Source organism: Leptonotus elevatus, chromosome 12 (assembly GCF_054856555.1).
Source record: "Leptonotus elevatus isolate MCC_2025b chromosome 12, RoL_Lele_1.0, whole genome shotgun sequence".
NCBI classification, from domain to species: domain Eukaryota; kingdom Metazoa; phylum Chordata; class Actinopteri; order Syngnathiformes; family Syngnathidae; genus Leptonotus; species Leptonotus elevatus.
In genome coordinates, this window is record NC_141250.1 from 18,869,415 (window position 1) to 19,085,544 (window position 216,130).

A 216,130-nucleotide genomic window follows, 5' to 3' on the forward strand; every position below is an offset into this window, starting at 1 on the left:
TAAATATAAGCTTGCAGGACCGATGTTTTCCGAGCACAAACATAGCCATGGTCTCATCAGAGCAAAAGCCTTCCTCATTTCCTTGGAGGAGGTCATGAAAAAGGAACGTGATTGTGTGTTGTTGATGGTTACGGTGAGCGTGCTTGACAGGGAGCCGATCGTTAGATGAGAGAAGAGTGCCCCCAAGGCAGGTCAGCCACACCGGGCTCCAAGCGAGGGGGGGTCGTGCGGGGATGGGGGCGGTGCTGAAAGGACTGCGGGCGGGCCAACATTGACAGGCTCATGCGCTGGCGATCAATCCCTCACACTGCAATCAAGCGCCGCACGGGCAAAAGTGTGTTAGGATCGGAAACAAAAATAGAACACCGAGGCATGAACGTGCAGACGAGCTTCGGTGGTGTCGATTGTGCTTATACTCATGTCTATGTTTTTTTTTTTAATGTTTTGTAACAATTTAAATCAATGTAATCGGAAGAATGCACTTCAGTTCAACATACTGTATGCAGAGTTAGCATAGTGTCAATACATTGCCACAGTCCAAATACTGATTGATTGATCGCTGTTGTTGTGTGAATGTTTGTGTGTATAATATACTTATACAGTATAATGAATATTCAAAAAATATATATATATATATATCAGAATCAGATTTATTAACACACAAGGAATTTGCCTTCACAGTCACAACCCGTCCAAGAAACATGAAAAATAACAATGACCAACAGAGGGAGACAGAACATGAAGCCTGGCACTTTGCTAGTTAGCGCCCCAAAAGGAGACATAAGAAAAGAGGATATTGTTAGAATCAATGTATAAGTTATCCCATATGTAATCTTACAGTATTGCAAAGCATCGAGCCCTTGGGGCGTCAAAGAAAAAGACATCTGTATTACTATCTGCGCAATGACTCATATCCGCGATGGTTTTAATATTCCTGCTGTATGCCCCCTCCCCTTTAGAGCAGCAACGGCTATGTAACTAGGGAACGTCTTGTAAATATAAAAAATTAAAAGAGAGGGCTCGAGAGAGAGAGTGTGCCTCAGAGCGGTAGGAGATTGTAATCTGTGCACATCTCTGTTCGTTCCCCTCGCGAGTAAAAAGATTCTAAGTCTCTTGTCTTCCTTGCTTGTCTGTTGTTTATTAAATGTTCTATGTTGACTGAACTTGACAGATATATAGTTTACGTGTCATTTTTTTATGATATACATAAATACCCATCCCTCTATTTCCACAGTATTCTCAACTTTGAATCAAGCCAATTTTTAACTATTCATGTTGTAAGTAATGTATGTAAATACATGAATGTATATTTCCTATCTAAAATGTAGCTTACAACATCTTTTTTCCCCCATTTTTTTTTGTCTTGACATGACAAAGAATGAGAACTTCACCCGCGTGCGTCAGTAAATGCGTCATAGCTTATCATCTCCTACCTTCAGCATGATCATGTTTTTTTTTGCCCTTACCTGAACTTGAACAGCTGTAAATAAAAATTGTGTTCTTGAAGACGTCAAGCTCATTTCCCCACAGGAAGTCATGTGAAATTAAACAATTCCTACCGGGATTGAAACATCTTTGTTCGCCGTGCAGGAAACGTTTGATGAAACATTATGACTTTCAAACATGTAACACTTTGTGATACAATATAAGCCTTAAGCTGAAAAGTGAGATGGATGAATGTTGCAGTACTTTGAAGCCTTGAAACAACTTATATTTGAACACAAACAGTAGCTACACGTGTACACAGAGCATACATCAATACTCACAGGCATATATTATTTATCCTATGGAAACAAAAACAAACATTGTAGCATGTCTATAAACATTATACTGTCCCCTGGTGGTCAAGGCGTGTACACCAAAAGGAGCATCACAATGCCTATTGAATTATCATTATGCAAAAGCATTGTAGTTAATTTTGATATGACTGTTTTTGTTTGTTTGTTCGTTTTGCTGTTGGATATAACGGATTATTGGTATTTCCACTCATGTGGGCCGGATTAAAGAATGGAGCGGTCATTCTTTACCCACCGCTGATCTATTGAATCCGGAGCCATAATGCGGACTTTATGAGCACAGTTGCCTTTACCTGAGCTAAGAAAGTAATGGAGCTCGTTCTTCTTGTGCTATGAAAGTGCTGAAACCGCCCCAATATCTAATTTCCTTCCATCATAGCAAATCACTGCGGCGACATACGGCCAGGAGAGCTGCTTCACAGCCTTCAGTAATTGGGAAATCGCTGCCAGTCCTCCAAATGATCCCCAATACACCAAAGTCATTTTGTCGTGTCTGAACACCGTGCACTCCCTCCCGCCTCTGAAATCACAACCTGTGGATGCACCACGAATGACGCTGACACTTTTCACCAAGCGTGTGCAGCATTTCATGGAGGTGACTCGAGATGAACCATCCATTATCTCATACTTAACGCGGACATGCATTTGTCCACAACAATGATTAAAATGTGTGATAATATGCACTTCAGAAGAAGACGTGATTTTACCCACAAATTGTATGCACTTTTTCAAATAATATATTTAAAGAAGGGAAGAAGGAAGGATGGTGTGAAACAAGGATGGGATCCCAAAAAAAAAAAGAAGTAAGGAAGGATGGAAGAAGGTTAGGTTACAATGATGTATGGAAGGAAATAATAAGGATGTATGATAGGGAGGAAGGATGGAGGAAATGTTACAGGTAAACGTCTAAATCAGTGAGGAAACAAGGATGGTATTAAAGGAAGTAAAGCCAAGGGATACAATGAATTGAATGAAAGCCTTATTCTGTCTTGAAAGCTTACTTGAAACCCTAAAAGTTCCATGAAACCCCTAACACCGTGATATCCTATTTTTGAACGCATTGCATGTGACTTTTATTACTAAATAATAGTTCATTTGATAAAAAGGTTTGACTGAGGAATGCAGCATCGTTTACAAGGATTTAAATCTCTGTTTAAAAAATGTGATGAATGTAAATATAACAACATGAAAATATTATAATGTATTCATACTTTTGAGACACCTTATAAAAAATATATTTAATACTTATAAAAACATGATCAGAGTTAGGGGTGAAATGAAAAAAGAAATCCCACCAAAATCAGATGATTACATTTTCTCTAAAGTGAGGAGCTTTCTTTCCTGCGCTTATTTGCGCAATAATGACGCACAATGACGTGCCCAAATGTTTACCTTTGACCTTTCAGCGTCGTTGAGCCAATCGCGTCGCTCGCTGTTGCGACGTGCTCCGCCAGTGTCTCGGAGCTCCCCTCTAATCAACATGGTGAGTTTAGTACCATTCAAAACAACTTGCCACTTACAACATCATTAGAAGAAGTTAGGATCGAGTTTTTGCTGGCTGATACTCATTGTTAAGTCGGGGTGTGTGTATTTGGTACCATTGTGTCAAAATTAATACTCCGCATGTCTCGAAAATGGGGATTAGCATCACGCGTTAGCATTATGCTAACGTTGCCGCACACACACTGGCCCGAAAGGCTTGGCTAATTCCTGGAAATAATTCTTAATACGCCTTCGTTCTGTTCAGAATTATACACACAAGTCACTGCGGATCCATTTAATCATAAGAACGCATTACGTAATAATGAAGGTAGAAATGGCGTTGATCGACAAAGCTACAGTTTCCATGATTTATCATACAAGGCAGCCGACTTTAGGCATCGTCGGAATCGTACAGCGCATGCGTAGTTTAACACATTATCGTATTAGGTCATTTTCGCTCACTTTTTATATCGTACGAAGTGCGCGTGTACTGTAATCATGTTTTAAGCAAGCAAGTAAGTTTAATTCATTTATGTAGCACTTAAGAACTAAAGTGATTCATATCGTTAAAGTAGTAATCTACCGTGGAATAATAAGTCTACCCGTGTCCTAATGCTAGGGTATTGTTTTAGTAATGGTAAAGGTTTATTATTTAAGTGACTCTAAATAAAACCCTGAATAAAAAAGTTCAGTTCGGTATTTGAATATCTGCCTGTTTTCTTGGCATTTTGCTGCCAAGAAAAGAATTGAAGAGCGTTATGTAGATAAAAGTAGTGCTTTGCCACTGCTTTTTGGTATCTGGGGTGCAAAGGAACTACAATAATGTCTTAACTTAGCTACAAGTACCATTGATTCTGTAAGTGCTAACCACACTTATGTCAAATCATCTTTCCCCGTTGAACTGAATGGAAACGCCATTCCAGCACCTTAAAAACACCAACAGAAGTTTTCATACTGTAAATTTTAATTAAAACTAGTGATTGAAATGGATTATGAAGAATTACTCTTTAGTTTTTATTTTCATTTAGAGCATTGGTCTAGTTCAAGATTTTAAAAAGTCACAATAAGTATTGCGTAATACTTGAAGGTTGACATGAGTTGATGAGCTTCATTTAGGCAAAACTAGTTTCTTGCCAACATCTTGTGGCATATATGGACAATTCTAAACTGTTTTGTAATCGAAGAGGGTCTAATCAAGTCTCGCCCTTGATTTGAATTGAACCACCGCTGACTCCTTGGAGTTCACTAATGTGTGGTGTTTCCCCGTTCATGGCAGTCTTCATCGGAGGCTAATAATGGCCCCAGCCAAGCAGCACCTTATCCAGGTGTACCACCCTCAGGGATGCCTCCCCCCTTTGTAAGTCCAATTCCGGTCATGTGGAAAAAGCTCTTCCGCCGTAGTTTATAGTGAAGGGCTAAAGTAAGACTGGTTAGAACACTCAGACCAATCATTGAATTTGTGACGTTTATTCATTTTTAATCTGGTTCCTTCTAGATGGGACCACCAGGAATACCACCTCATTTCCCTCCCATGGCTATGCCCCCGATGGGGCAACGACCGCCCAGCATGAGCACAATGCCGCCGGGCATTATGCCGCCTGGCATACTGCCATCAATGTCAGCGCCTCCTATGGGACAGGTAAGTCTGTGTTATGTTTATTGTCTAATGTCTCCAAGTGATTATCAGGTGCCTGGTGTGATAAGTTATTTGTGCTCTCAGAAAGGGATGGAGCTGATGATAGGCATGGGCCGATATTAGATTTTGACGGTATGATAACTGTGAGCAAAAATATCACGGTATTAAAATTACAGCTCTAAATTAGGGTTGTTAAAAAAAATATATTCGGCAATATAGCGCAATATTACATCGCGCAATTCTCGAATCGATTCGACATGCGGCCGAATTGATTTTTAAACATCAATTTTTTATGGGAATATTCAACAAAACGTCTTATTTAGGATTAGGATTCACACGTTAAGCATGGAAGAATGTTATATTAATGGGACATTAAGACTTAATAATATTTTATTTCAGTGCTGTTCAAACATGAAACAGACTGCAACCTGTTTGTTAAATGCAGTAGCTCAGTTATAAGGCTGAATTTTCAGATCAATAAATTTATTTTCATACAAATCTTACAGTGTGCATGTACAAGTTTACTGATTAGTATTTTCTAAATTTGAGTTTAAAAAATCGCAATAATCAATTTATAGATTTGTATCGGGATTAATCAGTATCTAATCGAATCGTGGCCTATGAATCGTGATACGAATCGAATCGCTAGGTACTAGGCAATTCACACCCCTCAAAAATATTATATATATTATATATATTATATATATATATATATATATATAATATATATTATAATTTATAATATATATATATATATATATATGATATATATATATATATATATATTATTTATATTATATAATATATATTATTTATATATATAATATATTATATATAATATATATTATATATATATATTTTATATATATATATTTTATATATATATATATATATATCAGGATAAAAAGCTAGCAGGAAACATGCAACAGCACCCCTCGCGTTTCCACAGCCCAAAAAAATGCATATTGGTCGAGCCCTACTATTTATATTTAGTAAGTCTGTCACAGCACATCAACTTTCTTTGGGCTAGAGGATTGTGCTTTTTCCATTATTGTTGTCACCTTGTGCAAGCATATGTGATCTAGACACGTGTAAAGAAAAGTTGGAAGAAGTTGTGTGCGGCGGGGTGACGCATTCACAGATTGGAGGCCGTGTCATCACACCATTAACTCAACACTGCACACTCGCGCTCCCTCGCACCTCCCTCCCCTCCTGTGTCAGCACGTAGCTTTGAGACCCGGGTGCCAGCGCCCTGTCTCAAGACTATGAAAATGCCAGATGAATATTTCATGATGTTTCTTTTAATAGATGCAAGGTATGATGCCACCCATGATGGGGATGATGCTGCCTCCTCGCCTGCCAGCTGCGACCGTACAGCCGACTGGGCCGGTAACTCATCTCTCTCCTCCGCCTTTCATCATCAGCCGCACGCTGCCTTGCACTTCTGGTTTTAAAAATACACCACAAGTTGTCAGAACATGGAAGTAACACTTATGTTGGACACAATTTGCTGCTGGAGACAAGCAAAGATGATCTGGAAGGGAATGACAATGAACACCTTTTGTTGCCGCTTTTGTTCAGCTGTGAATCACTTTTAATTGAATCAGTGGTGTTATTTAATATTCCGGTGATGCTGTGAATAAGCATTGTTAGTCAAGCAGCGTGAAAGATCCTACTTAGAATCCACTTAATCAACACAATTGTATTGGGATGTTTAGCGCTAATGAGCAAAGCGGTGTCAACCATTGCGTTTATCCAGCGGACGCTTTTATCATTCGTCCCTTCGAAGCGGCTGCCGATGTTGACGTTGTTTTGAAAAATGGATTCATTATTCCTTCTTTGTCTCCTCAACAGCCTGGTGTTGACACCCCAGGTAGGTGCCTTCATTTAACCAATCGTCTTGCACTTTTCTTTAGATGTCTATCTGACTTTGTGTTTTTACTTCAACAGCTGCGCCAGGAACCACCGTAAGTTGCTTTGTTGTAGTCCAAATAGTTCCACTGCTGTCTTCGCGATAGCTGATACCTTTTTTTGAGTTTTTGGTTCTTTTTGCAGAGTACGACGAATGGATCACCACAGGAAGAACAGCCGAAGAAGGTTTGTGCACTGAGGATGTTGTGCAAACGGACTTTTTATCAACTTCCAGTTCTGTCGGTTTACTACTGACCTTCCGATACTGGCCCGACCGGGGACTTTTTTTGTATTTAGGCTGAAAGACAGAAAGGCAAAACCAGGATGTTGTGATGAGGAGAGAAAAAAAAACTACGACTGGCACACACTTAGCGGCTATTAGAAAATGGAAAAAACTAGTGCTGTCAAAGTTGATGGGCATGTTTAGTGGATCCGAAAATGTTGAAGCCGTCATCATAACAAAAAATGTCGAAAGACTTAACACATAAAAGGTGCTCTTCAAATTTGTTGGGCAAAAAAATTTGATTAGAAAAAAAGCCTTTTTAATTAAGCTATTAATCGGGATTAATCCAAATTCTAAGATGTGATTGATCTGATTAAAAAGTGTAATCGTTTGACAACCCTAGAAAAAACTCAAGTGAAGGTGCAGCAGTATTTGTATAACATTTTGGGGTATTCAAATGTTGTTGCCTTCCTTGTTGAGGTAATAGAAGACGATGACATTCAATGAATACACTTGACGTTATTTCCAATGAGAGAACTTCATGCTGAAATCAGAACAACTTTGTTGTCCACCAGCATGTCAGGATGGCTTGTGTTTGGGGTCATTTCTTCTGAAACTGTCATCCAGCGCCACCGCAGTAAATATTCGATAAATTAACCACCATTTGTTGTCCATGAAAAGCAAACGATAGCAGCAATACTTTTCTTCCTCATACAAGTTTGCACTGTTTTCTGCTACTTTTCAAGTGTTTCCTTTTTTTTGTCGTAGAAATCCCTGTGGACTGAACACAAATCACTGGATGGCAAAACCTATTACTACAACACGGAGACCAAGCAGTCCACTTGGGAGAAGCCAGAGGATCTCAAGTCCCCCGCAGAAGTAAACAATTGTTTTATTGATTAACCGTTTGAGTTGTTAAATTTCTAGTCTATTTATTTACCCACACAAACAAAAACAGTGAATTAATTGAGTAGCCATAATGAAACAAGTTTTTCTTTCTAACGTTTTGCTTGTTGTGTGCAACGTGTTAAAAAAAAAAAAAAAAGGAACCGACAATGTGTGCTTGTACTTCTCAGCAAATGTTGTCTAAATGTCCTTGGAAAGAGTACAAGTCAGACACAGGCAAGCCGTACTACTACAACTCGCAGACAAAGGAGTCCAGATGGACCAAGCCCAAAGATCTGGAAGATCTGGAAGGTAAAATGGCCGCTGCCTCGCAGATGAGTCTTCAATAATTCATGATGGCATTAAATTGGCATGCAAAAGAAGGGCTTGGCCTTTATTTATGCTCAAGGGAAACATGGCATCTCCCGCGGTGTATTAACCCTGCGTCTCGCTCTTATCTCAGTGGTGCTTTGAAATGAAAACAAAAGACCCTAACAGCATTCTCTTTTTTTTTTTGTCAGCCATGATCAAAGCTGAGGAGAATGGGTAAGTGCTTCCTGTTTACCTTCAGTTAGCACGCTGACTGTTTCTTGTCTTGGATAGTCAATAGGAATGTGTCCATTTTTTTATTTTTTTTTATTCATCTTATGATATGATTGTAGGACGACAGAAGTCGTAGCCCCCAACATGGCCGCCGAGCCCGTGCTGCAAGCCGAAAGCACGCAAGTGTCGGCGGCCCCCGCCGTCGAGGCAGAGGCGGCGGAAGCGGGCCCCGAGGATCAAACGTCCCTGGCGGCTGCGCATCACACAGCTGAGGTCAAGGCCGCCGATGCACCTGTGGCTTTGTCAGAGAGCGCCGTCGTCGCTGCAGAGGCCCCGGTCAGGTACAAGAAGAACAATTTTTGTTGTCTGAAATGGACACGTGGCGGGGAAAGCGTCAAAGTTGACGAAACGTGTTTGCGCTTCCTTCACCGTCAGTGCTGAAGTCAAGAAAGAAGAACCGCGTCCTGAAATTCAGAAGAAGGTTTTCAAATGGAACACCAAGGAGGAGGCCAAGCAGGCCTTCAAGGAGTTGCTGAAGGAGAAGGTAAGTGTGGATTTAAAAGGAGGCCACAAGAAGCACTGTGTGGGCACGAGGGATGCACCCATGCCGCGATTGATAACCGTTTGGTCTGCACTTGCAGGTGAAAAGAAAGCTTTGACGCGACAATACAATACCACTTTTCTAACCTGATATAAACCTTCCACTAGACTCTACGTTCTTCTTCATCTCTTATCGATGTGCTGCTAGTGTTCGGACTGAAATGCCTTGATACAACTTACAGGCTACATTTAAATTGAAGAATGTGGCAAGAAAAACATGCAGTCGGATGTTACAATGTCAATAATGAGTCGGCTGAAGCTGTCACTCTAAAAAGTATTTTATTTGAGGGAAATCCATGCCTTGTTCAAGAAAAGCTTGTGTTTTTGAACATATTTTCATCCCAAAAAAATGGTATCGGTGCATCCCGGTGCATAAGACACTTTTGCTTTTTCAGGAAAATAAAATAAGTGTACTTCAAAATGTGAACACCAGGGGTCGTTTTTAGTTGTTGTAATCGCTGCAACGTGTTAGTGGTTGTTCAGTTCAGTCTAGTTCAACCATGCTTGGTGTGCAGCTGTCTTTTTCACACAGAGAGTTGCAACTTCTATTATAAATCAGAGAGTAAAATATAAATCATAATCTAAATCATGTGGGCCACTTTCCAATGCAAGGCGCTATCACAACAGTAAGACAGCAGACTACTGCAGCACTTGACTCCCTTCACAGTCCCAAAAGGTCTCGCTGACATGAGCAACGTGTTTTGTTTTTACCGACCAATTTCCATTTCATCAACTTCCTCCATTAGTTTTGTATTTCCTTTTAATCAGACAAAATGTCTCCAGTATTAAGTGCTTTAATTTCAGCCCAAACTAAAAAGCCATTAAAGTGACTGGGAAAATGTCTGAATGTCTTAAATGGGGGAAAGAAACGGACAATTAACTTTTAATTTTTAACTCGTTTGCTACTGTTGATGACTCTAGACGTCCAAAGATCCATTTGAACTGGGTTGGAAGTGAATGAGTTAATGGGATACGAGTTAAGAGGGGGACATCGGTAAAACAAAATTCTGGATTTCTGTTAACAAACAAACAAAATCCATTTTGCTTCAATCGGTCCCATCTAATCAACAAAAGACAAATTCCCTCATAAAAATGGAAATTTACTAGACTCTATCCTGATGGTGATGTGGAACAGCCAGTGAGGTTGCCTGATGTGTTAATCAGCACATCGAGTGCATTTTCATGTGATCCAGTCCCTCAAGTCACCCCCCCCCCCCCCCCTCCTGGAAGTTGCAGCTGTTGCTGGGCAAAAGTGACTGCAACCACCATTGCTGTTATAATACCTCCTTTTGAATTGTATTGCTCCCCTATGGGAATTTTCTTGCCTTCTTCCGTAAGATCTTAATGGCTCTGTCTTCATGATGAGCTTTTATTCGGACCACACGCACGGCACCTTTCTGGGATTAAAGCGTCACGAGTTAGCGACGCGCTTCAGTGAGTTGGAATAGCGGTGACAAGTGTGGAAGATGGCCGCACGTGGATAATGGATGCTGCAGCGCCGCCCTGGGAGAGGCGAGCGGCTTGCATAAATCCTCTGTGACACTTCCCAGAATGACGCGCCCCCCCCCCCCCCCCTTAACACCTCTTAACCCCGCATCTATTAGTCATTATGAAAATGTCTGCTGCCATCTGGGTCACCACTAGGAAGGACTTCATTCAACAATCAACATCAGGAATATAAATAAGCCATTTATTTTTGACTTATCTGTTTTCTATAGTGCTTGTTCTTGTTTGGTTTTGGTTTAACAAATGTAAAAAAAAAAAAATTGTGTGACGTTCTCTTTTTGTTTCAGGGTGTGTCCTCCAACTCTTCATGGGAGCAGGCTATGAAATTGATTATCAACGACCCTCGCTACAGGTAGCACATTCTCCTATGAATTCCTCATCGGGTCTGAACCATTCTGACCTTAAATTGTCGATTTTTTTTTTTTTCTCAAGCGCTCTCCCCAAGTTGAGCGAGAAGAAGCAAGCGTTCAACGCCTACAAGGTCCAAACGGAGAAAGAAGAGAAAGAGGAGGCCAGAATTAAATACAAAGAGTCAAAAGAAACCTTCCAGAGGTTCCTGGAGAATCACGAAAAGATGACTTCCACGACCAGATACAAGTACGTTCTCGCGCAAAACCGTTTTTTTTTTTTTCTGTCTGGCTGTATTGATTTGGGATTCCCTGAATAGTCGATGCAATTAAGCAGAGCGTGTCAGTAGGAGGTCATGGTTTGCGCACGCCATGGTCGGGTCCTGGCACGCTTCCTTTTGAATGGACTTCAATGTCCATCGCGTGAATGCTGATGTGATAAAACGTCATCTTCACTTTGACATTTGGATAGAAGTCAATTGGACAGACAGAGCTCACTCATTTGACCTTGACTTGCAGCGAGCTTCAGAGGCTGGTGTGGAGAGCCGAGCAATAATCTGGGCCAGCCGACCACAGGCGGCCAGATCGTGACGGCAAAGATGGCAATCTGCGTGTCTGTGTGTCTTTAATGACTTTCATAGCCAAATAACATCTGTAATTCGGCCACTAGGTGGTGCACTAACAAAAGAAGTAAAGATCAGATGCAGCCACTATTGCAACACTGTGCGGCGGCAAAAAAAAAGTTTGTGTATAAAACATGGACAGCCCAAACATGGTTCCGGCACATCTTCGAGCCAGCAAATTTTAACCAACCTATTTTTAAAGCTGACTTATCCCACAAATGTTAATTTTCTCAACTGCAGATTATCAAGTGTTTATTAGAGACGGCCACTGTTTGACTCTCAAAAAGCAACAAGGGTTTAAATTTTATCTTTGGATTGCTCGTGGAAAGGTTCCAGAAAACTCCAAAATGATGATTGGGCATTTTTATCTACAGGAAAGCAGAGCAGATTTTCAACGACCAGGAGGTGTGGAGCTGCGTTCCCGAGAGAGACCGACAGGAGATCTATGAAGATGTCTTGTTCTACCTGGCCAAGAAGGAGAAGGTGAGTCCCCGTGAAGGCATCTTGCCATGCGGCGGGACCTCCTGACGACGTCCGACTGCCTTTTCCCTCCTTCAGGAGCAAGCCAAGCAGCTGAGGAAGAGGAACTGGGAAGCCCTGAAGAACATTCTGGACAACATGGCCAACGTCACCTACCGCACCACCTGGTCAGAAGCTCAACAGTACCTGCTGGACAATCCCACTTTTGCAGAGGACGAAGAGCTGCAAAGTATGCATTTTTCTTTCCTAACTCATTTGCTCCCAAGAATGTATAAATGCGTTCTATTTTAAATGTTTTAAGAAAGACGTATTTATACGTTTTTTGGGGTGGGGGGTTTTAATGCTAGAGCATACAGAAGACTTTGACGCAGCCTCTCAACTGCAAAGAAAGGTTTATGAAATGGTAGTTATAACACAAACGGCCAGCAGGTGGCAGCAGAGCAAACGAGATCAACCAGAGCCATGTTGAAAAAAACAATTTTACTCACATTTCTAAATAGATTTGTGAATAATGATGAAACTTAGCTATATTATAATGCTAATTCATGCAAAACAGAAATGAATAGAAATATAAGTTTTTTCCTGATGAAAGAAGAGACTCTTAATCTTTCTTTTGGTAGGTTTCATGTTTTTATAGCAATAGAACACACTATTCTGTGGGCCTTGCAAAATCAGTCAAAATCCAGTAAAACAGCCGGGAGCAAAGGGGATTGCTTCACTGAAAATGGCTGCGAGTGAATGAGTTAAGTGAACTCCCGCCTATTTCCAGTTCGCTATTCACGAATTCAGCAACAGTGAAGCCACACATATTCACAGTTCCGCGTTGATTATCATAAAAGTATTGCTTTGGCGCCATCTTGTGGCACTGATGGTCCCAAGGAACTATGTTGAAGTGATCTTAGGTGATCCGTTTAGACAAAATTTGTGCTTTTGCCTCTTATTATGCAGCATTTTAAAGGCAATTTTGAACCTTGCATCAATTACTTGTAGATATTTTATTCTTTAATTAGTGTTAGGTTGTCCCCATCAAATAGTGAGGGAAGATGGTGCCAACGCCCTAATTAATAGTAAAGCAGTAATTGGCGTCAAGGAAGTAATGTTGGCCACATCTGCATGCACAATTTCTGTTTCTTTCTAAATCAGATCATCTGCAAAAAGTTTTATTTTTAAATGTCATGTTGTTGGTTTGGTTACGCGAGGTGTCAGTCATTCGATTTCTTTGCTATTTTGGATTCATTGTGACGACGACGACGACTTTTGCAGACATGGACAAAGAGGACGCGCTGATTTGCTTCGAAGAGCACATCCGCGCCCTGGAGAAGGAGGAAGAGGAGGACAAGCAGAAGACGCTCCTGAGGGAGAGGAGGCGACAGCGCAAGAACCGAGAGTCCTTTCAGGTGAGCTGCTACTTAACCACGGGTACGAGTTGCTACATCAAATCTTGACTTAATCGATTATTTAAAAAAAAAAAAAAAAATTTATTCATTGACTAATCAAGTGATCCGATGTATGTGTGCACCAACCTCAAAAATGATCTCGACTTTTTTCATTGCTTTGCGCCAATCAAGGGTGCTAATAAACTGTGAAAAGGTCACGAGGATGTGAAACGGCTAACATGATGCCGGCAGAGCTTCAAGGCAAAACATTTTTTTGTGCTTTTGTGCCGACCAAGCCCAAACTGTCAAAGTTGTTTTGCCGCCACAGAAATTCCTGGACGAGCTCCACGACCACGGCCAGCTTCATTCCATGTCGGCCTGGATGGAGATGTACCCCACCCTCAGCTCTGACATCCGCTTTGCCAACATGCTGGGCCAGCCAGGTAACGCACGTCACGGCCATACGGCAAAATCTTCAGCACGCGCGGACGGCGTCCAGATTGCTGGAAAATGCCTACGTCTTTTTCCGCAGGCTCCACCCCTCTGGACCTTTTCAAGTTCTACGTGGAAGACCTGAAGGCGCGTTACCACGACGAGAAGAGGATTATTAAAGATATCCTGAAGGTGAGCGCAAACGGTGTCGTCTGGTCGCCAAGTTGATTTCTTTGACTCAGCATTTTTCAAATGTTGTTTCCAAGGACAAGAGCTTCCTGGTTGAAATCAACACCAGCTTTGATGACTTTGGAACCGTCATTAGCTCGGACAAGAGAGCCACCACACTCGATGCCGGAAACATCAAGTTGGCCTTCAACAGTGTAAGCTTAGGCTTTATTGCGATTTCTTGCACATGATTACACATTTTTTTATTTAATTTTTTAGATAAAGCTTTACTGGAACACTCCTTTATCTCTACACTCTCATTTGCTGACACCCACGGCACTCACCAACTGAGCCCCGCCTTTTAAAGCTATTAACTCATTTGCTCTTAAAAACGTTATATTTTAAATATTGCCATGGTCCCAGAAACATATTTATAAGTTTTTTTTAAATGTTATTTTTAGAAGGCTTTGATGCAGCCTCAGAACTGCAGAGAACAGTTGAGGAAATTGTAGTTATTACAAAAACGGCCAGCAGGTGGCGGCAAAGTGATCAACCAGGCCTATGTTGCAAAAAAAGCTCTTTTCCTCCACAGTTTTAAACAGATTTGTAAATAATGATGAAACTTAGCTATATTATAATGCTGCAAAACGGAAACAGATAGAAATATACATTTTTTTCCTGATGAAAGAAGGTTCCATGTTTTTATAGCAATAGAACACAATATTCTGTGGGCCTTGCAAAATCAGTCAAAATCCAGTAAAACAGCCGGGAGCGAAGGGGGTTGCTTCAGTGAAAGTGGCTAAATATCATCTTCCTTGATATAACCCTACGAATAAATGATACATAATTATAATCCATCCATCCCATTATTCAGGATATTTTATTGCAATCTGTCACAGGCACAATATCATTGTGATGTTTATTTCTACAAATGGAGCAATTTGTATCGATTTGTGGTAAGAATGTCACGTTTGCTCAGTTGAAGGAAAAGGCGGAAGCCCGAGAGCGCGAGCGTGAGAAGGAGGAGGCGAGGAAGATGAAGAGGAAAGAGGCGGCCTTTAAGACCATGCTGAAGCAGGCCACGCCCGCCCTGGAACCCGAGGACGCGTGGGAGGCCGTAAGAATATCGCATTGCACACACCACTGAAAACAAGTCCATTCTCAATGGAGTGCTGAAATGAAAAGAGGAAAAACAAACCTTTAATATGGTCGAAGTTCTCATGTTGGCCTGTAGAGGGCAGGCTGTTATTTTCCTGATAAATCACAGCAACACTCGGCCAACTCCAATTTTCAAAAAAGAAGGCTCAGGGATTAGTAGAAGACTCAGAAAGGAAGTAGTGCTTCGGTTCGAGTGCGTCTTCATGTTAGCAGAAGTGAATTTTATTATTTTGACAGACGTTTGGAATAAACAAAAATTGGTCGAAAACAAACATTACTATAAAAACAAGTAGTTATCGTTCCTTCATAAATCCATCAAATAAAAATAAATCCCAAATTTCATGAAATCACTTGCCAGCAACATTTTATTTTATGGCTACAAAAAACTCAGCCACCCCCAAAAAAAATCCTCCCATATGAAATTTATAAAAATGATTTGAAGGCTTTCTTTTTATTTTTCTTACACTGAGAGAATGTCCTTTTAGGGGAAAATCAACTAATAAAAATTCAGCCCGCAACTTGGCTGCATGAAATTTGGTTGACGTCAACAAAAGGAAGTCTGCCATTTTGTTTTGAAGCCGCCATTTTGTTTACTTAAAGGGTCCTTTCTTGGAACTTCTTAGAAAATTCAACCTCAAAGACGGTTTAACATGCAAATGTGGTTAGCGTGTGTTATGAGTAGACTTCCAAAAACATCTCACGAAGCAGGAAGTCAGCCATCCAAGTTTAAATACAAATGAACTGCGCTAACAAATATATGAAAAAAACAAAACCATCAAAGCCATTGAATGCAGTCATTCGTTTTGCCTGCCACTAGAGGGCGCCTCCACATTTCGAATCACTGTTTCCCCTAATAGCGTGTTGCCATTTGCAGGTGAGGGAGCGCTTCCTGAAAGAGGCGGCCTTTGAAGACATCACGCTGGAGTCTGAGAGGAAGAGGATCTTCAAGGACTTCATGCACGTTTTGGAGGTGAGCGCGAGTGCGAATGGACTTCGGGGCGCCGTCTTGATTTCAACGCGCTCATGTGTTTTTTTTTGTTTGTCTGTTGACAGCACGAGTGCCAGCATCACCACTCCAAGACCAAGAAGCACTCCAAGAAGTCCAAGAAGCACCACAGGAAGCGATCCCGCTCTCGATCGGTCAGTGGGGGGTCGAGGGGGGAAAATTCCTCCACTCCACTGCCAGTTTGCAAGTGAATATCATTCTTATTAATAATATTATTATTCTTGATTCCATGTGTCGTCAGGCCTCCGAGTCCGAAGAGGAGGAATACCACAAGAAGAAGAAGCGCTCTGCGTCCAAAACCCCGTCGGAGCACTCCTCTAGTGGCGAGTCAGGTGAGTAGCAGGCATGCGGCACTCGTGCGTGCCCTGGTTTTCGTGCCCTCACCTTCCTTGTTGACCTCTGACCCCAGAGAGAAGCTACAAAAAGTCCAAGAAGCACAAGAAGAAGGCCAAGAAGAGACGACACAAGTCTGTAAGTCAACACGCACGCACACACCTGAGATGACTTTCAATTTTCAACCCTCACCTTTAGTCCGTTAGGCAGATTTTCCTTTAATATTTTGGCTCCGTTTTCCAAATCATTCATCCCTGTGTGTAACATTAGAAAGATGTTGCAAAATCTGAATTTCATTACTAATATTTAGGATTAAAAAATAAAAAAAATATATACTCAACGCGGTCGGTTTATTGATGATGCGACACCTTGTTGACCGGCAGGGCTCGCCCGAGTCGGACGTGGCCGACAAGAAGGGACGAGACGCCAAGAGGGACAAAGACAACGAGAAAGACAAAGACGGCGACAAGGCCCGAGGGAAGCCGCACTCGGACGCCAAACACAAGTCGCCCAAACGCAAAGCCGCCAAGGAGGAGGTTGGAAAGTTTGTCTTCTGCATCGGCTGGCCCACAATTTGTCAATTAGTTTCATAAAATAAAATAAAAAAGAAAGTACTGTAGAATGAAAGAAAATATATATTTTTTAAATAACCCAAAAGTCCAAAAAAAAAAAAAAAAAAAAAGACTGTTTAAAAAATAATAATAATAGTAAAAGTAATAATAAAATAATTTACAATTAATAAAATAAAACTTTTAAAAAATTACCAAAGTCAGTCAAGTCATAAGAATACATTTTTAAAAGTGTTATTTTATTAATTGTAATTTTTTTCCCCCTTTGGTGACCTGGCCCTCCCCCCAAAAAATTGTAAAAACAAAATTAATAAAAAAATAAGCAATAATAAGTATCTAAACGGTTTATTGCAGTGAAAGTAAAATGAAATGTATACAATGTACTTACAATTATATTTACTATATTTTACAAGTAATAAATAAAATGAGTCAATAATGCAAAATTAATATGCAATTATGGGGAAAAAAGGTTATTAGAATGTACAAATAACTAAAATGCAGAACTGATCAAATTTAACAATACAAATGAAATGATAAACGTTCAATATGTTTTCCATGAGGAAAATGAGAATAGAAAACATAAATTAAAAAATGACTTGACATTTCACTGAGCAGAAATGTTTCGGTATTTTCCAAGTTTGAGGTCGTTAGCATTCACAGCATGCAAATAAGAGCGTAAATGGTAATTAACTTTTATACCTGCATTGTCCCAATAGCACCAAAAACAAAAAAGGTTGATTATGATTCAGTCATTATTTTTTCCAGGGCGGCTGGGACACGTCAGGAAGCGAACTGAGCGAAGGCGAATTGGAGAAAAGACGACGAACATTACTGGAGCAGCTGGACGCGCCTTGATGACGCGTCGTCTGCAATACACACGCATTCCCTTCCGAGGGCACGTCGCCCCCTTGTGGTGTCCGCCGGGTTCGCGGACACTCGACTCATTTCTTTCCAGGATCTTCGTTAATTTTGTCCAATTGTTTCTCTGATGGCTTTGATCGTTGTAGGTTTTTTTTTGGCTTTGTTTAGTGATTGTTGACGTTTTCAGCAAAGTTCAATCTGAAAACGCCAAAAGTGAAAGTGGCTGAAAGTGTGACTGCATCACGCCAGCTTTTAATTCAAGACTTCAGACTAACTTCATGTAATAAAAAACGTTCTCAGTAGATGGCGTCTTGTGGGCTTTATTTACTACGTGTTTTTTTGTGGCCTTTTTTTGAACACTTCACAAAATCTGCAACTGGGTTTCAAATCTGAAATTGCAATTTAATTTCTCAAGTAGAATTTCTTGCCAATATAACATTTATTTAAAAAAAAATCCATGTTATTACAATTGTTTTTTTAATCATATTTATTGGAAATGTAACATCCCCTAATTTTCAAAAACAAAATGTTATTGCAGTGAGCGCAAAAAATATCAAATACATTTCTGGTCAAAGTAACCCAACATTGAGCATGCCAGTTTTATTCCAGTTGGCTCGGTGAAAGAAATTGTCCTTTTCTCAGCGTGAAAATGGCCCAACTTGTGTGAAGAACGTTGCTCCTGGCTGCATTTGGCTTCATTAAATATACACACACACAGAACTATAAGTTATAAAATAACATTCAAGTTGTAGAGCACAAGGCAATGCTTTGAACATTATGTACAATATTAATAATCATCTAGTCATGAGACTTCCGTACAAAACCAAACCTTTTGTAGCAAAAACAACTGTACAGTTAGGAAACATTTTTGTTGTTGCGTTTCTTTTTTTAAACACGAGATGAAAACATGAACGTAGCTTCAGTGGTTAAATAATACACACTTGATAGATGTGTACGTGTTTACAAAATGAAAAACATATCCAGTTATGACATCATCAGGCTCCAGAGTCTTGATTTGACTGCACAACGTCAAGACAATTTAGTGGATAAGTAAATAGTCACAAGAATTCAAGGAAATTGACTAACATCAACATTTTTATAAGAAGTCATTCATGGTCATAAATTTACAGGAAATAAATTCCCCAAATTATAATTTTAAGGGGGGGAAAATGGCTGATAGTGCATCACTTTTTTTCTACAAAATCTTACTATATTGACATCATGGTGTGGACACATTTTGCTAAATAACAGACAAGAATTTAGCCACAATGTTTTCCAAGTATTTGAGAATTTGATTGCGTTAAAAAAAGAAAAGTACAAATGGAAAATAAGTCTTGGATGGAGCCATTGAGAACTATACAGTGAGCTAACTCCATTTGTGTCCTTTTTCATAAGTTTAGTGCAATAGTGGTCAAAGTCCCAACAGCCATGAAATGTCGTCAACTATTGCATGAAAGACGGCAAGTAACGTTATTCAACAAATACTGTACTAGCACTCCACACTGACAATAGACTGTCCCCTATATTTCAAAAGTGGAACTACATCTTCATTGACGTCTATTCAGTTGAAGGATGACCACATTGACTAAGTCGAGTGTAGTCTCCGTGGCTCAAGTATTCACCATGAATACTTTTACTAATTATCAAAAATAATTTGGCCGTTTCTGCACTTTTAAAATGATGAAAATGGAGTTAGCCTACTTTCATTGTGAGCGGGTGAAAAAGTCATTAGTATTTTGACGAAAACATTTCTGCACTTTAAAATTCTAAATCCAAAATTCTCACTGGCTCAAGTTTTCACCCTCAAGATTGTTCCCCCCAAACCCCCCATTTCTGCACTCACAAAATGAAGTTAGCTCATTCCAATTTGCCGCTAAAAAACAGTTGACACTTTCTTCTTTCTGTCCATGCCTTTCAGTTTGAAGCCAAATTGTTTTGCTTCAACCATAACCACACATTAAATAAAGTTTAGGCACTTTTTTGTTTCTATCACCAGCCAATCCAGGTCCTTCATAGTTCATCATATATATCATGAATATACATATATGCATATATATATACTAACGTAGGTATATATACACATATACAGTCTCTATAGTGTAATTCATGTGGACTTTTTCTTCTCACAATCAAACCTGCTTGCAACATTCTTGTCTGTCTCACTGCCGCCCCCTGCTGGATGGTCGTCATCATCACTACTCGTTCACTTAAATCTTATAGCCGTCACTAGCACCGAATGGCAAGTCAAATAAACGCTCCAAGAAATCCGTTGGGGCATTTATTTCACATCCGACAAACGCTCCGATGACTTTTTCTCTGTCCATCTCTCGTCCCTTCGAACACGTGCTGGTTCCCACTCCATCCGTCTGTCTGTCTGTCAGTCTATCACACAACCACCTCGCCGTTGTTGAGCGGTCGCAGGTTCTGGTCGTCGAAGCGTCTCCGGACGCTCCGCCGCACGGCGTCCGCTCGCCTGTAAGGCTGATTACGAAGATCTGCGAGAAGACGTCACGGACAACACGGAGACACACGTGTCAGTCAAGACAGCTGGGGAGCGTTTGGGATGAGAGAGTTAGCGAGACGGTAGCGCTGGCAGCCTGTCTGTCCGTCTGCGCATCTATGGGGTAGATGCTCGGGACTTCCGGGTTTCACACATCAGCGTCGTTTCCGGCCACTGACGGCCGCGTTCCAACAGCCGTCGACGGGAACGCGCATCCGAGGGGCACACAAAGGCGGAAGCGCAAATAGTGGGACGCGGCCCACACGTCGCAAACCGGAAATGGGAACAAAGCTGATGTGTGAAAACCAGGAAGTTGGAAGTCCCGCCTCCTCCGTGGCATATACCCCATTTGTTTGTCTCTTAACCGTCCGTCTGTCCGTCCATCTGTCTCTAGTGACATATCTGCCTGTCTACGTCGCTGTCTCGCTCGTTAGCTACCCATTTGTCTAACTAGATCCACATCTGTCTGTCTTTCTGTCTGTCTGTGCAGCAAGAGAGACTTTAGTTGCATCCTCCCATTTTTTTTAAGCTTCACCAGCAACTAGTGGGGGTCCTCAGTTTATAAATCACAAACAATACGAGGTTAGATGAGGTGTAAGATTATGTCGTCAGCATGCTCGGATACTGTTTTCATTTGTTTGACTGATATGGCCTGCAAGTGTTTTTCATACAAATATTGACTGTAATAACTTTACTGGTAGGTTAGCATAGTTCAGTGATGTGAACAAATACGGGTTGTATTGTTGCTGTATGAAGGCAATTCTGTCTTAATTTCAATTAATATCATAATTGGCTACATTTTAATGTATTTTTAATCTAATTTATTTATTTATCTATTGACATAAAACCATTATTCCAGATGTGCTTGCTATTTTTTTTTTTTTATTAAATCCAGACAAGCAGACTCTTGATGTCGGTTGAATTTGTTCTCATTTCCCATTATTCGGGTAACAATATAGAAAAATGTCTTACTTTTCAGAAACTCAAGATATTAAATATCTGTCAACTTATACAATACCATTCCAGTAAAAATTGCGTGCTGCGTTTGAAAAAAAAAAATCAAATAATCAATATCGAATTGATTTTCCTTTTCAAGCTTGATATAGATTCATAAAACCATGAATCGATTATTTTATACCTTTCCCATAAATTTTTAAGAAGCCTTTTTTTTTTCTTGAAATTTACTGTTCACGTAAATTAAAAAGCATTTTCTTACATTTATGAAAGACCTGACTTATTGTGCTTTAAGATAATTCAGTAATAATAATTTATGTATACAATTATTCAATTAGAATTATGAAAATGGACTGTTGCCGTCTATAGCAGTCCATGGTAGTGAATTAGTTCAATATTACTTTTGATTTTTAAAATGCTGAATTTGGGGTTGTTTGCCGCAAGATACAATCCTCCAAATTCTATGAAATTAAATGAAACCATGACATATTTATCGTTGTTGAATTTTGAATTACTGAACTAAAATCCAATTAATTAAGATGCCCTCATATAATGCAGACTATATATACATCGAGATGCCAGATTTCCCTCAACTGAAAATCCTTTTACTTGAGGACCCCTATTGGAAGGGTGGGGTTTACTGTCAAAGGTGCAAAGGTGGCGAGCAAGCGCTGTGCGTTAAGAGCTTGGAGGTAAATAAAGAGATGCTTGCCAGGTTTGGGACACATCCACCACTAGCGGGGAGCTACCCGACGACTTCCTGAGCCTCGAGTAGACATTGGGAAATTTAGTAATGTTACTCCTCTTTAGGGCTGGACAAAGAAAAGACAAAAAAGGGAGGTTATCAAAGTGCACCTCGGCATGGCGGCTAAAGCGTGCACAAAAAAAAAAAGAAGAAAAAAGGCAGGAGGATGCTAACTGGATGCTTAAAGATGGTGGCTTTTGTTTTGCTGCATTTTTTCCCCCTCCAACGTCTTTGCAGAGAGGCTGCCAGTAGCGCGAAAACACAACCAAATATAAACATTTGCAAAATTCTACCAAATCATGCATTAAGCAAATAAATCATCAGTGGGAAAACATTCTTTTGCATGCATCATTTTCCATGTAAGTAAATCACAAACAAAACATTTCGACACCTTCTTAAAATAATGGCCTAAGTCATTTTTTTCCAGATTTTTCAGGAAACAGAAAAAATGGAACCATCTTCATCATAACTCATTCAGTGCCATTGATGGCTATAAACGTCCCAAAATTGGGTTAGCAGTGAATGAGATAAGGAGATCATTTAGGCAACAACAAAAAAAATTTGCAACAAAAAAAAAGACAGGCAATTATTTTAAAAAGATGGCGATATTTCACATGCAAGAGGAAATCTCTGGGCTGGAAAATTAAAATTAAATTAAAAGTCAGTAGTGAGTACATTTTGTGTAAACATGTCTATAAAACAAATTAATAGTTTATATTTATGATGCTAAAAAAATTACTAAAACAGAAAAAAGCCAGTAATATTTTTCTGATTTTTTTTTTTTACTTAACTGTTGTTTTTTAAAGTTAGAAATCTTAAAAATGAAAATGTTTAATGCGGTTACAGATGTCATTTTCATTATATGCTTTGAATAAATCAATATCATAATATTAATTTTAAAAAATCCCATTTTAGAATATTTGTTTTTTTGTGTTTTTTGGGGCAAAATCTATGTATGTATATTACAGTCATTCATTTTATTGATGTGATTCAAATGTTGAAAATATATTTTGGGGGTTTTCACCTACATATAAGACTATACATCTTGAATAAATAAATACATAAATAAACAAACAATGACTATAAAAAAAAATCCTAGCTAAAAAGATATCAAATTTATTTTTCCTTGAATATGATCTTGAGTATAGAATTCAACTCTCAAAATGTGGCATGGGAAGCAATAGCAATGCTCCCTCTAGTGGTATGCAACAGAATCACTTATAATATGCAAAGCATTTTATTACTTTATAGTTGCTTAATTATTTTTATTGTATTTTTTAATCCATATAGCCTATTTGTTACACGCTTTTAAAGTACAATACAGTTGCATTAAACCTTTTCAAACAGTTTGTTAACATTAAAATTAAACATTTAGGTAACATTTTTAAGTGCAATACATTGAAATGAAATAATTTTTTAAGTAAACATTTAAGTGTTAATGTTCAAACCTTGCATTATGTTAACAGTGGTTTACACTAATAAATGCTTTTTTTTTTTTTAAGGTGGCACTTGGAAAAAAAATATGGCATAATGAGAATTGATCATCAAGCTGGTGTCATGCGTTTCCATCCACGGCCACTAAATGGCAGCATGGAGCCATTAAATCCCCGCTTGCTGTTAGATGCTGATTGAAATCGACATGAATATTAGAGGAGGATGATTCATGACGTCATGCAGGTGGAGCTTCACCAACACCTTGTGAACAGGAGGAAACGTCAATAAACACACACACACACACACTCATGCTGGCGTCACTACAGCAAGGCCATGTGAAAGTTAGTAGGCGTGCGAGGTTGTTTGAGGACAACGTTGCGGAGGGAGGGAAAAAGGAGGACGTTCGGCAACCTTGTTGTTTTGTGCGAGAGCGTTCTACAAGCTTAGTAATGGTACTCCTCATTGAGGGCGGGCTCGCAGAAGAACCTAGAGCCACGTTTGGCGGTGCGGGCGGTAAACGGCACCGTCTTCAGCACTGCGTCGTCGACAACAACAACAACAACAACAACAACAACAAAAACAGGACAGCCGGGACAAGACACACACAACATGAGAGAAGCAAGATTTCCGCAGCAGTTCGCCGCTGGCAGCACAAAGCATTTGCACAAGCAGGCGGGAATCGGCATTTCATCCATTGCTGAGTTTGTTTACGTACAAATGATCAAGTTACAAGTTGTAGGGCTGCTATTGATTAAATATGGTCACGTAATGACAAGTTTGCTCTATATTATGTATTTGGTTGCTATTGTTACTAACATAACTATGAGATTTCGTTTTCAAAATGTATTTGCAATTTGTAGAAACGGTATTTGGACGTACGCCGCCATTGTTATTTACGTCGCAACGCATTCAGTGCGTAGTGACGTAGAATGGCGGAAGTCTCTCTGCCGAGCAATGTGAAACGCAAATAAAGAAAGTAAAGTAAGCCTGCGGAGGACCAAAACTGCCAAAATTCAAAATAAATAAATGACTAAAAGTGAAAATAAAAACGATATAAAAAATAGAATTAAAAAATGTAATCAATATAAATGGCAATAGAAACAACAACAATATATATATATATATATATGAATAAATAAATACAGTTGTATTTAATTTTTGAATTATATATTTTTATATCTGTTTTTATTTTTTCATTTATTTATTTAGTCTATTTATTTGGAATTTTGGCAGTTTTGGTCCATACTGTCAAGATGAAATGTTATTCAAATGAGGGGGCGGTCCTAAACGTGTCTTGGGTTGGACTTTATCTCATTTACTGCCGTTGACGGCTATAGACGTCAAAAATTCATTTGAACTATTTCTATTAGTTTAACATTTTTTCCCACTTTTGTTAACAAGAGTATAAAAACCTAGAATTTTTTTTTATTGTACGTTTAGAACATATATAAAATGTATAATTAATCGTGAGTTAACTATTGGAAGTCATGCGATTAATTACAAATAAAAAATGTAATCGCCTAACGCGACTTAAAGATTTGGGGCGTCAGGCGAATGCATTTTTTTTATCGTAATTAATCGCATGACTTCACAAGTTAACTCACAATTAATCACAAATTTTATATCTGTTCTAAATGTACACTAAAAAAATCTAGACTTTCATACTCTTGTTAACAAAAGTAGAAAAAAAATGTTAAACTAATAGAAGTAGTTCAAATTAATTTTTGACGTCTATAGCCATCAATGGCAGCGAATGAGTTAACAGTGAGCCCCCACGATGCACAGCGGATGCGAACAGAGCCTATCTATACCATGAGAAATAATAAATATATATATAGTGTGTTTTTTAATCCATATTTTGACTAATAATCTATCAGCCCTAAACATTACAGAAACTTCATTTCTTTGTACATGAGCAAACTTCAGTAGAGGATGAAATAATTCCCAAACTGTAAACAAGTCTGCATTAGGCGGCCAGTTAATGCTGCTACTGCATCATCATCATCATCATCATCACATCAAGTTGTACAAACACAATAACGCTTTATAAGTGTATAGTCGCCGGCCACAATATTAGGTACACCTGCAAAATCAAAATACTCAGTGATGTTGAGATCTAATACAAGCGCAGTATCAAAAATTGTCTTTGCACTTTAGCTGTGCAAAACTGCATTGCATCTCATACGGCTTGATAATATTTAAGGTAAAAAATACTGCCATGTTCACGTTTGTGATCCAGCATCTTACATGACGGTGGAAACAGGTGTGCAGACCTGTAAACTGCACCGTATAAAATTACAAATAAATCAATTTAATATATCATCACAACCACAATAATAAACGATACAGTAGTCATTTTTTTTATTGTGGCGTCTTCTGGTGTGTGAAAAATGGCCACTGAGTGGCAGTATAATCCATGTATGACCAGAACCCTATGTGATTGGTCAACTGTTGGTCACATGACAAACGGACGCCATCTTGTTACCCTGCTTGAAACTCTTGATATACGGCTCTGCATGACTACGCAGAAAAATACGATTTCACTTAAATACCGTAAGTGACTCAGTAATCTGCAATGATATTATTTTTTGCAGAGGATATAAATATATGCTAACATGCTATTCATTAGCCCATCTATGACTTTTGCATTGCTTGTTAGCATTAAGCTAACGCAAATCTATTTCAAATACACAACGCGCAAGTCTCCTAATTATATATTCGTATTGGTGCAGGTGTACCCATGATCATGACCCGCGACTTTATCGATCCCTTTGATAATGATTCATTAGCTCAGGGTTAGTCGCAGCGTCGGCCACGTGTTACTGAGCGACAGCAAAGCAGATAAGCGACATCATCAACACTTGAGGCTGTTACTGGATTAGCTTCGCTCCGTTCATGATGGCCTCGCAAACATCACATTTGGAAGCTTTTGACCAAAGAGGAACTTCATGCAGAGAGCCCCGCGTGTATTGTGTGTGACCACGACGACTGAGGTGAGATTACCCGTGATGATGTCCTCGATGGCGCCATCTTTGCCTTCGTAGACATGGCGGCTGTCTTTTACTTGCTTCTTGCGCAGTTCCTGGATCAGCTCCTGCTGTTGCCTTTTGTTCTTATGTGATGGAGACTGAAGAAGAGAACACGCTTAAGAAAAGCTGATCACTGATCAACTAACGACATCAGGCTGAGGCCCGGGTCCGGTCCGGTCCGGTCCGGTCCGGTCCGGCTCACCTTCTGCTCTTCCTGTCTCAGGGCCTCTTGTTCCAAAAGTTTTTCCATCAGAAGCTGCTGCTGCCGCTTTCTTTGCTCGTTGTCCTCTTCGGCTTGCTGAGGAGATCGACGCCAAACATTGACAAAATGAAGTCAGTGTGTTTTGGTGCTTTTGTATTTGAACGCTAAAAGAATTACAAGCATGTTGATGTGTCAAAACGATTGCAAAAACATGCATACAATTATACCAAATGACTTTTTTTTTTTTTTTATACTAAGTGTGAATGTTTGAGACGCGCACCCTGTAGGCCTTCACAAAGCGTACAAACACGGGGAAGAAGACGGACGGCGGCGTGGTTTTGGAACTCTCCCCATAGAACTTCACGGCTTCATCAAAGGCATCCTGTAAACACGCAAGCATGTTCACAACAAGGTTATTTTAGTTCACAAAAAAAAAGAAACCAAAATACTTTTTAAAGAATTAAAACTAATAGATGAACCTTTAGGGTTTATTTTAAAAGTGATTTGAAGTATATTTATTTGGATATTAACCGGAATAAGGACGTTTGAAAGTGACGTCATCTAGCGAATACCATGTTTCTGTAAAATATTACCCCCTCCTTTAAAAAAAAAAATATATATATATATTTACACATGACCATAATATGCCGTTGTAAAAACTAAACTAAACCTAACCTTTTTTTTTAAATACCTAAAACTAATAAAAACAGAATCGCCCTGAAAACGAAATAAAACCAAGTAAAAACGAAATCAAATAAAAATTCCCAAACGCGCCTTCAGCATCACATCCTTGCTTAAAATGCGCTCGTCCCACCTGCGCGATCTTGGCGTCGTCCTGCAGCTTCTTCAGCTTGCTCTCGCTGTGCGCGATGAAGTCCTTGAGCATGGTGTTGTGGCCGTGCATGCTGTACTCCCTCTTGGTTAGCTCCATGCCTCTCTGCAGCTCCTTCACGTCCAGCAGGACGTTGTCCAGCGACACTGCACCACCGAAGTATAATGAGCCGCGCGCGTTCCGGGCCGCCGCCGCCGCGCCATTTTGGATTATGAAGCGCCGAAAGCTCACCCGCTGCTGCTTTCTCCACGTAGTGCAGCTCGTTGTAGAAGAAGGACACCTGCGTGTATTTCTCCTTCACCACGTTAGCGATGTAGTGCAGCAGCGTGATCTTGCGGTCCGTCGACTTGGTGTCGAGCAGCTGCAAAGCAAAAGGGAATAAAAGTCCCATATGGGGGGGGTGATTTCCTTACAACGAACGAGGGACGGCGGACTTATTAACTAACCAGGTCTAAACTTTGCAGCTTGAACCCGTAAACTGCTCCTCTTTTGCTGCTGTTCATGTAGTTTCCCAGTGCTAAAATAATCTGTTGAGGACAATTTTTTTTTTAAAAAGTGTTGTCACGAACAAGCACAACTTGTTACATGCATCCAAGCTAAGTTGTTGCTGTTAATAAAAAAATAAAAATAAAAAAACGGGAAACTAAATTCAAAAAACATCAACTCATTCACTGCCATAAATTCATAAAAAAATATATATTAAAAAAATTAGGGGCGACAGGCAATACATTTTTTAAATTGTAATTAATCATATGACTTCACTAGTTAACTCACGATTAATCGCTAATTTTATATCTGTTCTAAATGTACAATGAAAAAAAATTCTAGGTTTTCATACTCTTGTTAACAAAAGTGGGAAAAAGTACTTTTTTTTATCTTGCACACGACTATATACATAAAAAAAAAAAAAACATACTGAATACTAAAACGGACAAAAACAAAGCTTTTATGGGGAACAAAAATAAATAAATAAAAACTAACACCTCCCACTCTAAAATCGAATGAAAAATTGAATGAGCTCACGTGCCTCAAGAATTTTCTTAAGCTTCTGTGATGACTTGATGGAAACTGATGCTGCTATGACCGCATGAAGTTGCTGTGAAGAAGCACAACAAAGTCAATTCAGAACATCAACAATTTGATCAAACCCCAGCAAATAAATCTGCTCGGACCGGCGTGAGCATCTGTATGCTCTCCGTGAAGTTGCCGATGAAGGCCATGATGGTCATCTTCTGCATGAGCCGCTCGATCTTGCTGAACTGCATCATGAAGCGGTCCTCGTCCGTCAGGCTCTCCACTGGCTTGCGCTCCTTCTCGAACTGGCGCAAGGTCTTCACCTCGTTCTCCGTCGGCTGGAAACGCATGAGGCACTCCACGAAGTCCACCGGCAGAGTGCGCAGGTCAAAGCTGAGAGGTGGGACAACAATTAAGCCTGCTCATATGTGACAACTTGCACTTTGTGTTGCCAGATGTGACAACTTGCATTTTGTGTTGCCAGATGTGACAACTTGCACTTTGTGTTGCCAGATGTGACAACTTGCACTTTGTGTTGCCAGATGTGACAATCTGCACTTTGTGTTGCCAGATGTGGCAATCTGCACTTTGTGTTGCCAGATGTGACAACTTGCACTTTGTGTTGCCATATGTGACAACTTGCACTTTGTGTTGCCATATGTGACAATCTGCACTTTGTTTTGCCATGTGTGACAATCTGACTTTGTTTTCCATGTGTGACAACTTGCACTTTGTGTTGCCATATGTGACAACCTGTACTTTGTGTTGCCTTGTGTGAGTGACATAAGCAAGCTGCTAATGTTGACGCTAGATGTGGACTCAATCAAAAAACAAGATTTAAGGGGAAAATGTGCATTTTCGTGTAAGGTATGAGTTTCACATTTTGGATAGATCTGTTGAAATTGAGTGTTCTACTTACAGCTGAATGGCCTTGCAGATCTCCTCAGGCGCCTTGCCCACTTTCCTTAGCGTAATGGCTAAGTTCTTTGCTCTGTTGGAGTCCAACAGCGTCACCTTGTTGGGTCCCTTCTGGATAACCTGTTTGCTCATGGTCAGCTCCAACGCCTGGCCCTGGGCTTTCGTCTTAAACATTTCCTCAAACTCATCCACGTTCAGATCCTGGAATTCCAAACATTACATTTTGGGTTGCGTCAGAACAGGCGAAAAGGCCGGCGAGCCGCGGATGCGTCCTGAAGACGCTCACCTCGAGTATCCTCTCGTCGTCGATCTCGTTGAAGACGGTCCCGTTGATCTGGTTGGGTTTCAGGGCCACCCAGTTGAAGACTGGCATGCGGAACTTGGTTTTGATGGGTTTCTTGATCTTAACAGCTAGACAGGACAAAGAGTCAATTGAGAATCACGTTTGAGTGTGCGCACACTGACACACACAAACACATGGAGGACAATTGGGGAATGGGGTCGATGAGTGATGACAAAACTTTTCATAGTTGCACGTGTCCTCTGAGTGAACATGCTCAGTGGAATTACACTAAATTATTTTCTACAAAACTCTTGTGAAGGGGTTTCCCTTTAACTATCCACCCATCTTAGGTCAGAATTATTACCAAGGCAACTACGCAGTCAATGTTTTTAATTAAAACTCTTGGATAATGTTTATTCACGCCATACATCATGCGTTTTTAGGGCTTTGGTTAATTGGAGAGATTATGGCTGTTTTATTGACTCTCTGTCAATGCTGACCTTTAATTTGAGTGGAGCCAGTGAGCAGATACAAAAGGAGAACGCTTCTTATCATCTGCTTTTCACATCAGGTGATTGTGTCTGAGCATGCGACCAGCACTGAGATGTGACCAAACATTTCAAATAAAACACACACACACACACACAATCACAATATTGTACTCTACCAACATGGGACGGTGAAACCATGCAGATCATTTGAATTGAAACTTGGTATTTTCTTCGTTTTGACAAAATCTTGTTGAAATTGCTCATAGATTTGCTCAACATACTGAAAATACCAATTTCAAAGCATTTACAGGAGAGAAGGACAAACAAGAGGTTCAAAAAAAATAACCAGCGAAAGGAACAGGTAGAACCTACAGAAAAGTTTGATGGGTCCCTCTGGTCGGCAGAAAAAGAAAATTCAGAGATAAGACGTTGAGAGGAAATCAGGAAGAAGTATTTTGAACAATGAACATGCATATTTAAAAACAGACACAAGTCTAAGCTAAGCTGTAGGCAGCATATCATAAATACTTAAAAAGGTATAAAAAAGTAGTCATTCCTACTTCCATACTAAATTGCTTCATTGTATTGACAAGGAAAGTATACGATTCTGCCTTCATCTAATTGCCAGTGACATACGATAAACGTAGTCCTACAAATCCAGCGCGAAGATTTAACGCCTGTCTATTAGTCCGAGACATTTTGCGCGTTCCCACTTAAGGAAGCTTACCGGCTAAACCCGAGTTCATGATAACAGTGGGGGTCCCGCAGCCGGGCAGTGGAGGAGCAGCAGGAGGAGGCGGCGGGGGAGGTGGGATGCCTGTTGCTGAGGCAGAATGTGGAAGTGGGGGAGGAGGCGGAGGTGGCGGTGGAGGAGGCGGAGGAGGAGCTGGCGCAGGAGTTGGCGACGTAGGTCCATTTGGCACTGTGAGAGAAATGACAGTAAGAGAAATATGCAAAAATCGTTTATATTAAAGCCATGTCATCCAAATACTGTATTTTTTTTTCGTATTTTGTTCATTTATCAAACTTGAGACAATATCAGGCACAAGTTTGAGAGCGTACAAATGCCACATGGCACCTACATGAGCCGTTCTCCGGCAGCGGTGGAGCCGGCGGTGCGGCCACCGCACTCCCCACATGGGCCGGACTGTGGACGCCGACGCCGACGCCGTTTCCGCCCACGGCGGCGCCCGGGAACCCTTCCACGGCGCCGGGCGTTGACGGCGGAAGGATGCAGATGTCGCCGTTTCCCTTTTTGTGGATCCTGATTGTGCCCTGCTTCTCCAGCTCGTGGATCTTCTTCTCCAAGTGACTTTGCCGCTGGATGGCCTCGTCTTTCACCTTCAAGATCTGCCGTAGTGAGTGGACCTTCCCACTCGTGTCTTTGTAGGCTTCCTGATTGAATGCAGGAAAGGTTGTGAGGTTTGTTTTTTTACATTTGTATTATTTTTTTTTTTTTACCTCTGTGAAATTTGACATGAAATCATATTTTTATGAATCATGAGTTTGAAATATTTTTTTTTACTCTTGAATAAAAACACTTTATGAAGTACACCTGCTAAATCTACTGAGATTCTATTCATGAGATTTAATACGGGAGTGCATGCATTTTTCATACTTTAAACCAATCAAAGAAAAAATTTGATGGGGAGGTTGGCGATATATATATATATATTTTTTAAAAGGTCGCAATGGTGTAAAAAACACACAAAAAATTGCTCATACTAAAATAAAGCACAATATTGTGCTTTTGTACATAACAACAATGCATATAAACAACCTACAATCTAATAACACTTAATATTGCCTGTTTTAACAGGTGTGCTGCTTTTAACTCATCCACTGCCATTGACGGTTATAGACGTCAAAAATTCATTTGAACTATTTCTATTTAACTTTCTTTTTTTTTTACATTTAGAACAGATACAAAATTTGTGATTAATCGTGAGTTAACTTGTAAAGTCATGCAATTAATTAAAATTTTAATCGCCCGACGCTCCTAATTTAATAAGTGTAATTAATCGCATGACTTCAATAGTTAACTCACGATTAATCATAAATTTGATATCTGTTTCTAGGTTTTCATACTCATATACATATAAGTGGGAAAAAAATGTAACTAATAGAAATAGTTTAAAATAATTTTTGACGTCAATAGCCGTCAATGGCAGTGAATGTGTTAATATTGTGACATGACAATGACGATATCGCGATATCACGATATTGCCGATATTGTTACCATCCCTACAACTGATTGTGATTTTGTATTCACAAGGGGAGAAAAACTCATCTAAAAAAAGTACTCAATGATCTTAAAAAACACATTTGTAGAACAATTGTAGATCACCTACTACATCATTCCCCATCAAACACTAAATGATGCCTTCTGCTAGAGCATATTTGTTTTTCTTCACTGGCTATTAATGTATTCTATGAGACAAAATGACCACTTTCAGGAAAAGTTATTTTTCGCCCTTAAATCTAGCCACTCCTTCAAAAACAAATCTTAAAGTCCAGAGGATGACAATCAGACCTTCATGCCTTCTAGATCCTTGTTTGTCTGCATCAGCTGCTTCTCCAGTTCCACTATCTTGGCCATAGCTTCATTCTCTGCATCCAGTAGCTTCTCGGTCAACTGGAGGGACAAAAAGAAAATGGAATCTGTTGATATTGGCACAAAGACGTCAGACATCCATCTATCGACTGACAGTCAATTAAAAACATGCCCGCGCTGAGGTGCTGCTAAGATGACGTTCTGACATCTGTCAGTTCATATTGAGTGCTGCTGCACCCCAAGCATCAACATTGTGACATTTTGGACATGGGCAAAAGTTCAAATCATCAGCACGCGCGCTCTCTCACATGTGACATGTTCTCTTCCAGCTCCTCCACGCGCTCCAGGGCAGCGTTTTTGGTCTCTGCATCCTCCAGCAGGGCGCCGACGTCAAACACGTTGTCCAAGTAGGCCTGGATCTGAACTTGTAGCTTATCGCTCTCTGTGTGCTTGACTTTCTACAAGATGGACACATAAATACATGTTTGCCAGAGAAGATGTCATTAGCAGAGTTCACGCAGTAACCGTCGCTAAGGTGCAGCCATGGCAACGCCGAGCCGAAGAGGGTTTGGAGTCTTCGTCCCTATTTTTCCGCGGTCGCGTTTGTGTTTCAACTCACATCTAAGAATTCATCCAAAGACAGCTTGGTGAAGTCGTACTGCAGATGAACCCGGAAGTTCATGTCCTCCACCGAGTGCACCACGATGTTGATGAACTGCATGCAGGCCACCTAAGGAGCACACGAGAGTCAGCAAATCGACCTCAGCATACAATTGAGCCAGTGAAAACAAAAACAAAACGACTGACATCTGTTCAAGTGCTTTTATTAAATTAAAAAAATACATAAATAAAAAGTTGTAAATTGCAAAAAATATTTTACATATTATTATCATATTATTTTTTTAAATAGTCTCTCAAGCTGCAACTGACTAAAAACAAATCTTAAATAAATGCTGAGATAATTTTTTCCTCGTCATGTCACGCATCACTTGTTGCTAGGCGGAATTTATGAAGCGCAATCGCTTGTCTGAAATATTACGGCCTGAGGCCTATGGAAAGCGGTTTCAGCATTTGTTATCCACTACTGTATGCCAATTTTTGTACACTAGTAGATAGTAGCATTTTTGTGCTACTACTAGTAGGGTCCAAAATGCAACTTAGAAGTTTAGTGATAAGATTTAATAGCGTTCTAATGGGCCAAAAGTGGTGCTACAGCAATTTAAACTTTGTGAAAGCATGCAAGTGTATCCTCATTGTTGTGTTTAGTTGTGACGGTTGACAAGAGTAGCTTATGCGGTGGATTAACGGAATCCGAAACACACGTTGGCTTCCTTATGGGACTTTGCATGAATGAATGATGTTAAATGTAAACGCACACACACTTCCTTGCATCCTAATGCGAGCTTTAATGGCCTTACTGCGCAAAAGGTGCCTATCAGCTTGGTTTGTTTGCTTTAGTGTTACGGCCCCTCGATTCACACGTTCAAACACATCTGCTGCGTTTCTCTCACCGATCCTTTAACACACTTTCATAATACAGTTGACATGAATGAAGACACTTAAAGGGGGCCCGAGTTGGCTCTTGCTTCGGAGTGCTTTTTATCCTGATTCGCTGCATGTGTGTTAGTATTTCACACTTAAACCAACACTATTGTCATCTAAAAATGTCGTCATTGTTTTTGGGTGGTTCATCCGTCTCTGGACTCACTAATCCCCACAGCAAAGAGCCCCCCCCCCCCAAAAAACCTGCCTGCGTTTTACCTCCTTATTGAAGACTCTAAGGGATAGCTAGCGTTCAATAGTGTGTGAGGGGGAGGGGAGGGCGAATTACCATGAAATCAATGTTGTTGTCTTCGTTCTTGAAATACTCCATTAGCCTCTCAAACCGCTGCTCCTCCATGCAAACCTGCAAGACAAACCACATGCTGGTGAAAAAAAAAAAAAACAAGAACGCACAAATGGAAATTGTCATGTGCTTTATCACCATTACACTGATGGGCTCCTAATGAGGATGAAAAACAAACACTACCGTGTCAATATGTTTTTGATATTTGATTATATTTAGACTTTTTCCTCCGTCACAGTAACTATCATTTCTAATTCTAGGGTTTATCTTTTCCTCTGTGCCACCACTGGTATCCTTTTGATGTGACAATCGGGCTTATTTTTTTTTCCAGACTTTTGGTTGAACTCTAAATTTGCTTTTAACTTTCTTTTCATTCTTAGAACACTATTCCAAAAAATTTTTTTCACTTGATGTATATTGGGTTGTGCATTGTGCCTTCCTATGAACTGTGATTTCGAAAACTGAGGTCTATTTAACCAATTTGCTCCCAAAACGTATAAAAACGTTTTATCTTAAATATTGCCATGGTCCCAAAAACGTATTTATCTGTTTTTTAGGGGGGGGGGGGGCTTATGCTAGAGCATACAGAAGGCTTTGAAGCCGCCTCTGAACTGAAGAGGACACTTGAAGCAATTGTTGTTATTACAAAAACGGCCAGCAGGTGTCAGCAGAGTATAAGAGATCAACCAGGGCCATGTTGCAAAAAGGCTCTTTCCCCCACTGTTTTAAACAGATTTGTGAATAATGATGATACTTAGCTATATTCTAACATTTAATTGCTGCAAAACGGAAACAGATAGAAATGTACTTTTTTTCCTGATGAAAGAAGAGACTCTAGTCTTTCTTTTGGTCCATGTTTTTATAGAAATAGAACACAATATTCTGTGGGCCTTGCAAAATCAGTCACAATCCAGTCAAACAGCCGGGAGCGAAGGGGGTTGCTTCAGTGAAAAAAAATTAAAGTAAAATTTTGGATGCAGAATAAAAGAGCAAGAGTAAAGCTCTACAGTTCATCTGGAGGGCAATGCTGGAGTTTGATAAAGAATCGAACATGCAGTTAGTAGAAGACATCAAATGTAAAAAAAATTAAATAAAAAAAATCCCCCTTAATGCCTGAGTTCGAGACGGGCTATCAAAGTCACGGAGCGAAGCCGATGCAACAACACTATGCTTTTAAGAGCCGCTTTTAAATAACAAGTTAAAAAATTCAAAGTATTCCTTTAAGCACACTGCAAGAAAGCCCTCATTATTCTCGCCTTCCGTCTCTCATGAGATGAGCTGCGATGAGCCGAATCTTATTCTGCCACTTATGCCGGTGAGGCTGAGTATGACGCTCAATTTTTCATTCAGAAGTAAATTTTGCATGGACTGCGGTGGACCCGTGTTCGCCTGACGCATGCGACAAACGTCCGCCCACTCAGTCATAAACTTTCCTTCTTTTTTTTTTGTGCCAGAAGTCTTGAGTTTATCAAGGCCGTCACTCACATCTGCTACTCGGAGCTTTTGTGAGAGTGCCAAACACTTCACTGCTTTCTACAGAGGAATGGTCCTCTTGTGTACGCCAGCTAAATGGGGGACTGTAAGCTGTTGACAAATAGTGCATTTCCTCCTTGGAATCCAGAGAGAATTGCCCCAGACTGAGTCACTGTCTGCTCCTACCTGCTTGAAGTTGTCAAACGCAGCCAGGATGATTTCGTGGCCTCCCCTCACCAGACAAACCGCCGCCAGGAGCTCCAACACCAGAGCTTTGGTTCTGTTGAAAAAAATGAGGGCGGAATGATTTTGAAAAATAATCTAATTGTGATTTTTTTCCCTCCCTCAATATTGCGATTTAAAATAAAAAAAAACTATTCAACAAAATCTTAAAATGTGACTTAGGAAATTATGCTAATAGGCTAATGATTTGATTGTACGGATGCGCCTAATACTTTGGTTTGTGAGTGTAAAAGTTCTAAGAAAGAAACATCTCAAACTGAAAGTGTCGTGCTGTAATCCAAGAGGGCCAAAAGTAAAGTTTGAAAATGTGTGAGAAGCAAAATCAGAACGCTAGTTTAGGTTAACGATGTCATAAATCTGTTTACGCACTGTGGGGCCTCGTTTAGCCTTTGGGGCCAAACAGCATGGCGGGTTGAGGCAGGGTTAGTTGACAGGAAATAATTTAAATCTGTGTGTGTGTGTCTGGATGAGAAATGATGAGAAAGTGGATGTAACAGGATTTCACATCCGCTACGAGGACAAATGTTTTAACGGCACAGGTCAACAAATGTCACATAAAGAAGCGAGTCCTTCTGGTAGCTGTCATCACCTATTTCTCCCCACACCACTGGCTAACCTTTATGGCTTACCTTGGGTTTTTATTGTTGAGACTTAGTGCAATTTCATTCACAGCATTTAAGTGGGACATGACCATGTTGAAGCCATACTGGAAAAGAGCATAAATGACACAAAGACATTATTAACTCATTCACTGCCATTGACGGCTATAGACGTCAAAAATTCATTTGAACTATTTCTAGTTTAACATTTTTCCCACTTCTGTTAACAAAAGTATAAAAACCTAGAATTTTGGGGGTATTAGAACAGATACAAAATTTGTGATTAATCGTGAGTTAGTGAATTAGTCATGCGATTAATTACGTTACGTTTAAAAATTTTAATCGCCCGACGCCCCTAATTTTTAATATTTTTTCTTTTAAAACAACATGAAAGATAAAAAAGACAAGGTTATTAAAAATTAGGGGCATCAGGTTATTACAATTTGTAATCGTAATTAATCGCATGACTTCACTAGTTAACTCACGATTAATCACAAATCTGTATAGACGTCAAAAATTCATTTGAACTATTTCTAGTTTAACATTTTTCCCACTTTTGTTAACAAAAGTATAAAACCTAGAATTTTGGGGGTATTAGAACAGATACAAAATTTGTGATTAATCGTGAGTTAGTGAATTAGTCATGCGATTAATTACGTTACGTTTAAAAAATTTAATCGCCCGACGCCCCTAATTTTTTATATTTTTTCTTTTAAAAAAACATGAAAGATAAAAAAGACAAGGTTATTAAAAATTAGGGGCATCAGGTGATTACAATTTGTAATCGTAATTAATCGCATGACTTCACTAGTTAACTCACGATTAATCCCAAATCTGTTCTAAATGTACAAAAAAATCTAGATTTTCATACTCTTGTTAACAAAAATGGGAGAGAAAAAATGTATACTAATAAAAGTAGTTCCAACGAATTTTTGACGTCTATAGCCGTCAATGGCAGTGAACGAGGTCAACGAGGCGAACAAGCAACGAGTTGGAAATGGCAGCGTAATTGAAACTTGTATTGAATGTGACTAGCATGAATGACCTGGTAGTTCATGATGGCACGCAGGCACATGATGCAAACGTGGACGTCATCTTTCTTGCACACCAGCCTGGAGTTCTTCAGCGTCCTCCGGCTGGGCAAAGTGTTACATCTGAAAGTGACATTTTTACAAATAAATTGGTAAGAAGTTGGCACTATGCGAGCGGGGAAAACTACAGGAGAGCATGAGGCAGAAAACAGACGTCATTTGTGAGGAGAAGTCGCCCGACCCCAAGGAGGCTTTGAAACCGATGGTCCATCTTACATCTTAATGTCTTTCACGGCTTTATCAATAATCTTTTCTCCCAGTCCAGCACTCCCAATAAAAAAAACAAAAAAAACAACAACCACGAAGGGCAACTATGTTTATTTTGAGATTCAAGTTGCAAGGTTCAATTACCAGCCTGGAAAAAAAAGTATCTTCAGGCTATTAATGACAGACACGCCAGTTCATGTCAGCAGGAGGCGTGGCCACTTCTAAGAGATTCACAGCATGCGTATGTGCTAAGTGTCATACCTCAAGGATAGAAATATATACGCGTGTGTATTATATTAATATTCATTATATAATGAATCGCAGGACCCAAGTGATACTAGTGAAATGAAAAATAACTTTTTAATATTTTGCTCACCAGATTGCTCAACATCCAAGCATGACACAATGTGATTGAAATGTGCAGAAAAAAAATCTAAAAATCATAATCACGAAAAAGGATTGTGCAACGCCGCCTAAGTGTAACACAGTCAACTAGCTTGGACTTGTCGGAAACCACCCAAACAAACTTTACAAAAAGCCATTGAAGTGGATAGAGAAGAACAACTGATGCAGCATAATTATGGAATTTAAAATGGGTCATGAAACATTTTGACCTTTTTTTTTTTTTAAATACGTTTTTGCTTGTTTCTGTAAATTTTTTGCATGCAAAAGAGCAGTATCTACGGTACATAAATAGACGTACTACACATTTACATTTTGGCTTGCTTCTGTGGTAATTTATGTCCATTCATACTTAGACAAATAAGGCCGTTCTCAAATGCTACCCATATATGTTACAAGAATAACATGGCCCAAAAAGTCGGAATTAAGAATCAGGGTGGGAGCTAAAGTGTCCAACTCAACTGTGATTAATTTATTAACTAATAAAAGATGTCCCGCACACGCATCGCCACACATGCAAGCAGCTATTTTCTCTGCTAATGTGCAATAAATGGTCCATGTTAAAACCATACTGGAAAATGGAACAAAAATGACAGAAAGCCCCTCTGAACTATTTGTGAAAAACTCAGAAATGATCTTAGACTCCAATGAGATAAAGTTCTAAATCCTTCTAATATGATATAGTGATAATCTTTCAGCATGCCTATAATATCAATACATCGCAACACCAATGCTACTTTCGTTAGCACATCTTTGGAATTTTGCATTGCCCGGCCTGCTAGCTTAATGCTACCAAACTTTTGACAGAGAGTTATGTTGTGTTTGGTTAAATACACCATGTGTAATGCTGTTGTTTTTTCTGTAAACTCCAACTGGGTGCGGCAATACTGTAAACATTAGTGGTGTGCCCAAAAATCGATTCTCATTAGAATTGCGATTCGATTTTAAATGTCCCGAAATCGATTTTATTTAAATTATTTTATACTGTCTTGCCTTTGTTTGTGTGTGCCTTTATTGGGAGCGCTGTTCATGTTGTACTCAACTTGGCCACTTAGGGGCAGTGTGATTCCACGCGGTCTGATACACTGTTAAGTTGTAACCACATTAGAGAGTAGAAGGAGAAAGGCACGATCAAGTTATTCCAATAAAAGTTGGGTTTTTTTGCAGCGTGGAGCCGTTCTTTGAGTGATAAAAGTGCCGCGAGTAGCGCGCTAATTAGCATTAGCGAGTCAGACTGGAGTAGATCATTACAATTCTTTGCACGTCTATAAATTGAATCAAAAATCATTGTCAATCAAATCATTTTGAATCAAAAATCATTCTTAACCTAAAATCAATTCTGAATCGAATCGCAGACCCAAAAATCGGAATCGAACCGAATCGTGAGACATTCAAAGCTTCCCACCGCTAGTAAACAGCTTGAAGCCACTTTTTATACACATTTCTCACTATCTGCCAAACTAGTGCTTGTTGTGAAATTTGCAACCACCATCTAGCTACTGACTCAAATATTTGCTGGCAATGCAAGACAAAAAAAAAAGGTCTCATATTTTAACCAACGTGAAGGATGAAAGTAATTTCTGGATAACACATGATAACAGCTGGATGGTAAAAGCAGAAAAAGGGGCATTTGTGTCCATGTCACTCTGACATGTCTCCCTGATTACATCATGTCCATTGATGAGACGTATGCCTGCATGTGAAACGCGGGCAGGAGTACAACTGTTAATTATTCCGTGAGAGAATTCTTAAGGATTCTATAGCAGGGTAACAACACACTACAAGTTCACTTAAGAGACTATACACACAGACATACAATATAGATCTAGTGCTTGTATTGCTACCTAGCTACATTAAGACAGGACGTACCGTCTTATTTGAGAACACTTTGGACAGTTGAGTGAACTCGGTGACCTTCGGGGTAGCAGATTGAAACAAAATCAATTGAGGCATTGTTTTTGGCATTTTTACACAAAACACAGAACAACACCGCAGTTACAGAGGCTGTTTGTGTCTAGTGCTGAGCTCCTACATGGCCTTTGCATGGAAACGGCGCCGGATGGCATTCGGGGAGCCACAGAGGGAGTACACAGGCACGGAGGCAGGAACAATAGCGGCAGAAAAACCTATTTGCTTCGAAGAGAGCGCAGGAGGAGAAGCTGGCAGTACAAATAATTCACATCCCCGACACAGACAGCGCAAGCAGGGCGGTACGAGAACAATGAGCCAGGGGTTGTGTGTATTTGAGCGTGTCTTTGGATGGATCGGGGGAGGTTTGGAGGAGACAGAAGTTTTGACCTGCCTGCTGTCGAAGACGGGCAGACACAAGAGTAGACTATGAAGGACAGAACAGAAGACAGTCAGCCTCCTTTAGAGTGCTCTTATCTGGTTAAAAAGTAGCAGTGGATTGATGTGCTGGCAATCCATTTGTCAATGTGCAAATTTTCCAGTAATTGCAATTGCAAACTCTCCAGATTAACTCATTCACTGCCATTGACGGCTATAGACGTCAAAAAATATTTTGAATTATTCATATTAGTTTAACATTTTTTCCACTTTTGTTAACAAGAGTATGAAAACATAGGAAAAAAATGATTGTACATTTAGAACAGATATACAATTTGTGATTAATTGTAATTAATTGTGAGACTATTGAAGTCATGCGATTAATTACAATTAAAAATTTTAATCGCCTGACGCCCCTAATTTTTAATAATATTTTCTTAAAAAAAAAAAAAAGGTTTAAAAAAAATTCTAGGTTTTCATACTCTTGTTAACAAAAGTGGGAAAAAATGTTAAACTAATAGAAATAGTTCAAATTAATTTTTAACGTTTATAGGCGTCAATGGCAGTGAATGAGTTAAAAAAAAAAAACACAAAGTGACTAGAAATGTTAGTTGGGGCAAACAATGTGATATGGATATGGCTAAAAATGGTAGATGTGATCATGCAAGGATCTCAAATTAGCAGACATGTGATTCTCTGCCTCAATAGAACTCTTTGTGCACAACATGTTCAAGTTAGCCCCTTCGAACTGGCGGATTAAAGGTCACACAAGTCAATATGCGTACTGTGCTGAAACATCAATGGAACGACAGGGAGGATTAGAGAATATATTAGCATGGGTTTATGAAATACCTACCGCCAAACCCTCTAGTCTTAGATTATATGGTTTGGTGCACGAAAAAAACCCTTAAACATTCTTTTATTCTGTCACGAGATAATTCAGTGTTAGTAATGGGTCAAAGTCAGTGTTATACAAATGTGTCGTAAGCCATTTAAAGTCACTTACGGACCACATGACGGCTAACTGTTTTACGGTCAAAAGTTACAAACAAAACGCACCGTAACGTCGAGTGGCGGCCCGCCCGAGTGATGCCGTTCCCGCTGAGGGGAGATGACAGCGTGCTGCCTCCGTGCAGGTCCTCGATGGAGCGACTCCAAGGTTTGGACTTGTCCAGGAGGGCCTCTGGACTGTTTTCCACATCGTCGCCATCAAACCTGGCGTATCAAGGAAACAAATGTGAGATTAGCACAGGAGTAATATTACGAAGCATTTCATCAACAACAATCCTGACTTTGTCGTTGCTGTCAGTGTGAGCATGTTCGCTTTCGTGTTTTCATTCGACTGCGGTGCCTTCGCGGGGTAAACAAGCATTCGTAATGTGCACATCGTATAATAACATATGGCGAAGTGGGGTGTTTTGAATGAATCACTTAAGTGCAGGCTTCTTAGAACAAGGGACCTTGTGACTGACTAATAATCCCGCCATCAATCTTTGGAAAAGAAGCTAAAGGGCCTGAGTGACTTTTGGAGCTAGCATGCGGCAGTGTGCGCTGTGTGGGGACGCATCAGTGAGTCTGCAGAATGGCAGCATTGTGTTGTTGTCACTTCTGCATATAGTCGAGCATTCGGGCCGGAGAGTGAATAGGCTGGAAGTGACTTACGTGACAGCGTACTGTGCAAAAGAAAGATATTCCACCAGCACGTCCAGGCCTTTGTTTTCCTCGTTGAGGAACTCTCGCACCCACCTGAAAACAACAAAAAAATAAAGACGGGCAATTTTTTCTTTGAAGAAAATGAAACGTAAAAAAAAAAATGTTCAACCGATTTCTAAGCAAACTTTGTGAAGTTTTGACTCAACGAAAAATCGTTACTAAATTTCTGCTTCCATGCAAGTTGTTTATTTGCCTTTGTAGTTCTATTTATTAGCATTTAAATTAGAGTGTTTCATTAGTGCACAGTGGTCTCTCGCTACTTCGCGGTTCAATTTTTGCAGATTTGTATTTGGGTCCAAAATTCCTATATTACGGTGATTTATCTTGGCTTGTACACACCTCGCTGCATCGCAGATTTTTACACCCAACACATACACACACCCTTTGGTAAACACAAGTGCAAACAAAACAAAAAAAACCCCACATCAACAGTCCATTCACGTAGAGGCATTCAAGTTTAAGACACTTTCAGGACTGCGCTTATTTTTTTCTTAACGCTTTCCTGAAACACAAGAGAATCTTTATTTAGTCCAGACCTCGTAAGGTGTTCCTCTGACAGGCCCAATTGTTTGGTAATGAGAGAAATTTGCAGGGTATAAACATAATGGCACCCAGGCATGCTCATTGGAATTGCACTCAAGTCCCCTGGCTGTGTCCTTATGAGACCTCCTGCAGTGTTATTACTGTGGACACTGGGGATAGGGTCCAGTAAAGCAGTGCCTGGTAGGGTTGGGGGGGTGGGTGGGGGGGCTGGGTCAGGGACAGCGCCAGGAGGTGTAGTCATGTTGTGCCACATGGTAATCATTACCACAGGACAACTCACAAGCCTCTCATTCACCACATGTTGGTGACCACCACACAACATGTGAGGAGCGCAGCGACAATCTGCCATTATACGCAGCCGCGTTACATTTTCACCTCTCAACACAAGTTGTAATTATTCACTGTCTGAGCGGGTGACATCTTGCCCCAGCAACCCCCCCCCCCCCCCACCCTCCAACCCGCTGCCATTATGCTAATGCTCCATTGTCTAGATTAAGACGATTACTGATGTAATCTAGTTTACTGGCATAAGGTCTTGGGACAATTAAATTAATCTGTGTAAACAATTCCTGGACTGTATTGACAGGCAGACGTAATTCCCATTGGTTTATTCTGAGGTTTGGTTTGTAAACTTTAGTGGCATGATTGAAGCATTCATTTCAAAATATGATGAGAACATGTGTTCCCCCCCCCCCCACCTACTTTTTCTGCATGTGTTTGTCGTGTTAACTCTTTGACTGCCAGACGTTTTCAGAAAAGGGATGCCGCCAGTGCCAGCCGATTTAAGCATTTTGACTGATTTTCAAGGTCCACAGAAAATGTTCTGTTTGGACTATGGAAACACACGTACTACCAAATGAAAGATTGGACTTTCATCTTTCATCAGAAAAAAAGAGTTTGTTTCTACCTTATTCCGTTCTTTAGTAATCAACAATAGAAAATGGTTAGTTTGACCCAATTTCGCCTGTGTTGGACCAAAATACGGAGAAATCAAGCTTTTAGTGAAACGATATTATTTCATGCATTCTAGTGAATTTGACACTTCTTTTTGTCCATGAATGATGCCACAAACACCTAAATAGTGCTTTACTTCTATAAAACACTACCACCAAGAATGAAAAAGTGTTTTTTGATAGCAAAATATGTTTATTTACATTCAACAGTGTAACAATTTGACAACAATTTGGCAAACTATTTACAAATGTGTGCAACTGTGGTGCTATTTACAAATATGTGGATGTTTCAACGACAGTTTTTCTTTTTGTAACACTCTCCTGCGTGCAAAGAGACGCAACAGCATTTGCACAACAGATTGCCTCTTCGCGTGCGCCACTTTCTTGCCGGCCGTTTTTTTCCGGGGAATAGCAAGTATATACTGCAGTGTGTCATCAAGTCTAATATCAGGATCATGCTACGGTTACGTTACGGTGGTGTTACGTCTCGCTTCCCCGTGTCCTTCAGTTGCTATACCGAGTGGTAGATGTTCTGATCCATTTCATCCACTCCATTCATGGTGGCATCGTAGTCCAGAAACAGTGTCTTCTCCGTGATCAGACTGTACCCGCTCCTCCGATGAATATGCATTGGACTCGGGGTACTCTTCATTGTCCGATCGAATGTCCGCTTGTGCAGCTCCACGTTTTCCGGCGTTAGCAGCGCTAGCCGGTGAGGCTTTATGACGAGAGAATAACGGCCGCGTATAGCTTCCAACTCCGGCGAGGTTGACCATCATCATCATCATCAATGTGCATTGGTCGATGCTTTTCGACTACTCTCCATCGTCCGATCGAATGTCCGCTTGTGCAGAAGTACCCGGCCGGCTATTGTGCGCGTTTTCCGGCCTTAGCAGCGCTAGCCGCGCTAGCCGCGCGTAGCCGGTGAGGCTTACTACGTGATAGTAACAGGCCAAAGCTTCCAACTTTGGCGTAGAGCTCGTTGTCATCATCATCGTTGACATCAATGCGCTTTTTAGTATTGATTGATGCTTTCCGTCTTTGAAAAAAATGCTCAAGCGTGAGCTGCTTGTAACCGGTTGCTTGGTCTAGCCATTGTGGCTTGGATCAGCCATTGTCTCCTCAACACTCTAGCTCCGCCTCACGTCTTCTACTGACGCCCACGGTGGGCGGCCCATCCAACCTTGTGCAAAGAGAGTCATCGCTGCCATCTAGAGGCCAAAACAAGTCATTAAACTTACCTGATCTGCCTGATATTTTCAGCACAGCTGCCCAAGGCTTTCCTGCACCCGTTTTTGAAAAAAAAAAAAAAAAACATAGGGGACGTCTTTTAACGTCCTCGGCGCCCTTCCCTAGGTTTATGCTAAACGTTTTATAACGTTTATGGCAGTCAAAGAGTTAACAGTCCGCCGCTGACTTACCCTATATGATTGGTCCGCAATGATATTTCCAGTTCTCTCAGGACTTGGGTGGACTCCTGAACTCTTCGGCGGAATTTCTAAGGAACAAGAAGGATGAGTTCATCTTTTATAAAGCCAGCTCGGGTCTGAAAATCAGTTCATAGCGCATGGATGTTTGCGGCTAGCTAGCATAGCAGCAGGCATTTACTGCACATATATTGAGAAAGCAAGGATTGGGTTCAGCACACAATATTATCTGCGGTCGTTAAAGCCGCCAGTAACCGCTGAGCAGTAAACGAAACGGAGAGCTGACTCACTGGAAACTGTGAATATGTAGTAGGTCCTGCATGTGATCTTATTTAGCCGCGTTAGGTTTAGAAATAGCACTAATCTTTCCTGGCAGCTCGATAAAATTGACTAACCAAATTGGTTCAAAGCTAGCAGGACGGTCCGCAGTCGTGTCGCGGAAGGAAGCGGCTAAAGAGAAATGGGTGCGACGTTCGTGATGAATGAATGGTCGGAGGGCTCTTAAGACTGTTACACAAGAAAAACTCATCTTCGTCATCAAACAGTCAGATGAAGACATGCTTGTGATTATCAGTAGCACAACGGAAAGGAAATAGTGCCAAGGGAACGTCTTTAAATGGTAAACACTGTAGTCATTTTTGAACGAGAGATGACCTCACAACAAGTTACATTTGAATTACGAAATATATTTTCTTCATTTGAACTATAGAGAAGAATACAGTAGTTTATATCGTACAACAATCTGATCTGGTTCCACCTTCGCTAACATGCAAATTATTGTACAAATAAAGTCTAGACAGTTATTACAACCAATATTGGCTCTTGTATGGTGACTATTCTAATTTGGATTAGCACCTGATTTTGGAAGAGACCTATTACAAACAATTGTAAATATTTTACTTTGTGTAGCAACAGGAACGACATAAAACACAAGTGACTCAGCAATCGTGTGATTCAAAAAAAGTGATGAGAAAACATTTCCTATCAAAGGCCTTGTAAAATGAAAATACATGTCTTGTGAATCTGACAAAACACAGGGATTTGTGATATGAAGAACAAATCTGAATGAAACATTGTATAAAATGAGAATCTTGAAAAAAATCGAATCCATTGTCTTTGTTCTCAAATGATGTGGGCGTGTCCACTAAATAGATGCTACTTTGTCCAGCAACTTTCTTCACTTTTCACGTTTGAGCCAGGAGAATATATCCACTCAAAGCCTTTAGCGACTGGAATATGATGAGAGGGACTAGCCACCAGTTAGCATGCGAGCTAACTTGCGAGCTAACGGCCTTTGTAACCTGTAATTGCGCAAGATAGACACTAATACAATACATCTCAGGCTAAATTCTCAATTGCATCACTGGACGCCGTTTGGCCCCGCCTCCCAAAAATCTGATCAACTGAAACACGGTGTCTCCACGATTGGGTACATATCTTCAAACATGTCATTTTCCAAGGTCTTCCTCCTAAGCGCACCCCCGTCCACTGCTTGAAAATTTCACAGAGGAAACAACTCCTTGTAACATCCAAAGAAGAGAGAGCAGTTCCCGCCCTGAGTCTTCAGGCTTGGGTGGAGTGTGTTTGGCACATGAGCAGATGAGAAACAGTGTTTTTATTAGGGAGGAGCCCTTTTGTGCGCAAAGCATATTTTGGGGTACTGTGCAGGCTCCCAGAGGCAGCGCTCCCCCCTCTCCTCCTCCTCCTCTTCCCCAGGCAACCACCACACACTCCACATAAGTACAACCAGCTGCGACCCAGAGGAGGAGGAGGAGGAGGAGGAGGAGGAGGAGGAGGAGGAGGAGAGCGACGAGGAGAGAGGAGCGGCGAAAGTGCACAAGAGGAGAATTTGGCGATCCTGGAAACATATAAATGCCTGATACATTCTTGAGGACTGGTTGGATGGGAGCTCAACCTTCCTTGGGCGCCCATTGGCTGGGAGCTGCCCCGAGGAATGCACCGGCGCCTGCCTATACGGAAAGTTGAGGCAATGACCTCCAGCTCTCTCGCCGCCGCACAAAGTCGCAATTGTTTGAGTTTGAAGAAAAGGGGGACGGCACAGGAATGTAGAAAGAAGCCCCATAACTCTTTCTCTCTTCCTCTGGTGCCTCTTTTTGTCTTCTTCCCTCCCTCTCTTGCTACCAACGTCTTGTTTTACCCCTCTCGCATGTCGCCTTTCTCTCCTCGCCCCCCCCCCCCCTCTGCTTGGCAATGCTCACTTTTACTCTGGAAATTAACAGCCGTGTGTCTTTCGGGCAAAAACATGCAGTCGTCAATTCTGTTAACTGTTAAAACAAACGACACATGCTGAACAAATATGTCTTCTGGGGGGGTGCATTGTAGACCCAAGAACGGGTTAGTCAAGAAGCCAAATACTGTATGTCACACATACAATAACAAAAGAGCAACAGCCTGTTGTGATGAGGCAACACTCCCATCCAACCAGTCACCCCGATTAAAAATCATATCATGTTATGCTTTTTTGTTGCAGTTTTTACCACAATGAGGGAAAACTGATAACAGTTTCAGATCAGTAACGGTTTTTCTCAAGCTTTGGGTTTTATGGGAACAATGTTACTTATGGTACCAAGAAAGTTCCCAAAGTTATCTGTGTGTGCTATCTGTGCTCAACTAGAGGGACATCCTGGACGAGATAAGACGGTTCGAAAGGAAGGGAAAAGCTGTGCCAGTGGCGAGAGGAATGGAACACATTGTTGCATGGCGAGGCTGTCTCACCTTTCTTGTGACTGCCGGGTCCAGATAGCTCCTCAGCTTTTGGATGTATGTGTGTGGGGGGTTTTTCACTTGGAATCGCTCCTGTCAAAAAAGCGAAAGCAAAAGAGTCAGAAGAGAAAACCCCCTCCTATTGCAAGTTTGAGGACAATGCGTAATAAATAAACCGTTGTTGAAGACAACCGCCGGGTTATTTTTCAGTGGAACTTGCTCGTGCTGCTGCAGACACGATGTTTAAACCATCTCTCTATGCACAAATGCAAAACTTGACGTATTGATTAATGAGTGAGTAGTGATGCTGTTTTTCTTGGAAAATTGCAACATTCACTTGCGTAACTTGGGTTCTCAAGCTAATATTTCCTTTCCGGCCCAGGCCAGAATATATCCGCGTTTGAAACGACTCTCCCGAGCATTTGTAAATGCAACCGTAACCGTCTGTTGGTGCGTGAGATCAGACCAGATCTTCCCCCCCCCACCCCCAATTCTTTACAGCCAGCACAAGAATGTTATTTATCAGAGGCACCTTAGCTGCTGTAGACTAAAGGAGCCTAAGGGATTAATTTAGAGATGGGGTTGTACATGATGACCACAAACCGTTAACAGCAATACCTGCCCTTGAATACTACCATACCAAAGACACTGGGCTCGAACCACGGTCATGCTCAAAGGCACTCCGCCAGATAGATAATCTGGGCAAGGTTAAGCCATTGTTCCAAATTTAGGCAGACGCTGTAAATAGCAAATGATTAGTGCTAATTCAGATCAACGGGATTATTACCATTATTACCAACTTGTGGTCTACTTTGTGTTACCAAAAAGTAAGTAAGTACAGTATTTACAACATTTTGGAGGATGATATTCATGTTAATCACCAATTGAATCGAGGGAACTAGATTGGAAACAGTATTCTCATGATTACAAACGGAAAAAAAAATCAAACGCCCTTCGGCTCTTATTTATCTCGCGTGACTGTGACATACAAACAGGAACGATGCAACACTCGTTTGTGCTTAAAACTCAACATCTAAATGTTCAATTCTAAAGATATGAGTCGCTGGTTAAACATATATTGTATGTGAATGTTCATTTTAGCACAAGGTCACTCCGCTGATCACTCTTCAGAGTGAGGATGTTTTAACCTTGTCGTATCATTATTTCATCTGTGAGGCGTTAATATTTATGCACTGTGCCTGTATTTGCAGGGTATGTTGTTCAGAGTGTCGAACCCGTCATCTCCATTCGTTTGGGCTCCCCCGGGCAGTGTTGCTATGGTAACTAAAAGAGACACCCCGTAGCTTTGACACAGGAAAGTACTCAGTCGGATGTGGGCAAAGAAGTCAGAAGAGTGATCAACTTATGCGCTCTGCCTGATAATTGGATCACCGCACACCTTTACTATGAATTTTGGGGTATACACACAGCATATAAAAAGCCTACACTGTTCAAATGCCAGATTACAGGCCAAATGAATGATGGAAAAGGTTTTTAAATGATTCCTCTTGCTCTCATTAGTTGGGTTTCCATCCACCCGTTTTTATTCCAATTTTCAAGAAACGCAAAAATAAAACTGAATGGAAACGCTAGAAATTCGAAAAAGGGACCAAAATTCGCAAAAAGGTTTTTACGCTTAGAGGGGGGTGGATTTTGAAGCGTATCGAAAAAAGGAATAGGAAAATTTTGGCTATGGAAACTGACAAGACCGGATACACGTCACACATTTTGACCGGATATTACGTCACACGTACGTTTGTAGTCACAAAGCAAAGTCGGACGATAAAGTAAGGTATTTTGGGGGGGGCGACAAAATAGAAATCCTTTTGGAATTAATTAAAGAAGCGAATTTTAATGCTATTTTAGATGGAAAACAGCAAAGAAACGCTACGTTTTATCGAGAATTACAAAAGAGAACTCATAAGACGTCATCGCAAGGTGCAGTTGCTTCCTGGTCTTCTTCTTCTTTTAAATTATGGTGTATACCGCCACCTACAGCGGCGGAGTCCCCTCTCAATATTCGCAAAAGAAGAACCGATGGAAACGGGCATAAGTCGCATGTCCGTTTTGCGCATTTTCAGTAAATTCGCTTAAAAAATTCGAAACAATTGGATGGAAAGAATCCTATTACATTTCTGTACCACAAAAACATGACATTTGAACAGTGAAGTGTATACTTTTTATACCCACCGTAAGTATATTGAACACTGCAATTTTAAGGTGATTAAGATGGACGCTTCTGTCCGTATATTTATATTTACATTTACTTTTTTTATTCCTCCTGTGTGCAAATTTTTAACATGACAATCCACCTGTTGTGTTTTTTTTTGTGTGTTTTGTGAAAAAAATCTTAAATACAATATTTAAAAAAATATGGACACTTCTGAAAATTGCTTTCAGATCGTAAAAATACATCCTTATGTTTAGCTTGATCTCTTACTGTAACAGTAGCACAAAAAAAGGGATCTTTGACTATCACTCAGCCTCCCAGTGGGCTCTGCTGCACTGTTCCCTTCAGGGTCAGTGGCTAGCTATACACTCGGGGTGGGTGGTGGTCCTCTTGGTCCTCGTCTCTTACCCGATTTTCTCTTCTGCTCACAAAGGCAGAAATCTCTTGTCACGGAGGCTGCGAGCCGAGCGGAGCATCGAGAACGGCAGCGAGTGCACAGAGTGCTCCCCGTGTTATTTTCCGCACGCAGCGCTGACGCAAATAACAGGCCGGGCTATTTAACTGGCTAACCGATGCGAACGCCCCGCTGAGCCACTTAAGCCACTTGATGCCAGGCCAGTGTGTCAAGACAGGGAACGACTTAGGGCCTGATTTACTAAAGGTTTGCGTGAGTAAAAAGGGGCGCAAACTCAGTTGATCACGCAAATGGGACAGTGGCAGAATTACCAGGCAAGTGCTGGCGGTGGAAAATAAAACATTTTTGAAATGCCAGAAACAAAAAAAAAAAGTGCTGGCCTCTCCCAGAGTAGTTACCGGTTATAGACACAATGTTACATAGGATGGGCTGATAGCCAATTGCTACACACTCAGTATGTGTTAAATCAGGCATTTACTTATTAACCCACCCTCCCCAAGTCAATTAAAGAAATATAGTCAATCAAATGCACACCCTTCATTCGATCAGACCACAAAAGTGCTTCGTTGTCATTCTGGAAGAGAAGGTCAGTCTTTTCTCCAGAGCTCCAGGAGGCTTAGCCTGTTCTTTGTCAAGCGCTTGGCATCCACAGTGCTATGTTGAAAGGTGGGCTCGGTGGATGTGACAGACGTTGCAATAACTGTAGCTTAGGGTAACCCCAAAAACATCCCAGCAGTACTACACGGCTGCAAACTAAAATCACAGTAAGATTGTTGATTTACGTTATCGTTATCTTTCTGAATGTAGACATTTTTATACAGGTCTCATAATTGGATCAGATTCAAAGGAGTCGGTGTGCCCGTTGTGGCCAGTGAGCGTAAAAACCTCAACGTGAGCAATAAAATGGCATCAGTGTACAAAGTTTACATCACCCACCTGATCACAGATGAGCTCCCACTTCTTCTCGTTGTCATACTGCCGCAACAGGCGAGCTTTGTCTGGAGGGAGATTCATTGAGTTCTGGAGGAGAGAAGAATGTCACAGTTAATTGGCCGCGGATGATGAAATGCGAGTACGACCAGCGGCCGACCGGCAATGACCGGCAATGACACCCGCACACACAAGAAAGTTAACTGAGCTTTATCGTCTTTGTAAAAAAGCAGAATATTTGACTGGATCTCACTGCCTAATCGTGTGGCCAGCGAGTGTATTGCAAACAACCTTATTGCCGCCGTCTCATTCGTCGTGTCCATGGAACTTTGCAAACGCATCACTACGCAATGTGTTGACATCCATTTTCATGACGCTTTGCTCGGAAAGACGTGCTGCCCCTCTCCCAACCAAGCGTGGTAACAAGGGTTTGATTAGTTCAGTCCCTTTCTGTCGAGTGCCTCTGTTGAGCTCATTAGGACGGACAGTCAACCTATGACAAAATTTCTCCCTCTTATGAAAAAGCACCGATAAAGTGTAAGACTAAGACTTAAGACTGTGTACACCAAACTGATAACTACAAAGGTATTGACTTCCTGGCAACTTTCTCCTGATAGCGGTTTATATGGAATTGCTATGATTTCCAAGTGACTTTGTGAATGTGGAATGATTCTAATCTGATCCATGTGTTTGCCATCAAATAAGGCGGAGGCTCATTCAAAGGTTTTCCTCACAAATACTTGCTTTATTTTACCTCCCGTCGTCAAACATCTGTTATGTGTCGGAGCAGGCCTACGCATGGCTCATTGAATGAAAACGACAAGAATTACGGATCATGCTTCGTGTATGTAGATAAACGATTTAGGGTGCTGTCTCACCTACAGTTTGCTTTCTTTGCTCGGTCTGTAAACTTGCTATTTTCCCGCAGGTTTCTACTGTACTGTTAAAAGTCTTCAGTGTTCCAATTGAAAATCCAGCTGTCCCGTCCATTGATTTTCAATATCGCTTATCCTCATTAGGGGCTAATTGCAGTCTAAATGGAAATGAATAAAAACAGAAACTGTGCAGAGTATTCTGTTAAAGTGGGCGTTTCCTTTTTGTAAGAAACCACAGGTGTCAATCATTTCTGTTAGCTAACAACAGAATTAGAAGCATTTCTGCTCGACGGGTACGTTTGTCACCTCTTTTGATTTTGTTTTCAATTGATTCTCATATTAACACTATCATGCCACCAAGGCTAATGTTGGCTTGTTTACATTGCTAATGCTAGCTTAAAGAGGCACTGTTTGTGAAGTGAGGCTACATTCAAATCTTGCAAGTGGTTTAAATAACTCCACAGATTCCCCCTTTATTATCCAAAACCTGAAATTGTATCTGCTCTCACATATTAAGTCAAAGGGATAAAAACTCAAGGCGCTAGCGATAAAAACAAGCAAATCTATGTGGTTTGGTTTTGCTTCCTGAAAATGTTTTCCACTGCCCCCCCCCCCCCCCCAACCCTGATTGGACAGCCTGGCTCATCTATCAGTGTTGACTCCACATTTAGATTTTCCAGCAGAGCTCCCCAGGGGTGTAAAGAGGAAGAAAGATGATGAATGCCCTCCGATGAAGTCTATTTTCATGAATGAGTAATGCCGAGTCAGGTGCTGAGCGAGCATTGTCCGCTCTCCAACTGGCTTTGGAGTTCTTCAAATATTTGATCTGTCAGCATTGTGTATTATTGTCTGGCCTACATGGCATGTCATTTAATAATGAAACACTGCCCTTTGTAACAAACAATTGGACAACCGCTAGATTGTAAAAAAAAAAATCCTTGTGACCGTTTATAGTGACTAATAAGAACAGTGCAGAGAACAGATTCATGCAACTGAACTTGCTCGACAAGGCAGAGGACTGGAAAAATATCGGCTATCTTCAGTACAAAGAAAGGTTTCAGTTCACGCAAGTGTCCCCCCTGCAGGAATGACCAGCTAATTGAATCAGTATTCAGCAGATGCTGCGAGGCTACAGATTGCCGCCGGACTCAATGCTGGGAATCAGGAGGGAGTGGCCCGGATATCTACCTCGTTCCAGCTCCCTGTCCCGTCACATATGAACTCAATTCACTGCCGTGGATGTTTACATTTGTCGTATATTCGTCAAGTCTTTTCACTTTTTGGGCAGAAACGGATCATTTTGGTGAAAATGCCCCTGATTACCAAAGAATGAAAAAAGCTCTAAAACAATATGGAGGAATCAGATTTTGAAAACAGATGACAGTGAATGCACCTGAAATTCGGTCACAGTAAGGTTTGCTATTTATATATTTGCAATGCAGGTAAAAAAAAAAGGGGGTTTGGGAAATTTTAACCTAGTTGCCGGTTCGCACAGCTGTCCAAATGCCCCATTTGGTGAAGGTCCAAGTCAAACGAAGAATTACTCGTACCAGCTCACTTCTCATCATCCAAGCGCTAATGAGCTGCGACAGGCGCTCAACATACTGGAGGTCAGGTTACCTTAAGTCCACAACCACCGAATGGCGTCTTCAGTGTATGCGCCCGTTACATTTTTGCAAAGTGACGCCACAACCCCCACAACTAAACGCACCGTCCCTGTTAAATTAGGAGGCTCGGGAATTCATTAGGTTAACTGATAATGCAAGGAGCAAATGTTATGGCTAGGCTGATGTGAGCGGAGGGTGGAGCTGTTAAAACTCGACCACAATGACACGTTTGTCTCATTATCGCCCCAAAATATCACATGGTCCAAAAAGACGGGGTCATAAATGATCCGGGTAACAGATGTCCCTTTAAAGCATTTTTCTGCTACATCCTATAGCGAGATGTAACTCATCCTACAGTAACTCGTCGCCCACAGCAGCTGCTTATAATCTTACGGTCAGCTGTGAAGACTGGTAGACCCAATAAAGCTAAACAGCACAACGCAAAGTGTGCGAATTGACTTTAAGGAAGTTGTGATAATACAAACACACGCAGCTGCACCGGACTGATACCGTAGCCTGAAATTACAACCGTGCCTGTGTGCAGCTAGCATAACCAAATGCAGTGACCCAAAGCATGAGACACTCCCTTGCATGCAGCAGTAAAAAAAAAAATCAAGACGACACAGGGGAACTCCGGCAGATTTCACTGGCAGCTGGCTCACATCTGTACTGCATGTTCGTGAATTTGAGTAGAAGCGTGATGATCACGTTTTAGCTAAATTTGTTCAAAGGGTTATTATTTCCGCTTTTGGAATGATGTGACAGTGATATGGACCAGGTTGGTCAAATTACCCGTGTGTTACTATTCTGTTGAAGAATGTAGTAGCAATCTATATGAAGTGTACAGTATTGTAAATAGTAGGACTTCTCACCCCTTACCAGATATTTTTGCTTTGATTTGTGAGCAAAAAATTAACGCTAGCTGGTGGTAACCAACTCACTCAATTTACCTCACATCAAGTTTTTTGAAGAAAAAAAAAGCAATTTTCTGCCACTCCCAGCTCAAGTAAAAAAAAAAAAGATTAACTGCCTTAGGAAATGTCAGCTAGCTTAATGCTAACACACAATACAAACTTCCATAGAGGAGCTAACTATATATTACTATATTTGACAGACAATGTAGCAATGCGTATAGTTTTTGTCCTCTCCAAAAAACAACTAATATTTTTACAACATTTTGGCAAGTCACAAGTTGTGACATTCTTCTTCGTTTGTGTCTGTATGTCTGTATTATACTGCCCCCTCTGGTCGTCAAGACATGTACACCAGAAGGAGCACAATGTGGGGTTGGAATGGAATAATGACGTTTCCACTTGTTTTAAATTGGGAAAGAAGATTTGAGCAACATGCTCGTGTACTTTTCTTGATTTTATATTTATATTAAGTATTAACATTGTCATTTTCTACACAAGCTATATTTTAGGAAGGCAAAAACAAATGCACTTTTTAAGTACCGGTATACTAAGTTCAATATTGAGTCCCAAATGACAAATACATCTTCCCTCATTCATATCAGTATGAAACTTTTGTTAGTATGGTGAATCTCTAAAATAGAAGTTTGTTTGTTATATTCATAAAAACCAGACTGATTGTGTCTGAGTGTTTGACCTTAGTGGTTACACTAGAGCGCATCGGAGAGTTACAACTCTGGCTAGATAATCCATCATCGGAGGCATTAGTAATAAAGTTTTACACTTTTACTTCTGAAAAGCGAGTCGCTTTACAGCAGGCATGTGTGTGTCAGCTGTTCCAAGTAATGTACCTGCCAAAATCATGACGACAAACATAAATGGATTGTAATGTTTTACAATACATTTTCAAAGCGATAGAGCGCATTACTGAGGCCCTTTTCATATGTTTTGCGCTGATCCCAGGAAGGAGCGCCCGACTAGCAATAAGTGCACATCGGAAACGAATTTCTATGGTAGAAAGTCCCCGTCACTTGCAGGTCTTCATTTATTCACTGTCTCTACTTTGGCGCCACTATTCTTGCAATATTCAGAAGAATTCTGACACGAAAGTGCTGCAAAATGGGCACAGCTCTTTCGTTTATTGGACCCCAGTTTGATCCTCAGCTCCTTCGTCCATCGGGCAAAAAGGGTTGTTGATGACTACTTGTTGTGGAGCTGCAGCTGGGCCCCTAAGCAGGTCACACGGTAGTCGTTACAACCCGATGTCAAACAACAACGCAGACGTTCGGCTGATATCACTTCATGTTTGTCTTGCCCCGGGCTTTAAGAAGATTCAAGATACAAACACAAGCAATTAGCCTCCATGAATCCTCTCATTAAAAAAAAGTCGTAAAATGGCCAAAAATAGGCAGCTGGTTTGAATCCCACCAACCACCCAGCATTCACCATCTGCCGGGAGGTCCGCAGGGGCACAACCTTCCCAACACAGCTGGTTGCAGGAGCTAAAATGAAAACATAGCCCACACGACAGACATCTTTTACTCTCATACTACTACGGCGTAAAGCGAGTTTTTTGAGAGGCATTTTCAACTTCTGCCATTGGTTTGTGTCAAAACTAGCACATCACAAGTGTTTGCAATTTTGGCAAAACAAGAGTGCCCTAGTAGTTTGCTTTCTAAATAAGACCAAGAAAGTTGCACTATATAATCCAGGCACGGTCCGCAACGTACCAGCTCCCAACAGACTAGAGTTCATAGCATTCACAGAAAGGATTCTCTGCCCCTTAAAAATAGACTGATCATTGCCCCCCCCCACCCCAATAACAGATTGACTGTAGCGACCACATTCTATTTTGTGTTCTGAGATACCTGTATACTACCAATACAAAATGTGCACATGAGGTGCTGTTATTGTTTTTGCTCACGCGGGGGACATCATCCTCACATTCTACAGTAGTATCTGTGACGTTGTGTGTAGCTAAAAAGGGGGCCTGGCCTGCTGAATGACGTGGGAGTCAGCGAATTAGTGTATTGTTGACCCGCTGTGAACTCATTTGCTCCCAAAAACGTATACATTCGTTCTACTTTAAATGTTTGGGTGTCCCAAAGACATATTTATACGTTTTTTTAATGCTAGAGCATACAGAAGACTTTGATGAGGCCTCTCAATTGCAAAGAACGGTTGAAGAAATGGTAGTTATTACACAAACGGCCAGCAGGTGGCAGCAGCGCAAACGAGATCAACCAGGGCCATGTTGAAAAAAGCTCATTTACCCACAGTTCTAAATAGATTTGTGAATAATGATGAAACTTAGCTATATTTTAATGCTCATTGCTACAAAACGGATACTTTTTTCTCCTGATGAAAGAAGAGACTCTAATCTTTCTTTTTGTAGGTTCCATGTTTTTATAGCAACACAATATTCTGTGGGCCATGCAAAATCTGTCAAAATCCAGTAAAACAGCCAGGTGCAAAGGGGATTGCTTCAGTGAAAATGGCTGGGAGTAAATGAGGTTTTTTTTGCATTTTTGAGTGGCTCAGTGTCAGTTGTGGCCATGCAGCTAGCATATGGATGTACTTGTTGTTTATTGTATTAGCGTTCGTTCAATAAAGCGATTTTGATTCAACCAAGCAGTGATAGGCTACATCAAATGAGGTAAATATATTTTTTCATAGACACGCAGTTACAAAAATAGCAGCCCAAATTCTATTTATGAGTGTGAAATGATCCCAAACTTTGGACATTCTGTCTTTTTACGCACTCTTTCCATCTGGCTCCCACTCATTGCGATGGGAGTCTTCAGCATCATTACTCCATGTGGAAAAACCATCACTGCAAAATCTTGCGACAGAGAAAACAATCTGTGAAAATTTGCTATGCAGTGATGTCGCAAAAAAGTATTCGCAACATATGACTGTGTTCTGCGCTGGTTCAAAGTATTTCCAGTATTACTTCATCATCTTACACTATATGGCATGCCACAACAAGAAACCCTCTGACAATATACCAAAAAGCAGAGTCATAAGAAATTGTTGCAAATAACACCCCAACACTCGCATAAATGATTACTAGGTGTCCTTTTAAGCATTCAATGCAGGGTTGGCGAATTTCAAGGCACAAACTTCGATATCCTTCACCAGTATGTGACAAGACTGCATATAAATGTCTGCAAGCTATTAAACTGAGTGGAGTGAAAGGATCAGGGCGGGGCTGGGGCACGTGCTACCCGAAGCAAGCGGTCCTCCGTTCATTATCACAGCACGCCGCTGTAATCCTCAGAGGTCCGAGGGGCCACAGGTGTCCCCCCCGTCTGTTCTCAGATTATATTTGTAATCCCCAGGAACCTCCCCACACACACACACACACCAGCACCACCTAGGCACACCTCCCATCCCCCGTCGGCCTTCATCGGGACAGAACTGTTTGTATTTGTGAAGCTGTTCCCTGGAATGTTTTACGACCAAACGCACGAGCGCATTCCAATGAAATTCCACCCACACTCGCTGTATAATCGTGTGCTTGGACACATTTTATGACAAACTGCATTCATCGTCTGTAGGTAAAGATATTCTGGAGTATTTTTTTTTTCTTCCTTAGCATCCTGATAAGAAATGATTTATGAGCACATTTTGTGTATTGGTAGGGATGACAGTACTGTATACTACCATAATGCCACTGGTGAACTGGGACCTCAACTAGGGGTGGGAATCTTTGAATGTCTCACGATTCGATTCGATTCCGATTTTTGGGCCTGCGATTCGATTCAGAGCCGATTCTCGATTAAGAACGCTTTTTGATTCAAAATGATTTGATTGACAATGATTTTTGCTTCAATCTATAGATGTGCAAGGAATTGTGATGATCTACTCCAGTCTGACTGGCTCATGCTAATTAGCGCGCTACTCGCGGCTCTTTTATCACTCAAAAGAACGGCTCCACACAGCAAAAAAACTACTTTTATTGGAATAACTCGATCGTGACTTTTTCCTTCTTTTCTCTAATGTGGCTACAATTTAACAGTGTATTAGACCGCGTGGAACCACACTGCCACTAAGTGGCCAAATCGGGTACAACATGAACACCGCAACAGACAAAGGCAAGACAGTATAAAATAATTTAAATGAAATCAATTTTGGGACTTTAAAAATCTATTCTGAATCGTACTAAATGAGAATCACGATTCTTATGAGAATTGATTTTTTGGCACACCCCTAGCCTCAACTGCCCTGATTTTAAAGAGAATGACTGGAGCCGCTTCGATTGCCCCAAGAGTCGTCTGCATTCCATCCCACAGCGGCGCACAACGGGGAAACACCCTCTTCTATCTGCGCTCGTCAAGCAAATTACCAAAAAGAAAGAACTCCAACCGTGTGCTGTGCGCTACCTGGATATGTTAAGAGGTCATTAAAAACATTGCTAGCGGAGGCCTAAGAAGACTTTCACACACTCCTATCAGCTGTGTGTGGGTGGACTCAAATCCAACTTCCTCTTTGCAACAAAATAATAGAATATTGAATATGGACAACAGATGGTCTTGCTACTCGAGCAAACAATATGGAGTAAACGACGCAACGAGACAAATGTTCCCCTTGATACAGAAAGGGTGGATGTTTTCCAAAACAGCGGAAACATTACGGAGATTGGTTTGGAGCAGCAGGGAGTTGTCCAAATAAAACAAGTGTTACATGACCACGGAGGAGGTCCGGTCAGGCCAGATGTTAGGTTGCGAAAGTGTGCGGACCTTGGTCACCCATGATCTTGCCCCAAAGAATAGGATTAAAAAACATGGACACATTTCTCAAAACGCCATTATCCTGACATCGGAATAATTGTGACTTCAAAGAGAACAACGTTGCATCATTCCTGCGTGAATATAGAAAAAGGCCAAAAAAGAGAGGAGGGCTAATTGACCAGCACGGCTAAATATAATCCCGCAGATCCTTTACAACCACTATAGCACAAAAACGTATGTCAACACTTTTCCTCTTCGTTGGCCATTCTGTCTGTCAAGCATCTTCTAAATGGGTTGTTTTCAACTTTGGGCTCCCGCTGTTTTAAAATGACCAGTAGGTAACGTGTGCCATGTGTGTAGCCATGAAGAATGCTAACGCTAGCATGCTACGCCTCTATTTGTTTTTAACAGTTTGATGGTTTAAACATTGCAAAAGAGTGATTACATTGCCAGTATACGTTTCTTGTGGCAAAAATGCTTTTAAATATCAAAATGGAAGTCAGTTGGCCTCCCTCACCAGCCTGTGAAAGCACCCTGAATGCACCATTTTGCCTTGCGTAGCATTAGCTACTAGCAAGTGTGTAGCTTGTATGTTATTCTGGTTGTTCTGTTGTCTCCAAGCATCCTTTAAGTTGTTTAATGACTGCCGGTTGCTGCAGATGTTAATTCTGGCAACACGCTGCTGCTCAGGCAGCCTGCCTGCCTGCTTTCTTTTGTGACTGAAGCGGCTTCAAAAGGGCCGCCACTGAACAACAGGCAGGAAAGGAAAAGTTTGTTCAAAAAGTGGGTCAAACAACCATGCTCACAGATAGACAACATGTCAACAGAAAGACCTCAAAACCCCTCCCTGGCATAGGCGGCACAAATCCAAATTCGTTCCAAAGGGCCTCATGATGACAGCAAAATAAGTGAACACATCCGGCAGTTCTCCAATAACACGTTTATACAAACACAGCCCAAGTAGCTCAAGGCTTTTCAAGAAAGAAAGAAAAAGAATGTCACAAGATAAAGCTGGCAGAGGCGCCAAAACACACCGCCGACTGGTCAGCGTGACATTAGAATGTGCACGTGTAAACGTCAACATATTATTGACATGGATAAATGCACTTCAATGCACAGCTTGGACACTAATGTCCTCATGCAGCAAAAAAATAAATAATTTTTTTTAAATCACCACGCCTCATCAAAACAACCTGGCTAGACTTTTCCAACATATGCTCCTTTTAGTGGTCAGCCAAGAGCTCACGGAAGAAGGATTTTGTTACACTGTAATTAGTAGAAAAGAAATACTTTCGTAGTATTGAGTATCCAAACCCCTTAATCCTGTAAAATACAGCGTGAAAAATATAGCATTTTTCTGTCAACTTGTTCTACCAATTATCCCGTCAACTAATCAGATAATTGACTTGAGTTGGCATTATTAAGCACAGGAAACTCTGCATTGGAGCTGCCAGAATGAATCGATTAATCGACACAATCGATTATCACATTAATCGACAACTATTTTAATAATCGAGTCATCGTTTCGAGCTGTTATTTAACTTAAATTTGTCCACAGCCCTAGTCACCATCACATGTTCTACTGTAGCATCTGTGACTTTTGAGAATGTATGGCTTTAAAAGGCGGGGCCTGGCCCGGTGAGTGACGTGGGTGCCAGTGTTTCTTAAACTATCCATTTTAAGAATGCGGATTCAACATTCTACTGATGTCCAGCTTGACTGCATGTGTTATGAGAGTTTCGGATGAGTCTTTTTGCTGTTTTTAGCTTTTACCTCGGTTATTTTTACGCTAGTGCGATGGACTAGCAGCACATATTTGTGACTCACCATTGACATTTCGTATTAGTGTTTTTATAGTATGTTTAACAATGGTTAACTTTTTACAACATGGTAGTTAATAACTTGTATAAAAGCAGCTCCGAATGTCTCACTGTGTATTTTTACAACCTCCCAAAGTATCATTAAGGATCTTGTGAAAAAGTTTTACGCCACTAAATGCAAGACACTTCCGTCGCCATTTTTGGGGCGAGGGAGTTCCAGAGTACAGCAGATCACGGCCGGGTCAAAATGATTCTTACTGAAAGTTGGCATTCAAGAATTAATCTCAGTATCAGTTTTAGTCAGAAGTCCGCCACCCAAGCAGTGGAGCGAGAAGCAAAGAGCCTCTCACTGACCTGAGAAGAACAATACCGAGAGAGGCCCAGCACACAGCCCAAGAGATCTGCTCTTACATAATCTGCTGAGCCGCTGCCAGTCAGACAAGATGCCTTCGGGCTCCACTCTGGGGATGTAACTGGCACATTATCACCTCGCACCCCCCCCCCCCCCCCCAATACCTCAAGAGAGATCCTAACGCTGGCTGCCTGACGATGTCGCACCCCAAGCATTTAATTTCATGGCTAATTGGTGGCCAGCTTCCTGCGGGTCCAAACACACGATGGGGTGGCCTCTCAATGGCTGCCGGTTCTGGGTCCGGTGCCAGGCTCTGTGTTGGATTCCGAGCAAAATAAAGAATGCCACTGTTCGCTCGCATTGCTGCACGGGTTCGGGCTGCTGTTCGTCCGATGCCGATTAGACAATCGCTATTGTACGGCTTTTTAATGAAGAAGAGTCAACATGGGAAAAACAAGCAGGGCTAGATGAGTCACTTCCTGGGATTTTTTTTTTCTTAAAAATTAAAAAAGATTATTAAAACATTTAAAAAAATAAATATATGTACTTTTTTTTTAGAAAAGATTATTAAAAATGAGGGGCATCAGGCAATTAAAATTTGCAATCGTAATTAATTGCATGACTTCACTAGTTAACTCATAATCACAAATTTTATATCTACTCCATATTGTTTATCTAAAAAATTCTGGTTTTCATACTCTTATTAACAAAAATTGAAGAAGAAAAAAAGTTAAACTAATAGAAATGGTTCAAATGAACTTTTGACGTCTATAGCTGTCAGTGGCAGTGAATGAGTTAAAATCCTACTCTTCAATGGCCAAGACAAAATTGAGGGCCACAAACATGGAGGCCAGGGAGGAATTTGGAGTGTCCCATTTTTGTGAATCCTCTTCAATTAAAGCAGAATGTCTACGCTCTGTAATTGTCCGAATATTTCTGGTCCAAACTATGAGTCACCCATCGAAACCCCAAGCAGTGAGCAAAAAGATGCGAAGAGTGCTTTCTCATTGTTCGTTTTAAAATGCCAATTACAGTAAATGTGTGGATATAATAAAAATAAGGGTGCAAGTTGTCACGGTGAGCCGAGTGAGGAATCCCTCAAGTGATTCATCTGATGAGCATTGGGGATAACGCCGAACCCATAACAGCTCATTGTCAGTGGAGCAGGCCTTCCCGCAAATGAGCTTAAATGTAATCTGGCCAGACAACAACGCATGAAGCTCAAGTCCCCATATGGCGCATTGACACACCGCGACTGAAAACATCCCCACCTCGGCAACAACGCAAGACACGGGCGCCGGCGTCCGCTCCCATTGCTCCCAAGGTCGACTGGCGGCGTTTCACACGCTCATCTGCGGCAGCCGCGATGCACTCAGGCTAAAGTACAGACTTGATCAACATCGAGAGAGGCTAATCATGCTTCAGATAGCAAGACGCTTGTAAAAACTTGCCTCTCAGAGACACGAACCAACTATTAACCCTTGATTGGCAAGATTTATATGGCAAGCGCTCTGTTCTTTAAACAATGCCTATTTGGATTTAGATTACAGCTCACGGCGCGGCCAAGGACACGTGATTGTCTCTCTTATCATGGCAGAGAAGATCAACGCCTCTGGGAATTTGTGAGATGGAGATTTCAAGGGGAGCTTGTGTCATACCCAGAGAAACTGCGACTTATTTGACGCTCATGTGATTGTGAAGGACTTTTTCTTGACCTATTCTTCGATTTGAGAGCGTACGTCACGCTTCAATGTTCAACCATTGTGGGGAAATGTCTTCTACATTTGCCACACCACAAAGAGTGTTGTTACCAACGAGAGGTGTCAAAATGAATCGATTAACAAATTAACTCATTCACTGCCATTGACGAATATAGACGTCAAAAATTCATTTGAACTATTTCTGAGTCCACTTTTGCTAACAAGAGTATGAAAACCTAGGAAAAAAATGATTGTAAATTTAGAACAGATATCAAATGTGTGATTAATCTTTAGTTAACTAGTGAAGTCATGTGATTAATTACAATAAAATAAAAAAATGCCCCTAATTTAAAAAATATACATTAAATATAAGGGGCGTCAGACGATTAAAATTTGTTATCGTAATTAATTGCATGACTTCAATAGTTGACTCACAATTAATCACAAATTGTATATCTTTTATAAATGTACAGTAAAAAAAATTCTAGGTTTTCATAAAAAATTTAATGAATTGAAAAAAAAAGTTAAAACTATTAGAAATAGTTTACATTAATTTGTTTACGTCTGTAGTTGTTAATGGCAGTGAATGAGTTAATCGACACCAATTTAATAATCCAGTAATCGTTAGGAGCCATTTTGTTTTATTTTAAATTGTCCAATTCCTCTGATTTCAGCATATCAAAAGTAAATGTAACTGATTTCTGTAGTCCTTCAGGAAAAACGTCTGTTTTTACTTTGGAAAACAATGACCGAACTAGTAACATAGTTCAACATCAAACCCAATTTGTTTTAATCACTTTACGAATATGAAGTACAAACACTGATCAGTAGGGGGGAATGCTTTTGTAATCCACTTTAATGCAAAATTAGGGCTGTGCCCCAAAAAAATCGATTCTCATAAGAATCGCGATTCTCATTTAGTATGATTCAGAATCGATTTTAAATGTCCCAAAATCGATTTTATTTCAATTATTTTATACTGTCTTGCCTTTGTCTGTGTGTGCCTTTTATTTGATGCGCTGTTCATGTTGTACCCGGTTTGGCCACTTAGGGGCAGTGTGGTTCCACGCGGTCTAATACACAGTTAAGTTGTAGCCACATTAGAGAGTAGAAGGAAAAAGTCACGATCAAGTTATTAAAATAAAAGTTTTTTTTTTTTTGCAGTGTGGAGCCGTTCTTTTGAGTGATTAAAGTGCCGTGAGTAGCGCGCTAATTAGCATTAGCGAGTCAGACTGGAGTAGACCGTTACGATTCCTTGCACATCTATAGAAAAATCATTGTCAATCAAATAATTTTCAATTGAATCGAAAGACAGTCAAAGATTCCCAGCCCTATATATATATATATATATATATATATATACTTGTGGATCACGAGGTTAGAGGAGAAACGTTACCACTACAGTTGATTTCATTTCCATATGACTAATCATCATTACAAGTCACCAGTGCAAAGTTTTGTCACTGCAACCCCCGATTAATGAGTAGGTGACGTGGTGCTTAATCAGCAGCCATGTTGATTTCAATTCATGGTGATAAGCAGGCATTGTCATCACAAAGGCAATCAAGTTCAAGGCACACACGTTTCCAGTTTAAATGACAGTAAGGCTTAAACCCTGCGATTAGGCTGTTAAATTCCTCTAATGCTGGAGGGCTTCCATGCCATCAAGAGTGGCGGCGGCGGCGGCGCCGGCGGCATCGCACTGGCAGCGAGGAGGAAGGAGGAAAGGGAGGACTTGTCCTCATGCTGTGTCCTGAAGACATATCGTTTGTTCATGGCAGCGGAACGCGACGTGCTGTTTTTGAAAGCGATCTTCGTTAGCGTTGTACCGTAAATGCTGAAAACTGCGTGTGTGTCACATGACTGAAATGCGCTCCTCTCCAAAAGTATTGGGACAGCGAGGCTTTTGGTTTTGCATAGAAAACATCTGGATTTGGTGGCTAAAGACTAAGATGAGCTCAAGATCAGCAGTTTATCCTTCATTTCCAGGTATTTACTGTACATCTGGACCTGATACGTGAAAGCTGAACCTTTTGTTTAAAGCAGCCATTTCTAAAGTGAGCAAAAATATGAATTGATCGTTCAGAGCTGCATGTCTGTGCATTAAGAGTGCTTTTATACTGTGGACCAGATGTCAATGAGTAAAAACAAATAATTGTGGACATGGTTGTTTGGATGTTTCCAAAATGAAGCCAAACCATGACATACCGCTGTTATAAAAAAATAAAGTTTATATGCAATATGTGATGTCAGGTCAAGTCATTCTTATCAGTTCATTAAGGAAGCATCCGTCCCACCCAAACAGAACGCACAAGGATCTCGTCTCGTCGACCTCCAACTCAAAAGCACGCATGAATGGAGCAGGAACATTTTAACCTCGTCTCACTTTTTCATTTTTTTTTTTTAGGATCGCATAGCCGTAAGAAGTCGCCGTCTCGAGCCAAGTTCCTTTACTTGCTAAGCCGCTAATGTTTATGAGGGCACAATGTGCGGGCGACAATCACGTTTGACCCATATTTCTCAAACTGCTCAAATTTCAAGACAGCTGCTCGACTGCACTTTTCGTCTTCTGCGGCCTTTATCGGCTAGCAAATAATCTCCTTGACTATGACGCGCAGCCGGAAATATTACCAACAAAGTCTTGTTTAACAACATTGAATCAAAAAATGAAAATAATCCAGGCTTTATTCACTACAACACTACGATAAGTCATTATCCCACATTATGAGGTGTGTTAAGAGTGATTTTTTTCCCCCTCAGAAAACAGTCAAGCTAACAATCACAAATGCTAAACCAACCTGTTTAATATTTACAACCACAAATCCTTAACTGGTGTTGTTGGATGTACAATGTGCCTCCCAAGCAGCTCAGCACAGTTAAAATGCTAAAAATGAAGTGTTTGCGACCACGATGTAGTTAACAGATCAAGCTAACAGCTAACAGATCAAGCTAACAGTTAGCCTAGCTTCTATTTGTTATTTTACGACCTACTATATTCACTAAAAATGAAGTGCTTGCGACCACGATGTAGTTAACAGATCAAGCTAACAGCTAACAGATCAAGCTAACAGTTAGCCTAGCTTCTATTTGTTATTTTACGACCTACTATATTCACTAAAAATGAAGTGCTTGTGACCACGATGTAGTTAACAGATCAAGCTAACAGTTAGCCTAGGCTTCTGTTTGTCATTCAACGACCTACTAAATTCACTACCGTACCCACTTTTTTTCTTTTTTTTTAAAGCATAACACAATGTCAACTATTGGAAGTTGTGCTAAATCCACTATGACAACTCCTGCGTGAATCAAAACTGAGCAAGATTACATCAGCCAAATCAGATTTTAACACTTGCTAAAAACTACAAAGCAAGAGTTCCTCAGCCATGTCTCGTGTATTACATAGTATTATGCCAGTCTGCTTGAAATTTGCTAACTTGTCTGCTTTGGTTTTAGGTCAACATAACACAACACAAGATTGTCCCAATCAATACCGCGCATGTTCTCTATAGTGTTTATTACAAGGTGACAGATGGTCCAGCCACTAACAAATTACCTCATAAAGTTGGAAAAGATAGCCTGTTTTAAAAGGTTTGCTTTATTGTTATGAAATCATGAGTTGAATTTGGGAGTTCGTAACTACTAGTCCTGTGAATTCTTAAAAGTGTCGTATGCGAAAAATTCACTAAGCACAGTTCTGTTATATTTCACTTGTATTCCAATATATGAGCTTTTCCTTAATTGTTGAAAAATGTTTGCGATTTACTGCCTTAGTCAAAGAGGGTTTTCCAGCTCGTGAAATATGTTATCCCGTAGCAGGGGTTGCCGAACTTTAGGCATGAATCCCAAATTGAGCTTTTGATTCACTGGTTTACTTTTTATGAGGTTTTTGTACAATGTAAAGTGATGTTATGGTTATATATGCTAATTCTCCTCAAAACGTTTTGGGAAAGCCAGTAATCAGAAGCAACATGACACTATGATCTTTAGTAGGTTGGTCTCCCACCAGGTTGTGCTAACAACAAAAGATATCAGACGCATGACTACCAGGGGTCCAACCCATACTCGCACAGCTGTCCCGGGACGGACAAAGAGCAAGCATACGTTTGAAAACTTTTTCTTTCTTTTTTTTTTTACTCACCAAAACGATAGCGAATCTTTCCTCCAGCTCCCCCGGGTCCGGCATGGGTAGTTTTAAGGGCATGTTATGTCCCCTGAGATCCGTGTGCTGGTCCATGCTCCCTGCGTTCCCCATGTTGAGTTGGAGCGACCAGTTGCTTTTAGTTCAACCTACAAATAAAAAGTATCCACACGTGTTTTAAAAAAAAAAAAAAAAAAAAAGGGGGAAAAAAGTTCTGTTCCTTTGCCCGTGCTCAGTTCAACATATAGAGCACATGTGAGGAGTGAGGAGGGGGGCAGCGGAACGCGGCGAGCCCCTGGTGAGGACGCATTTTCCCGGCGGCACAATGCGGAGGAGAGGCGGGTGGTGCTGGTCGAAAAGAGAGACCTGGAAACTTCTCTTGCTGTTATCCGAATTTCGCCCAATTTCGATCGCGCTTCCAGTCGGCGAGGGTGACGAGGGGCATGATTCACGCTTTGCGCTTACTTTCCACGTCGCGGAGTAGCCCCGACGAAGAGGTGATGTGTGTACGTGTGTTATGTGTGTGTGTGTGTGCTCATTAACTAATCCCCTCCTCTGCTGAGAAGATAGTCATGGAGGAGGAGGAGGAGGAGGAGGAGGAAGAGGAGGAGGAGGGAGTCCAAACTTACACACACACGGTCACTTCGGCTTCACACACGCTCATCCCGCACCACAATGACTCCTTTCAACTGGGCCGAGCCTCCTACTTGGTCTTCTTTTCCTCCGGGGCGTTGCTCCACTAAAGCCGTAGCCAAGGAGATGACATTTTTTTTTTCTATTGCATTGTGGTACTTTGAGTCCCCGAAAACAAGGAACACTCCTGGGGAGGGTTTGTGGCGTTTTTAGACGACATAAATACTCTTTCTTTACGTGTAAGTGCCTGTTTAACGTTTTGCTTTGTCTTTCAAAGACAAACCGTGCATGCGTAGCCCACGTTACCGTTAAAAACAGCGTAGCATCAAAGTGTACACTTTATGAGGCACAATCTTTCAGGTAAGTGACCCCGGAAACTTGTTGCTAGGCAAAGTCCGCAGACTACTTCGTTCGACTGACTCGTCCGTGCCCCGAAACAGGAAGAGAAGTCAGACAAGTACACATTAAGGACATTATATTGCTACAAACTTTACACATCCCGTGAGGAAAATTTATTACCCAATCAAATGGCACCAGAGAGTTAAAAATTAATGAATTTACGCCCCGGTGTTGTGCCTGTTAAAAGTAGTTAAGGACAAACTTCAACTTTTAACTATCTTTACGGGCCAATGAAAAGACAGCATTTTTCCAAGCACGCCCATTTGGGCTGAATCACATATAACTAATAATGACTTTTTATTCTTTGTTTATGAACAGTAAAACTTGCTTTTGATTTAAAAAAAATAAAAAATAAAATAAAGTGAAGTGAAGAAACAGAAAAGTGACTTTGATGCTTATATTTTGCTTTTGTAACACCTCAAACTTTAAAGCAACAAAAACAAGACAAAAGGGCATTTGATGGCAAAATATTTATAGTGGAATCTCGGGTTAGGAATGATATTTTTTGTCTTACGCGGTTCTCATATCAAAACGTTTGTTAACTAAGGTAATGTTTCCAATTTAAGTTAATGGAAATGTGATTAATCCGTTCCAACCACAGAACAACATTATATTTACATTATTTTGATCAGTGTGGTTAAAAATAAATACTGGTGCAATATAGAAATACATGTAAATACAATTTGTGATAATGAAATAACAGTGGTTTCACTATAAATTATTGTTTGCACCAAGTTCTGAGCTTTCTGTGGCCAGACCAAAACAGTTTGTGAGCCCCAAAAAATGTGTAAATCTAGGTAAATTTTCCTCTAGAAATTTGGTAATAAATCAAATTGTTTGGAAACCATGTCATTCATAAATCGATATTTTTGTCTTTTTTACCCGTTGAAAATGTACTTGACGAATATATTCATTGGTTGCAGTTAAGGGTTGGATTCAAATTGACGAAAATAAACGTCCACGGCAGCGAATGAGTTAATGTTGTTGCCCGAGATCTGTTCTCTATTTCCGAGAGGGCGTGTTCGCTCATGTGGGGTTCCGGTTATCCTATATCTTAACTTGAGATTCAATTTATGACGACAGCGCAATCACAGTCATTGATACATGTGCGGACAAGGGTGGGGACGACAAAGCGAGGGTGACATCAGCATTGGGAGCTGTGGGGCGAGTGGTTGTCCGCAAACGCACAACAGCGCACACACTGCTTCTATTCAGGCAGCTGGAGTGCGTCACGTCACGTGTGCGGTTAGCTGGATGCGACTGACCTCATACGATCACTACGTGCTGCATGTTAACTTGATTTGCCGCCGTCCCTCCCCCCTTCACTCCTGTTGTGTCCATCATCGATGAACCACCAAGATTTATTATTCTCACTTCTTCTTTTGCCATGTTATTACGCGATTGATTATATAATTTGAGAGACAAATGAAGATATGTTGCGCAATAGCCAGTCACTAATACAAACACGAATATGAGGCCCATACATTACAATCAATTGCTATTCCCACCACGCATAGTGTATAGTATAAAATGCACGTGTTGCTTGCATCGTGAATATATATTTTCAACATTGTATCTTATTAGCAAATAAGTGCAGTTGAGAGAATGTCAAATATTGAACTGGAGGGCCCTTTTTTTTTCATTTGAAATGCTTGAACATGTTTTCAATGAGCCATCTGTTGCACTGAATAATGCGCAAACTGTGTGCAGTCAGCACAACGTCACATGACATAAGGTACAGTGAATGAGCTGTGAATGCAGCCACAAGTGTCTTTTTGTTCAAATTGTAACACGGTCATAATGAGAAAATGTGACGCATTTGTGTTAAGATAAGTTTAATGCTTTTTATTTTTTAATTAAATTTAAAAATGTTCCTATCGTGGACTAACAATGGTTGTCTCATCCTGCTTGTAGGTCATAACTAACACGAGAATCACAAAAAGTTAGGCATATTGAACTTGGGCATAACATTGCGGAATGAAGCTAAAATGCATTGCAACCTTTACAGGTCAATGTAATTTTATACCGTTTCTAAACTTTTAAATAGTATTTTTTTTTTTATCTGCGTTTTAAGAGTTTCTGCACAACTTGCTGCTCTGTAAACAAAAGCTGAAGGGCAAAATGTATGTTGGATCCATGAATGACTTTCAAAGGTGTGCACTTTTATGCCTTTCTGTGACTCCTCCAGTCTCGGTTGTGACAATAAGATACTGTTGATCAGTTGTTATGCATCATCTTGGTCTCAAAATGTGATGACGCAGGAAATTCGTTGTTCAAATTTGGCTGTTCAGCTTTTTATTAGAGAGTAAGTTGTAACAATATGGAGTCACAGGATGCACGTTTGCACAAATTTATGATTTCTTTGGCTTATTAGTATGCTTTTTAGTAAGTGCTGGGGGTCAATTTTGACTTCTCAACAGTAAAGTGCCCGGAAAGCATCCAGAATCGGAGGATCCTGTGTGACGTCATTGTTTATGTTTCGCGCGTTGCATTACGGGAAGAATCGGGAGCTGAGTGGCAAGAAACGTGTTTTACATAGAGTTTGATGGTTTTGCAGATTTGGAGGAGGATTAAGAGAAGCAGACGGTTCATTCTTGTTGTGCCATCAATTGTACGGCCCGTCGGGGGCCTGATAAAAAGTTTGTATCGCATTCTCACCGAAAAAGGAAAGAAACAGCTGCGAGCCGGGAAGGTATAACTTGACCCTTAAAGCCAGCAGCTATCTTTTCTTTCATTAATTCAAAAACCAACAATCAAATATATATATATATAAATATATAAAGAAATACATACAGGAATTTATGTAATAAAATATATCAGCTGTGTACAATGCATACCTGCTAGTGTAACCCTACCCTTTGCCCAACCTGTGTGTGTCTAGCTTGATAGCATAATAACCCATTGTCATTGGGTTTTTTTTTTTATAGTGACGCTGTGACGGCAAGTTAAAAATTATTTCGGCAATTATGCTGTGAGGCTAAAAGGTACTCGTTATTCAGGAGTTAGACAATGCTGACCTCTAGTGTATGTAATATGTATTTCATTGTAGTCTCCAACTTCTCAAGGTAAATACAGTACTGTGCTTGACTAGTGTTTTGCATTTTTACTTGCTTGAAGCTGATAAAACTTAATGGTATGGGGTTAGACTATTGCTGATCTTACTTAACACCAAAGTGGTTACGTTTGTCCCACCCAATTAATTGGGTCTGGGGAAAAACGTTATAAGTGCTAATGACAGAAGTTTGCATTTGACACAAAGCCAAGCATTATATAAAAAAAGAACACTTTATTTAGCGTTTTTTTCCCCTTTTGGTCCAGTAACATGACGTGACTGTTTTTAGCATTCAGCTCAATGTGCCCCGAGCAAGACGTCACATACAAAGCTACATCATTCATATGTATCTAGCTATGCAAATATTGATTCGAATCATTGCAAATACAGCTACCCCCAAACAGACAACAAATAAGAATGTGATGAAATTATGTGATTCTGTCATTAAGACACACATATGGTTTTCCTTTTAAATAAACCGCTTTGCATTATCCTGATTCGCAGACCTGTAAAAATTGCTTGTGGTGAAAAGCCTGGCAGCAAATTGGGGGAAGAAACATTTTTTTTTAAGGAAAAAAGAAAAAGAAAGAAAGGAAACAATAATAAACTATTACAACATGAAAAACAAGGACGTTGAGGCACTCCCCAAAGAGGAGTCTCTCCACTTAAGAATTATCTCCTCCTGTCTGTTGCTGGAACACGTCAATAGTGTCTTCGTCCTCCATTTCCAACTGCATGACACAAACAGAACCACATTAGTTGTACAACTCGTCACACTTCAGCACCTAAACATCAACTCCACACGTGCTTTGGCTTCCTCCTGATGCCATGATCGGAGCCCCCCCGCATTTATGACAAAAAGTGTGATGATGCATATTGGCTGCTCAGTACAAACTGGCCAAGTCACAATAATGGCAAAAGAACAGAATAAACACTGCAAGGTGAGCTTTGTTTACTCTTAACACGAAGACCCAGTAATAAAGGTGTCCAATCTCCATCTGCATTTATGAAACATTCAACGTCCATTTTTTTTGGGGTGCCATATGCCATTATTTTAACCCCCCCCCCCCCCAAAAAAAAAGTTTAGAGCTGGGCGCCTTCAGTGCAATACCACATTGCGCCAGTATATGCCAGGTAGCATTGAGGTCCACTGGAAGAGATGTTGCCTAATTAAGTCCAAGAAGAGGAGGCAGAGAAGATCGCCAACAAAACTCTCGAAATACAGCAGAGACTATGCCTGGGAGTATCGTATGCTTCTGTATGTTGCTGCTCAGTGTGTTTGAGGGTTTATTATTGTAACATAAGCTTATCTTTGACATGTCACATAATGTTAGCCTAAAAGCTAGCATAACGGTTAGACAAAACAAACTGCGAGCAAGAGAGTGGGACTGAGGAACACCAAGTGTATTTTTGTTTAAATGTATTTAAAGCATGTGGGAGGGGCAAAACTACCTACTTACATGATATTCTAAGGAAATTATATACATAATACACCCATCTACATGCCATTTTTTATTTATTTTTTTACATTTGCGGAAAACTCAAAACCAGGTGTCAATGTGTTGGATGCGGGTACCCGGTCACCAACCACGACCGCGAGTAGCCTACATACATGTTCTAAAAATAACTCAAGGGACATAATGATTTCCTAGTAATGTAGAAATGATTGCTGAAAATGTAAACACAGCGATTTCTAGTTGACTGTTCATTAGCATGATCAGTATTCACATTATCAGTTCTCCATAAAAAAATGCCATTTGAGCAAATTGTATCACAAGTGTACATCAAACTGGTAGCTGTTCGCAATACATCTGCAACCAAATAGTAGCTCTCACTTTCAAAAAGGTTAGCGATCCATGTCCCTCCATCAGTTCAGGCTATATAACCTTGCCTCTCCCGGTCATCCATAACCCTGATGAGTATACAAGCAGTGTGGAAAAAAGCTGGATGCGTGTGTCTCTCTTTCATGTATTTTCTCCTATGAATGGTGGGTCTGGACTTTATCCCTGCGATACACTGTATGGCAAGTACACCGACTTTAAAATCAGGGTGTATGGCAGGGCAATTTGAATCTTAAAATGATGAAAAAGCATTTTTAGCAATGGGATCCTATATTTGTGCAATTGTGCTTTTCACTGCCGTTTTTGGCATGCAACACTGAGAAAAATTACTGTATGGCATTAGTGCAATATTAATATCAGGAGAATAACTATGGTGTGTGACCAACCTGTGAAGGTGTGTCCGTCTCATTTATTGGCTGCCCATCAAACCTAAACCTTATCTGACGAATCGACAGTCCCTGGACATAGACAGAAATCACTCCAGGATGTGAGCACAATACAAATTTGTCAACAGACTGTACAGCATCAAGAGTCGCACGTTACCTGCCGTTCACAGTATGCCTTCATGAGTTTGCTGAGAGGAGTGTGCCTCTTGATTTTGAACTGTACCACCGAGCCATCTTGACCGGCCACTTTCAGGTTAATGTGGTCGTTTTCGGTCTTCACTCCTTCCTGCACACACGTAGATACAACAAAAGTCGTCAGGTACAACCGTGCGGTAAAGATGAGAAACATAGCGGGGGTTAATGCGCGTCTGTTTTTCCCAGCCGGCCATGCTAGCCATCGGTTAGCACGTCGAGCTAACCCGTGTTCTGAACTGGCGCAGAAAGCCACAATGGCGCAAACGAAAGGAGCGGGCTACTGCGTTTATCTAGTGGGACGTCGCTCCGAGCCGAACAGGACGCGAAATATCCACATAGAACTTTCACTACGACTGAGTTACGCAAAGAAAATGTGTCAAAGCTTGCTTATTTTGACCAAATTGTCCAAAAGTGCCAACCTTTGTTTTAGCGCCTGCTCCCTCCCTTCCCCGCTCAAATGCGCCATCCGGACGCAGCCGTGGAAGCGTCGCTAACTTAGCATTAGCATCCCGTGCTAACCAATTAGTTTCCCCGTTAGTTTAGCACCCGGCTGTTCCCAACAGACGGTGTACTCACCTTTGGCTTTTCGTCCGACATTCTGGCCCGTGTGAGGCGGTAGGTGCGCGTGAATCGAAGGAGGAGACCGACTGTTAATTCAGCCGCGGCGAGGCGTCCGCAGTCTGTCGACCGACGTCGTTTCGTTTCGTGTGCGGCAGGCGCGCGCACCGAAATTTAAACTGTAATTCGATCACCGGAGGTCACGTGACACGATTCGCTGGGCGGGCTTCTAGTCGCGGGAGCGCGCGTGGCGATTTGCGCGTGGCCGTGAGGGGGCTGCGCGCGTTCACGAGGTGTGGATAGAATGAATCAATGGTACTGCTGCACAAGGTGGGCGCTTCCTCTGGGGAAATTATGGGTGTTAAAAACTTTCATTGGGAAAACTATGGGTGTTAAAACATTTTGTCAATGTTTTATGCAGCACCATTCGCATATTTTTGTGTAATATGATTTAAGCAGCAAAATCAAATCAGTTTTCTTCCATCTCAGGGGCGGCCATTTTGCCACCTGCTGTCGACTGAAAATGACATCACAATTGCTCAGAGTTCGGGCAACGACCAATCAGCTGAACTGTTTCTGTGTCTGGTCATGTGACATTCGCAAGCCTGAGCAAAAAAAAATAAAAAATGGCCGCCCCCTGTGCTTGATAGAGGGTTGATTATTAAATCTGAAGTCATATTTAGACTAGTGGGGACACATACAACATATTATTGTAAAATAAACATTTTTGGGTTGACTTTCCCTTTAAATGAGGAAAGAATTAAAAAACAAATGCAGGTTGTAAAATGTGTCAAAACCGGGAAAGTGTGGGAGAATTCTTTCTCACAGTAAGTAAAAGGGCATTGAAGCATTTTTTTCTGGAAATGTGTGGGTGTACTAGAAATTGTTCATTTGTAAAACGGGAAAGTTTAGGTGTTGAAACCTTTTGTTGGCGAATGTGTGGGTGTTGAAATCTTTCAATGTGAAAAATCTGGGTATTGAAATATTTTGTCTGGAAAACTGGGTGCTTAAACCTTTCGCTGAGGAAATTGTGGGCATTGAAACTTCATCTTGAAGTGTGGGTGTTGGGGGTAGAAAAGTGTGGGTGTTAAATCATTATGTCAGGAAAAACGTGGGTGTTGAAACCTTTGGTCTGGTGGTAAGAACAAGTGAAAATTGAAGGTGTAGTGGAAGATAAAACATTTCAACCCATCTGCTAGCTTATGAAATGCAGCATGTTGAAGATTCAGAGCAGTTCAAGATGAATTTGTCATTATATTTTCACTCAAGTAATAACATTGGGTGTAAACAAACTCAGGTGTGGAACATTACGCAACATCTCAATTGCGCTCTTAAAACAGGGAGTTGCCGAACACAACAAACATTTATCAAAACATATTATTACATGTTACAACTCCACAGGACTCATACAGTACAAACAAGAGCAATGTGAAAATACTGTCATTTCAAATACAAGTTGCCATTTCTTGCTGGACTGTGTTAAATTAGATAATAGTGCAATGGTCTAAAATAAGCAAAGTAAGGCAAAAAAGATCAAATCAAATAAAAATAGCAAGAATGTATATCAACTTCGTAAACTGATTTTTTTTGGGGGGCAAAAAAAAATACAATTATTAAAAGACAATAGTTAAACATACAACTCTTTCTTCCTGCTAAATTGGAGCATAACATTCTCAAGTTGTAGCCTCCGCCTGAATAGATGCCTCACCTCAAGACAACTGCTACTTTGCAGTGCAGTAATTCAATTGAAGAAGTAAGGCATTTAGTTGTCGTCCATGCGCAAGTAGGGATTAAGACCTGCAAAGAAAAAGCACAAAATGAATGCAAGTTTTAGGAAGTTACAGTTCACCTCTGCCGCATATTTACACCAGAAGAGGGCACTACAGGCTTGTTGAATGAGGTCGTCTTCCCTTGAACATTTCTTTATTTTCATGCAAATTGTAGTTGAATGTTTTATTTAAAAAATATTTTGATTGTCTTTCGAATTATTTTTTTTACATATTGTATAACATTTTATAAAATAAAATAAAATGAAAGTGTGTTGACATTTTCCTTTGTCTGCTGGTTCAATAGATTGTCAAGAACAAGAACAGCATAGTCAAGGTTTGTTCAAAGAGTGTTTCTTCAGGGAGAAGCAGGTGAAAAAGAAGGCAGTGTAATCTCAGCCAACCCGACTGCATGCTGTCTGTTCATATGTTGCCGTTATTACACACCGAGTACAACAGATAATCCAAATCTTGTATTCCTTCTGCTATCAGGCTGTTGGACGTTAAAAGCAGACTTTTAATAACAATTTGTTCTCATTATTGCCTATTTTCTATCTATGACTTTATCAACCATACAGTTTGTAGTTTTATTTATTCCACATTTTTATAGAGCAATTTAATTTTAGCTATGTTTATTCTAATGTTTTATTGTATTTATTTTTCATGTTCCTTATTTGAAGGGTTTACAACATTGTCTATTCTTTTTACAGTGCATATTTTGTCGTTATTTTTTAATCATTTTAAGAGTTTCATACATTTCCTTGCATTCCCATGCTTTCAAAAAACGTTTTTTAACATTTTGCTGTTTTTTTAAATGTTATAATTGTCAACAACATGACCACATTCAACTTATTTTTAATACACACACACACACACACAAATAAATCTTTCCATTTGATTCGATTTTTTTTTTGCTGTTATTTCTTTTTAAAAAATGTTGCACATTTGGTTTGTATTTTCATACTTTTATCTTTAAATTTTTAACTGCTGATGTACTCAAGAAATAACAAATATGAGAAACTAAATAGGCCTGACCGTATTTCTGTCGTATTTTGTCATGCCTCAGCTGCATTTCCATTCTCCTGTGGCGACAGAAAAAAACACCAAAGTGACAAACAGGCCTTACTCAAATAGAAGCGTATATACTTAGTTAAATGGCCATTTATTTACCTTTCTTTCTGACGTGCATTCCTCACAACGGTTTGCTGCTCGGCCCTTAAATCTTCATCGTCGTCCCTACAAGATAACAAGATTGAAAAGTGTGTCATGTTTTGGGGTTAATACTAGATCAAAACTTGGAACATTTACAGTAATCTACTAATAATAATAGTAACTAGTAATCACTGTTTAGCAGAAATGTATTTTACAAAGAGAAAAACTGCATTTTACAGAATTGGTTTTTATCAGCAGCAACATAAATAAAATGTAAATAATTAAACAGTTTGTGAAACATAATTTCATGCTTCAGCGCCCATTGACATTGTTCTCAATCTGTTGTGCCCACCTTGGCCACCAGGGAGCAGTATAACTTCACAACTACTAATCAGTAAGCCACAATAACATTAATCATTTTTTGCCTATGAGTTAAGGTAGCAAAAATAATACAATTTTAATTGTGATCACAATTTTGGCAGCCACGATTAAATAAAATCTGTTTAGGTTAGCAGCCACCATGGGGCAACGTGTGGGTAAGGCTTCATTAAGCTAGCAAGTGATGTTAAACAAAATAACATTTATTTTCAGTTAGCCCTGTGTAAATTTTATATTCTTATTTTTTATTTATTTGTTATACTGTCTGCATGTGTTGTTGCATCACTTTGTGTTTTTTGCTGCTTGAAGGGTTGACATTGATGCTAGTTTTGCAACTTTTGCTAGCACTAAGCTAGCGGATGTAATTCTCGTTTAATTTATTTATTTATTTATTTAAGTTTTACAGTTAAACTGGCAGCACAGGCCCTCTTTTTTTTTAAGAACTACTCACTATCTGCTGCTTGTTGTGAAATTCACTGCCACATGTATAGTGTATTTGTTGGCAAAAAAAAAATAAAATCCAAGTTGAAGAATGTCAAAGTGGGCCTTGCGTCCTTTTTTTCTGAACACGAAAAAATGTTTAGCCATTCATGCTTTGATAGTGTGAAGAACAGTGAGTAGATTACAGCGGGGCCTTTGGAGACGGGCCGTATCAGCCTCGACGAATAACGAACCATTGTGTTCCCTCCCCGTGGTCACGTGACTCACCTGACCCGCTGACGCCGGCGGCGGTGGCAGCAGCAGCACAGGCAGCACACGATGATGGCCAGCACCAAAACGCCACCCAGCACACCCAGCGTGATCATCAACGTCTGGAAGTTGACTATGTCGCAAACACAAAATTATTTCACAGCGTCAAGTCGTGAGACGTGGCTATAAGTCACTCAGATCAAACAAACTTAGTTTTGATCTCAATCCAACATTGATAATGCAACCTAAAAATGCTAATTAAATGCAATCGAACAATGGAAGAAAAAATAAATGTAATATGAAATTATAGTACCGTATATTTAAAAAATTGTCAATCCAAACAAAAAGTAAATGTACATTTAAACAATAAAAGTAACTATAATAAAACAAATAAAATGTAAGAAAATTGTAAAAAATTAAATACACAAATACAATGTAATAAATATAGCAATGTAAAAAATGACAACGTAATAAAAATCAATAATGAAAATACAAATATAATGCAACCAATGTTACAAAATGCAAAAGAAAAATGTAAAAATAAATAAACACATTAACATTTAAAAGGTAAAAAAAAGAGAAGAAAAGAAGAAAAAAAACAATACAATACAATACAAATCAGATAAAAATAAAAATTAAATTAAATGTTAAACAAATTCTAAAAAAAATTATGATCAAAAACAGCAAGAGAAACACAAATGAAATAATAAAACATTTAAAAATACTAAAAGTAAAATACAAACAAAAGTAAAAACATAAACAAATTGTAATTTAAAAATAACGAAAAAACACACTAAAAACAACGAAATATAAGAGAAAAATGCAATCGTTTAAAAAAAACACTGAAAAGGAATATCAGTAAAAACACAAATAAAGATATTGTAAGAAAATAATGGCAAAAGTGAATAAAGATTAAATAATAACAGCAATTAAAAACATAAAAAATTGAATTATTACAGTGGTTACACACCTGCATGCTTACACAATATTTCCTTATTCATCACATGCCAAGAACCCGCATGTCGAGCCTCCCTGTGGCGTGTTGCGTGTCTTACCCCAGCACACGCCCCATCTGGCATCACTGAGGGGACACACGCTTCTCGGAGGCAGGATGCTCTTCACGGGGTAGTCCAGGCACCGCTTGCTGGGCGTGCACCACAAACACTGCCGCGACACAAAGTACAGTATGCTCAATTACACATATACAACATGTTTGTCTGCAATAATACATAAATATGAATAAACCGAGTAGACACTTACAGATGCATCCTGCAGACATTGTGTACAGCTGCTGTTGGACTTGGAGGCGCACGACACTGCAACTGACACACACAAAAACACTTAAACATTTAAAGTTCAAATGTTCTAGTGGGCTTTTCCTGGCTCTTTTTTTAGCCCGAAAGTTTTATGATTACACTGGCTGCTATTTTGAACTGTTCATATAATTCCTTCCACCTTGACTACAGCTTCAGTTGCATGATTACCCAAATAAATTTCAGATGTACTAGTAGGCTTTTCCTGATATTTCTTTCCCTCTTGACTTACTGCCTTTTTGCTCCGTATGTGTGTACTGCTATGCTATGCTTGCGAGATGCTATGATGTACTGTGATGTGGCCATTGCTGTATTTGCCTGGTATCGGACATTTTTAGGCCATGTTGCGATGAGGGGTCAATTTTTACTTTAGTTCAGAAATACAAAAATGATTTACATAAAGTAAACGAGCTAACGTAAGAGGCTCTTGCTTAGTGTTTAAGTGTATAAGAGAGTCACGTGATTTAAGGAGTCATGGGAGGATTAATGGGTAAGATTGTTAGGTATGTCGCCAAACGCCGTGTCATTAAAGTAAATTAGGTCTAAAGAGCAAAGTTTTACAAGTGGTTAAACCTAAGTTGTGTTTTTTAAGTATCACATTCAACTTAGTATGACGAAAAATATAGTCACTTGGGTTAAAGCAAAATCCTTGTTCTCAACTTCTCATGAGTCATGACTGCTAAAAAATTTTAGCAAATCCAGCTAAAAGACGAAGAGACATTACAGTGATGTCATGTGACCCAGAAGAAAGAAAGGCAACAACAAGCGTAGTAAGTGTGTCAAAAACTCACCAGTCGGAGAAGAGGTCGTCGATATTTGCCCCTGCGTGGCGACGAGGCCGAACAAAAGGAAAACAAAGACGCCGTAAGAGGCACACATTGTGTGGAAGACAGAGGAGTGAAATCCTCGTGGAAATAAAGACGCTAAAACTGTTGCCAACTGTTGCCGCTGTTTTGGTAGCGGGCGGGAGTGACGTGACGTCACATTGCTCATGAAGTGCGTCATCAAAAAGCTGCGAAGCTACGAAACGGCTTTGGTACGTCATCATTTTGCGTTAGCTAAAATAGCGTTGATATTTTAAGCAACAAATGTACCAATAAAAACATCAGAGAATCTCTATACAAAGTTAAAAAATTATGCCGCGTGGGATTTTTTTGGGGGGGGAATACTCAGTTTTAAAATATGTATTATATTGCATAATATTTACCCAAGAAACATGCATGTTTCCCGTTTTGTAAATATTGATGACAAATGTTATTTTTGTAAAGTTCTACCGGAAAGTCTAACACATTTATTTTTTGATTGCACCATTAGTGCTGCTTTTTGGAATAAATATTGAATATTATTTTACGGGAGGATCGAAAAACAAGATTATATTGGAAAGTAAAACCATTACCCTTTTTTAATCGAATATTTTTTATGTGATTCATGTAAATTGGATTGACTGATCTTTGTATTATTATTCTATTTTCAATAAATGTTATATATATATATATATATATATAGAGAGAGAGAGAGAGAGAGAGAGAGAGAGAGAGAGAGAGAGAGAGAGAGAGAGAGAGAGAGAGAGAGAGAGAGAGAATAAAGGGGGCATAACCAAAAAAAAAAAGTTTGTTAGCGTTAGCTTAACACGGTTAACTTTCATGTTGTGTTACAGACAAAGTCGTAACTTGCAACATATTGTTTGGTTTAGTTTGGTTAAAAAACTAAAGAAAAACGACCTATTTTGAATAAAATTGAGTATTCTAACAAAGAATGCAAAGAAAATCATAATTTGGCCATTTCAAATCAAGAAAAAAAAACTTATTTTTGGACTACAGATGCAAAGTATTTCAATTTGGAATATTTATAGTGTAGATTTTTCTTTTTGTACTGCATTTTTTAAATAAAAAGCTCAAACAACCTTGTTCTTAAAATGTACATGATTATATTTTTATAAATTTCTCATCATACATATTCCAACATTTATCCCAGTAAAGAATAACAAACATCTTTCATTTAAAAAAATAATCCACAAATGACATTTGAGTGTAGTTTATGTTCATATATGGGATGCACAAACTGAAAAAAATGGATACAAGAATAAAACACACATTGAAGCTGTTTGAAATACAATAATTTATTAAAGCATCTTGAATTTTTTTAATATAAAACTTTTTTTCCCAATGACTTTTGTTTGTTTGTTTCTACTGGAAAACAATAAGGTGAAGATACAGTCATCATTCATGGCAACGTCCAACAAGAGTCTGGTGTGGCCGCCGGCAGCTGACCAGATCTACGCCACTATGACAAAGGAGTACGACGAAGGATGTGAGGTGTATACTACCGTCAGTCTATATGTTTGGATTATTATCATTATCATTCTTATTATTAGGAATGGCATGTAAGCTGTGATCTGACTGGCGTATATAGAGGGCAACAAACGTCAGCAAGTTTTAATATCAGACAATTGCTTAACTACAAGGCACACAATTGAGCACATTAACAGCTTATGTACGTATTTCCTGTGAATGCCGTGTGTGCCCGAATGCATTTCTATCATACAGGCAAAACTGCAGCTGAGATTATTCTCAAATCCATCCGTACTGCAAATAAATAAATACCCCACCCTCCACGTGGCCTAAAAAACACACAGTAAAAACACTTTAGTATACACGCACATACACATTGAAGCTACCGTTCTAGGCTAATTCTGCTATTAGTATCTTGGCAAAAGTGCAGTGGTTATCTCAATCATCGGTTTGCCGCACTTGCTTCTTTCATACTCGGGTCAAAGTTAAAGGCCACGGCTGCATGATAACAAGTCAAGTGATTAGTCCAAAATAGCTGTCAGTAAGGCAAGCTGTCATACGCAAATGCACCTGAGGGAATCTCCATTCCAGGAGAACATTCATTAAAGGGGGAAATGTCCACTTGAGAATAAAACATATTTGCAAACAGTATTTCCTCATATAGTGGCCAGAAGGTGCTTATTCATGCCACTGCAAATTGAGGCAGGCATCTATTAGGGTGGAGGCGAGAATATAAAAGTATTGCTTTGGCGCCATCTTGTGGTAATTATAGGCAGTTATATATATATGTTTTTGAGGAAAGGTATCAATTACGTGTGGATTTTTGTTATTTGCAGCAGGGCTTGGTTTTTAACTCATTCACTGCCATTGACGGCTATAAACGTCAACATTTTATTTTAACTATTTTTATTAGTTTAACACTTTTTTCCACTTTTGTTAACAAGAGTATGAAAACCTAGAATTGTTTTGTTGTACATTTAGAACAGATATGACATTTTTGATTAATCGCAAGTTAACTAGAGAAGTCATATGATTAATTGCGATTAAAAACTTTAATCGCCTGACGCCCCGAATTTTTAATAATTATTTTTCCTCTTTTTTTATTCATTCACTGCCATTGACGGCTATAAACGCCCCAAAATAATTTTTATTAGTAAAAAAAAAATTCCCCATTTTTGTTAACAAGAGTATTAAAACCTAGAATTTTTTCATTGTACATTTAAAACAAAATGTGATTAATCGTGAGTTAACTAGTGAAGTCACGCGATTAATTACAATAAAAAAATTGTAATTGCCTCTTGCCCCTAATTTTTAATAATATATATATATATTTTAATGAATTTATGGCAGTGAATGAGTTAATATTAGGGCCCGACTGATTAATTGGCCAGACAATTTAATCGGCTGATATTAGCTCTTTTTAAATGTTCTGCCTGTAATTCATATTTTATTGTTGCTTATTAAGCTCAACTAAAATTGAAATAATGTGAAAAGGGACCAGTGTACATATTCCAAGCGACATTCAAAGCTTCAAATGGTGCAAAAAAAATACAAATTCTTTGATGAGTCCTTGTCACAATCGCTGTTGTTGCACTAATTTGTTCCTCTTGTGGTTGCTCCAACATGTTGAAGCACAGTCCTGGACTTGACCCTTGACCCATCAATCATCTGATCCAGTTGCTGCCGTAGCTGGACACGGACTTAACACTGCATCGTTTCTTCACGATCATGTTGATGTAAGCTTTCATGATCTTTGTGATCTCACCAACCTGGAAAAGAAACGCATGAAACGCACGCAGTCGTAAAAAGGAAGCAGAGACTTCACATCGCAATTTCTTTTTTTTTGTTTTTTTGGGGCACAATTTCTTCTCAGTATACTTGTAACGTGCGCAAGTGCGTACCTGCGGCGTCTCAAAGAACATTTCCCTCTCATCCACGGTGATCTTGTACGTGCACGTCTGCGGCGCTCCGAAGAATATGATGTGCTCGTAAGGGAAGGTCTCCAGCGGTTTGGGCTCCCCTCGTTTGTACACCGACACGTTTTCAGCGCTCACGCTCAACCAGAGGTCGTGCGGGAAGCCTCCCTCTTTGCACTGTGCGCAAACAATACACGAGATACGACGCGTTAGACGTGACAAATGATGACATTCCAAGAATTGAGCCGTCTTTAAGATATGTGCAACTTCGCCAGCAGGTGGCAGTATATTACAGTCATGCTCACACAAACACAGAAGAGTTTCACAACTACTGTTCGTGACTCTATAGTTCCTGTGGATCTTATAATAATTGGTCAAGCCCTACTTGAACCCTTTTCTAAGTGGAGGAGATGACTCGCATCAAACATTCTACTTACCTCCACATCAAACAGCGTGGATCCATATCCGGTCCACTCCTTGATGATGGTCATATACTTGAGCATGGCCTGGTGCTGGAGCAGCCCGTGCAGACGGCCCCACTTCTCCACGATGCTGGCCCGGGTGGCCGACATCTCCTCCTTGATCCACATCTCCAGCATCTGCTCCTCCTCCATGCGTTGCTTCTTCAGGGAACCCGTCTTCAAGCCTCGCCGCAGGGTCCCGTCCAGGAAGCTGGTCCTGCGCCGCTCCAGAGTCTGACCGGACCCGGAGGCCGCGCTCACCTTGGTGTACTGCAAGATGCGAGCGCGCAGGCGGCCCACGGGGTAGACGCTCTCCAGGTTCCAGGCCGCCCGGGTTTTGTCGCCGTGGAGGAACTGCAGGCGCATCGCGGCCAGGTGCTGTAAAGTCTCCTCGCGGGCCGGGAAGTGGCCTTTGGTTAAGCTCTCGTGGGCCTGAAGGGACAGGAGAGGAGTTGGCAGCTCAGCGCTGGATTCCTCCTCCAATGATGTTACGGGGTGTGAATATACAGGGTAAGTAAACGGGCTCTCGGGTTTTCACATGAGAGACGGGCCTGGACTGCTGGCAGGCCCTTCGAGTACTCGTACAACACAGATGTGCAAGTTAGCCATGCTATGGACACTAACGCAACCCCATACCAACACTGATGCTGACTTTTGAACTTTGCACTGAAAACAGTCCACGTGGTCCTTTTCCTTTTTGGCCCGGAGGACACAAAGCCCATCATTTTCAAAAACAGTTTAGAATGTGGACTCGTCAGACCACTTTGCGTCAGTCCATCTCAATATGGACACCACAGCATTGATGCTATTGGTTAGCCCTTCTATTGTAATATGTATCTTCATTGTAGATTTTTCCCCGATTCAATCCGATATTGATTAAATATGGAACATCAAATCTTTTAAACTCATTTGCTCCCAAAAACGTATATGTTTTATTTTAAATATTGCCATGGTCCCAAAGACGTATTAATACGTTTAAAACAATAAAAATACAATGTTTTTTACACTAAAGCATACAGAAGGGTTTGATGCAGCCTCTGAACTGAAGAGAACACTTGAAGCAATGGTAGTAATTACAAAAACGACCAGCAGATGGCAGCAGAATATAAGAGATCAACCAGGGCCATGTCGCAAAAAGCTGTTTTCCCCACAGTTTTAAACAGGTTTGTGAATAATAATTAAACTTAGCTATATTCTAATGCTAATTGCTGCAAAACGGAAACACATAGATATATATTATTATATATTTTTTTTTTCCTGATGAAAGAAGAGACTCTAGTCTTTCTATTTGTAGGTTCCATGTTTTTGTAGCAATAGAACACAATATTCTGTGGGCCTTGCAAAATCCTCATTTTTAATTATCATACTTTTCATAATTCAAATTCAATAATTGTAAATATAAGTTAAAAATTCAGAATTGTCTTAAAGAGCAATAAGTCAGGTCCTTCATAAAAGTAAGATAATACTTTTAATTTCATGTGAACAGTAAATAAAAAAAAACGTTTAAAAAATGGGCCTGTAAAGTTTCGGTTCGATATAAAATTTTCAACATCCCTCTGAAGGAAACCTGAAGGACAAAAATGAGTTTAACACCCCTGAAACTGACCTGCTCAAACATGAAGGCAAACTCCACCCCCTCCTTTGGCATGCTCTCCACATCCAGGAAGCAGTAGAGCTTGAAGTAGAGCTTCCACTGACCTTCATCCTCGGCTTCTTCACTGCCAGCCAGTCTAGTGACAATGTGTAAAAAAATAAATAAATAATAATGTTAACAGTTGGAATGTCCCGCTTCACTTCCCGGACATCTCACCTTTCGAATTTAGCCAGCACGTCTGCAACCAGCACCCTGCTTTCCACAGCTTTGTCAACCGAGTTGTGCTCAAAGAGGGCAAACATGTTCCTGCTGTCCTCCATGGCCAGACCTCTGATCAGCTTCTCCACCACCTTAAGCAAAAAACAAGCCCCCCAAAGGTCATTTCAACCATTGGAAGTTGTGCTGATTTCAAATTGAAAATGGACGCATACCTCGCCGGCAGTGGTGTGAGAGTTAACGGAGATCTTGCAGGAGCCTCCGCCGTGACAATAGACCGTGGTGGTCATTTCATGTCGAGTGAGAAGTGCGACGATTTCCTCTTGGGAGGGAACAAACTCTCTGGCCTTGGTCTTCTTCAAAGACTCGCTGATGAAATGTGCAAACATTTCAACCTCAGTCCCTGGGAAAAGCTCCTTTATCCTACAATCACACACACAGGAGGAGGATACTTAAAAACGTACACTCGAGCGTCTGAACTTTATTTGGGGTTAATCAGAAGTAGTTGAAATGGCGGCAGGTGTTTGTTTTTTGAAAGTGGGATATTTAACTCATCTCGCCATTTTCAGCAGTAAGAAGATAATATTTTGCTTACTATTAATGTGATAACTTTCATGTACCGGTACAATTAAATGTTTTAAGTGCCCCAAAGACGTATTTATACGTTTTTTTAATTATTATTATTTTTAATGCTAGAGCATACAGAGGGCTTTGATGCAACCTCTCAACTGAAAGGATGGTAGAAGAAATGGTAGTTATTACAAAAACGGCCAGCAGGTGGCAGCAGAGCAAAAGAGATCAACCAGGGGCCATGTTGAAAAAAAGCTCATTACTCACATTTCTAAATAGATTCGTGAATAATAATGAAATTTAGCTATGTTATAATGCTAACTGATGCAAAACGGAAAGAGACAGAAATATACTTTTTTTCCTGATGAAAGAAGATACCTTTTTTTGTAGGTTCCATGTTTTTATAGCAATAGAACACAATATTCTGTGGGCCCTGCAAAATCTGTCAAAATCCAGTAAAACAGCCAGGAGCAAAGGGGGTTGCTTCAGTGAACATGGCTGCGAGTGAATGAGTTAAAAACATGTTGCCACTTGCTGTCGACTGAAGATGATGACATCACGCATGCTCAGGAAACAGGTAACAACAAATCATGGCTCAGTTTGCTAATGTCACATGACCAAACACAGAAAACAGCCGTGATTGGTCGTTACCTGTTTCCTGAGCACCTTTGATGCCCTTTTCAGTCATAAAAAAATCTGCAAAAATGTGTTTTTAAAGAAAAATAATGAAGTTATCAACTTAATTCTAGACCAAATATAAACTTTTTACTGCCGAAAATGGCTAAATGAGTGGAAATTATTTTAAAAAAATGGCATTTGAACAGGGGTGTGTATACTTTTTATAACCACTGTAAATATGCTGCTGTTTTTCCAGCTTACAATTTCCTGTGCTCTCAAGCAAGGTAGCAGAGGTGGTTTCTGGCATGTGTGACAAAAATGTCTCGAAGTGTGTGTCGCACCGTTTGAGGTGAAACTTGAGGTAGCGCAGGATGCCGCGGCTGGGCAGGAAGGTGCAGCTCATGCAGGTGAGGAGGTGCCAGTGGGCGCGGTTGGAGGGGCTGTTGGGATGCGGGACGTGATTGGTCTGTTTGATCAGCTGACAGTAGACCTCGTCTCTGAGCGGCCGCAAGTCCTGACACGTCTGCAGGATCCCCTGGATGATGGGCACGGGGTCCGAAACGGCCTCCATCTCCTGCAGGGAGTTGAAGATCTTCACGGCTTCGTCTTGCAGGCTGGTGTAACCCTTCTCCTTTTGCACTGGAAGCGACAGATGGAGATTCGAATTGGAGATCAACAGGTAGGATCCCTCAACCAACATGCATGTATATAATTATTATTCAATAAAAAATTTTTTTTACAAATTGATACTATTGGTCTGTCCCCATGTTTGATTTTAATATAGTGTTATGTTGCCTCAAGGTTGAAAGTCTTGATGCATTTTATTAACTCATTCGCTCCCAAAAACATATAAATACGTTCTATTTTAAATGTTTTAAGTGTCCCAAAGACGTATTTATGTTTTTTTTAATGCTAGATCATACAGAAGGCTTTGATGCAGACTCCCAACTGCAAAGAACGGTCGAAGAAATGGTAATTATTTAAAAAAAAAAAACGGCCAGCATGTGGCAGCAGAGTATAAGAGATCAACCAGGGCCATGTTGAAAAAAAAGCTCATTACTCACATTTCTAAATAGATTTGTGAATAATGATGAAACTTAGCTATATTCTAATGCCATCATTTCTAATAGAGACTAATCTTTCTTTTGGTAGGTTCCATGTTTTTATATCAATAGAACACAATATTATGTGGGCCTTGCAAAAACAGTTAAAATCCAGTAAAACAGCCAGGAGTGAAGGGGATAGTCAGCTCATTGTATTTATTGTTTTATTTATTGTTTTATTTATTGCGTCATTCATGGCTGTAAGACCTTTGGAAAAAAGGTTGGGAAGATGATATAACCAGTCTTTTTAAAGTGTTAAAGGCTTTTTTTGGGTGTATTTTTTGAATTTCCTAAAAAGGAGTTGGACTGAACAATTAAATCGACATAGTATATTTGCAATTTGTGAAGGCTGCAAAAAAAAACTCTGCTTCATTTTGGTTGGCTTTCTAAATCCGTGGTTCATTTGCCTTTATTTTAGTTAAGCCTAACCTATAAGATCAAAACAATTATGTACAATAAATATGGCATTGTTTATTGTAATAAAAAATTATTTATTGCTTGTCTTTATTAAAAAAAAAACATTAAAAAATAACCTAAAAGCATGCATAAAAGTAACTGCATACTAAATCCCAATCATAATACTGACTGAGTAAAAATACTTCTAAAATCATTCAGCCCTAAAAGGTATTGATCTTGGCATAAGGAGGATCTATTGATCTATCTAAGAATGTGAAATACTTAACAAATGGATGCAGTATAGCCACAAAAAAAAAGCCGTATCAAACGGTCAGCAACTCACAGTGGATGCTGACATCTCCGTAAGGCAAAGGTAGGAGTGGGGAGTGCAAAGGATGCTGGGTGTATCTCAAGATGGGGTTCCTCCAGTACGTCTGCTCCACCGCCTCCACATTCAAACTGCTCTCCTAAGAAACAGGAAAGGAGCGGTTCTGTATTTCCGGCATGGCGTCAAAGTCAGAAACGGTACACACGTCACCGCAGTACATCCAGTAAGATGGCCAGAAGCAAACAAGTGTTTCCACAACACGCATAATGAGTGAGTGAGTACCTCACTTTACTACACACTGTGTCCCTGCCACAGAGTTGCATGACTGAAAAAAGTTGTTTCAAGTATATTATTGTTGCGCAACTGTAATGTATTAGGTGCCGCCCTAAACGCCAAGGCACAAAAAGTCTACCTTGATGTCCCTAATGAGTTGCTGTGTCGGCGTTTCGATGGGCACTTTGCTGTCGATGGCTGCCTGTATGGCATTTGTCCACCGCATGGCTTCGTTGAGCATTTTGGTGTACAGGCGGTAAGAGTGTTTGCGTCCGTGGATGATGATGCTCCAGTAGCCTAAGATAGGAAGGGAGATATTTCACAATTGATTAGCACATGGACTTGTGTTTATATGCAAATTGCATTTTTTTGCATTTTTTAGGGGTGTTTATAAATTTCTCGATTCGAATCGATGTTTAAACCTCAATTTTTTTTAAATGGGAATATTTAACAAAACATCTTACTTGGGGTTAGGATTTACACTTTAAGCATGGAAGAATGTTATATTAATGGAACATTAAAGCCATAATATTTGATTGCAATGTTTTTCAAACCTGAAACAGATTGCAATCTGTTGGTTATATACAGTGGCTCACAGTTATAAGACTGAAGTTTCCAGATATATCTCAAAGTGTACATTAGTAGTGATGGGAAAATGAAGCTTCATAAACCTTCATGATGCACTTGCATTTTTTTTTTACTCCTATAGATGCTGCTCTTGGTTTAAAGATAATGGAGATGAAAATGTATTACATTCCCACGGCATCTTTAAACCAAGAGCGAAATCTAGAGGAGTTAAAAAATATCACAAATGCTTCATGAAGCTTTGTCTGTCTGTCTGGTTAGTTTAGTTAGCTAGCTCGCTGGCATCTTTAAACCAAGAGTGCCATCTAAAGGAGTCAAAAAATATCACAAGTGCTTCATAAAGCTTCATTTGTCTGTCTGTCTATCTAGTTAACTGTTTAGCTAGCTAGCTAGCACCTTTAAACCAAGAGTGTCATCTGGAAGAGTAAAAAAAATATATCACAAGTGCTTCATGAAGCTTCATTTGTCTATCACTACTGATTAGTATTTTCAAAAATTTTAGAGAAAAAAAAATCGCAATAATCGACTTATAGATTCGTATCGTGATTGATCTGTATTGAATCGAATCGTGACCTAAGAATCGTGATACGGATTGAATCGCAGGGTACTAGGCAATTCACACCCCTAGCATTTTTTTTTTTTTAATTTACTAACCAGTGTCCTTGAAGACCTTTTCGTCCGGTTGGACCACAGAACACAGACTATTGAGGACCAGAGTTCCCAATTTGGAGGCACTACGCTCGGGTGACTTGTAGTAGTCCAAGGAGTTGGTGGTGAGGACGAACCAACGCTTCTTCAGCTTTAGAGACGTGCTTTTCACCCCCGACTTCATCTCTTTTTGCAGCCAGCCTACAGGAAGAAAAATATTACATTACAGTTTTTCATGTTATAATTGATGATCTATAGTGTGTCTTACCTCTGACTATAAACTCCTGTCCATCCCCTCTGGAGTCTCCCTTGGATTTCTGCAGCAGGCCGATCCAGTGGTGCATCTCCTCGGGCGTGTCCGTGTTGCAGTGGATCACCCGGTTGGCGGTGATGATCACAAATGAGTTTGGTCTAGAAATGGCAACACTTCGCTTTATTATATGCAGTAATCAGTACGCAAACATTTATTTTCAGTGGATGGCACATGAATGGCGAAAATCCATGGATAATTGATGCCCGTTGAAGTGTATTGAGAGGAAAATATATATATATATATATATTTTTTTTTAAACCAGAAAAATTATTCAAGAAATGCTGATAAACCACGGCAGTCTGCGGAAAATGGGGGTTATTAATTTAAAAAAATAAATAAAATAAAATAAAAACCACAGCATAAAAAACACACAAAATAATTCTTACAAAAATGTAAAAAGTTTAAAAAATATTGGGATTTTTTTTCTCTCACTGCATTTATAATGACATCAATTTATATGATGATTTTTCTATTTGCTCAGTCTCTATAAAGTACTAAAGAATTGAGTTTTGGCAATAACTACCATTTCTTCAACCGCGCTCTGCAATTGAGAGGCTGCATCAAAGCCTTCTGTATGCTCTAGCATAAATAAAAAAAAACATTTAAAAAAACGTATAAGGTACGTTTACGTATATGTATATGTTCTTTGGAACGCTTAAAATAAAATAGAACGTATTTATACGTTTTGGGGAGCAAATGAGTTAATGTCCGTGACCACAATATGAGGAAATATATTACCCAGATTACAATTTCTGAACCATGCTTACCTGTCAGGGTTGTCTGACGCACAAACCGAATCAATCAAACCGACATCTAGCGTGCCCTGGACAGACAGAAGGAAGGTCAATACAACTATGCATGGCAATGGTAACGCATATAAATAAAATAATGTTATCTCTATGAATGAATTTAAGATTCAACACAAAAAGTTCCTTGTCTAATGGAAGGTTAACTGCAAAAGCAAATAAATATGAATTTCCTGATCATGTTTCATTGGCGTTTCATTATTATTGGGGCTGAAGTTGGGGCCCGGTTCGGAGAGCAAATGCGGGGTGGGGGGTTCGAAGATGACTAACCACAGCATTCTTTGGGTTGGCCTGTTCATTGTGCATCTCCATGAGCTGCTCCGGATTGGCGCTGTGGACCCGACTCAGCACGCTGAACCAACCACTGAATGGACCACGAGGAGTTCAGGAAAGTAAACAAGAGGGCAAATGTCAGAACAGTTCATTGGAAAATGATATACCATGACTTACCATTGGCAACAATTTATTTCCATACATTACTTGAATCAGGAGGTAAAGACGCAATGGATTTTTTAAGGCTGATGCCGATTCCGGGAATTTGGCGGAATAAAATTCTTATAACCGATTAACTGACAGATTAATTAAAAACTATTCACTGTATGGATATTAAATCAGAATCGAACCCACGGTTTAATGTACTGCGCAGTACCTGGCATCTTCTGGAGATTCTGCATAGATGTGATACGTCCTCTCCTCAGTGACAATGTTGAGTGCATTTTCCTTCTCATGATTGTCCACTATCTCCCTGGAGGGGAGCCATAGATAAACAACCATCAAGTTCTGTCTGTTTTACTCAAAGTGAGTCCTCAAATAGCAACATTCAATCTAAAAATAGCATTACGGAAGACCTACTTAGCCGTGCGCACGTCAATGGTCCCTTTGAGCTTCTCCTCGCTGTCATTTTCAAAGTACATGAGCTTGGAGTCCCGCAAGACGAACCAGCGCATCTTCCAGTTTCGGCGCGACAACGTGGACATTCCGCCGCCTTTCTTGTAAAGCCAACCCGACTTTACCGAGTCCTGCTTGGCCCGGAACCACATGAAGGTCTCGTCTTTTAGCACGCACCAGCGGCGACGCCATGGGATCATGAGGCCACCTGGAAATGGAAGAAGGAAATGTTTGAACCCCGCTATTGAGGATAAGTGCGATAGAAGATGGATGGATGAAATGTTTGTGAAGTGTAACACAATGGAATGGCATCAAAAAGTGAATTTCAGCTTGAAATGAAAAAATATGATAAATTCCGTACTGCTTATTGGAACCGTTCTGTATAAAAGACCCTGACACAGAATGGGGAAGTGAAGTCGACTTTTCTGAATGGGTGGAGGGGAAATTTGGCTAAATCACACACACATTTTAACATTTTCTCATAACTGTGACGAGGAAAAAAATGCTACATGAAACGCAGCAATCTGGTGTAATACCAAGACTGACCTATGAGAGGCGGCAGAGTGCCTCAGGGTTGCCGGAAATTACAAAGAAGAAATAGAAGAAGGTAGCTATTTGTTAGCTGATCTGGTAGCTGTATTACACTTCTCCTTTTTATTTTTATTGTGGTAAATAACTTTTTAAAAAAAAACATGTATTGTTTTTTGTCGGTTCTGATGTGAGATTCCAGTGCAAACATGGATTTTGTAACACCACTAACTCTTCATGTAGAGATAGCCGTGGAAGTAGGGAGGCCCGGCGCCATTCAGCAGATGCAGCCTGCCGTTGGAAACCTCCTCGTCCGTGTCCACGTAGCCGTCGTTGTCGTCGTCGCTGTCGATGAACTGCAACAAAAGACCGCAGATGCTTTTACCCTTTGTTCGCCTTTTGACTTTTTTCTGGCATGTGCACAAGAAACGGTGAATAGATCTGTGCACCTGCAAGTTCTGTGCCAAAAAGAACTTGTTTTTCCCCACTCATGCGGAGCACAAAAAGCTCTCCTCCTGTTGACACGTTTTTGATTTGACAGCAAAAGAGAACTTTTAAGGCGTGTATCAGCAACTCACTACCACCATTTTCACAGTCAATAACCAAGGATAGCACATTTGACTGTATTTACTTGGACTGGAGTTGCCATAGTATGGATGTTGCTCTTATAATTTGCGAGTAATGAACGCCGCCTCTCAACTCTAAATTACTGACAGATGCCACATTATGGTGGCAAAGCTCCTATCTTCATTTCAACATAGCTCCTTGGCACCAAAGAATACTTTTATGTCATATATATTTATGTATATATAATATACAAGTTAAACGGGACGTCAACGTGAAACATTTCTTGACAATATGTCACTAGTCTAAACGTGACATTCTGATTAATATTATATTTGTGGAATATGAGTTGAGCAAAAATCCAGCGTTTTGTTTTTTTTGACAATCAATATCAGAAGGTGGCCATTTTGCCACTTGCTGACGACTGAAGATGACATCACAGTTGCTCGGGTCTCAGGTAACAACCAATCACAGCTCAGTTTCAGAAAACGGGTGAGCTATGATTGGTCGTTGCCTGAGCCCTGAGCAACTGTGATGTCATCTTCAGTCGACAGCAAATGGCAAAAATGGCCGCCACCTGAGATGGATAAAAACGGCTAGATTTGGCTGCTTAACTCATTTTCCACTAACGCGATATTAACTAACTTTAGACTATTGGACTAGTGGGGCTGCAAAGAAATTTTGCGGGGGATGACTTCCCCTTTAGAAGATATTGAAAATGAATGATGTGGTTGTTTTAAATATACGTGTATTTCTTTTTGTGTTATGTTAGTTTTAAAGTGAAATTTAACTGGCGTGGAAATAAATTGAAACTTGAAGCCTCCTATTTGCAGAATTTGCTGTTCTCACCGAGTCCGAGCTGCCTTTGTAGGAGTCCAGGCTGTTGTGGGTGCAGGACGATTTGCGTAGCACCTCCTCATCCGTGATGTGGCCGTCATTGATGCTCACACCCGAGCTCCCGCGAGCCTCCTCAAACTCCTCCTGGTCGTAGTCCGACTCGCCGTCGGGCAGGTTGGAGCAGGACGCCTGCTGGCCAAGGGGCTCCAAGCGTGAACCCTCGTCGTCGGTGACCGCAGGAGGAGCAGAGCAAAGAATTTGGGAGTCCGGGATATGATTGAGTCCGTTGGAAGGGGAAGCCGAGGGAGGGCTGACTAAGAGTCCCTCTGAAAAAGCCGGCGGAGGAGGGGGGAGACTTTGGAATACGTCCTTGTCCAGGGGAACTGGAGCTACTGGGGGCAAGTCGGGTAGAGGAACGCATTCGTCCTCTGCGTGGAAACCCTCGTCGACCTCCTCCTCGGCCAGAGGAGCAGTGGATTCGGTCGGGTCGTGGAGGTTCTCCTCGCTGGACAGCGACGGCTCCAAAGCGCCGAAGTCCAAAAGCTCCAGGAATTCCGTGGCCACGCGGGAGGCTTCCTTCTCCAGTCGATAGATCTCAGCTTCCCGCATCTGGCGCAGGTCCTCGCGGGAGATCTCGCCGAGAAGAGACGCGCCGTCCTCCTGCTGCCTCTGTAGGCGCTCGATTTCTCTCTCCAGCCGCAGGATCTCCTCCATCTGGCGGCTCTCCTCGTCGGTGGTGCGGTTGTAAGACACGGTCTGAGACAGCGTCTTCTGTCGGCAAGATAATGATAGATGACGTCATCGATGGCGGCGACAATAATGAGTTTCATGTTTCTACAATGGAACCTTGTTTTTTTTTTGAAAGTTTGACTAAAACCGAATCGTAGCCAATCCAAAACTGTATTTCACATTTAATCACTTCCAGATTCACAAAACTATTATCATTTTTTTCTTGACTTTTGTCATCTATTTTGTGTGTTTTTTTTTAATATCAAAAGGTGGCAAAGCTGAACTTGTTTTCATAATGTGTAAAAAAAAAAAAAAAAGGTTAAACAGATGACAAGGCATAGTCCACAATGTTTTTATTAACTCATTCACTCCCAGCCATTTTCACTGAAGCAACCCCTTTCGCTCCCGGCTGTTTTACTGGATTTTGACTGATTTTGCACAGCCCACAGAATATTGTGGTCTATAGCTATAAAAACATGGAACCTACCCAAAAAAAAAGGATTAGAGTCTCTTCTTTCATCAGGAAAAAAATATATATATTTGTTTCCATTTTGCAGCTATTAGCATTAGAATATAGCTGTTTCATCATTATTCACAAATCTGTTTAAAACAGTGGGGAACAACATGACCCTGGTTGCTCTCTTATACTCTGCTGTCACCCGCTGGCCGTTTTTGTAATAACTACCATTGCTTCAAACGTTCTCTTCAGTTCAGAGGCTGCATCAAAGCCTTCTGTATGCTCTAGCAAAGGGGTGGCCAAGTTGGGTCCTCGAGAGCCCCTATCCTGCCTGTTTTCCATGTCTCCCTCCTTCAGCGCAGCTGAATTTAATGATCAGCACGCTTTGCAGAAGCCCGATAACGATCCTGATCATGAATCAGGTGTGTTAGTGGAGAGAAACATGAAAAACGGTCCAGATAGTGGCTCTCGAGGACCGAACTTGGCCACCCCTGCTCTAGCATTAAAAAAACATAAAAAATGTATAAATGTGTTTTTGGGAGTATGGTAATATTTAAAATAGAACATATTTATATGTTTTTGGGAGCAAATTAGTTCAAACTCAAGGCAATAACAAACCTCCGGGTATGCTTGGCAAAACTCGGGCAAGTTAGAGCAACATTGGTGTAACATCAAAATAAAAGCACGACTGTACACTAACAGCTTCAACGGACTTTATTTAGTCTTGTGGGGGCTTATTTAGCAGTCACGCTCAAAACTATTTTGTGCTGTTTATTGAGTGCAACAGTTTCTGAAGTTCTGACTCCCAGTGATTCTCAGTGTGATACGGATATCATTAGTGGTACGCAGCCTCCCTCTAGTGGTACGAGAAAGAATCAGTGCCTGGCTACAGTTCAATTGTATGTAACTTTTAAGTTTATACAGCTAAGTAAAGACTGTGGAGCATAAATATGTACGACCAATCAGTGACCTGGACTGGTCACTGCCCTTGGAAATTAATTATTTAATTAATTAATAGTAAATAGAAAGTGAAAAAGGAGCATTAAGTAGGCTATATACTAAAGGTACATTACGCCCACATATGCTTTTTAAATTCCAATTTCCCTTTTATGAAGTACTAAACTGCACAGATGACTAATGTTCTGTGTCAGCGTATGCCAACCGTTATTGAGCCAAGGCGCATGTTTTACATGAGAAAAAGTCTCACGGCACACCATCAAACAAAAATGTCACGAAAAGTACTGAAATAAAGATGTCGCAGTAAGAGAGCATTCCATTGTTTTACCCGTCATTAGGACATAGATGAAAACAGATACATGATTTGTCATAAATGTATATTTCTTAAACCAATTCAGTGAAATTGGATCATTTCCTGTGGCACGGTGGTTGAGAATCACTGGTCTATGGGATTCATTATAAAAACGAGGCAACTAAATGATTTGTTGCTGGCTTGCAGGAGCAGCCACAATAAATCAGCAGAATTGCTCAGAAGGTCACGTAACAAGCTGGCACGGCTTCTCGCTGCTAGGTACAATTTATTCGGCCTCAAAAAAAAAAAAAAAGTATTAGCCCAGTCACACTTGTTTTTTTAGAAGGGTTATTTGTTTGTTTGTTTCAAGCTTCTTCTTTTTTTTCAGCACGATGCCATCTGTTGGAGGACTGCCACTAGCACTTCATTAAAAACTACAAGACAGCATTGAACGATTGTTTTAATGTTCTCACCTTCTGGCAAGCACCATTCAGCAGCAGCGAGCTCCTGAGAGACAAATGTAAAAACACGTGTGTTACTCAAGATACTCAACTATGGGCGATCCAGACATGCATTCGTCCACAGAGAAAGAAATGGAACACAAGCTGCCAGCTTGGAAGTTCGTCAGTCTGTCACTTGATTTGGAGCATCTGCTGGTACAGAGTTTTGATCTGATACCTTGCCAATTGCATTAAGAAGAAAAGAATCCAAATTGACCTCAGATAGCTCCGAAAAGTCTCCCTGTAAGAATTGTGGGGGGTTCATTACCTTTTGACGTCCCCGTTTGCAGCCTTTTTCTGCTCCTCCTCTTTCTCTTTCATGAGCCTCAGCTCCTCCTCGGCGTTCCTCTTCAGCTCCTCGTCCAGCAGCCTGCGTCTCTCCTCCTCCTCCTCCTTCTTCTTTCTCCTCTCCTCCTCCATCTTCCTCTCCTCCTCCTCCTGCTCTAAGCGCCTCCTCTCCTCTTCCTCCCGGCGCTTGCGTTTCTCCTCCTCCCTGAGCTGCCGACAGAGGGTTCGGGCCAGCTGGCCGCGGTGGTGCTTCTGCAGGACGACGGAGGCCGAGCGCAGGCGCAGGAAACTACGCCTCCAGAAGTGAGCGCGGTAGTTTTTCTGAATGGTGACGGCGCTGGCCAGGGCCCTCTTGTACTGCTTCCTAGAGGAGAGGAAACAGATTTTGTTATGCACTTTATTGCTTTCGCTCCATCGGTCTACTTGTATTACGACAGCCAGCAATTCATGTGGCTATCTGTACGTCTTTTTATGGACTGTAGCTATATTTATTTTGTATTTTATCTATCTACCTACCTATCTATCTACTACCCATATATTTATATATATATATATATATATAAATATTTATATATTTATAGCCCTTACTATCTACTGTATGTATCAAGCTACGCTACCTAGCTATGCTAAGCATCTAGCTAAGCTATCTATGTAGCTATGTTACCTATCTCTCTTTCTATCAATCCATCTTTGTCGCTCTATCACTTTCCCTATCTACCTATACCTGTCTATCTATCTATCTATCTATCTATCTATCTATCTATCTATCCATCCATCCATCTACTTACCCATATATTTATCGCCCTCACTATCTACTGTATGTATCAAGCTATGCTATCTAGCTATGCTAAGCGCCTAGCTAAATTATCTATGTAGCTATGTTACCTATCTCTTTTTCTATCTATCCATCTTTGTCGCTCTATCACTTTCCCTATCTACCTATCCATCCATCTATCTATCTATCTATCTATCTATCTATCTATCTATCTATCTATCTATCTATCTATCTATCTATCTATCTATCTATCTATCTACTTACCCATATATTTATCGCCCTCACTATCTACTGTATGTATCAAGCTATGCTATCTAGCTATGCTAAGCGCCTAGCTAAATTATCTATGTAGCTGTGTTACCTATCTCTCTTTCTATCAATCCATCTCTGTCGCTCTATCATTCTCCCTATCTACCCATACCTACATATTTATCGCGCTCCCAATCTATGTTATCTGTCTATCTACTGTGTCTATCTCGCTACATTATCTGTTTATCGCGGACATCTTCCTTTCACCCAGTTGCCCGCCATTTTGACTTATGGCGGATTGCTTGTGGTTGTCAATTGCTGTAACAGACCATCCATCTATCTATCAATCTATTGTACTCTTTCCTGATGAGGGCGAAACACAGCCGTGGCGTGTCACCACAAGCATACGTGTGACGTCGCAGGCCTCGTACCCACCGGCATCCTGGGTTTAAATAAACAGGGCTCGTAGCGCTGCGTGTTTACAGTCTGATGAGCATGCGGTTGTGTGGGTTGTTGTGTTTAGCCCGGTGACTAAGTCGCACGCACGCACCGGACACGCGCACGCGCCATAAACATGTCGAGGCCCACACACAATGCGCTGACCCTTTCACCCCCCCGAGTTTGGCCCCCGTCTCCGCCGTAATCACGCCATTGGCTTGTGACTCATCTCCAGACGGAGATATTGTTACATATAATGACACGAAGGCTGCACTTGTGGCTTCGGCGAACGTTTCAGGCCACTCTGTCTTTTTGGTCAGCAATGTGAAAACGGTGTAATGCACTTCATGTTGTCATTTCATGTCAATGTGACAGAATCATTTCAGATGTGGAAAGCACTCATTTTGGATTTTAAAGAGTCTTTAGAAGGAATTCAGATATCTGTATCCTAATACATTATGCACGTTTGACGATAATTGCTAAAAACACGCAAACATTCATTTCCGTTTTACAGATTTTTTGGGGGGGGGGCATGGCTTGAAATGGGGCTCTCAAGTGACGCACTTGGGCCTTGAAATGAGCCCCGAGCCCCTCCCTCCCCAATATTTAAGAATTTGAGCGCTTTTGTTCACATCAGCAGTTATCCGCTGCAATTACGACATGCCTACACTCCAGAAATGTATGGTTAGGTTCTGTATGTAATTTAAACAGACAGACGATTTTCAAACTGACAGTGATTTATGGTTACCGTCATACTTTTCCTCACATCCGTGGTGATGTCACATAAAGAAAGCCCTTGTGCAGCGCACAGCTGTCAAACTCAAGGCCGCATCACTTTACAAGGCCCACGAACGCAAATAAAGTGTCTGGCGTGTTTCTTGATAAATGGATTTGTTCTTTTTAGCTTGGCAAGGAAATCGATGCTGAAATTGCAATTTTTCTTGACTTTTAAATAGATCTTACAAGCGTTGTTCTTTTTTTTCAGTAAATCCCTATTCAACATTAAATGAGCAATGGTTTTATATTAAAATGTTTGTGTGCCATGAGTATTTATTGTTGAATAATATACAGCTCTGAAAAACAAGAGACCACTGCAAAAATGTATGTGACGATGTATGTCATAGAAAGTCTACTTAGCTCATTCATAAATTCATAAAAAAAAATTTTTTTTAATAAAAATATTAGGGCCGACAGGCGATAATTTTTTTAAATTGTAATTAATCGCATGACTTCACTAGTTAACTCACGATTAATCACAAATTTTATATCTGTTCTAAATGTACAACAAAAACAATTCTAGGTTTTCATACTCTTGTTAACAAAAGTGGAAAAAAATGTTAAACTAATAGAAATAGTTTCAATGAACTTTTGACATTTATAGCCGTCAATGGCAATGAATGAATTAAAAAAAAAGAAGAAAACATTATTAAAAATTTGGGGCGTCAGGCCATTGAAATTTGTAATCATAATTAATCGCATGACTTCACTAGTTAACTCACGATTAATCACAAATTTTATATCTGTTCTAAATGTACAATAAAAAAATTCTAGGTTTTCATACTCTTGTTAACAAAAGTGGAAAAAAATGTTAAACTAATAGAAATGAGTTCAAATTAATTTTTGACGTCTATAGCCGTCAATGGCAGTGAAGGATTTAATATTCTCATAAATAATTGGCACCAATCAAAATAGCTTTGTAATTACTTACAGATGCCACACGATGGCAGCAAAGCACTTTTTTTCCTACTAGACAAGGCTATGTCTTAACTAATTCAAGCACCTTCATTGGCCCAAAGATGCCACAAGATGGCGCCAAAGCAATATTGTTATATTAGACATGGCTTTCAGCGAATAGGGCAAAATTGCGAATGCCGAACCATGAATACACGGTGGTTCAATGTCACATTTCTTGCGTGCACAAAGTCTTTTGACTGGCTGTCAACATCATATCACAGTTTCACCTCGAATGGTGTTAAACTGTTTTGGCGAGCTCAGTAAGCGGCTGTGCCAGTTGAACTGGTTAGTTTTCAATTAAATGTGATTGCAGCTGTCGAAAAAGTGTCAACCAGAAGTGAGCACTATTATCTTTGCAAAGGCAGGCATTTGTTTAATTAAATTCAGCTCATGCGCATGTCATAACATTAGAACTTAGCGGAATCGTAATAGAGGACGTGCCTGAACATTATTCAACATCCTTGATATCCATCTTATGGTCCATGTACTAGTATGCTCTTTGTCCTCACTAGTAGGATAACATTGGCATGCTAGTAGAGGCTAATACATGCTACAACTGACATTTTGAAATTCTACTACTTAACATTTATTGCTTCATTAGCTTTCATAGCGTCCGCATGGCAACTAGTGCACAATTTTGCCTCACTATTAGCATGTAATTGCATACTAGTACGCTCTTTTCCCCTTACTAGTATACTAGCATCTGTCTTCAATTATGCGTTGTATTTCTACACACTCGTAGGACAACTTAGGCATACTAGTAGGACAACTACATGTTAGTAGTGAGACCAACTGTTCACTAATTGACAATGACATCTACTAGTATCAAAGTACTAATAGTAGAATTTTACTTTTATGCCAGGAGGCTAATAGTGTGTGACAAATACCTACTAATTGGACCTAGTAGTGTTACTAGTGCAGAACAGTGGTTTACTAATTAATTGCATAAAAGAAGGCCTAAAGTAGTACTTTTAATGGACACAGTTATTCTAATGCACCCTAGTTGTTCTCATTCAAAGCCGTTTGAGCATGTATTGGATATCCTACTAGTGCACTGACTTTTCTTGCTCGCAAGAACAATGAGTGGAACAGTACAAGACCATAACTCATTCCTGTTCTATCTTAAATGTCTTGCGTCCCAAAGACGTATTTATACGTTTTAATAGAGCATACAGAGAAGGCATTGAGGCAGCCTTTCAACTGCACAGAACGGTTGAAGAAATTTTAGAAAACGGCCAGCAGGTGACAGCAGAGCAAAAGAGATCAACCAGGGGCCATGTTGAAAAAAAAGCTCATTACTCACATTTTTAAATATATTTGTCAGTAATGATGAAACTTAGCTATGTTATAATGCTAATTGCTGCAAAAATGGAAACAGATAGAAATATACTTTTTTTCCTGATGAAAGAAGAGACTCTAATCTTTCTTTTGGTAGGTTCCATGTTTTTATAGCAATAGAACACAATATTCTGTGGCCCTTGCAAAATCAGTCAAAATCCTGTAAAACAGCCGGGAGTGAAGAGGATTGCTTCTGTGAAAAAGGCTGGGAGTGAATGAGTTAATAGAGGTGCAATGATTAATCGACTATACTAAATAATTTGATCGATTAATCCTTTTGAGACCTTGGAAATTCGATTAATTCCATCAAAACAAACAACCGATTAATCGAAGATCAAAATAATCAGCAGTCCTCGACCTGAAGCTTGTCGATATCAACGCTATGGAATAAACGCTCAATCAGCTTGTCTGCGTGTGCGATTTTAAACGCTGAATCTGCTGCCTTTGTCACGCAGAGCCGCTCACATCCACATGATTGCGATTTCTTAACCACGTGTGGACAAGTGCATCCATTGTAGCCGTGATTCAATTAAAAGTCCTGCTCCAAACTTTTTTCTTTTCTTTTTTTTTTTGTATCATGCCACTAACCGGCACATGCACGAACGTGCCCTAAGGCATGCTCGTAATCCCCCCCCCCTTCCCCCCCTCCCCCCATTCCCACACCACACTTGACAAAACAAACCCCTGACAACTGTCACTGCCACTCACCTTGCCACATAACTGAGGATGTGGGCGCGGATCACCATGCCAGCTTTGAGCCGCACCTCCTCCCTCTCCTTCTCCAGCCTTTGCTCCAGTGCCTCCTTCAGGAACACCTGCGGGAACGAGCAAACCGTGGACAGGGTTGTGGGTGGAGGGCTTAGTTCCGGTTTTTTTCACCCCACTTTCTGCAAGCTGCGGTGTAGCCGGGATGTTTTTTCTTTTTCTTTTTTCTTTCTTTTTCTTTAGATGGCTCCTGGCCGCCCTCCTCCCTCCACGGCTCGGGGCAAAAGTGGCACTGCGGAGCTGTTGCGTCTGACGCCGCTCTCGCCGCTGCACAACCTCATTGTGTGCACTTCCTGAGCATTTCCCTGCGACTGGCGTGCATCCGTGCACAGGAGGAGGCAGGGAGAGATGGAAGGAGGAGGGTGAGAGGGAGGGAGGAAGGGATAGTGGCTGGCGGGTGACCAGAAAAAAAAAAGAAAAAAGAAAAAAAAAGGCAAGCCACACCCCTGCTTGCTCTCAGGAAGGAAGGAATAAGAGTTTGGTTAACCCTTTGCATGCTCACGGGGACTCCCCCCCCCCCCCCCCCCCAACCAACAATACTTTCAAGTTGAGGGAAGAACATGACTGGGCAACACGACCCCAACTGTGTTTATCTTCGGTTATCTTAGCCATTAGCATGGCTTCTGTGTCTTCTATTACTTACTCGTCGTTATCCCTTCGTTAGTTTGACTTGGGAGCAGCTCCGTTGGCATGTTTAGCTGTACTAGCTAGCCGGCTGAAGCGCATTGCTAGCTAGCTTGACCTCCCACATTTACACACTTTAAGTCTACTAAATATTACTGTAAGCCACACCAACATTAAGTACTGTTTGAACATTTAGACTTTGCTTATTCTTAACCTTTTTTTTTTAAACTCATTTGCTCCCAAAAACATATACAAATGTTCGTTTGTTTTTTTATTTTATTTTTATGCTAGAGCATACAAAAGGCTTTGATGCACCCTCTCACCTGAAGAGGTCGCTTAAAGCAATGGTAGTTATTACAAAAATCGGCCAGCAGGTGGCAGCAGAGTATAAGAGATCAACCAGGGCCATGTTGAAAACAAGCTCTTTTCCCCACTGTTTTCAACAGGTTTGTGAATAATGATGACACTTCGTTATATTCTAATGCTAATTGCTGCAAAACGAAAACAGATGCAAATATACAGTACTTTTTTCCTGATGAGCGAAGAGACTCTAATCTTTCTTTTGGTAGGTTCCATGTTTTTATAGCAATAGAACACAACATTCTGTGGGCCTTGCAAAATCGATCAAAATCCAGTAAAACAGCCGGGAGCAAAGGGGGTTGCTTCAGTGAAAATGCCTGGGAGTGAATGAGTTACAAGTGAGAGCCACTTCTTGGGTACTAATTAATGCAAAGTGCTAGTTGTTTGATACACCCTTCTGAAATAACAATTAATTGCCTATATGTATACGTGAAGACACTGGTTATGTTAATAATTTCTCACAATTAGCAAAAAGATAAATATCAATATGCAACGTTTTATTTCTATAAATAAGTAAACACTTTTACAATATTCTTAGAAAATCACAATGTCCCACCACTTGAGTTATTTTTAGAGCAAGCCCGCAGGCTACTATGTGGTCCCCGGATGCTAATGCTATTAGTTAGTTGGTGTATGGGGTTTCCCCCTTTAGGTGTTAGCATTAGGCTAGCAGTGCACACGCCTAATGCTAACATATTTTTGGAAGAATTGTTCATTATCTTAGTGCTACTGCCAAATCCTTTTTTTTAAATACTGAGTTAACCACTACATTTACACCTGCTGCCAATAGCCCTGGCAATCATTTTGGGGTGAATGGGCGATTTAGCGCCCGCCATTTTGGAGGTCATGGCGCTGGGGTTTCGAGTTGTCGTTTGTTTTTTGCGCCCCAGATGTGACACCAATCAAAGACTCCCACAGCTGCAGTCTCACACTGGTGGTGGAGGAGGAAGCTCCCACTCCGTCCACATCCTTCAGCCCCCACCTCCAATCTCCGCTCAAGACGCCGCACACACCTTATCCGCACCACGCCGTGCCGAGCCCCCAATTCAGCTCTCACACTTCCTCCGCAACACAATCAGCAAGCGTATAATTACGCAGATTGTTCCACCTCCAGAGGAAACCTTCTTTCCCGCGTGGCCCTCGTCCCACAGCCAGCGCAAACCCCCCCCCCCCCACCTCAAAACATGACCATGTGCACTGAAGGACACCCAACCGCACTATCAAGTGGAGCAGTCATCCAGCCAAAGTTCAAACCGTCGGATGCGTGACACTGAAAAATGATATTCCGGTGAGACATAACGACTCCAGAGATGTTTGCCATGTGCTTCATTTTCTTTACAGGCATGTGTACATTAGCGGTTTAGCACCAGCTATATATTCATTAAGAAGCTGAGCGTGGCATACTTCAAACCCGCCATATGTACGAAGGGGAGTGTGCGGGTTAGTGTGTCAGCCAGATGGAACGTAAAAATAAAAATAAAAAATGCAAGTAAAATATATGAAATGTTTCAGGGATTTATGTCTTACGCTGATGAAGTTAAATGTTGGGTGAAAATGAGTTTTTTTACAGTGCTCATATTTTAGTTGAAAGTGAAACAAGAGCCAAAAGACTGCATACTACTAAATTAACAAATGTTTATTCAGGTAAAGTGGATATAAAAAGTCTACACACCCCTGTTTTTACACCCAGCTTTTCCAGGTGAAAAAAAAAATAGGCCCAAAGCATGACGCTGCCACCAACATGTTTTTGTTGTTGTTGTTGTTGTTGTTGTAAGGTTTTAAAATGATGGCCAAAAAGTGTAACTTTGGTTTCATCGGACCCACCATACAACTTTTACCACTTTTTTGTGACCAAACTTAAGTTGAACTCAAAATGTGGCCTGAGTATATGAATAGTTTGGGTGATCTTTACTGCACAATCAATTTTGTAGAGTAAAGTTTACTCTAAAAAGAGTCTATTTAGTCCCACTCTAAACAGAGTAAAATGTACACTTGGAAGAGAGTAATATTTTGTGTATTTTGGTCTCCTTTTGCAGATAAGCAAACAGTAGGAGTGGCATAACTCAGGTGGTAGAGTGGCCGTCTCCCAAGCTGAAGTTCGTGAGTTCGATCCTCAACCCTTGTGTAACTCTTTTTTTTTTCTTTCTTTTTTTTAATAAACTAATAAAATGTACTCAAAACAAAATGTACTTAGAGGTGTTGTCATTGGATACACTCATACACCGTAAAAATACTTTTGAGTAAAGTTAAATATTTTACTCTCTTCCAAGTGTGAATTTTAATCTGTTAAGAGTGGGACCAAATAGACACTTTTTAGAGTAAAATGTAATTTACTGTGCGTGTATATGTGTGAAGAAATAAGGTTTTGCCCTTCACGATCAGACCTGCTATTAAAAGGTTAATCATTCATTGGGAAAACAGTGAAAATGAGGTAACTTTCTAAGGAAGAGTTAATGATTGAAATAAAGAGCCAGGAGAGAGACTGCCACACCGCGAGGTGTCCCCCTTGAAAGCCTCATTGGTGGGCGTCAGGAGGTGAACAATGAGGCCGCCTCGGGATTACTGACTGCAAGCGCCTAGCATCGGCTCGCACGAGTGAAATTTGGGGGGGGAAGCCATCGAAAGTGCGGTTGTCAACAAGGGAGCAGCACGTCTGGCCACAACCTGCTAGTAAAATTCTTTGGGACGTGAGTCACGGTGAGGGGCGTCTGAACCGTCACACGCATTAAAAAAACGGAACAAAAAAGCCTGGGAATCTTTTGGAGAAAAATACGGGATTTGGCCACAGCAAACTATTTTGCCGCAGTAAAAATTTTGCCTATAAAAAACATCTACACTCTAAAAACAATTGGGTCAAAAGTAACCCAATTATGGATCAAAAATGGACCGATCCACTTTATGAGTCAATTTGAGCCCACTTTCGGGGTTGTGGTATGCAAAATGACCCAATTTTCGGACCCAAGCAAAGGATCTGACCAATATTTATGACTTGTTTTACGCTAAAAGACCCATTCCTTGACTCAAAGTTGGGCCAATTCGACCCAAGTAGGGGATCGGTCCATTTTTGACCCAACTGTTTTTAGAGTGTAGAATACTGGCAGCCACAAAAAAAAAAAAAAGAGGCAGTAACTAAGAGATGGCTGCAATCTGAACCTCCAACACAGACCGATTGAATAAGTGTTATGAACACAATTGAAATCATGGAGCCAGTTACCTTCTCTTTAAACCAAAAAATGGAAGAAAAAAATATTTTGTTTTAGGAAAAATGGATTGATCAAAAAAGTGACAAAAAAGACCTGTAATTACTGTATTATATTTTTCTGTCATTCTGAAATTGATGACCAAATTGTAAGTTTGTCATTTTGCTTTGTTATATCTGAAAATGTTACCCCCCCCCCAAAAAAAACACACACAAAATCCGCCATAGAAAAATTAACTGCATTTGGCAAGAGATACGCAAGATTTTGCCAGGAAAAATTAATTAAAATTACATTCTGCCACAGAAAACATTTTAGGGTGTTGAAAAATGTTTTAAAACCCTTTGGGTATGTAAACCTATCAGCACACTGTATGGTGAGAAAAAGGTTCAAGGTTTAAATACTGTGGCGATTGTTTGAAGTTGACATGAGTAAAGATGTGCGTGCAAATTTTGGTGACAATTTATAGCATTTTTGTGTCATTAAGCAACGTTAAGCTTTTGTATATTTACAGTTGTGCTCATAAAGTTGACTTACCCCAAGCCAGTGTATATAAACTTTCAAGCACAACTGTACTTCCCTTACAATAGTTTTCCCAAGTATCATGAATATAATATTTTGCCACAGAAAAATAAAATAAAAAGAGAAAAGACTGAATTTGGCCATTATTTCATTTTTAAGTGGTTACCATCAGATGTCATTTCAATGAATGCAATTGTTCTTTACCTTTGTCTTTCCAAGCTGCCACTCTTTTTTTGTGTTGTCATGACGTGCCAGAAGCTCTACGCAACTCTGCTTTTCGTCTTCCGTCTGGATTTTGTTCTTCAGGATCGTCTTGTACCTGCGAGTAGGTGACGAAAATATCAATGCAACACTTTTGTTTTTGCTGCCATTTTTTACGAGATAAACTCAAAGGTCGAAAACTTCTTCCACATATACAATATCACCATTTCTCTCAAATATTTAATATATCTACCTAACAGGTGTTCCATATCAAGATGCTGATTAGACGCCATGATGAGTGCACAGGTGTGCCTTAGACTGCCCACAATAAAAGGCCACTCTGAAAGGTGCAGTTTAGTTGTAATCGGGGGGGGGGGGGGTTGGTCTAAGGTCTAAGGCACACCTGTGCACTAATCATGGTGTCAAATCCGCATCTTGATATGGCACACCTGTAAGGTGGGATGGATTACCTCGGCAAAGGAGAGGTGCTCACTATCACAGATTTAGATTGGTTTGTGAGAACAATATTTGAGAAAAATGGGGATATTGTGTAAATGTTTTCGTTCATCTCCTAAAAAAATGGGGAGCAAAAACAAAAGCGTTGTATGTACATTACGTGCAATACATGCATTGTCACGTCAAGTTTTATTTGGACAGCCCTTGATTAAGGCCCACCGTTGACATTAGACAACAACAATGAATTCATTCTAAATCTACAGACTGAGCGGGCAGCACGCAGACCTGTTGCAGAAATCCTGAAAGGAGCGGCGAACTGGGAATCCAGCCTTGCGGATCTTAACCGTTTCCAGCATTCCGGAGTATTTCAACTGGTTCAGGACAACATCTGGATCAAACTGGTTGGCTTTCTGCAGAGAACAACACACACAGCGACGGTGGGCGTCAGTCACACAAGTCGCAACCTGAAAGTTGCAAAGCAAAACTTTGGCAAAAATCAAGCAAGTCAAGTCAATTTGCTCAGCCACGTGATATATTCACACACGAGCTCACTCACTACCCATGAGTATTGTATGGTGGCTGAGCTGGAGTCTATCCCAGCTGATTGGTGAGAGGCGGAGTACACCCTGGATCGGTCGCGAGCCAATTTCAGTTTTACGCCCACAAAAACAAAACAGCTCATCTATTTTATACCTCAATAAGTTGGTGCATTGTTTCCCAATTGGTGTCTTATCTGCACGCCGTCGTCCACATGAAGGACCATTGTTATGGAGGACCCGAACTGCCAAAATTCAAAATAAATAAATGACTAAAAGTGAAAATAAAAATGGATATAAAAAAATATAATTCGAAAATTAAATCCCCAAAAATTATTTTCAATGAAAAAAATTATATATATATTAAATATATTTTCACTTTTAGTCATTTATTAATTTATTTAGCCATTGTTTTATTTATTTAGTCATTTATTTATTTTTAATTTTGGCAGTTTTGGTCCATACCGCCTGGTCGAAATGTTATTCAAATGACAGGGCGGTCCTAAGCGTGTCTTGCGTTGGACTCCGCCTTTCCGACTCAATCAATAAATAAATGACTAAAAATGAAAATAAAAACGGATATAATTTTTTTTTATTCAAAAATGAAATACAAATGTATTTATTTATGTATATATATATATATTGGTCATTTTTATTTCCATTTATATATTTTTTTTAAATGTAATTTCTGAATTATATTTCTTATATCCCCTTTTAATTTCACTTTTACTCATTTATTTATTTTGAATTTTGGCAGTATTGGTCCTCCATACATTGTCACCCAGAGCGTATGCGGTGCCGGATAAGCCCCCAAATAGAGCCAAGGCATTCCGCAAAGGTGTCAATCTAATTACGTGCAAATGTTACTATGCAGGGGAGTCCTTTCATGCTCGCATGTGTTCATGCTCATAATCGAACGCACGCACGCACGCATGCAGGCCAGGCCAGGCCAGAGCCTCCTCTGAGCTCTGAACTCTGCTCTTTTTAGCAGGGGATTTCGGCCCACTCAAAAGAGGCGCTGGCATGAAAACAAGCCGGGCCTCCGAGCGACTTTTCTCCCAGTGACGGAGGATGAATATAAATCGTGCGTGCGTGTGTGTGTTGGGATGCATGTAATCATATCAGAAGAAGTGACAGTGAATGTTCAGAATGATCAATAGCCCTGTTCTTTCATTGACTTTGACTTCACGCATGCATTTCGGTGGCAGAGACTCTTCACGCTTTGCTTTCATGCATATTGCATTATAATACACACAATATACATCCATACTCAGAAAATTTGAATAAAAAGTTTATATTTTTTTTAGTATGACGAGTTAAGGCAATGCATGGCGTACAGTCATACTAAATAAATTAGAATACATATACGTAGTGCTGTCACTTTCGAATATTTTTAGAATCGATTAATCTATCGATTATTCAATGGATTAATCGACTGATTGGATTCATTTTAATTTTGCATTAAATTGTATTACAAAAGCATTTTTCTCTGATTACTGTTTATCTACCAGTGATTGGTGTTTATTACGTACTTCGTATTCATAAAGTGATAAAAAAAAAAGGGGGATTAATGTTGTACTATGTTACCGGTTCAGTCATTGTTTTCCAAAGTGAAAACGGATGTTTATAATTGTCTTATTTTGATTATACATAGAAGATAATCAGTCTTCTTTCATCAAGGACTACAGAAATCAGTAAAAAATTACTGTTGATATGATGAAAACAGAGGATTTGGACATTTTTAAATGAAGAAATGGCTCCAAACGATTACTAAACCAAACTCATTCACTGCCATTGACGGTTATAGACGTCAAAAATTAATTTGAACTATTTCTATTAGTTTAACATTTTTTTCCACTTTTGTTAACAAGAGTATAGAACCTAGAAAAAAATATTGTACATATAGAACGGATGCAAAATTTGTGATTAATCGTGAGTTAACTAGTGAAGTCATGCAATTAACTACGAAAAATTGCCCGACTCTCCTACTTTTTAATAGTCTTTTGTAATAATTTTTAAAAAACATTTAATAATCTTTTTTTTTTTTTTTTTAGAAAAGATTATTAAAACGTCAGGCGATTAAAAATTTGAATCATAATTTTTCTAGGTTTTCATACTCATGTTAACAAAAGTGGGAAAACATTTTAATATAATAGAAATAGTTCAAATGAATTCAAATTTTGACGTCTATAGCCGTCAATGGAAGTGAATGAGTTAAAATAGTTGTCGATGAATTTGATAAACGATTACTTGTTGATTAATCGATTAATTTTGACAACTCTATACGGTACCTGTATTCTAATTTTCTGAGTATGAGTGTCTATAAACTGCATATATATATATATATATATGTTGAACTCAGAAGATATTCCTTTGGTCGGTCCAATTTTGTGTGAGGGAGTGGAAAGCACGTTGCTGATAAAAGACGACAATCCCCAAGCTCCCTCTCTCACACAAAGACATCGGCTAGATCCAACAATCAGACAACCGAATCACCCTTTTTTTTTTTTTATAGCCATGTGGTCAAGAGGAAGGGGAGAAAGGCAGGATGAATAAATAAACCCCTCGCTGGCTCTGCCGCCACCGCCGCTGTGGTTTTCGTTTTGGCATTCCACTGATGCAGCCAGATCAGCCAAGCACCGCTGCAGCTGGAGCGACCTCTGACCCCCAGTAAAAGGGCTGGAGTGGTTGGAATGTGCTGGTACGCAGCCCAGGAGTACAAAGGGAGTCTTTGCATTGGACCGGAGGGGGAACGCAGCGCGTTTATTAGTATTGAAAATATACGCCCCAAACGCCAAATAACCTGGGCTGTTTTTGTTTCAAACGCAGCATTGTTATGACTTAGCGGTCAGGCGTACTGCTACACTGTAAAATGACTTAGTGGGACATTAACTCAAAGCAATGGCAACAATGAAAAGCACTTGGAGCTGATCTGACAAGATAGAATGAACATAACCCACCTTAGCCATGTTAGGTTTGATGCAGCGCACAAAGAAGGGGTTGGAGGCACTTAGTGTGGCCATTAACGAGTGGAGAGATTCCTGAAAAACACAAGGCTCCAATTTAGCACACACACATTCTATTATGTCAATTCATTCACAAGATGTATTAATTCTATTTTATCTCAAGCCAATCCAACTTAACGTTACTAATGAAACACTCATTCAAACCCAAAAACGTATAAATACTTTTTAAAATATGTTGTCCTTCACTCCCAAAAACGTCTTTATACGTTTTTATGTTTTATTATGCAAGAGCATACAGAAGGCTTTGATGCAGCTTCTGACATGAAGAGGTCGCTTAAAGCAATGATAGTTATTACACAAAACAGCCAGCAGGTGGCAGCAGAGTACATGAGAGATCAGCCAGGGCCATGTGTTTGCGAATAATGATGAAACTCAGCTATATTCTAATGCGGAATCAAATATAAAAAAAAATCCTGGTGAAAGGAGAGACTCTAATCTTTCTTTTGGTAGGTTCCATGTTTTTATAGCAATAGAACAGAATATTCCGTGGACCTTGCAACGTCAGTCAAAATCCAGTAAAACAGCCGGGAGCGAAGGGGGTTGCTTCAGTGAAAATGGCTGGGAGTGAATGAGTTAAGGGAGGTAAAAATGAATATAAGAATCATACAAAAATGAATTTGAATATGCTCCCTCTTACGTGCTCCGGTTAAAAGGCAACTTGACTGGCTGACTGAATGTGCAATTTCGCCAAAGGAGATCCCAGGCGTCATCATAAACGAGCCGGTTTGCAAGGAGCTACTGCGGGGTATGAAAGTACTTTGCATCACTATGCCAACTAGCGAGCGCGAATACACAGACAAAATCCAATAATTGTTCAGTCGTCAGACAGCTTTGGAGTTCAGAGTGGAACATTTCCTACTTTCTATTCGACCCGAACGCAGCATCAACCCTGACGCGCATACATTCACACAATTGGGGAGACCCTTGAACTGCGCAGGCTGTGTCGGCCTGGATCTCCTCCCCGCCTCAGACAGGCTGTCTCCATCGAGGCCTGGCCTGGCTGAGCTGAGCGTGATTGGCCCCTGGTTGGCCCCGCTCTGCCCAGCCATCAACACTAATCCCCCTGGCTTCAGAAACTGTGGCCCGGGCAGCCGGCCAAATCCTCCCCTGCTCTCCTTCCCTCCGCACTGCAGTTAGGACAAAAAAGTAACTCCGCTGCGAGCCCACCCCAGCCCCCCCCCCCCCCCCCCCCGTTCCCGTTGCACTCCAAACCACATCCATCTTTGCTCCCTATTCTTTTTGCAGATCAGATACACAGACAGCATTCTGCAAGATGGCTATCTGCCTTCGTCAGTGTGACACTGGGGGTGGAATGACCCTCGCGTGCAGTGGCACATGGAAGACAATGAGCTGGTCTGTGTCATTTTCTTTCACGCCGTTCACTATTCATTTATATAACAACCGTCCACTGTGTGGGAGAAAAATAATTAATGGTATAAATTACTGCACGATCAGTATATGAATATTTACATATACACTGTTTATATAATTATTCACATTTATTTGTATTCATTGCTCAAACGTGTTCTCCGTCCGACCTCTTTTCCAAGCATCCAAGTTCCTTAACTACTGCTTAAATAGATAAAGTCTTCATCATAAAATGTCTCTGCTAATAATAAGATCAACAGATTATCCTTGGGCATGCAAAACATGTGCTGGGCCACTTGTTGCTAGGCAGAATTCGCCGGGCTCAAGCGTAGGTATACGAGTGAACTGTGAATTACTCGCTTGCTCACAGAACCTATTAAACGTAACACGTCGCAATAACACTTGATGTGCTTTTGAAAATATGACTTTAAGTACTGTATGTGTGTGCGTGTGCTTTCAGTGGTCAGTAACGTGAGTGAGCTGCTTGGCTTGGATTCCTTCCAGCTGTCCGAGGTGTTGACCCAGCGCTCCATGATCCTCCGAGGAGAGGAGATCTGCTCCCCGCTGTTCAGTTTTACTCATGTGTTTGTTTTTTTTACTCATTCACTGCCATTGACGGCTATAGACGTCAAAAATTCATTTTAACTATTTCTATTAGTTAACATTTTTTTCTACTTTTGCTAACAAGAGTATGAAAACCTAGGAAAAAAATATTATACATTTAGGACAGATATAAAATTTGTGAAGTCATGTGATTAATTACAATTTTAAAAAATAATCACCTGACGGGCCTAATTAAAACAAGGGCCGTTTAATCGTAATTAATTGCATGATAATTTTATATCTGTTATAAATGTACAATAAAAAAAGCTAGGTTTTCATTAAAACTAATAGAAATAGTTCACATGATTTTTTACGTCTATAGTCGTCAATGGCAGTGAATGAGTTAATGAAGTGTACTGTGTGTCAGCAGGAGCAGCTGGGATTATTAAACTACATATCTATCTATCTATCTATCTATCTATCTATTCAAAAGAGCCATTTTAAGCTAAATAAATAACCAAAAATCAGTATGAAGTCGCAAAACATTTAAAGATTGTGATGCAGGAAACATTGTATTCCTGTTAGTCAAATGTACTGAGGGCCCAAGAGCTAATTTGAGCAGCACCACAACACAAAAATATGCAGCATCCAATACTTTGACATTCAATTTATTCTACCGTTCCTCTTCCATTTTGGGATTTTATTTTTTATTTTTAGACTTTTCTGACTTTCTGTTGAATTTCTTACATTATTGGCAATTTTTTAGACATTTTATGGGCATTTAAAAAAAAAATCCTGCCTTTTTTGCCAAAACATTTCTGACAATTTTGTGAACACTTTATGGTAATTTTCAGGATTTCTTCTTGTGTTTTTGTACATTTTATAGTTACTTATTAAATGTTTTATTTTCTGCTTTTTTTTCCCTGACTTTTTTTTGGGGCAATTCCAAGATTATTTTACTGTAACTTTATTATATGCCTTTTTATTCAATTCTCTGACATATGTTGGCAATTTCATGGGCATTATATAGTAAATTTCTGCTTTTCCTCTTCCTTTTTGGACATTTTATGGTCACTTTTTGAACTTTTTCATCTTTTTCTGACAACTTAAAAATGTGGAAATTTTGGGGGAATATTTAATTAGTTTTTGTTTTTTATCTAAATCATTAATTCATGTGAAGAATATTATATCTTAAAAAATACAAATAAAAATGTTTACAAAAAAAGTTTTACTATTTGACCTTAATTTTTTTTAGAGATCCACAGGAGAAGGACAAAAGAGCCACATATGGCTCCACAACTGCAGGTTGCAGACCCCTGATCTATACCCACCCTGAACTGAGAGCTGACGGTGGGCTTGCGCCGGGCCGTGCCCATCTTCATGGTCTCCTCTCCATTCCTGCTGCCCACGCGCTCGAAGAGGTCGTAGATGAAGTCGAGCCTGACGATACAGTTTGCTTGCTGATGCGGAGCGTGCGACTCTATGACAAGGATTGATTTGCAACACAAGTGTTTACCTGCTGTCTTTGAGAATGAACAATATGTCGTCCCTGAAGGTGTCCCTGTTCTTCTCCAGGATGCCGCGTGCGTCATAAAGCACCTGAAACAAAAAATATCTTTACATTGGCCTAACACTGATAGATAGATAGATAGATAAATTCATAAAATGCTGAACAAAAATACACCCATCTGTTGATATGCGGAACATATTTGCATGTACTTTATCTGAGGTAGAAGACAAATAATTCAAGCATAAATCTAGCGTAAGCATCCGCGCTCGACTTGTGACTGCGCTGCCTTGCTCACACACACTTGTCTAAGGGTTTGTCTAAGCAGGGCAGCGATACTACAATATGTTTGTCTCATCACTTGAAACGCGGCAATATTTGCCCTTACAGTATCTATGTAATATAGAATGGAAAGTTGTGCAACTTGAAATAACACCGGGCGCTAGCTAGCGTCAGGCTACAGTTAGCTTTGTTGTTCTAATGTCAATTCATTAGCTTATGTGTGTTAGCTACGGCTATGTGCAAGATTAAAAAATAAGCTATTTTTGTTTTGCTTGTTTTGATAATTATTTTATTATTTTTTCAAAATTATGAAATTAATTATAAACTCCCGTTAAATAAATATAAATATTATGATTAATCATAAAAGATGTATGAGTAAAACTAGACTAAAATTATTACATATTGAGATGACCTAAATGTGGCTAACGCTAATAAGCATTTTCATCCAAAAGACTAAAAACTCAAATTGTGTAAGTGGCAAATAATAATTATGCCCCACAGTACATCAGAATTAAACAATCACATTTAAATTGACTGGAATTGTGCTTGTCATTGGGGACAGCAACTTGCACAACTTGGCCAAACAGGACGACCTGTCCTCGCTCTGGACACACCACAACAGTGGTTTCTCCATGGCGGCAATTTACAGTGCAAATGATCGCGGACGACTTTTGTGCGGTGGAATAATTCTCTACTCTCCTTCCTCTTTGATAGCGTGGGCTGAAAACTGGTTTAAAATCCTGCTGGAGCCCGCCCGCCCATTTACTGGTTCTCCTTCCGTTAACAAAGCCGTGCATTCAGGAATAGAAGGCAATTTAAATCAATTAAGGTGATGAACTAATTGCAAATATTTGATTATCGGCAAGTCGATGTCACGCTCTAAAAATCATTGTGGAGTAGTTAAGTCGGCAAACTGACTAGGCCAAGGATAGGGAACCCTCGAGAGCCACACCAGAATCAGGCTTCTACAGAGCTTGCTGATGAGCTGATCATTTGAGTCAGCTGTGTTGGAGGAGGGAGATATTTAAAACAGACAGGATAGTGGTTCTCAAAGACCAGCGTTCCCTACCCCTGGACTCGCATATGCAACCCTTAGTGTATGTTTTTGTGTTCATTACCTCTCCGGCGTAGTGCTTAATGCCAAACTGATGGTCGGTCACTCGGGGCTTCACATAGTACGGGTTTGCCTGACGAGAGAGTGAAAAAAAAGGCATTCCGCATTCTGATTACAAGTATGATGAGCATTTTAGGTATAATAAAGTGAGTTTCATGTGTAAAAAAAGCGAGCCCCGTTCAAACAACGCTGTAAGAATGACATCATAAGATAAATATATGCACAATATTCAATAACAATTTGTAAATGAATATTTACAGTTTATATTCAAAGTCTACACACCCTTGTTCAAATTCCAGGTTTTTGTGACATGAAAAAAGGAAACGGAGATGAATCTGTTTCAAAACTTTTTTTTCTGTAATTCCTTTGGCCTATAGCCTATAAAACTCAATAAAAAAATATATACGGGTATATGTATTTTTTCAATAGGCGAAGTGGAAGCCAACACCGACTGTCATTTCAAACTGTTCATAATTCACTTTGTCTAATCTCTCAAAGAAGTGGTCAAATGAATTATGGTTTGAAGAAACCAAAGTTGAACTTTATGATAACAATTTCAAAAGGAACGTTTGATGCAAACGCAACGCCGCTCATTACAACAACAGCAAAACATCATACTTATCGCGAAGAATGCTTTTGGGAAGCTTTTCTTCCAGTGAGGACTTTGACTAGGTGGAAGGAATTATGAACAGTTCAAAATAATATTCGATGAAAGGAAAGGAAAATGCAGCTTGGTGATGAAGTGCTGCCGCCACAAGTGAAAATACAATCAAAACTTTCTGCGTTTCACTATGTGCTCAACTCACTTCAAATTGTTTCCTTTAAGCCAAGAGGGAAGTGAAAAACAAGTCAAGATTAACGGCATAAAAAACCTCCAGACAGCTTGTTTAGTTTGAAACATAAACACTAACACGATAAAATGCAAAGATAACACATTTGTTCGAGGCGGAAAAAATGTTAAGCACATCAAATCTCATTTTGTTTTTTGCACAATAAGTGTAAAAAAAAGAGAGATTAGTCCGCTCTTACTTTGTGGCTCGAGCTTTTTTGTGTGCGCACAAAGCTGATCAGGCTTTCAAGAAAGGCTGCTCACATTTCAGCATTGTTGCCTTCGCATGCGAGAGCGAGACGAGCGGAGGGCGTGAGAGCGTACATGCGCCGCGCTGACGTTCCGAAACGGCCATTTTACACTGCCGAGGTCCCCTGGGTCATTTTACGTAATTGCGTGCGCATTTGTTAGCGTCTAGTAAAGCGTGAAAGATGTGAAAGGAGATGTGAAAGGTGTATGTGCGTGCGTGCGTGCGTGCGTGCCGACTCACGGCGTGTCGGCTGTGCAGTTTCTCCAGGAGGGTGTAGTCCGTGCCTTTGGGGAAACGACTCTCCTCGTTGATAAGAGCCAACATGCCCAGTTTCTATAAAACAAGGAGACAGGAGGAGGTGAAACGCACACTGCCGGATTTATGTGACAAGTTACCATGCATGCTAACCGTGACAAACAACAACCTTGTTCCCACTAAGTCACTGAGAGCGAGGGTTGGCTAATTGAAAATGTGTCCCTCTTTAGTTAAGAAATGCAGAAATGAATAGAGAAAAGGCATCGCTTTCAGATTAAAACTTGTTATGCTGATTAATACCGCGTTTGTGGAATAAGAATTCCTTCATCAATCTCAGGGCGATGTCATTTTGTCCCACACCACCCTCTGCTGTCTGCCGAATCTGACGTCAAAGTGCCCTGATTGCAATTTTCTACTTTGGTCACACGATTTTCGCAATATGAGCCCGAGGGCACTTTGATGTCAATTTTAGTCGACAGCAGGGGGCGGTATAGGATAAAAAAATAGCAATGCCTTGAGATTTATGAAAACGGTTGCATTCATCTGCTTAATCCATATTTCCACAAAAAACAATTTTCATTTCTGACAGCAGATGGCCTAGAAAAATGATTTGATCCACTACTCTTGCCTACTGCCCCTTTTGGTTTCGAATGACGTTTGACCCAGGACAGTCCAGATAGCGACGTTAGTACCTTCTCAATGAGATCCAGACACTCAGCGTTGTCCATCCAGTCAATGGCCTCCCACTGGATGCCCTCCCTGCAAGGGCAAAAAAAGACAACAAAAACAAGCAGAGACACACAATTGGTTGCATTGGGCAGAGTCGACACATGACGAAAATGAGTCAACTGCTGCTTCATTCTTCCTCAAGAAAACAACAGCTTGTGACTGTGGAGGAATAAACATCACGTTACCGGTTATATTCCAGCTGCTCCAGCGAGAAGATGTGCTTGTTGAAATACTCCTGGAGCTTCTCGTTGGCATAGTTGATGTTGAACTGCTCAAAGCGGTTGACCTGCGTGATGGAAGAACAGCAGCAATGCAGTTGAATATTAAGGAACATAATTAATCATTTTATTTCCTGCAATTGATGGCTAGAGACATCAAAGATTCATTTTTACTGGGTTGGCAGTGAATACGTTAACTCGTTCACTGACGGCAATATAAGTCAAAATTCCATTTAGCTGGGAAGGCGGTGAATGTGTAAACGCTTCTGCTGGATGAGCGATGAAGACTGAACAGTACTGAGATCAACATGATATGTTTCCCATAATTACAGTTTTACAGTTTTGCAGTCAGAATATCAAGACTTTTTCAAAGTAAAATTTAACATGGAATTTAAAAATAAATAAAATAATTGATGTTATTCTTGTAATATTGCAACTTCATCCTTTGTGAAGTTTTTTTTTTTCTTGCGAGATCTTATTTGCATAATTTTAGTTTAGATTCCCCCTCGTGATAGGACATTTTTTAAGCGTGAAATATTGACAACGTTTTTACATAAAATTGGAAGATGTTATCCTATAACTCTTTTTCACGCAATATTACATGTTCTAAACTGACTTCTAACTACGGAAACGTTTTTTCTTTTCAGTTTAAAATGGCTAGAATCCAACATTGCATGGTCGCCAAAGGTGAATGAATGCTGGTCGTTTGTTGCACCAATACAGTGCATATTCGTTGCCTTGACTACTATTTCTTCTTCTACATTTTTTGGGTTACTATTGGTGCATTACCGCCACCTTCTGGTCAACTATTTTTACTTCAAGTTCTTTTCGTAATATTATGACTTTATTTTTGGTCGATTTTATTTTTTTCAATTTGATATATTTATAATTTTATATAAATATGTATATTTATTTTATTTTCATATATATATATATATATATATATACATTTTTTATTATAATTTCAGTGTGGCCCTAAAACAGCCTTCGCATGGCTCACCTCAAAGTTCTCAAATCCAAAGATGTCCAGGATGCCGATGCACTTGAAGTTGTCTTTGCCTTTAATCTTCTGGTTGATCTTCATGATGATCCAGGAGAAACACTGGGAGTACAGCGCCATGGCAACCGAGTCCCGCGAGTCCACGGCCTGCAACGCATGATGCAATGAGAGGTGTGAACCAGGTTACCTTAGGTTACCTGAGGTTAGGTGAGGTCGGCTGTTCAGCTGAGGCTGTGTTGTGTGTTGCAGTCACTGTATAGGCAGGATTGCGTTTGTTTTCAAAACAGGCCACAGTGTTTAGTACTCATTTCCACAGTGAGAGTGTACTTTTTTTTGATGTGTGAAAAAATGCTGACTGTTCAGAATCAAATAAAATGCAGAACATCATATTTATGGCCTTTAATGCAGAAAACAAAAAGAGGAAAGCAGAGGTCACATAATCAAGAAGAGTAAAGTAAGTATACCGACAATATTTGTTGCACTAACCTATTTTACGTGCACGTTTTTCCTTATTTAAATTATTTTTACGTTATCTACAAGCGAGCTGGCCCACGTGTCCGTTTTTAACATCGAATGAGACCCATGAGCACAAACGTTTGCCCACACCTGGCAAAAAACGTGCTGCATGCTGCTTCTGAGACCAAAATAGTGGTAGCGGTAGCGACAATAGTAGACGCCATTCATCATGCGCCGTCACCTCCTGCCACTGAAAAGAAAGCCGGTGGCTCCAGGATCTCCGTCACAGGGGCAAGAAGAGAAGAATGGCTGTTTGTCCCGGGCGAGGGACGGAGGAGGGGTCTTGGTTCACGGAATTGTAGGGAAGGGGTGGGCGGGGGGGGGGGGGGGGGGCACTTGAGGCGGTCGTAGGTTGGAAGACCCCTGCGTACTGGGAGAAGGAGCCTTTTTTACTGGGTCCAGCAGTGGAATAATGCTCTCTATTTAGCGAGGAGCTGCTTCAAAGGGCAGACAGAACAAGCAAGACAGAACGAGTGGACAGTGCGGCGTCTTTGTTCCATTTGTCAAATGAGCTATTTTTGTGGTGTGAATAAAAAGATTCCTTCACATATTTACTGGCATAAGAAGAAGGGGGGGTTGTGGGATGTGTCACAAAGCTCGAAGGCCACAAAAGTCTTAAAGCGACATATTGAGTTACACATTTGACAAATTTACACAGTTGAAGGTTGGCTCTAGGGAATGGGGAATTTAAATACAGTGGGGCCTTGAGATATGAGTTGAATGAATTCTGTGGGCATGCTCGTAACTCAAAACTCTCGTTTCTCAGATCATTTTTTTTCCATTGAAATGAATGGAAATGCCAGTATTCCATTTGAAATTCACCAAAAAATACAATTATAAGTTTATAAAACGTGGTGATGACATAATTTAAATAATATTACCCAAAATTCAACCGACTCCTTTTAATGTGTGCGACTTGACCATTGGGGGCAGTGAAATACAGTCAACCAGACATAAACACAGAAGAGCTTCACAACTACTGTACCTCAGTAATCTGCAGTAAGAACAGTTATTATTTAAAAAGTTCATTGGTTCAGTAAACAACAAAAGATTAAACTGCTATATCAGATGGATTCATTAAAGAGAAAAATACTTTTCAGAAGGCCAATTTTTAATCTTTAAAAAAATATGTTATTGCTTATTATCTAAAACTGAAAACAATCATCAAAAATACAATCATGAATATGTTTCTCTGTTTCGTGAATCTATTATACTGTATATCACTTTTTTGACAGTTAAGAAAACACTTCCTTGACAATTAATAATGTCAACAGTTAGACCCCTGAAGACATTAATTTCATTTACATGATTTCCTATTGGAAAATAATTAATCTGGGATGTCGCCCGGCAATCCTGAAATGGATTGTTTTCAACCTTTGAAGTTCTGCCCTGTGGTACATTACAATTATAATAACATGCTGATGAAGATTAGCCCTCATTAATCATAAACTGAGGCACGGATGTATAATGCCAGACACACTGAGTGAATTATTACAGTGTCTGCCACCACAGGAGAAGTCTCCAACTTCATTCCCCCCCCCAATCATGAGCTCCATTGTGCTTTTGACTCAGATCACTATCGCCATGGTTTCATTGTGCCGGGAATCTGGCAGACAAAAAGCAGGAAATGGCTGGGAGTCACGCAAGCCATGTGGAGGGGGCATATATACGAGTGTGCGTTTGAGAGAGAGAGAGAGAGAGAGAGAGAGAGAGAGAGAGAGAGAGAGAGAGAGAGAGAGAGAGAGAGAGAGAGAGAGAGTCACTGAGGTACACACATACCAAACGACACAACTTTTTAATAAGAAAAATAGCACCATAATATTGTAATAAAATAAAAAAACAGTACCGTTGTAATTCAATAGGATGTAAAGAAATGTAAAAAAAATTTTTTTGCTTCAATTCAATGGACATTGCGCTGCTCCTACAGTTGTAGGTCCTTACTTAGTAAGTCGAAGTAATATTAGTCATTCAGAGGAAAAAATATATATGCCTGTAAATATTGTGTATCATCTATCCGCCTAAATCCATTGCTTATAATTCACACTATACTATACACAGTAACCCCCCTTCATGTCCCAGACCACCCACACAATAAGTACAATCCGCAATATAGAAGTACTCCTCTATGAATGTTTTTATAGCATTTTTGGCACTAGTTTTTAAAGGTCTATAAACACAATTGATAATAACACGACCAAATGTAAAAACAAAAAAAACAAATATTAAAAGAGAGAGCGCAATGTTTAAGAGATAGATAGATAGATAGATAGATAGATAGATAGATAGATAGATAGATAGATAGATAGATAGATAGATAGATAGATAGATAGATAGATAGATATGTAGTTTAATAATCCAAGCTGCTCCAGCTGACACACAGTACACTTCATTAACTCATTCACTGCCATTGACGACTAAAGACGTCAAAAATTCATGTGAACTATTTATATTAGTTTAACTTTTTTTTCCATTTCATTTCATTTTTTTATGAAAACCTAGCTTTTTTTTAACAGATATAAAATTATCATGCGATTAATAACGATTAAACGGCCCTTATTTATTTTATTTTTTTTAATTAGGCCCGTCAGGCGATTAACATTTTTAATTGTAATTAATCACAAATTTGATATCTGTTCTAAATGTATAATATTTTTTTCTAGGTTTTTTTCTAGGTTTTCATACTACAAAAAATGTTAACTAATAGAAATAGTTCAAATTAATTTTTGACGTCTATAGCCGTCAATGGCAGTGAATGAGAAAAAAAAAAACATGGGTAAAACTGAACTGGATGTGTTGCTACCTGCTCCACGGTGAGCGGGGAGCAGATCTCCTCTCCTCGGAGGATCATGGAGCGCTGGGTCAACACCTCAGACAGCTGGAAGGAATCCAAGCCAAGCAGCTCACTCACGTTACTGACCACTGAAAGCACACATACAGTACTTAAAGTCATATTTTCAAAAGCACATCAAGTGTTATTGCGACGTGTTACGTTTAATAGGTTCTGTGAGCAAGCTAGTAACTCAGTTCACTCGTATACCTACGCTTGAGCCCGGCGAATTCTGCCTAGCAACAAGTGGCCCAGCACATGTTTTGCATGACCAAGGATAATCTGTTGATCTGATTATTAGCAGAGACATTTTATGATGAAGACTTTATCTATTTAAGCAGTAGTTAAGTAACTTGGATGCTTGGAAAAGAGGTCGGACAGAGAACAAAAGAGAATGGTGCTCATGTTTCAGCCTGTTCAGGGCTGTTGCCGCCCTGTCAATAAAACTCAGGGCAGAGGGCGGACGAATCCAAATGACTGGTATCAAGTTGTGAAATTAAATTCTTTAATCCTCTGGGTTCTTTGTTGGCCATTTGTGTTCGCCTTGCTTTTTTTTTTTTTTTTTTTAGACCATTTGAATGAAACTTCCCAAGGGTGAGGATGTTTGTCCAATGTTGTAATTTCTGACTTTAAATAATATATAAAAGATATACTGTCTATCCAGTTGTACGTTTTGGCTCTATCATGGCAACCTGGGAAATGGAAAACCACCAAATGGGAAACCATCGTTCACTCTATGTAGATGTGGCTTATCTTATTTGGCACACTGTGAGCACTCCTCCTGTTTTCTTTTCTTACCTCCTTTGGAGGTGATTTGAGCTCCGCCCGCTGTCATAAATTCAATGTTTCCCATCTGGAGGACGGCGGACAGCAGCTTGAACACATCTCGGCTCTCCTCCTCGCTGAACTCCATCACCTGCAGCGCTGCCTGTGTCGCAATACGCAAGGGCCATTAAGTGCTTGCATATAATCAAAATAATGCTTCAAGTTAAGGATAAAAGTTTTAAGACTGCTCCCTTAATTAATGATTTAATCAATTAAGGGTTCAATTAAACCTTTAACTTCCCCCTTAATCACGTGCTTTTTATTCTCTTCTCTAATGAAACATGAAACACCCTAAGACGCCACAAGATGGCACCGAAGCTCTGTCTAATACAAAAGTAGTGCTTTGGCACCATCACGTGGCATCTCAGTGCTAGAGAACTATGCTCAAGTGAGGGGAAGAGCTTTTATTAGGCAGTAAAAAGTAGAGCTTTGGCATCATCGTGGGTCCTGTAATAGTTCTAGGATTAATGTAGCCATTCCCCCCAAAACATTTTTAATTGAAATACATGTATTCATCATTTATCTCATTAAATAACTGGTTGAATTATTTATTAGAAATAATAAAATACAATATGTAAAAGAAAAACTATTTTTAAAAATGAAATGTACTAGTACATTATTGCTTAATGAATTAAATAAATAAAAATATTATTAATCCCGCTATTGAAATATAATATTTTACATACAGTTTGACTTCTTCTTCTTTTTTTTTTTGCCTTGGCCCATCATTTCACTTTAAACATCAAATGTATGCTCACCCACGTTCTTAACTCCTAACCAAAGGTTGTGGTGCCCCCCGGTGGTGGAATACTGACCATGACGCTGTCAAAAAGCTGCTTGTCATCCAGGCTGCTGTCCTGCAGGCAGCCTGACTGGCTGAGGTAGTGGTACGACTCGGGACCCTCCGACAGCAAGTACATGTCTGCGGCAAAAGACATAGAATGGACTCTCAATTGATTGCAAATTCGGTAGATTCACTTCACTTGCTTGGTTAAACAATACAAAAATACAGATGTATCTCAATATACTCAAAATTTGTAGTTCAATTCAAAAAAATGAAAGTCATAATATACAGGGTAGGACTGTTTCTTTAATTAAAGTTTCCACCCTATTCTAATTGAATAGGCTCCTTTCAAAGTGCAAAAAGCCCCCACCTCTGTGGTCTTTGTCGGCCCCTGCTAACAGAGCGTAGAAGATGTGGTAGTTTCGTTCTCCCGGATTTTGACGCACCACTCGGTTCTTGAGAGGAGCGAGCAGATGACGAGAATAATGTTTACAAAAAAAAAATTATTTTCAGTTATGTTATTTCCTGCATTCCTAGTAGCTCCTGAGGAAGCTCACAACGCAGGCCTACCTTTTCCAGTAAATCTGATGGCTGAAGGTCAAGAAGAATAACAAAACAAACATGTCTCTTCTAAAGGGATACGCAACATATACAGAATTATAATAATAATATAAGTGCATAAATACACCGTTCAAGGATACAATCAATGATGCAGCCTCCCTGGATGTTTCCATTCTGGGAGAAGTGAAGCTGGATGAACTTTCCGAAGCGACTTGAGTTGTTGTTGTACACCGTCTTAGCATTCCCAAACGCCTCCATGATGGGACTGACAGGATAAACCGCAGTAAACTTTACTTGTGCAAGTGGAGGATTCTGAATGTATTACAAGAATATATTTTTACATATGAAAATATCTAATAAAAGGCTCCTCCTTTGCAAAGGTTACAAAACCGCAATATAGAAACACCCTGTTTAATGACTCCCTGGGCATGTTTTTATAGCATTAACCACTTTTTTTTTTTTAAAGGTCTTCAAATAAACTTTTAAAAATAATTAGGTGTGTCAAAATTTGTGTGTCCATTTTGTGTTCCTTTAACGTGCGATTAATGATGACCCCTCACTTGGAAAGTCTGTACTGAGGAAATTCCAGTCGCAACACAGCAGACACGTCCATGTCAAAATTTAGCAGTAATAAATGTAATAATAATGCATATATTTGTGGAGACTGGGGTCAAGTTGTATTTTACAATTTAAAAAATGTGCAGAGTTACTTCATGTTAAAGATTAGATAGCTCTTAAAATGAAATGAAAAATGCAGACAGCTGTCACCAATGTCTTACAAATGCAATTATGCCATCTAGTGGCAGAAAAATGACCTCAACACAAATCAATATCCCACTCTTATACATTTACAGTACAGTACATATTTTTAATTTTAACTTTATGAATTATTAGGAAATTACTGTATCAATGACTAAAGGATGCAGCCATATTTCTATTAGTTTAACATTTTTCCACTTTTATGTTAACAAGAGTATGAAAAATGTGATTTTTTTTATTGTACATTTAGAACAGATATTAAAATAGCGATTAATTGTGAGTTAACTATTGAAGTCATGCGATTAATTGACACCCCTAAAAATAATACAAATAATAATAATAATAATAATAATAATAAACAAGACAAACATATTGGTCAGGGTTGCAGTATACTGCTAATCTAATCCATCTGTGATTATCGTAATAATCATGCCCAAAGATGTATGTATATAAACAGCCAACACGTTCTGTAGACGTAAAAACCAGGATTAAAGAGGATTTAACATTGAATAGCAAACTTCCTGTGTGTCTACTTTCAAATTTACGTTGTAAAACAATATAGTGTGCCTCTATCTCGTGGCCAACAGAGGAATTACACCCAAAATTAACAATGGAAAAATAGTTATACTTGGGGGGGCTGCAAAATTGCAGGATCGCGAACCTGGGACCCACGATGGAGGGGCGTTTGCTGTATGCCATTAAATTAGCCTAAATTCCTATTAACTACAATACATACAGCTTCCAGTGTGCAATATTTCCCAAAATGCTTACATTAAACTTCCAGGGGTTATTCACCAAAAATTGTCCCCACTTCTTTTTGCAACCGTAGCAATTTCGAATTCCACTACACCTGCTTTGGATGAGTGCCTGCTCCACCCTGGTGGTCCTCTCTGATGCAGGCGTACCCGCCGAGTTCTGGCTCATCACCGAGAGGAACTTGAGCAGCAACTTGGTGCTCTCCGTCTTCCCGGCACCGCTCTCCCCGCTGACAACATTCATGTCGGATGCATTAGCAACACTTAGCTCGGAGTGGAAGTAGTTGATGAATAAGCAGCGCTGTGTCACTCAGTCATTACCTAATGAGCACACACTGGCTGTCGTTTCTCTTCCACAGGCAGCGGTAGCACTCGTTGGCGATGGCAAATATATGAGGGGGCAGCTCCCCCATCTGGTGCTTGCTATATAAATCCACGGCGGCGCCGTCGTACAGGCCGGCAATCTGCTTGTAGGGATTTACAGCTGCCAGGATCGAACCTATGTTGGTCTAAGTGGGTGAATGAAAAGACACAGGGATGAGACAAATTCATACGTCTCTCGCAGTGACAATGCTTAATAACAGATTTTTAGGTACACATTTTGTTCTGGATCTTATTATAGTAGATTAGGTGTTGACATGCTCTAATTTTTTTAGGGTAAAAGTCCCTAGCAGATTGTATTTGTAAGGTCATCATTCCAGGATACTGCACACATAACATACAGTTTTTTTTTGATTGATGTGTTAAAAGAGGCTTAAAAGGCTCCATTCTGAAAGTAGGGCTCAAAATGCAGTCAACTTTATTTGTCTTATGTGCAGAAACTTTATGCCGAGAAGCTTTACTTCCACCTTCAACTGCACTGCAATATTGATAAGACACCAATAATGAAAGGATACCGAAATAGAAACGGCTAATGTGTATTCCAATTGTAAGATGGAAGTAAAGTAATAATTCTCTATCTTTCCCCATATAGAACCATTTGTATGAATAAAGAATCCCTTTCAAATAGATCCCGAAGCAGTTGCATAAATAAACATCACTATTTGAGGAAATACGGTATTCCAGTAATCTTATCATCATTGTTAAAATGTTTGTTTTTTTAGTGTTGGGAATCCCTGTGCTTTTATGTTGTGTCGTATTGACCTACATTTCATTAAGTCATTTTAAATTGATCATTGCCATATCAATAAAAACATACCAATGTACTTGCTAAAAAAAACAACTTTTTCTGTCTGTCTTTGTAGATTCTCAGGGTTGTTGTTTTTTTGTTGTTAGTCCAATCAGATTTCAATCTCTATGAGTGACCATGTCAATATGATTTGCCCATGGCCTTCAGAAATTAGTGCTGCTCTACGTAACTTTAACGATATCAACAATGGGACTGTTGCTTCACTCACAGTCAAAAGTTGAAATTCTAGCTTTTCCATCCTTTGATTGGTTTATCAGAACACAGCTGTTCAGCTATGCACATGATTACATTTAACAATTAGCATCTTTGGTGAGTAGGATGTACTTTATCTTTTTTTTCTCCGTAATTTATTGTTTATTTATTTATGATTATCTCGTGGCACAGCTGTGAACTTGTGCTTTTGTATCGTTTGGAACTTTCTATAACTGAGACGTGATAGAGGTGGGATTAACCCAGGTAACTCTCCACGGAAGGTGCCGAAACCAAATGGAGGTCCCGCCACTGCGTCTAGACAACAACCGGGGGGGGGGGAGTGGGCGGGTCGACAATGGGGCCTACTGTACGTGTTCCAACAAAGTCCCTTACATAGATGTTGTCTCGCTGGTAGCGCAGAAAGAGGTTGTGCATGATGGCGGCTTCGTGCAGCTCTGCCAGTGTGGACATGTCCTCCACTCCGTGGATGCTGCTGGGGTGCATCAGGTACGCCGTGTCCTTGCTTAGCTCCGCCTTCTGCAGGTAGATCACCTGGAATCCCAGATAACCAGATCGCAGATGGTGAATGGTGATCTATCTGCAACTGTTATTAGAGAGATTGAGCACCAGGAAAAAAAAAAAAAACTCATGCACGCATAAGAAGAACAAGCAAACAAAGATTCCACCTTAGAATCTGTCAACTGTGGGGCAGAAATGCTAACCACTAACTCATCGTGCTGTCTGCACAATCTAATGAGATTACAGTGTTTGAGCCGTTCCGTGACTATACCAATTGAAATGAATGGAAATTCCTTCATCTGTTCCAGCACAACATAGCATTCATGCTACATGTTTTTATCAAGAGAAATAGCACTGTACTGGACTTGAAGAGGCGGGAGTTGTTTAGACCCCCACCCCTCACCCCCCCCAAGGCATTACCGCAAGATCCTCTGGTGTATTCCGTTACATACCAGCAGGGAGCAGACTTCTTGGCTTTAGATTAGAAGATTGCGGAGTCATCACAGACAGACACGATGCAGTGCTGCTACCTGATGGGCGGCTCAAAGAATCTGCTGTGTGGCAGATTGTGTATAAGCTTTATGGTGGTCCTTGGAGAGGAAATAAATTCTGATACTAATGGGTCATGGCAAAATCAAATGAGAGATTACTACTCTGCTTTGTTTATGTGCTGGACATCAATTTGTCCACAGAGAAATCTGTATCTGTAGCCTCCAATCATCCATTCCAGACCTTCATAAAACACCACAAAAAATAATAATGTTGTAGCCCGAAGAAAATAGCACTGGATAGTATTTTTGTTTCTAAAAAAATCAAAGAAAAAATCATACAGCAATAAAATTGTTCCGTTAAATTCCGACTTTGTAACCAATGGGGAAAGGGGGAAGTGAAGTACATTTGTCGTTTTTTTATGTGGCAGTCTTCCTACCATCCTCCTCAAAGTTGTTTAGTGCCAGTAAAAATGATACAGACCCCCTCAGGCCATGGCAAAGGTACCATTCAACTTGTTTTAAGTCGATGTTTCATCAGAAGAGTTATTATAATATTTTACTAAAGTTGAAAAGTTCCTTAGTGCTACTTTAAATTTAGCTAAATGATTATTTCAGTACAACCAGTTCAGGGGCTGCCCAAAGCCAGCTGGGATAGGCTTGTGAGGACAAGCGGTTAAGAAAATGGACGGATAGATGGATATTATTTCAGTAGGCTAACAATTGTTTTTACTTTTCTATATTTAAGCACAGTGTTGATGTTCAGTGGCTTACTATTGCATTAAATCCACTCTTAGAAATAAAACCTCTGTCCTGTTCTGATGAACACTTGGCCTGCTAGTTTGAGAGATAAGGATTTTTTTAAACGTGGTACTAGGTGTGGAGAGTTTGCAAACCACAGTATTACATATTGACTTGAATGTGTAATATGTTATCCCATTGCCAGTGGTTGAGTAATTCTATGCCGAATGTTACTGGAGAATGGGCGTCGGCAAAAGCACAATAACAAAACGGTCATCTGCAGCAGTTAAGATTTTCAGGACAACGACCTCGGGGGAGAAAAGCAGCACGTGTGATGATGTCATCCCTCCGGTAGATTTACAGGCAGCCGAGTGTAAATATTTAACCCTTTTTCTTCCTCTGTACCAAACTGACAAATCAGTCTAAGAGCTCGTACCACGTGAGTCATTTAGCATCAAGTGAGATCACTTACTTTGTCTGACTGATGCTATTACAGTATCAGTGCCTGGAAAAATGGACTGAACATGAAGGAAACATCGTCCACTTCTCACAAGCAATGAAATTCTTTACATTCTTACATTTTGTATGGGGTGAGCAAAAAAAAAAAAAAGCACAAATAAATCCTTGATAACAAACAACTGCGAGAGGATATTATTAGGTTTCGCTTTCAAAACAAATCCAATATGAGGAATGCCTATTCATATGCATTTTCAGATATTCCATATACACTCAATCATTTTGACTAGATATCAAGTGGCCTTTGTTGTGGATCTCCAGTGAACAAAGCCGTGTTCGGATTTCACAGTGAAGACTTTGGGAAGCCTTAGGGAGTTTTTCCTAAAACATCTAAGACCGTCGCAGAAAACCCAGCAGGAGTTAAGGTTTCACCCTCCTCCATTTCAACCATTCTGCTTTGGTCCCGGATCATTCCCTGCCAATAATTCACTGCCTTCAGAGACTCTGTAGACCCTCTTAGATTGTTAGATCTGTTTGACACCAGTTTGCAGCTTCATTAGTGTTGACAAGATGAGTGATACAATGATGACCAAACACACGTGTGAGGTGTGATTAGAGGAGGACTCGATAGCTGCCAATGTTCAAACGGCTTTATGGCAAGTTGTTTGAGCATGTTTTTGCATATAATAATATAATACAGTAATCCTTACTTTGCGTGTAATTCCACTGTCAACTACTAGATGGCAGCAGAGGCACACTATAGTCTTTGTCACTGTGAATTTAAAGGAAGAAGAATGAAAACAGGAAGTATTTCAGCTCAGTGTCAAATCCTCTTCAGTCCTGCTTTTTACGCCTACAGAAAGCAACAGTTGTATGTATATAATTGGTCATTATTGATGCATATTGTAAGATAAATTTACATTTTTTAGCTATGAAAACACACCTTGGTTGTATTTAAATAGGATATTTCTGTATCGAGGATTCATTTGGTCTGGAATAATTACTCTATAAGGGTTATAACATTAGACCTCACTAACTTCGTAAAACTATGATATTGGAATGAATGAGGTGCGTTTTATCTTCTTTTTTTTTTTTTTTTGCAGTGTTCCAGTCATTTGGGGAAGAGAACTGAAAAGAAGATTGACCAAAAGTAGCGTGAACGGAGAGTTCAGGTGGTAACATGCATGGTGAGAATTATGTTAAATTTCTTCTTCTAGTGTGCAGAAATGTCGTACAGTCGTAGAAGGCGTTAGTGGAAACACATTACTACTAAGTAACAGTAATTCTATTCGTACAAATATCTTGAATTTTTTTAATGGTGGAAAAAAAAGAAGACATGGACCATAAACTAGATATAAAATATATGCAATAAATGCTCAAATGGCTTCCCAAAGGAAACCCTTCTTTTGTTTGCTGCTCCGTGAAACCACACCCTTGCTTTTTGCTGCTTTGTTCAGCCAGGCGGCTCTGCTGAATATTCAAGAGAAGAGGTGGGGTCACCCTCACTGGATGTCACAGTGCACAGCGGGTACTCGAGGCAAGGCAACAAAATCATCTCCTCTTTTGGACAGATGTGTGTAGCGTGACGTGTTTTGTGTTAAAATGATGAAAAAAGATGTTGGGAGCTACACGGAAGCTTTATGTTGCATAACAGCTAATATTTGCAAGCATTTAAACAAATGCAGCCGGCATAGATAATCGATCCATCGAGCATTGCTATCTCGCATAAAGGCTCCAATCACGCATAAAAATGAGGGGCCGTCGAGTGACCTATTTTAAACCTCTGAATGAGACGTGAATGTTTGCACTACAATACTTGGGAAGAAGCTTTTTTTTGTTACACTGCTTGAAGTAGAGGAAAGAGTTTAAAGAGTTTAAAGAGTTTCAGTGTGCATAATTTGGCAAGGAATTTACTTACACTTTTGGAACATACTAAGTAAAGTAAGAAGTGTTCAATCTTGATGTGAAGCGACTCGCCTGCCAGGCAGTAATCACACTGCATATTTCCAAAGTTTTGCCACAATTTGGCAGATGATTGTGTTTTTGTTGTTTTTTAACATAAGAGCGGTGTACTTCTTATATACTTGTTAAAACATTTATGATACAAAATAAATTGGTATTTATGATATACAAAAATAGCTCATGTATGGTTATGCAACACTTTACAATAGTAGGAAGACATTATTATTATTTTTTTTAATTTTTTTTTGCAGTGGTGCCTTGATATTTTATGCACCCCCCCCCCCCCCCCATAAGAAAAACAGCACTCATTATTGTAGTAGATACACACAGTAACATTTGCTCTCCACATTGTCGGCAAACAGAAAATGCTAGCACAAAACACGGCTGTACTAAATGTTTTGTCCTTCATTGTTATTCTCTGGGGTCTCTTTTTTCAATAAGATTAATCATCATCATCATCATCATCATCATCATAACCTTGATGGCACTAGAAAATTCGACTCAATTCACTGTAGGTGCTTCCCAATTCTGGCATTATGGCCTTTTTTTAACAAAACTTTAAAGTAGGCAATTCTTGTTTTGTGACGTGGATATTACATTGTTGCACTCCTCAAACTCTTTCTCCTATCTTGCCTCGGAATGCTGCTGAAACATTACTGTTACTAGACTGTATTACAAAGTTTGCACATCTTTGCATTTTTATCACTATGATATGCTACAACAACAAAATGTTGGGGGGGGGGGTATAATTGGCGTTATCATGACAATGACAGTACAATTTCTATTCTATTAAAAAAAAAATGGTATACCCCCAACAAAATAAACGACAACAAAACTTTCAAGCTATAACCTTTTGGCTAAAATGCTACTATTGGGTTGACATCAGGTATCAAGACCACTTCCTGCATCTCTTTGTGTGCACCCCTCTCAAAATAACAGACACACTGTTAATCCAGCTGGTGCCATCTGCCCACAATAAAACACACACACACACACACACACACACACACACACACACACACACACACACACACACACACACACACACACACACACACACACACACACACACACACACACACACACACACACACACACACACACTTACCACAAGACCTCTTTGCTTTTTGTGTACTCTCACCTCATCCCTCTCGTTCAGGTTCTAAGACAATGACAAATGCTGATGTGCTGGTTAATGAGACAGCAGCCAAGTCAGGCTGTTAAAGCCCAGACAAGCTTCCCTCAGGAGGCTGCAAGATGAGCACTTTGGACACCAAGCAGCACCACTGAACCGACTGGTAATGGTATATCACCGCCCTGAGGGAGGGGGAGGCTGCCAGGATACATTTACCAAAACAAGCGGTGACTGACATGGCACCTGCGTGTAAAAATAGCGGATCCCAAAACAGAACCTCTGACGGACATGTATTGAGCTCAAATGAGAGGTTTAAATAACAAACCTACTGTCACATTCCTGCTGTTCTACTTGATACTTTTAAAGTAATGCGCAAAAAAGAAAATCCCCCATTCATACATTTTCCAAATCAGAAAACGTGATTTTTCTATGAAACAAGGATTTAAACTTTGGCTTTTTGGTGAGTTAAAGTAGCACTAAGGAACTTTTCAACCTTAATAAAATATGTTCATATCTCTTCTGATGAATAATCCACTTGAAACAAGTTGAATGGTACCTTAGCCATGGCCTGGCGAGGTTTGTATCATTTTTACTGGCACTAAACAACTTTGAGGCGGATGGCAGGAACACTGCCACAAAAAAACTACAAATGTGCTGACTGATTTATGGAATACGTCACTTCCCCCTTTCCCCATTCGTTACAAAGATAGAAGTCAATTTGACTGGTGTGAGCTCAAAAACGGCTTCTTCCTTCAGGCATAACATTACCGCTTTTGTCCATAATCAAAATAAACTACAAGTTGCTTAGTGTAGCTTTAAGTGTGTGACACCATTCTGGAGCATATTTATCCAAGAGTTTGAACAAAACTTCCAGGTTCGGCTTGAGAAGGAAAGTTTCTATACAAAAATCGGAACGCGAAGGCGCCTTTATTCCCCTATTTCTTCTCATCCACATTCCTCCATTATGTTCCAAAACACAGTGAATACTCTCTTTGAAATTTGTTTTTATAAAGACTGAATGTGGAAATGTTGCTAATGTCTTAATCCCGCGGCCACATATAGTCCTTGATGCCCGTTGAGTTACTTCCTCCTCGCTGCCCAAAAAACCTGTAGGTCACTAGACAACAAAGACTGGTTAAGGGAGCGAACGCACACCAACACTCGTTTTGTTTCTTTTTCATTTCTCACATGTCCATCATCACAACACTCTCTCCATTTCCGACCACGGGGAGCAGGATTTCCTCCAGACACAGACGTCCATGCGACGGCAAAAACAGATAAGCTCATTCTCCACAGGCTTACAAAAGGCGTTGACCACAGAGCACGCGCAATTGAAACACGCGTACGTGAACTTCCTGCATGCACCCCCGCTTCCTAAATACATGTTAACGATTGAAGGCGTTAGCTTACGTTCCGTGGGTCAACGCAAGTAAGCAGTTTTGGAAGGTTTATACTTACAGTAACATGAATGATAATTCCCGTTAGCCTGTCTATGCTGTTTCAACATTATATTCTAGCATTAAGCTAGCAAACTTTATTTAGACGAAATTATACGGTTTAAGTAAAATATTTTGGTATTTAAATATACAGTACAACGTTTGGTTCACTGCTGACAAAGAACTGTTCAAGCAAGAGTGAGAACAGGCACTCCGAATAATAATAATAAATAAAAAGTAAAAAACATTTGTCAACTTGCAGACTGATCCAATTGCCAGAGATGAGTGACCTCTTACCTTCCCATAGTCAGTGGTGAGGACCAGCGACGTGTCATCACAGGAGCTGACGGTGGCGGGGAGGAGTTGTTCTTTATGCCTCAGCCACACACGGGAGCCCTGCAACATTGTTATTAAACCCCACAGCGTTAGCATTTTTAATCAAGGCTCATTGCAAAAACACTGGCTGAGTATTAAATTGTTTTGTAACGTTTTTGTACAGTAGCAAAAAGTTGCCTACATGACAATGACAGAAATGTCTGGGAAAGTGCATTCAACTTTGGGGCAGGAGGAGTTTCATTTTCAACTATTACAGTCCACTTGCACAGGGGCCAGAGATTTTGCTTTGACTTTTTGGGGTAACTTAATTATTCCGGTTATTCGATTAATCACTTCAGGCCTACTTGGCATTAGCATTGTAATTTTCAACAACTTTCCACATAAGCGGGAATTTTTTTTTTTCCGAACATGGATTCAGATCGGATTACAGCTCTAGCAGTGTAGCGTTAGTATAAACATCAATGTTAAGTTCCTGGCCTTCCCAGACATGTGAATTAACAATGCGATCACCAAGCGCAATAACAGGAATCAAGAAGTATGCTTGTCATTTCCTCACAGCAAAGGAAGATGCATTTATAGACCTGGCAAGCATGTTAAAGTGATTACAAGACAATGGCTTGTGATATGGCCGCATAAACAAACAAATGTGCATTTTATCCCAATACATTGGAAGTCCGGAGAAGAATTCAGGGTGATTCATCATCGTCACCGATGAGCCACCTGAAGACTGTTCATCAGCTCAAAAAGGAGCAGGAAACAACATGGAACAAAAGGGAATTGTGTCCAACAGGGCATAAAACTGAACTGATCAATAGGCATGGATTCCACTTGGAAACCTAATACAAGACAAGGTCACCACTTTTAGACATCAATCCTCATTAACTATTTAAAAGGAGCGGCCACGTGCGCACAACACTAATCCATGGAGGAAAACATATTACATCAGGCTTTTTACAACACATAGTAATTGGTTTAGATACTTTAAATGTACTCTACAGAAATAGTTGGTCTCTATTTCTTCGACAAAACATCAACTCCAAAGCTGCTTCCATCACCATTCAACTCTCTTCTGTCGACTAATGGTGCACAGCTAAAAAGAGGTTCTCGCAAACCACCAGGGACAAAAGCTTGACGGGTTGTGTAAATTAGGAAGAGGAGGCTGAGCGAGACGGGGGGGGGGGGGGGGGTTGAACGGGTGCACAAGTCCGATGTCTCTCTCCTCATTGTGTGCAAAAAGGCAGAAACAACTATTACATAAACTACAGCACGTGCCGATGCATTAACAATTTTATTGAGGGAATATGACAGCCCGTCTCTGCCTGGCACCGGCTCGGCATGTTTGGCCTACTCATGGAAAAGCCGCTTCACCCTGAGGTCCAGATTATTAAGATTAATTCCACAGACAATCAGGTGCTCTGATGTAACTGGAAATCACAGGGCCTGCGGGGTTTCAAGCCAAATATTGTTGGTCGTCGCTGCGGACAGACAAGCAATTTTTACGAGAGCATTTTGGACAGGCTATTTTCAAAGGTCAATAGGCTTCTTGCGGCTTGACATGGAGCTGTCAAAATCACCGGATATCGGTCATAGATTGTGAAGTGTAGATATTTCATTAGGGTGTGGAGTTGGACCAAAAACAGCGCAGTCAGCAGGAATTCTGACAAAACAATAGTATAGCCTGACATGACCTTTGACCGTGCATAATTTGGTCATTAACAAACGACCGGGTTTTTGCTTCGGGACAACTTGATGATGATGGATTATGGATAGGTAACCATTGAGGCACTGATAAGAAAGCATAGCCTTTGGCAGGGTTTCCCAAACCTTTCTCACTTTGACCCATATGACCAATTTTTACTCTGAACATTGGCAACCGGATAAAAAAAAAAGAAGAAGGCCATTTTAGATTCCAAATTTGAGTGTGATGGGGGCAGATACCAACCAGCCAACTTCCACCAACTGCGATTCAGTTCTTTACACATTTCAAAATATCGAACTTGAACCGTCTCATTTTTCTGTACGTCTTCGTCGGGGTGCACTGAATACGATGTTGTCCTAGTGGTGGGGAACGAAATTTGTTAACCTTAACAGAACCATACCATGGTTATTTTCTTTTAACGTCCTCGGCGCCCTTCCGTAGGTTTTTACTAAACGTTTTATAACGTTTATGGCGGTCAAAGAGTTAAAGAGAGACAATGATTTACAGTAGCCTATGTACTGTATCATGATGTGTTCAAGGACCTACGTGCGCTGTGCCACAGGAGTGACTATGAAACCCAAGCCGTATTTGTCCAGATGCATTTCTTTCTTTATAGCCGATAAGTTTGTGATAAAAAAAACAGTCTGACGCCGTCTCGGCGACAGATGGTTCTTTCAAAACTCCTCCCGCACGTCGCTGCCTTCATAAAGCGTCTTGTCACGAAGTCAGGACAAAAGGCGGCCACCGCTGACTGACTGAGAAGCTCGGAAGTTAACCAGGCGGAAATATCCCCAAACAAAGGCCAGCTGGGCCACAATGGGCACATGTCAAAACAACCCCACCCCTCCAACTTAAATCACCTGGTGTGGCCCAGCTGACCCATTCTGACCCTTAAACAACGTTGGCCACTTCTTGCACACTCATCATTGCGATCAAGTGGGGTGTGAATCCGAACCTCTGTTTCTGGCGAACAGATGTTGGAATATGCTTTTAAATTCCTCATGCCGCATGTCACAAGGCACGTAGAGCACTGCTGGGACAGAACTGGTTGACGAGAATGTTCCAAGCCAGTGAAGCCTAAAAGATGCGATCCCAGAACCAAAGGATTTAGTTTCTGTAGCTTCTACGATAACAAGGGATCCGGAGAGTGCTAATGAATAAGCCTTAAATGTTTTAGCGCTTACACAGGACAAGGTGCTGCGGACACGATTGCGGGCAGCATCGAGCGATCGGATCAAAAAGTCATGACAAAGAAAGAAAGCTAATAAAAGCAACTCAACCAGGAAACGCAAGATGATCCGCGGGTTTCTTGGAGTGTCGCTTGCTTCAAATACGACCGAGTGAAAATAACCATAATAGATGCCGTGTAAATGCAAAGTTTTCAACTAAAACTGAATAAAAAGGTACAGTTTGGCATGTTAGCCTGAAAATGCTAACATTTAATGTTTCGGTGTGATACTTTTTCCACATTGTTAATATTTCTGTCTGTCACATTTTAAGTCAACCGAGACGTCTGCCTTCTTATGTTGACATAGCGTGTGGATAACAGTGAGGTATCAAACAATCGATCCGAGTTACTGTATACGTTGACTCCACAGCGAAGACGAAGGACCAGACCCCACCCCATCGCCTCAAATAATGAAACATGGCGGCATTCACATAACAATAGAGATGCAGAGGCTCATTAAAGTGACCACTTGGAAGAAAGAAGACAAGCGGACAGATGTGCAGTCTAGGACATTAGGCCGGCCTCTAAAAGGGTCAAAGAGCAAATTGTTTCTTGCATGAGTGTCCATTAAAAAGCCAGCGGGACAATTCTCAATGGGCTACATCCACAAAGACAACAGGATAAGTTGCCTTACTTTACATCATTCAGAAAATGAAAATTGGTTATTGCACGAGTGTCCATTAAAAAGCCAATGGGACAGTTCCCGCAAGATACTGGGATAAGATTCCTTTCTTTACAGCATTCTGACATGTGACTAACAAAAACCCTGGCAGTAGGGCTGAAACAAAAGCATATTTGTTTTCCCTGAAATGCCTTCTAGACAACAAGTCACGTTTTCGATCTTTCATAATAACAAATCATTTTAGTAAGGATTGCCTGTCGACTTCATTTAAAAAAAAACGTTTAAAACAATGCAATGTTTTGTCGCTTGTTCTGCAAGTAGGAACTCAAGCCAAATTCAAGGATTTCACTCAAATCTGCGGAATGCTGAGTGAGTGTAACACACACAGAGGTGAGATTAAACATGTAGGCCGAGTTTGGCTGGAATGGGAATCTGGGCAAAAGGTCCTTCCAGGTCTTCCAGGCCCAAAATCGTCCAGATGGGGTTGAGAGCTTTACTTTCCCCACAAATGGATCAACACATTCCGGAAGTAACAGATTATACTCTGGCGTCACTCATCCCAATCACAATACAATGAGAATGTTCGCTGGACTCCACCTGAAATGGGATATTCAACACTTAAGCTCTTATAAACTCTTCAAGCCACTGTTAGAATTATTTATTATTAGACGTAAAATGATATACTGTTGTTTAATTTGACTTTTTCCTCTTTTGCTCATTGGTTTTAAACTTGTGAGGCAAAAATAAATGTAAATGTTGAGATTTTATTTTGAAATAAATCAACATTCATTTCCACAAACTCATGCACAAAAGTAGCGAAAACTGGTACCGTTAAATACAGATATCTGTATTGATATACAAGTACTACCGGAATCTGTACCACATGTTTAAAATGTGAAAGGTACCCATTCCTACACACTGCCAACACACAAATAATACAGTACATACATTAGTTATACTTTATAAAACCAGTTTATTTCTTTACGTGTTGTTTTCTGTTTTTATGCAACCGACACTGTGATCATTTTCTTTGCATTGAAGTAATTATAATTTTATTAATTAATTATTTGTACTTAATTTTTAAATATTTTTTATATATAATATCTATTTATATATATTATAATATTTTTATTTTATTTGAATTATTAATCATTTTCTTTAATACACATTTAGTAGGGCTGGAGCAGATTCATGGCATTTTAATTCAGTTAGCGACGACAAAAATTACGCAGAATAAATCAGGCTGTCTTTGTTTCTTGTTTTTTTTCTTCTTGTTTTTTTTCTTCTTTTTTTTAAAGAGCTCAGTATTGTTCATTCTGTAATGTCATCATCATTGCTTTTTTTTTCTTTTTCTTTTTTGTATGTGGGTGAGTATGTGTATGTGCGTGCGTGCGTGTGTGTATTCATTAGTTCACCAAAAACCTATTAAAAAAAAAACATACCGTTCACCTAAACCGAACACCGCCGTCAGGAGACCCGAGGAAGGACCAAAGAAAAGAAAGGAAAGTCTTTGTCTTTGTTTCTAGCGTGGCTTAAGGGTGGGCAGAGGGCAGGCTGCTTGACCAAGGGCACAAATCAGATGATTAAAAGCAACCTCCAGCATCTGCGCGGGAAGACGTGAATTAAAGATGATGGAGGAGGCAGCTGATCAGAAATTAGCTAATGGAGGAGGAGGAGGAGCCCGTGGGGAACAGGGCTTCCCTCAGTCTCGTGAAGGGGGGGGTTCAGGGGTGGGGGTTGGTTGTTGTTCATCATCAAGCTGTCTGCAACCCCCTGCCGAGGCCTTAAGGCAGAATGATAGTCTACATAACGTTCATACATAGACCCCAGTTTGTTCTGCTTCTAAGTGATTTGAATCAACATATTTGTGAAACAACTAATAAGAACAATCTGGCAAGTACCTGCTGATTTGTCAATAGCCCCGTGCACATAAGATCATCCGCACGGGCGTGTCCAAGTGGTTAAGGGGTCCCTCCACTACCCTACTATGTCATTTAAAGTCTGTTGAAGAATATGAAATTTGAAGTCAATGGACAAAAGGGTTTGGCTTATTGTAGAGACGCTATGTTTTGGGGTCAATATTAGTTCACTTGAAATCAACTCATTTTTTTACAATATTTTTTTTCCACATTAATACATTAGAACATAAAATCAAGATAATGACATTAAAAAAAGGATTTTTGCCCATTTCACTCTCTGTTGCAAAGTTGAACAAATACTCAAGGACAAACTGCTGTAAAATCGCCAAATATTCTGGCTGTAGTTATTAGTTTATATGACAGCTTTTGTTTTAACAACATGCTGAAGATTTGCTTTGCAAGTCCATTTGGTTTAATGATATGCTAACAAACAAAGCAAAATGCCATTAATGGGGTTTCCATCCACCCATTTTTATTTGAATTTTTAAGTAATGCGAAAATAAAAACTGAATTGAAACGCTAGAAATTTGAAAAAGGGCCCAAAATTCGCAAGAAAGTTTTTACGCTTTGAGAAAGCGTATCGAAAAAAAGGAAAATGAAAATTTGGGCTATGGAAACAGGTTTTGCGAATAACCGCTGACAAGACTGGATACACGTCACAAAGCAATGACAGGCGATAAACTAAGGTATGTTTGGGGGGGGCGGCGAAAAATAAATATTTTTGGAATTAATTAAAGCAGCAAATATTAATGCAATTTTAGATGGAAAACAGCAAAGAAACGCTACGGTTGATCAAGAATTACAAAAGCAGACTCATACGACGTCATCGCACGGCGCAGTCGCTTCCTAGTCTTTTTCTTCTTCTTTTAAATTATTGGTGGATCACATCTCTATGGTGTATACCGCCACCTACAGCGGCGGAGTCCCCTCTCAATACTCGCAAAAGAAAAAACAGATGGAAACAGGCATAAGTCGCGTGTCCGTTTTGCGCATTTTCAGTAAATTCGCTTACATTTTTTTCCCGGCACAATTAGATGGAAACCCCACTATTGAGGGGCTAACGTATCATTGAAGACAAAGACATGAAAAAGTGCTGATGACAGCAGATGGGAAACTGCAGTGATCACCCCATGCTTGATTAGACAGCAATCTCCGCAGCGGTGACTGCTGTCCCTCCTCCTGTCTGTCGCCTTCAATCCCGTCTGAGCTCACTTGCGGGTAGCGGTGGGGTCACACAGCAGGAAGACCGGAGATATCCCTGGAATGCGTTTGAGTTCAAGACAGGGGACAGGGGAGTCGGACTGTGGGAGACTGTGATCTGAGGCTTGCCAATTGTGGTTGGTGCGAATGACGGGTCAGTGGAGCCTTTGGGTCCAGTGACATTACTTTTGACCTCCACTCATAACTTCACTGGAAGCAAATTCATTACTTCTGGGGTTTCAGTGGTGTGCAAAGACCTAAAAACCCAAACCCTGTGTCTGAAAAGGTTGGTCGCACCAGAGCTACCAGGGAAAAGTTAGCGCAGAGCCGTGTTGTACCCTTAACTTCAGCCCCCAGTTGTCGCTGTAATCTGTTTAAGTTACAATCGCTGGAAAATGAAAAGCACAGACAAGACTGATGAGACGCAACATATTCCATAATAGTTTCGCCGAAGGGAAAGTCGGCATCTGGGCTGACAGCAGTAATCACAGGCTAGCTATTATTAAGCTGCAGCGCGAGAAGGGATTTAAGCTAGACTCTTATTACTAGCTCATAGAGTCGGTCGGGCGAGGGCGGCCAAGGTCAAGGCCAAGAGTCGTTTAGTGTGCCAGGCGAGGCCGTTGTAAACAACGACTTTAATTTTCTCTGGCTAAGCATCCCGGATAAACACACAGCATGCAAATCTAGCAAAAATCCATCCTTTGTTGGTAGCCAAGCGCAAAGGACTGGTCTGGTTTTGGGAATCAACCTCTGGTTCTAGAAAACAAGGACTACATATCCCCTTTCACACTGCTTATTAAAGCCATATATAAACATAGGGGGAAATCGATAAAATACCTGAATATTAGGGGTGGGAATCTTTGAATGTCTCACGATTCAATTCCGATTTTTGGGCCTGCGATTCGATTTCGATTCATACCGATTTTGTTTTATTTTATTTCCAAAATGATTTGATTAACAATGATTTTTGCTTTAATCTATAGATGTGCAAGGAATTGTAATGATCTACTCCAGTCTGACTCGCTAATGCTAATTAATTACTCGTGGCACTTTTATCACTCAAAAGATCGTCTCCACACTGCAAAAAAACAACTTTTATTGTATAACTTGATCGTGACTTTTTCCTTCTACTCTCTACTGTGGCTACAACTTAACAGTGTATCAGAACGAGCGGAACCACACTGCTCCTAAGTGGCCAAATCGGGTACAACATGAACAGCGCTCCAAATAAAGGCACACACAGACAAAGGCAAGACAGTATAAAATAATTTAAATAAAATCGATTTTGGGACATTTAAAATCGATTCTGAATCATACTAAATGAGAATCGCGATTCTTATGGCACGCCCCGACAGAATATCATCGCAAACATATTTTCCCCCTTAATAAAATACATTCAACTATGATTCAAACCGAGAACGGCTGAACGGGTATCTTGCGGATGGAAAACGAGGTGAATGTTGCACAACGACATTGAAGCGGCTTATCATTCAGAGAATGACACAATCGACCTGTGAGACACACTCAGAGAGGAAAGATGGGCGTTAAAAGACACGGCTGCAGCGCGATGAACTCAAACCCTTCATAAGGGCATTGGAGGAGGAATGACTAATCAGAAAGCTAGCAAAGCTAGCAAAGCAGTAAGGGGATTTGAAATTGTGACATCACTGTGGCAAAATTACAACCTCAAATGTTTCCCACTGGATAATTAGGGCTTTTGGTCATGATGTGAGCCTCTTCAAATACACTCTGTAGGAACATTTTTAAATTTAGTTTCCTTGCTTTTTTTTCTTCTTTTTTGTGCCCAGTCCGAGCAGAGTGTAGCCCTCCCCCCTTGCCTTAAATCAGCTCACACTTGACTTGACTAAAGAGGATAAGTCACTGAAAACAAATCAATGAATGGATATTGATTGTGCTTTAAGCCTATTTGGGATGGGCCTCTTTTTGTCCCCAATGTCTGGAGACAGAACACTGCCATTAAGTTTTGGTTTGGTAGAAAATTACATAATGACACCCAAACAAGTATTGACACATTTTATTTGATTTGTTTGTTTTTTTTACATTGTTTTCCTTTTTAAATGCAGTTTTCTAACATACTACTAAAAGTGATGGTCAAAGTGTGGTACGTATCGTTGTATGCGAAACTATCACAGCCTAAATACAGTTGAATATTTAACTCATTTGCTTTTATCTTTAAGACCTCTTTGATTTTATAAATGTATTTTGATATTCAGCTTTTCAGTGTAATAGCATTTCAATGGAATACTTATTTGAGTCCATTCTTTCCCCAAATGTTATTACAATCAAGTGAAAGCGTTTTACGATAAGCTCCGCCTCATTTTTTTGCCGCACACAAAAGCCAACTGTCCGTATTTTAACATTGGCCATTATGGCGATACTGAAGCATCACTCGGCACGTTTACGGCCTATCCATCATCACAAACTAATAAACGGGATCAATGATCTTCTCTCCTCTATTGTTACAAACACCGCAACTTTAATTATAGGAGAGTCAGGTTGATGATACGGACGCGAACACCGACAGCGGCGTGTCAGCGGGAGGTTATCACTGCACTGGCCGGCTTCGCTGATAAAACGGGCGGGTCAGGTCACAGATGCCGGAAATGCAAACATGAGCAAGGCAGGCTAAAAAGCAGCATCAATTGTTTGATTCATTGCTTGGTTTTCAGTTGCTTCATATGTTTGGTCAAGGACATTTTGTAAAAGGTCACTGAAAAGTGATAAAATTGTGCTAAAACTACTAAAACCGTGGGAAAACTTTCCGTATTACTACTTCCCTGTGTTTAGCTGTATAGTTGATACCTAAATAACATTACAGTATTTCCAATTTTTCAAGTGAGACCATTTTGCAAGTCTTGATTACAACCTAAAACACAACAGCATTTTTTTTTTTTTAATGACATTTTTTTCTTCTTTCCTTCCTTCCTCACATCCTCGCCTCACTTCCTTCCTCGCTAAATCTACCCTCGGTGTGGCTGGAGGTGGAGACGCGGTGATCTCAGATGGCTTCAACAGCTGGAGGAAATGACAAGCGCGTTAAGTTACCCATTTTCACAACAGAACCCTTCCGAAGCATGTTAATCGGCATGGCTCGAGCTTGAAAAAGCGGGACTGGGCTGCGTGTTCGAGGGGTGGGAAGAATGCGCGCGGTAACCTAAAGCGCTAAAGCCGTGGCACTTCTGCGCGGCACGGGATGACATGCCGGCACGGCTGGGAATTTCAAGAGTCGGGGGGGGGGGGGTAGAGACTCCGGGATTCCGTCTGGTCAGAATACCTTCGAGGGGGAAGGAATCTGGACTGTAATGCGAGGGGGTCTCCTCGGAGGGCGTTTACGGTGGTGGAAAGGACTTGGTTTGACTTCACAGTGCGAGGCAGCTGCCACTTTAAAGGCCTTGAATTGCCAAGTTTAGAATTGAACGTAGCGGCTCGACAGGATGCTTCACAAAGGCCATAAAGGCTCTGTTTCCTCCGCGGAGGGGCGAGAGACGCAAATCCGCGCCCCCAGTATATCATCAGTCAGAGGTTAAAAAGCACTGACAAGACACGGGAGGGTGGACCGGGTGTGGACTCCGGGCAGTGCGGATGGACAGAATGGTTTAAAGTTTAAATCGAACCTGAAGCCAACTTCAATCAATCAATCAATCAATCGATCGATCAACGCACTCTTGCTTTGGCAAGCAATCTTGAATCACGGCCATGAATCAGGCCTCAGATTTATGCCAGGTTGACTCACTGCAATCCACTCGGAAGACACAGTATTTGTAAATGTAACGTAAATATGGCAGACAAACAAAAAATACTGTAAAAGCATCGGTCCCTGTTAACTCCTGATGAAAGTACATTTTAAAAAAATCCAAATTAAAGAAATACTAAGAGTCGCATCCCAGTCCCGTCACTGCTTGCGTATGCGTGAGTCAGATCGTTGTGACCCATCAAGTCTATACGACAGTTCGGTGCGTCTGTGCAGATGACACATCCGGCCTGCACTCACAAACTGCTTGGGACTACTAAATAAAGAGGGAAACAAGCTTCAACCCAAAAGTGACACACATGAAGAAGTGCATTGACATTGTCATGCGGCTCCGCTTGTTTGTAATGGGATTATCGGAGCACAATTGAAGGGGATTGTTGTGGCATGTTGTTGCCCTTGGATGCATATCAAGTAGAAGACAGAAGTGGATGATTTTTTTAAAAATAATTGTTGTCCTGAGACAAAATGAAATTGTAGCGATAGTAATAAAAAAAATATTTGGATTTTGTTATCATTAAAACTAGGTCCCAACCGATAAATCGGACGGCCAATGTAATTGAACGATATTTGCTCTATGTTTAAAAGCAGTTGATTTTTTTTTGTTTTCTTTATTACAACTAGGGCTGGGAATCTTTGACTGTCTCACGATTCGATTCCGATTTTTTTTTTAGCCTGCGATTCGATTCAGAATCGATTGTCGATTCCAGTCTGACTCGCTAATGCTAATTAGCGCGCTACTCGTGGCACTTTTATCACTCAAAAGAACGACTATTCATACAAAACGCTTCAGGAATGTATACAGAGAAGCATCTTAACATCCTACACTGCAAAAAAAAAAAAAAAACTTTTATTGGAATAACTTGATCGTGACTTTTTCCTTCTACTCTAATGTGGCTACAACTTAACAGTGTATCAGAACGAGCGGAACCACACTGCCCCTAAGTGGCCAAATTGTGTACAACATGAACAGTGCTCCCAATAAAGGCACACACAAACAAGGGCAAGACAGTATAAAATAATTGAAATATTGATTCTGAATCATACTAAATGAGAATCGGGATTCTTATGAGAATCAATTTTTTTGGCACACCCCTAATTACAACATAATGATATTATGACATTCAAACAACCCCTCACCCGGAAAAAAATCCTTTTTTTTTTTAATCAGCCGATTTCTTTCTGTCGTAAAGTTCGACTGAAGGACAAAACTGTAAAACAGTCAAATGTTTTGCATGTAATAAGTTGGAAGTTTTAAGTGACCAAAAGAAGAATTTCTGTTTTTCTTTATTTAATTATTCGGCCGATGAATCTGCATCAACCTTAAAAAAAAAATGTTACTAGAACCATTTCAGCCATAGAGGATGAGAAAAATAGTGAGCTAAAAAGACTCAGCAGAAATGACATCATCAAGCTAATTCCTCTGACAACTTATGGACATATTCATATCAAACTTTTTCTTGATCGTAAATTAATATTTAATATTAATATGAAACATTTTCTTTATCGTATGGCTGAGTTTGTTCTTGAGCCACTAAGATACTCAAGACACCTACTGACCTCACCGGTGCTGCCAAAAGCTTAAGACAAGAGTCAGTAGCAACCGCAAAAATAAATTGCCATAGGCAGAGATTTGGCAGATTCATAGACGGAACCGACATACTCAGCTCTGTTGCTCATCCCACAAATGTATGCTGCTTACGAATGTGGCACCATTTCAAGAGAAATAAACAAGCTTTTATACGACATAGTGCCAAGCAGCATTGGTACAACAAAGAAATAATCCACCCAAACACAAATCTCCTTGCTTTCTTAGCTATTTTTTCGCACCACTTTTCCACATTAGCGTCATTGTTGTGCTGGAGCCTATCCCACCTGACTTTTGGGTACGCCCTAAACTGGTCACCAGCCAGTCGCGGGGCACATATTCATCATCAACCACTCACAACTGCAATTTAGATTCTTCATCTATGAACGTGAAACTGTATAAAGCCAGAGGAGGGATATGAAGAAAAGCCACACAAGCACATGGAGAACAAGCAAACTCCACAATGGAAAAGCCTGGATTCGGACCCTCGACCTCAGAACTGTGAGGTTCATGGCAAACCCCTATATGCTGCTGATGGTTGAACTGGACGAAATGAATAGCAGTTTTTCTTGAAAACATGAAAATATAAAAATACACAAACATAAGATATGAACCAAATAGTGAGTTTTTCAAAAATGTTGTTAGATGGGAACATGAATGAGGATTTTTGTTGTTGTCTAACTGTCAGCGCACGTGGACGAAACTAATACAACAAAGAGTCAAAAATGACTTTTAAACCTGAAAGGTCAAACTTAAAATAGGTAGAGAAATAAGCGACTTTACCTCCAAGAAGAATGTATCCATGTTGACGAGGTCCGACCTGACGTCCCTTTGTAGTCTGACTTGAGGGGACCACAGTCGATGAGGTGAGGAAAACCTTACTCCATTTCAAATTTCCACCTATCCTCCCGCTGGCTGGTAAGCTTCTGGGTCACAAACGAGACATGTCCGGCTCGGTTCGGATAACTTCCAGTGTTTTTTTTGTCCCGCAGGAGAACGTTATGCTACTACTGTTGTTTTGTGTTTGTGTATGTGTGTGTACGTATCGTGTGTGTGTATGTATGTATGTGTGCTGTGCCATTCATTTGGGAGCCGGCAAATTATGCGAAGGGCGGGGCAAAGGCGGGGCGAAGCTGCGAGGAGGAGGAGAGTACGGAAGCCGAGATGGTTCAAGTTAAACTCGATCGCCTTGTGTTGAATGAAGATGGAAGTCAAGGGTGTGTGCGTGCTTCCCCTCTTTATTTGGGAGAGGAACAAAGGCAGGAGGTTGTTTTGTGTGTCTCCAAAATGGAAGAAAGGAGGTCAAAAGGCGTACAAATTGATGTCAAGTTTTCATTATCTGACAGTAAAGAAGATGCTAACCAAAGGCAAAAGGCTTTTTAATTCTTGTTTGCATAGTATCACAGGGTGTGTCCCTAAAGTCTGGAAGATATGCATGAATGCATATTTTCCAACTACATTTAATTAAATTGGAATTTAGAATAATCAACTCCAACATTTGTGATGCAAAGGTTAACAGGCTTAGCAAGATTCAATGTACAATGACCCTATTAAAAATGAATAATAAGATCAGACTATGACTAGCTCTTAACAATGAAAAGGTAAATAATTGCTAATAACATATTCCCCAGCATAATCTAATTAAAAAATATTTATTGTTTAATCAAGCTAATTTGAATATTAAATAATAATAATAATAATAATAATGTTGTTGTTTTTTAAAATATATATATACATACTGAGCAAATTGTGCCTTTCTTCTGTAAGTAACAACAAATTCAAATGTTCTTATCTCCTTGACTTATGCTACTGGATCTCACTTTAAAAAGGGTTTAAATTAAAAACAGCTTAAAAAAAAATCCCCATTCATTTAAACAACATGAACATGACCAACATAAAGTAAATTACAGATAAAATGTATTGTATGTCTGGTCTCTCCAGTGAGTGTAAATGACATATTAGTATCTATAAATAATTATTTATAAATAAATAAAAATTGTATTACTATTATTTGATTCTGCAGATTCTAAAAATTTATTTTCTGTAACTAAAAATGTGAAATCTTAAAATATATATATATCAAAACTACAGACTCTGGGCTAACCATGTTAAATTGTAGAAATTGACAATGACTGACGCAGTATAAAGAGTAAAAAATCACACAGGATGATTTTTGTTTTGTCCAAGAAGGGTGAAAAGTAATAAGTAACATTTGAGAAGTTGAGATGTAGTAAACCATTAACTGGTTTCGCCAAACAAATGCAACTGATAACTTCCCAAACTACGAGTGTGGCTAAAATGATCAGATAACTCCGATTTTCTCACATGATGGTGTGTAGACACACTTGAGTTGTCAACTTGCATACTTATGCTGAGTTAGTCAGCTGAGCGTCATGTCTGTGAGGTCGCTAGGACAGTCGCTCGTTGTTTGTGTGCACCGTCAGATGATAACCGCGATCAAAGCGACGAGATGATAAAAGGGGCGGGACATATATTGTGGTGCTTTTTCTTCATTTTAAACTTTATTTATTTTTTTACCATTCAAATTTAGCAGTGTTGTTAATAATACTCATATCTATGGCATGTCAAATTTATTTATTGTATGATTTCATTTGAAGAAGTTCCACTGTTTTTAATAAACTCTTGAAGGTTGTCTTTTCTTTATAAACAAGTATGAATACAGATTTACTCCTGTGGCTGCTTCCTGTCCATATCGCATTGAGGTTCATTTGTGGCAAACGGCCACAACCAGCATCTCCAGCAGCCAAACCTCAAGCGTAAAGGCAGCTGATGGATGATCGTTACACAATCACTTCAGTGTCTCTCAAAAGAAAAGAAAAGAAAAGAAAAGAAGCTATGTGACAATATGTATTGAAGAAAAAGAAGCAGACCTTATTCAGGTGGCGTGAGCAGCAAAGCAAATAGCTCTTTAGTATTATTGTCTGCAGCTACTAACTAGATCAATTACCTGGATTGATTGTATGAAAAGTGCAGCATGTGCTGCCGGGAGGCTATTGAACAGTTCAGCCATTGATCAGCTGCTTTTTTTCCCTCCTTGAATAATTCATGCTTCAATGCACCAGTGGGAGATAAAAGAAAACATAACAAAACTGCCAGCTGTTGCTACCTCCAGACAAGCTTGAGATGTGTTTATCAAAAATAAACATTTCGAGGCAGTTCAAACTGCAGTTCTGATTGCGAAGGTCATGGGACGATCAGACTGACGTAGCAACACGTACAGGCTGAAATCTGATTGGACGAAACAAATGCAACATCTACATACACGTCCGAGAAGCAGTGCAGCAACAAATCAATTCATTTAGGTATTAAATAATTTGCTGATTTATTGTAAATTAAAATATGAAAATATTAGTCAAATAAAAAAAAATCGTATGCATTAGAGTATATCATATTCAATAATTGTTTTTTTTGATGGATGATAAATACAATAACAATAATTATTATTATTTGAAACAAACTATTTTACATTCACATTTAACTTGATAAATGTTCTCTTTTTTTTTAACTTAAATTACGAATGACCTGTTCCACCAATCAATTTTCCATCCATCCATCCATTTTCTGAACAGAAATTGGCTCTTGAGCTCAGAAGTTTGCCCATCCCTGATTTAAAACATTAACACAACTCTTTAAGTGTGTTTTTTTGGGGGGCCTTTTCCCGTCATTTGTGATGTCACCGGGTCGCCTCACTTTACATGATTTCTTATGGGAATAAAAACAAGGTGACGTCTCTCAACATGTAATATCTAATATCAATAATAATGAGATCGTATTTGTCCTTCAGAGATGGGGCTGCTGCCGTGTTGATTTTTTACTGGACACAAAGAAGAAGCAGAAGGGGTAAATAAATAAATAAATAATAATATAACGTGGCTAAGTCAAGATACACGGTGACACTGACCATCATGATAGAAATGGAACATCTGACAATAACATTTAACAAACGGGGGGGATTCGTGTGTGTAAATATGGTTGAGGACAAATCCCATTGTCACATTTATTCAATTAGGTGGTCCTGTTTCGGGGCACCACAAGAACGAGCTGCCATTTGAACGTATTACTCACACAATGGTTGCAACAGACCCCATGCGACTAATGGTGGCATAAACCCATGATTGGATCAACTCACAGGCTCGAAACACAAAAATGGAAACATTGGTGTTTCGTGGGGGAGGGGATAGTCGGATACTAGCAACTACTAGACTAACAAGATACAATAATTACAATGACTAAAATTGCTAACATACTAATGTTTACAAGGCACAATTGTACGTTCATCCATAAAATTTCAGACTTTTGAAGCTGTCGTTTCCGAATGTCAATACAGTAAAACCATTTCCTAAACCTATTTCGTTGATTAGTTAATAACTCTATTTTGGTCTAACTCTTACTTAAAAAATAATAATAATAAAGATGACCTGACTTATATTGGGTGCAATTTCTCAGTTGACAAGTAGATGGCGGCACACTTTTAGTTTGAGACCGTGTAAATTGTAAGAAGAAGAATGAAACAGTATTTTTGCACAGCCATAGTTTTTCCTGGAAATTAAAGTATTCCAGTAATTAATATCACATACGCTAACATGCTAATGTTTATGTTTACAAGGCACCATGTTATGTTCACCAATCAGCATTTGCGATTTCAGACCAACAAAATACATTACACATGGCTAACATGCTATTTTTTTATGAAGCACTCTCTAAGTTTGAGCTTGTTAACAGTTGCAAATGCATGAACAAATTGTATCAGCAAAAAAATAGCTTTAGTAAAAAAAAAAAAAAGGGGGAAAGTGACACACTGGCAAAGGGAGTAAAGACTTATTGTGAATTAACTAGTATGACATCCCGTTTGGTCTGTAGCATTAAAGAATTTCCAACAAAAATGACCACAAGCATTCCTACTCACACTCTTCCCATGCCTCCCCTTGCCGTCGACATCCTGTTTGTTTATAGAGCTTCTACAGTGTAGCACATTCAATTCCCATATTACTTTAGGCAACCTGGAACACTGTATAAGCTCCTCACGGGGCCTTTAAACGAGTCATGTCGTGAGAATCGGAACATGCCAATGGACGCTTTGCTTGTGTTTATTGTGTCTCTCATGGATTTTTAGCCTAATAACCAAAGTGGTGCAGCAGTGACTCAGGGACAATTTAGAGGCCTGAGTAAACACATGAGAGTTTTAATCCCAACATTCTTCCTCCTGAGCCCCAGACCGATAGCGAGACCTGCGGGGAATTTTTACAACGCGCCATCTCATCCCAGATGATTCAAGCATGTGAATCACTAACAGCTCAGATTTCCCGATAACGACTACAAACAACAAAGATGACCGAGAAGATCAGCAACGCAAGTTTGTCCAAGGGAAGGGATGCTTGTAGTGTTAAGCATTTTGTTTGCTGATGTTTCTTTATGTTGTAGGGACTTACTTCATTTTGTATTTAGACTTTTCGGCAGTTCCTTACAACACCCACCATCATCATTATAATAATAGCCTTAAAAGACTGCGACAGTATTCGTTCTCCCTTCGCCCCCTTTTTTTTGGTCTGTATCACACAGGCAGCTCTCCCCCTCCCCGATGAAAGTCATCCGTTCATTATGAAATGGGATTCCACAAGGGCTATACCCCCCTCAAGTGTCCAAAATAAGAATTGCCTCTCTGGCATTTCTCACCACACTTTCTCCCTCCTCGATCAAGAGAGTAGGCTACTCGTCCTGGAGTCAATTTACATGCCACATCCAGCCTACATGTAAATGTTATATTTACAGTTTGTAACCAGCCAGCGGGTGTAACGTGTTATACACCAATTTCTGTACTGTAAAACCAGAGAAACAGAAATAAAGAAACATGTTCATGTTTCGAGTTTATGCACTTTCATAAGTATTATTCAACGAATTTAAGATCTTTAATAGGTCAATTTGACCCAAAACATACCAGGACAGTTATTAAATATTTGTACATGGATATGATCAAAGCATGTTATGGAGGATGTCTCTATTTTGCAGTCTGGACTCTGGACTGTGCAAGAGGTGTTGGAAAACAAATGTGGTTACTGCCGCATGTCCTTGTCCAGGAAGTCTTTGGCCTCGTTGATTTTGGCGGCGAGGTACGGTGAACCGCCTGCGGAAAAACACATCAAATTAAGGTTTGAGATGTGCATCGAACAAGGACTTACGACGAAGCAAGGCTCACCTTTATCGGGATGGTTGAGGACCATGATCCTCCTGTGTGCCTCGCGAACTTTGGCCTTTGTACTGACCGGACTGCAATCACACACACAATAAAAGTCAATTAAGTGAATCGCCATTAAAATCCATTTGTGGCGGTTTACCTGATGCCGAGGACGAGGCTGGCCTCCCGTTTGGACATCTTCTGCTCAAAGCCTCCTTTGTAGTATGACGAGAATGTCTGAGGAGGATGCGGGCCGATGAGTGTAGCCAGGCGTGTGTAAATTAAATGAGCGGCAAGTGCAAGGTGAACTCACCGATGTCGGCATCTTCCGGACCGTTTCTGAGAACATCTGGCCAAGAGGCTTCCACAGCTGGAAGGCGTAGCGACCTTGAATGATAAACACAGATACAAACAGCAAGAAGGGTTTACTACTCTATTCATAATTAATTGAGAATTTTGGGTCATGAGAGTTCAGTCTTACTGGTTTTCAAATACATGTAATTAGAAATAAAAACATTTAGACATTCTTAAGAGATTCAAGTATTGAAGTGTTTACCTGCAAATCCTGCAGCAGCCACCCCAAGGCCGACTGCAATCAACGTACCGCCCTGTGGACAACACACACATTCTTTTTATTTTCTACTTTATAACAAGTATAATTTTTTATATAAATTTTACATTAAATAAAATATTGTACACCTTAAACTCCTGGTGTGCGTCTACATACTTGGCTAATAAAAATTATTCTGATTAAAACCTTAAAACGTACTGCCTAATGTACAGTGTGACGTAATGTGCTTAGCTTTTGCAAACAGCTAACACAAAACCTAGCTAGCAGCGGTCAGCGAGGTGACAAACAAACGTCTTTTTCGACCTCGAAACACTCAACGAAACGTTCATTAACTAGTCCAAAAGACGCTCACCAGCCGCCTATCGATCTCCGCGTCGCTCCTGGCGCTCGCTTTCGCGCTGTACTCCGCGTAGCGCATCATTTCTCCGCCGTCCATCGCCGACAATCCACCGGTGGAGGTCGCCATGTTTGCCATGGCAAGGCTGCGCACGCGCACTCACGAGCATCACGTAGCTTCCGCGTTATGAGGGAAATACACTGGTCTGGTTATATATATATAATCATATGCATATCATACATTCAGGCCAGTGAGGAACTCGACAATAAATATATTAATAAATAAATAAATTATTTTAAAATGTGGAAGGAGATACTACAAAGAGTAAGCAACTTTAGACATTATTGTAGTTGTTTTATTTTTGCATGTATGTTTGAAATACATTTCCAACTACAGTAACTAAAATTTCCACGAATGTTTACTGTAGTTCTTATTTTGGCCACTAGATGAAGACATTGATTGGCAAACGCCACACGTTGACGTCACAGACTTCGCTTTAAAGCGATGATGCCGGGTTTTGTTTTGTTTTGTTTGTTTTAAGCATTTATTCATTATTGAAAAAAACACGTAGAGCTACCGTATGTCTCAGTCCTATAGTGCCCTCGAGCTTTTATCGGACGTCCACGCGCCGCGTTTCCACGGAGACCGAGCCGACACTCGGCCACTTGAATGGCGGGCGGCCATTGTGCGGCACTCGCTTGCTCACTCATGGGGTCAGGGGGCCGGTTGTAGAGCCGAGAGGGGGTCACAGCCCGTGACAGATGAAAGCGTCTTCAATGCCATCATCATTTAGTCATCAGCCGGACAAATAAAGATGGAGGATAATGAAGAGAACGCAGAGGCTCAAAGAAGAAAAGCACTAAGCCTCAAAGCTTCTCTGGATAAGGGGGGGAAAAAACACCTCAGTGGTTTCCTCCTGTTTGCGCTGAGAAGAACAATTTAGGAAAGGCAAGAGTAGCATCCCATACATATTATGAATTATTATACTAATAAAGACACATTTTATTTTCTGGGGGGAAAAAAAACTCTAAGGGAAAAAGTAGAGAAAATGAAAAAAAAAGTGCTTCAAAAGGTAATCTATAAAGAAAAAAACGGCATTTATAAGACACATTTCCTTTTTATTTTTTGTGAACGACATTTTCTTATATTTTTTCTGAGAAAAAGTCGAAACAGACTTAAAATAAAAAAGTGTGAATCTACAGTGATAAATGATTTTAGAAAAAATCTTAAGAGGGATAATAAAAAAAACAATCCACATATATATTTTTAGAAGAAGTTATGATTTTAAAAATTGTTTCGAGAAAAAAAAGGTTAGAATATGCAAGAAAAAAAGGTAATAGTTTTTCGTGATTAAAAAGTACTAATATTTTGGAGACGGGGTAAAAAAGTATAGTAATGCCTTTCTGAGATAACATGTCACAATATTGTATGAAAAAAAGAAATATTACGTTATTTCCTTTGCGTGTGGCCCCAATTTTATATTAAATGACCACAAAGTGAGAGACAAATAAAATAAATAAATGAATATTGACAAACAATTGACAAACAATTATGTAAAAAACGTTCCAGGCAGATCATTTTTATGTTCCGCCTTCCGTTTCTGTCCGGACGTCTTTACCGAAGGACACTGTCAAATGACTTGATGGTAAACACAAAGGTGAGTCACATTCATGATCATCTCCTCATTCTTTTAGTGGTGACTCTATAAAAATAACATGATGACCGTATATATTCACACCTGTTAAATGTTAACGTTGTTATGTGGTGGACACTTTTTTTTCAAAATTTTCGATGATGGAGAGACAGGCTAGGTCGTTAGCTCCCGGCTATCTCGCCCGGCTCGCGTCACAGCCGAGAACAAGACTGAGAAAACACTTTCTGAGTAAGCAAGGCGGGCAAATGTGTAACTTTATAAGATTATATGTGCGTGGGGTGGTGAAGCGGGTCGTTTTGACCAACTAGCTCCCGTTAGCCTAGCATCCCGGGGAGGCTGACCGTGACGTCACCTCAGTCTTGTTGACTGAGGGTGAGAGCTGCTGACTTGCTAGATGACAAACACGCATGCGCACAATGAGATGCTGCTTCCATCTGCCATGTTAGGCTTTTTCGTTTACACTCAGTCAGGTAAAAAAATGATATAGTTTCTATAACGCATATTATATTCGTTTAACGCTGGGAGATGATGAAGTCCTCCTTAATACAACAAAATAAATAACAGTTTAAAAAATATATATATATATAATTGTAAAGAAGTAGAAGGTTATCCTGAGAGCTTTTTTCATATATTCTTGAGACAAAAAATTTAAATTGTTTGATAAATCGAGTCAATCTTAGCTGTAATGTTACAAGAAAATGTTTTTTTTGTTTTGAGTCGAAAAAATGTAAGTAATTTTACTGTAATTATATGCCAATAATGGTGAAATAAAGTTGTCTCTGTGAAGAAAACTAATTTTACAAGAAGGCTCAAGTGTTTGTTTTTAACCAAAAGTAGAAATAATAAACCTTCAAATATTTAACTCCGTTCATTTCTTCGAGAAGTCATATAATTTTGAGGAACATTTTTGTATTCTTCCGAGATTTAAGTTATTTTGTTGAGAGAGAAAAATCAGCCTTATTTTATCAATAATTTGTGACAATTTTTGGCAGAAAAATTATAAATATTGAGGGAATGAAATCCTGTTTACTCAAGAAGAACATTTATGCAATTCAGATTTCTTCTTTGAACAAATATTTATTTTGTTGAGAGAAGTTTTTTTTTTCAAGAAGAAAAGTCATCTATTTTAAAGGGAAAAAAGCAATCTCATTAGAATTGTCTGAAATGTTTGTGAGTGGTAGTGAATGCGTGCTCCTATCAGGGTTCGTTCAAGGTTCGCAAACGTTTGCCTGGAGTTTTATAATTTTTTTCTTGTTGCAAAGAAATGCAACAAAGACATATTCATTAACATGATAGTTCAAAATGTTCTTACGGCAAGAAAAAACAAAGCTCTTTTGAAAAATTCAAAATCCAAAAAGAAAAATGTGTAAAGTTTCTGTCTCAATTTTCACAAAGATGTTGTTTTAGAGGAAGGAAGGGGGGGTCAAATTTTCCCCTGAAATAAAGTCAGATTTTATTCATGAAAAATGCTTTTTGGGGGGGGGGGGGGTTGTTTTGTTGTAAGAAAAAGTGTATTTCATGGTATATTCTTGAATAAGTGATGTAACCAAATTATGGGTAAAAAAAAAAAAGTATTCAATGTGTGCGTGTGGCATGACCTGAGATGAGCTAATGGCTTTTTAAATAATTCATATGAGCAGACAAAGAGCCTGAGCTGAGCTGCAAAATCAATCAGAGCGCAGATTAGAGGGAAGAAGAGCGTACAAATGGATGGATAGACAGCAGATAAGAGAACGCAGATACAAGTCGCGCTACAATCTACATGCTAAATTGACTCATATCCACACAGCTATGAATATCCGTGCAGCTGTGCTTCCACTTGTGCTTCCTCTTTACCGTTTTGTCTTCTTCCTGTTTCAGACCACCTCCATTTGATGCCACAAGCTCCTCCGGCATCCACCCAAAGGCTTCAGGCAGGACTTAATCCCTGACAGCAAAATGAAGACTCCATAAGGATCCCGGTCCAGATGCCGAGATGTTTGGACCTAACTAGCGTGAGCTGTAAATGCAAGATGGAGGGCCTGAGGCAGCTGGACGTGGTGGGCGACATCAGCCCTGCTCTGGAGGCCACCGAGGACTTTGCTTCCTCGGGCGGCCGCAGTCCTCCCAAGAACCAGACCTCCGGGCAGCCCAAGAAGCTCCAGGAGGCGTCGAGCGCCGCCGCGCTGGCCAAGCTGAGCTCCAGCGGCGTGTGGAGCCTCCTGGCGGGCCAGCAGCCCGAGGTGGGCCCGCTCGGGCTGGCCTGGGCCGACGGTCTGAGCGTGGTGGGACTACGGCACGGCAAGAGGAGCCGGGCGCGATCCACCAACGACTTGGTGGCGCACGGCAAGGAGGGCGCCGCCCTGGCCTCCAATGCCGCCTTCAAAAAGGGACACAACAGGTCCAGATCCGACGTCAACTACCGAACGGCCGCCTACACTGACAACGGGCTCCCCGCTGTGGACACCCTGAAGAACGCAATTCTCAACCACCAGATGGAAGGTTGGTGCGCACGCATAAACACCACCAGCATATATATTGTGTCATATGTCCTTATGGTGTTATGTTTGTCTTGTTTTATATTAATATAACCACTGTATGTCTTTGTAGTCCTTGTGGCCAGGTCACTCTTGGAAAAGAGATTTTTAATCTCAATATGTTTACCTAGTTAAATAAAGGAAATTATGACAAATTAAATCTGTCTAGTGACCAGGGTTGGGTGATTATGGCTTAATGCTAACAAATAATGTAAAATGCAAATAAGACGTGGGCTAGCAAAACTACAATCGGAATGGCGGTTAGTTGTAGGAATGTATTAAATAATAAGTGAGTAGCGAATCTCGTATAATTGACAGCCTATTATAAATGCATTGCAATTTTTTAAATTCATGTAATAAGAATAAGAATAATGGTAATAATAATTATAAACTAAATTATTAATTAAACATCTGATGTTAAAAGAAAAAGCAAATGACGATTACATTGTTCAAACTTTTGTTTTTCCTCTCCACCAGAGATTTGCTTTATTTATTCCGAAAGCAAGCACAGGACTTTAAAAAACAAAACAAAAAAATTGATTTTTTGTTTTTGTTTATAGAGGTAATGAGAAAATAAATGTGCTTCTTTTTTGAGAAGATGGCCATTTAAAAGCAAACCTTTATGCATACATTTTTTGGGGACAATTTAATTATACTGAGAGCTGTTCCTAATATTCTGTTCTGGTTTTATATCTAAATGAAGCAGCCAAAAATATTATCTATGGCATTTTTATTGCTTCAATACTGCAATTATATTTTGCAGGGGCCCATTTAATGAAAGAATATTGCCTGACATCATTTTTACTGATTTGCGAGGAAAATTCAGTCGGCCATTTTGCTTTGACGTTTTTCAGTGATTTTGTCATGAAAACGCAGGTCCGTTTGTGAAAACTAGCCCTCGACAGAAGTTTCAGTGATCAAGTTGAATTTTGGTGGACACTTATAATTCTATCATGACAGGGTGCACAAAAAAAGGACCCATGCCCAAAATTGAACAAGGAGTTTTGCTTGAAGCTTTTGAGATGAGATTTGCCATGACAAAAGGGGTTGCAAAGGCCGATGCGTGGGAAAAAAAACAACAAACTTGGCCCCTGACACCGGTTTCACTGAACAGTGTCAAATGACATGTCAGGACAGAATCCGCACTTTGATGAATGAGCCACCCAAAATATTAGGTACACCCTTTCTATTGCTTCAGATATTGATATTTTTGTCGTGTTGCTGTTGAGTGTTGGATGTCTTTCTCTCCTCCTCCGAGGATGTAATGATAGAAAATGATGATAACCTTAAATGACACACACTCTCCAGAGGTCCGGGGGTGTGCGGGATAATAGCTGGTAATCCCGTCGGCAAATGGACTCAAATGAGGCGAGCGCGCAGGAAGCTAATTAAGGCGCCTCCCGACACGGGCGGGATTACGCCGTATTAGCATACGCGTGAAAAGCTAGCAGGCCGTTTAGGATGAAAAGGGGAGAAAGTGCGGTGGTAGTGGTGGGGGAGCACCAATGGATGGGACAAAGCGCCGTGTTTACTTTCCTCATTAGCAACAGCTGGTTAGCATCAACGCAATGAGTGTGTCATCATTTATGCCTTTCACGCAGACAGAGACACAATACCTGTTACTGAAGGTCCAGTATCCGCCTCTACTTCTTATGGAGAACCCTGCATTCTTTTTAAAAAACATTTTAATTAACCCATAAAAGGAAAAGAATAAGAATATGAAGCCAATCTTCCTGTTAGCAAATTAGCATTCCGAGCTAGTTCATCACTCAAGTGTTGTTCCGTCTAATGGACAGAGACACTTTTCCCTCTCTAACCGCCCGAGCGCGACGCGGGCCAATCAGCTCCTCCGTGCCACTGCTCATTTGCATAGTCATACAAGCTTGGTTAATACGCTGACAAAATGTGTTTTGATAAGATCGATGAGGTCATTTTTCCCTCCTCCCTGTGATCGATTTCTCCCACCGGGAAAACAAAGTCCAACACCCGTCACTTGGAGTGCAGACGGGAGAAAATGGAATTAGCCGTAGGAGCGACGGCCATTGTTGTTGTTCTAAATAAATGGAGGTAGCTTGACGCATCTTGATTTATGGGCATGCCAACACAAAGACGCTAGCGTGTTTAAACTGCAATCAGTGTGAAGGCGACACTAATTGTTACCTCCTGGCGACATTTTGCTTTGAGGTTTCAGCGTTAAAAAAGGGTTGCAAGGGTCCCGTCATGAAAAATGTCAACAGTTTCACCGAATTACATAAAACTGAGTGGATGTGTCTATCATGATAGAAGAAAAAACGTCTCAAGGGAAAGGACGTCGGCCATTTTGTTTTTACGTTTTTTGACGATGGACAATCGGGGTTGCCAGTGGGGGGAAAAAATCATCCCTAAACAACAAATGTACAGATAAAATTTAAATTTGACTAACATCTATTGAAAACCATGTAAAGAGATGCTTAACTAATTTTAGCCAATTTCAGCAGTAATTTGATCAAGAAAAAATTTATGCACAATTAATACCTTGAAAAACCCATTTTGCCACTTGCTGTCGACTGAAAATGACATCACGTGTGCTCAGCGCACATGTAACTTTGCTAACGTCACATGACCAAATCCAGAAAACAGGTGAGCCGTGAACCGTGATTGGTGATTACCTGAGCCCTGAGCACCTGTGATGTCATTTTCAGTCAACAGGAAGTGGAAAAATTTGTTTTTTAAGGTATTTTACATGAAAAATTAATGTTAGACCAAATATTAACTTTTTATTGCTGAAAATGGCTAAATATCCTTTTAAAGTGGAAGTCAACCTTAAGCATTTCTTGACAATAATATGTTATATTTGACCATACTAATTTAAACATGACATTCTGATTAATATTACATTTGTGGAATATGAGTTATTCAGCAAAATCCAGCCATTTTTATCTATCTCTGGGGGCGGCCATTTTGCAACATTGATGTAATCTTCAGTTGACAGCAAGTGGCAACATGGATTACCTCCTGAGATGGACAAAAATGACTGGATTTTGTTTCCTAACTCTTATTCCACAAATATTATATTAATCAGAATGTCATGTTTAGACTAATGAGGTCACACATTGTCAAGATTTTTATTTTTAATTTTTTTTTAATTTGAGTTGAGTTGTTTGATACACCTTTTACTAGTACGAGTGTTCACTCTTGAGTACCACTGGTACTTATGAAACATAAAATTTCAATTAACACAATGAGATATAATTGTGAACAAAGACCTGTCTTTATGATGCCCACAGTATCGGCATCCGTCATGAGTACCCGATACCTTGAAATAAGGCTGGTGTCCTCGCCCATCCTTAGTTTTGAAGATTCGCTATGAAACAAAACACTCTATGTTGTCCTTTTTCAGGTGAGAAGGGGAGCAGCAGTAGCAGCATTGTGTTGAAGCAGGCCGAGATGGAGTACCGCGAGGGCCCGCGGGGCCGCTGGAGCGAGTGCCACGTGGAGCTGACGCCTTGCGAGCTTCGCCTCTACACGCTGGACAGCAGCGCCAACCGGCAGCTGGGCACCGCCTATTCGCTGTCGCACTGCCAGGGCGTGACGGCGCCGGCGCCCTGCCAGCCGGCCGAACAGCGCACCCTGCAGGCCGTCTTCTTCAACAGCACGCGGGTGCAGCTGAGGGCTGCCACGCAGTGGGAGGCGTCCGAGTGGCGGCGCCTCGTGTGGGACAAGGTCCAGGCGGCGAGGCCTGCCAGGCAGAGGAAGGGGGCGGCGGCGGAGAAGGCGGTCACTTTCCCAGACGTCTGTGATGGCGAGCCGCCACCGAGCCGCCCCACCACTTTGCCCCTGTTCAGCCAACGCTGCCAGGACGTCCTCAAAGCGGGTCTCCTGCACCAACTCCTGGACCAGAACAATTGGCGCGCCTTCACCTTCGTCTTGAGCAGAACCGCCCTGCAGGCGTTCCCCACCGAGGGCCGCGGCCCCGTGTCGCGCCCGGTCCGCCAGTACGCGCTGACTTCCTGCCTGGGCGTGCAGCCGGACCCCGAGGTCCCGGACCAGGGCGAGCGCTTCCAAGTCACGTTCACGGACGACGCGCTGCGACTGCGAGCCGACACCGCCGCCAAGGCCCTGGAGTGGATGGAGGCCCTGTGGGGGGCGGCGGGCACCCGGCGGCCCTCCCGGGAGGAGTGCGGGTCCCCGGCGCCGCAGGGTGTGCTGCTGAGGTGCAAAGAGAAGAAGCAGAAGGAGCAGAGAGCCAAGAGGCAGTCGGTCACCACCAGCTTTCTCGGACTCCTCACCTGTGTCGCCCTGGAGAAAGGACTCACCGCTCAGGGCTTCACGTGTGCAGGTCAGGATCTCCTTTTCATCCTCCTCCTTATTTTTCTTCCTTCTGATTCTTTGTTCTCCTCCTCATGCTTTTCACCTGCTTCTTCTGGTTCCCCTCCTGTCTGCGCCTTCATCCTTACTGCTACTTTTTCAGCATCTTCACCTTTTTCTTTGCTTTATTTTCATTCCTCCTCCTTTTTTCTTCTTCATCTGTTTCTCTTTTTACTCCTCATTCATCCGCTTCTTCTCTTCCTTTTCTTGTTCCCCTATTTAACTTCTTCTTCACATTCTTCTGTTAATCAACTTCTTTCATTGTTTGTTTTTCCTGGTCTTCCTGGGTTCTCCTCCTTTTTTCTCCTTCATTTCATTCTTCCCCTCCTCCCTCATCTGCTTCTACTCCTCCCTCACCTTCTTGTCCTCTTCCATCCGTTTCTTCTCCTTCTCCCCATTTTGTCTGCTTCGTCTTCTTTTTATTTTGCGGCGTCTCCTCTTCTGATTGAAAATGTATGTAATGCACTACTCAACTGTGGCCAGCAGAGGCGCAAGAGATTCTCACTCCTCATCGATCTTCGTTAACTCCTTTTTTCTCTTTCAACTCTTTTCATGAGCGCACGTTGCATATGCAACACTCATACATGCATACATACATATATACATGCGATTAATCTAACTATTTAACATCTAAATGTACCATGTGGTCTATAATTATACATTTATACAATTATACCTTTTGAAGGATACGTGTGTGTGGTGTGTTTGAAGAGCCGTACACAAACACTCCCACATGTACACTCAAAATGTGTGTATAGTAGTGACGTGACATTGCCATGTTGTTTGTTTGGTCGTCATGTGGAGAAAAAAACATATTTTCTTTGATATTTGTAATTTTCTTTTACACATTGTTACCTCCTTCACTTATGTTGACATCCTCCTTTTATCAGTGCTGATTTATTTTAATTGTTACACAATTGCTGTCTGGTCAAAAGTTGTATGGCACCTTACTTGGCAAGCCCCTCCACTGCTTTGGTTTGCATTGTACACGTTTTTTTGGCGGTCACCCATGGTGCATGCTGCAGGAGTGTTTTGTCAGCGTTAAAAGAAAACACATCAAAGCTTTTAACACACACGCACACACACACACACACACACACACACACACAAGTCACACATACACACACATTGGTCTTCTCAAAGGTGTGCAGGTCCGGACCCGCGGCGGGCAGATGAAAGCCCGGTATCGGCCCTCATGCCGTCTCCCACCGCCGTGCGCTCACCCCTCTACAGGTCAAAGTGAACCCCAACCCCCCCTTTCTCCCCCTACCACCTCCACCTAGCTCCCCCGCCACCACAGCGAGCCGAGGTACAATCGGTGGACCTTTTGAGCTGCGTTTGAATTCCCATTCATCTTCCTCGTCCCCACAATAAAAGATCAGAGAGGAGCGGCGGAAACTGCTGGAAGCTTTAGTGACAATTAGCAGACGAGTAACGCTCACAAATTGGTGGACATTGTGTATGTGTGTGCGTGTATAGTGAAGGTTTTTTTTTTTGTATGTAAAGTAAAATATGTATCGTACACAAAATGGTGGACAGTTAATGTGTAATGAAGTATTGTTTAGAAAATGGCCGACATTGTATGTCAAGTAAAACGCACAAAATGGTGGACATTATATGTAAAGTAAAATATGCATAGTACACAAAATGGTGGACAGTTAATGTACTGTATATCAAAGTATTGTTCACAAAATGGTGGACATCATATGTATAGTACACAAAATGGTGGACAGTTAATGTACTGTATATCAAAGTATTGTTCCCAAAATGGTATTCATTATATGTATAGTACACAAAATAGTATACAGTTAAAGTATTGTTCACAAAATGGTGGTCATTATGTGTAAAGTAAAATATGTATAGTACACAAAATGGTGGATGGTTAAAGTATTGTTCACAAAATGGTGGTCATTATGTGTAAAGTAAAATATGTATAGTACGCAAAATGGCGGCTGGTTAACATATATTAAAGTATTGTTCACAAAATGGTGGACATTCCATTAAAGCAGTATACAAAGTGTGCTCGACTGCTCATGTTCAGGCGCACGCATGTCGTCGCCGTCGCTTCCTGATGTTTATCGCTAATCTTTTCTTCCTCTGCGGCTCGTTCACGCCCTCTCTGATGTTTGCTTGATAAGGCACACCTGTGTGTGCGCGTGTCGAGTGTTTGGATGAAAATGGACGCAGGGAAGGATCTATTTGTTCCTCAGCTCTCGTGTTGTGACTACAGCTTTTGGCGTGACGGCACGAGACGGCACTTTAGCAGCTGGATGGCGGGAGCTGTTAGCATTAGCGTATTTCAAAGCTGGTCTCACTTAGCAACGTGACATTTGGTAGACATGTCTATCATGAGTAGACTCACGAAAAAAGTCTCAAGAAGCCATGTCCAAAAAGACACCGGAAGTCCGCCATTTTGGTTTCAAAAAGCTATGACGGTCATGTCTACTACCAGTGACACTAAATTGCGCAACATTTGCATTTTGGTCACTGCTTGTGGCCCAAACTCGACAACACTTCTCTCTTTTTGTGCGCAGGCTGCCAGCGTCCAGTCGGCGCCTCCAGGGGCAAAGCCAAAGTGTGCCACTACAGCGGCTGGTATTACTGCCAAAACTGCCACCAGGACAACACCTTTCTCATCCCATCCCGACTGCTGCGCAACTGGGACACCAGCAAGCACAAGGTGACGACGCAGCGGCAAAAACGCCAACTCACCTTGCCAATGTATTCATATTGTTTGAGTTGTGAGCGCGATCTGCTTGCAGGTGTCCAAGCAGGCGAAGGAGTTCCTGGAGTTTGTGTACGAGGAGCCCCTGCTGGACGTGCAGCAGCTGAACGGGGGTCTGTACGAGCACTGCGAGCCCCTCAGCGCCGTGCTGCGCCTTCGCCAGCAGCTGCAGTCGCTACGCGCGTACCTGTTCAGCTGCCGCGCCACCATCGCCGAGGACCTGCGCCGAAGGTATGGTCAATTTCCAGGCCCATTCGCAGTAGGAGTGGGCGGGGCCACCTGACTCGCACACACGTCTGTGTTTACATGTGTGAGCGAGGGCACGCTTTTGAACGCTGCCCAACGAAGCACAATTGATGACGGTTTTGTGGCACTAAAACATTTGCAGATGCATTAGTTTGTTTTTTTTGCTCCAGGTTATTTTTAGTCTACATCGGTTTTTAACTGAATGTTGCTTACCACTAATATATGAAGTTAAGTAAAAAAATATATAAAATAGAAAACTTTACATTTGTTCTGGTTTATTGAAATACATTTATTTTATTTAAAAATATTTTAAATATTTAAATTAAATTAGATTTGAATATTTAATTTAATTTATTTATTTATTTTATATATATATATATATATATATATATATATATATATAATATTTAGGTTTATTTTAATAGTATGTTGATATTTAATTTAAAAGTATAATAATTACATTTGATTAAAATATGTTTTATTTTGGTTTCATATAATTTAATTATGTGTCATTTTATTTTAAAATGTATTTTTCAGACTTCCAATATAACAAAAAAGAAAGAAAAAAGTGTATTTTGAAATTCACGATGATAAAGAAAAATGTTTTAAACCATTTTTTATGGGAACAAAAATTATGTATTCTAATTTTCATGTTGTAAAATTACAACATTTGTTATAATCACTATCGAATCGATTTTCCTTTTTAAGCCTGATATCGATTCATAAAACCATGAATCGATCGATCTCTTTTTCCCATAAATTAATAAGGAAATAGAATTTTAAAGGCAGAGTTTTTGTTGTTGTTGTATTTTACTGTTTTCTTGACATTTAGTGTTTACATGAATTTAAAAATATTTTTTTACATTTATGAAAGACCTAACTTATTGTCCTTTAAGACCATTCAGGATCTTTTTAATTTAGATTTACAATTATTGAATTAATCATTCAACCAGTTACTTCCTCCACAAAATTTAATTTGGATTTTAATGTTTGTGGAGTTTTTATCAAGACTTGATGTTCCATAATTAATCAATATCGGATTGAAGTCAATCAAATCGAACTGATCTCTTGTGAATCCAAATCGAATCGATTGAGGGAATTAGAATCGATACCCAGACCTAAATTTGTTGTAATTTTCATGCAAAGGGGTGAAAATGTAAAATGCATGCGCATAAAATGTTGTCTTTCGTCCACAGAATTTTCCCTCGAGAGTATTTGCTGCAGCACATTCACCTCTACTCCATTGCTGACCTGCAGCAGGTACGCACGCACACGCACGCACATATGCTGTATTTTGCCATTAAAACACTTGACCAAAACACAACGTCACTGTAGTCATATACGATGTCACAAAATCGTATATTTGACAAGTAGTTCTCAACAGAAATTCAATATTTTTGCTATTTAAAAACAGCATTGGTTGCAAACGGTTTGAGGACAATAGTAGTGTCCCAATACTTTTGCTCATACATGCATAAAGCTTTCTTTGTGAGGTTATTAGTGGACACAGTTGAGCACGCTAACTTTTAGTGGGCGTTTGTTCAAATGAGGCCAACATGGCGGCGGTGGAGTGGAGGTAAATTGAGGGATGTTGGAGGATGGTGGGCGGTCAGGTTGGGGGGGGGGGGTGGATTGGGGGGGGCGGGGGGGTCGAGGAAAAGGGTCCACAAATGAGTGAAAAGTTCTTTTGTGGGTGATTATGTTGCACCCTGCCCCTCTTTTCTTTTTTGACGAGGGGGCTTCCTCGCTCGCCCGCTCTCACGGTGAAAGAGCGCCCTCAACCTAGCCCCTCCGGACCCCCGGCCCTCCGCACCCTCGCACCTCCTCCACTCCCACACTGTGTCGCTTTGCTTGGCTAATTGCTCACATTGAGAAGCAACAGGCGGGAAAACAAAGCGTGACATGGCGGCGTTCAGACACACACACACACACACACACATACCTGTTAGCGTGTTAGCACAGGATTCGCACATAGTCGCTGTTTGGAAGAAGCCATGTTAGTATTGTCCTCGGTAGAGGTTAACAAGCGTGACGTGTTTTTTTTGTAAAGAAGAAAAGCAAATAAGACAAAAAAAGAAATTGTATAATATATATATATATATATATATATATATAGAGAGAGAGAGATGAATATGAATAATATGTATTATCATTTGCATTTAATATCACGTCATCTTAAATTTACATTATTTTTACAAATATTAAAAATAGTCACTTCAAATGTCGTTCCATATTCTTCCCATGTTTTCAAAAATTATAAACTAAATATTTTATAATGCGACATATGTTTACTTTCACTTTTATTTTTCAATGATATAATAAGATATTTGCAATGTTAAACATTATTTTTAGGATTAGAAAGAAAATAATAGTTTCAAATATAAGTTATATTAAAAAAATAATAATAATTTAATCCTAAATATTTTTAGTTGATCTAAATGTATTTATATATTAATAGTAGTATTTTAAAATTAAAATAATTGGATAAGTATTTTTATTTCTTTTTTTAATATAAAGTTATTTTTAAAAATGTAAAATCATTTTCAAGTACAAACAGAAAATCCAATAGTAAGATTTCTTTCATAGAGAATAAATTAAGATATTGAAAATTAAATACGTATTTTAATATGAACACCTCAGTAAAACATAGATTTCAGAGTATGCGTATATTTTTAATAGTTCTATGATTGTAAAATAAAAAGTATTTGTCAAACGTGTTTTGCGTTCGTTCGTGCGTGCGTGCGTGCGTTGAAGTCAGTCAGTCAGGCAGCTGTTTAACGTCCGTTTTAGCGGATTAGAAGGCAGCACAAAGACTCCGCATGCAGTAAAGAGGACAGACTTCAACTGCAGTGTGTGTGTGTGTGTGCGTGCGTGTGTGTGCGTGTGTGCGCGTGTGTTTGGAGGCGGAGTATAAGGAGTGTGCATATTAACAAGTGTTTACAAGCTACGACGGTTGATATTTATATTACAGTTTACGGTATACTGTGTCTATATTTATAAAAACATATAAACAAGTGATCAGAGGGTTTTTAAAAGAAAGGTCTTTGAATGCATCATTGTTCAACTTTGTTAGTGGTGTCCAAAACACACACACACAAATTGATGACAATTTGACTTTTCCAAAAAGAGTTTGTTAGTATTTTGTGCATACGGAGGTTAGGGTTTCAATGGAGAGATTCAAAGTAGGGTGCCAAGCCTGGGTTGGAGTTTCAAACCGTGGTTAGGGTTCTGAAGTAGGTCTTCAAGCCGGGGTTCAAGTTTCACGTTTGACTTTTTAAGCTAGAGTTCAAAAGAAGGGTGGGGTTTCAAATGAGGGTTTTAAGGTTGGGTTTTTATTCCGGGGACAGGGTTTCAAGGCAGGATTTTAAACCAGGGTTAGGATTTCAAACCCAGTTTTGGAGGGGCAGTTTCAATTTGGACTTTCAAACTAGGCTTGGGGTTTTAAATTAGGGTTTGGGGGGTTCAAACAAGGGTTAGGGTCTCAAATTAGGGTTTCAAATTCCGAATTAATTTCAAATTCTAATTCGGTTTCAAATGATGTTTTCACCAGGGTTAAAGTTTCAAGCAAGTGTTAGGGTTTTGTAAACCAAGTTTAGGATTTGCATTTCAAGGCCGGTTTAGGGTTTCTAAGAAGGGTCAGGTTTCAAATGTGCATTCCAAGCCCCCGGTTTCAAACTTGGGTTCGGGTTCGAAATGAGTCTTCGGTTCTCGTTGGGGGCTCGTCCTCCCCCTCCCTGCTTTACTTGCGCTCCAATTAGAGGCGAGGTGTTCATTAGGGAGCCTGTCAGCACGCATCAAGACGCCCATTCGTCAGTGGGACTGGGAAGGGGGGGCCCGGGGGGGGGGGGGGGGGGGGGGGGCACAACGGCGTCAACTCCCCAAACATTCATCAACCTCTTCATGTATTTAGGAACACTTTGCATGCGACTACACACACACGCACACGAGCATATTGAATGCGTGTGCGTGTGGTCCGCATGCATGACGGAGGGTGCGATTGGCAAGTGGGAACACTCTTGGGAAACACGCACTCTTGGTGCTAAAAGGGAGTTTGCAAATATTTCAATGAAAAGTCACAACAGGGTTTTAAATGAAGGTTTCAAGCCTAGCTTAGAAAAAAAGTGTTACAGGTTCAAACGAGGGTTAGGGTTTCAACTTCATGTTCCAAGATCAGGTTTAAGGTTTGGAACAAAAGGCTTCCCATTTGGCGTTAAGGCTTCGACGAGGGTTTTAAACAAGGGTTATGATTTGAAATGAATGTTTCAGTGTCGTGGTTAGGGTATGCAAATGAGCGTAGGCGTTTCAAGCCCGGGTTAGGGTGGCAAACTACGATAAAGATTTGAAATTGGGGTTTCAAGCTGGTGTAGGGTTTAAAGTCGTAGATGTTCATGTTCCAAAATCATTACATTTGAAATTAAATTAAATAAATTAGCGTTTCAAATTAAGATTTCAAAATCGGCTTTCAGAGTGGGGGTTTGAACCCAGTGTTATGGTTTCAAGTCTGGGTTCGAAATAGTTTCAAGCCAGGGTTTCAAAGTAGGGTTTCAAATCAATGTTAGGGTTTCAAAGTAGTCGATGAAAACCGCTGTGGGTGTGGCTACATGCTACCTACGTGTGCTCCTCTGACCCCGCCCCCCGCTCTGGTGGCCCCGCCCCCTGCAGGTGATTGACGGCCATCTGGCTCCTTTCCTGTCCAAAGTCATCAAGTTCGCCAGCGCTCACGTGCTGGGCTGCACGTTGTGCCGACAGAAAGGTTTCATCTGCGAACTGTGCCACAGCGGGCACCTCATCTACCCCTTCCAGGACAGCGCCACCAGGAGGTTGCTCTTTGTGTTACAACCAATTACGACATTCCTCAACAACCAATAGAATGGGCGCAGTCGCCAAATAATTTTCCTGGTGTGTCGTGTTCCCGTCAGGTGCTCGGGCTGCGGCGCGGTCTTCCACGCCGAGTGTCGGCAGAAGTGTCAGCCGTGTCCTCGCTGCGTCCGCCGCGAGCTCCACCACACCAAACGGCCGTCGTCCTTCTGGTCGCCCGACGACGACCAACACCTGCCGTACCAGGACACCTGAGACGCGCCCGCAAAACGACGGACACACGATGCGGGAAGCGGCGGCGGTCCGCGCCGAGCTCAAGCGAAAGACGCTTTGGGGGAGCGTAAATGTTGCACAAGGACTTCTTTATACGGCTACACAAAATGGCGGCGGCTATGCGGTGACCGCAAAATGGCCGCCGCTGTTTGAGCACATGAAATAATCGTCAATGTCAAAATAATCACTGAGTCATGATGTGGACAGAAGTCTCACAGATACTTGTCAGAAATTGTTTTTGCCGCCAAACAGCGCCCCCTATGTTAAGTTCATACTATTAGCTACCAAAACGTTTCTCTCCAGGATGGTGCTAAGTCACTTTTTTTTATTTATTTTGGAAATAGCGTAGACTGCAACTTGAGTGTCTAAGTTATTAGCCGGTTAGCTTTTTATTTCAAACACAACGTTAAATTGTTAATAGTAAAGGACCCTGGACAAACTACGACTTGTAATGGTTAAGGAAAAAAATGAAGAGCTAGCATCCTGTTTTCCGTAACATCCAAACAAAACAACTAGCGTGTGTAAACTACATGTTAGCGACTATTACAACGTAAATTATGACTCGACGTTAGCATAAACACTTGTTTGTAGCAAAAAAAAATGACAAGCATGTGTTAGCGAACGAGCAATAATTTGAAATTTACACACCTTGAATTGCAATAGCGTCATCAGCGATTAACTAATTAGCTGCCCAGTTATTACGACCTAACATGAACAATTAAAAAATTTTGCAAATATTATGCTCGCTCGTTACATGGAAACAAAATGATGACGTGTACGCTAACAAGCCATACACTCGTGCTCTGTTAGTTGTTTTATTTTTATGGTACTAGCTTAAGTAAAAAAAATCTCCTTATTGTAATCGGTAACATTACAAGTTGTAGTTGATGTCGTAAAAGTTGTCTACGTTCAACTGTTACATAGACAACAATTAAAACTTAAATTATTACTTGTAACGTTATCAATAATGACAGTAATACTTGAAATCTTGTGCGTCCTGTCACGCAAGCTACATTTGCTAAAAATATTTTATTTTGAAAGTTAAATTGTTAAATGTCGACTACATTGTCAAACTGCGTTAATTTAGAAAATCATAGTGACAATTTAACATTATAACATTGAACTTGACAGTAGATTTTTTTTTAATCATTAATAAGTAAGCCAATGAAGGATAATTTTACATTAGCGCGGTCTGATTAGCGCTATAAACTGTGAGCAATTAGCATCTCCCACTTTGAGTGTGTGATGACGCCATTTTGAACTAGCGTTGTCGCCTGTAACGATATTTACAATATGTCAACATTTGAGCCATAAAAATACAAACACGCTTTACTTTTTATTTGCATTTCAATTCAGGGACTAAATAAATTGTACTTTGGTCAACACATTAATGTATTTTTATTTTTTGTTTAAATTATTTTTGCTATGCAATAAGGGAAAAAGACTGATTACTCCTGTTTTTGTTTGCCACATTTTCATTTATTTTACCAACAAATGTGTTTTATGTTTTCTGAAGTATTAAATGAAGCACTTTAGTTGAAAATTTGCACTTTTCATGTTATTTGTTTCTTTCACTTTTGTTGATGGCCAATAAATCGTCTACAAAGAGATTTTGTTGTTTACATGTTTACCTCATACTTTTAACATGTAGCGACTGTTTTGTTTTTTTCCCACCAAAAAAAAAAAAAAAACATTACCCACGAGGGTGGGATTCGAACCCACGCGTGCAGACTGCAAAGCACGATACCTATCACTACGTATCACGTTGCGTGAAACTTGGAACACAGGTGACCACGCAGGCGCGGCGCAATGGCGGTGACGTCATCGTCTATGTCCTACAAAGTGGATTAAACGTTGACGTGACAAAAAAGCTAGCATGTCACTTAGCATCAGGTCAGCTAGCGCGGCCGCGGAGGCTCTCGTCTAATGGCGGCGGAGCGTCGCTGCCTTAATTGTCGCGGCCAATTAGCGCTGACGAGCTGGACCACAAAGCGGCAAGTGTAGCCAGAGCAGCATCGCTTTTGTCCTGCTCCACTGGCCCGCGGACCCTCGCCGCTCATTTAGAGACGGGGAGGGCGAGGGAGAGAGAGAGACCCCCACATGCCAACGCAAATCAAAACAAAAGAAAGACACTTTAAGGAGAGGGAAACGGTCACAAAAGGGGGGGGAGGCCACACGTGCACGGTGCGTGCGTGCGTGCGTGCGTGCTCATTCATGTATGCGTTTCCATGCAGGTCACATGACTTAACTTTTTTTTTTTATAAATCGTTTTTCAATAGTTTTTACTTTTTTTTCGAAAATGCTTCGTTTTATTTCTTATTACTTTTAGTGATAGTTTTATTTCATTTATTTATGTTTAATATATGGAGTATTTGTCAAGTGCGAGATAAAAAAAAAAGTCATGTATTGTGTAATAAAAGTACAATTCTCAAACGATTGTTTGACCTTCCTTCTCTACAGACGTACAGCAATAGCGAAATAAATTAAATTAAATTAAAAACAAAAGCTAGTGTATGATATTTATTGACAGACAAAAAGAAAGAACATTTTCTCTATAAGTATAGTTAAGATGTGCTATTACATATTTTTCTATTTTAGCGTTTAGAGTTATTTTTGCTCGTTTCCGTTAACTGCAATAACATTGGTGTGTGTTAATGTGTGAGGGAATGTTATGTTCATGCATGTGTGTGTTTATGTGTGCTTTGTTGGTCGTAAAAGGTAAATAATAACTTTCTGTTCAATAAATGTGAGTTGTTTTGTGGATAGTTAGGGGGGTAAAAAACGGGATATTTCAGTGCTCACTTTAGTCCAACTTGAAGCTGGAAAATCACAAACGTCGTGATTGATGTTTCTTTTTTTTATCAAAGTCACCTGAGAGGGAAACAAAACATCAACCTTTCGCAAACATACAAAACCGCCCAGCTAAACCTTTGAACCCGAACCTTTGACGCGGTCGCAAAGCACCACACAGTATAACTCCAACTCTATACCATTATTTTTCGTCTACTTCAAACATATAAGTGGTCAAATAGCCTAACATATTTTTTTTTCGTAAAGAAAAGATTATTACTGTTTGCTAATTTTGTTTTTATTGCAAACACAATTTGACTACAAAGTTAGTTAACTGACGGCTACTCATTCATCAATGTCAGTCATCCATTAACCGGTGCATTCAGATGCGGCTCAGTCATTTCCGCCCGGGTGGGCGTGCCAATGGAAGACAAGACGCAGTTGGTGCGTCCAGGTGCACGAAGTAAAAAAAAAAAAAAAAAAAAGTTTTGTAAAAACGAAAGAACACTCATTTAAAAGAACTGACAGGACAGTTCAGGTGTTTTCAGAAAGACGAAATGCGAAGCCATAAACGAGAACTCGGTGCGTTCAAATGCACTCGGTAAAAGACAAGTAAATCTTGTTCAAATATATATACATTGATTTAAAAAAAAAAAACAGCATTGGCTGAAAGACAACTAAACCTCGTTCAAATAAAGAAAATACATGAATTTAAATGAATCACCGGTACTTTCAGGCGCACCCAGAAAGACGCCGCGTTACAATAAAGAAAGCCTAATTTAAATGAACTGGTGCATTCAAATCTACTCAGTAAATAGCACTTAAAGCAATGTTAAAACTTTTTTAAACCAACAAGTGATGCATTCAGGTGCAATAGTTAAACAACAACTGAGCCTTAAGCAGTGATTTGAAACAAGCAGTCGGTGCGTTCAGGTACACTTGGTAAATGATAAAGTCTTCTGTTGCACTCCGAAACTAATGGCTTGTAGAAGCAGCTAAAGCGTTCAAGTACACTCGGTTAAAGATAAGGAAACGTTTTGAAAAAAAGAAAACGCATTTTAACGACACGTTTTACGCCCTACACCCACCGTCTTAATTATTAGATAATAAATTCAAAACGTTAAATATGTATTTTCTCTCACAACCAATCATATAAATTATTTCTCATTGAATTAAAAGTCAAATAGTTAATTTTTACGAGTTCAAATGACAGGTCCACGGGCAGTGAATGACGTCGTCCTGCGACGTCCGAGGGGTTCCTGAAGGCAGCAGGCAAGCCAGGCTCTCAGGAGGCGGTCAGTGCGTGTTGGGTTGCTTCAGTCGGTGCTGGGGTTCGGCACCTGAGGGGTTGCGTGTGGTGCGAGGGATGCGGTGGGACGACGGAAGCCGCGGGGACGAGGAGGCGGCGGGGGGGAAAAGAACAAGTTTGTGTTGCAGAGGAGTTTATTTGTTATTTGAAAGTGGATGACGACGTCACGCGAGACTTTGGTTGTATTTTTCTTCATGGTTGATTTGAGTTGGCACGGTGTGACTTCGTCGTGGATGCAGGAGGAGTTGTAAGTGTTTTTTTTTTTTTCTCCACGTTGGATTAATAATCAATCAGAAAGTTTGCACAGGAGAATGGACTTAAAAAGGCACAGTTGCACTGGACTATATAAACCGTTTTTTGTTTTGGTTTGGTTTTAAACGGACCACAAGACTTTAAGACCACTTTTGGTTTGGTTTTAAATGAACCCCAAAAGCACAAGGCTTTAAGACCAATTTTGGATCAATGGAGTCGACGATGAGGTTTTTGCTGGTCCTGCTGATCCAGAGTGGGTCCCAGGTCCATGCGGCTTCCAAGGAGATCTCATGCGAGCCCATCACGGTGCCCATGTGCCGGGGCATCGGTTACAACCTGACCTACATGCCCAACCAGTTCAACCACGACACCCAGGAGGAGGTGGGCCTGGAGGTGCACCAGTTCTGGCCCCTGGTCCGGATCCGCTGCTCCCCTGACTTGCTGTTCTTCCTGTGCAGCATGTACACGCCCATCTGTCTGCCGGACTACCGCAAACCGCTGCCGCCGTGCCGCTCGGTTTGCGAACGGGCCCAACGCGGCTGCTCGCCCCTCATGAGCCAGTACGGCTTCGAGTGGCCCGAGCGGATGAGCTGCGAGCGTCTTCCGCGACTGGGCGGCGACACCCTCTGCATGGACCAGAACGGGAGCGAGGCCACCACCCCGCCAGCGCCGCTGCCCTTCGCCAAACCCACGACCAAGAACCGCTTCAGAGCGAACGCCCCGGCCCAAAGTGAGCGCGAGTGCCGCTGCCGGGAGCCCCTGGTGGCCATCAAAAGGGAGTCGCACCCGCTGTACGGGCGGGTCCGAACGGGGCCGCTCGTCAACTGCGCCCAGCCATGCCACCAGGCGTACTTCTCGGAGGACGAGCGAACCTTCACCGCCCTGTGGGTGGGGCTGTGGGCGGCGCTCTGCTTCGCATCCACCTTCACCACGGTGGCCACCTTCCTCCTGGACATGCAGCGGTTCACGTACCCCGAGCGACCGATCATCTTCCTGGCGACTTGTTACCTCTTTGTGTCATTGGGGTACATCATCCGGCTGGTGGCGGGACACGAGCGGGTCGCGTGCGCCCCCCTCGCGGACCAGTCTCACATCCTCTACGACACGGGCGGTCCCGCTTTGTGCACCCTGGTCTTCCTGCTGGTCTACTTCTTCGGTATGGCCAGCTCCATCTGGTGGGTGGTTTTGTCTTTCACGTGGTTCCTGGCCGCAGGTATGAAGTGGGGCAGCGAGGCCATCTCGGGGTACTGCCACTACTTCCACCTGGCCGCCTGGCTGGTCCCCAGTGTCAAGACCGTCCTGGTTCTGGCCCTCAGCGCCGTGGACGGGGACCCGGTGGCGGGTATCTGCTACGTGGGCAACCAAAGCCTGGAGAACCTTCGAGGTTTTGTCCTGGCCCCCTTGGTGGTCTACCTGTTCGCCGGCTCGCTCTTCCTCCTCGCCGGTTTCGTGTCGCTCTTCCGCATCCGCGGTATCATCAAACAGGGCGGCACCAAGACCGACAAACTGGAACGTCTCATGATCCGAATCGGACTCTTCGGGGTGCTCTACACGGTTCCCGCCGCGGTGGTGGTGGCCTGCCTGGTCTACGAGCAGCACCGCCGCCCCGACTGGGACCAGGCGCTGGCCTGTTCTTGCGCCGCCGAGCGCCAGCGGGTGGGCGGTGGGCCCGACTTCGCCGTCTTCATGCTCAAGTACTTTATGTGCTTGGTGGTGGGCATCACCTCGGGGGTCTGGATCTGGTCTCGAAAGACCTTGGAGACCTGGCGCAGGTTCCTGGTGCGATGCTGCCCCTGGTGGCCCCACAAGGTGGCGGCTCCGCCCCCTGTGTATGCAGAGGCCGCGGCCGCTTTAACGGGACCCGTCCACGGAATTTACCATAAAGCTCCGTCTCATATCTAAGTCCTTGAACTTGGGACCAGAAGATCCAAATCTTCAAGTCCATGGAGCCATGGAACCAGTACTTCCTGACGCATTCACAAACTAAACTTTATTTATTGATGTATATATTGGAAGAAGTTCTGCCACAAGGTCCTGGTCTTCGACTATGAACATGTAAATAAATGTAAGTGCTATTGAACTTCAGCTTCCAATACAGGTTTCCGTAACTGCTTTGGGCCTTCCGCGCCATCTGCTGGTGGAAAGAGGAGCTGCTTGACATGACTGCCTACGACCAATAGGAAGGAAACGTTAGTCATGTGACCGGTTTTGTTTTTTTCTAGTTGGCGAATGTCAGGGCCTGTGTCCAAATTCACAAGGCTGGGTCTTCCTAAGGCCGAATTTTTCGGCTGCATAACGTCACTCCCGACGCGACTCTACAGCACGCACGGACTTACATATGAATGGATTGTCAATACTGCTTGTCAGTGCACGTTGACCGACAATCCATTCATGTGTAAATCAGTCATAAATCCCTGCGTGCTTTTCGAGTCGCGCGAGAAATGACGTCATGCAGCCGACAAATTCGACCTTCGGAGGACCTTCGGTCTTGTGAATTCTATTGCCTGAAAGTTTCAGAATCCGCTTTTGAAAAATAATTAATTATTGTCCTTTAAAAATTCTGCAGTTACTCAGTTTCAATTGTGATAAATGTAAACGGGTAGAATTTTTTGAACATTTTCAATTATACATATGAAACAATAGTAATTTTTTATTTACAAATTTTATATAAATTCATATTTGGACAATGCCGATGTCAACCCAATGTCCTCAAGGTTTTGCAATCAGTGTTAAGAAGAAAAAAAAGGTTAAGAATTTTATGCTTGAAATTCTGCTGCTGCCATCTTAAATTGCCTGGACTGTTGTAAAAAAGTTTTTAATTTAAATTTTAAATACTGTTATATGTCCATTCACAATCACGTTGGATCAATGTTGAGGTTGGTTGCCTCAAGGTTTAGGAGTAAGGTTTGAAAAAAAAAATCGTAATAATTTGCAATCTGACATTCTGCTGTTGCTGGTTTTAAATCGCCAGAATTCTAAAGGGACTTTCGTGTTGTTATGGATCGATGTTTTGTGATTGTTTGCCTCAATTTACATTTGCTATCCAAGGTACAGGAATTAAAAAATAAATGAAAAATCTCATCTGATTTAACCGTCAAAACTATCAGGGGATCTATTTACATTTCTTTCTTTCCTTTTTTTTTTTTTGTATATTTGTTTAAAAAAAGGTGCAGATTTTGGTACAAAACAAGCACTTTGTTAACACTATTGTGGGGTTTTGTTTTGGTCTGAGACACACAATGGACTCAAAATGGGTGTTTTTCCCATTCTGGTGGCATTACTGACATCCTTTTTTTTTCATTTGTCACTGAAATGTTCTTTTTCTGCTGGCAGTTGAAGTTAATAGACCGATTAAAATGTGACACGTTTGCAACTATTGTCACATTGTGTTTGTTGCATTACTCGTTTATCTGCTTTATTTAGCATTCAAATGTCATCCAATTTGGATTGTGCAATTTTTTTGCAAGCTTTCCAACATGACAATGTGTCTGTAGACGCAAGTGAATCGAAGGTAGATTTCCATGGCAACACTCACCGAGTGTCACGTAACTCGTTGGTGCCCCCCGAAGGAACAAAAGCAGTAGTACATGACAAAACGGTCGTGTAAAATATGTACTTTGAAAATGTATTGCTTAATTATTTCACTCTTACTAGCGACGCGTGTCTGTGACGTCGTCAATAAGCGCACAAGGTAGACAAATACTGTACTACAAAAAGATCTACAATATACGTATTTTTTTTCTTTTTTTACTTCAATTACTTGGCTAAAACGTACATATAGTTAAGCTACAAGAATAAAAACTGAAGCCATTAAAAAAAAATATATATTACACAAATACATTTTTAACATGCTTGCTAACTATGCTTTTAGGCTAAGTCGATGAAAAAGCTTTTTGTCGCCCTGCCTTCACGTGCTATGGGAAAGATGGACCTTGCCACTCGGAAACTCCTAATTACGACCAAGTTCTGTTCATGTGATTTTGTCGTTATAGCAAAATTGTGTATGCTACGTAATTGTGTCGATTGTAAAACAACCTGCTGTGCTAGCAGACGTTAACGCCCTTATAAGTGTTCATATTTCTTGCCATTCATAAATCCTTCGGCGCTCTCCAACATGTTGAAACTTGAACAGTTCTCTCAACTCGGGATTTAAAATAAATTCCCAGTTGTCTAGTTCACGTGCAATTTTCTGTTCGACATGCGGTATTTACCATAATTTCGATACCACATGAAGGCAGCAGGGTAGTTCTTCTTCTTCTTGGAAAATGAAAATTAAAACATTTGGTGTAAAACAGTATTTTATGATTAGTGTTGTAAATTCTCTGAATATTTCGTTTTTCAAGTTCTTCACTTGAATTAGTCTTGTTTTCAAACTTGACCATAAAATGCAGTTTCAGTGACAAACAGCACAACAAACAGGCCGTGTGTATACATGATTAGTGTTTATTTTTAAAATACTCCATCTGCAAAGGGGTTTTCCATTTAAAAATGAGACATTTCACAGCTAGTAGCCTACACAGTAAGCAAAACCACTTTTTTGTTTTATTGTTGTTGCTGTCGAGTCCCCTCAGTAGCTCTACATGGATGTACTGTATGTAGTTTGTTTACTAGGAAGGGAGAAAAAATATATGGGAGAGGGGGGAGGGGGGGCAATACTGATCTTGAAATCATTTCATTCAGTAGTAAGGTCAATTCTGGTCTTCCAAAATGTGAAGACCCTTGTTAGTCTTCGTTCTTAATGAATACAAGTCCTCACTTTTAGTTGTCTCAACAAAATGCGGTTTTGTAACGACTATACGGCATTAGAGAGGCGCTCATGTGACCAAGAGTGAGTTGCGCATAAATAAAAGGTATAAAAATAATTGCGTTAAACTGGAGTTGGCAGCAGTAACCACGGGGGGGGGGGGGGGGTCTTAGGAGAGTACGGCGTTGGAGCGCCGTATGCCGATCAGGTTGTCGGCGCTGAGCGACCGCCTCATGGACGCTCGGCTCAGGTCTTTGTATTTGTCTTCGCACAGTCTGGAGATGGCCTGCATCAGCCGGCAACAACACAACACAGTCACAAGGACGACAACAACAACAAAAAAACTTTGTCAGTCAACTAAGTTTGGATAACCGGCAAGAATTTGTTTTGCAAGGAGCCGACAAATAGGGATTTTTTTTTTAAAAGGCTGATTCCAGTCCGATATTTGGCATAATAAAATCAGATAACAGTTAAATCGACCGATCAATTAAAAAAATAAAATAATGTTTATAACAATATACATAAGAATTACAGATTGAACATTTGGCTATTTTAAATACTTTGTCTTTATTCTATCTATCTAGAATTTGTGTAAGAAAATTTAAACTTAAAAAAAGATACTGTAATATCGGCCAATTAATCTGCCGGGCCTTACTAGTTAGGAATGTTGTGTGGGAATAATTGTACTGTTATGGATTTATATTATCCTTGATTTATTAAAAAAAAAAAATTTGGACTTGTAAAAGAAAAACTTTCTCGTTGTTTTTTTTTACTTTTTGTGATTTTTTAAAAACTCTTATTTCAAAATAAGACTTGATTTTTAAAACATTTTTACAAATGTAATTATATAATTTCCTTTTTTTAATTTTTACTATTAATATAATATAATATTTACTACTATTTACTGGGATTCTACCTTCAAAAATTGCACTTTTTTCTTGTACTATTTAAAAAAAAGTTTTACTTATACTTGCTTTTTTTATTTAATTTTTTTTATTTCCCTTGGAAGGGTCATCAAAAACTCTTGGTGTAACAAATATTTTTTATATATATATATATATATATATATTAAATTTCCTTGTAAAATGAATCACGAAATTTGCCTTTGTCATTATTCTGGCAATACGGCAACTTGCCCCATAAAATTCCAACGTATTTTTATTTATTTTTATGAGTTTGCTCTCAAAACCGCAACCGTGTGTCTTGTAATAATAGTTTACATTTTGGCTAGTAAATTTGTAACTTTCTGATAATTTATTCTGGTAATTTTACATCGAATCATGACTTTCATTCTTGTGTTTATTACGATTTTTATATTTTGACTGTATTCTGCTAATATGCCATTTAAAAAAAATAAATCATGATCTTATTCTAAAATTATGATTTTTTTCTTATAATAAAACTTTTATCATGTAACTCTATTATGATTCTGACTTTGTTGGTGACATTTTGAGATTCGTCATTTTTTTTTACGACTCAATGTATCAATATTTTTTTTCGTAATTCTTGGTGATGAACACATTAACGTCACCTCGAGTTTCTGCGCCCGCTGGTTGTTGAGCGGCTCCAGCGGGAAGCTGAGGTTGTTGTCGTCGGCCAGCTGCCTGAGGTCAAAGTAGTATTTGGCGTAGACGCTGGCCGGCACGTTGATGTTGAACTGGAGCAGCTCCAGGAAGTGGCGCTCCATCTCGTTCCTGATGAGAGCGCACAGCTGAGGCCACGGAACGCTCAGAAGCCTGCCTTGACGGCGGGTCAGGTGACGGGCGGTTTAGGGGGGGGGGGCAGTCAGGGAGGGGGGGGGGGCAACGCTAACATCGCTAATGGAGTCATCAAAGACGAGTGCGCCGGAACCGTATCGAGTGCGAGGTCGAGGGTGGATATAAAAAGTCTACACCCCCCCGTTCAAATGGTAGGTTTTTGTGGTATACAAAAATGACACTAATATAAATCATTTTACTTTTTTTTCCCCCTTATTGCTTAATCTTTAACTGGTTCAACTCAATTGAAAGAAAAAAATCCCTGCTACCATTACGCAAATCTACAGCGTTTACTTTTTCTTACATTTGAATCTTTTTACTTTTCACTCTTGTACAAATTTTGTAGCAAAATTGTTTTTGAATGAATAATAATTTTTACTTTCTTTTGGGAAAAAAAGTCAAAACTACACCTTTTTATGTGTTTTAAATGCTTTTACCCCCCAAGATTACAACTTTTGTATTTTTTGTAATATTTTTTATTGTACACTTACTCTTAAAAGCACCACTTTTTTGGCATTATTTTTAGCATAACTTTGTTTTCAAGTTTATCATTCGTCCAGCAAAATTATTACTTTCGTCATGTAATATTTTTACTTCTTTTCTTGTGAAATGAGTGAAGTATATATTTTTTTTATTGTAATATTTTGTTTTATTTTTCTTATAATATTCTTTCTTGTAATATATTTTTACTTTTGTCTTGTGAAATTATTCATGAAAATGACTACTTGTTGAAAAAAAATTGCATCTTGTAATATTGATACTCTTAGTTGTAAAATTACTCATAATTCAATTATTTTTAGCTTTTGGAGTAAAATTACTCATAACTATTTATTTTAATGGTAAAATTATTCTTAATTTTCCCCCCCGACTAATTAAACTACAACTTTTTTCTTATAATATTTTGACTTGACACTGGTCATATTACCCTCCATAATTAAAAACAATTATCACAATATTGCAGTTTTCCTCACATCAAATTACAATATTTTTTTGTAAATGATTTGTACTTTTATCCACGTAAAAATGTTATGACATTACATGGACGCAATCTATTAACTTGTATTGCGTGTGTGTGTGTTTGCAATCGTATAGTTACCAAAGAACAAAGTTGCGTTCGTCTGCTAACATTTCTCGCTTATTCGTGCGTTTGTTACGGTCTCTATTTTGACCACGAGCGAAAAAATCAGAAGCAGACAAATCGAACGATGTGGACTTGAGGACGAGCTCCGTGGTCCTCCCTCTTCATCATCACGCACGCAGCCTCTCAGGGCACCGGTCGCCATGGAGACCGCATCCAGGTTTTTGCTTTGTTGGTCGCCAAAAGGTGTACCGAGGCCATTCCGTGTGTGTGTGTGTGTGTGTGTGTGTGTGTGTGTGTGTGTGTGTGTGTGTGTGTGTGTGTGTGTGGTATCCCTGGCAACTAATGGAGTGGGCGAGAGGCAGGGCCATTATGCGGAAGCCGCGAGAGCACTTGAGAGCCACCCTACATTTCGCTCATAACAACCCCCTCTTCAGCCTTCATCCACAAAGACTCTCACATAAAGCAGGGACGACACACACACGCGCACACACACACACACACACACACACACACACACACACACACACACACACACACACACACACACACACACACACACACACACACACACACACTATTTTTTTTGTTACTGCGTGTACCTTGAGGAAGATCCATTGAACTAACCACGGATGCACCGATACCACTTTATTTTTTTAGACTGATACCAGAACGAGTATTAACTCTGAGTGTTCATCGATCCTCGAGTACTTTGGTTACATAAAATTTAATTCAACACAATAACAAAACCTTGTCAACAAAGACTTCTCTTTCTGACACAGATGACGATTTTCCTACCGCAGTACAGCGCCACCTACTGCCGAGGAGGACTTACTCAATGTGAGATTTGGCTTAAGTTTCAGTGGCTGGTAGTGGCAGCCACCACAAGTACTCGATACCTTAAAATAAGGACGGTATCAGCTCGATAGCTGGTATTTGTACTCGCCAAACCTTAATTGGCACACATTTCGACACTGGTAACTTTTACGAACTAATCCGTGTAAACTAGAGTCTAAACTCAACTCCAGGGTAATTTTAAACCATTGTGTGTTAAATATATCAACAACAAAAAAAATGACGGCATCATCGTCGCCATGACGGACAGTAACCCCACCCTGACTCACATGTCTTCTACGGTGATGTCCTTGAGGATCTGGCAATAGTCGACGTTCCAGACTGCCTGGTCGTCCCAGACTTTGGAGGCCAGCAGGATGGCTCCCAGTACGATGCGCTTCCAGTTGGAGGGACAAATGTCCAGCTCGGCGTACGTCAGCAGACGCTCCAGGTACACCTGAGCTCCACACACACCAAACACCTTTCACTCTCTCTCTTACTTATGCAAATTACTTTGTAGAATAATAATAATAATAATAAAAGATTGTAACATTGTTATGAATAACACCAATCAACTGCAGGCAACCGGCAACAATGTGCTGAAATGAGACAATCTTTTGCAAGGTTTTGCTGCCCTCTGGTGGCCACACGTGTTGTAGTTTGAACACTGATGGCTGAAAAGGGTGATTCTCCAAGTGTGGTAGAAAGGCTCCCTCTAGTGGTACACCAAAGAATCGCTCCGATTCAATGTTGAAACTACATCGTTTTAAAGTTTTCTATCCAGTACAGTAAATTTGTTAAACATGGTTTAGCTGTATTTAGCTTTTAAGTACGATGCATTTTTATTTAATTGTTTACTTTCAAAAATGTCTTTTTTTAAATAACACTACTTGTACAAGGTTTTTGTTAACCATTACACTTGCGTTCTAAAAATCCATCTATCCATCCATTTTCCAAAATAATTATGCTTTAACGTGTTTGTATTATTTTAAAAGTGTATTTAAAAAATATATTTTAAGTATCGTACTTTTTTTTTTTAATGCCTAGGGTGTATTTTGATGAATGGTTGTTTACTGAAGCTTTTTCCCTAAAATAACATAATGTTTTCATTTTTACAAGCTGTTATTTTCTTAAAAAAAAGAAAAGAAAAGGTTTTGCCTTGTAATATCTAAGTTCAATTAATATTGTGACTTTACTCATACAATTACAAATGTATTATTTTCTCAGAATGATTTTTCCTGTAAAACCTCCAAACTTCATTTTTCTTTTGTATTATTTGTAGTGTATTTTTATTTTTTTTTCCTTGTATAATTAACACTCTCCAATTCTATGGCTCCCCCCTTTGCTGGTATATATATATTTTTTTTGTTATGACTATTCTGTTCATTTGTTTCTGCTCATTTGTATAAAATCAGAAATCTAAATAAACCAAAATATTTTTTTTTTAAACGACTAGCAATAAAACTGCGTGTACTTACAAGTGTGACAATGGCACATTCGGCAGTGAGTTGTGCTGCACTGAAGAGCGTCCTGACGAAGCGATAGATGACCTTGTGCTCGGGGTCCATGCAGCCGTACTCATCTGGCACCGCCTCTTTCTGCGTGCGGCGGCGGTGGCAAAATACACATGGACACGATTGATCTATTTGGTGTACTGTATATGCTGGCTAGGATGTCGAAATTGTCGATGGGCCCACCGATAAAGGATGCAGCTTCTCATCGAAGATGTCCAGAGAGCGGTCGGAATCCCTGCACATGACACACCTGTTCAGTGGATACTCACGTATTATCGCGCCAATTTAAATACACATCTTAACACACGCTACTTTACATGCTGGGCATGCGCCTGTTCCTGCACCTACCTGTTCTTGATGTGGTAGTAGATTGCTAAAGTGACACTGGAGGCAGACAGAAAGACATGAACGTTTACAGCGTGCCTTTAATGCTATTAAAACATTGCGCTTATTTAATCCACGTGGTCACCATTTGATTGTGCTTTTGAGGTTGGGCTGGCTGACGGTGCTGTCGTCGATGAAGATGGTGGAGCACGAGCTGTACTTCTTAGACAGCGGCCCGGGAGACACCTGCACACGCACACACATTAAGATGGTGGTTAACTCATTTTTATTTAAAATTTTTTAAAGTAACAATATTATGGTAATAATGCAACATTTTCAAGAAAAAAAAAAAAGGTTCTATTTTTGTAGATAAAAGGTTGCAATATTAAAGTATAGCATAAAAGTTTTTTTCAAGGAAACATGTGCTACGAGATAACTTTCACGAAATAAAACGAGAAAAAAAAACCTCACCCCCCCAAAAAAGCTTATTTTACTATACAAAAAGTTTTAATACGAGAAAAAAAAATATTTTCTTATTTTTCTTGTGAGCCTAATATTACCAGGAAAAATGCCTTATTTTTTTAGGTAAAAAGTTGCAATATGATGAGATTTTTTGGGGGGGTATATTTATGGCAAAATTGTATCCCCCCCCCATAATAAGTCACAATATTAGAATTGTATTTTTTTTATGGGGGGGGGGGCACATTACTGAATAAATAGTTATAGTATTTGATATTTTTGGGGGGAGAAAAAAAAGCCATAACCTTCCAAGTGAAGGAGAAAAAAAAGTCACATTCAAGTACATTTAGCACTATAGCAATTAAACAATTTTAAACATTACTTGCCATGTCCAATTTAAAAAGCTTTTGTGTTGGTCACAATTTGACCAGGGAATATAAATCATTTCCATTATTTCCTATGTGGGCAAAAAAAATAACGTGTCTTACGTGACTAATGTGGTTGATGTGGTTGCTTTTCCTCCTGTCGCGCACTATCAACAACACAAAAAGACACATTTGTATTATCATCAGTAATCACTTCAAGTATGTCATATACATGGATACATACATGTGACATGTTTAAGTATTGTGTATTCGGCAGCAATGGCTTACCATCTGTCTGGGACTTGCACAGGAAGATGGTGCTGGCTCGGGCGTGGTCTGAAGGGTTTGACTCTAAGGCCAGCTCTAAAAGAACAAAAGTGATAGTAATAAATAATAGGGGTGTTAGGAAAAAAAATCGATTCGGCAATATACCGCGATATTACAGCGCGCAATTCTCCAATCGATTCGATATGCGGCCAAATCGATTTCTAAACATAATTTTTTTTAATGGGAATATTCAACAAAACGTCTTACTAAGGGTTAGGATTCACATATTAAGCATGGAAGAATGTTATATTAATGGAACATTAAGCCTTAATATTTGATTTCAGTGCTGTTCAAACATGAAACAGACTGCAACCTGTTTGTTAAATGCAGTGGCTCAGTTATAAGCCTGAATTTTCAGATAAATGAATACATTTTCAAACAAATTTTACAGTGTACATGTACAAGTTTGTTGATTAGTATTTTCTAAATGTGAGTTATAAAAAAAATCTCAATAATCAATTTATGGATTCGTATCGGGATTAATCGGTATCAAATCGCCAGGTACTAGGCAATTCACACCCATAAAAATAATACATTTTAAAATAAAAAATAAAATAAAAACATTGCCCATAAGGCCAATATTTTTTTTTTTATACAAAAAAAATTCTCTATTAGAACTCATTATCCAATTTTCAAAATTGTTGGTGTATGGAACTCGGGTTGAAGCACTTGGCCATTTTTACCAAACTGTCCTTGTTGGGAAATCTTGTCACATTTTTACTACAACTGTTGTAGAGCCAGGGCTACAACCAACTATAACCTACAACCAACTATAGGACTCGTATTGACAAGATGGCAGCTACGAGCTACAACAAGCTACTTATCAAACGAATCCTAAAAGTAGCATCATAGCTAATCTATTCTAGAGTTACCACCAGGGCTATAACTTGTACAGGTATAATTGCAACTATTGGTACACAGAAGTTAGGAGCTACAACAAACACAGAGAAGCAAGCTAGCCTCCAAGTTTACTTTTGATGGCGATTTTAAGTCTTTGTTTTTCCCCACAATGTTGCTCCAGCTAAAGCCAAACTAGCGATGCTATGTAAACGATAGCCAGATTAAAGCGTACATACTGTGCATTCATGCTACGCAAACACGACTTGAAAGAAAGGAATGCTGAGAGAGGCCTGAACGCACCATCATCATTCAAACATTCAGTTGGCCTCCAGGGTGATGATGACCATAGAAGCAGAGATGGAACTTAGAGCAACCTAAACAATCGCGTCTCGTATTCTGGGCTGGCGGACCGGCGGTCATGCGTTATCAGCTGATTAGCTCAAGGCTACAGTAATAATAACGGTAAAAGTGGTAATATTATAAGTTTTGCTTCTCTGAGATAAAATAAAAAGCCATAAGAAAAAAATGTACATCATGTTTTTCATGTAAAGTTGTAAATTAATAAAAAGCAGCCTATGAAAAAAGTAACTAAGTAAAAGTATTTTTTTTAATGCCGTAGTCGACGAAAATAAATCCATGTTTATTTTCCGAAAATTATGTATGATGCTATGAAAATATTGACTTCTTACAATTTCATCCGAATGGTAAAATAATTATATTTAATAAGATTAATTTGCCAACTGTTTGCGAGTGGAAACTCCGAATTCCCAGTTTTACCAAACGCAGCATGGGCCAAACAAGGAGTGGAAAGTCAAAATTCCTTGTGTAACCAAACACACCGTGGGTAAGGCCAAAGAGCCCACAATTTTTGCTAATGTTATTTTTTTTTAATTATCATTTTTAATGACATACATCAAAACTTAAATTCATAAAACGGTTTTTAATAACTGACGAACCGTCGGGGACTTCTCTGTCGCTGATGTGCTGCAGGTACGGGGCGCTGTTGTCGTCGCTGACTTCCGTGCTGGTCAGGAACTCCTCCAGCCGCTCCGCCGGCTGCCTGGACGGCAGCTTGGGGCTCGATTCCGGGGAGACGCAGCATGACACTGTGTTCCCCATGCCGGGCCGGGCTGTGTGCGTTCAGTGTCCCAAAGCGGTCCGAATGTTTGTACGCTTAGCTGCTTCCGGCCGGGCGCCCCGCTCTCACACACCAGGGCTCAGTGTTAGCATTACATTAGCTCGTCATTCTAAAGAGCCGCCGTCCGCCAACTCCCAGCGACGGCATTCCTCTGCCAGTTGCGGGGGATGCGGCAGCCTACAAGTCCCGAGAACTAGACCCCCCACCCCAAAAAAAAAAGAAAGATGAAAATGATGATGAGTACGACGTTTCTAAATGAAAAGTGACGTTATGAAGCAAGCGAGTGGTTCTAAACGTCCCTCGTCCTCATTCATTCATTGCCCTAGCGAGGTGGCTAGGTCGGGGAACTTTAAGACAAGTAAAACGTTAAACTCACTTGCGTGTAGGTAACAAAGTAATGTCAATAAGTGATGTTTAGCACGCTATAACTGCTGTAAATCGTCTCTCCGGGTCGTCCCGTGTGTCCTCCAGGGCTAGCGAAATAAATCCAGGCAGAGGCTTGTGCGGCCTTCGTGGATTACCGCGAGAAAATTAGGAAAATCCAACACCGTAAAACAGTGTTTCTAAATTAAACTAACAACTTAATTTAAAAATTTGAACTAAACGAATATCGGCACGCCACGTAGTTAAATGTCGCTAAGAGGCTTAAGCGACTTTCCAGATAGCTTCGGATGTCCTTTCGGGCTAAAGAGAAAATCCAGCCCGAGGCTTGTGAGGCCTACTACGACCAAAACAGGGAAATCCAACACTGCGAGACAACGTATCCAAATAAAGTTAAATCCTCGATGCTTTCTCTTCGTTTCCCATCGCACAAGCAACTTTAATAAACACTCCGGACTCCGTCCTGGGAATTTTTAGGCTAAACTGCTCACATAATCGCCATCTCGTATCTTGGGCTCATACCTCAGCAGCATCACCGCTTTGCAATGAGGCGCGTCTAGCCCCGCCCACACAGGGTTTCAATCGATCCTATTGGTGAATAAATCACAACAATTGTTTTCCTGGGCCGTTCATTGGCCGAGAGAGCTGTCCTTCACTCTGTATTTACAAGAGGCTATTTTCGTAGTGTCACACCCTTTTATCCGAACTGAACACCGTGCTGTCAATCAAAAAAATCATATTGGTTTAAGAAAAATAATTATTTTAGTCATTATTAAATGTGCAAATATGAGTTGTTACCACTTCTGTATGTCAATAATTCATAAACTATAAAGTACAGGTAAAAAAAAAGTCGTATTACGAGACTTACGAGTCTTATTTTTACCCCAGATAAAAAGTCGTTATATGAGAAAAAAATCGCATTTATTAAAAACAATATATTTCTCAAGATTAAAAAAATGTATTTTTTTCTCAAGAAATGTCTTTTAAAATGAATAAGTCAAAATGTTACAGGTCTTTTTTGTAGGGGGGGGGGGAATATATGCAAAAAGGTTCCAATATTGTATTAGAAAAGGCACATATTTTCAATTTAAAAAAAAAACACATACTTTTAAGTCAATATAATATCTGTAGCTACTTGAGAACAAAGTTAACATTTTAAAGGAAATAGTGGTAATTTGGCGAGAATAAAAGTTTCTTCCCCCAATAATAAAGGCTGAAATACTGCATTAGCATACATTTGTATAGTATCATTAAGTTACGTTGTTGAATGGATTTATAAGATTCTAAATACCAGTTTACTCACAGCAGCATTTAGTGAGTTCAGCCATTATTTACAGGTGGAATAAAATCCAACCCCCATGTTTCAAAATATTACATGAATACAGTATAAAATATGACTATACAGGACAAACGCATACGATTTATCACATTGAATTGATATGAGTCATATCCACGTCTGTGCGTGCAGTTTATTGCCACATAACAAGTGCTTACAAAAAAGAATAATCAGCTGCTATGGTATTGTTATGCAAAGAGTACAATAACTCATACGGTGACCTCAACGAGGAACGTTTTCTTAAAATGAACTCACAAAGGGGGCCCATATAGAAAGTCATCAAGATAGAAAATTCATAGAAATGTTCCTGTTATTTCTTTCCTTTTCCAGCCAGCACCAGTGAAGTGAGTGGATGTTACAAATAAAAATAAACCACATTCATATATGCATGTATACTTCCCTCCCCATCCATATATTTATATATATACACCGTTTTATATACTGACTTGTCAGAGCTTCTCTGGACGAGAGAAACAGGCTTACAACACCCAGAGCACAACCGCCATCTTGCTTACACTACAAATAAGATGTGTCTGCTGTACAATAGCAAAATCTATCAGCTATAAAAATACTGCCGCTGAATCTCCTTAATCATGAAATAAAAACAATTACGAACACAACTTAAAATACATTTGTAAAGCAGTGAACGATGGTGCAAGGGTTCAAACTGGCAAATGATGAATTTGGGGGCGGGTCTAATGACCACTTGACTGTGAGCTAATGAGAAGGCTGGTTTGATTGGCTAACGATTGATTTGTGGACTAGCCAAATAGAAGAGCCTTGCGTAAAGATTGACAACAATGAATAATGAAAATAATATAAAAATATGGCACCGCAACCTCATCCGCCTCCAACAAAGTCATAGCTGCCGTGACCGCTAGGCCTCGAACACACACACACACGCGCGCGCACACGGATGTACAGTATGTTACAAATATATCAATAAACAGAGATACATCAAAGTCAACACATGCAGTAGCGTCTATGTACACGTCGTATAAAAAAAGTGAACACGTAGAAGAAGACTGAATGTGTTACTCATGCAAATGTTTGAAATTACACATTTGTCTTTTTTCTTTCTTTTTTTAAATCAGTTTGCGCAGTAAAAATGGTCATACCCGGTGCTTCTACTTTAAAACTTAAAAGTACCGGTAATAGAGTCCAAAAATGACACGGTGAAATGAAGGACCTCAGTCTGACAAATACTTTAAAAAGTGTCACGTCACGTCGTGGACTTGAGTTTGACTGATTCACAAGTCCTGGAGTGTCCTCCCAATGAAAGAAGTCCTTCCAAACGGGTTCTAAGTCTTTAAATGTCCATGGCCAAGCTTGCCCACCTTAGGTCGAAATGCCTACCATGGGTCCATCATGTTTTGTAAGCATAGCAACAATTTTTTTTTTGTAGGATTCATTTCAGTATTTTGGCCAAACCAGCGGCCTGTTCCTGCTCTGTCTGAACCAAATTTGACACTCTAGTCTTAACGCGTTTTGATGTCTACCAGAATTAGCACACGGTCTGTAGGTTCTAGCTAAAAGCATACTGTTGATAACTATGATCACCTTATGTCCCATTTGTGTTTGGACCAAACCAACCACCCCATCTCCTGCTGCTTTTAAAGCTGTTCTGTCAAGACTTGCATGATCTACAATTTAGACCAAAAACTAACCATCTTACGGAAAAGATGCAGGACAAAACCAATGATCTCTTCCTGCACACCAAGGTTAAGATACTAATGAGTTTGAAAGCTTGTTCTACTAGATTTTAGTACCTGATCTAGAGGGTTTAGGTTAAAAGGTGAAATCATTCAAAAGAGATGCCGTTTGGACCAAACCATTGGCTTGTTCCTGTAATAAATGCGTCAAAGTTGACAGACTAGCAGGGTTTTGAGATCCAGTCTCTGTTTCGTATAATTGGGCTAAAAACTAGAAGCACCTGGAAAAGAGACGGTTTGGATGGAACTGATGACCCATTCTTGCACTGTCTGCACAAAAGATTAAATATGCTGACAGTTTCACAAGTCTGTTCTAGCAGACTTAGTACCTGATCTATGATTTACCTTAAAAAATAAAAAATAAAAATCCAGAAAAGATAAAAGTTTGGACCAAACCAATGACCCTGCTCCTGTCGTATCTGCAGTAAAGATGACATACGCTATCAGGGTTTTAAGACCAAGTACCTAGTCTGTAGATTTAGGCTAAAAACTAGAAAACCTGGAAAAGACACAGTTTGGAACAAACTGTCGACCTATTCCTGCACTAACCGTGTCTAAATTCAGCGTTTAAGCTCTTTTCGAACAGATGGAGCGTCTGGTCCACAGGTTTTTAGGCTAAAGCTAAAACAATGTGGGGAAAGACGCTTACAGTCAGAACCACAATGACGCCTGAGCCAAAGTGGACATGCATTAGCAGGTTTGAAGGTGTTCTACCACGACAACTTGGTACCTGCTCAGTAGGGTCCAGCAAAAAAAAAAAAGCTAAAATCAGACGTTTGCGTGAGGACGGAAGGTGGAAACAATCAACAATAGTTGGAATCAGCATCCATTTGAAGTCTTGCTCACTCGCTAATGTTTGCTTGTTTGTCTTTCCATCGCCATGGACCCATGGTACAACAAATTGGACATAAAGGAAAATGTTGAGGCAAGTGAAACCGAAGAGTCCAAGACTTTGAATGCCCAAAAACAAGGACGTTCGTTCCAGGCTTGGCGGCTGTGGAGATTTAGTCGGATTTGTGACAATAAAGGTCTTTGAGGGCCTTGAGTTCTTCGATCAGCGTCTTGTTTTGGTTCTCCAGGACGGCAACTCTGTTTTCCAGACACTTGACATACTCCTTCTTCTTCCTGCGACACTCACGCGCCGCCTCCCTGTTTGGGAGATATGTTTAGATACAATTTTTTTTTTTTTTTTTTGCGGACATGATCTCGGTACCGGGTGTAGACTTTCGCACCTGTTCTTCATGAGGCGGACTTCTCTCTTGCGGGTGACCTCCTCAGTGGCACCCTGGGTGGGCAGGGCGGGCGACGAGGCCATGACTACCCCGGAGGTGATGGTGTTGGCGGGCGCTGCTCGGATCTGGTAGGCCTGGACGTCCCCAGAAGCAGCTGGGAATGGGGTTTACAGAAGTGTTAAGAAAACGGAACCCGACACACGATCCAAATTTGATGTTTTCAGTTGAATTTCAGGTGCTTGGAAAGGACATTTTATGATGCCCTGCTTACCTTGCACCACCACTTGGTTACTGGGCACCAGTATCTGCTGGCCGTCGCTGGTCTGTGCATACTGCAGGATGGTGGCCCCGGGCTGGGCGGCGGCCGCGTTGGTCATGGTGAGAGCCTGCAGGCCCTGAACGCCATCCGTGCCGTTGTTGGCCAGCTGGATGGCGCCGCCCTGCGTGATGGCGACTGCGAGCGACACGACGAACGCGTCAGAAAGGCCACCGGAGGCGTTGCGATATCGCATGGGATGAAACTTACTGTACTGGCCGCTGCTGGTCTGGTAAATGGGGGTGGGCACGGTGACTGTAGTGATGGCGGGCGCGGCTGATACCGCCACGTCGTCCTCCGCCTTTTCCTCCTCGATGCGAGGGACTCCTGGTGCGTCTGACGACAAGTCGTTCAGAATTTTCCTGTCGGGATAAATGTAACGAGATCACTACACTTGATTTATTTACTTGTCTTTTCTGCTGTTAATGATTCAACGGCTTAACAAAATTTATATAAAAAATATATATATATCTGATAGCTGCGGCCACACTTGCACTAAATATCAACGATCCTTGTGATGACACATATACAACTATCGACTGGGAAGAGGACGTTCAAAAGTAACAGTGGGGAATGAGCCACATGCTGCTTCACAAAGTCTCAAGACCAACGCGGATTCATATCTTTCAGTGTCACCTGTACGAGGGTCGGCGTGAAAGGATTTCTCGGCGCTTCTGTGAGTCAGTCACGCTGTCCACTGACTCCTGTGAATCCTCACTTTCGGCGATGGTTGAGATCTAAAAGGCACATGCGCAACAAAGGATGGAACATATATTTTCAATACCAATCATATTATGATTCATGATTAGCAAAAGCAGGAATGCTAAGCTAGAAACACAGCTGGAAACGGGTTCTACTGATGAATTTCGTCTACTTATTACAAATGAATTTAAATGTTCGAAGTTACTTATAATATTATTCTGTTTCATAAAACTGTTATTGTTAATTTGTGCACTTTATATTATGTAATTTGACTCTTAAACTTAAAAAAGTGAACCATTTTTTTCTACTTGCTTGTATATTTTTTATATTAAACATTTTTAAATGTACAATAGAGCTTCATTGAAGGCACTATATAAAGTTAATAAAATGTCTAGTTTTTATATTTCTCATTTCACTTTTAGTTTTTGTAAAAGTTAGTGAACTTTAAAAACATTTACCTATTTAATTGATCTCTCTTCAAAAGGAATCTGCAAATCTTATATTTCATCATGAAATTAATAAATTACTGCATATACTTTAAATCATTACAATTATTTTTTATTTATGTAACAAAATCTTATATGTCTAATTAGCAATTGTCATTTCAATTATATTTTTTATTTATTTTAATTTCATTTTTATCCATGCATTACTACATGCTCTGAGATAGAAGTACTGTACTTACATTGCAAAAATAGATTTAAGCAGAAAATGAAGACAAAAGCAGGTAGGCATGAGGAGGACCCCTGTTAACATATCCAGTAGGTGTCCTTAGAGATGCCCGACTATATAATACATTAAATAAATGAATTACCTGCACAGTTTGCACTTGTGGTGATTGTATGACGGACGACTGTGCAGCCTGGATCACACCGTGAACTTGGACTGTCTGTCCGTTTGGAAGCTGCACAAGCGTCACCGTGGGACCCGTTGCCGAGCCATGGGCTGTTGCCATGGACACCTGAAGAAAAATGTATGTAAGGGGCCAGGACCGGAGGGGTGGCCGAAGCTGAATGCCACCTGTGTGTAAAAAGCTGCGACCAGTGTGACGTTTAACACCCGAGACTCACTGGTTATATGGATTTGTGTCATCACACATCGAATTATCTGAATGAGTGAAGCCGCAATGGCAGTAATGTTCTGCTTTGATGATTTCTGCCTGAGACACGGAAGGACTGAAAAGGTGGGTCTGTTACCTGCGCTAATGTGGCAAGCTGCGCCGGCGTGATATGCTGCTGCTGGTTTTCCGCTTCGGCAGACTCGGCCGTCTGCTGAGCCTCGGCCGCCGCTGACTCCATCTTCATCGGCTGAGCTAGGGAACAAATAAAAACAACTATTAATCATTGTCATATAATCAAATTTCTATCCTGCTTGTCCTCATTAGGCTGGCAGGTGAGCTTAAGTGATGATTTAGGGCGAGAGGTGGATACACCCTGGACTGGTCGCCAGTCAATGTCAGAGCACATTGACAAACAATCACAAGTAGGGCTGAACAATTTTGGAAAAATCGAATTGCAATTTCCCCCCCAACCCATTATACATAAACGTGGTCTTATAAGTTAGGCTTACGATAAAATAATGACAAAAGAATCACAAATAAATATGAAGGTCAGTTTAATCTATTTGTATCCGTTTCAATTTTCCCCAAATTGCAGCCTTTGCGATCAGAAAATACATTTTATTGCATTGTACAGTCAATTTGAATTTGATTAATTGTTTAGCCCTATGACAAACAACTGGTTGCCACTGCAAGTCAATTTCTGACCACATTTAGGCCAACAATGGACTGATTGCCAAGGAACTGATTTACACTACACACATGATAGATAAAAGCATTCACTCACATTCAAATGTATGGACAATTGAGACTTATATTAATTTAGCATGTAAGTTTTAACAATGCGGGAGGGGGGGGGTCCTCCAATCACGGTGATAACATTCAAATTCCACAAAGGGAGACTTGAGCCTAGATTCAAATCCAGAATCAAAGTAATGTGAGGCAGATGTACTTAAACATTAACACACCATGCTGCCCTAACAAAATACAATAATGGGTATATAATTAAAAACACAAAAACGGTGTGTGGCTATTTAGATGTGCAGTGACAATGAATGTATTGCGTGTGACGTATGTCATGGTGATGGCGGTGAGCTCACTCTTTGCGTGGCTGCTGTGCGCGCCATGATTGGCTTTGCGCATTTCTCCCTCGACTTTTCAAAAAACAAGAACCGTCACCACCACTCGCCAGGCGGCGGCTGACAGCCGAGCCACATGGCCGGCTATGGCGACGCCCTCCTCGGCCACCACAGCCCCGACTGCCCGGTGCTGGAAACAGAGGAGCCCCGGGGGCTGCTTTCCACCAGGAAGTGGACGAATTGTGGCGGCGGACCATCCGAACGGACATTTTTGTTGAGTTTAACCGTGGTAGCGTAAGGAAATGTTGAGTTAATTAGTCCAATATGAGCAATTTATACAACAAATATGGAATTTGCAGAAAAAAAGCGGGAACCTCATCCTAACCTAGCTACTCTGTTAGCTCATGCTAATAGCTTAGCTACAATGCAAACAGCGCGAGCTAAAGTCACGCATTCCATTAATTCAAAACATCTAAGTTCATGTTAGGTCCAGTCTCTCTACCCACAAAACAGCCGCAGCTTCTCCTCCCTCCATCCCGCAAAAAAAAAAAAAAAAAACCACACACACCACCGAGCCGCCATGATTTCTTTGTTTCCTTCGGGCCGAACCCGAACAACACCGAACGTTTTCCCCACAGCCGCGAATCGTGCCTCCTTCCTCCGTCCTTACCGATACAAACTCCCTTCGTCGCTCCCCGGGCCTCCGGAGCTCCACTTTTATTGTGGCCGACACGTAAGAGCCCGCGTCAGGCTACACCTCCGCCGCGTCACCGCCGACAACAAGACGGAGATTGGAGAGAAGGATCCAGGCAAGGCAAGCAGATGGCGACGCCGTCCGGAAATGGTCGAAGTGTCTCGGCCGAGGAGAGGCGGAAAAAGACGAAGTTATACGGAAAAAGACGAAGTTATGCGGAAAAAGGCGAAGCCGCGCGGATAGAGCCGAATAGTCAGTATGCCCATTTTTCATGGTAAAATGCGCAATTTTTGCTTTTTGTGATGCAACCATCGTATTTTTTTATTTCAAGTTATTTTAAATACTTATTTATGTCTAAAAAGATGTGTTCATTTAACTGAAACAGTTGATTATACCCATTGTTGCCGTTAGAGGGCACCAAAAGACCAATTTCACATGTCCATGTTGGCCTTATGAAACACTTTTCTCTCTTTTTTGTTGTTGCTTACAGACCATATGTTAATTATGACATTCAAATACTTAAATGTATACAAGTACTTACAATATACAAGTACTTTCCACTGAGCATCAATGTCATAAAACAGACATGGCTTTTAATTGTATTTACTCAACCAAGTATTGGAGAGGAGGCCTTTATCCATCCATCCATTTGAATAGGGCTTGTCCTCATCTCGGACCCAGGTGATTTTGGGCAAGAGGCGGGGTACACCCTGGACTGGTCACCAATTGAGTAGAGCACATATAGACAAACAAGCATTCACACTCATATTCACACCAATGGACAATTTTGAGTCTGAGGCATTTATTTGTACAAATGGCTGATTTCTCATTTGAAAACAGCAGGCATCAATACGAGGTGTGGCATTTATTTAAGTGGAGATGCAACTCGGTAGTATATTGAGGCGCAGAGAAGCTCAGAACATTAGACGCATCTCATATAATGACGCAGTTTTACACCTACTGCAGGCTACAAGCAGTTTCGTATTTTATGGCAAGTCGTCAAAGTTTTCTGCCATGCTCAGCCCACACACAATGATTAAAACTTAAACTCTTCCCAATTTAACACTACCCATCTGTCTACTGTACCGTATGAGGTACAAATTTGATGGCTTGGACACAATTTCTAAGACAAGTTCGTCTTTGAAGAAGACCTGAAAAATAATCCTATAATAGCCTCTTCAAACCAACATGGCAGATGTCCTGTGTCTTTCTGGGCACAGCTCCTTGAAACATGTTCGTGGGTCTGCTTGTGATGGACATGCCGACTAAATATCATGTTGCCAGGGAAAAAAAGGCTTTAGGGTTTGAATTTTCAAGAGGTTTGATTCAATTCTGATCTTATGGAGTTATTTGATTTTCAACAGCATGTTCCACCTACAGACAATAATGAAAACTGAAATGTTTGTTAAAATTATAATAGCCTACCCATCAGTCTAGTATATGATTTAAATTTCATAGCAATTGGGGGAAAAACATCTAGGAAATGTTCCTTTTGGAATGCCATCAGGAGTTGGGGGGGGGGGGGGGGGGGTAGTAGAACTCACCTGAAAATGGTCAGTTTGACCCAAAATGTCAGAATACCTGCGTCTTTTCCGACATGGCTTCTTGAGACTTTTTTGTGTGTCCACCCATGATAGACATGTCTACCTAATTTTAAGTTGCTAAGTAACACTGGCTTCAGAGACTGCATCCCCCCCCCCCACCCACCCCCCCCCCCCCCCCAAAAAAAATGAAGGGGCCCTTGGAAATGATCAAAAACCCTGTTTATACCTGCTTCAAAACAAAATGGCTGACTTCCTGCGTCTTCTCCGACATGGCTTCTAGAGACTTTTTTTTTGTGGGTCTACTCATGATGGACAAGCCTGCCAAATTTCATGTTGCTACGTGAAACTGGCTTCAGAGGCTGAATTATGCAAAAAAAAATCCATAGTCTCCAAGCACCACATGGTGGCACTGTAGAGCTGTAGACCCCCACCTTATCATCCCACATACCCCCCCCCCATCTCTCTCTCTCTCTCTCTCTCTCTCTCTCTCTCTCTCTCTCTCTCTCTCTCTCTCTCTCTCTCTCTCTCTCTCTCTCTCTCTCTCTCTCTCTCTCTCTCTCTCTCAGCTCCACAGAGGCGAGGACGGCGCAGATATGCGCGGAGTTTATCAAGGCAATTCCTTTTATCATCCTCCTGATGCTCGTTGGCGGCTGTTTTATCTGTTTAATAGCGTTTTACGGCTCCGAGGCCGTAAAAAGACCCTTTTTATTGTGACACCAAACACATTGTTTGGGGAATTGACCCCGCCTGACTAATGAACAGCCTTGAATTTGCAGCCAGTTGTGTAAAATGCAAGTCGAAGCGTGTGCGCGCGTGCGCAGGCGCGCGCGCCGTTATGTCCCATTTGAGATTTGAACAATAGCGTCGCTTTACTTTATGATGGTAAGCAATGCTGCAGTCATTTGAAGCCAAATCAAGTTGCACGCGTGTGAGGATAAACACGACAAACAACCAGCGATACGTGCGTGTGCTTTTACTTCCCCCCCGTCCAAGAGTTTTTAATGTTTCGACTTTATTTACAGCTTTTCATTAAATGCAACCTTTAGAAGTGAACGTAGCAGAAAATAATACCGTATGTCATAGTTAAATGCAGTCCAAGTGGATTCTCTCAGGTGGATGTGCAAAGTAGGCAGAGTGTTTTCACTTTTTCCGCTACGTGTTGCCTTGAAGCACAAGTTTAATTTGTTCTTGTGACCCAAAAACACTTTTATATGTCCCCCCTTCAAAATGAATGAAACAAAATGACTCTTTGTTGTCTATTTAGTTAGAAAATAAACTTCAACTTGATGATGCCTCTACGTCTTGCACTTGTGATGAAAATGTTAACCAAATATTGTCCAAAATATGCAAACTTTTCTCCTTTGACATGTGTTCGGCCATTTTTGTTGTGGGCTGCAGAGAGCTGCAAAATGGAGTCCGACGTCAAAAGGAAAGCACACAAGCATAGACACAGAACTGGGAGGGGAAAAAAAAAATCAATGGTAGCATTTGGTCTATTATCATAAATACGCTGTGTGTGTGTGCGTGTGTGTGTATGTGTGTGTGTCCAGATGGTTGACTGAGACTTGGCTGTGTACAGAGTACAGACAAGAACGGGAGTGAAAAGACTAAGACTGTGTGTGCGTTTGTGTGTGTGTGTGTGTGACCTTGAGAAAGGAGTCTCAGTTGGAGGAGAAAGGGATAACATCCCCCCCCCCCCCCCCATCTCTCTCCCTTTCCTAAAACCCCCCTGCAGGGGTAAAAATGAACTAGGCTCTTCTTCGTCTGCCTTCTTCTCTATTTTCGCGTTGTTGTTTATTGTGCTTTTGTGTGTCTTTTCCTTGTAGCGCATATGCTATTCAAATAACGCATCTGCAGAAATAAGAGCGGCTTTCTATAGAAAAAAAATGCTTAACCTCGACTTCAAACGTACTTCTACTCTTTCGCATGAAGTTAAACTATATCCGGTATGCAAATTGCCTCGTCTTACCCCCCTGATGTCTGGATTTTGGCCTGTTTTACTGCCACTTCTCCTCTCTCCTACCCTCTCCTCGGATAGATGTTGAAGCTGTTGAGGACAACGACTGTTATTATTATTGTTTATTTATTTATTTATTTAGCTCTGTTTGGTCTCTATTGTGTCTTTGTTTTGACCAAGTTCCCCCAACAAGCTTCCCAAAGCTTATTTTGTCCTTGTTGAGTCACACAACCGGGTTGTCACAGTTTTTTTCTCCCTTAGATACCAGGAAGAATAGTTTAAGAGAAAAAAAAAAAGCAACAAGTAACGTGCGTTCCCTGTGAACAGGAGGATGCACAGACGGGGAAGCGAGCAGCCGGCCGGGCCTCGTCGGGACTATTTTTTTTACGGGACGCGTCATAAAAAAATATGAAGACGAGGCTGAACCCGAGGGGACCTTCTCCACGCCCCCTCTTGCTCCAACTTCCTGCTCAGGATGGCGAGCTGGCGCAGACGGATGAGGAGTCACAAGCCTGCCGTCGGGTGAGAGGGGAAGAAGGTCGGGAACCCGGGACGGGATGAACAGCACAAAAAGAAAAAGGGGGATTAGGAAGGAGAGGATGTTATCAAAGCGGAGCTTGTGTTTTATTCATGAAGACACACTGGCTTAACACACACGTTTGTGTTCGACACACGTACACACATTCAGGTTACCTGATTGGCAAACATGTAAGGAGGCATGTTTTCATTAGAGGTGGCATTCGCGTTAATACGAAGATAATATAACGCCATAATTCCATATTCTGTGAATTTCATAAAACAATTCAAAAACATGTACGAGCTCCATTTTGTTGCTGTTCCTCAAAAAGTATAGTGTTATTTTTTAAATATATTTTTTATTCTTTAATATATGATCTGTTTAGTATTAATAAATATGAATAATGCCATACAATAATAGATAATAAATACATATTAATAGTAATATCTTGTAATATGTAATGATTTTTCCCCATTTATTAAAATAACAAATACATTCCTAGTGTAGTTTCTTGTAATGTTCTGTTTAAAAATATTTTTTTTTTTTTAAATGAATTAAAATTGACTATGACTTGTAATATTTACCTTTTTTGTAACCCAAAGAACTTGTACTTTATTTTTAAAATGTATAAGTAAAGGTGTTTCAAAAATTGTATGGCATCTTGTAAATTAATGCCAATTTATACATTCTTATAAAATAACAAAGTGTGAATAAAAAAAAGAGTGATGTGAATTATGGCAAAATAATTTATGATCATTTTAAGATGGAAAAAGTGCAATATCTTGCAACATTTTTAAAAATATGCCTTTTTTTTAACTACAGTGAAAAAATGATTTTATGGAATAAAAAGCACAATATTGGAAACATTCAATTCTCCTAATTAAATTAAATACTGTGATATTTTGTAAAAAAAAAAATTCATACAGAAACAACAACCCCAAAAAACATCACAACAGCAAAATAAACAGTATAACCAAAACAAACAGATAAACAAACAAAAACAAACAAAAAAATCTATGAAAACATTGAATTCAAACAAAGTCAGGTCTTTCTTGAGAAATAAAAATAGTCCATTTCATCCACATTTTATTAAAGATATCAATTTTACATCTTAAACTACATTAAACTTTTAATTGAAAAAAAAAGTGATTGCCCCCCCCCCCCCTTCAAAACCAGACTATTTACTGATTAAGTATAAATTAGACAACGGCAATATTATTCTTTTCTCAAAATGGAATATTCAGCCATGACCAACATAAAAAATGTAGAAAAACATTCCAACATGTTGTTGAAAGTCATCCCACAAGAGTGACAGATGTAAAGGGAGGAACAATTCTCATTGGCCGGACCACGTGTCAATCATATCAGTCCGCGCAGTCTCTGGTGGTCCAACATGTCCGCATCCATCACATCTCTTCAGCCTGCGACCTTTTCGTACGTGACCTATGACCCCTGAATCCCCCAATGATGTGCGTGGCCTGACACATCAAGGACACGCCAGTCGTTGGGGAGCACCTGAACGCATCGCTGACCTTCTCCTTGGATAAATAATCCACAATAATCTAATTTGTCAGTTTTCCATCATGTGCCGCTGAACCCGGTACGCTTTTAAGGGTTCAATTTGTCACCTTCACGTATCACAATGTTAGAAACTGTGCTCAGTATAATGCAGAACAGGCTTCAGGGACTTTTTACTGGAACTAAAAGGTTCCAGTGGAATACGTTGAGTGCTGCTGATCCTGTCCCAAATGTTTGTGGCCCTCGCAAAAGTACTATCTAACCTTTTTTGGCCATAAAAGTCAAATTTCCTGGAAATGTTAATTCTTGGTAATATTCATTTCAGGAACTAAAAGGTTCCGATCGCTCATCCAAAAGGTTCTTGGACCTCTCTCAATAGTGCTATTGAGCAAGCAAGCAGAATCTTCTCTTGGCCCTGATAAACGACCCTGGAATTAAATTGAGACAATATGTACCACAGTACCACACCCTTTAAACAGCTGGGTTAAAAAATAACCCATTATAGCTCTTTTTGAAAGAAAAAAGAAAAAAAAAGGACAACCCCCCCCCCCCCCCCGAAAACCCCCCGAAAAAAAACCCCATTATGTGCTAAAATTAACCGAATATGGGCTCGGGTTATTTTAAACGTAAAGGGTCCTGGACGATCATCTTGTGACCCCAATAAATCACCCAGGAACTTCATTTAGACAATAATACCTGGACTCTTAACCCAAAAGTCAAATTTCCACCAACATTTGCATAATATTGCCTGGAACTGAAATTTCCCAATCAGATATGACCTCACTCTAAAGGTTCCTAGACCTCTGAAAAGAACTATTGAGCATGCAGGGTCAATTATTGACCCCGATAAATGACAGAGAATAGTTCCAAAAAAGAAAGCTTCATTTCCATCTAAAATTTCAGAAATATTTTGCCTTTGTAGTTCCTGGAACTAAATAGTTGCAGGGTTAGGGTTAGGGGTTAGGGGTTAGGGGTTAAGGGTTAAGGGTTAGGGTTAGGGTTAGGGGTTTAGGTTTAGGTTTAGGTTTAGGTTTAGGTTTAGGTTTAGGTTTAGGTTTAGGGTTAGGTTTAGGGTTAGGGTTAGGTTTAGGTTTAGGGTTAGGTTTAGGTTTAGGGTTAGGGTTAGGGTTAGGGTTAGGGTTAGGGTTAGGGTTAGGGTTAGGGTTAGGGTTAGGGTTAGGGTTAGGGTTAGGGTTAGGGTTAGGGTTAGGGTTAGGGTTAGGGTTAGGGTTAGGGTTAGGGTTAGGGTTAGGGTTAGGGTTAGGGTTAGGGTTAGGGTTAGGGTTAGGGTTAGGGTTAGGGTTAGGGTTAGGGTTAGGGTTAGGGTTAGGGTTAGGGTTAGGGTTAGGGTTAGGGTTAGGGTTAGGGTTAGGGTTAGGGTTAGGGTTAGGGTTAGGGTTAGGGTTAGGGTTAGGGTTAGGGTTAGGGTTAGGGTTAGGGTTAGGGTTAGGGTTAGGGTTAGGGTTAGGGTTAGGGTTAGGGTTAGGGTTAGGGTTAGGGTTAGGGTTAGGGTTAGGGTTAGGGTTAGGGTTAGGGTTAGGGTTAGGGTTAGGGTTAGGGTTAGGGTTAGGGTTAGGGTTAGGGTTAGGGTTAGGGTTAGGGTTAGGGTTAGGGTTAGGGTTAGGGTTAGGGTTAGGGTTAGGGTTAGGGTTAGGGTTAGGGTTAGGGTTAGGGTTAGGGTTAGGGTTAGGGTTAGGGTTAGGGTTAGGGTTAGGGTTAGGGTTAGGGTTAGGGTTAGGGTTAGGGTTAGGGTTAGGGTTAGGGTTAGGGTTAGGGTTAGGGTTAGGGTTAGGGTTAGGGTTAGGGTTAGGGTTAGGGTTAGGGTTAGGGTTAGGGTTAGGGTTAGGGTTAGGGTTAGGGTTAGGGTTAGGGTTAGGGTTAGGGTTAGGGTTAGGGTTAGGGTTAGGGTTAGGGTTAGGGTTAGGGTTAGGGTTAGGGTTAGGGTTAGGGTTAGGGTTAGGGTTAGGGTTAGGGTTAGGGTTAGGGTTAGGGTTAGGGTTAGGGTTAGGGTTAGGGTTAGGGTTAGGGTTAGGGTTAGGGTTAGGGTTAGGGTTAGGGTTAGGGTTAGGGTTAGGGTTAGGGTTAGGGTTAGGGTTAGGGTTAGGGTTAGGGTTAGGGTTAGGGTTAGGGTTAGGGTTAGGGTTAGGGTTAGGGTTAGGGTTAGGGTTAGGGTTAGGGTTAGGGTTAGGGTTAGGGTTAGGGTTAGGGTTAGGGTTAGGGTTAGGGTTAGGGTTAGGGTTAGGGTTAGGGTTAGGGTTAGGGTTAGGGTTAGGGTTAGGGTTAGGGTTAGGGTTAGGGTTAGGGTTAGGGTTAGGGTTAGGGTTAGGGTTAGGGTTAGGGTTAGGGTTAGGGTTAGGGTTAGGGTTAGGGTTAGGGTTAGGGTTAGGGTTAGGGTTAGGGTTAGGGTTAGGGTTAGGGTTAGGGTTAGGGTTAGGGTTAGGGTTAGGGTTAGGGTTAGGGTTAGGGTTAGGGTTAGGGTTAGGGTTAGGGTTAGGGTTAGGGTTAGGGTTAGGGTTAGGGTTAGGGTTAGGGTTAGGGTTAGGGTTAGGGTTAGGGTTAGGGTTAGGGTTAGGGTTAGGGTTAGGGTTAGGGTTAGGGTTAGGGTTAGGGTTAGGGTTAGGGTTAGGGTTAGGGTTAGGGTTAGGGTTAGGGTTAGGGTTAGGGTTAGGGTTAGGGTTAGGGTTAGGGTTAGGGTTAGGGTGAGGGTGAGGGTGAGGGTGAGGGTGAGGGTGAGGGTGAGGGTGAGGGTGAGGGTGCTCTCTTCAGACCAGGACAAGTCACAGTGGAATTTTTGTTTTTCCTGGTCCCGGCTGCAACAAGTATAACAACACTGACTCATGACCAAACTGGACAGTTGCTGTTTTACACTCTGTGTGTGTGTGGGTGTGTGTATATATATATATATATATTTATATATATATATATATATATATATATATATATAGGGTTAGGGTTAGGGTTAGGGTGAGGGTTAGGGTTTCTTGCAGGGTCTCCGAGAAAATTCCAAACACAAAATGACATTTCCACTGACAGTTCCAAGAATTTTGTAGCACTCGGGAGTCGGTCATTCCCCAAAGTACTGAGCATTTTTCTTTCCTCACAAAATTAGCCCAACGTCTCTAGTTCTAGGGTAAAGAAAATTTCTGTGGTGGAAATGCAGCAATAGCGTCTTGGTAGCGTTGCGTAACGCAGTCAGAGCTAACGAGTACTGACAGTCGCACAACCTCTCAAGTGTGAGTGTGTGTGTGAGTTAGAGTAGAATAGCAGGTGACTTGTTTGGATGCTGAGCCCCATATGTGTGTTTCCACTTCATCATGCTTGGCTCAGTGGACCCAACAACAACACACTAGAACCAGCAGGGACCATGACCACCATCTGGGTGCGTATGTGTGTGTGTTCGTGCGCGGATTCCACGTGTCCCCGCCTCCTCATTAACTCATTCGCTGCCATTAACGGCTATAGACGTCAAAAATTCATTTGAACTATTTGCATTAGTTTAACATTTTTTCCCACTTTTGTTAACAAGAGTATGAAAACCTAGAAGTTTTTTATTGTACATTTAGAACAGATATAACATGTGTGATTAATTGTGAGTTAACTAGTGAAGTCATGAGATTAATTACGATAAAAAAAATGTAATTGCCTGACGCCCCTAATTTTTAATAATATTTTATTTTTAAAAAGAAAAAAGAAAAGATTAAAAATGTTTTTAAAAAATAATTAAATTACTTTAAAAAACGAAGAAAAGATTATTAAAAATTAGGGGCGTCAGGCAATTAAATGTTTTCGTAATTAATCGCATGGCTTCACTAGTTAATTCACGATTAATCACACATTTTATATCTGTTTTAAATGTACAATATTTTTTCTAGGTTTTCATACTCTTGTTAACAAAAGTGGAAAAAATGTTAAACTAATAGAAATAGCTCAAATTAATTTTCTATAGCCGTCAATGGCAGTGAATGAGTTAAGGGGTGGGAGGGGTAGTGCAAACGAGCAGACATGACGAGTCGAGACAAGATGCGAATGGAGACATCATGGCGGTCTGCTTGAACTTTTAGTTCCTGGAACTAAAAGGCTCCCATCAGATCCTGCACCAAAAGTTCCCTGGAACCACTAGCAGGGTCTTCTTTTGGTATATTACCCCTCCACAATTTTAGTTCCTAAGTTCTAGGGTAAAGAAAGCACGATAGTTCCTGGTACCTTTGGTGCAAAAGTGCCTAAAGACACATTCACACACACTCAAGTATACGGACAAACGTGTTTGTGCGCACACACACGCACGCACACGCACACACTTCCAGTAAGGCTGCCATCCCTGTGGATCTTCCCAATTGTGATGTCATATTCTCCGTGGATCAAAGGGAGGTCATGCTAATTAGACAATTTCTCTCTTTCTCTCACTCTCACACAGCAGACATGTTAATTAAAGAGCAGAGCAGCTGAGGGTCACACAGCAGGAAGACGAAGAGTGTCACCCCGAGTGAGACGTGTCCATGCCGGAGGTGGGTAGAGTTGCCGGAGATTGAACTTGAGTAAGAGTACTCATACTTAAGTGTAATTGGGGTACAAGTACAAAGTAGTGCTTAGTAATTAATTACTTGAGTAAGTATGCAGTGAAAAAACTATTAAAATAAATTTTTTGTATAAGCCATGACAAATCGACACAAATATAAGATAGGAATATGCAAATGGAGACATTGCCCAACAATATAAATTTAAAAAAAATTTTTTTAATAAAATGAAGGCAAATTCAGCCACAACTCAACTCAAATAGTATTTAGATTTTGTAGTTGACCTGGATTTATTCAACAAAGCATTACGTTTTGCAAACAGATCAAGTGGGGTTCTTGTAGGCTGAAATGTCAAAAGTTTTAGGCAGACAAAGATGACATCATGTTTTTTTTTGTTTTTTTTTAATCCATCTATTTGTTTTATGTACTGCTTATCATCATTCAGGTCGCAGGTGTGCTCGAGCCTATCTGTAAGAAGACTACAGATTTATGTCACGTTTTACATAAATAAGTCACTTTGAAAACTTTGCTTCCGTGGGGACGTGCGATCATGTGACTGCCTGGCTTTGTTTGATTCGTAAAATGGAGTCACTCGTAGTTAGGGATGAACAATTAATCGAATTCAAATCCACATCACAATGTAGTGGAATGCAATTTTCAAATCAGAAAGGCTGCAATTTTGGGGGGGGGGGGTAATTTCGGTTGGTGGGCAGTCTTTCAGTACATTTTATTTATTTATTTATTTATTTATACAGCGTCGACTGAAAATGACATCACAGAGCCAATCATGGCTCAGCTGTTTTTTGGGTTCGGTCATGTGACGTCCGCAAACTGAACCCTGTGATGTCATTTTCAGTCGACAGCAAGTGGCAAAAATGAGAGGGATAAAAACGAATGGATTTTGCTGCATATTCGACAAATGCAATATTAATCAGAATGCCGTGCATGTTTAGGTTATTGTGATGCAGGTTCATTTACTGCTTGTGTTTATTACACCAAAAAAATGACCTTGAACAAAATAATTGCATATTAAATTGCAATCACAATATTGGGGTGGGGTTTACACAAGTGAACTAGATTGCGCAAGTAATGTCTATATAAAAACACAAGTAGGGAGTGGAATGTCGTCCAATATAATGGAGTAAAGGAGAGTTGATGAATACAATAAACAAAGCATTAATCGTCATAATTGACATTGAGATTTTCATTCTCACACACACACACACACACAAACAGACTTGTCTTTGTATCATCATGGGGACATCTCATTGACATAATGCATTTCCTAGCCCCTTCCCCTAACCCCAAGCATAAAAAAACATTGCCTACCCCTATTCCTAACCCTAACCTCAACCATAACCCAATTCAAACCTAAACTCTAAAACCAAGTCTTGACCCTCAAAAAGAGGTCTGAACTTGTGGGGACCTCGTTAAACCTGGAAGAAGACGCGTGTATGGGTCCCACAATGTAGCAAAGACAAATGCACACACACACACACGCACACACACACACGCTGTCGGCCTTGGCGTAATAGTCTTAAATGCAGACTGACTAAATCAACTTGAAGCCTCGCACGTCCTCGCCGCATTGTGAGGGCGGAGAAGTTAATGAAGCCGATTGGTCGCACAAAAGCGGCGCATTTGGCCTTCACGCTGAAAAGAGTGAAAAAACATTCCTGGATTTTCATTGGTCGCTTTGGAGACTCTCAAGGCGGCATCACAAAAGCAACAAGAAAAAAAGATGAAATCATTTTTACATGCAAGACTCAAAAGAAACAGTTTTGTAACACGTTCACAGTCACATACGTACGCCGAACGTGGTCTTGAACCCCGACTTTTAAACCCTATACGTTTGAAAGCCTAAATTGGAGACTCTAGCCTTCATTTTAAATCATAACCTTGGCTTGGAAATCTTGATTTGAAACCCTAACTCTTCTAAGAAGTCCTAATTCAAAACCTGAGAATTTCTTTAAAACCATAACTTTGACTTTGAACCCTAAATGAAAACCATAATCCTTGCCTGAAACCCCCAATCATTGCTTAAAACCCTAAACCCCGTCTTCAAACACGACTTTGGTGAGTCCAGAAGAGTTGATTTCCCTTTACATTAACTTCTATGGGGAAAAATACATTTCCTTCCATCTTAAAGTCACATTAAATTGTAAAACAACAGCCCAAGTCGATACAATATGAATGTTCTCGAGGAATAAAACATGAACATGCGCGTGCGGTCTGTCACGTCCTTGGCGTGTCCGCAGGTGACATCCCGAGTTAGTTTCCTGACAACGTGTCAATGTTCGCCTTCCGCGTGGAGGCCAGTGGGCCAGCGCCACCATCTGGATGTGCGGGTGTCAAATATAGGCCAGCGCGCGCGCGCACACACACACACACACACACACACACACACACACACACACACACATTAATAAGGGGCGCAGCGGCGGCCTCCCGAGAGCAACAAGATGGCGGCGGGAAGGAGGCGACGCGGACATGAGGCGAGCGGCTCTGACAGCCTGACAAAATGACCCCCAGCACGCACGAGCACACGCGTGTGCGCACGCACATACACACGCGCGTGCTATCCCGCAGCCTGGCGCAATTGTCTCACTGGACAATCTCAATGTGAGTCATCGCTCCCTTGGACCATTTCCAGCAAAAATAAGCTCACACTCATTTCCTTTTAATGAAGTCACAACAACAACTTTTGGATGAAGTCGCAACCTTTTGTCAGCTAATGCCCTCAACTTTTATTACAATTATTAAAAAAAAAAAAAAACAATAGAAAACATTTTTGTTTTGTTCCTGCACTGAGTTGCGTCATTCTTTTTGTAAAAAGTTTTCAATGACTGTGATTTAGACGAGCCAATGACTGATAAAGATTAGAGAAGCCAATGGGTTGACATGTAACCAGCTAACAAAGATTGGCTGACATTTAGAACCGCCAACGATGATTGATTGACCCGAAAAGCAGCCAATGATGATTGATTGACATGTAGAGCAGCTAACAAAGATTGGTTGACATGTAACCAGCTAACAAAGATTGGTTGACATATAGACCAGCCAATGATGATTGATTGACCCGTAAAGCAGCCAATGAAGATTAATTGACATTTACAGCAGCCAATGATGATTGATTGACATTTGGAGCAGCCAATGACGATTGATTGACATTTGGAGCAGCCAATGACGATTGATTGACATGTAGACCAGCCGGTGATGATTGATTGATTGACATTTGGAGCAGCCAATGATGATTGATTGACATTTAGAGCAGCCAATGATGATTGATTGACATTTGGAGCAGCCAATGACGATTGATTGACATTTGGAGCAGCCAATGACGATTGATTGACATTTGGAGCAGCCAATGACGATTGATTGACATGTAGACCAGCCGGTGATGATTGATTGATTGACATTTGGAGCAGCCGACGAAGATTGATTGACCCGTAAAGCAGCCAATGATGATTGATTGACATTTAGAGCAGCCAATGAAGAAGAATTGACATTAAACCCTCATTTGAAACCCTAATATAATTTCAATCCTGATGGCCTGAAAGCCTAAAACCTGATTTGAAATCCTAATCTAAACTCTTAAACTTGATTAAAACCCTAATCTAAAAAAAAAAACGAACAAAAACATTGGTTTGGACCAATCATTTGAAACCCAAACCTTTGTTTGAGGCCCTAAAGCAGGCTCGAGTTTCTCATTTGAACCCCTACTCCTGGTTTGATGAGGATGTAAACAAATCTCTCCTATCATTATCCTCCCAATAAAATCTTTGTTGCGACTGTGCTTTTCCCAGCATGCTTTGCGCCGCCCGCCCGTCCGCCATCAAATAAAGATGAAGGTGTCGCTGCGGCCGACATTGTCTCGCATGAATCATTCAGCGCTGTTAGTCTAACATTCGCCTTCCAGGTCAGTGCGTCTCGCTGCGGCTCTGGTTCCGCCCACATCCACCATCCAGACCCGGCCCCTCGGCCTCGTCCCTCGGGCACCGGGATACTCCCATAACCCCCTCCCATACCCAACACCCCCCCCCCCCCAAGTAGAAACATGCTGAAGGCTACTGCTATTACTATACTATAAATGATAACATGTAGCTTTATGATAACAATATCATTGTCTCAACTCACTCCAGTTTGGCAGCTAGTGAGCAATTCTTCAAAAGAGAGGCTTCAAGCTACTTACCCGTAGAAATTTAGTTTCATACTAAACATAACAACTGCGTAACTTTGTCTACGCTTAATGATAACGGGTTCCAGATTTGCGGTCCCGCTAGTTCGCTTTTTTTCATTTTGTCCAGTTGATAACTCTATTTTCGTGTCATTTATACTATGTGTAATTCCACTGCCGACCACTAGATGGTGGCACACTTATTTAGTTTGAGACCATGTAAACAGGAAGCATTTCAGCATGGTGAAAATTATTCCTTGTCATCTGCTGTAATGTTGATTTTTTTGCCAGCAGTATGTTTATTTTAAATGTACATTTTGGGCATGACTATTGATGTATATTGTGAGTTGATATGCTAAGTTTGTTAGTTTGGAAGAATCGAGATTTGTTTACTGCAAACACATAGACGGATCGGTACTGTTTGTAAAATATTTTTGTATTATCCATTGGTCTTGTTCCCTCTCAAAATATTACATGTATTTGTTTTAAAAGTGTTTAAAGACCTTTAAAAAATTGCCCCCAGGAGGCCAAGGCAAGACAAAATTGTGTCAAAAAGTATTCACCCCTCTTCACCCCCCCCCCCACATTTTCATGTTACATTTCACACACAACACCCCATTATGACAACATGAAATCATACTTTCATCACAAAAGGTTGACGTTGAGATGCAAACGCACTGTTGAATGTGGATACCGTTGGACTGCGAGTGAGTGTGTGCGTGTGTGTGTGTGTGCGCGCGCGCGCGTGTGTCAAAGTAGGTCAGCAGAGGAGGCCTCCCTAGAAGACGACGTGAACTTGTCACCTTGAATCGACCGACGAGGGGAGAGACGAGGGGAGACACACCAGCGAAGAGGATGAGGATGTGATGAGGACAAACAGTGTTAGGCAAGTGACTTCCTAAATGTCATCTATTATATATTACATACAGCAGCCCCCCCCCCCCCCCCCCCCACCACCACCACCAACCCCCAAATGGGTCGGCTGCGAATAGTGAAAATTTGCATATAATTGATGGCCATTATATATGTACTGTATTGAGAGAAAAAAATACTGCGATAGTAAATAATACTTTCCCTTAAGTCCGGAAAAAAATGCGCCTTAGAATCAAAATGGCTGACTATGTGTTATGTTTCACAGCATAGTTTCTGAACTGATTTTCATGTGTCCACAGGTGCCAGATTTCGTGTCAATTGACACACTGGTGCCAGATGCTGCAATCTTCTAACTCTCTGCCTCCCACTAAATGCTACCTTGGAACCAAAACCACAAGAAAAAGCACAAATAGCGTCACAGGAAATGTTTGAGTTCAAAACTTCTCCTCAATTATTTTTGACTGGTGTCACTCAAACTTGTTTTTCATGTGAACCTTTCAATTCTGGCGGGTTTTTTTTGGGGGGGGGGGGGGGTTGTAAACGCAGAAATATTGCCAGTGAGTGTTAGCGTTGTTAGCGTGTAGCATGTCCATCAAGCACTGACCGTGAATTTAATGGATTTAGCTTGTTTACAACCATTGCGCTTGTTGACTTTATACAAGCTTTCATCAAATCCCTCAGCGCTCTTCCTCTTTTTCTTCTTCTGCGTCCAGTAGACTCGAACTCCGGCAAGCGGCTCCATCATGGCAGGATGAACGAAACTCAAAACAAAAATTTTACTTGTGTTATTAGCTTCCAGTATTGACAAAACGTGTCATTTTTATGTTGAGGCGGTATTGTCTGCTACTGGCTGATTGTAACTAATAAATTAATAAAATGTAACGGATTTTCCTTTCACACCGAGTAATCAGTAATGTAACTACTTTTAAAATCAAGTTTTTTTGTTTTTTTTTCAAACTGTGGCAACGCTGCACTACCATCACAACAAGATGCATAAAAATCATCACGTACAGGTATTCGGCCATTTTGATTTGAAGGTGCCATTTTTCACCGCTCTAGAACATTAGCATATAGCACCAGTGTGTCCGACTGACACATCACAACATGCCGCGTAAGATTCAAATAAGAATTGATGTCAAAACGCACAAGCAGTCGGCCATTTTGTTGCCATTTTTCATCCCGCAAGATGCCATCTTTTTAGAAGAGTTACAAATTACATTCAATTGTTAAAGAAGCTACACTGTGAAAATGAACAGGTAATCTGTAATTGTCATGCCGTTTTGATTATTTATTCAATATCCTTCATATACAGCTACGACATTCATTGTCCTCAATAGTAAGACGATTCAGTACAATAGTAGAACGACTGTTTTTTTTAATAAGCGTACTAGTTTAGCTGGATCAAGGATATGAAATAAAAATGTTCAAATAGCTTGCCATAGGCTTTGATGTTGTTTGCGATAGAGGTAATCATGGACTGTGCTGCTTTGGTCTCATTCAATGGAAAGAAAATGACAATGACAGTCATTTCACACACACACACACACAAAAGACACACAAAAAAAACATTTCACTGCTGTAATGACACGAGAAGGACACTGCGCACTCCGTCTGAAAAAAAAGAAAAAAAAAGAAACTAAAAAGCAAATGAAAGGATAAAAGCCATGAAAATATATATTTTAAAAACATGTCAGCGAGGACGTCAAACAGTCTCATGACAAGCATATTTGGGAGCGCATGAAAGGCTGTCGGAAGACTTTCATCACCACGACAACCCGCCGTCGTTTACGTGCACAAAAAGCATCAAAACGTTGTCATGGAACATACCCCCCCCCACCCCCCAAAAAAAGAAGCTTATTTTCTTTATGAAGCACAATGGACATCAGGGAAAATGAAAGACGCTGCAACGATGCTACTGACATAATTGCCAAGTTGTTGTTTACCTCCTCCAAGCAAAATATGTAACACAACAGTCACTGAACATCTTTATCAGTCATTTGATTACAAAAGCTGCAGAATGCTTACATAACGTTAACTCTCCGTATATGGCAGATGACAGCTAGGTAGCATGAGAAGCTAATGTAGCATCGAACTGTCACAGAAGATCCACATTTAAGTTGATTTGTTTCCGAAAAGCTGCTGACGAGTCATATCTTGCTAAGCTTAGAATGTCTCTGTTTATGCCATGTTAACTTTCAGCATATGGCAGCTAGCCAGTTGATGCGAGCTAACTAGCAGTTAGCGTTACAGGCTAATGTAGCATCAGTCACAGAATATCCAAGTTAAATTCAATTGTTTCCAGAAAGCTGCTGACCAGAGTCCAGCTATGCTAAGCTTAGAATGTTTGTGCTTACTTGACGTGAACTCGCATATGGCAGCTAGCCAGTTGATGGCTAGCTAGCTATGATGAGCCAGCATGAAAAACAAAAGTAAAGTAAGAAAGTCAAGGGACATCTTAATCGTGGTAATTTGTTTACAAAAAAGCTGCTGAGAGAGTCCTATCGTACCAAAGCCAAGCATAGAATGTTGCTGCTTACGCCATGCTAACTTTACCTGTAACAGCGCTTAGCACGAGAAGCTAACGTAGCATCAAACAGGCTGACATTCACCACACCAGTCACACAAGATCGAAACCAAAGTCCTTTGCATCATTGATTGGTCAAAAGCATTTGGACTCCACCGCAGTGTTTTCCGCTAAGGATGCGCCTGCTTACGTTT

The 216,130-nt window shown here is 40.5% G+C and overlaps 11 protein-coding genes and 1 long non-coding RNA gene across 25 annotated transcripts; 4 read left to right on the forward strand and 8 right to left on the reverse strand.

Annotated features, from left to right (window-relative positions):
- The first annotated feature begins 3,207 nt into the window (after window positions 1-3,207).
- On the forward strand, window positions 3,208-18,237 carry prpf40a (PRP40 pre-mRNA processing factor 40 homolog A). 2 transcript variants are annotated; one of them, XM_086090451.1, is made up of 27 exons: window positions 3,208-3,279; window positions 4,555-4,635; window positions 4,774-4,917; window positions 6,223-6,303; window positions 6,769-6,787; window positions 6,865-6,881; window positions 6,970-7,011; window positions 7,817-7,927; window positions 8,125-8,245; window positions 8,455-8,479; window positions 8,596-8,817; window positions 8,912-9,020; window positions 10,870-10,934; window positions 11,015-11,179; window positions 11,927-12,035; window positions 12,111-12,261; window positions 13,296-13,429; window positions 13,737-13,851; window positions 13,941-14,032; window positions 14,107-14,223; window positions 14,988-15,125; window positions 16,041-16,136; window positions 16,220-16,306; window positions 16,414-16,504; window positions 16,582-16,643; window positions 16,889-17,041; window positions 17,840-18,237. In XM_086090451.1, exons 1-27 carry the CDS (start codon window positions 3,277-3,279, stop codon window positions 17,927-17,929), a joined length of 2,640 nt encoding a protein of 879 aa, XP_085946577.1. In that variant the 5' UTR covers window positions 3,208-3,276; the 3' UTR covers window positions 17,930-18,237. The 2 variants fall into 2 exon arrangements, with proteins under 2 accessions (XP_085946577.1, XP_085946578.1); XM_086090452.1 differs by lacking the exon at window positions 4,555-4,635 and having other exon boundaries at window positions 3,209-3,279.
- Window positions 18,238-18,404: 167 nt separating this feature from the next.
- Window positions 18,405-68,668, reverse strand: fmnl2a (formin-like 2a). Of its 10 annotated transcripts, none has more exons than XM_086090441.1 (29): window positions 68,050-68,668; window positions 51,920-52,003; window positions 48,411-48,491; window positions 45,669-45,745; window positions 42,701-42,784; window positions 42,098-42,253; window positions 40,622-40,666; window positions 38,098-38,206; window positions 37,083-37,159; window positions 36,397-36,490; window positions 34,723-34,797; window positions 33,511-33,621; window positions 33,200-33,349; window positions 32,871-32,972; window positions 31,420-31,732; window positions 31,065-31,259; window positions 30,710-30,730; window positions 29,850-29,974; window positions 29,565-29,764; window positions 28,804-29,038; window positions 28,659-28,727; window positions 28,078-28,158; window positions 27,863-27,992; window positions 27,614-27,777; window positions 27,080-27,181; window positions 26,800-26,895; window positions 26,572-26,695; window positions 22,102-22,201; window positions 18,405-20,430 (listed from the first exon to the last, which is right to left on the reverse strand). In XM_086090441.1, coding segments are annotated over exons 1-29 (3,315 nt in total). In that variant the 5' UTR covers window positions 68,164-68,668; the 3' UTR covers window positions 18,405-20,429. The 10 variants fall into 10 exon arrangements, with proteins under 10 accessions (XP_085946567.1, XP_085946569.1, XP_085946571.1 ...); XM_086090443.1 differs by lacking the exon at window positions 22,102-22,201 and adding an exon at window positions 23,980-24,103; XM_086090445.1 differs by lacking the exon at window positions 30,710-30,730.
- Window positions 68,669-72,347: 3,679 nt separating this feature from the next.
- LOC147164888 (small ubiquitin-related modifier 3-like) lies at window positions 72,348-75,330 on the reverse strand. Its single transcript, XM_086091824.1, has 4 exons — window positions 75,132-75,330; window positions 74,518-74,646; window positions 74,361-74,432; window positions 72,348-72,864 (listed from the first exon to the last, which is right to left on the reverse strand). Exons 1-4 carry the CDS (start codon window positions 75,150-75,152, stop codon window positions 72,799-72,801), a joined length of 288 nt encoding a protein of 95 aa, XP_085947950.1. The 5' UTR covers window positions 75,153-75,330; the 3' UTR covers window positions 72,348-72,798.
- Window positions 75,331-76,347: 1,017 nt separating this feature from the next.
- On the reverse strand, window positions 76,348-81,401 carry LOC147164889 (pituitary tumor-transforming gene 1 protein-interacting protein-like). The gene is made up of 7 exons (XM_086091269.1): window positions 81,204-81,401; window positions 80,360-80,421; window positions 80,155-80,263; window positions 79,118-79,232; window positions 78,050-78,115; window positions 77,915-77,961; window positions 76,348-76,910 (listed from the first exon to the last, which is right to left on the reverse strand). The coding sequence occupies exons 1-7, from the start codon at window positions 81,289-81,291 to the stop codon at window positions 76,876-76,878; spliced, it is 522 nt and encodes a 173-aa protein (XP_085947395.1). The 5' UTR covers window positions 81,292-81,401; the 3' UTR covers window positions 76,348-76,875.
- Window positions 81,402-82,513: 1,112 nt separating this feature from the next.
- On the reverse strand, window positions 82,514-126,312 carry myo10l3 (myosin X, like 3). Of its 2 annotated transcripts, none has more exons than XM_086091103.1 (34): window positions 126,209-126,312; window positions 125,870-125,976; window positions 125,028-125,157; window positions 124,203-124,321; window positions 120,887-121,033; window positions 119,854-119,954; window positions 119,632-119,698; window positions 118,925-119,017; window positions 117,610-117,678; window positions 116,219-116,301; window positions 116,034-116,142; window positions 112,726-112,806; window positions 109,515-109,639; window positions 108,777-108,891; window positions 103,813-103,919; window positions 98,551-98,934; window positions 98,256-98,289; window positions 95,360-96,115; window positions 94,179-94,302; window positions 93,383-93,626; window positions 93,180-93,275; window positions 92,801-92,894; window positions 92,492-92,547; window positions 91,680-91,822; window positions 91,418-91,612; window positions 90,318-90,475; window positions 89,921-90,044; window positions 88,420-88,717; window positions 87,106-87,313; window positions 86,891-87,024; window positions 86,687-86,810; window positions 85,057-85,512; window positions 84,605-84,796; window positions 82,514-84,472 (listed from the first exon to the last, which is right to left on the reverse strand). In XM_086091103.1, exons 2-34 carry the CDS (start codon window positions 125,972-125,974, stop codon window positions 84,368-84,370), a joined length of 5,376 nt encoding a protein of 1,791 aa, XP_085947229.1. In that variant the 5' UTR covers window positions 125,975-125,976; window positions 126,209-126,312; the 3' UTR covers window positions 82,514-84,367. The 2 variants fall into 2 exon arrangements, with proteins under 2 accessions (XP_085947229.1, XP_085947228.1); XM_086091102.1 differs by having other exon boundaries at window positions 95,360-96,118.
- Window positions 107,337-112,459, forward strand: LOC147164891 (uncharacterized). The gene is made up of 3 exons (XR_015096678.1): window positions 107,337-107,550; window positions 109,493-109,666; window positions 112,281-112,459. It is a non-coding gene; the product is annotated as an uncharacterized LOC147164891 (long non-coding RNA).
- LOC147164892 (unconventional myosin-X-like) lies at window positions 126,233-149,443 on the reverse strand. Its single transcript, XM_086091272.1, has 8 exons — window positions 149,176-149,443; window positions 136,329-136,427; window positions 129,688-129,846; window positions 128,235-128,422; window positions 128,009-128,143; window positions 126,527-126,664; window positions 126,409-126,429; window positions 126,233-126,293 (listed from the first exon to the last, which is right to left on the reverse strand). The coding sequence occupies exons 1-8, from the start codon at window positions 149,194-149,196 to the stop codon at window positions 126,233-126,235; spliced, it is 822 nt and encodes a 273-aa protein (XP_085947398.1). The 5' UTR covers window positions 149,197-149,443.
- A 4,821-nt stretch (window positions 149,444-154,264) lies between these two features.
- Window positions 154,265-155,653, reverse strand: dnajc15 (DnaJ (Hsp40) homolog, subfamily C, member 15). Its single transcript, XM_086091184.1, has 6 exons — window positions 155,509-155,653; window positions 155,142-155,193; window positions 154,899-154,972; window positions 154,746-154,822; window positions 154,607-154,677; window positions 154,265-154,534 (listed from the first exon to the last, which is right to left on the reverse strand). The coding sequence occupies exons 1-6, from the start codon at window positions 155,629-155,631 to the stop codon at window positions 154,464-154,466; spliced, it is 468 nt and encodes a 155-aa protein (XP_085947310.1). The 5' UTR covers window positions 155,632-155,653; the 3' UTR covers window positions 154,265-154,463.
- A 1,452-nt stretch (window positions 155,654-157,105) lies between these two features.
- plekhm3 (pleckstrin homology domain containing M3) lies at window positions 157,106-173,680 on the forward strand. 2 transcript variants are annotated; one of them, XM_086091968.1, is made up of 8 exons: window positions 157,106-157,150; window positions 159,008-159,628; window positions 163,043-163,981; window positions 166,545-166,690; window positions 166,773-166,966; window positions 168,178-168,241; window positions 171,644-171,801; window positions 171,901-173,680. In XM_086091968.1, the coding sequence occupies exons 2-8, from the start codon at window positions 159,115-159,117 to the stop codon at window positions 172,052-172,054; spliced, it is 2,169 nt and encodes a 722-aa protein (XP_085948094.1). In that variant the 5' UTR covers window positions 157,106-157,150; window positions 159,008-159,114; the 3' UTR covers window positions 172,055-173,680. The 2 variants fall into 2 exon arrangements, with proteins under 2 accessions (XP_085948094.1, XP_085948095.1); XM_086091969.1 differs by lacking the exon at window positions 157,106-157,150 and adding an exon at window positions 157,289-157,375.
- A 2,489-nt stretch (window positions 173,681-176,169) lies between these two features.
- On the forward strand, window positions 176,170-179,802 carry fzd5 (frizzled class receptor 5). Its single transcript, XM_086090934.1, has one exon. The coding sequence runs from the start codon at window positions 176,634-176,636 to the stop codon at window positions 178,323-178,325; it is 1,692 nt and encodes a 563-aa protein (XP_085947060.1). The 5' UTR covers window positions 176,170-176,633; the 3' UTR covers window positions 178,326-179,802.
- A 1,044-nt stretch (window positions 179,803-180,846) lies between these two features.
- ccnyl1 (cyclin Y-like 1) lies at window positions 180,847-190,733 on the reverse strand. Its single transcript, XM_086090935.1, has 11 exons — window positions 190,180-190,733; window positions 189,622-189,996; window positions 187,787-187,861; window positions 187,622-187,665; window positions 186,820-186,920; window positions 186,699-186,734; window positions 186,534-186,585; window positions 186,315-186,434; window positions 185,127-185,293; window positions 182,699-182,861; window positions 180,847-181,453 (listed from the first exon to the last, which is right to left on the reverse strand). Exons 2-11 carry the CDS (start codon window positions 189,782-189,784, stop codon window positions 181,337-181,339), a joined length of 1,038 nt encoding a protein of 345 aa, XP_085947061.1. The 5' UTR covers window positions 189,785-189,996; window positions 190,180-190,733; the 3' UTR covers window positions 180,847-181,336.
- A 902-nt stretch (window positions 190,734-191,635) lies between these two features.
- Window positions 191,636-198,464, reverse strand: creb1b (cAMP responsive element binding protein 1b). 2 transcript variants are annotated; one of them, XM_086091843.1, is made up of 8 exons: window positions 198,289-198,464; window positions 196,679-196,794; window positions 196,297-196,443; window positions 195,417-195,517; window positions 194,991-195,142; window positions 194,736-194,918; window positions 194,465-194,618; window positions 191,636-194,381 (listed from the first exon to the last, which is right to left on the reverse strand). In XM_086091843.1, the coding sequence occupies exons 2-8, from the start codon at window positions 196,784-196,786 to the stop codon at window positions 194,237-194,239; spliced, it is 990 nt and encodes a 329-aa protein (XP_085947969.1). In that variant the 5' UTR covers window positions 196,787-196,794; window positions 198,289-198,464; the 3' UTR covers window positions 191,636-194,236. The 2 variants fall into 2 exon arrangements, with proteins under 2 accessions (XP_085947969.1, XP_085947968.1); XM_086091842.1 differs by lacking the exon at window positions 198,289-198,464 and adding an exon at window positions 197,640-197,809.
- Between the last annotated feature and the right edge of the window lie 17,666 nt (window positions 198,465-216,130).

What these genes read in the sequence shown, in the direction of transcription:
- prpf40a (XM_086090451.1), top strand. An exon ending in ACTTCATGCACGTTTTGGAG is followed by an intron (nt 16,137 to 16,219) that starts GTGAGCGCGAGT and finishes GTCTGTTGACAG; the next exon opens with CACGAGTGCCAGCATCACCA. An exon ending in CTCCTCTAGTGGCGAGTCAG is followed by an intron (nt 16,505 to 16,581) that starts GTGAGTAGCAGG and finishes CTCTGACCCCAG; the next exon opens with AGAGAAGCTACAAAAAGTCC.
- fmnl2a (XM_086090440.1), bottom strand. Translation starts at nt 68,163, where the DNA reads ATGGGGAACGCAGGGAGCATGGACCAGCACACGGATCTCAGGGGACAT. An exon ending in AGCTGCAAAGTTTAGACCTG is followed by an intron (nt 27,993 to 28,077) that starts GTTAGTTAATAA and finishes TTTGCTTTGCAG; the next exon opens with CTGCTCGACACCAAGTCGAC. An exon ending in ACGACGCCAAGATCGCGCAG is followed by an intron (nt 27,182 to 27,613) that starts GTGGGACGAGCG and finishes GCGTGTTTACAG; the next exon opens with GATGCCTTTGATGAAGCCGT.
- LOC147164888 (XM_086091824.1), bottom strand. Translation starts at nt 75,152, where the DNA reads ATGTCGGACGAAAAGCCAAAG. An exon ending in TGTCGGACGAAAAGCCAAAG is followed by an intron (nt 74,647 to 75,131) that starts GTGAGTACACCG and finishes ACGTGTGTGCAG; the next exon opens with GAAGGAGTGAAGACCGAAAA. An exon ending in AGGCATACTGTGAACGGCAG is followed by an intron (nt 74,433 to 74,517) that starts GTAACGTGCGAC and finishes GTCTATGTCCAG; the next exon opens with GGACTGTCGATTCGTCAGAT.
- LOC147164889 (XM_086091269.1), bottom strand. Translation starts at nt 81,291, where the DNA reads ATGTGTGCCTCTTACGGCGTCTTTGTTTTCCTTTTGTTCGGCCTCGTC. An exon ending in AATGTCTGCAGGATGCATCT is followed by an intron (nt 80,264 to 80,359) that starts GTAAGTGTCTAC and finishes GTGTCGCGGCAG; the next exon opens with TGTTTGTGGTGCACGCCCAG. An exon ending in CAAAATACGACAGAAATACG is followed by an intron (nt 76,911 to 77,914) that starts GTCAGGCCTATT and finishes TTTTCTTTGCAG; the next exon opens with GTCTTAATCCCTACTTGCGC.
- myo10l3 (XM_086091102.1), bottom strand. Translation starts at nt 125,974, where the DNA reads ATGTACTTGCTGTCGGAGGGTCCCGAGTCGTACCACTACCTCAGCCAG. An exon ending in ATCCTCAGTTATGTGGCAAG is followed by an intron (nt 98,935 to 103,812) that starts GTGAGTGGCAGT and finishes CCTCTCCTCTAG; the next exon opens with GAAGCAGTACAAGAGGGCCC. An exon ending in CCACGCTGTTTGATGTGGAG is followed by an intron (nt 84,797 to 85,056) that starts GTAAGTAGAATG and finishes GTTTGCGCACAG; the next exon opens with TGCAAAGAGGGAGGCTTCCC.
- LOC147164892 (XM_086091272.1), bottom strand. Translation starts at nt 149,196, where the DNA reads ATGGATACATTCTTCTTGGAG. An exon ending in TCACCACTGACTATGGGAAG is followed by an intron (nt 129,847 to 136,328) that starts GTAAGAGGTCAC and finishes CTGGGATTCCAG; the next exon opens with GTGATCTACCTGCAGAAGGC. An exon ending in CATCAGATTTACTGGAAAAG is followed by an intron (nt 126,294 to 126,408) that starts GTAGGCCTGCGT and finishes GCTCCTCTCAAG; the next exon opens with AACCGAGTGGTGCGTCAAAA.
- dnajc15 (XM_086091184.1), bottom strand. Translation starts at nt 155,631, where the DNA reads ATGGCAAACATGGCGACCTCCACCGGTGGATTGTCGGCGATGGACGGC. An exon ending in AGCCTCGTCCTCGGCATCAG is followed by an intron (nt 154,678 to 154,745) that starts GTAAACCGCCAC and finishes GTGTGATTGCAG; the next exon opens with TCCGGTCAGTACAAAGGCCA. An exon ending in CCTCAACCATCCCGATAAAG is followed by an intron (nt 154,535 to 154,606) that starts GTGAGCCTTGCT and finishes GTTTTTCCGCAG; the next exon opens with GCGGTTCACCGTACCTCGCC.
- plekhm3 (XM_086091968.1), top strand. Translation starts at nt 159,115, where the DNA reads ATGCCGAGATGTTTGGACCTAACTAGCGTGAGCTGTAAATGCAAGATG. An exon ending in GGGACACCAGCAAGCACAAG is followed by an intron (nt 166,691 to 166,772) that starts GTGACGACGCAG and finishes ATCTGCTTGCAG; the next exon opens with GTGTCCAAGCAGGCGAAGGA. An exon ending in CAGGACAGCGCCACCAGGAG is followed by an intron (nt 171,802 to 171,900) that starts GTTGCTCTTTGT and finishes TGTTCCCGTCAG; the next exon opens with GTGCTCGGGCTGCGGCGCGG.
- fzd5 (XM_086090934.1), top strand. Translation starts at nt 176,634, where the DNA reads ATGGAGTCGACGATGAGGTTTTTGCTGGTCCTGCTGATCCAGAGTGGG.
- ccnyl1 (XM_086090935.1), bottom strand. Translation starts at nt 189,784, where the DNA reads ATGGGGAACACAGTGTCATGCTGCGTCTCCCCGGAATCGAGCCCCAAG. An exon ending in TACTACCACATCAAGAACAG is followed by an intron (nt 186,586 to 186,698) that starts GTAGGTGCAGGA and finishes TGTCATGTGCAG; the next exon opens with GGATTCCGACCGCTCTCTGG. An exon ending in AGCGGGCGCAGAAACTCGAG is followed by an intron (nt 181,454 to 182,698) that starts GTGACGTTAATG and finishes CGGCTGATGCAG; the next exon opens with GCCATCTCCAGACTGTGCGA.
- creb1b (XM_086091842.1), bottom strand. Translation starts at nt 197,682, where the DNA reads ATGCGCAAAGCCAATCATGGCGCGCACAGCAGCCACGCAAAGA. An exon ending in TCACGCCGACCCTCGTACAG is followed by an intron (nt 195,143 to 195,416) that starts GTGACACTGAAA and finishes TTATCCCGACAG; the next exon opens with GAAAATTCTGAACGACTTGT. An exon ending in GTCCGCCTCATGAAGAACAG is followed by an intron (nt 194,382 to 194,464) that starts GTGCGAAAGTCT and finishes TCTCCCAAACAG; the next exon opens with GGAGGCGGCGCGTGAGTGTC.